At 40.8% G+C, this 213,223-nt stretch overlaps 3 protein-coding genes across 6 annotated transcripts; 2 read left to right on the forward strand and 1 right to left on the reverse strand.

The window, feature by feature from the left end:
* Window positions 1-208: 208 nt before the first annotated feature.
* KIAA1549 (KIAA1549 ortholog) lies at window positions 209-141,796 on the forward strand. 4 transcript variants are annotated; one of them, XM_033057075.2, is made up of 21 exons: window positions 209-320; window positions 68,731-71,409; window positions 72,875-72,963; window positions 78,500-78,677; window positions 80,073-80,200; window positions 81,574-81,757; window positions 88,542-88,601; window positions 91,117-91,262; window positions 97,633-97,810; window positions 99,920-100,104; window positions 114,068-114,270; window positions 117,592-117,716; window positions 118,874-118,888; window positions 122,225-122,430; window positions 124,157-124,380; window positions 125,520-125,664; window positions 127,270-127,503; window positions 129,044-129,096; window positions 132,484-132,629; window positions 134,478-134,632; window positions 139,428-141,796. In XM_033057075.2, exons 1-21 carry the CDS (start codon window positions 209-211, stop codon window positions 139,680-139,682), a joined length of 5,700 nt encoding a protein of 1,899 aa, XP_032912966.1. In that variant the 3' UTR covers window positions 139,683-141,796. The 4 variants fall into 4 exon arrangements, with proteins under 4 accessions (XP_032912966.1, XP_032912967.1, XP_032912969.1 ...); XM_033057076.2 differs by lacking the exon at window positions 118,874-118,888 and having other exon boundaries at window positions 247-320; XM_033057078.2 differs by lacking the exons at window positions 209-320; window positions 134,478-134,632 and adding an exon at window positions 138,389-138,430 and having other exon boundaries at window positions 69,008-71,409; window positions 139,428-139,514.
* An 8,158-nt stretch (window positions 141,797-149,954) lies between these two features.
* Window positions 149,955-157,928, reverse strand: TMEM213 (transmembrane protein 213). The gene is made up of 4 exons (XM_033059091.1): window positions 157,852-157,928; window positions 152,954-153,089; window positions 151,053-151,106; window positions 149,955-150,561 (listed from the first exon to the last, which is right to left on the reverse strand). Exons 2-4 carry the CDS (start codon window positions 153,033-153,035, stop codon window positions 150,392-150,394), a joined length of 306 nt encoding a protein of 101 aa, XP_032914982.1. The 5' UTR covers window positions 153,036-153,089; window positions 157,852-157,928; the 3' UTR covers window positions 149,955-150,391.
* Window positions 157,929-158,141: 213 nt separating this feature from the next.
* ATP6V0A4 (ATPase H+ transporting V0 subunit a4) lies at window positions 158,142-183,985 on the forward strand. The gene is made up of 21 exons (XM_033059090.1): window positions 158,142-158,373; window positions 160,223-160,431; window positions 160,908-160,986; window positions 161,803-161,897; window positions 162,937-163,062; window positions 163,438-163,532; window positions 164,292-164,418; window positions 165,004-165,086; window positions 169,746-169,839; window positions 170,182-170,394; window positions 170,673-170,823; window positions 171,582-171,721; window positions 172,029-172,186; window positions 172,635-172,728; window positions 175,156-175,274; window positions 176,204-176,420; window positions 177,984-178,091; window positions 179,986-180,120; window positions 181,094-181,211; window positions 182,214-182,385; window positions 183,440-183,985. Exons 2-21 carry the CDS (start codon window positions 160,315-160,317, stop codon window positions 183,531-183,533), a joined length of 2,535 nt encoding a protein of 844 aa, XP_032914981.1. The 5' UTR covers window positions 158,142-158,373; window positions 160,223-160,314; the 3' UTR covers window positions 183,534-183,985.
* The last annotated feature ends 29,238 nt before the right edge of the window (window positions 183,986-213,223 follow it).

Here is a 213,223-nt window from a genome sequence, read left to right on the forward strand (position 1 = left end):
CGGCGCTGCCCCCGTGAACGCTCCCCACGGGGTGGGCGTGGGGAAGGGTGGGTGCTGCGGCGGCCTCCCGTCCGCGGGCGTCCCAGCCCCGCTGGCGGTGGATGCGCCCGGGAGGAGCCGCCGAGCCCGCCCAGCCCTTCCAGCCATCCGCGGGGGGGACGCGGGGGCCACCGCGATGACTTGACGCCGGGCCGGGCCGGGCCGTGCCATGGAGGGGATGACACGCTTCGTGGTGGCCGCGGCGCGGTGGCGGCCGGCGCTGCCCGCCCTGCTCCCGCTGCTGCTCGCCGTGCCGGCGCTGCGGGGCTCTCCCGCCGCAGGTAAGGGAACAAAGAGGGCCCGGGGGGCAGGTGTGCGGGGCCGGGGCCGTGCCCGTGCCGGCGAGGGGCGGCAGCGCCGGTAACAATGCGGCGGTACCGGCGGGCGGGGGCCGGCGCGGCGCGGCCGGGGAGCTCCGCCAGAAGAGGCGCGCATTGTTCGCGGCCAGACCGCGAACGCTCCGGGCTCAGGGACTGGGAGCCGACCCGGGGAAGCGAAGGAGAGAAGCGGTCGGGGACAAAGGGGCACCCGGCGTTTCGGGCTTGTAGGGTGTCCTGTGCCCGGCAGTGGTAACCCCGCATTGTGGCCTCCGCGCCCGGGGCGTCTGGAGGTGCCCGGTGTCGGGCTGCGGTAGCACCTGCGGGGCACATGCAGGGCAGCCTGGCTCTCCTTCACCTTTCGGCTGAGGAGGCGTTCGGAGATCTCGAAACGCCCAATACGACTTTCTAAGCAGCGCCGTGGCATGACTTGTGTGTGGAGAGAACGGTTCGGGCTTCAGAGGGTGGTGTATTCAGTAGGTTTTTTGGAAAAAACATGAGTGAATGACCCCTTTTTTTTCCTCTCGCTTTTTCTCTTGTGGCTTCAGGTATCAAAATTAGTCTGTAGTTAAGCAGACAGTTTAATCACAAAGATGTCTCATTTGGTTCTGGTCCCATAGCACTTCTTGGTTCATCTTAAATACTTTAAAAAGATCATAATAATAATTATTTCATGGAGGGGTACAGTTTTGCTGTGATTAGGCTTTTTGTAGATAGCAGGTATAAAGTAATACGTTTTAATCAACATCAGAAAGTTGTTGATAAGTGGCAAGAAGTGATAAGAACCTGCAATAACTTGTTTCATGAAGCGGACCAACTAGTGTTGACTCTTTTGTTCAAACACAGGAATTGTGGTGATTATTGTTGTATACTTAAAAACCCTTGGTGTTATAAAACGTGCTTATCTCTTTATAATAATCCTTTATTCCACTTGAGAAAGTAGTTTGTGTTTTGGGGGTAACTAGTTAGCTTTTCAGCGAAGTTACGCTCTCCTCTAGCTCCCGTCCTAGCCTAGTAGAGATGTTCCGTTCCAGGCTATATGAAAATTGATAGTTCATACTAAACTTCAGTGATTTTTCTTAAATAGATCAAACTTTGCATACAAATAGAAGGCAAAGCACTAGGTTCGTGAGTTGGAAATTTATTTGTGGGTTTTTTTTGCCGTTGAGAATGGCTGGGTTTCTTCTGTATTTTCATAGTAAGTCAGTGAAAGCTCTTGTTTGTTTCTCTGATACATAGTAGCTTTTCGTTAAACATGGCTGTGAATTTCTGTAAACATTTGTGTGATTATTGTGCATTCTTGTATAACTTAAACAGCAGTAGAAACATTATGTAACTCAACTAGTGTTTGAGCTGTTGGAAGAGAGTACTTGGAGACGGCAGATCTTGCTCAAAGCAATCCTTTCCTGCTCAGTCTAGGGCAGGAACCTTTAAGCTGTTTTGATTTTGAGTTCTCTATGTTTTCAATTTCCACTGGGCATGTGAATCATGTGCAATGAACTTGAGGATACTAAGGGTAAACTTGCTCTTCAGAGGATGCTTTTTTATTGGCATCTCAGAAATGGTCCATTCATTGCAGAGATTTCAAGTCTGCAGGTTGAAGAGAACAAGAATATTTTGTTCCTTTTTGTTAAGGTGAAATGCTTTATTTAAAAGCATGACTGGAGTCTAATTTCTCCATCTGGGGCCCATACGGTTTAGAAAATACAGTTTTTATCCGAATTTTTGTCTTTAGTCTTGGAATGTTTGGATGGTGCAATGGGTGGTGTGAAACAAGAAGGGCTGTATACTGACCAAATGCCGTAGGTTTGGGCAGCATTCACTTAAGTAATTTACAACTCCTGTAAATTTCTTTAGGGTGAAGTTCATTTGCCTTTCAGTGCCATGTGGTCTTAACCAGTCTAGGGACAGCAAGAGCAAGCTCCTACAGCTCTCAGTTGCACAGAAGAAACATACAGTAAGAGTGGATGGCCACTTACTTGCAGTTGAAATAGCAAAGACAATACTTAAGAAAATTTAGTAGTTAAACAACTTGGGTTTTGGAATGCTTGATCCAGCTTCCACTAAAGTCACATGTCACTGAATCAGGGCTTCAGCTTCCCCAGTTAAACAGATGCTGGACTCTTAGTATGTGGTTGGGCTGCCAGTATGCTGAAGGTAGGTTTGCATTTGAGCACTTCAGTGAAGCAAGGCCTTGGCCAGGCTATTTGAATGTCTTGCTGCTCAGCACAGCCTGTGTTTTTGCTTATGTTCCATTGCACAATCTGTACAACTCCTGCACTGACAATCAGGAGGATTTATCTTGTCTCACTGTGCTGTTTTCATGGGAGGGAGGAGAACTCTGTCTTGTGGACTCTGAAAAGACTGCAGTGAGTCTCCTCAGAGACTCAGGGACCAAAGGCAAGTTGTGGAGGTCAAGCAAGGAATCAGATGTAGCTGTCTTATGGGACAGTTGCAGGATATTGTTTATTCAACTTAATTGCATTAGTCTGTTGCAAACACTTGAGTTGGCATCATGTCTCTTGTGGCCAGTTGAGCTTGTCAAGCTTGCTTCCAGTTCATTTTCACAGAAGACCCATATGGTTGGAGGATTCTCTTTATGACTGCTTTCTATGCTGTGCTAGCTTTATTTATGTCAGCCTCGTGTCTACAAGCTACACTTGTAGTCCTGCCAGAGGAAATGTGTTTTTTGTTTGCATGTTCTTTCAAGAAGTAAGAATGCTAAACAAGCTAGTGGACAGTGCAGCTTTTTGTTCAGTGGTGTCTGTTTGGTGAGTGCTTTTTGTGAAGCAAGGTCTTAGACTTCTCAGGCAGGGCTGGGACTTGAAATACAGCATGACTTCAGCAAAGCAGGCTTTAACAGCTTTGGCCTACCTTGAGTGGTAGGTGTCAGGAACTGGGCACATTAAAGAACAGTGACTCTTGCTGCAGCACAGATCTTTTTCAAGAAGTCTTGGGAAGCTGGTGATTGTGGTGCATGGCAGGTTCTGAAATCCCAGTTCTTGCTTGTCAGTTCAGAATGTGTGTGCATGTGTGGGAGTTTTTTGGGAGAGAAGTGAAGCAGAATAGACTTCTTAATAATATAGTCTCACTTCAGCTGTGGGAGACATGGCTTTCCTTCATTTGAAAGTAAATCTGTTTGTGGCTGATGTCCTAAACTACCAGAGAGTCTCCAGCTCTGCCCATTGTGGCAGACAGTATGAATAACACTGGTTGTGTAAGAGTTATTATGGATGATGTCCTTAAGTGCCAGTGTGTCTCCAGCCTGGTCTGTTGTGGCATAGAACATGATGAATGCTAATTGCATAAGAGTTATTAAATACAATGTGTCCTGGGAACATGGATATAAGGAAAAAGAGCTGCAAGGAATTGCTTATCCTTTAAAATTTAGTTTAGTGAAATGGTAGCATTAAATAATCTTAATTATGCAGACAATTTCTCTTTTGGCTCATGTATAGGAATCCCATTCTCATGGAGTCCTTGTAAGTTTTTCACTCTGGAGTTATGTAATATGATGTCTTTCTATCTCTTGAAAAGTCATATTTCTATGCTTTTCTGCAGTGATTGCCAAACACACATGAGCTCAAGATACAGGTACTCCCTATATGTACTGTGTTTTCAGCTGTTGATGGTACTGGAGAGATAACTGTTTTAAAAGACTAAGGGAAAACCTTTTATAAGAGGAATGCATTAATGGTGTCTTTTCTCCTAACACATGAGATTAGGGGAAGAAAAAGATAAAATTGGCCCACAGTACTCACATCACTTGTTCCTCAGTGTAATTAATGGCATGCAAAATGCCCAAAAATATTGGAAAAATAACCTGATTGTGCTAGATCTTACTTAAGCTGCAAGATGTGTCTGAGAAATATTTCTGCTTTGCTGTGGAATTGAGAAAAAACTTTAATATTTCAGCTGAAATTTTGTAAAGTGTGCACTTAGCTATGGGCTGAAGATTTTTCTTCTTTGCAAAATATCAGTTGAGAGAGTTCAGCAACTTCTTATGCTGAGGCAAGAGGAAAACAATGGCTTCTGCTTTGAGTTCTGCCAACTTCTTTTCTGAACAGCTTTAATACCCTTATGCTTTGGAGTATGCAGTTAAACTTTGCTGGATTGTGTCTGCTCTGAAGGGGATGTTTTGTCCACTCCTGCTTCAAAAGTGATTTTTATTTTTTGAAAGCTTGTAATGACTGAATTTAGGTAGACATGGCTATGATAGAGAATATGACCTTTTTCTTTGTCAGCTGAAGCTTGAATGTGGCCTATTCTCGTGGGACCTCTCCTACCTGTTAGTACTGACCGGGAGTACATGTGTCACCTGGGCAGATGTACTCAGCACTCTTCCCATAGCCCAAAATGTTACGTGAAAGATTGGACTTTGCTGTGAAAGTCTATCTAAACTGCTCCAGAAGGGGCACTGGTTTGAGCTTCAGGACTGTCCACTGGGTACCTGCCTGCCTTGTGTTTAAGGACATATCTCTGCTCTGTAATGCCTTACTTAATTTAAGAAGTCTTTGGCATCTGCCTTCTGGTGCACTGTTGTGTGGTGGTCTTTGGTTGCATCAGGCCCAAGAAGGCAGTCAGAAAGAAGGCTTTAGAAGGAGCCAATGTGGGATTTAGATTTAGTTTGGAGTAAGGGTCTGAGGATCTTTCCAATCACTCTTCTGCTTGTTGATGTGTCCGGAAACTTGGAAGTTGTAGGAGGGGAAGAGACACAAATTGCAAGAGGGTTTGTCTGATGAAAGAAACTGAAACTGGCAAGGCACAAAGATCAGGATGCAGGACAGTAGGTCAGGAGTGTAAAATAGGTCTGTAGATGAGGGAAACTGCAATGCAGAAATTAATCCTAGATGGAGAAAGTAATGCAGTCTGATAGTAGGATAAGCACACTGGGAAACACAGATGGACTCAATTTAAAAAAAGAAAATAAACATCAAAAAAATAGTGTTGAAAGGATGAATCAGAAGTGCGGAAGACAAGGTTCTGGGACAAGGCTGGAGATGTGACCAAAAGCATCAAACTTTTGGGAAAATGTGTGCCTGCTGTTCTAGGATACTTGCTTCAGAATCTGGCTCAGAATTCAGGGCTTCAGAGTGTTGGTCCTTTTCTCATCTTAACCAGAAGCATGATAATCTGCTGCTGCTCCTTGGAGCACTTCATGAATGTGCATGAATCAGCCTTGTGACAGAAGTGTTTTTCTAAGTTTGTTTTAAGAACTGGAAAAATTCCTCCACGAAAATTGTAGCAGCATATGAAGACTGCAGAGGCAAAAATCAGCAAGTTGGAAACACTGACATTAAAATAACCTATTAACCCATACAGTTTTAAACTTCTGTACTTGTAAGCTGTTTTGCAGCTGTGCTCATATGGTCACACAGTGTGTATCCACACAGATAGTATTTATAGCTATAGAGGCACCTGCACGTGCACACACCTACAGGGAGACAGGACCATCATTGTGTTCGGTGACTGATCCTGCTCTGGGGAAAAATGGCAACTGGAGAGCAAATAAAGTTATCTACAGGACTCTTACTCCTTTTGTAGCAGATGCTTGAGGTGTGACATAAAGGGAGAGATAGGGAAGTTTGAATAAATGTTTTGCTGTTAATGTAATTAAATGCTGTCCTAGACAGTTGAGTTATGTTGCTGTTGCAGAGTTTCAGTGATGCTCAAGTTGCTTAAACCAAGCTTCCCACAGGTGGTCACTAGCTGTGTGTGTGTTCCTCATTTACTGGATGTCAGACCTCTGGGATCTATGTTGCAGAAATGCTGAGTGCTTCCAGCTGCCAAAAAAGTCAGGGGAAGCTGTTCTTAAATAGATGTCTGAAATTCTAAATATCAATTAAGGTTTCAAATTAGGCTCTCAGAATTGGACCTTGTTTCTTAGTTTCTTAGTTTCTTAGTTTGTAAAATGTGATTTCTCAGATGCAGTTCCTCATTTGATTTTCAAGATCCTAAGGAATGTCCTGATGCAATAGCAGTGAGTAGAAAAGTTGATCAGAAAGCCGAACTTTTGTCTTGAGAACAGTAAAGCTCCAGTAGATTATAAACCTGTCTGCAGAACTTGACTCTACAGAAAACAAGTATAAGAAATAAACTAATTGTAAGCAAATAGAAAGTAACAGGTGGTGGTATAACACGTTTTTACAATATTAGGATTTTCTTAGTGAGTTAATTAGCTGTAGAGATGGGAACATGTACTGCTGTATCAAAGTATGGTAGGATTTTGATGTTGGGTTTTTTTAATAAATCAAATATTCTTTAAAAGAAATCATGGCTACTGATGTTTGCTCACTTTCAATTTTAGCAGTTTCAGCTTACATCCCCTGCCTGTTTGCTGTTCATGTGCAAACTGTTCTCTAATCCTTTTAGTCCTTTTCCATTCTCCCTTCTGATTTAGAGAGGCTTCTCTTCTATGAATTAATATCCTGTATAGAATTTTGATTTGGCTTTAGCCATCTGGTCAAGACAGCATGTCAGGTCTTGTGGTTTGAAATAGATAAGAGGCTAAAATTCACCCACAAGTCAGGGGAAGAGGAGGGAGGAATGGTGGAAACACAGTAAATCAAGGGCCTGAAATCCATGCTTTTCAGTAAGGAACATGCATAATAGTGTCATACTGAAGGACTTGAAAAACCTGCATAGCTCTAGGATGGGGACTAGACAATGTAGTAGTGTTGTATTAAGGGGCCTGGTGTTTATCAGGAATTGCGGACAGAATGGGATTCAACAGGATTACAGTGGTACTGGACCTCATGAACACATTGGTTTTGAACTTGGGCATATCCTGTGCAATAACTCATTTGTTTTCTTCAGTAGCTGAAGAGCTCCAGCTGCACTTCTGTGTCCAGTAAAGGGCCTTGTCTTTCAAGGAAGAGAGAGGCTACTAGAGACAGTTCTGTTTGCAGAACTATTGGGACTGACTGTCTAATCTAGAAAAAATGCCAGGTGGACAGGACTTTATTCAAATGTATAAAAGATTAGGCTTAAAGGGAAATGTAATAATTAGTTTTTATGTTGAGGAAGAAAAGAAGACTTGAATTTAAGTGGACAAGACATGTTTTCTAACTGCTGGTCTTTTTAACAGTGGGGATAATGAAACTGTGAATTTGGTTGGGGCAATAATGTAATGTGTCACTGGGCTGACAGATGAGCTTATATAATGGTCTAACAGAAGGGCATCGCAACAGTGATACAAAATATTGTGCTTTTCTGTTTTTGTGAGATAGTACAAATAATAAAAAACAATGTAATTTATGTGCAGACTGTAGCATTGGGGCTAATACTATTTATTATGGAGAACCTTGGTGCACTGATCAAGTGAAGAGAGGATTTGTGGGTTTTATGGTGGTTGATTTTTAGGATTAACGTCTTGTAAGGTTTCAGAGAACATTTTGTAACCCTTGCTATAATGATTTTATTCGTGGTATTAACAGGCAGGATAAACACAGTAACTTTGTAACTTGCTCTCCATGCAAGTTCAGTTCGTGAAGCATTTTAGAATGCTGCACAGGTTATCACTGAGACAACAGCTACGAGTAAGTGGTATGGGTATGAGTCTGCATGTTTTTATTCATCAACTGAATTATTACTAGCATTTTTACATCTCAGTGGTGAGAAAGAGAGAGGAAGTATTGTCCTCAAAATACTTTATTGGTATTTCTATAAAATGTGTAGTTGGGCAAGCTGGAAACTACTTCATCTTGGCAGACAATGTAGGATTTGCCCTTGTCCTTAGCAAAGGGAGTGATGGTGAAAGCAAGAGGTCCTAAGTGATACAAGGCAATTGGAGACTGAGCAAATAAATGGCACTAGATTAAATCTTCCAGTTGCTGTGTTCCTTGTGCTGCTGGCTGTGGGTCTGTCTCAAAAGGAGAAGGCAAATCTTTGATTCTTCAGTAGCTGAGAGACATCGGGTCTCCCACCTGGTGTCCTGAATGGAGCAGTAACTGCTAGGATAGCAACAGGGGTGCTGGCCCTGACCAGAGCTGTGAGCTTGCTGGGCTTGGCTCAGATGTGTGCAGTTCTCAGCTCTGCAATGAGTGTGTTCTGACAAAGCTTTTCTGGACAGTTAAGGCAGTGTGGAGCTGTCTTTGTGCCCTCTGTCTGAAGTTGGTTGGAGTGGCAGGGTGAGAGCAAGGGGGGATGCCAACTTTGATCAGGAGGATACTGAAATAACGAACAGCAAAGATGACACTAGGGCTGGAACTGTGATAAGAATGGGTGAAATTAGGAATATAGTTAGGGTATTGATGATGGAAAGCTGAGTTGGGAAGTCTTGTGAGAGGAGGGCTCCTTGATATTGCACATTTGGAGAGGTTTTTGTGGCTGCCCTGAATATTTGAATTGAGCATCCTTGCTTTAGAGCTGTGGAGAAGGGCATTATCTAAATGGGTAGCTGGTCTCAGTTTTAATAGAAAGCTCTCAGATGTCTGGTAAGATAAATTCGAGAACTCTAAATGCACCTGAACATAGATGGTCACATAGGTGGATAGCACAGGTAAAGATCTTTTTTCTTAAGTAGTAAGATTTTGTTTTCAACCTCTTTTTTTTTTAATTTACACCCTATTGGACTGAATTTCTTATTGAATCTTTTGATACTGAATAAGAAAATTAAACTGGTATGAACTCTTACAAGAAAAGAAGGATCTCCCTTTTTTGCTCCTCAGCCAGTAGTGTATTGAACTAGTTTGTGGAGAGTCTCTAAGTACTTTCCTAATTTAAAGGCAGTTGTTTGATGCTGCAGGGTGGTGGAGGAAGCGTTTATTCTTCTAGCTGGGTGTCAACTTGATAAGATGTTGAGCCTGTCTCACCTTTTCCTGTGGCTCATAATTCTCTTGTAAATAAATTCCTCCTCATCTATGCAGATTGCAGTAAGCACTGCTCAACCACAAAGCCACAACGATACAACTGAACATTATTTGGAGACAAAGCTCCGAGCGTTTATGTAGCAGACGCCTCTGGGCTCGTATCAGGTTACTTTTTGAATGGGAGACAGAGTTGTTTGTCAGCTACACTGGATTCCGGCTGGGTAACTTCTCCAGTGGTGCCTGTATTTAAAACTGAAGCTGCTGCTGGATTAGGCTTAACTTGTGTGATACATTGGAATAGAAATTGCATGTCGCAGAACAAAATCCTGATCTAGAGCAGAAGTCTGGTTTGAAGATGTTTTCAATTAAAATCTGTCAGTGACCTTACTTCCTGTGCTTATGGGGAAAGATGAAACAGATTTAGGCTTCCAGCCATTGACAATCAATTTTTAGAAGATGTAATTTGTTCCATTCTGAAAGAACAAAAAAAGATAATTTTCCTTTGTCTTTCCAGAGTGCGTGTGCTTTTTATAGTAACTTGCTTAAAAAAGTTACGTAAATGCTTATCAACATGGTAATCAAAGTTTTCTCAATAAATATTTTATCCAATATTAATACAAGCAAGGAAGTCTCAAGAAAATAAATGGTATTAGTCTGTTTACTTGGTTTGCCTCTGAGTAGTTACTTTGCTGCTTCTACCACAACCATGTCCTTAAAACTGTAAAATTTGTTGGAAGGATTAGGAAAGCTGAGGAATGTGAAATGAAAGTAAATCCAGTTTCTTTCTTTTTGAATTGACTGGATTCCAAGCAGACAGTGTCACTTGAAGGTATAATCTTCTTAACATCCTGGGAGTATTAGAAACTTAGAAACAAAACTGAATATAGTTTCTGTACTGATGTATTATGATTCTTTAGTATTTACTGCTGCTTTTACCATGTGTAAAGTGTAAAAGGAGAAGTCGGGTGAAGATAGGTATAGAAACCTAGAAGAGGTTCTTTCAGATTTTTTTCTAAAATAACATGCAAATTATGGTTTTGAAGTATTTTTTTCAATGAACCAAAGCCATAATTGAAACATGCTATTGCACTAACAACTTAGAGTGATTCTATTATTTTATATTTGGAAATAAAATTCAGCCCTTGAAGAATAGAATGCAACCTTATGTTGGATCATATATGAAGTAAAACCATCTATGTGATTTAGGTGAGATACTTCAGAAATATTCTCCAGTACTTTCCTGCATTCCTAAATAGTATCAACCTTGAAGGCCGCATCTAAAACTTATTCTCTGTAAATATGATGTTAAATAGATTTCTAGATATTTTCAAAAGCAGAAATAAATATTTCACATCTTCTAACTGCAGGTGCAAGAGTTAATATGCTTTGTGCAGCAAGTATGCTGAATTGAGGGAATACTTATAGCTCTTACTTCCATTTCTCATAGTCAGAAATTACATTTCTAATGAACTAGTAGACTTTGGGTTTATGAAAATGTATTTTGAGATTTGATGCTTTTATTTTTGAGCTGGAAAAATTGATGATGTCACCAGTAGAATTTGGATCCTTCAGAGTGTTTAAGATCAAGTCTTGTGGATAGGGTTATTTGTAGGAGTACAGGTGAAAAGCACAGGTGCATGTTAAGTATAGTTTGTCATAGACAGGGAAAGCAACCACCCTAGACAGCAGGTGTTTGTGAAACACACATATAGGCTGAGACATATAGTGCTGGGTTGTGCTCATAATTCATTAATGTGTGTGTTTTGGTTTGTTTGTTTTTGGGGGTTTTCCTTCTCCCTTGGGAGATAAGGGAAAATATTAAATCAGGTAGTTTGTTTTCATGACTGAACAGTGCATAGAGGTTGGAGGCTATCTGTGTTAGTCTGGCTGTATGAACTCTCCCAAAGTTAAATGTCTCAAATTCTGTTTCTGTTGTGCTCACCTTGGGAGCTACCTCATACAGAAACCTGATAGCAGTTTACTCTGGTAATTCTACAGTGCCTTCCTTAAGTTTCTTCTACTGCAGTGGGAAGGAGCATGAGCACAGCCCGTCAGCAGGAAAGAACAGGGAGCCATGTGAAGTTCATGAGATGGGGAACCCTGATGACTAAAGCTCCTTTTGGGCTGTCTCTAAAAACCTGCAGTGTATTTATTGTGCGAATTTTAGTATGGTTCATCTTGCTTGGGAACTTTGTAAGGTCATAAGCTTGTTGATGCTTCCTGATTTGTTTCTGCAGTGTAAGAGGAAATGGCATTATTATATACTTTTGGGACTGGATTCCTTACTGCTTCAAAACTGTTGAGGCAGGAATTAATTTTTTCTCTTCCAGTCTAAAGAACGTAGAGCCTTGAAATTGGAGCTCTATTGTCTCAAGCTAGGTGGAAAATATTGAAGTCGAAGTTTTGTTTGAAACCTAAATATTTTAAAAGCACATTTAGGTGTTTGTTTCTTTTTCTGATTTGCTTTCATGAAGGAATATCAAAGCCAATGGAATATGTTATTAACAATAAATGTTGTACATGTCTCAAACTCGTGTTCATAGTCTCTTGGGGGAACAGGTGGGGTTTTTCCTAAATGTGTAGGATTTTTTTTTATATTGAGCAGTTGAAAAGGACATGCTAACTGTACTTTATTTTTAATTAAACACTTAGGTTCATGCAGAAATTGTTCAGTGGCCATGTAATTGAGTTAAGACTAGCATGACTTGTGACAATGTAGTCTCTGATAGTTATATCAATAGTCTGTTTGCCATCCAAAAATCTTGCAGGCTGCCTCATACTCTTCTCTGTTGGTGTTTCTGGAAAATGGCACATTTCTAAATAAAAATCATGCTTTGGTAAGTGGGCTGGTCATGAAGCAATCAATTTCTATTTTAAACAAGTAAACCCTGTAGATTTTCCTGGTTTTACACATTACAGCAGGTGTTATGTATATTTAATCAGAAGGCCTAGCAATAATAGACAAAGCTAGTCTTTTGAGCTCAGCCTTGTTTCATATCAATGTTTTATGTTTGTCTGGAATGTTGAATTGTCATAAAATGTGCCTTTTCAAATCGAGACACAAGACCAATAGATTTTGCTACAGGAACATGGTAATATGGTTTCTTCTAACAAATACAGTAAACGTCAATTCTTTTTTTTTCTATTTTTGCTACATCTTGTGTCTTAGAGTGAAAGCTGCAGGGAGTTCCATCTTACCTCTTAGTGAAGACCAGGAAAAATTACCTGATTCTGTTTTGTGTTTGTTTTTGCATTCTGTGTGCTTCTTCCAAACACTTAACTGTAGAACTTGTTAGGCATGGGTGGGGTTTTTTCTTCTTGGGGAAGAGAATACTTGGAAAAAAGGGGAGGAGAAAGGAGGAGGAGTGTAGTCTCTTTCGAGACATGAATGATTCGATTTGTTTCTGTGACTTCTGTCTTCACTTATCAGGTTTTTTGTTTTGTTTTTGGTATGGTTGTCATATAGGCTGTATTTGTTTTAAAGTACTTTATTGTGATATTTTTACTGTTTTGGTTTTGTCTTTTCCCCTTTAAGTGGGATAGTTCTTAAAACTCTGGATAGAACACAGTCATGCAAGCAATTGTATTGGCACCTCAGAGTGCAGCAGTGAGTATCAGGGGACAGAAGGGAGCGGCAAGAACCTTTCAAAACACAGCTGCCACTGACAGAATGGCACCATGGCTCTCTTTTGCTCTGAAATGAATTTGTTAAGCAGCAACTGAATTTGAACTTGCTTGATCTTAAATAGCTTCTCCTATTGAGACACCTTCATTTTAACAGCAACTCCTTTCTCGTTTGAACTGCATAACTTACTAGTAATTTTTATGAATTGTTGGTCTTTGTGAAAATTTTATTGGCTGAAAGGAAAGGGGTTCATTGTTCAACTCAGAGTACATAGTAAATAAAAATTCTTTAAGGAAACATTCCTATCAATGGTTGAATTACAATGTCTTCTTGGTCCTCAGTCATATTATCATTTGAATAGAAAGTTTAAACTCCATAAATTGTCTAGATAAAGAATTTTCCCTTTTCTAACTAGCAGGTATAGAGAACTGGTGTTCTTGCTAATGCTTTTTAGTACATCCTTTTTTACAGTTCATGCCTTCTGTTTTAGGCCTGGCTTCAACACTTGCCCTAGCCTCAGAATTATTTACTGTTCAGTCCCCATGTGACAGTTCCTTTTTCACACTGTTTCTGCATGTGTTCTCCCTGTGTAGCCTCATGGGCCCAGAGCTTTGCCAAAATGCTCAGCTTCCCTCCATCTGCTTGCTGCCCTGAGCAACTGCACTGTTCCTGCCTTGTGGTCCTGGAGGACTAGCTGGGCTACTGGCTAAACCAGTGCTGCTCTTGCATTTTTGGCTCTCTTCTGTTTCTATACACTCAGTTATCAAACAGGAGACCACCTTGTAGTTACACCTGTATTACTGTGTGTGCAAATCAGGCCACTGCTAGAACTTCGTTCTGGTCTAACGAACCAAACTTGGGTAAGGCAGCAAATGCACGCCTGGGTGTTCTGAGGTGGATCAAGCACATCTTTAGGGATCCCAGTGCTCCTAGTTCAGCAAGCTAGACTGGCTGTCCAGGGCCGTGTGAAAAGCAAGAAAATTTTGGGAGTGCAGATTTGAGTGACCCAGCATGAAATGGTACAAGTCTAACACCTGACTGAAATCAGGTATTCTGTCATACATCATTGCTGTCTGCCTACTACTGCTTAAGATGTTTTCTACATCATCCAAGAGAGAGCAAGACTCCAATTAGTGAGCTTCAGCTTTAAGTAGGTAGTGGAAATGTTTGTTTTCCTGCCTGACTCAATGTTACCATGTGAGAGACAGGATTTGAAAACACTGTCAATAGTGGAGACAAAATATTTTGCAGTGAGCACGCTCATCAATTCCAGCAGACTTTTGCAGAGTTTTTTCAGCAGGATCTTGCTGGCAGTGGCTACTGGTGGCAACTTTCCTATGAGCAGAAGAGTTGAATTAATGGTGTGGGGCAGCATGGTCAGTTCTCAGCCCCTTTTGATGGGAACTAATGTATATTTTACAATAGAAAATGCGTGAGTCTTTCTGAAGGTTATGATAGTGTGGAGGGTTGGGAGCAGAAAAGAATACTGAAATATTGTGGAGAAAAGGATAAACCATCATGTTGCTTACTACAGTGTAAGTGGTTTTTATTTTTGTCTTTGTGGTCTTTTTAAAGCCAAGTGATACAAATCTCAGTATTTTGTTTCATTTGTGTGTTGGCTTAATGATGGTACAGTGTCTTGGGGAGAGGAAGTCTCATCAGAGAAAAACTAATAAAAGTGAGTTGAGGCAGTACATATTGTAGGTCGCTTTAGAGAGACTTTTGTGGAACTGGAAGTGTTGCCTTTGTGGTTTCTTTATAGTGATTTAAATATCACGTGGATGTAAAATGTTAAAAATTGTAAAGCAGCTCTGGCACCCAATTTAAAAAATCATGATTGCAGTTCTCAGTGGCACCTAAAATGGAGGAGGGCTTTTTTTCCAGAATAGGCTTTCTTTGAAAAACAGACTTCCTGATATGTCCCTCCATAATGGTGTAAAAGATTTAGACCTTTTGCTGTTTTCCATAGTTAGCTTCAATAATAAAATTTTGTGTTGCTACTAAGAACTAATGCAGGAAAATTTCCAGAGGTATATATTTCAACATAGAATCTCAGTCAAATTTCATTTCATTCGCACTGAGACTTTTCATGGGCTCTGTTCAGTAACTATTTGAAGATCAGTAATTGGTGTTTCTCTGTCCATACTGTCTGGTGGTGTGGTCTTTGAGACACTCAGGGAAATGTGGAGATCTCTCATGATGCTGACTCTAGCAGATTTGGGCTCTGATTAGGGCTGGTTTATGTAAACTAGTTTGGGAACTGACAAGTTCTCAGTTTGCCTCATCCCTTGCAGAAAAAGGAGGGAAAAAAACCAACCAAGAGGGCTCAAGAGCACCATACAAATCTGAATGTGCTGACATTTTAAAGAAAACTGCAAGTGTTGAAAATGCCAGGTTTTATTAATTTTTTGCGGGTTAGATGGACTTTACTGGAACCTTTTTTGCAGTAAAGAAACACGAAAAAGTCTTTGCTGAGAAGAGGTACTGTAGTGAATATTCAGATGTTCATAGCTTTTTTTTAAAATCCGTGGCATGTTCCCATATCTATTGTAGAAATAGTGGTGTGTGACACAAAATTGAGCAAGGAGTAATAATTTACATGCAAATTTACTAGACTCCTATAAGGAAACTTTGGCACAAACTTGATGTGGTAAAGTGCTTTTCATTTGTCACTTGAGCTCTGTAGAGCAGGCATGAAAGCAAGGATGCTATGAGATGTCCTAGATGTCTGGTGAAAAAATGGTATCAGTGGCTTGTCTTTTTAATATCCAGGTTTTTCTTCTTCCGAGACCAAGCTTGAGTCAAAAACACAGGTGCTGACTGTTCAGATAAACTTCATTCTTCTGTCAGCACCATCACTTTATGGCACCCACATTGCAGAAGCTGACAAAGATCTGGTGTGTTTGTTGAACTGGATCTTACCCCTCATTCATATATCTTGTGCATGTAGGGAAATGCTTCTTGATGAAGGGGAGAAGGCCATGTTTCTAAAATCCTCTAGCTTGTTAAATCTGTAAGTGTATTGGATAAGAGGGGAGGAAGGGCAGAGGAAATGAAACATTTTGTTGATTAGCTAAACTTACTAGAAAGTGCATGGACCATGCTTGGATCTTGGCATTCAGTAGGATGAAAAATGGTAAATATATTTAGTCATGTGGTTTGGACTGTTTTAGATCCCTAATGACCGAGGAAGGAAGGTGTGTTTTTTTTTCCCCTAACTTGTTTAAAACCCTATTGAAGTGATTTTATTTCCCCAATAGCCAAAGTTGATAAACTAAAATGATGGTGAGGAGAGGGAAGGAATCCTGTGCAGGTCTCTGTTAGCATTGTTGGCATTATCCAAATTCATATTTGCTGCGAGGAGCAATTGTTAACTATGTTTAATGAAAGATACCACATCTGGATTATTGATAGTGAAAAACATCGAGTATGTTTCCCCTTTTATTTTTCAACTGTGGGGAGAGGAACATTAAGTTTTTAGCTTACAGCAACATCTGTATTTGTATTAAAGTAGTTTTAACCTAGCTTAATGAATGCACAATTTAATATTTGGAGTATATCCTCTTGTCTTACAACTATGGAAAGACCTACTATTGTAGCTCCACCAGTTCCTCCGAGATTAATCCTTGGATAGCATTTTACAGGTGGTGTTCAGTGCATTGTCATTAACACAGCATTGCTGCAGTTCTGTCATAAACTATTACAAATTATCACACAAGGTACCAGCCTGGTGCATGATAAATGTAGGACACTGCTTGCAAACATGAGAGGCATGTTGCTGGTTTAGGGTTCATTAAGTGTGTCAGAGACGTTGGTTTGTCTGGCAGTGTGTAAGATACATGAGGTGACTTTCTGGATTTCAGAGATGTTATTGGAAGTTGGGAATAATGTGTCCTGTGGGAGCTGAGTCCTTAAAAGTGTACTCCACAAAGGTATATCTGTTGTAATAAGGTATTAGCTTTAGATTAAAAAGCTTATTAAAGCCATTTGTTTAAAGATGTATTGGAACAGACATCAGCATGGTATACCAAGCTTTGTTCACTAATATTTTGAATAAAATACATGTAGGAAATTTCATTTTGGTTGTTTTTGTGGGTAGGCTTTTGTATGAATAGCACAGAGAGACTGAACTGGTTTTTCTAGGGATAAACAGTGAAGTTCTGTATTGATAAGATAGCAAAAACTGCAAACCAGTCATGTGGGGCTGGAGGGGAGTGGGTCAGAGGGAGTAAGAGTTTGGTGGGTTGTTGAAGTGGAGCTCACTGTGCCGTGGTATGGTTGGGAAAACAGTTTAAATTTATGGTTGGAAGCTGGGAAGTTTTCCCACCTGTGTGTCAGCTGTGTGGTAGTTATGAATGTCAACTGCTCAGGAAGGATGTTGATTGACTAAGTGGGAATGGTTCAGAGAATATCCCTATGATGCTTTGGAAAGGATGTTACCAGGTGAAAATGTCAAAAATAGCAACCTAGTTACCACACCTGAGGAACAACAGAGATGCGACTTAATTTCTGCATTGTGGAAAATATTCATTCTGTAGTGGAAGGGCTCTTGGACCAGATAGGAGAGATTTTCAATGAAGGGAGAAATTGAAGCTTAAGAACATTAGAGTGGAAGCTACAAGATTTGTAACCATGAGGAATAATTATCTGTAGAGCAACTTGTTGGAAACTTTAAAAAGCAAGAGTTAATTTAGGCAAGATTTATGAACATATTAGGCCAGAGATGGGGATGGAAGATCATCACATTGTCACTTTCTGTCCTTATAAACCTCTGACTATGTGTTGTAAAAGTGACATTATGTAGTCTAACCATGTATCATGGATTGTAATTCTCCTTTCCCTTGACTCCAGTCACCTTCTATTGGAATAAATGACAAAACCTGCTCTAACAAAGAGCGTGTGATGTTGCTTGTATTTGCCTGCCTTGGCTGGGATTGACACAAAGTTTCAGCGGTTTGGAAACCTTCATTTGTGTACCAAAAAACATCAAGATGGTAATTGCGCTGAATTTACAGAATGGAATGTTGAAGCATAACATGCATTTTGGTCAACAAAACTTTGGCTTATGTAACAGTTTGCAGTGTCATTCAGGAGCGTACAATGTTCTGGAGAGTGACAAGGCACAGCATGGAGGATGCTGGTGGTGCTGTGGCTGTCTCAGCAGCGGGAAGCTGGAGGTGAGTTCGGTCCCTACCACCCAGGTTGCCTGTGCCTCTCCTGTCTTTCCGGGAGGTGCCAGAGAGGAGTAGAGGTGTTACACAGGCTGTTGTGTACCCATGCTAGGAAGGGCTCTGTGGGTGTAGAAGCAGATGGTTGTGTTTGGATGGTATTCTGAATTTACATGGAGAGGCAAGAAGAAAGAAAGAAGGAAAGGAAAAGAAGTCTTGGAGTCAACTTTTCCACCAAACAAGAAATTCCCCAGAGAGGTGTGTCACCACAAGTAAGAGGTAGCTCTAGAAATAAAACTGGAAGTAGACCAGATAACACCACTTTCTTCCCTTACTGAGTGACTAATAGCAAAGGATTTATTTGCTTGAGATATTTGTAGTATTTCTTAAAAAAAACAAGGTTTAGGTGTTACTAGCCAGTATTATTTGTGGAAGACCCCCCTCAAGCATGTTTTGCTCGCTGGCAACTGTTAGTGTGCACAGAGTGGTGAAGCTGGAGTGAGGTCAACTGACACTTCTGTAGCAATGGAAACTTATTAATAAATAATTCACTGCAGCACTATGGAAGCTGATATCTGTGGTGAACAATCTCAATCATTTTAATGATTCTCTCTTGCTTTATTGCTCTGTTAGCCATTTAACAGGAGTATTTGTCATTTTTCATTTGCGATTGGATGGGGACAGCAACATCTCAGTAGTTGTGTGGTTTTCAGCTGTGACCTTTAAGGTCTCTGAAGTTAAATGGTAGCATAGGGTCTTGCTATGCTATTCTGAGGAGAGGTCCTATTCATCTTGCAGTTACTGTGCTGAAGATGGCATCATCTGACCTGGATCCTTCAGGCCAAGCTCATTTACTGTTTGCTAGCTCAACTGGTTTGTGTTTCTTCTGCTCAGTTGTTTACTGCTGAATTTCTCACATGTTCAGAAATCCTTACTGAATTCACTGCTCTACAGATCATATGCAGCAGAGCTATGGCTTTTTAACTTGTGAATTTCCAGTAGCTGGGAAAAGTTGTTGGTGATAGGCTTTTCCTTTCTGAGTTTGCTTTTGTGAGTGTTTTATGGTCTTCCCCAGGAGACTGGGAAGTAATGGTTGAAAAATCTTGTTGTAATAGCTTCTAGGGGTTCACAAATCCAGTGTTACACCAGATTTCAAACTTAGTGCAGTGGTTGATTAAGAAAAGCAGTGAGTGGGGAAAAGACCAGCTGAATAAAAATGAGTGAACTTTTATGGCTTTTCCTTGGAGAAATGAATGTGTCTCAAGAAGTGTTTTTTATTGCTGGTGCCCTTTATTCACAGTTGACAGAAAATGTGAATGTTGGACAAGAATGTGAAAAGTGGGAGGGGAAAGGTGGCTGATGGTGTGATTGAACTGGGTGGTGTTCAGAGAGGTGAGGGCAGAGGAGGACAGACTTGAAAAAGGCATGGCAGATAAACGTGCAACTAAAACAAAAAGAGCAATAAAAGAAAGAACAGAGAATAAAAATAGGATCGTCAAAACCAGTTTGTCTAGGAATCTATGTTCCCTTGAAACTAAATTAAAAGCCTCCTTTTCTATAGGTAGTGGTACATTTCATTAAAATTATTCAAAAGCTCCACTCCCACACCCAAATACATTAATGTACAAGAATTGTCTGACAAAAAAGTATTGCCATTTATAGAAGCATTTGATAAGAAAAACTACCAGTGTGGAAGAAACCAAGACAAGTCTGTGTCTCTTATGTTTCTCTTGAAATGACAAAGAACTTAAATTGTCAGTTAAAACCTGACAAACCTTTAAAGGTATGTGTTACGTTCATGACTTTGTGAAATTCAAATTCCTGTTAAAGTGGGGGCTGTAACTTGCTTTGCAATATGTTATATACAGAACAGCATATTCTAAAGTAATGTAAAATCATGGAATATATATAATGTAAAAATTCATAGTGTTGAAATAAATGGAGGTCGTGGGGCAAGTTTTCAAGCAAGTATTTAGATAAAATTCTTGAACAGAAGTTCTCAAACCTTGCGTGGTCACATGAAGAGGAAGTTGACTTCCATCAATCAGCTGCACATTTCTTAAACCACTTTATGTGGTTTATATTCCTGCTACTGTAAAGGGGTTCAGATTAATTTCTGAAAAGAGTTCTAGGAGGAGATAGCGTTTTACCAGCAAAACTTTAATTCCCAGGGAGTGTTAGAAGTGTTTTAATGAACAGTTTTTAAAGCACCATGTGTTTTGACAACATGCCCATCTACTTTTGTGTCCGGGGCTATGTGTTTAGTGTGCTTTAACCACATGGCAGATCCTGAACTCTGTTCCCGCATTACTCCTGTCTCTGCTGTTTTGTAGCAAAGGTCAAATTAATTCTTGTTACTCATAACTAACAGAGTAGGCTTGTAGTATTCATTTCTCTGATGATTTATTCTAGTTTTCTGCAATTGAATGCAGTACGAATGCAGTATTTTCCAAGCATTTTTCTAGGTATTTTTTTAACTTGTATATTCTCTTTGGACTCTTAATATCTTATGGCATTGAGTTTCACAATTTCATTATGTTTGGGGGAATTTGATTTCTTGCTCTTAAACTTACTCTAGTTGATAACTTTATTGAATTTTTAAACGATTTATTCTGAAGCATCATAATTTTTATTTTAAATTCATCACATCTGTCCTGCTTGTGGCTGTAGAAACCTCATTCTTAGAATTTCACTTCTGTTGTCTCTTCTCCAGTCTGAAAAATCTTAGAATGGAGCCAACCTGTACCTACACTTCATCCTTAATTTTCTCTGTGACACCTCTGCTTCTCTGTTCTTTTCTGGGGTGATAATTATAACCATGCAGCACTAGAGATGAGATCACAATGTTTGCATATAGTGTGGCATAATAACATGTTTCTGTTCTCATTCTCTGTTCTCTTTCTAGGAGTCTTTAGTATTCTGCTTTGTATCTTTGATTTCTGATGAGCACTGAATAGACATTTTGAAATCATGGTGGATCATACTTTACAATATCATTTCCCAAGTTAGTAGTAGCTAATTTGAGCTTATTGTTGCATCTGTAGGTAGGGTTGTTTTTCTTCCTTTCTATATTTTACCTTTGCCAATCTAGTATTTTACTGAATCCGACATAGACCCATGGCATTGGAAGAGCCTTCCACTTTTCTTCATTGTCAGTTTCCAGCTGGGACTTTCCTGCAATACTGATGGCAAATGGGGTCCACCTTACCTCTTCGCTTCTGATAAATTTTGAGGACATTTAACATTGTAGCTGCACCTCTGTTGGAAATATATTTTGCATTCTAAAGCTTTTAATTGAACACCTTGAACTTACTCCATAATAGTTAAGTTTAAGTTTTGACTAAGAGCCTTGCTAAAGACTCTGAAAACCTAGTTAAAATTATTTCTGGTGGATTAAGATGGTGCACAGATTGCTCTTCGCGGTACTGTCACTGACAAGTTAGAGACAACTTACTTTACTAAAATTATTTGGGAACCTCTGAGGCTGCAACTATTAACTCTTTGACAGATCATTGTCCTTAGTCCATCTGTGCAACACAGTTAGGTAGCAGATACAAGATAGAAATGTTGGATTATAGGAAATTCCATTCTCTTTAAACTGTCATCTGAACAAGAATAATCTTTATGTGGGTTTATTAAAGAAGTAGGTCTTTTTGGAGATATTCTCCAGATGAGCTTGGGGCCTTCTGTCTGCTGGCAGTAAAACCTAGCTCCAGGAAGAGGCTGTGTGTCGTTGCTGTTGCACACCCAGCACTTGGGTCTATAAGCAATGCATCTTGTGAGATTTACCTTTGAAATGTTTGACTGTTATCAATGGAAAGAAAAGTAATTTTACTCATTCTTCTGGTTTTCTTGGGGACCAGCAACCATTAAAAATGTCTTATTTTTTGGTTTATGCTATACTTATTTGGATTCAGTTGGTAAGGAATTCAGAATTATATGTACCACTAGGAAGATCTGTGTGAATGAAAATGTTTTAGTTTCTTTTTCTATGTGTATGTACAGCTGTGAAATGAAAGAAGTGAAGAATTGGTATGTTTATTGTACCAGTTCTAAGGGGGGCTGAAAATTTAGCTGAAATTACTTAAAAACAAATAGCTGGACCTCAGGATACCATGTGGTGTCTGAACTAACCATATCCTGTTATTGATCTTCTCATGTTTTTCTGATATAAATGTTTATTAGTGTACTTAAGGATTGTGTAGTAGTAGGCGACATGATCTGTAAATTTAAGATCCCACAAAATAAAGCTGTATATGAAAACCCATACATTTTCAGCAAATTTTTGACTCATTGCTTGAAATCAAGAAATGTGTAAGTGTTGATATAGGAAACCCGTTTATTTCAGATATGCAGCATATGTACATACATAGCATCCAAACCTTGCCAACTGTTACTGTGGAGAAATTTTTAGGAGGAGGTGTCTGGAAGCAGTGAAGCCATGATTTGTTGTCTATCATCAGAATGATGCACCTAACATTTTTGCATCATTATTAGATTAATTCAATTTGACTGTACATGGTTTCCCATGGCCTTTGGAGTGGGGAGGTCTTGCTTATTTACAGCTACAGCTGCAGTTAGCAACTAAAACTTGTGGAACGTTTGCTTCAAGTGTGAAGGTAGATAGGTACTGGATTGTCATACCAAATCAGCTAGAGGTATGCCAAAGGTGAAGACAGCATGCAAAGCAGTTATTAAACTTGTGTAAGCCATTATAATAATCTCAGTCATGAAGGCATCAGAAAGGTTGCTGAAAAGACTGAATGTTTTCATTGTCAAGGCCACTTACGAACAAGGTCATGTATAATAAACTTAGCTGACACTTTCATCTGGTCTTGCTTATTAACAAAGATTGGGAGAGTAGTGTAAATGGTAGCCTCTTGAAATCCTCAGAGGAAGTTATGTTCAGGGTCATATAATTTCCTTATAAACCATACACAACCTCCCAACTGATGTTTGCAATCCATGCAGATGACAACAGGCTGATAAGCCATGCAGCTGGCTAAGGCAGGCTTTTATTTCGATTAGGGCTTTTAAATTAAGTCTGACCATAGAGTTTGTGGGATGGTACTGTACAGAGAGTTGAAACTAAGAATTTGCTGTTTTTCTTGGAAGTACTTGGTGTAGAAAATTCTCAATTTTTTATCTTACCATGTTTGCTAATTGAGAAGAATTTTACTTTTTTTGAGATGCCAGACAATGCAAGAAAATGTGTGATCATGTCAAAGTTTTTTCTATTTTGACTCATACCTGTGTGATGGAGAAGATTGGGAGTAAGAAAACACTTGACACATTAAGTTAATTAAAAAAACCCTTAATTTGCAATACACTGACAATTGTTTTCTGAAAATAATTTGCATATTGAATGTCATCTTAGTTGTGATTTTGGTTGGTTTTTAGTATCTTGGCATTCATGCACAGATTTGCAGAACCTGTCTGTATAAGACTCAAATTTTAGTTTCTGAAAACTTACATAGAGAGAATGCAAACTGATCCAGACAAAATGTCCTCAAATCCTTGCTCTTACAGAGCTGTGAACTGTGTCAAACAATATAATCCGTTTACTGGAAGAAAGATTGAGTAGTACAGTTTGTCATTATTTTTTGCAGTTTCCACATAGCAGCCAAATGGAGCCTTAAAATTCGGGTGCAAGGAGTCAGTCATGTGTGCCCCAACTGCCTGAAATAAGAGGGATGTTATAGTGCAGTCCCTGTTTGAACCACATACCTGGAATTTTAAATTGTCCAGCGGTTTCTTCAGTGGAATGAAAGATTCCATAGGTGGTTTGTGGGAGCAGTCGATACTGGAAGAGTGACATTTATCTTCAGCTCTTGCAGTCTGTAATTTTGGAAGTAAAAAAAGAAAATAGAATTGATGCAGTGTTCCAATGATAGGTGCATTCATTGTTAGTAGTAAAGTCAACATATGTAGTGTGCAGGACTGGTCTGAGTTATTTCTGCAAGTTATTTCTACAAGAGTTGTGTATTTTTTGGAAACAACATGATTGTATTGACCCTCCTCTGTTGAGGAAATCAAATCCTATAGTTCTCAAGGGTAGCAGACAGCAACTGGTTTTGTAGGAGAAATAAGACTTGAGTACACATCACACATCAGAAACTGTAATGTGACTGTACACTTGTTAGCTGTATTTACTTCCCTGAATTTTGGAAACCTTAGGAAGTTGGTGTTCTTTGTCCCTCCTATGTTTCCTCACTTACTGTGGAAGTATTACATAATGTTTGTAAAAGCTTGTGTCCATCCTAATGGGAAAGTCCTTTTTGAAAGTAATATTTTTAACTGTCTGCATCTGGGATACTAGAGAAATTTCCATTTAGGGTACTGAGAACATTCCGTTTGATTCCGGTTGGTTGATGTTCTTTAGAACAACAGTCCAACAGGGTGCCATGGACCATCTACATATTCCTGTACAGGTATCTCTGGGTGCTAGAATCCTATATGCTAGAATTTAAATATTAAGGGTAATTTTTCATTGGTATCGATGGACCTTTTCATTATCTCAGCTGGGAATGAGCTCACTGCTCTGTTTAAATGAGTCTTACTAGGGCTATGGTTGCTGCTGTTTATTTGGACAATAAAATGAAACTTCAGTGTTACCTAAAGTGTTGACTTAGAGTAGCTTTTTTCATTAAGCTTCTGCAAAGGTGCCATTCCACTTGCTTTCCAAATCACACTGTTCATGATATGGTTCTTAATTTTTACTATGTAATACACAGTGTATACTGTGTAATAATTACAGTGTGCTATTTTCTTTGTAACCCGTGAGCAAGGAGAAATTACAATTTCCTAGCTGTGTTTAATAGCACAGGTTCCCTATCTATATTGTTCTGTGTCCTTAATATGGGAGATATGTGAGACCTGTGTTTAAGTAGCATAACACTTGCTTCTGTCTCACAATGACTTCTATTAGAGCAGCCGATAAGATTATTTGCATAAATAGTGACTGCAGAATTTGGAACAAAAATGTGTTGATGGAAATCTCTTTAGTTAGGTTGCTTGATAGCTTATGGAATGTAGTTAAAGAACTCTGCATGCATTCTGGGTTATCCAGCTGTTTAAGGTACAAACCTTACAATGATGCTGAGAACATGAGGAGCAGCAGCAGTTTCAATGTTTGTGCTTCTGTGTATGTGCTTTCTAAATGAAATTTTTCTTTTGGTCACAAGTGACAGTTGTTCTGGCTTTACCAAGGTCCCAGGTAGGACGTGTCTCCTCTCACTACCCTTGGGTGTTGCAGGGAGCACATGGGGTGTGCTGCCAGGGCTTCTTACTCTGAAGGCCATGTGTAACTTCAGCTGTCTAGGGAAAACTGACCCTCCCAGAACTTGGATTATAGACCACCAAGTTTTGGAAGAATTGAATTGCCCCAGTGTAAGGCTACCTCAACTGCTGAAGGCTTAAAAATCTAAAAATCTGTTGGCTGGGCTGGTTGCCCAACTGTTGCTTACTGTGTGCAGAGTTTCATGAATCTGTTAGCTAAGTGTGTGGTGGCAGCTTCTAGAGAATGAAACATGCTGTGTTGTGTCCCTGTACAGTTGAAAACATGGATTTCTGCATCCTCTAGGGAGTTAAAACAAAAGATAGCAATTGGAAAGAGTCTTACTGAGAGTTTCCTTGTCGATTAGTAGAGCAAATAGACTTGAGTGTGTTGCAGATTTGTAATAAGTGGATTCTGAAAGATCCAAGTGTATGTTTTTTGTTTAGCAGAGGTGAGAGCTGGGGGTGATTTGGGGATTACAAACCGTTGCCTGCTGTGTTCCTGATGTCTGCCTTGCAGGTATCAAAGGCTCAGCTACAGTAGTTGGTACTTTGCATCAGGCAAAATGCTGGTTAGATTATAACCTCTTAAAGTGCAGCTGTTTTCTGACAGGGTATACAGTCAACAGATTGATCATGTATCTTTATACCGAATGTTTCCAGGACTTGTGGCTTCATGAGTTACCCTGAGTCAATAAACCTGAAGCAGTTGGGGGTATTGGCAAGGGCAAACTATTTTGACTTGAATTTAGCTGTTGTTTATATATTCTGTATAACTGGTGTGAACTGTCTGCACATTGTTATGCAAATCACACAATACTTAGTGAGATCTTGTAACTGAGTCATGAATGAAAACAGGTAATGTTTCAATCAAAATATTTTGATGTTAATATACATGTGTATTTGGAAGAACAGAAGACACCGGCTATGTTTTCTTGTATAAACCAGTGTATCTGAATGATGGGGTAGCATAAGCAATTGCAAAACCTTGCTTCTGTAAAAGCTGTAGTGTCTGGAAATGTACTTTCAAGTTCTTGGAATGAAAGAGGAAGGGGACTGTGTCTGGCTAAAAGCAACATTAAAAAAGGTGGCAATGGTTGTATGTACAGGGAGGGAATGGAGTGATCTTGCTTTCAGGTCTATCATAAACTTTTGAAATTAGGAAGCATACATAGGCTTATATTAAATATATGATTCTCTTTAAGTTGCCATTTGCTTGTAAACTGCTTAGTGAGCCGTGTTATTTACATCCAGTATTGAAGAATTGTCTTTACATTTAAGCTGGAACCTAAGAACTGCTATTGGCCTCCTCATATGTTCCCTATGGTCTCACTTAAGTCCCTTAATGAGTCACTATGTCTTAAATTTCCTAAGTTTAACAGACATATTAAAGAAACAGAATATTCTGAATATTGAAGCATATGTGTTCATGTTTCATATTTGTTCAATAATTATGCTACTATTAATGAAGCTTCAGAAGGGACACGTGCTGCAGAGCTAGTAGTATGTGTTGAGGTTCTGGGTACAACCTGCCTACACACCTGTTCAGGTCTTGGCTGGTGATGGTACTTGAGTTATGTAAATTTTAATTACTAAACAAGCTGTGTTCTCAGCAAAAACTGATTTGCATAATACATTGAAATGCTGGGCCAAAGAATCTGTGGTTATCAAATCTGATTGAAAAGGAAATCTTACCAGCATAAAAGACAGAGAGTAATAAAATCTTTCATTAGTATTTTGTGAAATACATAAAAATATGATGGAAGAGTTATGTCCAAAAATGCAGGACTCTAAAGTGTAAAAAGCTAAGACCAGAAAGTTACCCAGAGCTGTTTCATGTGCCTATCCTGACCTGTGAGTTTGAACTAAAGGGCAGTTAGAGTATGATAGGGCAATATAATCCAAGTGATTGTCTTGCTTGTTCTATAGGAAGAGAATATGGATTTTGAATCTGTAATGAAATTGAAGTATGGTTATATTAAATGCAAAAATTTATTATACATAAACAATTACATTTGTTTTTGAAGCTTTTTTGAAGTTTTGCTTCCATCTGCTATTTGAAAATGGCTTTCTGGGGTCCTCAGGATTCCTGAGCAGTAAAAATAAGCAGTAATAGATGTGGCATAACAGGGCTCTTGTAGATCCTAAATACTTCAACACCTGCCTACATACGTACATACACATATATATAAAATTGCTAATAGCAGTCTTTAAATTGCATTTTTCTTTACAAAGCAGACCTGATATCACTTTATCAGGAGTCATCTGCTTAAATCTGACTTCCTTTAGCCTGAAGAGTGCATGTTGATACAGTAGAGTTTTCATTTTAGCGTTCCATAGACTTTTTACAAAGGCGCAATTGAAAGCCGAGCACTGGCTGTCTGCTTTAATGGAATGCGTGAGTTAAGGCAATTTCCTGTTGCACAGGGAGAAACCTTAAGTAGATTTACTGAATGTGACAGGAGATGTATGCAAAAAGCAAATTATTTAGTACTTTGGAACAAGACATTATGTTGCTTTGGAAGATTTGACTGAATGACGTGTTACATAACAGGTAATTCTGTAGAGTATTAAATATGTCAGTTTGGGGCAAATTACCAACACAAAGGCAGTTTTCTTCTGCCTCTTTTACACACTGGATGATAAGGCATATTAGACAGGACTCTTGACACTATATTACCCTGCTCCTGTTCAATTTCTCCTTCTGATGGGAATGGAGAAGCACGACACTGTGGAAATGTGCATCCAGTTGTGTAGGTAGTACTTTAATAAATGTTTCTCCATTGTTCAGGGGTTGGCAGCTCTAATGTCCCTTTAATGGCAGGCTTGTTTACAGTGTCAGCTGTCACAGCACCAGGTTGCTTTTCAACCAACCTTTTATTACTTTTTTTTTTTTATTCGCTCCTGTGAAAGAATTTTCCGTTTGCTTAATTCCAGGATAATAATTTCAGGGATTTATTTTTAAAATACAATGACTAAATGCCATGTGTATGACTTGGCTAAACAGCAGCTAATAATTCACAAAAAATTGACAAGTTTTAAACACCAAAGTGGTGGAGATTTTCCCTCACGTAGCACTGCTTATAAGCAGGAGTGGTGCATTAAAATAGAGAGATGGGGTGGAACACAGAAAATGTCCTTAGCTTGTGGCTGGCCTTGAGGGAATTAGTTGCAGCACAACAGTCCATTTATAAAATTAAAATGAACAAACAAGCAGTAAAAGATGTGGGGATAAAAGCATCACAGTGACCTACAGTGAAACAGAGTACGTGTACGGGTGGAACACACAGGATATGAGACATCTTTTGCCACTTCTGTTTGTTTAAAACCTTAGCTAGAAAGTTAAAGCTCTCGTTTGTTCTTGCATGTCCAAGGATTTGCTAAACGCTAGCATTTTGAAATTAATGGAAAATTTGAGTCTGAGGATTTGTCAAAGGTGTTTTCTGTTCTCTATTTTTTCTTTTTTAAATAGAAAAAGATTACTTTAGGAGTAAACACTCTGCTATTTATTCCTGTTTTTTCAAAACGAAAACCAGGGTAACTGTTCAAAGGTAATTTTGTGGTCATCTGTTATAAATCACTTGCATTTGAGTATTACTTCACTGTATATGGTATAAATTCCTTTAACTGAAAAAATTACCAGCTTCATCTTCCTCTTTTTTTCTGTAACTTTGAGCATTAGCATTGTATTTTGTAGAAGCATGTGCAAGATGCATGCTATAGCAATGTCCTGGTAGAATTTTCCTCTTTTCAAGGAAACCTAGTACTTAAGGAAAATTAAAGCAACAGATATTTGTTCACTGTGAACTATTTTTCTATAGTTACATTTTTTTTAAGTGTGCAGGCAGAAAAGAGAGGATGATCCTTTGAGATCAAAGGCAAAGAAGGCTCTCAGTCTCCCTGGCTACATTCAACGTGTTGCCAGAGGTCCAAAGGAGTGATCCTTTCCTTCTACTCAGGGGAGCCTCCACCTGGAATACTGGGTCCAGTACAGGACAGATCCAGGCACACTGGGAAACTTCCAAAGGGATTGGAAGCATCTCCCCAGTCTGAAAGTGCTGGGGGCTGTTCAGCCTGGAGGCAAGAGGTCTTGGGGGAATCTCATCAGTGTATGTAGGTACCTGAAGCAAAGGCGCAAAGGAGACGGAGCCAGACGCTATTCAATGGTGCACAGGTGCAGGACCAAAGGCAGTGGGTACAAACTGAAGCACAGGAGGCTTCTCTGAACATCAGGAAGTGCTTTCTGTGTCTCAGTGGTGATGGAGTGCAGTCAAAGATTGCCTGGAGTCTTCATCCTCAGAGATACTCAATAGCCTGAACGTGGTCCTGGGTAACCGGCTTGAGGGGGAGGTAGGTTGGATGAGATGGCCTTCAGAGATCTCTTCCAACCTCAACCATTCTGTGATTATAAAGGTCAATTTTGCTGTCAGTTAAATTGAACCATTGAACAAGGAGATGCTTGTCATTCTGTTCGTGTTTGTTGCCTCAAAGCAAAGGAAAGCTTGAAGGAGTGATAACTTTCCTAGGAAGAGAACTCACCTCTTCTTTTTATCCATCTCTGGCTTTTAAAAGCTTGAAATGACCATATTTGGCCTAATCTAAGGTTATTCCATGTGAAATGATGTTTCTTTTTAAAAGAGGAGTCTTCTAATTAATGTGTAATTCCAGTATGGATAGGATTGTCAACTCTAGATCTGAGAGTACCAAAGCCTGGGAAGTAAAACCAGGTGTGGTAGTTTCAAGTATGTGATCGGCAACATGTATCCCACTGTTCCTTTGGAGCGCTGAGAGGGAGTGGTGGTAGTGGTTGTACTGACAGTTCCCCAGAGTTATCTCGTAAGGCAAAGGTGTATTTTGGTTAAGAACTTCCTGAAACCTTGAGATAGATGGCAATCCTTGATTTTTTTGTGTGTGATGTTGTTTTTTTCTCTGTGAGATGTACATTATAAACAAAAGTTGCTGGTTTGGTTAGAACTGGGCAAGGGAGCATATGAGTCCTTGTTTGTTCAGGCTGAGTGGCATTATTTTGACTTGAGCTCTCTGGGAAATAATGAGACGTGAGCTGCCTGCACTAATACTTACTCGGTTTTATGATGTAAAGAAAAGAGAGAACTGTCACGTTGGTAGGGTTTTTTCCTTCCTTTGCCTTGTCATAGAAGTTCAAGAAGGAGAAAAGGACTACAGCTCTTTGTGACCTGATATAATGTGTGAAAGCAGGGTGAGGGGAGGTTGTCACCTATGTACCTCCCTTCTTTGCCTGCTTTTCATCTGAATAAGTTTTTCTGGCACTCCAGAAATATTTTGAAACCTGAGCTGCAGTGAGTTCTAGTCACTTAGTGTGTAGTTTGAATAAATGTGAGCGATATTTAGCGTTACTAGAGCATTGCTTTAAACAGCATGTTATAGTAAGGATGTCTTAAGCTAACTGGTAAGTCATTCCTCTGTGCTGGAAGCAATGTATTTCATCATTCCTGGTGAGAGTTTTGAACAATTTTGACTCTGTGTATGCCTGTCGATGTATTCTGTATATCTGTTAAAATGTCTTCTGATTAACAACATGGGAAATAAAACATGGGAAAATAAAATGGTTGCAAACCTGAAATCAAACCTTGATATACAGAAACCCAGTTTCTGTAGAAGCTACTTTGAGACTGAGGATCCATTCTGTAAATGGTGACTATTAGAATGGCCCATTTAATATATGAAGCCTTATTAAACTCATCTATCAGAGGGAGCCTGATTCTCCTGGTACTGTGTTATAGTTACAGGGGGACTAATGCACATGCCCTAACATATAGGAAAAGGTAAGGTAAATTGTCTTTTTTGTTTCTGTAGCAGGCAGTGCTGTGGAACTGTAACTTCCTGCTTTTCTATTGCTGGAGTGGTTAATTGAGATATTGCTTGATACAACATAAATATTTCAGAAGTAGGCAATGGATTCTTAGTGCTCTCTGTTCAGCTACAATTCCCAGTAGTGCCTTTTGCATTCTTGTGGCTCTCTAAATTTGTCAGCTCAAACTCTGCCAGAAACTTCAACTAAACAAAAATCACAGTTGTGTTCCTTTTGACAAGTGTGTTTATATTAACTATACCATTGCTTCTGTAAATTGATCCAAGTTTGTTTTTCAAAAGCTAAAATATCTTAATAAAAAAAGATTCATTTTATTTTCATTACACTATCACTCTATCTAAATTCATGGTTTGTGGTAACTCAGATGGTGGGGAGGAAGAATCCTGCTGTTGCAAGACTAAGGCTTGAATGAGCAATTCATTTATAAATGTCCCACCCTACCTGAAGAGTACTTGTGGTCTTATCTCAGTTCCTAGAGCTCTGCTGACTGCTAGCTACAATCTTTTTCTGTCTTTGCAATTGGCATTTGCGGTTGAAAACCTAAATAGCAAATTTACAGAGAACAAGGAGGCCTGACACTACCACTCTCTCCCACCCATCACATGAGCTGAAGTTCCTAACAGCAATATGTTGCATGGGGACTGAGCAATTAATTTTGTAAACACTTAAAGACTATTTTTAAAAAATTCATAAACTACATCTTCTTCAACCCTCTTGCTCCTCACTAAAAATGAACATCCTACCTTCTTCCAAACAAGATTCTCCAATAATGAATTTATTTTAATAAATACCTGACATTTTTCATGGCTTTTGTTATTAAAGGCATTCTTACTATTCAGGTTTTCATGTGCACTTAGTTGGGTAACTGTGATAACTTCTAGTTTCTTCTTCAGAGGTTTTTTTCAATTGTCAAGTTTCCTGGATGTGCCATGATTTTGTCTGTAAGGACTATATTGAACATAACATTCTCACCATACAAATGCTGAGGGATTGAAGGCCTGCAGTTTTCTGTACCTCTTAATAATTCAATATCGCTTTTTCAATGTTGAGTTCATGTTTGTCACAGTTACATGAATAAATGCTTTGATAGGGTGTCTCCCTCTTCATCCTGAGAGCTCTACTCTGAAGTACTTTTTTGAGTAGGAAAATACATCAAAAGCTCTGTACCATAAAAGTTTTCTGAGTGAAGAGCTACACTTCACTATGCTCTTTCTTGGAAGTGCATTATTTAAATAATGTATTTGAAAATGACAGTGGCCATTCACAGGACTGTATCTGTCCCTGGTATTGCCAGTTCACCAGTAATTCTTTAGAGAATCAAACCCAGCTCTAGATGCTCAATAAGCAGCCTAGTTGTCTTCAGAATCAACATAAAGCTGCATTCAAAACTAAGCAGAACATTTTGGAACCTAATGAAGGTCCTAAGCTTAGAAGAGCCGAGTGCATGAACTGTGCAGCATATAAATGGCTTATTATCAGGTTGAAAGGTAAGTCTGAGGAAGGCCTTTATCCACTCTTGAAGACAGAAATTTTGTTTCTCTGAGCTGTGAATGCAGTGCTTGTATCAGGTGCCTGTCCTCCACAGAAGTGCTTGTGCAAGATGCTTGAGATGTGTTTTGGCAGAACCAGGCCAAGCAGGTTCCTGGCTCTAGAGCAGTGAAAAGTCACAACTAGATATAATTTCTGTGTTGTGGAAGTTGACCTTGTCCAGGTCGATCTCCTTTATATTAAGGGTCAGTTATGTGTTCTGTGACCAGAAATTTCTGTAATCTATACTTTTGTGTGATTGGTGACATAGTGATGAAGCTGGATGCAGCTTGTTTTTTCACTCTGTTCAGACTAGCAAGATAGGGAATAGTGAAAACATTTGTTTCAGGAGTAGCTCCTAGGTACTACTCTTGTACTGCCTAAATTGGAGAAACTTCTACAAAATGTATGTGTTTTTTGCACCTTCCCTGATAGAGATACAGAGACTGAAGCATGGTCAATGGTATTGGCTTTTCTGACTGAATGGCACTTGATCCTCTATGCTAGTTCTTGTTGTTTGTTGATGGTTTTTTTTTTCTTCTCTCCCTGATTCCTGTTGGGGTTTTATTCCAGCCAATTCTTATGTCTGCAGCTCTCAGTATGGTGGCTGGGGAGAGTTCATAGTGGGTTTTTGTTAAAACTTGGTAAGCTTATTTATTTCAGGAAATCTTTATTCTTGTTTATTTCAAAAGATGGAGGGAGCTCATATGGCTTCTGAAACTACTTCAGCTGAAGTATATTGAGGTAATTTATAACAAACAGGTAGTTTTGGTATGACTGTATAGGTAAACATAAGCCAAGTAAATACCGTTTCATTAAGTACACTTATGTTAAATCAAATGTCTTGTCAAACTTCATCTCTGAAACACAGTAATATTTGTAATGTCATCTGAACTCACAAGATGCTAAAATATTTCTTCTAAATACCTAATTTTAAAAAGCAAACCACTTACTGTTGAATTTTATATTTTGCCTGAGAAGCAATGAAGTAAGACTTGTAGACTTTTCCATGACAGCCTTATTTGAGAACTGGAGTACTGGAAGGAGCAGAAACCTGTTAGAGATACGAGCAGCTGGAGGTGAATGTCTCTCAAGCCTATTTAGGTTGTGTATCTTCATAACTTGCTAAAAGCCTTTATATGAATAAGAAATAATTTCATATACAGGAAGTCTGAAGGCCATCTGGTGCTAAAAGCATCGTCTTTGCCTGGCTGTCACTTTCATAATTTCACAAATAGCCTTGGCATAGTCGCTTTCTTATTTTAGAGCCCTGTGGCCTTTCAAGTAGGTATGGATTTGAACTTAACTGATTTGCCATTTCCTCTTCAGTATGCACTTATTTCAGAGGGAGAACTAAGGAAACCTGAAATGCACAAGTGCTTCCTTGAAATGGTGAGGGAAGAGAGAATGACTTCTACTTTGTAGTTTATTGAATGTATTTATGGGCTCTCAGTGCATTGCAAGGACATGTTCTATATCTAACTGAATTTTTTTTCAACTTTTTTCTCACACAGCTCAAAAATACATTGGTATTAAGTCACTTCAAAAGTGTTTTGGGAGTTTGTTCAAGTGTTTCTGCAGGTACAGCTTTAGTTTTTAAGTGTTCGAAGTTGAGGCCCATTTTCTCTTTTCACAGGACTGCTAGCTCTGTATACAGAGGCCTCACTTTTCAGAAAAGTCATAAAACAGTTATGTGGACTACTTAATAACAAAGATTTAACTAATAAGGAGTTATTTACAAATGCAGGAAACTCAGGGATAAGTTTGTTTTACGATATTTCCTTGACTTGTTCTATAACTGTCTGGCAAGACCATTTACTCTCTGTACTGCAAATATGGTCTCTGCCAACAATGTTTCAAAAAAGTGGCTGGCGTAGTGCCAGCACCATTATCCTGTCATTATTCTGACAATAAAGAAATGCAGATGTGCCCGAGTTCATACTGCCTGAAACACTGAAGAATTAAGAATGATCAAAGTACATCTGATAGGATTTTGGCGCAACCTTATCTCAGGGGAATCTGGAGGGGAGGGTGGGGTTGGTTTAGCTCCCTTTCTCATCAGCTTATTGTATTTTAAACAATGCCGACTCACTTCTGTTGGTTACGGAGCTAGCGGCAAAAATGGGCTTTCAGGTACTAAATGAATTAATTTTATGAAAATGGTGTTTTATAAAATGCGAATTTTTCCAATAATGTTGTCTTTGGAGAAGTCCTTATGCTTGTAACTGTATTGCTCCCGGAATACCCAAGCATTATAGGAAATGGAAAATGGTGAGGCATCCTTATGCGTGCTGGAGACTTAGATATCTTAGCACAACTAACATTTCTTAGGTCTTCGGAGTGTCTGGAAGACTTCAGTGCTTGGGCTCTTAGGTTTTTCAGGCATTGCTTTGTACCTTTCTAGTTGCTGGAGATTGCTCATACCACAACTTAATCTAGCTGAAGATCCTTGACTTAGACTTCGAATCTTGTGAGAGATTCAGTGTTGAAGTAGAAGTTGTTTCTTTGGGCAATGAAGTTTATTTTAATGTTATAAATATCTTGTGGTGAAGGCTGTGTGGCTCTGACTTTGTTCTTGAGGCAATGCTACTCTAAATAGTGGGTTACCTTTCACTTGATGTGACTAGTTTGCCCTGCTTGCACAGAAAATTCTTCTGTGCAGTGAAGTGTTGAAGATGCGTGGGCAGAGATTTTGAGCCTTAGTTGGCCAACAATGATATTTTGGAAGACCTGAGAGGGAACAAGAATTGATGTAGACCAATAGCAGTTTTAAAGTAACACATGTGAAGGAGCTCTGATGCTGCTCCATGAAACGCGAGCTAAATCACTCTTCTTAGTGAGGTGGAACTGAGGCCTTTGTGTAATATTTGACACTGATGAGGATCTTGACTTAGGTGAGGGACACATTCAGTATCCCTCAAGAAGAGCCTGTTCTCTGCTTGTCTTTTAGCTTGTTTTATATTTGGAATACATGAGAGAGACTCAAATGAAGTAAATCTTGGGAGAAGAAATTGTGGTTAAGTTTTCATAGCAACATGTCTCAAGTCAGTACTTCTAGGCCTTTTGACTCCCAAAAATGGCTTTACAGAGATGCCTTTTACAAACCTCTGCATGTAACCCCTGATTTATATCTATTGCTTTAATCAATAGTTACATTTTCCCAAAGTATCTGCTTGGCTGAATATATTGAATAAATAATAATGGCACTGAAAGAAGACACTTGATTTGTTAGCAGGGGAAGAAAAACTGCCCCCACAAACACTTTACCCATTTAATTAGGCAGAAAATGGGTTCTGTAGATTGGTTATTCAAAAAGGCTTTTTATTAATGTGATTGTTATTCCATTAGTAACTGGTTTGAGAGAAGTTCTCTTGAGTCTGCGAAGAAGGAAGAGAATACAGATTTTAATACTTGTGTTTTTGTGCACAAACAATTAGAGCTTTGATGATTTACATAATGCTTTCGTGGTTTTTAAATGCAGTGGAGAGAAGCCTCTCCATTATTTTTCTTGCTGCAGGGTGGGGTTCACAATTTTAATTATCTTACAAACCACTTTCTAAAGCTTTGCATTAGCAATGAAAGATCTCATTTAATTTCTTGTTCCCTATAATTTCCTAGTTTTCAGCTACAGGTGCTAATTATTAAGCTCTTCGTGGAGGTGGCTATGGGGCTTCATTTTAGGAAATTCTTTTAGAGATCATCTGTAAGTAATTTTGAGTTCCTTCTGGAGATTCACTTTTGCCAAGATTGACATTTTGTTGAGAAATTGGGTGACAGAGAGAGGTGCTAAAAAAATAGCATGTCTCTCCTGACTGTCCAAGGTGTGGAAAATCTTGGAGAGAGAGAGAGCATTTCTTGCTAGTCTTCCTATTATGGTTTTTACCTTTATCTTTTCCATTCTGTGAGAGGAATTTGGCAATAGCTGTGTTTAAAAATTGTTTGACATTTTGGTTGTCCAAGATGACTCCGTGCAAAGCAGTCTTGGATGTTTGAAAGCATCTGCTAGCTTTGCAATGCTACTCTACTGCTAGTTCCAAAACCAGCACTTCTCTTTTCATTGTCTTGCTGCTGAGCTCATGTGTCCTGCTGGGCTGTGGTATCCAGAAAAAGGTTTGTTCAGGCTGTATTCCCTCTTTCCTCCCAACTCCTAGCACAGGAGCTTAGGTAGTCTGGGCATGAGCGAAGTAGAGTTGACCTACTGACCGAAAAGCAGCTACTTACTGACAAGTGATGCAATCTGTCTGCCATGGTATTAACACTAAAGCAGTTTATTGATTCCTCATTGTATTTTTGTATGGGTGTTTTTCATATGGTGTTTTTATAAGTGCAGGTACAAAGAAAAGTAACTTTGCAAGTCCAGAGGTGAACTGGATCCCTCCAATATTGTTTGTTTCATTCTGTAGTGTTGTTATGGTATCACGGAGTGGGTCAGGTTGACTGACAGTGGATCATCTGCTCAAGCACAGGCATCCTAGAGCACATGGCACAGGAATGTGTCCAAATGGTTCTTGGATATCTCCAGTGGTGGAGAGTCCATGTTCTCTCTGGACAATCTCTTCCAGTTTCTGGTCACTCGCACAGTAAAGAAGTTCTTCCTCATGCTCAGGTGGAACTCCCTGTGCATCAGCTTCTTCACGTTGCCTCTTGTCCTATTGCTCAGCACCATGGAGTAGAGACTGGTCCGTCATCTTGACACTCTCCCCTCAGATACTGAGCGATGTTGATGATGTCCCCTCTGTCATCTCTTTTCAGGGCTGAATGGGCCCAACTCTGTCTTTCCTTGTAAGAGAAATGCCCCAGTACCATCATCATGTTTGTCACCCTCTGCTGGACCTGCTCCAGGAGCTCCATGTCTCTCTTGTCCTGAGGAGCCCAGAACGGGACACAGCACCCCATATTGTTTCTTGTCAGTGCTGAGTAGAGGGGCAGGATCCCCCTCTCTCGACCTGCTGGCAATGCCCTTCCTAATGGATACCATTGGCTTTCTTGGCCCCAAGGACACACTGCTGGCTCAGGGGCCACTTGCTGTCTGCCGTGACCTGCAGGCTCTTCTCTGCAGAGCTGTTTTCCAGCAGTGACAGGCCTCCAGCTAGAGTCTGTGTCACTGACCATGATCCTCTGGGATCTACCATCCAGCCAGCTCCCCATCTACCTCGCTGCTCCTGCAGTCCATACTTCCTGACCTTGCCTGTGAGAGACATTGTGAGACAGTACTGCAAACCTTGCTCGAGTTGAGGCAGACAATATCCACTCTCCCCTCATCTGTCCAGGTAGTTGATCGTGGAGAGGAAATCAGGTTGGTGAAGCATGATTTACCTTCAGCGAGTACGTGCTGACAACTCGTGATCACCACCTTGTCATCCATTTGGATAGAGACGGCCTCAGTGAAGAGGTGGTTCAATCAAGCATTGTTCCCACTGTGCTTTTAAATTCAGACGTCAGAGTAGTGAGGAAGGAAGAGATAATAAGCACTGAGTTCTAAAAAGTCTGTCATGTCTGTGGCGAGAGCTGGGGCAGCAGAGGAGGCAGGATGGCTTTTCTAGCAATTCAGCAGCATTGTGGATGTCTCTGTCAGTTCATTTGCATTAGGAGCGAAATGCTTGGGAATACATTTTACGTATGCAGAAAAAATACCAACGGAAAATAGCAATCTTAAAGTCTTGAAGGAAAAGAGGATTACTGCATATGTAGCTTCTCAATGCTTGTGGCCTATTTTTTTTATCATTTAAAGCGAGCAAATCTGGTTTTATACCACAGTGTGCAGCTTAGCTTAGAGGAGTTTGAGTTGTGGACAGATATCACATTTGTTAACCTCCAGTCACCCAGGGCCTCACTGGTTAGCCAGGGCTGCTGACCAAATCACACCTCAGAAGTGATGAGGGTCTCTTAGTGAGAAACTGAGTAGTATTTTGGTGAAAATACTGCTCCATCATCTTTTATTCATTGTGCTCATTAGTGTGGCTAACTTAATGTGATTTTTTTTATTGTTATTGAATCTTAAACTTTTTTCAGCTTTGCTGTTTTTTACTAACTAGGGAAATCTTGCTACCCTTCAGGGATTTAGGTGGTTTTTTGTTTTAAAGTCATGGTGAATATTTAAAATCGCTTTTCACTTGTGATGCAATCGGTTTTTTAAATTATGATTTAAAGAGTTTTTTAAAATCCACACTTTTATGAATAAATTACTGTAATTCACTACTATAAGGCGCACCCTTTTGACTAAAATTTTCCCTCGAACCCGGAAGTGCGCCTTATAGTCCGGTGCGCCTTATATGATGTACAAAGTTGCAAAATTTGCCAAACCGGAAGTGTGAACTGTGGGGGGAGCCGGCAGTGCCACAGCAGCCAGGTGGAGGCGGGCCCAGGGGCCCCGCGGCATCGCCTCTGCCAGGTGGAGGCGGGCCCGGGGGCCCATGGCTGCCAGCTTGAGGCGGGGCCTCAGCCAGCAACCGCGTGGGGTGAGCTGGGGGCGGAGCCTCGCTGCAAAAAAAAAGTGCGCCTTATAGTCCGGTGCGCCTTATATGATCTACAAAGTTGTGAATTTTGCCGACTCCCGGGGGGTGTGCCTTATGGTCGTGAAATTACTGTAATTTTAGCTCTCAGAGTTCTGATTTCAGGGCAGAAAGTCCAGTCTTGTCTGACTGACCTTTGAAAAGCTGTCCTATTTTTTCTGTTTCCAGTGGGTGGTAGGCCCATATACATTAGAAAATAAATCAGGTCACCTCTATCTCAGCAGCATGCTTCACATGTCCTGTTGTAGCTTCTAGTTCAACAACAAATATGAAATGCTACTAGCAAGTATCTAATGACTTGCCCCCAATCAAGTAATTTTTAAGATGAAATCCCCAAAGTATAAAGATCATTCTGACTAAAAAAGTTACTCAGAAAATTTTGTTTGTTTTACTTATACTGATGGCTCAGTTTTTGTTTGTCTAGATATTTCTGTCTCTATATGCCTTCAGAAAATGTAAACTGAAAATATTTCCAAGTTATTTTGTAAGTAAGTAGCCTTAAATATTTAAAAGATGAAGTTCTAGCAGTTATCACAAGCATCTTCCTTTTGTAGTTTCAATTCTTCCTTTCTGGTTAGTTGGAATTCACTTACCAGAGCTGCACTTGCTGTTTCTTCTGCACCTTTGTTACACTTTCATGTACACCATTGCAATCTCATAGTAGTTTTCTCTATAGAATGACAGTATAAAATATAGAAACACAAATTTAAAAAATTGCATAACAGCTTGCCATGTGTCATCAGTTCAGGTTTTTCACAACTAACTGGCTGATGAGTCTCACCTAATCTTGAAAATCTTGATCTGGACAAAAGTGCTGGGCTTTTGAACTTGGAAGAAGGCTTGGTTTGAAAAAGTGTGACCAAGTAAGCAATGGGATCATTGCTTCCCAGAAAATAAATAAATTTTATGAAGTGTTTGTAGCATCAAGACTTGTTACAACTTTGCAGCAAGCTTGGCTTAAATTTTAAACATAAACTTTCATCAGAATATTTAAAAATCACTAAAAAGAAAAATAAAAGAATAATTTGCCTTTAATAATGACTGGACTTGGAAGAGGTTAGAATTTTCTCATTTTTGGCACATGGGTTAAATTCATGAACCTTAACTGCTTTCAGTAGACTGCTTCTAGTTGTACATGTGCTAGCAGCTAAAACCTCTCTTGCTGTGCATAAAGAAATGCAGATATATTTAATTTTTTCAGTATTAATATCACTACTTACTCAGTGTTTGACTTGGATGAATAATGTCCTACCACCATTGACAAGGACTAAGTGCAAAGTATCGTCTGATAACTCATGGCATTCTTAAAGTGCAGAGTGTTCTTAGCAGTGTTGTGTAAATTAATGCTGTAACTGCATACTTCAGATGCATGATCAAGACACGTTTTTTGAATAGTGAACAAAATGATGAGCAGCAGATGCACCTTTGTCCAGGCCCAGATGCTGTTCTGACTCTGACATGGCCTGAGTTCTCCATGCAAAAGCAGATGATGGTGTTGGAAAGAGGGCAGTTATATCCTATTCTCTGTTGGAATAATTCACCCTGCTTTCAGTCAGAATGGGTTGCAACTGTCTAGCTCTAGATGAATTGCAGATTTGCATCAATAAAAAATTAATGGCTTGCAGCTCAGTCTAAATTAAATATTTAAACTTCTCCATTGTGCCCCAAGTTCATTGTTGCAAGAACTCCAGTGTTTAAAGTTTGTCATTTATATTGGGCATGATCTCTTATAAAACACTCAGTTTTTATGTAAAGTAGTTAAATTGCCTTATAGGTTTCAGAATTAAAAGTCTTACTAAGTTAACTATTTGCTAATTCTGTAATGTGCACCAAAGCTGAGACAACTACAGTTTTCCTAAAAATAAATAATCCTTCACAATTTCAACTGGACAGTACCTGGCAGTCCTACTTTTGGAATCTCGAGCCATGCTAAGAGCGAAGTATTTTTGTAGTAAACTATTTCTCCTCATATTATCTCCTGCCAATAGCAATAAAGGGAATTTGTACATATTTCTGGAGGCACAAATTAGATCATTTGTTAGCTTAGGATAAATGACAGGTTTGGTGTATTTAGGAAATAAACAAACTAGTTGTACATGCTTTTGCAGGTGTGCTTTACTTTTATTCCTCACTAAAAGATTGTGTTGACATGTGCAAATATTCTGTTTAATGTTTCATGTAACTTTAAAGGTAAAAAAGCTTATGTTTGTAGTGTTACTGAACTGTTAGCACTACTTTCCACTTTTTGTTCTGTAACCAAAAGAGAGGGATGGTTTAAAATAACAAAAAGTGATACTCACCAAAGTCTTTGCGGTATGGGCAATATATACATCAGGTTATTCAAAGGAAGATGTAGCTCAGTAAAATCCGGGAATAGTCTTGGAGCTCTTGGTTTTGAGCTGTACCCTCTATATCTTACTGTGTTCAATCAGTATTTAATGTACTTTTTTCTGACAGAGAGCACTTGGAAGCTTCTAGGAAGAAGTTCAGTCTTAAATTACATTTTTCGAAGTAAAATGTAAATGATCTTTAGGTTTTAAGAATAGAGAGGCATTTGAATGCAAAATGCATTTGACATATTTTGTAATCAGGTTCATTTGGGAAAGATGTGTCCTGAGTAACTTAAAATTGTGGTATCAGATTACTAAATTGCTGACTTTTTTTCTGACCTTTGCTTTGGTTTCCATAGTTATGCATATTTACTGTTGCAGTTCCATATGGGTCAGCTCTAAACTGCAGTGTATAAGAACATCTGGTTAAGCAAACCATTGTTGATGGAGGGAGAGGGATGCAAGTAAATTTCATATACTAAAAGACTTCTGCTTTGAAAAAAACCTTGCATGTGCAGTTCAAATATATAATGAATTTTGTTTCCTTTTTTTCCTCGCTTAAAACATTTTCTGAAATAACATGTGGTTCTCATTGTATAGTTCTCCAAATATAGTTCTGTTCTCTCTTCAACATATATAACTACCAAAAAATCAAGAAACGAAATGCTCATCATCTCCTCAATCCCGTTTTTAAGATTTCTTTTTTTCTGGAGAATAGAAGAATAGAAAGGGCTTGGAGAATGCCAGATTGCTGAACTTGTAACCATGTGATGCTGGGATCTGTAAATTAAACCTGCCTGATAAGAGCAAAGCCCTTTGGACTATACGAATATCAAAGTATTACTGTGAAGTCATGAAAAAATCATGTAGGTGGAGAAGAGCAAACAGGTTTTACTTTGATTAGCTCCAAGGGAAATGCTTTTGCACTCTAGGCAATGATTAGTGTGTCTTTTGGAAGCACAGTGGCACTTGCATTGCGTATAAACCACTAATAATTGGATCTTTTTGAGGAGGAACTATTGCAGGTTTCACAGAGTGGTAACAAGCTGTATGTACATTCTGTTCAGATGGCTGTGTCTTCCCAGCTGAATGACTATAAGGAACTTTTAATTTGGAGCAGGTTACCTAATATTTAAGTGAAAGCTGCATTTGATACATTCATTAGAATTATGTACATATTTGATAATTATCTAATACTCAGGATGTTCTTTACTGTGGGAACTAAGGATGGTGGGGTTTTTTTATTTTGGTTTGTTGTAAGATTCTTCTGGAATCTCTTTAATTATGCTACCCTTAAACTGATAGTCTTTAAAACTTAAAAAAAAATACATAAGTCATATTCTTTTATGCTATAAAGCTGACAAGCTGCTGCAAATCATGAAGTGCTGCATTGTGGATATCTGGATAAATTTAAATACATCTAAGTGATGGCTGTCTTGGATTTAAACAGATCTATTCTTGCTTGTGTAGAAGAGTAAAGAAAAGGACGATGGCAGAAAATCTCAAGATTTGAGACTTCAGAAAACAGTTTTCTCCCTCCCTTTTTTGTCTAAATTGTAGTGTTAGGTGGGAGGCTATTAAGGAAAAATACATAGTAGTTTTTGTTCAGTCTTGGGGATTACATCTTGTATCATCAACACAGCTGTTATTTGCGATACTGTGTCATGATTACATTTTACAGGAGGGGAAAAAGAATTAGATCTAGTGATCCTTTAAGCTCCCAAGGGTTTAACATTCTGTTTTAAAACATGTTGCAGCTTTAAATATAAATAAAAATAAATAAAACTTAAGTACATATAAATAAATGTAAATGAAGAAGAATAGCTGTTTAATATTTACATTGTGGTCTTAATGAGTTGGGGGAATATGAGAACCCAAATAAAATGTTCACAATTTACAGAGCACGAAATGTAGGATGTACAGGAGTTAATCTGGTGTTAGAGAAGCCTGTATGGCACTTCTGACTTGAGAAAGATTTCTAAGCTCTTCGGGGATTATTGCAACAAACTGGACAAAAAAGAAACTTATTTTTTTATCTGTGGGTTTTTCTTATTTTCATGATGCAGTTCTAGAGACTCTAGCAAGGCTAGAAAAGAAAATGGTGGTGAAGATGAGTAGGAGCTTTGCTTTAGAGAGGCCAAAATAACCTTTGCTATGTTATCAGTTGTTGGGAGAAGCTTTAATGAACCTGGCATCGCCCAAACCAGGATTTCATTTTTGAATTTAAGTGGGGAATAAAAGGAAGTATCCCAGTTAAGAGATGAGGTAAAGGAGAGTGCTCTGAAGAGAAGATGGAGGTACATGGAGAAAGAGGAGAAAGTGCAGGGGTGTAAAGTGTGTGCTTTTTTTCCTGCTGCCAGGTGTGTGGAGTTCAGGGAACCTAGGAGGACTGAGAGTGGCAAGTCAAAAAAATGCAGAGATTTTATTCATACACCTTTGTAGCAAGGTTTTGATTTTAAAGTACTGATAAATCTACTGGATTTAAGTGTTTTGGGTTCCTGAACATGTGTTCCTGAAAGCAGACGCATACGTGGTGCACTCTCAGCTGGATTGCTGGGCTGGCCAAGAGCAATGGCCCGAAGACCATAGCTCGAATTTTTACTTAGAAATGAGCAAATTGTAAATGATGTGGAGTTTTCATGCCTGACATGAGAACTGCAGGAATAGACTGTGGTAGAGCTGTGTTGATAACCAGGTCAGTGCTGAACCATGTAGCACTTAAAGGTTACATTGGTTGGCAGAATTTAGTTGTGGTACAGGGGAAGCGTGTGAAACATAGAGCTTAATGGGATGAAAAAGAGAAACAACTGCACAGTAAATCAATCTACCAAAAAATGGGAAATCATCAAAGTGGACTTTCGCATATTAAGAAACAAAACTGCATGTTCTTCTGTGCAATTTAAGTACTAGTGTTTTGGGTCTCACTCAGTTTCCTTCATAGTTTTCCTCATTGTGAAAGCCAGATAAAGTTTTATTGTGGCAGTGGTCCTAATAAATGTCAATCTGATGTCAATTATTTGTTTTTAAATAAAATATGAAGAGGGATCTCCTCTGAAATAAACCATACCCAGTGACTTGGATATTTAGATTTGTGTTGTTAGCATATAGAAGAAAGCAAAAGACAGGACAAATTTAATACTTAATTTACTTATAAATCATTCAGTGCCAACAGCTCAGTTTTGCTACTATTAAGATCAGACATTCTTACTTACATTTCTCTAGAGGTAGACCGTAAGCTAAACAGATTTTTGTCTGCTCAACTACATGATCTGAACCTGGTCTCATTTAATTTTCCCTTTTTAGGTTTTTTTCTCTCTTTTTGGTGTTTAGGTTTCTGTTCATGCCAGGGTACTGAGTTGACTGAATTTGTTTACTGTTGCTGAAACAGGACATCTCACTTGACTTTCTCCTTCCCAGTATTCTGACTGTTGGCCAGCTTCATTCTTTCAGTGGTTCTGGTGTACTTTGGGCTCTCCACTGAGCCAGTTCATCCCACTACTGCAGCAAAACCATTTTGCTTTTGCCAGGTCTATGCTGTTTGTAGGCTGCTCACTTGTATAAACTAGCTCTGTTGTTGGACATGCTTAATACCTCTCAAAGAATTTTGTTTAAATAATTGTATCTGATCTTTTCCTGCATGTTCTAACCACTTTCAGAGACAGGACATTAAATCTATTTTACAGAATTTCGGAATTTGCAGTAGTTATACTGACTGATGGGCACTGCAGATCACCCAGCACAAATGGAATTTGCTGTTGAATTGTACTAATTAGTGTACTGCTTTTAGATTTTAAAAAGTGTGCACCAGAAAAAAGGGAAAAAAATGTAGATTGGGAGTTAACAGCTACAGGTATGCTAAAATAAATCAAATTCCCACATTATTTCATTCCTCAATTTCTGAAATCAAATGCAGAAGAACCAGGCTTGGGATGGAGATACTTTTAGTCAGTAAAGGACAAATTGTGTTTGTTTCACATTCATAACTGAGCTTAGCCAGACTGAGCCTGGTGTCCTCCTGGTTACTGTCATCTGAAATGCTGTGCAGTTTCAGACATTTATTGTATTTGCAGTGCTTCAGTACTTCCGTTCTTGCACTTCAATAAGCATTCTGCGATGTTCCCTCTCCATCTCATCTTGTATGTCTTCTAGACTGCTGTGTGTAAGGAAATGAGGAAGAGATTATGTCCAATTTGTCTTTACTTGCTGTTTTTGTTTGTTGTTGGGCAAATATCAAGTCAGAAATTATCCTTATGTTTAGCTAGCTGTTCAGTTACAGAATTAAGTGATAGAGCATCTCTTCAGTCTTGTTTTCTCCTGGGATTTTGTCTTAGATTGCTACTCCATGATGTAAAAGGGGCATGTTTTTTCCTTGGCTTCTGTCTTGTACTGGGTCTTACTCCTTATTATCTCTTGGGAAAGAATTAGTATCTTCATTTTTGGTTACACATATGATTTTAAGGTGCTGCAGGTGGATGTGTGGAGTGTTAAGCACTGTGGTCTTTTTTTCTAGTCTTCTTTAAATGTAAGCATAGTACTAGTGTTAATTGAAAGTAATAATCTATGTTGTGGAAATTTCTATCTGCTTAAATATCAAGAGTTGATTCTTTTTTCATGTGTTTCAAAGAAAAACTTGAATCCTGAACTGTTACTAATGGAAAATAAATTTATTTCAGAAGTTCAAACCATAGGATGTTAGAGTATCTAGGATTTTATCTGGTTCTTGTCACTATAGTGTTCAACATATAATTGGATTTTCACCTCATTTCGTTTTCTCTTAGGCCAAGGTGCAGCAGTAAAAATTCTGAATTTCTTGTTCAGCCTCCTGCTCCTCTTCCTCCCACTGAAATGTCCTTGCAGAGATCAGAATCAGCATTAGAACTGTACACTGAGACTGTGGAAATTAGTGCTGTGCAGCTGGTTAATTCATTAGCCTTTCTGATTCCTTATGGGAATTAAATTACTGTTGGAAAGGAAGGGTACACCACAGTGGGATTCTTGAATGCCGTGCTAATCAAAGCTGGCACGCAACTTTGGTCTCCCAAATCCTGTACTTTTTGAGAGAAAAGATCATTGCCCTACTTAGTCATAGTACTGCACCAACATAATTTTCTGAGTAATTGGAAGTAAAATAACCTACTGTATCTTCTCTTGGTAGGGTCTTATTTGATATTAATTTTTTTTAACAGACACTCATCAGAGGCTTGGTATGCTTTCTTTGCACATTCTCTTCAAGGGCTAATTTAGTTTTGCTGCTTGGTATATTGTCAGCCTGACTTCTGACAAGACATGGATAAAATGATGGTGACAATTTTGTTTTTATATAGCTTACAGATAAATATTTTGTAGATATGTGACTTGCTTTGGGAAAATAGCCCATAGATTTTAGACTTCTGCCCCCAATAGCTGTCTCTTTCAGTTCCAGAGTCTAACCTGTGCATAATGAACTTCGAGTTGTTTAGCTTGAATGTAACATGAGCAGGGAAGCTGAATGCCATGTCTTTAGGCCAGATCTGGCCTCTTGATGTGTTCAGGGACCAGTCCAGTTTAATATCTCTATTGATGATCTGGATAAGAGGATTGAGTGCACCCTCAGTTTGTAGGCAGCACCATTTTTGTGGGAATGTTGATCTGCTGAATGGGCTGATGCCAACTGTGCGAAATTCAACAAGGCCCAGTGCCAGGTCCTGCCCTGGGGTCGCAACAACCCCTGCAGTGCTACAGGTTTGGGGCAGAGTGGCTGGAAAGCTGCCCAGTGAAAAAGGACCTGGGAATGCTGGTTTCGCAGCAGCTGAACATGAGGCAGCGTGTGCCCAGGTGGGCAAGAAGGCCAGTGGCATCCTGGCTTGTACCAGAAACAGTGTGGCCAGCAGGACCAGGGCAGTGACGGTCCCTCTGTTCTTGGTTCTGGTGAGGTCACACTTGGAGTGCTGTGTTCAGTTTGGGGCCCCTCACGACAAGGAAGACATTGAGGTGGTGTCCAGAGAAGGGCACTGGGGCTGGGGTAGGATCTAGAGGGTAAGTCTGATGAGGAGCAGCTGAGAGAGCTGGGAATGTTTAGCAAGGAGAAAAGGATGCTCAAGGGAGATCCTATCACTCTCTACCACCTCCTGAAAGGAGACTGTAGTGTGGTGGGGGTCAGGCTCTTCTCCCAGGTAACAAGTGGTAGGACAAGAAGAAATAGCTTCAAATTGTGGAGGAGAAGACTTAAACTGGATATTAGAAAAAAAAATCCTTACTGAAAGAGTGGTCCACCATTGGAACAGGCTGCCCAGGGAAGTGGTGGAGTTGCCCTTTCTGGAAGTCTTATAAAAACATATTTTTTAAAATATGGGCACTTAGGGCCATAGTTTAGTGATGAACTTGGCAGTGTTGGGTAATGGTGGGAGTCAATGATTTTGGAGGTCTTTTCCAAACTAAATGATTTTATGATTTATCAAGATTCAATAACAGATTGTGCAGAATTTAGCTTATGGTTTGCAAATAGAAGTAAAATTTCTAATTCTTAGATGCTGAGAGGCGTGACTAGATTCCAGATGTGCAAATAAATACAGTATTTAAGTATCCAGAAATAACAATTCTTCAATGAGGACTCCTAGGCCTAATTACAGATTTTCCAAGGCAAGTTATTAAATAACACAAATGCATTAATATACACATAATTTAATTTTGCACATAAATTAGGGCCAGAAGGCTTTGGAGAGTAATGAAGATGCATATTCTCTATCCTTCTATCCTGAGTGATGCTGAATTTAGTGCTCTGACTAGTGCACAGTGATGTATTAAATTCCCAGCTATTACTTAAATCTGACTCATGATCTCTGTAAATCTGAAGAGAGCATTTACCTTGTTGTAACTCCAGCCCTCAGTCCAAGTTACGCTTGTAGGTCAGTCTACTTTAGTTTTTAGTTTATAGACGTACTCCTGTCCAATTGATTTTCTTTTATACATGTCATGTAGGATGCTTATTTTGCATTTTTGTATTAATCAAATTGTTTATTTTGTGAAGTGAACAAAACATTCAGTAAGAATGAAAAAGGAAATCAATCTTCAGAGGACTTCAAGCTACAGACTGAAGTGCAGGCCATGCTGGAGCTGTGTATTACTGTTCCTCTATTAAACCAAGAAAGAAACCATGCTTACTGTCGAGTTTTTGCAGTATTTAGAGCTGGAAACAGATTTCTCAGAGATACAGGAACTCATTTTAGTGGAAGAGGGGACTATCAACAATTTTCAATGAAAACTTTGATTTTGAATAATGTAGAATCTGCTGTAGGACTGCCATTATTTCATGTGGGTTCTTTCTGTAATGGGTACAGGAGTCAGAATTGGAATATTGTAAGTTTCGTGATGTCAGCATCATCATTGTTGTCAAGCAAATGTTTTAACCTTTTCACTTGTCTAACAAGTGAAGAATTATTTGGGGAAAGCGAGATGGTCTGTTTTCTCTTTGGGTGAAAACCTTTTGTTCATTTTGGGCGTTTGGCTGTCTTTGGCAGGCCTGGAGTGATCCAAACACTACAGGTTGAACCTGTGCAGTTTTTCCTTCTTACACCTGTCTTGAATGGACTGACTTTGGGAATGCACCTCTGAACTAAAAAGATGTTGAACCTCTCCAAGGAAGGACAATGAAGCTGGAGTAGGGGCTAGGGCAGAAGTTTTATGAGCTGAGGGAGCTGGAGATATTTAACCTGGAAAAAAGGAGGCACCTCATCACCTTGTCTCTTCTCAGAAGTAACAAGTGACAGGACAAGAGAAAATGGTGGCTTCAAGTTGTTCCAGGGAAGATTCAGAAGACAATTAAAAGGGCTGTTAAGCTCTGGAACGGGCTGCCCAGGGAAGCTGTTGAGTCACCATTCCTGGAGGTATTTGAAATACATGTAGGTGTGACACCTAAGGACATGGTTTAGTGGTGGACTTGACACAGTTAGGTAAATGGTTTGACTTAATCTTAAAAGTCTTTTCCAACCTAACCAATTTTATGATTGTTTACCAGGTTGAGCTTTGAGTCTGGAGGAGTTTGGCTGCTCAAACCATGTGCAGAAGTAACTTGAAAGTAGGATTCATTTTCTGAAGTGATTAGGTTCAGTGTTTTGTGCAGCCAGTTGGGAAACTGTTGTGACTAGGTAGATTTGGGATTTCTGCACAGTACAGCGTTAGGTGGGTGGATGGAAGGGCACTGTGACCTCATATATATTCCATGATGGGCAGAATTTATGAAACCCAGGACCTTGACACTGGGCAGAATTTATGAAGCCCAGGACCTTGACGCTTAGTATTCTGTTTCCCTCTCCTCTCTTTTTCTCTGCTCAACCAGGGCAGTCACAGCAGATCAGTGTCCAAGAGATATTTGAACTAGGCAGCAAACAGTACATGTGGTGCTATGTGTGGAACTGTGGATATGCAAGTTTGCTATCCAGCTGTTCCCCAGGAGGTATCTTGAAAGCATGATTTCTGCCTGAGCCTCACTCACTGGAGAGAAGAGCAGATGAATGACTAATTTATACTTTCCTCATCTCAGTTGCTTATGTTCATTAAATATGAAAGTGGTTATTTCTGAGTTTTTTGACTTCTGTTGAGTATATTTTGACTTGGCTGTTGGGTTCAAAAGTTACTGGAGAAGGCAGAAGTTGAATAACTTGCTCCATACTTGCTTAGGAAAGCAAGCTTAGTATAGCGATTTTTAGATTATGGTTTGTGTATCGTTGGCAGCTGTTAGAAACAGATCTGCAAAGGAGGCTCCTGCAGTATCTCCCAGAGACTGGGCTGGGAATCATGTTCCTCAGATTGCCCATTTCCAGTGTTGTCTTCTGACAGGAGGACCAACATGCTTTGTTTACGTGCCTTTGGTTGTTACTGCTGGCTGGTTTTCTTGTAGCCTTCTGTAAGGTGATAATTTCACTTACTATGCCAAAGGCACTTAGAATTTTTAGAGGTGGGTCAGGATGTTATAAATCTTCACAACAATATTAAGATCTTCATCTTGACTCAAGTTGCTGAGTGAAAATTCGGAACTGGAGGATGAAGAGAGATGGAGGCGAAGATTTAAGTCTCCATGAAATCATAGCCGAGTTTGGATGCGAACTTTATGTGATTCTTTGTATGTACTTTGATCTCTTGTGTGAAGACAGAGGGAAGAATATATTACTGAAATAAGAGCTGAGTCTCCGACTTTGAAATTGGGAAAGATCACAGCTTTGAGCTCAGCTGTGTAGGAAGGAGGATCCTTAGAAATGACCTGGAACATACACAAATTGATGCATTATGTGTATGTATATACTAGAGGTAATATATATAATATATATATATGTTTAATGTTCTCTTCACCTGCTTCTTTCAAGGCCTTTAGCTCTTCATATTTGCATGACATGAGATGCCTTCTGTTTGCATTCATCCTCATGGTGGTTTATATAATGTGGCATTTCAGAGACCTGGCAAACAGGAAGCCACATCCCATGTCTCTTGGCATGGAAATTGCTAAAACTAGAACTGGTTACTGCAGGGTAGTGCATTGAGTGTCAGCATTTTTCTCCTGTCTCTTAAAAGGATAACGGGTTCTTTACTACAAACTGTGCTTACTGTTTTTTGAGCTAGTGCTGCAAGATATGGGGAAGTGATTTTTTTCAGGGTTTTTTTTGACAACTAGTGTTAGCAGGGACTTCTGAGCACATAAGAACACTGTGGAGGTAATTATGGGGATGCCTGAACCTTGAGGGTCTCAAGGAAGCTTTTTACAAGCTGAATGGGTGCTTTAGTGACATAGCTGCCTGTGAAGATGATGGTACTCTGGCTTTGTTTATACTTGTGACAATATGACTTTTTCTATATGTTTTTTGTTGCTTTATTACTGCTTGCATCTGCCAGCTGAGTTTGGTACTGAGTATTCCAGTCTTTTAATGTAATTCATTTTGAGGAAATAATAAGCAAAACCACTTGTGGGTTAAATGATTTAATGATCTGATGGGCCAGAATGGAAAATATTGCTGGAAATAATTTCAGATGTTATTGTTGAATCTGCAGAAAGCTTACATGGTCATATGCTTTTAGCTTTTTCTAAATCCTAATTAATAAAGAATGAATATTTGTGTGCGTGTGCATAGGATCATCTCAAGTTGAAATGGTGCCAGGTAGTTAACTTTGCAAGAGGGGAGAATAAGAAGCTAGATTAAAAAATGTTTTGGGTCTAGTTTCAGTAGTTCAAAATAAATTTCATTTATGATATTAAGAGTGAGACAGAATTCTTACCATCACTTAGTGTAACTTTCATGCAGCTGGTTTTCATGGAGCAGGTATTGCCAAGGCCTGGAGTCTGGATCTTTCTTGGGGCCCTGTTCATGGTACTAGAAATCAGCAAGTAACAGCAAAATAGTTTTCACCTGCTATACCTTGAAAAGTCACCAAGGATTCTCATTTTAACTATTCCTCCTGTTGGGGGCCATTGTACTGATGGAGGCAAACCCCACTTCTTTGGTCCTAGGATGGCAATGTCAGAACAGCACTGTCTCTAAGGGCAATAGAGGGTATAGATTTTCTTCCAGTTTTACTTCCACATAAAGAGCAGCCTCTCTTGCCTTCCTAGCTGAGGCTGAAATAACCACCACTGCTGCAGGTGCCAGAGCCTTGACCCTACAGCACAGAAGTGTGACTGTCCATTCCATTTTTCATCTGAGTTTTTCAGGTCTAAGCATCATATAGCATGAGTTTGGGGGAGGGGAGCGTGACTTTCAGCACAGTGTGCAGTATATGCTTGGAAATTTCTCTCACACCGTTTTTTGTAAGCAGTGATAGGAATTTGAAGCATTCCACAGCAGCAGGAACTGTCCTACTGTGCTCTTAATCTCAGTTAGCTGGGCAGCACTAGTTATTAAAATGTGTGTAGTTTTGGAGACCCAGGCAGGTCTTGGGAGTGCAGCGGAGGATAACCACAGCCTAGGCTGCTGAAGAAACTTCTTTGCTAACTGTAGGGGTCCAAAGCAGCTCAAAATACATTTTTCATTACTTTGGTTTCATCCTTGCTGTAGGTGTTGTGGGAAGCAGTAGGGGAGGGAAGGAGAGGGTGAAATAGCCTCATGAAGTACAGAGTGATGGGGATGACTTTTTTGACTTTACAATTGTATGGAGATTTATACTGAATGCTTTTAAAATGTTTGTGGTTATAGCTAAGAAACTTGTTATAATTTCTTTCTCCTTTCTCATGTTTGTAAGAAGATGTGGGAACAAATTTTGGAGAGCTGAACATCAGCTGTGATTTCCTTACAGGTGGAAATGCTTCTTGGTTTGAGTCTTTCATAACATTTGACTTTTTATTCCAGTTGCAATCAAGGACTGAACAGTGTGGCCTTTGAAAGGGAATGGGCAATGCTGGAAGGCAAGAAAGAGAATTTGGAGGCTTGCCTCACTTGAGAAGGATCCCTGACAGCACAGCTAGACAAGTTGTGCTTCTATAATGAGTTTCTGTGGTTGTTTAGAGACGCCGTAAATAACACATTCACCACAAAGGATGCACAACTGGTGACTAAGTCCTACACATACTGCTTTCAAACACTGGTCCCTTTCACTGCCAAATCCTCAGTGGTGTGAAGTTGTTTGTATATGCTTTTTTCCAGCTGAATACAGAACATATTGTTTTCTGTTGCTCTTATAGTTCTATGCATTTTGCTTACTACCCATGGGCAACTAATTGCCAGTTAGGATTAGGGAATTCCCTATAATCACTAATTAAAATCCCTACTCAGCGTATTTAAGTGTGTTAGCTTATCTTTTCCTTGTCAACCTCATGTTTATGGTGAATATATATATATATTTGTATCTATATATCTCACTATATGTAAGATAATACTTTTGTTTTCACATATCTTGGAGAGGTTCCTTTCTCATGTAGCTGCAAAGTTTGATGTTCAATAGCACAGCCTATTGATTTATTTTGTTTTAAACAGCTTTACTGTATATGAGAAACTGGACAGAATGTTTAGCCATGCAACTTTAAAATGTGACATTGATTTCTGTTTACAATGCATCTGAGCAGCCTGGATCAGAGGAAATCTGAAAGGTCTGAAAGAAGTCTCAAAGCAAGAATCAGCTGAAATTATAATTCCCGATGTGGTCATTTTAACTGTTCTTAAAGACCTGTAGTGATGGAGGTTCCTGGACCATCCTGAGCAATCCTTTCTCATACAGAGTGACCTTTGGAAAACATCCTCATGGCTATTAATAAATTACTGAACTGCCCAGTAAAGATGTGGAAAAGATTATTCGTCCTTTCTCTAATTTTACATAAGCTTGAAAAAAATTGGCATGTTTTATTCTTCTAATAATTTTTATTCTACAATGGTTAATCCAAACTTTATCCCCGTTGTTTCCTTATTGGAGCATCTCTGTCCTTCCACTCTTGCCCTTTTCTTTGGATTCTTTAGAATTAGATTACATTTTTCCTTAAGTGCAGCATCTAAAACTAGACACAAAAAGCTCATATAATTCCTTTTCTAGTATCACAGCATCAGGTTACCCATTTGGGTTTGTATCCCTTCCTGAAGAATCTCGTGCAGTCAACTGGATGAGAGACACTTTTTCCTAAAGTACTCAGGGGGCTTTGATTAAGACTGCTAAGATGAGTTTTAACACTGTGGTGGGTGCCATTTAGTGTTGGCCGTGCAGGAGAAAATCAGCACAGAGAAGAAAATTCTTACTCCAGATTTTGAATAAGGCTCAGATTATTGCAAATGGAAACGTTTATAAATATCATGCATTTGAAAGCAAAGCTCAAACTATCATACCTGCAAGGCTTTTTCTCTTTTCATTTTAATTAGCAGGTTCTATCTCTACCACATCCTTTCCTGGGTAAGTCCAGTATTAGTTAATGAACTGAATTCTCTGTGTAGTTGAAGTTCTGTGTGCAAAGTCCCCCAGGTTAGGATAACAGCACTTGACAAGTGCGTGAATACCTGTGTAAAGTTAAAAGCAAAGGGATAACCAAGCTCATGTATTCCAAAGCCTTTTCTTTAGATCATTTTGAGCCCCATCTGGTCCACTTAAAAGGAATATAGAAACTTCCTTGTATTTTCAGAAGAATTTATTTTAATTATTCTTTGGGGAAAAACAAACCCTTGTTAAAGTGTTTTTTTTTCTATCCAGGGAATGGAGAAATTGTTTCTTAAGTCTATGGTAACTATACTTGTGCCAGTCTCTATGTTAGGTCAGTTCATAATAAGATACTGTTATATATTCATGGGATAGAGGGAATATTGCAGTTAAAGATAATTAGGCTAAATGTCCACTCCCAAGTGGCTGTTTGTTGTGGGGGGATTTAAATGCACAGGGAATGAAATAGAATAAATTGTAGCTCCTAACTTGTGTAAGACTGACCTGCTTTCCTTTATGCTTGTTTGACTATACAGGCCAGAGTAGTACAGAATATGTGTGCTGTGATCCATGAACACTGGCCTTTTTTGAACATGGACACTTAGGCATTGTGACTTGTGAAAAGCCAAGCTTCGATAAGGGGAAAAAATAGCCATATGCATGGTGCAGCCTTTTAAATAATTGAAATCAGCTTCATAGAAAACATTTTTGGTTGTGGCTGCTCTTTTCCATAAGAAAGTATTTCCTCATGAGAGAATTTATTTAATTGTATTTGAAGTAGTTGCTTCAAAAATTTTCATTTGGGATGTCTCATCACTTTTGGTGGTTTCTAAGGTGTATGCATATAGTTATTATGTGTAATGTTATTTCTTGGGATTAGGTTATTAGAAAAAAATGCATCAGCAGTTAAAGGAGGATCTTCAATTTAGCCCTTCCACCTAACAAAGGGGAAGGATCCCAGTGTACAGGAGCTGGGCTTGGCTCTTAAGAGAATGGTTATACCTGATATACTGTCCTTTAGCAGCATCTGTCCTTAAAAGCAGGTGAGATTTTCCAGCTTTCTAAGGGATGTATAAAAGAGCATTTATATACATTGTAAATACTCTATCACAAACAACTGATAACTCACTAGAGAACATTAGTGTATTTTTCCCCTTTCTTTGGAACCTGTTTCAGGTTCAAATAGGACTCTTCTGAACCGTAAGTTTCTTAAGACTGATACATATGGAAATCATCAGATCGGATTTATTTCTTTATCCTGTGATACTGTGTATTTTAACATTATCTTGGATAAAAGTGGAAGTAGTTAATAGTATGTGCAGTCATTTCATTTCATTTGTTTGGAGACATTGTGTTGATAAGCCAATTTTTTTGAAAAATCAACAGAAGCAGCCTGCAATTAATTTGAATTGTATTAAGCATGCAATAAAGCAGACTAGCTGTTTGTGATTAGAAAGGGATCTGTTCTTTATCTTGGAAAATCATACCTATTTGCAAATTATAATATGTGCATCAGTCTTGTCTCTACTTTGTGGTCTTACTCTTGAAACTCAGGTAATTTTTCCCCATAAAACTCACCTTTTACTTTCTCACAGTTCTGTCTCATTACAGATGTAACTGAATTTACTTTGGGAAAATTTTGGGAAGGGAAATGCTTTGAATGTGTGGTATCTTGTGGCGAACACTGGCAGCCCCAGTTTCAATGCAGTGGTATTTTTTAAGTAGAAAGGCTTTTGTAGCTATTTGTGACATCAACCCCCAACTTCTAAATTCAGTTTAGAATCCAATGGGCAGCTGTTTCAGCTTCTAAACATAGTGTGCTGTCCTGAGGTGTGCCACATAGGAAAGGAACCTGATACTTCACCAGGGTCAATGTGGCAGTATTTTTTAAAATAGATAGATTGAATTAGGTTGACCACATTATAAACAGAAACAGCCCACACTTCTAAGTTTCTTCGGAATCTAAGATGTTTGTATTTCGGCTTTTAAAAACATTGTGTACTGTCCTGAGGGGTCACACATAATGAAGGAACTTAGCACACTTCACTAATTTAAACTTCTAGGTTGTCCTAAAATGTAGATCAGATTGTGTCAAAACAAATACCAAGGTCTGAATTGAAGAGAAGCCTGTATTCTTCTCACGACACCCATACTTACTGGTCTGGACATTATTCTTTTTACTTGTCTTTGTCTTGGATCTGTGCAGCCAGAATTCATCTCAGTCCTCTTTCCCAGTTGCTTTCTCCAGTGTGCATGGGAATCCAGGGTGGTTTTAAACAGATGAGAGATTCACCTGAGCAACTTCTAAAACTGGCCCAGTTTTTTTTCAGTAGAGACTTTTTTTAACAGTGCCATGTGTGGTACATGGAGTGGTGCCTGTGGATCTATGCTTGATCAATGTGTGCTGCAATTTACAGCCCTCACTGTCTGTAGCTTTACTGAGCAGTAATGGAGGAAGTTGGGAACCTTATGCAGTCTTGCACAGTAGAGAATTGGAGGGATGATATGACCCAGGGAGCTTAAGGGCCAGGAATGGTCCTGTTAAGGACTTAGAAGGATCATTTCTTCAGTGTCATCATTTGCTTTGGTAACAATTCCCAGCCAAGCTAACATAGTGCTGTAAAGGAGCCTGAGTAGCTGTTGTCAGCCAAGGTGACAAATGTGCAGTGATTATTACTGAATGTGTCAGTCTGGCTGTTTTTATCCACCTGTGCATGATGCCTTGCCCACGTTTTTTTCTCCTTGCTGCTTTAATGTAAATGTTTTCTTGCATGCCTCTAATGAATGTCAATTATAATACAAATATCTTCCCCAAGCTATGCTGTGGCTTGGTTCTTTAATGTTCAGTTGTTCTAAAATGTGTTTCATTTGCTCTTCTGATAGTCTTGCCTGAAAAAGGCACATGCATGGATCTGTTTACCAAGATTGTTTCTCACTTGGCTGGTGTGTGTTAAGTTTGGATAAGAGGACATTCCTTGCCTGCCCTTTTTATTGTTGTTTTTGTGGTGTATTTCCCAATATATGAATTAGAAAGTTTTACTTTGTGATGTTCTTGAAGAGATGTTGTTCCTGTAAAATATGCTATGAGCAGACTGCCCCATAAAGTAGGACTATTAAATGCTTTCCACTCTCATATACTTCTCTTGAGTTGTTTTGTTACCTTGCTGATTCTTCTGTACATATTCTACTAAGAAATACATAATCTCTGTTTAAATTCTCTTTTTGGATTGTCTATATATTCATTGTTTCCTCCAGCAGATCTTTTTATGGTTTATTTCTGCTACTCTTAGTAACATAATGTTTACAGTAAATTCACGAATACAAGCCGCACTGAGTATAAGCCGCATCTCTGGGTGTTGGCAAATATTTCGGTTTTTGTCCATAAATAAGCCGCACCTGAATATAAGCCGCTCTGTCGTTCGCAGCGAAGACCCGCATGCAACAAAGTTGCCAAATACTACCAGAACCGCGGCATGGTGGGGGGTTTACTGGCTCAACTAAGGCTGTGCAGGCTCGGCCCGCTAGGGGCTGCTGATGGGGCCAGGTGGCCCAGCCCAGCACTGCCACTCGGGGCTGGCCACCGCCTCTGGGTTCGCTCGCCCTGGCCCCGCTCACGCCGCGGCGCCGACCAGGCACGGAGAGAGCGCCCTGCTCACGCCGTGGCGCTGGCCGGGCACGGAGCACCCCCTGCTCCCGCCACGGCGGTGGAGGGCGGGGGTAGAGCACCCCCCCTCCTCCCCGGGCCGTGGCAATGGCGGCGCGTCCCCCACCCCGTCCTCCCCGACCCGCGGCAATGGCGGCGCAGGGCCCCCGTCGGCTCCCCGGGCCACGGCAATGACGGCGCGCCCCCCCCCCCCCTCCTCCCCGAGCCGCGGCAATGGCGGCGCGCCCCTCCCCCGTCCTCCCCTGGGCTGCGGCAGAGGAGGGAAGAAGAGAGCTCTCCCACCTCTCTCCCCGCCCCCCGTGCTGCCTGCAGGGAGCCAGGGCAACACGGTAACACTGTAACAATCGCGGAATGCCGGCTTTTACTGGCAGGTGCTTGGCTTGACGCCCTGGCTGGCACGTCTGGGGTTGTAAATGTCAGAAAATTATTCACATATTAGCCGGCCCCAACTATTAGCCGCACTTCCGGGTTTCCACCAAAATTTCTGTCAAATTGCTGCGGCTTGTATTCGTGAAATTACTGTACTTTTTTTTTCCTGTTGTTAACTGAGACTATGAAGTTTCTAGGGCCATGGAGAAACTGTAGTTCTTATTACAGGCTAGTCTTATTGCCGTGGCTTGGAGACTTTGGTATCCATGCCTTCTTTATGCTAAGTTTGGATTTCCACACGACTCTAACACAAATAAGAGTACGATGAAATAGAAGACTCATACTTTAGAATCCTGGGTATCTTAGTAGGTATGTCTCACAACTGGTGGTGTCACAGCTTCACCAATTTCTGTACTGGGAAAAGAAGGTCCAGCCTAACTGGAGCTGGCAGAGCTGAACTCATTTGTGTTGGTCATGAAGTTGGTCTAGGTCTGGAAGCTTAGGCAGCAGTAGCTCAGGATAACATGTTTCCAGCAGAGTGTTCTGAGAGCACTGATTAGGGCTGTTGGATTGCATTAAGGACGTGGAAGAAAAGGCTTTGGGTTAGTTTCATTTCTCTTCACACATGAGTTACTGCAGTTGCTTTACTTGTCATCTTTTGAGTATGTTGCTACAGAGAAAAGGACGAAAAGACGAGAATGAGTTGCTAAATCTTGAGGTACTTGTACAGGAAAACATACTGCTTGCTACCATAATTATTTTTAAAGACAGTCCAATTCCAGAATCTCTAATAAGGATATCTGTATTAAGTTTATCTGTATTGTAAATTCATGCCTAAACTTGACAGCCTATAGAGAAGGTAATTTTCCTTTGATTTGGTTAAGTTTTTCTATGGGTTGTATTGTTTGAAATAATTCTGTTGCCTTCTTCTTTTCTAGCAATTTTGCCAGGAAATTGTCTTCTGGAAATTCTATGGGTATGAATTATAACAGAAGTTTGATCTTTGGTGTTACACAGTTGCTGTATTACAGTTTTGGGTTTTTTTTTTTTAATTTGTCTTTTCCAAGTGAGGTCAAGGTCAATAACAATTGCACCTTGTAAAGAAAAAGCTTAGGTAACTCCTACTCAAATGTGCTTAAATGTACATGAGTACTTCTTGAATTTCTGTTCCATCTCTTTGAATGTGCCTTTTCTTTCCATGTTTTCAGCACTCTTTTGGTGAAACGCTTATTTTCAGCCTCAAAGGCTGGGGTAGCTGGGACTGTTCTGCTCTCTTTCCCAGCTTTTCTTTGAAAATCTCCTTCTCCTGTGAAAATGTGCTGACAGATTCTCTCTCATGTGCCTTGATTTGCCAAGTGATACATGCTGCGAGTACCACTAAATGCCTTCATATCCGACTGTGCAGGAGATTTTGGTATTATTTGCTTATTCATATACAACTGTTTGAAAAATTAAGCATGTACAGGCATATTGTTGTGATCTGGCCCCGGAGCAATGAAGTTGTTGTTCTGAGTTCAATACAGAGTGATGGTACCCTGCCAGCTGAAAATCTCATCTTCAGATTTTTCATCATGCTTTTGTGTCTGTAGCGGAAACCTCATGAATTAGCCTCTCATAAGAGCTGCTTTTAGGTGCTGCAGGTTGGGACTTCCATTTATTCCTTGAAGTAACAGGATTTTGAGCAGCAAGCCTGCAAACCTGAGCAACTTAAATGCTCAGTCAAGGGTATTTTTCCTCAGTTGGTAGCACAGCACAGTTAAGGATACGTGTCAATGAAGAGAATCCCTGTGGATAACTGGGTTTCTAGGATACAGCGTATGTTCTGTTTTAATTAGACAGTTACTCTTGTCTTCAGGCTCTCTGTCACTTCTTTGCTTGTAGAGATTTTATACTGATAATGCAGTATAAGAAGTAAAATTATTTTGTTTTAAGGATGTATTTTTTGATAGTGTGCAAAATGCTACTCACTGATCTGTCATCTACACTAAAAAAGAGGCTAATAGAAGTTTAATGGGTCTTTTCAAAAATTTCCAGGATCTGCATTTTGGTGGACACTGCAGTGTTGAGTATGAACATAAAGCTTTTTGCTAGTCATTTAGTTTGGTGAAAACTGACACTGGCTGCTTAGAGACTAAAAATCAAGTTGCCATGCAGAGAGCAATTAAAAAAGGAAAAAAAAAAAAAAGGAAGTGGGGGGGAAGGAGAGCTTTCCCATTTTAAAAATTTGACCTGGTTATCTCAATGAGCAAATCTGATGAGAGTTTTTCTTAGAATTAACATTTGTAAAGTCAATTCAAGTTTGTGTGTACTTTATCTCTAACATATGGCTTCCCACACAATGATGTCATGTACAACTACGTGCCAAAAAAAGCATGAATGCTCCCAGCAAAAGCTACACTTTGAACTAGAATTTGATTTGCGGTTTCTGTGCCTGTGTGTGCGTGGCCAGGCAGCTGGTCACGTTAAAGCACCGAGCTCTACACGAAGCCACTGCTTTCCTCAGCTCTGGGTGACAGTCTGCAGGAAGGCACAGTGGCCAGGGAAGGCTTCTGTGTCATGAACGTCTACTTCTCTCCCCTCTTATATGTTGGAAAGCTTGTGAATTGTCATGTCTAATTTACTTCCGAGGAGTTCTAGAGAGGGACTGTCAGCTCGAGGCATCTTGATGCTTTAAGAGCTTCGTGCAGTTCCACAAGGGAGGATTTCTCTATCCTTGGGTTTGCAGGTGTTGTGTAGGCATAACAAACTGTTCTGTGCATGGGCTTTGTTCCCAGCCCACTTCTTAGCTGAGTCATGGGTTTCCAAAGGTTGTAATAATGTTTGGGAGGTGGTTCTCACTTTTTGCTTGTTTTTATGGAGTGGCTCACTTAGACTCCCTCTGTATGTTCTCCTGCTCTTACTGCCCGATCTGGTGGTCTGTTTGCTACCTCTTGTTACAGAAAGCTTTCATTGGGTTGCATGGTTTTTGACCTCTTTCATGCAAAACAGAATGTGTTACAGTGGCATGAAATAAAGAGAAGCTATGGGTTCTTTTTCTTTCAATCTGCCCTTTACTGCAAACTACTGCAGGGTCCTGTTCTGTTCAGCAGTAGGTGTGTTAGGAGGATTCCTGGATCAGAGATCACAAGTTTTCTCCTGAGCTCTTCCATTGGCCATGCAATGGAAGTTGGAATCTCAGACTGCCTATGGGTCTTTAATGTGATGGTTACCAGCAAAAGTCCTAAAGGAAGTTTAGAGGGTAGCTTTAATGTTGGAGTAAGAAAATGTCAATGCCAGTGCATGGCATTACAGATTCATTGTTATTGCTTGCCAAACGCAAGAGTTCATGAGGATTTCATAGTGTATTTTGTGACTGGAGTATGAAATGCAGTTAGGCTGCCTTCTACTAAAACTCTCTCTTTACAAAGCCTTCCTAACCGTGCTGGCCAGCAGGCACGGGATTTGTCTTTGCCCCTTTGGCTGTTGGTGCATGCTTTCTCCTCACACAGAGATGGAAGCTTGTGCTTATTTGCTGTGCAGCAAGGGGAGGTTCTTGTCTACTTGCACCTGGGCAGCAGCTGAGCCACAGCTGTGCATGTGGGTGAAGAATGACTAAGATGATCCTCTTATTTTTTGGCTACATATTCAAACCTGAAATATGTAAAAGTGGGTATGTACCTAGGCACTTACTTTGCCTGCTGCTTCCTAGCAACACTTACTTTCCTCATAATACTAGTTTTTCTGTCACAAAATTTTTTCATCAGCTGTAGTGAGAAAGAGGGCTGAGACAGCATAATTTTCCAATTTCATTACTTTCTCTTTTTTTTAGCCTTTCAGGTGGTACAAGCAGCTTAGTTAAAATTCGTATCTGCATGTGGTAAATGATGAGAGATTATTTTACAGTAAGAAAAATCAGCATCTTTGAGAGAGAACTGTTGGGACTTTGTACGGTCTGTGTCTCTTGCTGCCCTGAGAGTGCCCTGGGCAGGGGTGCAGCATATGTTTCAGGGAACAGAACCTTCCAAAATCTGCAGGGAGCCCCACAGAGGAGCTGCGAGCTGGAGCTTGGGAAGGGAGGGGCAGTTCAGGCTCCCATCCCCTCTTCTCCCTGGCTTTTATGTGCCAGGGGTAATTATTGTCACTGTTCAATCCATGCTTAATGCCTCCCAGAGAAGAAAGCAGACAGCTTTTTGTCTGCACATGCTTCTGTGACTGGTATTTTCCTGCAAGCCAGACACCTAAGAAATTTAGTTAGAGGCTTACACAAGGGAGCTATATAAATTTTTTGGAATGACCTAATACATACAAGCTCTTTTGGTGGAAGCTGAACTAAATGCTGTTAAATAAATTAGGAAATTATTAAGTGTTAAACTGTAGGAGGAAGAGTTAGGATTTTTTTCAGATACATTTGCATGTATCATTCTTTCTACCCTTGGGTGGTCTTGAGTCCTACACTGCATTCAATTTCCTACTTCCCATTTCTTGAAAAAAAAGTTAAAATATATGTTATCAAAATCTTCCCTTAAATGGGGTATGCTGCTCCATCCCATAATCAGGGAGATGTTTCAAGTGGTGAATATTCCTAGTGAGCTCATAGCTTTAATTTTAATGATTTGGGAGCTGTTGTTATGTAGTTAATCAGGAATTTTACCGTAATATTTGTAATATATGTAGTATTGATTGCCTTTCTACCTAAAATGCATCTGTTTGAAACAATGGGCAACAATAAAAGAGCAACTTTTCTTGTTACCTAAAAAAACCTAGCTTCTAAAATTTAATTTTGTTGGTCATTGTGTTAGTACACAGAAGATTTTTTTTTTAAGTGATACGTGTTTTGAACTGTTTTGTTGCTAGTCTGCTGGCATTTTCTGTTGTTTGCAAAGTTTATTAGTCATAACTTAGTTTATCAAAAATAGTAGAACAAAAATTACTGGTTCTGTTGTTAAGATTTAATTTTTATTGCAAGATTTCCTGTGTTTGTTGTCATGCCTGTACCTGTCTATGATTTAACATCTTTATAATACAGAAAATTACTATTTAGTAAATACTGGGAATTGTGGTAGTGTACAATAGCCATATCTTAATAATTGAGTGCAGAAAAGTGATGCAACTTTTTTGAAGTCACGTGACACATCAGTGGCAGAGGTCATTACATCTGGATCCCACATTTAAAAACTACATGGAAGTATATTTGTTTTAAATTAAGAAAATAGAAAAGTATATCAGTATACAATATAAATATATATTTAAAACATCTTTTCTTTATTACAGGTTATAAAATGGACATTACTTTTTAGCACTGCAGCTACAGGAAGGATGCAATCTGCATCCCTCTAATTGCTTTCTGGAAAAATGACTAGTCTAGTTCCGGGTTTATGTACTTGTGTAGTTTTCTGGCACGGAGACGTGGAGGTTTTTTTGCCACCAAAGAAGTCTGCAGACTGCAGCAGTCCTTTGCTGTAGTTGTGAGAAAGTTCTGTCCTTCCCAAATTCACGTGTGTCTGCAGCAACCTTGGCTGTAAATATGGATTTGGCAGTTTCAGGGGTCACTCTGTCCAGTGACAGGTTCCATAACTTGTGAATTGCTTGTGACTCCTACTAGTTTTGGGGAGGGTGGGGAGCAGGAGCAGCGGATTTCCTATGTTGATTGCTCCTCCCATGTCCCAATGTCATTGTCTGAGCTGTGGCATTGTACTGGTGCCATCTGTGACTCCTATAGCCCCTGCCACCAGTGCTCGCCTTTGCTGTAGCTTGGGATCACAGCTTTGTTCCCTAAGCTATCTATTCTTTTTCATAACGTTATCAGCCTGGCCGAGTTTGGCTTGTCTGATGTGAGCCCAGCACCACTGCTCCTGAAGAGAACGGGACCCATCAGCCGACAGTAACAGCTGTGCAAACAAACAAGTCGGCGTTGATACTCATCAATAGCTTTGTGCAGCCGTGGCATTGAGATGCAGCAGAACATGTGCAGTCTGTCTGCTTCCTTTGTCCCACGGTACAGCCAGATCGCGCTCCGCACTGATGAGGCCGATTGTCATGCCGTGGTGCGCCTTCTCCTCCTTCCTTTTTTTCCTTTGCTTTTCCTGCCTCTTTGTAGGCTGTCTGGCTGCTCCAAACACATCTGCCACGCGTCCCATCTGCTCTCTCTGAGAGGCACGCTCAGTCCTGACAAGCACTATTCAAGTGGTGCACTGTTCTGTGGAGTTGACAGAAAACACTAATTTGTGTTATTAATGGCATATCACTAATGCTCCCTGCTTCTAAAACACTAAGCAAAGTAAATAGGGTGGAACATCAACTTGTGAACTTGCCGGTGGGTTTTTTCAAAATCCTGCTTGTGTAGGTGAATCTTTCCTATTCCATTTACCATAGGTAACACTGTTCTTACTTTGTCTTAAAGCTTGTAACTTTTTCAAGACACAGTGTGTTTTCTTTCAAAAAATGAAACGTTTCTTTCAGAAGTCGTGTTCTTTCCTTCCTGGCATCAGTGGCAAGATTCTGTATGTTAAGAGGCAAGACACAAGTGTGTGATGAAATTATTGTTTACTATTTCTTTGTCTTTCAAGGAAAAAATATTATTGGATCAACCAAAAAGTTTTGAAAACCATATTCTGAAGTCAGAAAGAATTTAAAGCCTTAGCTGTTCTGCATGTCTGTTGGGCAGCTTAGGGTTATGCCCTTAACTCTTCAGAACGTATTTTCTGTGACATTTACTTGCTTCCAGCAGGATCTTGCCATGTGCCAGGTCCCCTGTCAAGCTGAACAAAAATGAAGTGTGTCTCTGTGGGTGAAGGAACAAGATGGTACACAGCATAGGCATAGATAGGCAGTAGAATTGTTTTTGTGGAATCACCTGTAGCTTTGAGTCAAAGATTTGTGGAGATACCTGACCAAATGTGCAGTTACTAAGTAGTATTAGTATTCAGTTCTGCCTGGTCATATTAACTGTCGGCTATATCAGCCCCACGTTTACCACGCTCATTATGTTGAAGCTGTCACTGCCGCCTTGTGTAGTGCTGCAGAGATTTGCAACACGAAGCTGTGGTGCATGAGGAGTAACCTTCTGTGTTACCATGTTTGTCTGCAATGTGGAATTTACTGTAAGCAAGAGTTAGGTGTCCAAAGTACCAAGTTGGGTGGGATTTTACAGGGCTGCCTAAAAGGAAATGCACATGCATATAGGGAGAGAAGTGATTCATTTTGACAGCGTTTGTTTCATAGCCTTGTTAGTCTTCCTTTAGTAACTCCCTGGTTACTCAAAATGTCACAAAGAGGAAAGTAAAGGTTGGGAGTCAAAGAATGAGGACAGGGAGGCTTCTAGCAATGAAAAAAATGTTGAGCAACTTTTGGTCAGCTAGCAGAGCTGTGTCAGGGTACATTTTGGTTCTGTGCTTCTTGGACGCTGCTTTGTCTGGTGCTCATGTTAACTCCTTGTGAAAGCTATTATTCCGTGGTGCCTACACTGTTCTACACTGTGTCATGTTCAAGCGTCTGACCTCTGTTGAAGAGGTTGAGAATGAACTTGTTTACTTGTCTTACATAGCTTTTACAAGAGTGTTTTTTCTTGTCTTTTTTTTCTTCACCTGAAAGCATTGTAAGGCAATATGTTTTATCATCATACCCCAACTAAGCATCATAAAGCTGGTAACACCTACAGTGAGTTTGAGGAGGAAAAAATGGATTGGGACTGCTTGAGAGAATAGTGTCTGTTATGCTGCAAAACATTGTGCATGGAATTTGTAATATAAAGGATATAATTGCAGCACTCACTTGGTTAGGTGTGATCAGTGTTACAGTGGTAAGCATTGACTGTCCTAGTTGTGCTTTTCAGATCAGCACCTTCAAAATTTATGAAGTCGGTGTTTCAGCACTTGAAAAGTTGTGTCAAGGAGTTTAGCAAACAGACCAGGGAGAAGGGGATAAACAGCAGTTTATCACCTCTGGAAAGTGGTGTTGGACACTGGAAAACAGAGAGGTGAGCTATTCCTGCAGGACTTTCCGTGGGTTACTGAGTTCAAGGCATCTTCTAAAGGATCACAGATGTAGTTGCAGTTGAGCTGTGTATTGTATCATTTGTCAAGTGCTTTGTACGGTGTATGCTTGTTTTTATTTTAAATGGTCCCTGGTGGTTTAATGGGATGTGATTCCTGCCCCCCCAACCTTGTTAATGTGTGTTACCAGTAGACTTCAGCAGCACTGCCTTGACACTCCCATATGAAAATAGGGTGATCAGGCATGATAGATAACTTAAATGTTTTGTCTTGGTTTAGTTTAGGTTTACCAATTCTAATATACTCAATTTCCATTGTGTGGTAGGATTAGGAGCAAAAACAAGGCAGGCCTAAAACTTTAAAGGGTAAAAAGAAGACCTTTATTAACAATACAGAGAAAAAGAAATTCAGAATGAGGCTTTTAGACTATGTCCTCTTCTCCCCACATTTCTTAACAATCAGATCCAAAGATACTTTAGTCAGTCTTTTATTTGAATAATCACTTCAGTTTACTTCAAGGAGAGGAGTTTTTTTCTTGTTTGGCTATAGCGATTTTTTCTAAGAGAAAAATAAAGTTCTCTTGTGTCTTCACTTTCATGATTAGCATCTACCTGGGAAAAATTTGCAAATCGTGAAACTCCTTCCATCTTCACAGCCTTCCCAGAGTTGTGTTTGTGGGCCATGTCAAACTCATGGGGTATTACTTTTTAAGGGCAAGCTGTTCAAAAGCAAAAGTTCTCTTCATCTCTTTTTTCCATCAAATGTCTCTGTTCATATTTTCATTCTCTAGAACAGAGATTCCCCCTTTCTTTCGGGGCAAAAACAAAAACAAAACAAAACAAATCCTTTGCAGCATGGCCTGGCCCAGCCCATGCACCTTCTGTGTGAAATTTTAACCCTCCCAATGCTTGGATAAGACTCACAGACCTCTTATCCTCCTCCTTTGAGGAAGAAGTAAAATAGAGCAGACAGGAAATACACTGAAGTCAGTGAAGTAAGAGCAAAGTTTCCAGATAGGAAGAGATTGAGGAGACACTGTGGAAGTTAGCTGAAAAACTCTTTTTGTAAGCTATAGAGTAGACTGTATTGCATTGAAAATTCCTATAAATCGTGGAGAAAACATGGGGGAAAAGAGAAAAAAAGACTTCTTACTTTTACCAGTATGATTCATGGAGGCAAAGTAACTTCTCTAATTAGTTTCCCAGACTGTCAGTTATTAAATCAGCCTTCAATTGACCCATCAACTCACAGAAAGAATTCCCATAGAGGAAAACCCCAAAGTATATCCTCCTCCTATGTAACTTCAATGCAAAACCAGCACAGGCGTGATAAATAACTTAAATGCTTTGTGTGTACCCTTGAAAACTGTTCTGTTGCAATTTTCTGTGATTTCCTTTAATAATTCAACACTGAATGCTATTAATCCAGTGTCAATATTTCAGGAAAGTAATCAGCGTTTTCTCTGCCAAACTCATCTGTGCTTGGAAAAGCTTATATACAGATCTTCTCTGTAACCCAAGGATGCTTTTGTGAGAGAGGAGAGTATTTTGTTTGTTGAAATATGTAGTGAATTCTCAATTTTTTCTTCCTTGTGTTTGAACCTGGCCATTACTACTCAAACTCATCAAACTAGAGGAGTGAAAGCTTTATTGCAGATGGTCTATAAAGGGAGCAGTGCTATGGAGGGCTGTGAATAAATATAGCAATTGTGTAATGAAACAATTTGTCAGTGACTGCTAAGAGGCCAGACTTCAGATGAATAGTGGACGATGTAAACATAACATTTTACAGACATGTCACAACATGTTTGCAAATTCTTGTTGATACCAGGTCCACATTTGCGTCATGAAAAAGGGAACCCCTCTTCATCTCTAGTGTCACTCATTTCTGATATGAGAGGGAGGATCTGGTCCATGAAACAGTAGAACTGCTAGTGACTTAATATTAAGTATCTTAAGAAACAATAAAATCAGAGGAATTTAAGGGATACTAAAGGAAAACAGAACAACTTAAATTCTGTAGATTTTCCCCTGCATTGTTCCTTGTTATCCGTTTTGGTGTGTTTGCTTGGTGATACCATTAGTTGCCATGCAGTGTAGCCTTGCACAGGTAAGAGGGAGCCACTTTCTGCTCTTCCATGGGGCTTACTGGAGTGCTGCTGTAAAGAGATGTGTCAGTACCTTCAGAGGAGCTTGTGTTGTCCTGCTCATTTCCAAGGAATGGAGTTTCACAAGAAATCTGACTATTTATGCTGACTTGATTGTGGAGGGGTTTTACTTACTGGGAGGCTTTGTCTTCACCCTTGAATTCTGGGCAGTTGTCTCCAGAAATACTGTGTGAGGTTTGCTCATAGCGATCTTTCTACTTGTGCTGATCTGTTGTATTTTGGCTTTTCTTTCTCTCTCCCTGTTGATCTAGATGAGACATCCTTGGAACATCAGAATTTTTCCTTTTTCTCAGCGGCGCGTGAAAGCGTATCAGACAGCAGGACACAAACGGCCTTAGCAAAAAATACTTCGGAGTCCCAAGAAAGTAATTTGCTTGGAACAGTTTTATCATCAGTTACCACTTCCTTTGATGGGACTTCACTTAGCCAAGAAGAAACAGCCAGGATTTTAGAAGGGAGAAGTACACCATTGGTAGATGTCTCTGTAAGGAGCAATGAGGCATTCCTAAGTGATGATGAATTTATTAGCTCCTTTTCAAAGGCAGTGTGGACTCCTCCCGTGAAGTCTTTTGCAGTTTTAACAGATCAGCACTCAGTTAATACAGTAGAGCCATCAAGAGAAATGTTAGAAACTGTGTTGCTAACACCTTCATTATCTGTCCTTTCTTCTCTGTATGATATCTCAGAAACAGCACAGCAGAAGACTCCGTTGAGTGCTGCCCCTGAACGCAGCCACACTCTTATGGAACTAAAGCCTTTTGTACCAGATCGTGAAATGCTAACAGCAAGCAGAGACTTGCTGTTGTACCCTCCAAATACAGCTGTTCCTTTCACTTCCATTCCTTCTGACATGGGAGTTGTGGCACAGGAAAATATTAATGCAAGTTTAACAGCTCTGCCTTTTGGGGCTGCTTCAGAAGGATCACCTCTTCATGGCAAGCTGCTGGGTGAAACCAGCCCTGGGGCCCCAGATGCCACAGCACAAGGTTCAGACCTGTATGGTGATGTTTACACCCATGTGAGCAGCGGGGAAGCAGAATCTCTCAGTCGAAGGACTTATCCCACTCCAAGCATTCCCTGGGCCACGCCAGCTTCAGCAACCGGTGCTGAGCCTACTTTATTTCCTATTAGTCTTCCACTTGTGTCTTTCCCTCTTGATTCAACTGCCATTTCCATGAACTCTAATACAATTCTTAATGCCAGCCTGTTTACACATAAATTCTCCACTACAGCACCAAATTTGCCTGCTGGTTCAGAAATACCGAGTCAATCAGAGCTTGTTAGTGAGCTCAAGAGTCCAGTGCCTTTCACGAGATCATACAGTTACTGTCTGTATTGCGACTCAGTTTCACTTCTGCCGGAAGCAGGCTTTGCCACAGAACATGATGTGGGCTCAGGTGATTATGTTGAAACTTTGTCCATCAAAGCCTCTGAAGTACAAGGCATAACTGCATTTACAACCATAATTACAGATGGGTATGAATTAGAAGAACCTACACCTGAGATTTTTGATACTTCTTTTCCATCAAGGCCAGTTGTTTCACTTTCTTCAAGATTTGCAGAAATCCCTGACTCAAGCATGTTTTTATTAAGCACTACAGACACTAGAACACCTATAACAATATCTCCCTCCTACCATCAGCTTCCTGGTGAAACGTCACTGAACATCTCTCTTTCCCAGACCCTCCCTGTTCTGGAAACAATTTCATTGACTCCGAGCACTCATGTGGAACTTCCTGGTGCCACCACTGTTCTGTTGAACTCTGCCATCATCCCCAGTGAGCCAGTAGCATCATTTGCAATCAGTCAGACAACCTTGCTGGAATTGCCAGAATTAATGCCATCAGAATCTATGGTTTTGCTTGGCAAGACATCTACAAGGGACGAACTGTCTTCAAATATTTCAGATTTTCCATCCAGTCTTTTATCAACAGCATTTCTTATTGAATCTAGCTATTTGTCTTTATCACTGACCATCCTAAGTTCTTACTCTGTCATGCAAAGTGATATATCAACACTCTTACCTCAGACCTCGTTGACTGGGACTTCAGTGCTTTCTGAGGATGCTGCCAGCTGGGACTTAGCTACCGCTGTCAGCTCCACCACTGATGTTGAGGTTTCTCAGTTACATCTTGGCCAAACATCCTACTTTTATTCAAATGCATCGTCCCTTCCAGATGCACAGAGTCCTGAAATAATGCCATCATCAGATTTTCACTCAGAGTCATCTATGTTTCTGGAAGCATCCTCGGTACTGCCAGTGGGCTCTGAAGTTGTGTTTACCTCAGCTGCCACAGGAGCTACCTCTCAGCTGGAGCCTTCACTCTCCACCTCTCACTCTGTGACTCCTACCCTGGTGCTAGCCACTTCCGACACCCAGTCTGTTACCAGCAGCACCTTGCTCACTGAAACAAATCTGATCTCTTCGTTTACTACCTTTCCAGCAACTCCTGTCTTAAACGTATCTTCATCTCTACTTTCAACTGCTCTGGGATCTGATGAGGATATTGGTGCTACAGTTAACCCCACGCTGCTTTTAACATCTGGCAGCAGGGGCAGTGCCCCCACAGCCCTTCCTCCCACAGACCCTGACAACCTCACATCAGATGTTGACACCATCAGCGTAATTCCCTTTCCTACAGCATCTCTGTCTGTGACCTCGTCGTTTGCTCCCTCCCAATTTCCTCTGACTCCTAGCCCTTCCCCTGGATATGAAGTTTCATCTGGAAGCAGTGTAACTGCTGGTGCTGATGCATCAACTCCTTCTACCACTGTCACCAGTGCTATGGACAGCCCAGGGACAATCTCCTCCACCCCTCTGAGGACCACTACTCCATCTGAAGTGGTGGTTGTAACCTCTGCTGTGACTACTACCAGGCAGCCGTATGTCTGCGACATCACCGTTCCCGACGCCTACCTAGTTACTGCGGGTAAGATATTCCCAGCATTTTCATTTTGGTTTTCAGAAGCCGCTGTAATATGACCCCCTAGCTAAACTGCAGATTTTGGATTAGCTAAATGAACCTTTCAAAGAAACATGGCAGAAATTTAGACAAAGAGCTGTAAAAGCATTGATTTATCATTTACTGTTAAAAATAATAGAGTTCACTTGAAAAAAGTCCATTTTGAGAGTTACGAATACATTACACTGCCACAGAGAATTAAATTGTCCTCAAAAATTGCTGATGCATATGTACAAGTGTGCTGAGTTAGAGGCTGCTTTATCATTTCATTGGTTGTAAATGAATGTTACTGTCATGGTACTGTTCTGCCAAATTGTTTAATGTTCTGACTGAGTAAGTTTCTCCTTTCAGTTGTTGCTGCTGTTTATTTAAAAAAACACCTGCATATGAGGTAATGTTGTAATGTGTAAGAGGAGAATTGGTTTAAAAAACGTGTGGGTTTTGTAACCATGTTTATAATTTTACCTTACTAGCTTATGTTTTTATTTTACCTCCTCCCGTACTTACTTGTATTTGGTGTGTTTGTAACCAGAAAAAGCGACACTGGTGTGTTTCAAAATTGTCTTAGCATCTGTGTTTGCTTTTCTGGTGTTTTCCTGCCTCTTCCTAGCTTGTTAACAAAACAGTGCTAGCAAACTAATCCACGGCAGCTGCAGAAGTGCTGCATTTTCGTGGTGAGCAATATTTTTTCTCTTAAGACTTATCTGCAAGAAATAAAGCAGGATGAGCATAATCTCATCCTCCAGATACGCAGGTGATCTAGGTATGCTAGTGATGAGGAAGACTTTTTTAAAATGTAATTTGAGTACTTTTATAGGCAAGTTACTGATGGAAAGTAAATTAAGGATGACAACACAACACTTTTCAGTTGTTTGCTTAACCCATAGTCACAGTGTTAGCTGTGACTGTAACAGACATGACATCCATTGGTATGTGGGGATTTTAAAGCTCTTCCTTACACTATATATATCCCTTTCATTAATTAATGTCATGTTTGTTTACTTTTTATTTAAGAGAAAAGTAGATGCATATTTTCTGTGGCGTTTTTCTGACCTTAGCTGCATTCCATGCATTGCCTACAAAACTTTTAACTGTGTTGTGACAGCAGACTCACAAGTCAGACTGAATATGCTGCTACTTTCCCATTTGAATGCCTCAATGGCTCTTTAAAAGTTTCTTTTATCAGAATGCTAAAGATGTTAGCTGTGGTCAAAACAAGAGAAAATAAACTTACAGTTCCTTAAACTTTACTCGGTCACTTTTTAGTATAGAGTCACACCTTCACCCATGTCCTTATTGTTCATCTTACCTGTTGGATGCAGCTGATCTCGCTACCTGCTTCTTCATGCACTGCACAATTGAAAATGCAGCTTTGAATAAAAACTTAAGAGATGAAGCTAAAATGTATTTTCTGACTGACATTAATTTCTAGTGCTGGCCCGAAGAGCTGTTCTACGAAATGTCAGTGAGTCCATCAAAGAAGTGCTCAGAGTTCAGTTCAGGAGATCAGTAGAGCTAGAGGTAAGTGGTATGAAGTGTGTACAAGAACTCTTCGATCAATGTAACATAATAGGAGTTTAGTTCACAAGTTAAAACAGTAGTTCAAACAGTCCGTAGATACTGTATCAGAGAGCTTTATTTTAACTTAAATGTTTGGTCAGGATTCTTTTTTGATGTGAACATGATGTCAACTTTTTTACTTTTAGAATGCCATCGTTTTCTAGGGCATTTCTAAGATTTTCTTGGTTTTGTTAGAGGTGAGCAAACTCTGTCCAGAATCTACTGCTCACTTCCTTTTTCTAGTGAATTGAAACTGAAGAATCTTTACTCTTCAAAATGCCTGTTAAGCAGGTTTGTTTGCTCTGCTAGCTGATTATGTACTTATCACTTTAAACAAGATGAAACCTAATGCACAACCTTTTGCTATTTTATAAGTGAGACCACCGACAGGGGAGGTGGTGGAATCCCAAATGCCTGATTTGGCAGATGAAAAGGTAAGGGGAAAAGAATCAGGTGTGCAATAGTAAGATGTTGTTTCTAAGCCTTCAGGTAGAAGGTAAGGACTCCTGTCCTTACTCCCCTCACAGGAATAGCTATGCTCTTGGGTTTTTCTGGAATCTTTCTCTGCTTTGATGTTCAAGGAATCATCTTGGAACAAGATTTCAATATTGTTTTCTAACTTCCAAGTGATCGTCTAGTTGAGATAAGGGTTAAAGGTTCTATTCCCCACCTCGTTCTCAAACCCTCTGAGTAGTAAAGACATAGGGGTGGTTCAGGGGTAGCTTTGTTCTATAACCAGATACTTCAGTGGTGAGGAAATACTTCAGTGGAGTTACTGGTGTAGTTGATGTTCAGCTGCACTTGCAGTTTTGCCAGATGATCTTTTCTGAATCAGTGATCTCGTTTTCTTTATGTAGTTACATCAAGTAGCAGTTCATTGAACATAACTTGCATTTCTCCATGCAAACAATTACTTGGTGCCTTTAATTTTGGGATCTCCCACAGTCATTGCACTCGGCAATTAAACAGCTCCTGTCTGATGTTTGAGGATCTAAATCTCTACTACTCAGTCAAGATAGAGCGTTATAAATTCCTGCCAAACTTCAGCTACAGTGAGCTGCCTCTGTAAATTATGTGTAGTTTATGTCCTTTTAGCAGCACCTGCTCATGAGCTACTTAGATTTTATGAATATAAGAGATTTTTCTTCTTGTTTGTAAATTGCACTTTTGGTTTGTGTAAACTGGAATAGTCAAGAAGGAGTCAGATGTTCATAATTATAGAAACACACTTAATTTTCAGTAACCTTACACAGCTCAATATATGGAAGCACTTACTTTCTTACTATTAGCAACAGTAGGACAAAATCTGTTGCTTAGTATGTGAAGGTTGGTTGGAACAAACATCTGATGTCTCAGTTTGTATTTTTTCCCTTTAAATTCCTGCCTTTCATGCCTAAGAAGTCCTAAGGCTTCTCAGAAGTAACTCTTGTTATAAATTACGCAACTAGCTTCATCCTTTGGAAAATCTTTTTTATCAAAAGAAAGGCATCTTTGCTGAATCAGTTTTGCTTATTCTGGAATGCTGCTATCATATTGGATTTTGCACTAAAAATAATCACTAGCAAACATGTTTTCACCTCTAACTGTGGAATACTAACAAAACTATTGTTTTGAAAAACAGCTGTCTGTAATAGCAGTATGTTGAGTGGTGATGTAATGCAATATTTTAAACAGAATTTCTCTATCTTGCTAAACTTAATTAAAGAGACCTGACTTTTGTTAGTTGAAAGTACCCAGAAACCATATGTGTGTTTGCAAGTTATGGTAAAGCAGTGCACTTCTCTAAGCTGCTTTTTTACCGTCTCTCTTATTACAGCTCACAGATGTTCCCTTGCTGTGATGTAATGTACAGTAAATCAGGAGACAGTCCAGTTAAATTTAACTTTGTAGTAATTAATGTTTTAAAAATAAAATCCATGGCAGTGATGGCTATAACTGCTGCTCACTTTAAATAAGAAGGAAGTTTAGCAGTGAAAGGAGGATTAAAACATTTTTTGCCCTCTACTTTTTCAGTTGAAACTTTGGTCTCTGCTACTTCATTTCAGACATTGTGAGTTGCTGAAGTAGAAAAAAGAGGAGGCAGAATCCTGCCAAATGGAAAAGTCTCCTGTCACTTTCTTCTAGAAAAATTCTTACATCACAGTGAGAATAACTAAAAATTTCAGAGTTTTTACTACTTGGTCTCAACACATTGCATCTACAAAAGAATAAGATACCATTTTCTGAGTAAGAGTAATTTTAGTCAACACTCTGTAATGTAAAGCTTATGACACTTGGGTAGGATCTGTTAAACAATGTTCTCTTGACTTGACTTGCCCTGAAGTATGAAATAAAGTAGTGTTGGCAGTCACTCACTGCCAGGACCCCTGGTGATGTTAAATTCATGCCAAAATGAAAAAGGGTTTTTGCCATCCTCATTTGTGCTTGGAAATTTTATCGTGCATTTTAGCATTTTTACCTTACTCACTTTGTTGTTGTATTTAATATGGTTGTGGGGGTGTGTCCTTAACCTACTGGTTCCTATAATCCCAAATCACTGAACTCTGCCTCCAAGATGTAGAGTTCAGGTCATTGCCAGGTGAATGCTTCTTTCAAAGATGCCACCTTGTGGACTTGCACTGGCTTCACCACTGCTGAAGTTCTGGCTGGTACCGTAGAGGTATGCAAAACCAGTGAGAACTGCTGCCTCAGGATCCTAAAGTGTGTAGGAGCAGAAACTTTATTTTATTTTTAAGACCTGTGAGCCTTTGTAGTCCCTCTTCAGGAAGTTAAACACCCTCTGCAGGCTCTTTGTAGGATTCTTAATAAGGTGGTGGTGAGAATCAGTTGTTGATGCTTTCTACCAGATGTTTACACAGCATAATATAGTGGAGGGTAGGCATGTAGGCTGTGGCAAAGGTGCATCAGATCAAGTATTTTACCAGACAATAACCAATAGCAAATGCTTAGGAAGCAGCATAAGAGACAGAGAAAGGATACAGGCATTTTTTTCCTCAATACTTTTCTAGTCTCTAATAAATTGAGGCTTAAAAACTTTCTGTACTGGATGTGCTCTCTCTTGTGAGAGTAGCTTGGAATGAGAGGATATGTCCTGGAAACAGCAGCGTTGGGTTAGTCATTGCACTTTGGAGCAGGGATAGCTTAACTTGAGGTGTTGTAATAGTTCTCTGTTTCCACTAAAGGTTTCTGCTTTTGTAGTGGGGATTGCTCCAAACTGCATATGGAGTTCTGTGTGCTTCTTTGGCTTTCTGGCCCAAGGTGTTAAAGTTAAAATATTTGTACATTTTAATATAGGAAATCCATGCTTGTGTACTTTAATAGTGACATTCTAAGATGTGACAACTCATTTGTTAGCATCCAGCTGTCCTGGCAGTAGAGGTGAAACTTCCAGGAGAGAGTTGGATGAATGGCTGGGTTTGTGAACCATTAGAGCTGTGCTGGGAGCAGCTATTTTCATTCATGAATCATGATTCCAGAGTCATGAGCTGTGCTCATCTATCCTAGATAACTTTGTAGACTTCTCTGTGAATTAGCTTGTAGACAGTATCATCCTGTCATGGGTTTGTTATTTCTGTCATATGGATTAGGCTGAAGACAATTAATTGTAGACAACCCTGCAATATTTCAAGCAGAAATAGCTATTCTTTTGACTTGTCGTGGTTCTAATCTGCCTACCTCAAAATTAGTGCTAAAAATGGATTTTTATTTTGGATGTCCATTCTAGAGTTGCTGTTGCTTTTCTGATGCAGTGAAGCACAGAAGAGAACCAGTGTAAGCTGTTGAGCCAAAAAAGTTAATTCCAGGGTGGGCTGCTTTCCTGGTTGTCTGTGGTGCAGCATAACCAGTCAGAGATGGAGGCAGCTGGGTTGGTTACAGAGGTTTGCTTTCGTGCAACTCAAGTGCATAAGTATATGCTGGCTGCAGTGAGCCTCTCTTTCTCAGCATGTATTGCTTCAGAAATCAACAGCAAATTGTTACTGAGATTTGTAATTCTAATTCCTATTTTTCTTACCTTTTAAATAGTCTCATTTGCAAGTAATGGGAAACTTTCTTTTGGCATGTGTTACCCAATTTCACTGCTGTACCATTTGACAAAGTGAAGCTGCAGAGATTATTTCATCATGAGATAAAAGAGTAAAATTTCAGATAAGAGGAACTGAAAAGAGCTGTGCACATTATTCATATCAAACAAATTTGAGTTTTATGGATCTAAATCCATTTAAAATAGAAGTTGGAGGTTGCATATATTTGTGGGCTAAGAAAGAAGAAAGGCATAATGAGTGGCATAGATTATTTTTCCCGTTTCCTTCTGCTTCTGGTGGAGATGAGCTCTCTGAAATGCAGACTTTTTAGAGGACAGTAAGGAGCTGCTTGCTGCCTCATCTCAACAGCAGTTGCCATCACTTTACACTACAGCAGAAATAAGGAATATGTGGGTCGCAATTTAAGTGACACTGTGGTTTTCTATGAGGCTGTTCATGAAGTTATCTAACATATCCCTTCACCAGCATGGCATCTGCAAGGTGCTAGCATCTCTTCAGAGAAGAGGTCCACATTTATCAGAAATTGTGGGTCTCTGGTTTACATTATTTGTCTGTGAGGCCATCATGGTGGATATCCCAAAATACTTTTGAAGTGTGATTGCCACAGGCAAATAAAGCAAACTGGGGGAGTAAACCAAAAAGGAAGAAAAAAATGGTGGGGAAACAGGTGTTCTTAATATTGAGAGAGTTTCTCTGAAGGAAGACACTGCAATATGTTTAAATAAATAAAACCATTCAATTTGTTCTTACTTAGGGGGCTGAGAAATGGTGGATAAGAGTGTCTGCATGGCTCAGGGTTTATATTTAACTTGCAATCTCATTTATTTTAAATTATGTCTAAGGCTCCTCAGGGTTTTGAAGAAGACTCAGTCAGGATATGAATTGGAAGAGGAGATTGAAATGTGGTAACTGTGTTGAAAGAAGCAGATAGAAGTGTTCCCTGGAAAAAAGTTTTCTTGAGTGTGAAAATTATATCTGAAGAGCTTTGGTTGTGTATATTTTACTCCTTCTGTGCCACAGAATGGTATAGGATGTATTCACTATGTGATGTATGACTGAAATGCAGAAGCTATGCAAGCAGTTCAGTACAAAAACAGGAATTTTTTTATGTGAAATGCTATGTACACCAGGGTAATGTAGGCAAGGGGGAGTGCTAATATGTGGGAATGTGATAAATCAAGAAGTGCTGAGATTGGTGTGTTGTACTGAAGAGATTCCAGTAGGTGCACCTGGCACAGGAGATTTGCCTCTGATGCGCTGGAACTGAGGCTGCAAGGCACAGCACTTGTGTTTGTGCTTCTGGTGCTCTTTGGAAAATAAAGACTGCATTTTTGTACCTCTTGATGAGGTGGCTTTGAACTGCATGAGACTGTGTAGGTCTAAAATCTGCCAAATTTAACTTTGACATATTTGGGTTTTTTTAATTTCTGGTTTTTTTTCTTTTTTTTTTGTAGGTTTATAAAATTTCCCCCAAATTTGCTTTCTTGGTGACATCCGGTCCCTTTGTTTACACAGCAATAGCTGTCATAAATGTGCTTGTGAACAGCAGTCTTCTTCGTGGGGAGGCCCCCATGATCCTCTCACTGCACCCTTCTTTCACTGTGCCAGACAACAGATTCCAAGTTCAGACAGGTGAGTTCTTCCTGACACAGAGGGGAAAAAGGAGCTTCCTACTGATTCACACTTCTTCACTTGTGATGCAAGGTTGAGTCAAAACCCCGTGTTCTACTCTAAATCTTAATTCTTTTTGTTAATGACATAGTTTACAGGTTCATGGCAGAGAGGTGATAAGTTGTAAGTAGTTAACCCCACCACTTCATGGTTTTTTCAGGAATTTTTTTGGTATGTTGCAAAATGGGTGTGCTATTTCTCTTGTTTCTAAAGGTTAGAAGAGGAAAAAAAAATCCATTAAACATTTATTCATAAAATCACAGTGCAGCTACTTTGCAATGCTTGTGTCAATTTCACATAAAATTTATGTTAAAAACTGCCTTTTTGTTTTGTTGTGATGTACGAGAATTGGTGAGCAGGAGGATTGCTTATGGAGTGTTCAGCTTTCCATGGCTGCTGTATTGCAGTGGTTTATGAAAAGTTTGACTGCTAATAATCTGAAGCAAAATAGCCATGTAACAGATTTTGACAGTCAGTGCTGTCATTTTAAATCTTCTTTGGGCCCTGTTTGCATGATAAAACTGCTTGCCTGGTTGGTTGACTCTCTAATGAGGTAGTGACAGGGACTGAGCATACAAGCAGAGTTAGTAAGTGTCAACATGGAACTATGCAGGTGTGATGTCTTTTTCCACTGCTTAATGTGGTTATATAGATAGACAGTAGATGTATTTTTTGATTTTGAACCTTGTATAACATTGCTATTAGGGTCTGTAAGTAAACTGTAGCATAAGACTGTATCTGGAAATCCACAGATGTGCAAGTGGTTAAAGTCTATGTGCCTTATCATGTTCCTCTACACTCACTCTTTCTATCTTGTGCTCTTTTTTTCACTCTTCTGAACTTAAAGATCTGTATCTAAATTTAACAAATAACTTACTAAGTGTTTTGGAAGTATTAGACCAATACTAATGTGCATTAATGGATTCAATATATAGTCTTTTAGACAAACCTAATACTGTATTTCAGGCTACAAGAAAGACGTATTTGTTCCTTTTTTTTCTGAAGATTTTAATGAATTGGTTGGTACTCAGGATTTCAGTGTGGCCAATCCAGTGGTCAGATCAGGTGAAGTTAGCCACATGTATGTAGTGAAGGTCTTATAGCACACTAGAGGAAACAGTATTTTACCAGTAGTATCTTTCAGAGGTCTAATTATTGCTCCAACCAATATTAGTGAGTAGACAATTTACCGCAACAATGCACAATGTATTCTTAATGTATTTTTATCTGGTGTTTCACTGAACGTGTCCTGAGCTTCATAAAAGAAGAAGATGACAGACCTGTGAATTCTGTTGCTTGTTTTGTTCTCTGTCTTGAGAGTACTTTCCTGTAGGGATAATTTCCCCTTGCTTTCAGTGCTTCAGTTTGTACCTCGAAATGTGGACATTGGGTTCTGCACCTTTAGCCAGCGCATTGAGAGAGGGCTGACTATGGCGTTCCTGGAGGTGAACAAACACCAGGAGTTCTACAACTTCACTGTGCAGGTGAGAGGATGAGTATGTTTTGTCTGTCCCTTTTCCCCCTCACCTTTGCTTGTCCTGTGTTTTATCCAGACCATAAAATAAGTGAGGTGTTCACTGGTTGTGACTTGCAGTCTCGGTCATGTAGAACTATGAGACTTTGTCATGAAGTCAGTTGGATGTTTTCCTCTACAAAATAATATGGCAGTACATATTACAAGCTTTCACAAGCTTTTTGAAAAAATGATCCAAAGTGATGATTTCTATCCAAAAGCATTACTGAATATGATAGGGTTTATAATTTCTCAAATATAAACTGTTCCAACCCTTATCGGAGTCACTCCCATCATAATTCACTATAGAAGAGTAAGGTGTGGTTAAAAAGTTTTTGTTGGAAGAAAACTTTCAGGTCTCATTGCCATGCTCTAGACCCTGTTGGGGAATATACGAATTACATGACCCTGCCATCCTGTGAGCAAACATGCTAGTTGCTTCCGAGGTCTAGAAATACTTACGGGATATGATGTCTGTGACAGCTGCTACTGGAACTTCACACATGAAAGGTATTGCACATGTGCAGAGCACTGAATCACATAGCAGAGCTTAGAACTCCCTGCAAAGTCAGTAATTCAATTTAATGAGACCAACTCCCTCTTTGAATTCTTAATCTAACTTTGTTGTAATATCAAACTCAATAAAAGTTTTACTACGTTGTTTAACTGACACCATAAATACCCATCTGTGGTACCTTAAAATAAAATCAGGAAGAAAAATTGCATTAATTTTAGAGTACCTATAGAAAAGTGCTCAGAACTTTTAATACAATATCACTGCATAGACTGAAGACAGAACATGCAAAACAATTTTTTGGACTGTCAGCTTAGCCAACTTATTTTAAATACCTCTTAATTTTTGGAAAATGTTTATCTACATGAATACAGTTGCTGTGTATACTGGTGCCAAAAAAAGGCTTCTAACCAGTGGTGGATTTTGGGTCTGTGTGGTGCAGGAGATTATAACCAAGAGAATACCCATTTTCTCAGTCCCTTTCTTCTGTTGCATGCAGTTTGGCATTCATCTAAGGCTTATTTATGACAAGATTTATTTTGCTGACTGTCTTGCTAGGTGTTTTTTCCTCATCATTTTCTGGGCTGTAACTTTCAGATCATTCTGGATTATGATTGACCTTAAAGGATAACTCTTTGAAAGAGGAATTCACATGTAACTGTGCCTCTTCTGAGACTCAGCTGGCTGAACCAATCTGGAACAGATGTTCCTCTGTCTTGATGTGAATTCCCCCCTCTTCATATTAGAGGAAAAAGAAAAGTCTCTCAAGGAAGTGACAGAAATGGCAATGATTTGATTTTGCTGACCATACTTCAATACTGTCTTTTCAGATACTGAATATAACTCTAAGCAGGCCTGGGGTGGCATTTCGACAGGGCCCTGTGAGCATTGTTTTTGCCATCCGAGATAGGTACGGTTTTCTAAATGGGTCCGAAGTCAGTGAGCAGCTCAGAAACTTGTCCGTGGTGGAATTCAGCTTCTATCTGGGCTTTCCTGTGCAGCAGATTGCTGAACGTGAGTATTTGCTGTTATCCAATACTGTGAGATACTTTTGTCTAGTATCTTCCTTCTCTACAATTTTGTGCATAAGTGATAATGCAGCTTCAAGTACCTAACTGGTATCATGAGTTCTGCAGAGCAAACTTTCTGCTCACATTTTGGTGTTACAGCATCTCGCTGCTTTTGTCGTCATACTTTCCTTTTGTGCTAGGTCAGTTGTACTTAACCTGGCTTCATCAGTCCATTGGTCTTAACCCAGATCTAGAAATATGAAACTTGCTTAGATCAGTATTGCTGTGAAGTGCAGTCCAAGGTGTGTCTCTGTGCTTATGTCTGCAGAGGCCTTTGCTAATTCTCAGGAGGGTTCACTGCTTTTCAGCATTGTGCTGCTCTTAACTGTGTCTCTGACTTCTAGAAAACCTCGGGCCACTGGCTACATAAACTTTGGTTATTTTATTTGCCCATATAGGCTGAATTAACTTGTCTATGCAGTCTCTTATATTTTAAGGTATTACCTTTCTCACTTTTCATGTGCATTTGCACATCAAGTCATTTTTTTCAGACCATCATCCGAAATGTAGATGAATGAGAACTGCCTGCATAACAGAGCCTGCTTGACACTTGGCCTTGACAACTTATGTTTGGTTAGATTTTTCAGATGAGTCATGGGAGAATAGTACTTGCCTTTCCCTGCTGGTGGGTGTTATTGAATCAGTCCATTAATTCCCCATTTCTCCTATGTCTCTGTGCTGTTTAGTTTTTGGAGTTATTTCTGTGAGCTGTAGAGATGCATAACATCTGACACAGTGAGTTTTGCAATATAGTTAAACATCTAGTGGAATATCAGGTTTAGTAGTAGCTGGTGTTCGTTATGCAGCTGTGTATGTCAGTGAAAATACTGTAAAGAGAGTCACTATCTACAGAAAAGTTGCTCTCCTTAGCAGCTTTAGTTCTAGGCAAGATGATTGCACAGGATACTTCCCTGTTTACTGGAAGCAGTTTAAACATATTAATTTTTTGAAGCTTTTTATTTAAATTTTTTCAGCATTTTTGATCCCTCTACTCCCATAATCAATGAAAAAATGTATGAGGTTGTTCACTCATTTCTGTTAAGCATTTCTGTTCTCATTTGGTTTCACACAGTGTGAACTCTATGCTGTGGTAGGACAACTTAGTGGAGCCAGGACCAAAAGTCTTGAGAATCCCTGTCCATAGATGACTAGCATTTCCCTTTGTCTTGGAAGCCACAGAACATCTCATGTTGTGGCTAAATGCATCTCATCTCTTTATTGCTCACTGAATTCAAATAAAATGTTGCTCTTGCCTGATTGCTTCAAAGACACTTCTTTTTACTCTGTGTCATCTCTCTTATGCATTTGCACTTGAGTTTAGATAGCTTTTAGTCTCTGGTAATATTTTTGGTGTTGGATTTTTTTCTGTGATGTACTGCATTGGCTCTTACGGCTTTTAGTTTTGTCCACCTATTCTAAATTATATTTATAGTGCGTTGTTAGGTTTCCCCTTGCTGAGATTACGTCCTTCTGGACTGTGCAATGGAGCTATGGTGCAATTACAGTAATTTCACGACAATAAGGTGCACCGGACTATAAGGCGCACCCCCGGCAGTCGGCAAAATTCGCAACTTTGTAGATCATATAAGGCACACTGGACTATAGGGAGCACTTTTTTTTTGCAGCGAGGCTCCGCCCCCAGCTCCCCCCACGCAGTTGCTGGCTGAGGCCCCGCCTCAACCTGGCAGCCACGGGCCCCCAGGACCGCCTGGACCCGACAGGGGCGGTGCCACGGGCCCCCTGGCCTGCCTTCACTCGGCTGCCGCGGCCCTGCCAGCTCCGCTCACGACTCACACTTCCAGGGTGGCAAATGTCGCAACTTTGTCCATCATATAAGGCACACCGGACTATAAGGCTCACTTCTGGGTTCGAGGGAAAATTTTAGTCAAAAGGGTGCGCCTTATAGTCGTGAAATTACTGTAAGTGATAACAGAATTTCTACCAAGGCTGGTGTGTCCTGAAAAGAGAGGCTGGTCCTAGGGGGAGACGTTCCTGTTAAACATGCATGCACATGGTTCTCCTTGGTTGGAAATAGATGTCCTCTAGGATACCTTCCAAACCAAACAATTCTAAGCTTCTGTTTTCCTTTCCTGATGGTACTTACTAAATTTGAAATTAATGCTCATATCAGGAGCAGTCCTTGTGTTACCTGCATGTGCACAGGGCCTAGGCAGTGGGGATGATTCCAGGCCGGTGCCAGTGGAGCCCTGTGGTCGCTCACATGTCAGTTATGTAACCAAGTAAAGTAGAATGTGTGGAGAGGTCAGGATTTTTAGGAACTGTGAGATCTTCTCAAACACCGCAATGTAGATAACATGAAGATTGTGGATAAGGTGTCCTAAGTTAAGGAACATCTTGTTGGCATTTGACTTGCTTGCTATTAGAGGTACTCGTATTTACTATAGATTGAGCCCATTGCAGGACAGCACATTTAGGTTTCAGCTGGTCTGATCTCAGTAGTGCTTTGATAGGCATTGTTCTGGAATACCAGCTATGGTGCTATTTGGTAAGTTGGCAAAGTGGGAACGTAGCTTCTCAGATTACTTGAGCTGTGAGTCCTTCTGTCAACAAGCGCAGAAATGATGAATGTAGTTCAGACTTGCTTATCAGTGAGACAAGCACAGCCAGTTATTTTTAGCTGTTCCTACAATTTTTTACACTGCTGCTGCTGTGACTGGATTTTGAGCCTAAGGGTTTGAGATCTTCAGATACAGAGCCAAAAATCCTGTCCAAAGGCTCAGCAGCATTGGGCAGATCCTTCCTGAAGCATGTTCAACAGACTACTGTTGAGGGTGACCAACAGCCAGATACTCAAAGCTACTTTGGCAGTGAGATGCCTGAATGTTTTTGTTTTCTAGACCCTGAACTCTGCATTCATGCTTTGCCTTGCACTACAGAGCAGCTGTAGCAGGGAAGGTGTTACAACACCTTAGATTGATATAGCTTCTTTGGTCTGTGCAAATTAATGTGCAAACCTCTACTTTCAGTGTGACTTTTTCTAGGAATACTGGATATTTACATGTAAACAATCTATGTATGTTAGTGTTTATGTGTAAATATGAAATGTTCTGTGGGATACCGTTCTGTGCTATTTGTGCCTTAATTTATCAGGTGTGCTTGCAATTAATACTCTTAGTGGTGACTGTTCTTTTTCCCTTAAGGACTCTGTGCATGATCTTTTAAGTTTTGTAGTTGCATCTGAGGAAATTATTTGTGGGTGAGCTAGGTGCCAGGGCTTAATCCCCAACTTTGGGGGTTGAAGTTGATCATACCCAAGAAAAGCAACTTATGCATCTCAGCATTGTTAAGTGACACCTTGACATGAATCCTAAATATGAGTCTTGTTCCAAAGAATATTTGCGCCTGCCACTTGTTTGCTTTGCATTGCCTTTCACACACTGTGCTCTCACGGTTTTTATTCACATAAATAACATATCCTGTTTGTGGTTTTAGCAGTGTGGTTTGTCCCTGTGCGGTACATCGTTAACACCAAGAATTCTTTGTCAGTTTTTTCCCTACTCATGTAGAGTCAGGAGCAGGAGTGAAAGTTGTTTGACAGATTTGGACTGTCCTTTACAGGAATAGGGCTGTGAAAATGGCCTAACCTGGAGACTTCCAGACTTTCCTTTTTTCTGACATGACTTCTAAGTGACTTCAGCAACATGTTTCTATTCAAATGTCGAGTTTACACTTTTCCCATGCTTATTTTTCATCATCCACCTTACAGCTCATGTTTCAGACATGACCTACATGTCAGCAGAAAGAAAACCAAGTCTAATTACAGGGTTTGGGTGCTAGTTCATTAAACATAACAGGAAACTAAATATTTAGTATCTCTCTATGGCTAGCAGATTTCTTGGAGGACAGGTAAAGGCTAGCTGTGGAGTAGATGGCAATATTTGCCTTCATGAGCTTACCCCAAATAAAGTTTTTATTGATACTTTAAATAGAGAGAGTTGCCTTGGCACTTAAAATATTTTCAGTTCTAAGCAGCACTTTGATGCATGTCATCTGTTTTGGCTATCTTGGAGATGTTGCAAGGCCAATAGGATAAATATAAAATTGTATTATAAGGTCCATGGACTGCAGAAATATTTGGAATTTTTTTTCTCTATGGATTTTGGATCAGATTTTAAACAGACACTATGTTGCTATTGCCCACACCCCAGTATTTGCATGGACTCTTGTTTTTCATTTAATGCCTACTCATTTAAAATACTGCATTCCTGCCATGCTTTCTCTACAGTTCTTCATTAATCAGAAATAAGAACGATCATCATGATACCAGTTCTACCCTGCATGGTCCCACACGTCTGTAGGAGAGAGTCAGGCATCCTTAGAACACCTGGCAATGGCCACGCTGCCTGAGTGATGTGCCTTAGAGTGCTGTCAGTAGGTCTTTGGGTGACCAGGTGACCCTTTCCCTTTTCATTTAGCGTCAAATCGATGCTGCTATACGGTATGGTGCTCCAGGGCTGCATGTTAGAATCTCCTAATGATGCCAGCATCTACTTCATTAATGCATCCAGAGTCATTAGCAGACCAGCTGCAGTCTAGCTAATAATTGCATTTTGTCTATCCAACTTCCCTCTCAGAATAACAATCAGTCAGTGCTGTTTATAATTGTTAGTTAGGACATTAGAAATCTTGCAAATGATCTTGCTGCAGTGCTGAACCTCAGATGAGTTCAAGATCGGTGTGTCAGTGAGACACTTGAGTGACCTGTGGTATAAGAATTGGAACCCGGATTTGCTGACTTCTGACAATTTTCAGCAATCTTTGTCAGGTTTTAGAACCTAGCCTTAGTTGGCAATGATCACAACACATCTTCCTTTTCAATGTCAAGATGTTCTGCTCAAGTTGGTTTATTTTTAAGTTGCATAAATTCCATGGAAAGTTTAAATGAATAGTCACCCAGCAATTTGCATGAATTAAATCATTTTCAAGTACTAATTAGAAAAAGTGTGAAGAGCACATTAAGTATTGAAGCAAAACATGATTTTGGGTTAAAGAAGAAAAAACTCAAAATTGCTAGGAGTTCAAAGCATTATGGCCACTGGGAGGTTTTTTATTTCCTTATCGTGCTCTTTCCATGTGTTGGAAAACAACAGAATCAGTTTTCAGTTTAGTTTATGCTTTTTTGGTTCAGCTTCCATTTCTAAATTGAAGTAAACAATTGCATGACTAGAGTAAATAGAATTTCAATCTAAAAGCTACAATCAGAAGAGCTGAGTAGCAGGATGCCAAAAAATGGGTGTGTTTAAATGGACTCTAGAGTGCTTTTTGCTTTGGAGATTTAGTTCATCCTGATTGCTTGCGTAGAGGGCCAGTGTTTCCTGTTCAGAAAAAAAGGACCATGTTACAATACCCTTCTGAATAGTAAGTCACAGAGTACCAGCCAGGTGGTCATCTTGAAGCTAGTGCTGCTATTACTAAAATATAAGTGGAATAACCAAATTTTCTTCTTGGGGTTTTTTTTTGTTTGTTTGGTTTTGTTTTTTTTTCCCCCAAGAGGAGTTAGTTATAGACCTGTGAAAATAAAAGGTAAAATGTAACTAATGATTCTTTTGCTTTTACTTTAACCAAAAACTTCTCAAGCTTTTTAAGGGGCAAAGTAATCTGATTTTTGGTACACTGACAGAGAACAGGTTGTCTACAAATTCTTGCATCATTAAATTTGAAAAACTTGAATTTTCTACTTTTCTGAAATGCGGCGTAGTGGCAAACTATTCCACAACGGTAGACATCTTCATTCTAAATTGATCCAGCATGGGCCAGGTCATTTAATTGTGATTTTCTGCATTCTTTCTGTCCATGAAATGGTTTAAAAATTAACCTTTGTATAATGTTTAGCAAACTGCATCTGGATTAAATATTTTGAGAAAGTTAAGACCATTCCTTTTCTATATTGCCATAGTGAAGCTTAAGACTTCCCTTGAGGAAACTGTTGGCCCAGCCCCCATCTACACTTCTTTCCCAACATGTCTTTACTGCTCTCCAGTGGAAACCTTGGGAAAAATCTTATCTATACTGAAGTCAGTAGAAATAGCCTGTTTTTCTTATTGGGGATTTCCCTCTGAAACAGAGCTTTTTTTAAAAAAAATGAATTCAAAATTAAGAAAGCTTGGAGCCACCAACCCAAACAGAAAAGCCATGACATTTGTCTACAGCAGTGTTTCTAGATGCAGTTATTTGTGGGTTTTGTAAAAAAAAAAAAAAATTATCAAGGTGGTGTTTTTTTAAAATGCTTCCCCCTGCACAAGTCTGGAACACACATCAAATGTGTTTAGTTCTCTGGTTTACATTTATTGTTTCCTTGTAGTTTCTGCCTCAGAGAAGGTCTTATTTTCATCCTGGGACACTCACGAGTTGCCTCACTGCCCTTTGAGCAAGAGTCTGATCCTGCAGCTAGCTCAGTAGGAGTCACAATGCAGACAGTGAGCTTTTAAATTCCTGGGAGCAATGACCTCTGTGTAGCAGCTTGAAGTCTTTCACGTAATAAATCTGACTGTTTCAGTTAGCTTCTTTTTGTTGGAGGCAAACTCAGCAGTGTGCGTTCGGAGCACTTCCCTTACCATTGTGTCTGCATTGCCTCAGGAGCAGTAATGCATCTGTGTAAATAAGATGCTTGCTGACAGTATAAATTATGTAGTGGCTTCTGGTTTTGTGTATGTTGTTCAGAATACTGTTCTTATGGATGTTTTTCCTCCATTCTGTTTTTCCTTCAGCCTTTCATTATCCTAAGCTTAATGTGTCCCAGTTGATGAAATCTTCCTGGGTGAGAACAGGTACGTACAGTCTCTGTAAGTAAAAGTGCAATTAGTTTTTTTAGTGGGATAACCAGCCTGCATAAATATCAATAGCTTAGGGGTGCTGCATTTTTATGAGGTAATAATGTGTCTGAGCTGAATAAACTCTAAAACCAAAGGCTCAGTGACCTGGAATATCTGGGAAATATAAATCCCTGGTCTAGAATTAAATACTGAAATTCCTTGAAAATGCACACAAAGCACTTTTTGTCTGTAAGGTATTCTTAGTGAAACAACTCAGACTGTCAGGCATAAAGTGTCTACTCTGCATGTTGTCAATATGCCACATTGGTTTTTAGGTATCTATTTTAAGTGAAAATTGAAGTTTTATTTGTGTGACACTTTCTACCAAAACATGCTTGGAATAAAACAGAGTGAAAATAGATTAATTCTGAGTACACTGAAGAGTTTCCTCACATTTCATTGATCTCTTCTGGTTCATTCACAGAAGATCTCCTCCACCAAAGTCTTCTCAATGTTTTATTCTGTAATTTACTGATGTGGTTGAACTGTCATATTTAGGTACTCAAAGGCTGTTAAGGTTGCCTGCCCGCTATAGATCTTACCCACCGCTTTTAAGTCTGAGTGGTGAGGAGGCTTTGCCTGCCAAACTGTTTTTAGTATGCAGGTGCCCCACTGGATACACTCTTGTCTTCCTGCAGCTTTTATCACCTGAAGTTTACCTGTTGTATAGATTTGTTCTTTTTTCCAGCTTTCCCTGTTTCCCACCAGTCACCACTTTACTCTTTATGTGCAATTTGGTTTCCTGCTTAAATTTCTGAAGCCCATATGGTTTGCTTCAGCGAAGAAAGATTTAGAATTTCAGGTAATGCTCACTGATGTGGGAGAAGCTCCTATGTATGTCATAAACCAGTGGCATCCTTAGAGATTTACGTTGGCTTTTTTGGCTATACCTCCTCCCTCTTTTGTTCAACCTTAGGTTTGTCCATTGCTGCTGAAAATTCCCTTAAATTCCCTTAGCTCCTGCCATGAAAAAAGTGTTCTTCCAGCTCTGAAATTATGTTCCCTTGGGTTTTGATAAACTTCCTGCCTGTAAGATTTTGAAGACCAATTGCAGCAATTTTTTTTCTTAGCTGTAGTGGAATTTTTTTGTAGTCTCAGTTCTTGCAGGATTCTGGGAAGAGCTAGTAGACTTTGACTCGGTCAGTGCTTTCAGTCAATGTTTTGTATTGTAAGGGTAATGAATCATGACATGGGAAAGTGATAGAATCTAGTATCAAATTACCCAGATATATGTGCATGTATCCCAGTAGTCATAAAAAGCTGGGATATGCTGTGTTCTTCCTCTGTTGTAGAATACAATTCATGCTATTAAACATAATATATTGATACTGAAATCCAATACACAGACAAGAACAGTTTTCTCGTTAGTGTATGTAATAGCTTTAGATCACTGTCTATTTTGCTATTTAATTCTGAGATACTTTGTGATTGAATTTAAAAGACAGATACTGTTGATCTCAGTGAGAAATCATGAAAATATTTCCTTTTTCTGACATCTACAGTGAAAAGCTTCAAACTGAAAAAGTGATTTAAATATATTTGGTTTAAAATTTTAAAAAGTTAAAATTAATTTATTTTTTATCTAATTGGTGGCTTTTTATTAAGCACCACACTTAAAAAAAAAATAAATGTGGAAACACAGAAAAAGCAGCTTCTAAAAAAGACAGACATTTTTAGTGGAGGAGAATTAAAACTATTTGATGCAGTCAGCAGTGAGTTGGTTTGCTGTCCTAGAGGATTGTTCAGTTGAATGGCAGTTGCTCCATTCACTCTGCATTTCTCTAACTGGATGCCTTCTTGCTAGTAAAAGTCCACCCTTTTTTTCATTTTCGTTCAGGGATTCTTCTCAGCATTAGCTGCCCTGGTGACCCAGGGTACCTGGTTGCCAAGTGAGCAGGGCTGCAAACCATTTTTTTGTGCTGTGATTGGCATACTTGTTAATATTACCAGAGGAAGTTCACTTGAATACACAGCTTCATTCAGGTGCTGCTGTTCTCCTTTTTCTCCATGTCTCTGAACCCTTGCCCTCCCCATCTCCAACTCTGTATCACTTCTGAACACAACACTTTTGACTGCGATTAAGTGAAGCAGACGATTTAGACTAAGTTTTCTCTTTTGTAGTTTTTAAAAATTAATTGAATGCCCATGATTTTATGCATTTTTAGAACTGAAATAGTTTCGTTTTTATCCTGGGTCTGCCTAGCCTGGTTAAGGTTCCAAAGCAATCTTTTGCCTGGTTTTTTTTTCCTCTGAATTACTTATTTTTTCTTTTTCCCACCAAATGTCCCCCTTTTCCAACATATAACCTCCAACTGAACAAGTCAGAATTGCCATTTAAATACAGGTGCTCTTGAATTGTCCCTGAGCTGTCACAGAGTGACTCTAAAGCTTGTAATTGAAGTTGTGGAGAAGAAACTGAAAAGTTTTACTGATGAATTTGTTTTCTTGGGTTGCTTTCTGTGTAATGCAGTTCTCCTGGGTGTCGTCGACCAGCGAATTCAGGAGGAAGTGTTTCGGGCTGAGATGGAGCGGAAACTCGCTCACCTGTTAAACGAGGCTTTGGTCCAAGGACGGATCTGGAGAAGGGCCAGTTTTGCAGGCAGCAACATTGTGCAGGTATTAAGAGCTTAAAATCTGAGGATGAAAAATAAAGGATAATAAATTACTTAATAAGTTAACATTAATGTTAACAAAGTGTTCAGGTTTTGAGTTGAGAAATATAACTCAAAAGCGTGTGTCACCTTTAGCTAGTTGGTGATGCTTGTGTTTTGCACCTAAAATACAGTTCTTTTAAACACTGCATGTGTCTTTTAAGCTAAACATAAGAAATGCAAATAACTGATTAAGTACCTACTAAAAATTTCTGATGGCTTCTTAGAAATAGCATTGAAATTATTTTACCAACATCTTATTTTTAAAATATTCTACCTGTTTGACTTACATGAGGTGCCTAGCAAAAGGAGACAGGATGATCATCTGAAAACTTTAATCTCCTGGAGCAGCTACTTCACAGCTCTCTGTGATGTTTTGGCAGTGGTGTAGAAATACAAAGTAGAATCATGTGTGGCTTGGTGCAGCAATAGAGTAGTACATTCTACCCCTTCTTAGTTGTCACAGTACTCCTGGTCACAGGGTTGGATTTCAGGTAAAAATGATTAATCATGCCTAATTTTGCCCACATAGCAACTTCTGTTTTCTGGATTCCAGTGCTGTTTAGTGTTTTAGAGTCACAGGTGGATTTATTCACATAAAGTCCAAGAAGACTTGGATATTTAATTTAAAGTTTTAAATTCTGATGTGTTCTTTCTAATCAATGCAATAATCTGAAAGTCAAAGTACTTTTTTAATGGCTCATCATCTTAAAAATTACCTTTTCCAGCTAATTCATTGACAGTTGGTTTACCCCCCAGATGCCCTTATGCATTTCAGAACTATTGCCTTTATTTAATTTAATCCTACAGTTTTTACTACCACCTAAATTTCCAGATGTTGGGGTAGTCTTCTGCGTTCCTGTCTCACAAACATCTGTTTCAGTAATAGAGATTTTATTTTATTTTTCTTTTGAACAGCTTTGAATTGCTGCAAATAGGTGAATGCTTCAGATCTCTTATTCCCAACACCTCTTATTGCATTTTGTTCATTATGCCTTTGTCCTTCCTTTGCATATAAATTAAACAAATATTCCTTATGTTGCTAGCGAAGATACCACAACCTATAAAATGTGTATGTTTAGATTACAGTTTTATGACTTTGCACAATAAAGCTCAGGTATTTTTTTTTTCATGCACAAAATTACGGGCACATCCTTTTTAGATAAGGAGTAGCATTTTGAAAAATGAAAATATAACATTTTTCTTTTGACTTTGTATTATGTACTGGGACATAAGATGCAGCTGATGTTCAAGACATAAGATGCATAAGATGTTCAAGACAGCAGTGCTGCTCATGCCATTAAGTGCATGCCACTTAATTAGTGCAAAGAGCCTGCCAACTGCTGTCTTTGGGCAGAGAAGGATTCTATTCATTACAGTCAGCACATCTTACCACCACAGGGCTTCTCTAGGTGCTCCCAGCCCACACTTTCAAATAGGGTTAGAACTGTAATAAAGGAGATATGGAAGAAGGGAGGTTGAAGAGATACCTTGCAGCAAGGTGTGTGTGCTGGGTGTCCTGCTTTCCTGGATGAGAACAGCAGGTACCTGCAGGTGCTACAGAACCTTGGTAGCTTCCTTGCACAATGTTCAGTTTCTTTCAAGGGTTCCCCTCTTAGCTGAGGATCTTGTTCCATAGGCATCTGTTATAAACCTTTTATTGCTGTCAATTCTGTTCCTCATAGCCAGGTTTATAAGCACTGAAATGTTCATGTGTCTTCTGAAAGAGCTAATAATGTTTCTTGTGCTTTATATTCAGATTTTCCCATTTGTATTTCTTGCACACGAATCAGTGACTACTATGATAGTAGAGTACAATGAAGTGAAAATAAGAACAAAAGCTGCCAGCACCAGAAGCGTTGCATAATTTTATTAACAGAGCATGTATATATATACATTAAAGACTAGACTCACATTTCAGTTGTGTTGTGACCCTATAGACCAGAGTTTTTCCTGAGGTGAAATATATTCATGGTGTATTGAAATGTGACATTTCTAAGCTCTGTGGAAAATCAGGACTGCAGGTCAAGAGGTGAAGCAATTATTTGTGAATGTTACTTCAGGCATATTAGTTTCCTTTCACATGCTCAGGAGATAGAAGTGATACCTTGTGAGGTTTAGATTTCATTTCTCAAGGCATGTGTTAGTGCCTATGAATATTAAAAATTATACTTTAAACCTAGACACTCAGAAGAAGAGCTTTGGAGGGTACCCAAATAGCAGGCCTTCCCCTCCTGTTTGGCTGGCTGTGCTGTTCACAGGTGGGACTCCAGGATAAAAAGAGAAAAAAGCCTGTAACCATTATGTACAAAAACCCCTCTGAAGCCTCACACCTGATTGTTATACTTCTGATAGTTCCACTGATTTTTGTGTGACATTATATTAATGTTTCACAGAGTCATACATATTTTCAATATGCATTTTCTGTTGCTGCAAATTGGAAGGTGCATGCTTACTGTGGTTTGCATTTCATCTGCAGAGACCTGTGCTATGTTTTGTCAGTAGTTTACTGTAATAATTCTTGTTACAGTTTTTTAGGAATTAAATGGCTTAATTGTAGTTTAAAAATACACTGGCAACTAATAAAAGAAAATTAATTTTCTTTCATTTCAACATGCTTGGTCCTTTGAACCTAATAGAAAGTGAAAAGATGATCCTAGTAAATTAAAGAAAGATGAATGTTCTGATTTAAAGAACATGTTAGGCAGCATTTTAGTCACAAGTGTGTGTGTGAGGAGTAGCAGTTTATGAGTGTAATGACTGAATTGAACTTTTCATTAAGGCAAAAATTCCTTCTCCTGTTTTTCTGCTGACAGCTTTGTGTCTCTCCTGTCTGAGAAAAGCCTGTCTTGCTGTGAGTTTTTAGGTTTTTGAATAAAGCCTTTGGGCACTGCTGCTGCTTCACCTTTTCCTCTGAGGCTTTTGGCCCCTCCAGCAGCAGTCTTGGGCAGCACCTGGCCCTCTTGTCATGTTGTTTACAGTCTGTTTGTACCTCTGTGTGCTGACCATGGTCCAGCTCAAATTAATTGCCCAGACACTAAAATCCTACTTTTAAAGGATGTTTTATGGATTTTTTTTTTTCCCAATGGGATGAGGGAAGGAAAGAAAGGAAAATAATCCTCATGCCTTAGCACTGGAGATTGTGGGTGCATATCTGCTTGTTTCTAAGTAGTGCTCATGCCTTTGAGACCCTAAAACAGTTCACTCAGGGGTTCCTTGCTCTTGTGGGGATTGCTGACCAGGACATCCCACTGGCTGGCTGCGACTGAGAATGCCTTGGAAGCTTCCTCACCACTTGTATTTCTGTGCTAGAATTGTGAACTAGATTTTGTTACCAAGGCAACTCTGTTCACTGACCTATGATATTCACTTGAAAACACTTTTTAAATTAAATTTACTGACACCTGAACACAGTTAAGCCTTTCCTTTGTGGAGGTTAAATGCACATCTAGTATCAACAAAGATGGTATCATTTATGTACACAGAAGTTGAATAAGTCTTTGCTTTTATTTTCTTTTTCTTCCCCCACTTTCTGCCTCCTGCATTTAAAATTCTTTTATCTCCTCCCTCCCTATGTCATCCCTCACTGCCAAAGCTTAAATGTTAAATGCTTAAATGCTTCCTTGCATGTGGGCTGCTTTGCTGGATGCTGGGCAAATAGTATTTGTCTCTGCTTGCATTCTTAGCATTCTCAAGGACAGAGACTAAACTAGTCTGAAGCTGCACAGAGTATAATTTGGAGCCATGTGTCACATAATGTAGAATACAGAAACCCTATAAAAAAACAGGCACAGTGACTATGTACCTCAGTTCCATGATCAGATTTAAAATGGATCAGATCCAGTATGCCATTTCCTGTGTTTCAGCAAAATGAGAGGCTAGTTACAAAAATCAACAAGTAAAATGTAGTGAATCACTGTGACAGAGAGGAAAACTGAGGTAGTGATATGGTCACAGGTACTGTGTTTATGTATAAGTCTAATTGTCTTACATATTTGCTTCCAAACTGTCCTGCTAGTCATCAGCTTTCCCAGAATAGAAATCCATAACCATCTCCCCATGGTTTGAAATTTTGTTTGCAACTTCTCTCTGTGAAGCTTCTCTCCCTGTATGGTGTGAGCAGTCATTAAATATTGTTTATTCAGAATTAATTATTTCAGACAAAACTTAGCTTAAAAGAGCAAACTTAGTTCATCAACACTAGCCTGCACCTCCACTGAACATTTTGTGCTTGTTCCCATGTTCTCTAGACTGTGCTGAAATACCTCCAAGCTACTTCTTCCTATTTCCACTCTGACTGTTCTCACTCATCCCTATTCCTCAGCATAGGGAGCCATATGCTTTTTTTAATTCTGTGTTAAAATTCATACAGTTTCAGTTGTGACAACTTGCACTGGTATCTTGTCTTTCTTACCTTCTGCCTTTTCTAAAGGCAGCAGTGGAGAAGTTCCTTTGTTAACCCATTCACTCAGCTTGGGACCGTTACCTGATGTGTGTAACGCACATAATTATAGTCCTTCTTCGATTCTTCACAGGCCCTAAAATATAAGATAGTTCAGTTTAATTTTTAAATTCAATTTAATTTTCTAATTTTCTCTGATTCTGTGGCTTTGTTATGCACAGAGGGGCTTCATAAAATTAAAACAGCCCAATGATGTTCAGTCCCACATGACCTTTCAACTCTCTCACCCTCCATGTGAGTTAAATGCTGTTTGGGAAGGTTTCATCTGTGCTGTAAGCAGATACCAGTCTATACACTCTGCTGCTCTGTGCACTGAGACCAGGCTGTGGCAACCCACCTGAAGCAGACATACTATAAAGCTGTGGCTATTTGTTAACTGATTGTGTATTTGAGGTACATGAAGCCAGATTTTGCTTTACAGCTGCCAAATATATGTGTTGAAACCTGATTTATTGATGCTGTTTTGTTACCTTCAGTCAGGGATTGTTTTCCCTTAGCTGCTAGAAGGGGGAATGGTGTTCAGGTGAGCAGCAGCATCATTTAATGGATCCTGTTAGCAGCTCTTGCTGTGTTTCAGAGATCTGCACCTTTTTTTTTCTCTATCTGTAGAGACTACGTTTCTTGCATCAAATATGGCTGACACTGAACATTATTTGCTTTCAGTTGACTTGTTTTTACAAGACTTTTACGACAATTGTGCTTTGTCTTGTTTCATTTTTCCCCCCCTTTTTTTTAAAATATATGTATGCATCTTACTGTTACCATTCCTGGGGATTGTTTTATTTAGGGCATGTTTAGTTGCTGTCCCCCAAGATCAGACATCATTCCTGATGAGGTGGAAATTGTACTTCTTTCCTTCAACATGATTTGTTTAGGTGGGAACTAGGAAAGAAAAACAATACAAAGATTTGCTTTTGTATGCCTCAGACACGCAAGCATTTGTGTGTTTGCTTTACTTAAGGCCTGTGGACAGTTTCTGAGATTATAATTTATTAAATATATACTTTGTAGTAGTAATAATATAATTCTGAAGGAAGCAAGTTTGCTCTATTTATGTCAATCCCTTCCAGAACCCTTCAAACTCTTTTAAAAACAAAAAGTAATGACAGAATACCCCCTACTATTTTTTGTCCTAATTCTTGTTTGAGCTCACCATTACATGGTAAATGGTTAAACAGGGAGAATTGTTATATAAAAAGATGTAATTTTAAAGGAATTCAAAGTTATGTGGTTCTAATGTAAATGAAGACGTTTGGTGGCTAGAGTATCTACCAGACTTCCTCATAGCATGCATTCTTTTGATTATTAATGTCTTTAGATGTAGGTAGGAAGAATTGCTTCCCACAGCGTCAAACACATTCCTTCCTGAAGAGAGGTGGATGCCAAGGGGAGCTGTTTGGAGGAGGAAGGTGACTGTGCAAGTGCTTAAGTTGAAACAGAGCAAACAGTTTTATTTGATCCTAACAGAATATTCGCCTGTATAGCTGCTTGACATTTAGAAAAACTGGAGCAAAGAGGTGTGTGAGTTTCAAATAATAAATCAAAGTTAGAGTAGATATTTAGAGAAGGGAAAAGTGCAGTTACACTTCTAAGCAACAATTGCTAAAGGCAGTAGAGGCTTCCAGGGTAGCACAGTGTTGGCATCTTTGGAGTGAAAGCAGTTCTCTTACTTACCAGATGTGCACACTGTTACAATACAAGAGTGGGGGAGAGGAAAGGTTTGCCATAAAAATGTATTTTATAAGGGATCACTTACCTTGAAATTTTCCTTTCGGTTACAACAGGCGAGAGAGAGTATGAACTGTAGGACCAAATGTTGGGAGCTCCAAATAAATGCAACTTAAAATGTAAAAGCTTTGAAATTTCTTTTCAGATTGTGAATGTGTCACGCTTAGTTGGTGTTGATAACCCCGTGGAGCTGATCTATTTCGTGGAGGACCAAGATGGGGAGAGACTGAGCGCTCTGAAGTGCTCAGACCTGATGAACAGAGTTGATATCCAGCGGGCTGCCATCATCCTCGGATACCGCATTGAAGGCAGCGTTGCACAGCGTAAGCCCTGTCAAATCCACACCAATGCAAGCAAAGACAGATGGGAAGGGTGTCTTTAGCTTTGCAGGTTATGGCACTGCATGGTGCCCACTGTTTTGGTGCCCACAGCTTTGACACTCCTGTGGAAATCAATTTTAGCAGCCTTGCCATGAGCTATGCAGTGGTGTTTTGCCTCTTGAAGACCCTGCTGAGCTTAGGGTTGCAGCAGAGTCCTTAAGTCCAGCCTCACTGCATTCGCTCCATGCTTGTGCTGACTGAAGACCTTCCTGCCATTTTCATCTGATCCTGCTAGTCCAGTATTTCTTTACAGTTTATCTTGTCCAAGAGCTTGTACAAACCTCACAGTTTTGAGATGGGAGGGCGTCGGAATGAAATGGATGTTTCCTTTAGCTGAGTAATGGCAGTGTAGTTTAAAACAAGTCACTGCTTTTTTGTCTGTATTACTTTTTCCATGAAAGATGTACAGCAAAACTAGTTGGGGCATTTATTTCTTCCATTGAATATGACTGAGCTTGTTTTTATTTGTTTGTCCATCAATAATATATAAGTAATATAGTCCATCATATAAGTAATATGCTATTTTAATAATATAAAAGTAATGTGATTTTTTTGCTAGATACACATAAAAATAAATAGGATAGGTCATGTAAAGTCATATAATTACTTTATTCAGGAGGCTTGGTATATAAATAATTTTCAGTTAGTAGTGAGATAGAATACCTACTCAAAATTCCGTGTTACAATTAGGAGAAAAACTTAAAGGTATCTTAGGAACTGACAACTATGATCTGCAAAATACCTCATTGGTATGAATGCTTAATTACCTTTTCTCACTGCTGTGCAATATGGAGGCATGTTACATGGTACCACAGGGTGTTTTGCCAACTGAACAAGCATGTGTCTGAAATTTAAAATTCTCTGCAGAAAGAAAAGAAAGAAAATAGTAATAATTGTACCATCTGTAGGTGTTTCCAAATTTTGTCCCTCATTAAACCAGTTGTGTGCAGATGGGTCAGTAGCTCATACACATCTGCTTAATATCCATTAATGGACTGTAATGCTGGTTAGACAGAAGTGGAAAAAGTTGGAAGAATAAATTCTCTTTACAAAAATGATAAATGTTGAATAAATTTCATGAAGTGTTCATAGCTTATTGTGCATGTTGAAACTTGTTATGTTTGTTCTGTCGTTAGAAAGGTCTTCTAGAGTCACAGAGTCATAAAAATCTAAATGCTTTTCTATTGGAAGAAACTAGACCAAAAAAGGGTTATTTTTATATCAGAAAACATAATGCCAGAAATGAGCAGTTAGATATATAAAATATAACAATTTTATGTTCCCTTAAGTTCTAAGCTCATCATTGGAATAGCTACTAATAAAATTATATATAGAAAATATAGGAATATTTTTTTAACTTGAAAACATAATTTTTAGAAAGTACCTGAGTTTCACTAGAAATGTATTATTGCTATGGGTTTTAGTCCCATGATTAACCATTATACAAAATTAGCAAATAAAAGTTTTATCATTTATTATAGTTTACCTTATAAAAGAATGACTTGGTTTATTACACTTTCCAAGAGTTTGTTTTGTGCTTGGGGCTAAAGGATGTCACACACTGACAATGAAACAGAAGAAACAAGAGTAATCACCAATGCAAAACTATATACCTTGTGGAGGAGATTCAAATTGTTTTTGATAATAAAATGTTAAAGAGAAGAGAAAGGCTTGTAACATTTCCTAAAGCAGGAAACAGGTAGCAGTGTTGGAAAGTCTATCTTAGCTTTGCTAGTGGTAATTTTTTTAGACTCATTTCACTATGTCAGCTTACTTTTGGGTTACAGGATGATGGCAGAAGTGCCATTTTCATTAGTATTTTAAGAACAGATCTTCAGAAGGTGAACCAGGACAATTGATCTCCTGCCCCATGCTTCCTGAGCATGATATACCTTAACTTACAGGGTATGACATTTCCTGTGATGTGCAGCTGATTACTGATAAATTCCTTAACTGGCATTTACAAGAGCATAACAGTACATAACCTTGAAGTGTCCTCAGTTTAAAACATAACCAGATAATAATACTGCTGTCTTCCTTTTAACTTTGCAGCTGTGGAGAAGATGAAGGAGTCCACCTCAGAGACACAGAATAGCAACCTCTGGATTATTGTCGGGGTGGCAGTCCCAGTTGCTGTGGTGCTCCTGATTGTTATTATTTTATACTGGAAACTCTGCCGAACAGACAAGCTGGAGTTTCAGCCAGACACAGTGAGCAACATTCAGCAGCGACAGAAGGTAAAAGGGGAAGCTGTGCTGAGAGGAGCTTGAGTATTCTGAGAACAAACGAATGTGAGGCTCTGGGGAACACCTGGCATCCTTAACTAGCGTGTGTAAACACAGTTTCAGAGCCTTCCAGTTTAGAGGGGAAAAAAAGTGGAGGAAAGCTGTCTAATGATAGTTGAAGTCAAGAATCCCGTAGTGTTTTATTTATTCTCCTGTGTATTTGATACTGCATTAGATAGATCCGTCCTTCTGAAATGTGGGCACTGAGGCTGAAAGGAACCTTTCTTTATCACTTCATTTCAAGGCTGTGGCTGGGACTGAATAAGAAGAAATGCACTGAGTCTTGAATCACTGACCTTGTTTTTCCCAGAAGGCTGATTTTTTCTTTGGAGAGCTTCTGCTAACCAAATCTGACAGCTAAAGTGCACCATCCTACCTCATACTGGAACTAGAATTTGCTAGAACCTGTCCTGACTGCTCCATGTTCTGCCAGGGCTCTTTTTGTTGCAATTGGTGAAAACCTGTTGCAGTACTAGAACATTAATTACTGGATCCGTGTGTGTCTGCATAAGTGAACTTGTTGGCCAGTGTTGGTTAGGATAGTAAGAAATTCAGTACTCTTGTCTTTTTATTGCCCAAGAGTGTAAATCAAAAAATTTGTGATCCAGATTTTTCACAAAGGATGTATTCAGTAAAAAAGAATGATAAAGTGCCTGAAAGGTTACTTTCTTTTTACAACCAAAGAGAACCTATGTGTGTCAGAAATGCTTGTTACTGACTATACCTTCAGAGGCATTAATAAAGGCAAAATAATCTACTGCTAATCCTGTGGTAGTGCAGTTATGTTCTGCACTGTGACCTCATGTTCAGTCACACAGTTTTCTCCATAACAAGCCTTGTCTGTACACCATGCTCTCTTTCAAGATAATTAATGATGTGAAAGATGAGAGAAACAGAAAGCACTTGCACTTCCAAAGCAGTCAGAACAAATCAATAGTAACTTCCACTTGTCTTGTGACTGCGAGTTGTGTGTCAGAATCTGGGTTGGCAACAAGTGGTACCATTTGATGAATACCACCCCCTGGTACCTTGTTTCACCTCTGCTGTGGTAATATGTAACACATATTTTTGACTGAGGAAGTTCCCCACAGTAGTTTTGACTAATTTGAGAAGGGTCATACAAAAGAGGCAAGAGAGGACCATTTCCCTTGGTACACTGTTTGATCACATTTTCAGTACCTCTCTGCTATCACAAGCAGTTTTTTTGTGAGGAAGCAGTTGAGTCGTATTGGCTGTAAGGCCAGAAACATCTTCCATATAATTACTTCATTTTAAAAAAATGGCTCAGTTGCTTTTCCCCACTGCTTTCACAATGTTCTTCATCTTAATCATTCATGAGTCAGAAGCCTCGAACTTGTTTATATGCAAGTCTCATTTTGGATTGCCTAGGGAACCTGTCACTTTGCCTTCTTTGGGGAAGTTGCTGTAAGCAAACTGGAAAGAACCAGTAAGGACATCTCACATCAAGCTACTGGAAGAATCGACTGTGCAAACCATATCCTCCTTTCCCCAGAATAAAAGCAGTACTCTGGCTTCCTTACTATCAGGCTGTCATTGGGATTTCATGTCTTCAAACAGTGGGTTGAAATTCTGGGTCAGAAGAGGGTGTATTTAACCACCACCAAAGACCCCCAGACAGTCAAATCAGTATACAAATTATTAGGGACATTTGGTCTGATTCTGCCATCTAAAATTGTATCTATGTTTTATACTTTTTGCTAGAGTAAATGCAAAGAAGTGAACAAAGGAGTGTCAACATGTAGTCAGGGATTTATGTCTGTATATAAACCCCATAAAATGGACTAGGCTTCCTCTTCCTCACCACAGCCACAATTATTTCCATTCTCTATTTTCAGAGCTTGACCTTGGTACTGAAGGAAGGTGAAAGCCTGCACTGTACCTGTAAATAGAAAGATATTTAGGTTAAAGATCTGAGTTTTTCTCTTGGAATCTATATTTCATTCATAAAAAATGTAAAGATGCATTTGTAGTGTGCTAGCTCTTCTCACTTCCATTAATATTTAACAGAAAATTCATGTAAATATAGAATTTTTCATTATCATATGTATGGCATATCCATACTGGAAATAGAAGACAATACTTTCCAACCTTGTAATAAGTCTGTAATATGTTTTATGCTTAAAAATGTGTGATGAGTGGAAGATATGAAACTGAGACACCTGTTTTTTGTTCAGCTGATACCGGATATCATACTGCACTGGTGGATCTCCAGGGGTGTCACCAGTCTTTCCTCAGTGTCTTCAATTAAATTAGCCACTTTAACAGAGCAGTTCAGTGGGCAGCATAATAACCCGTTAGAATTTACAGTAGCAGCTGAGAGCAAATTATGTTATCTGTGACTTAAAAGCCTGGAATGGGCTTGGGAGTGAGGGGAAAAAGCCTGTTTGTTTTGTGCTGCAGAGGCAAGACTGAAAGGCTGGTGACTTGGAACATCAAGAGAGAGAACTCTGTAAATGTACTGTAAATGCAGATTGCATAAGTAAGTCACAGGTTGTGCAAAAGGTTTTTATACTTAATTAGAATCTCTTACGCAGTTGCATTATCCTCTTCAGAGATTCTTAGACCTACAAATTTTACTGGATTCTATAGCCCCATATGTCAGTCATATGCTTCCTTTTTTCTTTTCTTTCATTTAATTGTTTCATTCTGCTTTGAAATGCCTGGATTTTCCTGAAATGTTTTGGTATTCACTCAGTATAAGTTTTACTTTTAATCTTTTATATGTAAAGGATTACTTTTACAGAGTAGATGTGATTTCTGTGTTTCTATGACCACCATTAAAAGTAAATCATAAGCTTCCTAACCTCAGTCCTATCTTCTGATGAAGGAACACAGTACTATTATCTGCTGGCAATTAGGTTCTACATGATTTTTGGGTGTATGGGGTATGGCTGCTTGGGTACACCTTGGTGAGGTAAGGGTCGTGAGGTAGTTGTTCTACACAGCAATTGTCATACTGCCAGCATTCATGTCAGCACAACTAACTGGCTTTGGTCCCTTAAATACTCTGTGGACGCCCCTTTAGAATAGGTGGGTCACAATCCCTCACTTGTGATGGTCAGTGATGGCAGATTTCCTACTTGAGTGGACATGGCTGTGTGGATCACCACCAGATTCTGTGGTGACAAGTCGACAGAGGTACCCAAGATTGCATCAATATTTATGTGCTACAGCAGCCTTGAAGCTGGGCTGGAGTCCAGATGTGCTGCTTGGCCCCTCCCTTCAGGCCAGGTCATTCTCAAAGGTAGTATAGATAATAGCAAGGATAATGTGTCTTCTGACATGGGCAAGGTGGACTGTATACAGCAAAGACCTGTCCTGCACATTGCATGTGCCACCAGCTTGTGTCCTTTCATGTGACCTTCCAGTTTCATTACAGGATCAGTGTCTTGCAGACAGGATGGCACAAGGATCCTGCTTAAAAAGGCTCATAAAATTACTTCCTGCAAAGAGTATAGAGAGGGAGCCTGTTATTAAGGGATTTTTTACTTAACTTTCGCCTCAGTGAATATAAACATAAATACATAGGAAAGAAGACTTTTGTGGGAAACTAATGCTAGCAAAACCAGGTTCCATCATAAAGTAAGAAGAAATAAAGGATCTTAAAGAGATTGTGATTTGCTGATCCATCCTTTTGCGTCAAAACAGAATTGATAATACCTGTAAAATGTTAGGTTTCCTTTTCCATTGTGGAGATTAAATGGGAAAACAAGCTTAGATAAGTTATTTTTATGCTTTTTAAACTGAGACTTAAGGAAACAGAGGAGGCCAGTGAATCTATGCAAGATTCATTGGTCTGTGCAAGGATAATTCTTTTGAAAAGATGATACGAAGATATTTAAAGGGCACATCAAATATTCATTACTTGTTCTGTAAGCCATAGCATCCTACTGGAAATTCACCTTGATGTGACCTGGGTTGTTCACTGGATTAAGATGTCTTTGCCTTATGAAGTAAAAAGATGCACAAGTGGTATTTTTAAATAACAAGATTTTTTCTCTTGCCATTGCCTATATCTGCCATAACATTGTCCCAATCTTTTGCTTGTCCCAAGCTTTTGTATCCTGTAAAGAAGTTGTGCCTTTTGTGGGCAACTGAATTTTTGCCATTGGTTATTTTTCTTCATGAAAAACTCAATTAATTTCTTTAATGTCCAAACCATCATTTTGCTCTGTACCTGTACTGGGACCTCTGATGTTTTTGTGCAGAACCACTCCTTTCCTCCTCCCCAGAGAGCAAAAAACCATTTTGCATGTTATCCACAATAGAAGCAGAGTCAGTAGTATTATTTCTTTCTCTGGGGACATCAAAAAAATAAAATGGAACCTGGTTCTCTAGAGGTTTCACTTTCCCTGCTGAGTATAAGCATTTGAAGAAAAATGTCAGATCCCTTCCTAGGACTTCTCAGAGATAATTTCAGCTTTAGACAATTGTTCAGGGAAAGGCTCCCTGCCCTAATGGCAAGAACTGGACAAGCTAATTGGCGGTTTATTTATGAGGTGTTGGATGGTCTGTAAATGCTGGATGTGCTGAAGTCATTGCTTTTGCTGTGATAGCTTTGAATGGTTTGCTCCATTTGTTGTTTATCCAAGGGCGCATCCTAAAACCCATGGGGAAGAATGCCTGCTTCTCCAGTCAGATGTCACTCCTCTCTGGAGGCTACTGCATGCCACTGTGCTTCTTAGAGACTCAGTACATCCTTCTGATTCACTCTCCGTCCTGTGTGTTGTTTACACGTGGCAGAGGTGGAGTGGGTTGGTCCCCACAAAGCCTTGGACAAAGTAATGCACCTTTTCCTGGAGCTGCAGCACAGGTAATGCCAGAGCTGGAGGGCTGCCAGTTTGCCTTGTGTACCAGCAGAGCTCAGCTGAACTGTCATCATCTCCTGGGGACTGTCACCAGCCCTAGTATGTCTACTCTAATCCGCTCACAGTCACAGGTAATGAGTCATGCCTCCTGCAAGATGTCTGGGAGGCATTTGTGTGGATTTTTATTTCCCCCTGTAAGCAAGAATATCTGATATCCAAATGTCATGTGTCAGGTGTAACTTTACACCTCTGAATTGAGAATTTTGCTTATTATTGTGTAGTCAGTAGAGTATCTCTTGGATGTTTCCAAGATCACAGGCCAGCTCCGCTGGAGGCTAAATATTACGCTTCTGCTCCTGATGCAGAGAATTCTTGTGATGTTTTGACATCCTGTAATCCTTTTGTTCATCTGTATAATGTTGAGGTAACAGCTCTGCATTGCAGAAAAATTCAGTCAGAAGAGACTTGTGTTAAGAAAGGCAGCTGACACCAATCTTACAAAAACTACTTGAAAACTGACATGAGTTTATGCAAGAGATTCATGTTTGCATAACAAATACCATTCATTTCTAATAGCTACCTTGACTAACTATCCAAACTGTTGTCTTTTTGGGAATGACATACAGGATCTCCTTCAGAGTCAATAGCTGGATTCTAAAAAGGATGCAATATTCAGCATCTTAATTACTTCTCAACAATACATTTCTCTGGTGGCAGTTCCTCTGAAAGTGCTCTTTTGTAGTAACTCTTCTTCTGTAATAAGGATTAACTATTCACAAATGGTAGAAATAAAATACCACACTTCAGATATACTGCTTATATAAATAGGTATAAAAAGTAAAATATCTCCATCTGCTTTTTTAGAAACATTTGAGTATCTGTCTTGAGATCATTCCAAAAGGCCAACTAGCCCAGATGCCACAAGGAAAAGCCTAGAGAAGAGGAGAGGGCCAGTATATGGATTGCTTTGCCTTGAGTAACTCTTCAGCCTCCAGTTACTTGTGTCTGAAGGACTGTGTCTAGAAGTGATGATATTTAGCAACCCTGAACATTCTTCTTTTCATGAACTCATTTGGTCCTTCTGGACTCATCTCAGCTGCTGACAGGGATTTCTACAGCATGTTACACAAAGAACCACATCATCTTGTTTCACCCTGCATTTTTCCTGCTACTTCCAAGTTCTCTGTGGTGCCCCTTAGTCCTTGTATTGGAGGAGACAGGGAACAGTGATGCCTAGGCTCTTCATCTTTGCCAATCCCAACTTTAAAACCTCTGTCACATTGCTATTACCATCATTTCTTTTTCCTATCCCTTCTTTTCTATCTGTTTTGAGATGGGGAGAGTAGAATTGAATATGCCATTCAAAATGTAGGTGATCAGTGGATTTATAGAGTCATGTTTATATAGTGGTTGCTTTTCAAATGGAGTTAAAAAGAGATATGGGTAAATGTTGTGCCATCCTAAACATAATAAACTACTGAGATTAGATGAGATTAATACTGGAGAAGTAAATTTTTCTCTCCTAACAAAAGACGATAGAAAGTCTGCTGTGGAATTTAGCTGTTTTGGGAGCATGGAAATTCACCAACATTAAATCATTGTTGTCTAAGGTTTTAATGCGCTACCCACTTGTGACTGAAACTTGCAGTTTCATTTCAGCAAGCAGAATATTTCTGCAGTATATGGGAATGTACTTCCTGTGCACTTCAAACTCCTCTTAGGTATATAAATGTGTGAATCACTGAACCCAACAAAATACCAGCACGAAAAAATAAATGAAAATTGCTGACTTATGCTCTATCTTGGAAGTCTTTAGTTAAATGTGGTAGCACTTGTCTCATTATTTGTAGAGAGGATGTGTTTTTGGACTGTGTTGTCTATGTGATCTGTGCGGATGCTGAGAGCCATTTTACAATGTATTTGCTTGCTTCACAAGTTTAGCAAAGAGTTCCCTTAATTTGTAATTTTTTTATGCATTGCGTTATCTCTCTTAGAGATTGGATTTGGTGTTGGAGTTATGTACGTGACCTTAGAGGAGGAATTGTTTAACATTACTTAGGGACAAAAATCTGATGGAGTTGAGGCTGCAATGACCTGTCTATTGTATAAAGTTGCCAATCTTCGTCTAACTTACTCCTGATACTTCCATCCAACCAGTGTGCAAAGGAACCTCACAAACTATGATTAGGATAGTATCAACCCATTTCTGTCTGAGAAGGAAAGCTAAAACTGTGTGCGATTCAGGAACAAAATTCTGCCTGTTACAGCAGTTATCTCAGCAGCCTGTGGGCATATATGTACTCAGAGTTATGGGCTTTCAGCAACATGATCCCTCTTGTATTTTTTGAAATTTACTGAGCTGTCACAGTAATATTAGTGTGGCAGGAGGAAATGCACGAAGGAGAAGAGGGATGATGAAAATCCGCAAGAAGAATCTGTCTTAAGAAAATATTTCAGGACAGGTGTCTTGAGAATCTCAGGCTTTATAAAGTTTTGTAAGTTTGGGGGTTTCTTTATTTGTTTTTAATCCTACTCCTGAAGCAAAATTCCTGAGGTGGTATTTTCTGTGGGATTCCTGCTTTTCTTGCTATTTGTTTGGTGGTAAGCAGTAACACAGTTCTGACTTTGCAGCAGAGGGAAGGATGACCAGAGGCTGTACACCAGCTTGTTCTGGTTTTCTCTGCCAGTGCTGGCTATACCGTGTGCTGCTTTTTCCCAACTTGGTGAGAGAAACCCAAGCACTTCTAAGCATATTTCTTTTCCCCAAGAACACATTTGCTCAACTGCTTTGCCTATGCCCAGAAATGGTAATAGAAGTGCTATTGTGATGACAAATGGGAAACATAATTTGTGTAGAGATCCTTGGTCCAAGATAAGAAAATGGGTGGCATTGTGTACATGCAACCTCTTTTTTGACCCTCGGGTCTCAAAATCTTGCTTCTGGTTTGAGGCTTGCCATAGAGGGCACAGGCTGTCACAGTGCTGTAGTGGGAGGGTGGTGGCATCCCAAGTAAGATGCAATAAATACAGGGGGCTGTCATTGCACATGCTCTTCTTTTTGTATACAAACACTATTAGCAAGTGAATGTATTTAAATTAGAGACTTCTTTTTGTTTTGGTCCCCTAAACATATTTTCTAAACCAGCAAGAGTGAAGGAACCCCTCTGCACACTTCTCAGTGATGCTTAGTGTTGGGATTTTTTTAAAGCAGATTTGGAAGAAGTTTGGCTTATGGTACAAATAAATTGCATTATATCCCATGTCAGAAAAGAGACACAATGACACAAAAAGACCTCAAGAGATACAAGTGGGACTTTTTTCAGTATTTTGAAGGTGACTGTGGAGTCAGAACTCTCCTTCTATGAGATCTTCTGGTATGCTTTTTTCATGAATGAAGGGGTTTTGTGTCTTAAATCAGATATGCATTACTGCTGTTAAATCATATGCACAAATTGTATGCATTCTTTACAGGCAGTCAGTCCCTGACCATCATCCTGAAGGAGGTTATGTCAAAGGAGAGCAATGCAAACAAAAATACAGGGGTTGTACTTATGTGGAAAGATAGGTAGGAATGATAATAGAAAAATGAGCTGAATAAGAAAATGAGACTCTGAAAGGTGAATATGCCTCAGTATTTCTAAATTCTTACTTATTGGTAGACTGGTAGGTGTTTTGAATATCTTGTGGAACAGTGAGTGCAAACCATATGGTTGAATGATCCTTGTGGGAAGATGATGTAGATGACTTCTTGGACGAGATAGTAGACACATAGTGAAAAAAGAGTCAAAATTAAGAAGATGCTACCAAGCACACAAGTGACTACAAATTGTTATCTTTTTTTGATGCATCATGAGAGTACTACGTGAATTCACACTAACACCTTATGGTGCCCTGGGGATATGGACAAGAGTTTGGTACTGTGAATGTCACGTTGTGAAGTCACTTGGCAATGTGTAGTAGCTTTAAGATGTCCTAAATCACACTGACTTATGTCTTCAACCCTCATTAATTTTAAGAACAGCATGTCTCATTGTCTTGCTATGTTTAAGCTTGTAGACTTGCTTTTTTTTTTCCTGAAAGCTTTGTTTATCCTGTAACATTCCATATGCTAATATTATAGTAAGGTTGTAAGTCAGCAGGACTTCTTTGTAGGGATTCTTGTCCTGTTCACAGGTTATGCAATGACACTAAAGCACATGCTTAGCTCCTTTGTTTCCTGAGAAATGTATGTAGAAAATTGTCTTATTATACTATTCTTCATATTATGGCCAAATTTAAATGCTGCTTATAGGAACTACAGGGAGAATGCTAAGTGTATTTCTTCTGTTTTCTGCTGAAATTATTCACTGATCTGTGAGAAGCATTTCTTTCTTGAGAACACAGGTTGTTGACATTCCTTGTGCATCTCTGTATCCAACAAAACAATATATTGGCAAATATTTTGTATTTCAGTGGCTTGAACAACACTGAAACTATTACCTGCTTTTATGCAATAACAATTGACTGAGGTGCACAGATTTTTTAGGCTTCTGCAGAAATTATTTGATTTTTCTGTGAATTGAGCTTCAAATACTGGTTTCTTTGGGGTTTTTTATTTTTTCATTCAATATGTAACAATAGAATTAAAAACTTTCTTGACTTAGCAATATGAAATCATCTTTCTCTAAGATTTTGGCAGGTTCTATATTTGTGTAATAATATGTTTCCTTATGAGTGCAGTAATTTAGACATGTTCATTTTGGTGGTGAGCTTCCAAGTAGTTTATCTCTTTCCCTTTCACAAATACTAAAGATAAATGAAAACCCCTAACAACTTACATTTAAAACAAGAAATCCTTGCCAAGACTGGTTTTGTGGTGTCCTGGGTAAAGGCACCTGAGGCTGGTGAAAAGATGCTCATTTTCAGTACCTGAGCAAATAACAATACCAGCACAATTTTAAAAGTGCTCTCAGAAAGATACTGCATTTTTTTCTTGGTGGTGATTAATGTAGGAGCAGTAGATGACTGATCCACACATGGTGTCCTGACTACCAGTCCCAAGATGGGCAGAGGTGACACAACCTTTTACATAACTTGTTACAAAGAAAACAGAATTCAGCAGATGGCACACAGAAATTTCTAAGAAAATGTTGGAAACTTCTTCAGTCAAGAGTAACACCATTTATTTCACTGAGTCAGTGATCTGTCTGTCTGGTCTTGAAGAAAGTAGAGTTGTGATTCTGTGTCCTTCAGACACTTCTCACTGAAAATGTGGGTTTTGGCTCCTGTCATTTTTCAGTTGAAAGTCATAATGTTGCTGTGATCTGCAAGGAGAATTATGAGAAGCATAGATTGTGTTTTTGAGAAAACAAAGCAGGCTTATGTCAGTGTTATTTCTACTAATAATCCTATTAGTACTTCTGTTTTTCAAATAATATTATTTTTAGTAAGTGATTTTATCATTTTTGAGGACCAACTTTTCGTATTCAGTCATGTATCATGTTGTATATGTATGTATTGTCACATTTTTCTCTGTTTTTCATTCATATGCACAAATATATATACACGTGCATACAGTCTCTATTGGCTGGAGCTGGTAGTGCCAACTTAAGTTTTAAGCAGGAGATATCTAGAAGTGTTTGGCTGCACAGAACTCTGAAAAACTTGAAGCATTCAGGTAATTGCCATTCAAGTATCAATTTTATACTGAAACTATTTTTTAAGATGTGGAGAAGAGTTTTTTTTCCTTAGAGTAAGTTTTGAAAATTGTCATGGAGAAGCTCTAGTGTGCATTCTGAGCCTTAGGGGGGTGCAGGGTGTGGAAGGAAAGAAAGCAAAGAAGGTTGTTTGGTATGAGGGAAATGCTTTTGCTGATTCTGTGGGGAGCTGCCAGTTTCTGGCTTAAGTTTAAAACTTCAGGAGAATGTTTGCATGGGGTCAAAAAAGACTTGTTAGAGATTTAAAGTTAAATTTTCAGAGGATTTTACACCAGTTCTGCGTTTATAAGGTCTGTAGAGCTGTACCGTAAAGCTGAGAGGGTTTTTTCTCTCTTCTGTTACACAGAGCTTGTTACAACACCAGGTGTTAAAAGTGTAAAGACTGATGAGCCTCTGGTTCTTGCATGCTATAAACTGGCACTGGCAACTGGCAGGAGGAGGAGAGGCAAGAGTGGGGCAGAGAGAGAATGGTTCTGCCTGTCAAGAAAGAGAAAGACCAGCTGAGGAGTTTACATGGCTCCCACTTAAGGAAAATATAGTTATAGGTTCTGTGGTGCCTGGGGTGGTGATAGCTGAGATTGACTGTCCTCTGTTGCCAGCAAGTGTCCATGAAACCCTAAAGTCTTAGCCACTCTAGCTGCAAACATGCATAAAAGACTCATCTTGCATCCCCTTCTCCTTTCAGTGTGTGTTTGCCAGCTTCTGTGTGAAATGAGATGGGGATCCTGCTTTTGCAAATAACATTCTTACATTCTGCCCCACTTAGACTAATAGCAGAAGGCCCAGTCTGTGCCAAGGATCCAGCAGGGTGGGAGAGAGCAAGAGGGTTCCTGTGACAGAACTGAATTTATGATGTTCTAACTCATGAATTTATTGCAATGCTGTGTTTGAGAGGATCCAGTTGTGGTTGTTTCGGATAATCTTAGCTGCCATTTCTTACAGTGTGGGTGCTGGTCTTTGCAGTACTGACAGCCTTTTAATTCAGCTGCTGTGTGGTCTGTCTGCAGATAAACATTCATGGATACATATGCTGTGGCACATGTGCACGTACACATAAATATATCTGCTGCCATGATTGTGCTTAGATAAAAGGTTATGTTGGACTGCAACTACAGCTAAGACTATTCAAAGTTAAAAGATGAAAATTTTATATTTTTGTATGATTTTTTTATTCCCAAACAGGTTTACAAACTCAGTCTGCTAGAGTGATTCTAAGATAAGTTGAAGTTCATGCTTCAGACATGCAGCTGTCTTAGTAAAACCATACTGGTTACTTCAGTATTCCTGAAATGTTTGTCTCTTCAGTTGCCCTTCCTCACCCCACCCATCAAACTAATTCAAAAAGCAGTAGTAACTTTGCAGGTTTATAAGAAAAGGGTAGAGCACCACCAGATTTTTTTGTGGAATAATTGTGCCTAGCACAGGGTGAAGAGTGTCATCATCTTTGGAGCTAAGGAGGTTGGAGTCTGTGGAGGGGTATGTCATGAAATAGAGGATGTGATCATCAGGAAGCAGCAGCAGGGCTGTGCAGGCAGGAGGGGGCAATATGAAAGGGTTAGAAGAAGGGAAGCCACTGAAGGTTCAAAGGAAGTGTCATACAGAGGAATATCTTCTAGGAGAATAGATATAACTTCTAACAGGCTGTAAGTGAGGTGGGGTGACTAAGTTTCAATAATCAAAGTGGTGCAAACTGGCCTGATAATTCTGACAGCAAAAGTGAAAAGATTGTCTTCACAAGTATTTTGGAGGGGTTTGGGCAGGGATTTTATTTAGTAAGCAAGATCCTGAAGACAAATGTTTAACATCTGAAGGGGGGAAATTTCAGAAAGGCTCCACTGGATGACTCCAAAAAATGGAGAGACAATTACACTTCCACCTAGTGTAGCTCCCCAGTGCCCTTTTGAATCAGTGGTTGCAGTTATCTGCATAAATTCAAAAACTGAATAACCCATAATGCTGAATTGAAGGGACTGTTTTAAAGCCCGGGACAAATGGACATATCAGAAGACATCCAGATTTGTTAAAATAATAAGCTTACTCATTTTGTGAGAAATTAACTCCAAAACCTCAACAGATAAACTGTTGGATTTTACAGAAGAGCTTTTATTGCCATCTACTGGCTTAAATGGGCATCTTGCTCAACTGCATTGCCCTTTCTAAGAACCATTTGGAAAATGTTTGCTTGCTGAGAAAATATTTTGAAGAGATTGTTTCAGAATATTCCTTAGGCAAGCTTATCTTTGGCATGGTATCAGACGAGTCTGTTTGCAGTTTGCTATGTTGGCATGCCAAGCTTTATGAAAGGGGGTTCATTTAAACATCTGGAACCTGACACACCCAAAAATGCACTCCAGCACATGCTTCACTTTGCAGGAAATCAGCTCTAGGAACACACTGAGGATTTTGTATATGTGGTGTGCAGCAGGTTGTGTGTGCATGTGCTTCAAAAACTGGAGTTGTCAACATTTCTTTCTGCTTTCAACTTCCAAACTACATAGAATTGAGTGGGGTTTGAAGAAAAACTTTCTCTTAATTAGTTCTTCAGATTTTCCAATTACTCCAAAGCCCCCAAAAACTCAGCAGAGAGCTTGAAACTTTGAGCCTTGATTAAGTCTGAATCAAGTCACAGATAAGGTGAGATTAGCTTTTTTTATAAATACAATTATGAAAGTAAAAGGCTAAATTCTGTGTCTTTCTTAAGCAAGATGCCCATTGAATAAAATCTTCAGGATAATTTCTCTAAATTCCAAAGCCTTTTGTATATTTTTCTGTCTGTTCAGTATGAAATTCCTAAGAGATTTTCAGGGTTTTTTTCTGGAGGCATCAATACTAGCTGACAAGTCCTTACCAGGCTGCTGTATAACTCAGATCTGCAGAGCGTTTATGTTTCATCAGATGAACTAGGCATTTGTATAAACACTCTCAGATTTGGGGATTTCAAAATGAGAAAGAACAACAGTGACATTATTCAAATTATTTAAAATCATCCATCCATTTTGGCTGGAAGAAATGAAAACAAGACCTGCTGGTAGTAGTCATTTCAATCTGTACACAGGTGTCTACAGCCTTGCACCCACAAGTACACAAAAAGCTCCTCACACAATGATTAAATCTAAATAAATAGCTGTAAAAATAGTAGCAGCGTCAGAAGTCTATTTTTAAACTAGTTTTATTGATTTGGAATTTTAAACTGTGTATCATATACTGTAGTAAAGTGACAGAATTGTGGAGAGTTTCTTTTTCTTTTCCCTGGTGCTCTCATGTTCATTCCTGAGACTACCATAGCCTGACCATCCTCTCCAGTGGCCATTGTTTGCAGATCTGAACCAAAGCCTTTGTACTCATTCTCATTTACTGTTCCTGTTTCTTGTCTTTGTTCTTTTCTCACAGCTACAAGCCCCCAGCGTGAAAGGCTTTGATTTTGCTAAACAGCATCTGGGCCAGCACAATAAAGATGATGTCCTGATTATCCATGAGCCAGCTCCTTTACCAGGACCTATTAAGGATACTACCCCATCTGAAAATGGAGATGTGCCCAGCCCCAAATCCAAGATTTCCACAAAGCCTTCAAAGACTGTTCGACACAGAGGGAGGTCAGTTCACAGAGATAAAAACAAATTGTAGTAGACAACACTTTATTAAGGGCTAGCGATTGCTGTATTTTTAGGGCAATTTCAGTGGAAAGAGCTGTTCCGGAGCTCTGGAACTCACATTTTCTAGTGACCCACCACTGTTACACCTGACTACTCATTAGTACGAGGTTGTGAGAATTTAGTGTTCATTTTTCTTTTAAAGGGAACATACCCAGTTAAGAGGGGTATTTAAGACACTGCTGAGCTGACTGGAGTCAAGTCATTCAAGCCTGTTCACTGGAATCACCAGGTCTGTGTTTTCCAATGCAGTCTCTTTGTGGTCTCCAGCTACGAAGCCAAAGGGTAGTTAAAAACAAATGAAAGCCACTGACAAAAAGTAATCTGTTTCAATCACATTGATAGTGATCAATACATGTATGAAGAGTTGGGATTTCCAAAACTAAGCCGTATCTCCAAACTTCAGGGAAGATGCAGAAATGTTGTTACTTATGATTATCTGGGGGAAGTCTTGTAGCAAATGGGCCTTACTCAGAAAAAGGAATGGTAATTCACAGCTGTGCAAATGGAAAAGGGTCTATCAACCATCAGCATTTTCCTAACCTTTTCCAATAATCACATGATGTGACTGTCCCTTGCTGGAAAAAGTCCTGTTTGTAGGATACATGATGTAACAAAGCTGTGTAACAGAGATGGATCTGTGCACAAAAAAATGTAGAAGGTAACACGTGGGAAAAAAATGGAACGCTGAGAAGATCCCCTGTGAACTACACTTTCCAGTAATTCTTTCTCTCCCTCGCTCTCACACTTCCTTGTCTCCAGCTCTGCATTCCCTGTGCTTATACCTATGTGATACTGCACAGTGGGAGAAAAAAAAAAACAATCAAGGGCAGTGTTGGATGAACTGAGAAAGAAACTAATGGTGATTCTGACTGAGCTGCAGGTCTCTGCAACACAGCTTACTCCTCTGTTCAGCCTTCTGTGCTTCTTCTAAAACCCCAGTTGTCTTAAGATCCGTGCTTCATCTTCCCCATGTGGGCTTCGTAAAGCTCAGTTTCCACCCTCCAGATGCTAAGCCTGTCTTCCTAACTCCCTACAGGCCTTGTAAGTAGGAGACTGCCAGTGGTACAGTGGAAGGTGGGCAAAACTAGAAAATAATGGAAGAAAAATGAACTATGCTAGTTTTGGTGTAGCTTACATAAATTAAAACAAAGTAATATAAATCTGAAAGACAAGTGTTTCTGTGTTTCTTTTAATAAGTTCAGAAGTGGCCTAGGACAGAGGTGATACATGGGGGAAGGCATCTATATTTATATAACTTATGAAAGAAGTTTATAAATTTGATGTTACTACTGTGTTTGGTCTGGAATAATTTAGAAAATTAGGCAGGAGAAATTTCAGAAGTAAACATTCTAATGATGTGCCATGATCCCATTGTAGAAGGCCATCAGGTAATTCAGATGTGATTTGCCCTTAGTGAAGCCATGTTGGCTGTCACCAAGTCCCTTATTTTTCACGTGCCTTAGTGTAGTTTCCAAGACTATCTGTTCTGTGATCTCCTAGGCACAGAGGTGAGAATGACTGACCTGTTGTTCAGACACTTGAAATGTTTTCAGAAAACAGTCTCCCTTTTCTCCTTATTCCCTTCAAAACAAATCTTCCTTTAGGCTTAACTGTGGAGATGTTGCCATCGTCTCCCTGCCATGCTGATGTGCCCATGTCAGCTTGTGATTTGAAGCATTTATTCCCCAAGGCAGAAGTTGAAATGGTATCATACTGTGTTGTGTTGGGTTTATCTGCTTGATGTTTTGTGAGGAAATACAGAACTCAGTTCATCACAGTTCAACTCAGGATTGTATGTTACATGCCAGGAAATCTAGTGGTGATATGAGTACTCGTTCTATATCTGTAAGAAACAGCAAACAAGAACAGCTGAGTTCAGAAAGCTCAGCATCCCTAGGTTCCAGCTGAGAGTTGGACCTGTGCTTTTGACTTGAGAGTATACCACTGCATATTCCTCAGCACTTACAAGAAATGGCTGACATTGGCTCAACACTATTTATGTTTCTATAACCTGGTGATAATTTGGATACGCTGAGAAAAGAGTATGAAGGGAAGTGCAGAGCGGAATGAGATCAAACAGAAAGTCAGTAGGAGATCTGGATACAGAACTCCAGCCTTGTACTCTGCTGAACCAGGACAGATGATGGAGATGATAGCTCTGCACACCCTCCCTCCCATAGAGAAAGATGCAGTGATGAATATCTCCAAGCTCATTGAGGACCATTTATTCTCTTTTCCCTGCTATTATTTTTTTTTAATTGGGATGTGACATTAGTATTATAGTCCTGCAGATCAGGGCATTGTTTAGGGAGGAGAAAAAGGGGAGTTGAATTCAGAGCTGCGAGGAGTAGATTTAACTTCAATGGACTTGTCAGGCTGCATATAGTTATCTTAGTGTGTGAGCTCAGGCAGGCTGATGTTTAGCCAAGAGCCTCAGTAACTAGTTCAGATACCCATCTAGCCCAAGCAAATCCTCCACTAAGGATGTTAATGCACAGACATGTGCATATTCTCTATTATTAACTCCCTGACAGAATAGAATACAAGTGTTCACAAGACAAAATGGTCACTAGAGACACTATCACAAAGGCTGATCCCATGTGAAGACAGGCTTTGGTGTCAGGCAGTGGTGTGGGCCCTGTAGTTTTTTCTATTTTTATACTATCAGAATAATTTTACAGCTGAAGTATTTTGTTGGAGAAGATAATGATTTTTTTATTTTTTCTATATTGCCTACAAAAGCTGCAAGCACTGAGATTGTAATTTTTTGGTTAACAAATGTTCTTAAGAATTGTGTGACTGCATGGAATAAATACATAAATGAAGTATTTTTGAATTGCCTTACATTTGACTAATCAGGAAAATATTCACATAGATTTGTATTGTTAACAAGAGAACACCAAGGCTGGATGTTAGACTAGTTGCCTATGTGGGTTTTGTATTCCTAATTATAATTATTTTCTTTCTGAGGGTAAATTGCTTTACAAATGCAATTTTCTTGTAGCGTATTTTAAAGGAAAGATTACTAAATAATATTGTCACATGTGAATTGTGTTGCAGTCATTTTTCACACAATGATGGTTACATCATGGCAATGAATATCTAGCTATAATAATGTATTATAAATTTACTTATAAACAGAGGAAAAGTTTAGCAGACTTCACAAGATATTTTAGCACAGAATTCTTTGTGTGTGAGAATTATGCCCCATTGCAAACTTGTGTTACATGTTGGTTGGTTTGTTTTGTATGTTTGTGGCAGAATTTCCCCATCAGATGCTGAATCCACAGCAAGTGAACAATCCAGCGGGAGAGAGACAGGAGAAGAAACTGCAAGACCATCAACTGTTGCAAACGAGGGCAAGCCACGAAGAGCAGTGAAGAAGGGTTTGTTTGTTTTTGTTTTTTTCTTCTTGTGTGCTCTAGTACTTTACTCAGGCTGAGGAGTTACTCTGGTGCTGTAACTTTTCTAAACTAATCTTGACTGTTGATTTTTCTGCTTCTTGCTCCAGAAAATCCCTTCATATTTGGTTTAGTTTCTTCTGTTGAAACTGAAGAGCTATACATTCCTTCCATTCCAGCAAGCTTTTGAAACAAATGGCTTAGCAGGAATGAATCTTGCCTCCTTCTGTCCCACACACACCCCCAGCAGAACTTTCCAGCTGGGCTCCTCCTAATTGTGTCTCTCATGGTAGCAGAATTGCAGACAGTTACATGGGCAGTAGGGGTCACAGCAGGACTTCAGACCAAGGGGGTCCATCTGTAACAGGAACTTTGGAAAAGTGATATGAAAAAAAAAATACCAGAGGTGAAAGTGTTACAAATGAGTTGTAATTCAATCATCCAAATGCCTGCATGATTGTACATTAGAATGATCAAAATTCAGTGCTACTCTGTTAATAACACTGGTATTTTTTTTAAAAGAACCATCTTACTTCCAGTTTAAGTGCCATTATTTTTTTTGGAGGTACTCTAAAATATGTATGTTTATATATTTGGAAATATGGGAAAGCATCTCAGGAGGGTTTGAGTTCCTCCAACCTATCTGACTTGAATTCTGTTGCTCTGTTGCCCTTTCTTCTTACCTGGGAACTCCAAATTAGTCTCTTCATTTTCTATCTGACTTAAAACTTCATGTAACATTTAACATGTCTTTTTGGTGTAGAAATGTTACCTTTGCTGCATCTGAATTACCTAGTAAAGGCAGTGAGGAGACTGTGTAAAGTGTGTCCTTTTGACCTATCATGACCTTACTGGGTAAAATGGACTATTTTTTCAGCATTTGGTGCATCTAGTTTGCAAATAATAGGGGCTATTCTTAGCATTCAGAATTGGAGGCACTGTCTGCAGAGAGCTGTCTACTAAATGGGAGATTCAGTTCCCTTTTTGTGCAGCTGAGATTTGGCAGTTTGATCCAAGTTCATGCATTTCATTTAAAAGTAAATGCAATCATCTTACTGCTGTGTTTTTTTCCAGTTGCCATTCTAGCTAAATTATTTGTCGTAATTACTGTGTTGTCTCTTCTTTTTCCTTTATGTTGTCAGGAGCAAACAGAGTGGGTAAGTAACCAGAGCTGATAGTTGAGTACAAATATGAATAGGGGTGTTGGGGCAGCTGCAATTATGTCTTAAAAATAAGGATGGAGGAGTTTGTCTTCTGAGTATAAGAAAATAAAATTGCTTTTGAGCTATTGAAGTATAAAAAAATCTCAGTAACACAAATTATAGTAATCCAGCACATTTTTCTAATTTTTTTCCTCCCAATTCTTTCAAATTTTTGAGGAAAACATCACTGTGAAAGAAGCAAAACTAAGGCAGCTATTGGTCCTGAAACCAGCTTTGTATAGACAAGTTGTAGATGATATTAGAATTACTGTTGTTACTGAAAGCCCAGAAAAACCCACAAGCTGCCTGCAAAGAAACACAAATATTTTGTTGTGAACTAGTGTTTTATCTGCCAGGATTGAGACAGGGCAAACACAGGGCAGGAGAAAACTGACCAAAGCTTTCTTTGATAATGTAGAGCACATCTAGTGATAAAATAAGGACTGTGTCCTCTGGCAACACTGACCATCTTATAGCAGCCAACCTTCTGTCCATCCTTCTGTACTATGCTGCTTTCCATTGGTGGGTGTAATGAGTCATCAACTGCATCCTAGGAATGTAACCTCCTGGGATACAAAGAAATTGTGTTAAATTTATCTCTAATTGCATTCTCTGGCATGGTTAAGATACCAATGCATGAGCTGAAGAATCCCATTGACTCTATCTGATTTCCAGTGAGACCTTATGCACCTTGGTTGCTGTGTCTCTCGAGGGTGCAGGAAGCAATAGCCTTTCTCTGTCTCCATATTTCCATATGAAATCATAGCTTCCTGACATTTCAGTTCAATTAATGGTTTCCACTCAGGGAGCAGTGATGAACATTGATCCTGGCATGTGACCTCTATGGAATGGTTGTTAAAACATGATCTGAACAGTATTGGGATATTAAGTACCTCTCCATTATTTTTTAGCCTCACTGAATTATTCTGAAGTATAAATTTCATGCATGTAGTGCCATCTGATAGCTTTATAAGGAAGAGTTTCTAAATGTGAATAGTAGTGTAATATAAGAACTTTGAAATGAGCAGTTATGCTTATTCTCTCTGTCAAAACTTCTACAGGACCTCATTCATGTGTTGTGTTAGAAATTGTTTCTCTTTTTGTTGTATGTATACAGTGCTATGCTGTTCCTGACTTAATCTACTTTTCTGTACTTCCATCTTGGTTGATATTTATAGACACATGGTATTTATAGACACATGTAGGCACACAGAGAGGATTTAAAGGTCAGATGCAGCTTATGAGGGTTTTTTGTGTGTATCTTTTCTGCAAAAAGGAGTAACATATGGTGTTACTGTAGGGCCTTACCAAAATTTGCCAGTGGGACTTCTGTTTTACAAAACGAGTTTAAGAACCCTTTCAGCTAAGAGGTCCCTGCCAAACACTTGTTTATGTATGTACAAAGGAAAGTTATGGATGAAATGAAAGAGATTCAGAGTGAATGCTCAGTGTAATTGAAAGTATTAGACCTTGCTAACCAAGTAATACAAAAATATCCTTAAAATTTTATGTTGGCAGTCAGTGGGCTTGGGAATAGATGATAGAGTGAAAAGGTAAAAAAGAATATGGATGCAGAAGTTCAGATCTCTGTTGACTACACTGTTGCTCTGAGGGATCACACTAATTCCTTAATATATCTTATGCCTCTCTCTGTGAGAGGCAATGCTTGCACACTGCTGAGAGGTGCATGAAGATGAGGCTGTGAAGATGACAAATGGTTAAGATGATACAAATAGCTGCAGAAGAGAGATGAGTATGTTTCACTTTGGCTTCATGTCTTGCAAAACCTGTGGGGCACAGACATGTTGAATGGAGCTGTTTGCCTTCTTTTTAAGAACACCTATACAGAGAAATCACATTTATAAATGATGCATGCCTTTTATAAACATGTATGTTTGACAATGCTTAGATCAAGTTTGAGAAATATGAATAGGGGTTTCACTTAACTTGTGGCCAGACTGCTTTCCAGCTCAAAAGTAGTATGCTGTGAATATAATAAGTCTTACTATTCCTTTCTTGTCCTGCTCCCTTGTTGTGCTGGAGGAGGGAAGCAAAGGAGCAAGTCACCTACTGTGACCTTCTGCAGAAGATAGGATCCACTCCTCTTCTGAACCCTATCCTGTTATCAACACATGTTGCAACAGCAGTGACTGTTTTATTTCCCTTCTTGTCCCTTGTTGTAGTTGGATCATGTTGATAAACAATTTATTCTGTATTAGAAGCAAATTAGATTTTTGTCCTAGTTTGAATACTGAGAACCACATCCCCTTATTAGAAGTCTGTGGAAAAATACAGGGCTATGTCCCTCAACACTGTTGTGTTCCTTCATAGGGAAAGTCACAAGCCTTGATCTCTCATTGCTTGTATTTCATGGTGAAAAGCAGTTTGAGAATGTGTGACTTTACCATATGGATAAGACAAAAGGTTATTTTGAAAGTTTTCAATAGCTTTTGCAAGCCTCATCTGCATAAGAGCTTCTGAGTTAGATTTAAAATATTACTAAGAAAAAAAATTACTTAATCTGTACTTGACTGCAAATCACTGGGGTGATCCTGTAGATTTCAAGACTTTTGAGGGAGATGTCCCATTTCTATTGAAGTAATTAACTGTTGGCAGGACCTGGGATGCATTTCCGTGCATACTGGTTTTCATAGTGTCTTTTGCTGATTGTATTTGAGTTGGTTCAACCTCTTCAACAAATTACAACATGATAGTATTTAGGCAGCTTGCTTATTATTGTGTGAACTATTTATTATGTCACAGAGAAAACACCTGCTTTTAAAGTGTTAATCAGTAAAACGTCTGTAAAATTCTTTGTGTTTTGTGCGGATTTCTAAAGGATTTTTTATTTGTCTTGTATCACTCCTATCACTTAAGAAGTGCATTTTGCATTGAGACATCTTTCAATGCTCTTTGAACCCCCATTTGAGCAATTTGCATCTCCTAAAGTACTGATAAGAGGAATCATTAGCAGAATGTACTTAAACAGCTTTTTATGGAGTAAAGTAGATTGCGATTTTGGGGGTTTGCAAGTGCCAAGAGCTTGATTTACAGAAATAAAGAATGACAGCTCACCTTCTGGAAATATAATGGGAAAATGTTTATAATTTGCAAACCACAGGGTAAATTTGTTGTACACTAAATGTGAGTCAGCTGGAAGGCCTGTAGGGCAAATTAGACACAGATGGAAAACAGGGTATAGTTTTGTAGAGCAGTATCTGTAGAGCTTAACATTTGACTGTGATAACCCTGGCAGCACTGCTTCACTCTGTATTGATTCCTATGATTTAGGACCTCCTCAGACCAGCAGTGGAAATGAACAGCACTCCTCAGCCTCTATCTTTGAACATGTGGACAGGATGTCCCGTTCCTCAGACGCCAGCAGACGGGTCCCAAGCAAGATCCAGCTGATTGCCATGCAGCCCATGGCAGCACCTCCGGTTCAGAACTCTGTGCTCTCTGATCGAGTAGCAGAAACCAACAAAATTAATAAAGAGGTATTTTGGAAAGTGCTTTGAATGTTCTTGGAGGATTGTATGCCTAGCCAAAGGGAAAGTGAAAAGTATCCAGTTTCTTGTTATTGGTTGTTCCTTGTAAATTCCTGAGGAGTTAAATCTTGACGAGTTACCGGAATAATCCTATTTCCATCCAGAGAAATTATCCGACATGTTTTTAAGAGATGCCTAATCCAAAATTTAAACATAGAGAGGATTTGATGGTCATGATACCTTTGTGGTTAACATTCATTTGCTAGTCAGCAGGACATGACTTAAAGAGAGTTGTGCTAATTAACATATAAGAAGTAGAACATATGGCCCATCTTGGTTTTCATTCTACATCACTCTTTTACTTTTCAGAACTCAGGATGTTGGTTATAAAAAGTTATCTCAAAACATTCTGGGGTGTGAATTTGCAGCCCAGTTCATTGTTTTCAACTTCTAATGTGTTTACCTGACAGTAAACATACAAAATTTCTTACTTTCTCTGAGGCTCATGCTACTGTAAGCAGAATATGAGCATGCCTGGGGCATGAGGAGAGGTGATGCACTGTAAAACCATATCACACACTGCCTGACAGTAGCACATACTTGGATCCTGGTTTGGTACTGGGTGTAAGATGGCATTTTTTCATAATTCAGAGTGGAAAATTACTCAAACCTGTAACTGATCCTAGTTAAGAATCTGTGTTTCTCAGTACCTTACTGAAGAGAGGCAAATATATATATATATAAAATCTGTATCTCTAGGACACAGAGGCAAGAGGAGCCAGAAAACAGAAATCTTTCTATATGGGCAGAAGATGTATGATTCTAATTATAAGCATAAAGAGCAAGTCTGACTTGTGTCCCGTATATGCTTTTATTTTTTTGATTTTCATGAGAGAATACACAAAAATCAGTTTTTATTTGGTTCTTAATTTGCTGATGCAGATGTGTTCCAGAACTAGTCCAACATAGGCAGAGCAGCTGTTGCTACCTAATATGGTGCTCAAGTGTTTACCAGTGATCAGAATTATTTCAGTGGGTTTTGGGCCAGGATTTACAAAGTGTGATGCTACAACAGCTTTACCCAGGTGCTCCATGAAATTTGAAAAAAGGTAGGACAGAGATATGAGAACTCACCCTCCAAGATGATGTAGAGCTGATAGTGCCATGTTCATCTGGGCCCTTGTGTTGCTGCTGTGTTTCTGCAGAGCGTATGGCAGCCTCTCATGCACAGCAGAGGCACTGAGTTATGAGCTCAGTTGGCTCTTGAAGTTCTGCTTCTTGTGTGATGAAGGTCATTAAAGGGAAAAGGTAGCAGATTTTAACACTGTTGATCAAATACCTATCTGTTTGCCTAGCATAGCTGACTACAGACTGGTTAGTCTTATTTTTTCAGTGCAGTGTTATGTCTGACAGACAGCAGGAGTTTTTTGTGTTCCTCCTGCCTTTTGTTAACAAACTGCCACTTCCCTCTAATTGTACCTGCTGTGCTGGCAATCGTGTTGTGTATAATAGTACGTCTACCTGGGGAGACAATGGGGAGACTGTGAAATATCCAGGAAGGAAAGTGCATTCATAAATTGTGTGACTTCTTTTAGTCCTTCAGAGATCAGGGGAGGGAGGCAGGGGCAGGCAGAGAGGTGGGGAGGAGAGGTTTACAGAAAAGTAGCAAAATCCGGTTTGCAAAAAATGCAACTGAAAAAATATTCCTCTTTCTTTTTTCTTCTCCTTCCTTAAGATACAAACAGCCCTGAGGCATAAATCTGAGATCGAGCATCACCGCAATAAGATTCGCCTCCGTGCCAAGCGTAAAGGGCACTATGAATTTCCAGTGGTGGATGACGTAGTGGTGGTTGACTCCAAAGAACAGCACAGAATATATCGCAAGGCACAGATGCAGATTGACAAGATCTTGGACCCTGGAGGCAGTGTGCCTACTGTCTTCATAGAGCCCAGGAAGAGGTAGGGATTTCAAAGATGCAACAAGCAGTTATCTTTTACAGTCAGTGCCCAAACTATATCAAAATTGTACTTTTTAACTGTCAGAGCTTAAAATCATTTGGATTGCTTGGTTGAATTTGAGTTCTATAGGTGAAAAGATTGGGTTGTTCTAAACACTTCTATTTATTTCAGTATATGCCACTCTGTTTTGATTTCAAGTTATTTTTTTGCAAGGTCTCAGCAGTGAATTCTTGTATGTATGAAATGTATGAAAATAGTCTTAAAACAATTTAGTATTTCCTCTGCCATTTGTTTGGCTAATTCTTGTGTGGTGTTGAGGGATCAAAATTGCAATATCAGCACTAAAAAAGAAACCTTCAAGTAATATAGATGCAAGTAATATAACCACCAAGTAATAATATTTTTATAAAACAGGAGAGGGGACGAGAATATGTAAAATAAGGAAAACCTTGAACAACCTGAAAAGAATGAAGATTCTGAATGATAAAGGCAAATTCACAAATCAATAAGATAACCCAGAGGGAATACATAAAAGGTTATAAGGCGCATCTGTCAGCCTCACAGATCTGCCTTCTTGGCCTTGTATTTGCAGAGAAAGTTTTCCCTGGGTTCTGTTTCGGGCTTATGAATGAAGGCACTTTGTTCCTGGAGCACTAGTGCCCAGTGGGTGCTTCTGCACTGATAGAAAATAGCTTTTCTCCAGTGGTGTGGGTTCCTCCGCTGGTTTGCCTGAAGGGGTTAAACCCTCCATAGCAAACATAAAGCCTTGTTGGCAGTGTGGTCTGTTGTGTGGCTGCAGATGTGTCATACACTGGACTGGAGAGCTGGAACACAGCTATTTGGAGAGATGAATGTAGGAGGGAGGTGACTCTGGGGCGAATTTAAGGGAAGAATGGGATGCTTTGGAGAGTTGCCAATGAGAGTGTTACTAAGAGAAGCTTGAGGAAAGAGATTTGAGCTACCTAGTGGCACTGGTATGGAAAACTGGGAAATGCAAGAGAAATGGGGCTGAGGCAAGGATGACTTGGAGGAAATGGGCAGAGGAGTTCAACCTTGAGTGGGATGAGAAGAAAAATTTAAAAAATGAATGTGACTACCTTTGCCTCTCCCTCTCTGCTTTTTGTTTTTTTCCTATTAAGTTCTCGTGCAAAACGTTCTCCCAAGCAGCGCCGTCGTCATCAGATAAATGGGAGTCCAATTGATGCCGAAAAGGACAGGTTAATCACAACTGACAGTGATGGCACATACAAAAGGCCTCCAGGAGTCAATAATTCTGCATATATTGTATGTATGTCTCTTGAATGGCAGGAATGTTCTGATAATGATGACAGTTGTGACATTGGCAGGTTTTTGGCCTTCTGTTTATGGTCCATATGATATGGTTAGTTTCAGTCATGTAGTTAGTATCCAAATCAAAGTGAAATAAGGATTTCATTGACAGTCTGTCATTATTAAGCAGTAAAATTCTGCCACATATTCCTTGATGTTACAGAGGCCAAGAATCAAAGCCTTGTTTTCATTTACGCCACTGTGTTATGCACATGGAAGTGTGCTTGACATGCTCCGCAATATCTTGAACATAGTTCCACTCTAGTCCAATTTTCTGGATGTTATATATTGATCTATTACAGAAAATTTCATCCTTTAATCTTACAGAGTGGAAGACTCAGGTCTTTTTGTGAGAAATTTTTTCATTTTTCAAATGCGGGAATTAATTATTAATGATAAAGAAATGCGTCTTTATACTGCAGTAACTTGAAGCAATTCTAGTGCAATGTCTTGAAAATAAATTTTGTTGCACGTCTGAAAAAAGAAAGATGCTGGAGAATACTTCTGTTCAATCATATCTGTGTCACAAACAGTATTTAGGCATCTTTAACCACTTCTAAGCAGATTTCGTGAAGCCAAATGCTCATATTGGAAGCCCCTGGATGGTTCTTCTCTTTAAAGGTGGTTTAATAATTGTAAGAATTTCACTGTTAGCTGCATATGCAGTCAGGCAACTCTGATGTCGATTCCTGCAGTTTCCCTTTGCCTTCAAACATGAGTGTGATGATTTTATGTCATGCTGCAGTAGAACGAATTATCATCTGAAGCTGTTTAATTAAGACATGGCACGCAGCAGGCTCAGCCCCTTTGGCATCTGCAGTGAGACTGCTCAGAATGCTAAGTTCCTAATAAAGTAGAGGCTTGTGCCTCTTGACAACTGATTTTGGAGTCTTCATGCAGTGGTAAGAATGAGCTCTGATAATAAGTCTGCTGCTGTAAAGCTTGTTTAATTTCCCCTCACTGATGAACAATAAGCCCATGTGGTAAGATCCCGGGTAGTAATTATGATGCATGCCTAAGGTATTGCTGCAATGAAGCACTTACATGAATCCCATTCAGGTGATGCACCCAAGTTCAAGTTCCATGCAGGTAACCACTTAGTTCCTTAACAGCTTGCTTTCTGTGTTTTTCTAGGAGGCAATAATTGTTTAATGTTACTGCTGATGTGGTCAGTTACAAGCTAAAGACTGAATTAATTTCTTAGAACTGCAAAAGCTGCAAAGTCATCAAAGATGTAGACAGATTAGTGGATATTTTCTGGGTGGAGAAATGCTCTCAGCATGACTTCATTACATGCTTGCAAACCACAAGACTTCTGTTATAGCTGAGTAACTCCTGCACAAAGCTCTACTACCTTACCTGAGATCAGAGTCCTTCAGATCACACTGAATGAAGTATTTGAGCTGCCAGTGTTATGTATGTGCATGCAGAAACGGGGAGGATAAGGGCAGATGCTGGTTCTGGCAAAGACAGTGTTGCTCAGACTGAAGGCCCACAGGGGCTTGGAAGCTGTTAGATATTTTCTATGACTGCCCTTCACCTTCTTTGTGTTTCCTCCAGTCTGATCCAGACTTGCCTCCCGAACCACAGACATCATCCTCAGTGGATCTGGGGAAGTTCCCCGGCTTGCCCTCACACCCGGTGTCGCAGTACGTGCCCCCGCAGCCGTCCATTGAGGAGGCTCGGCAGACCATGCACTCGCTGCTGGACGATGCCTTCGCCCTGGTGGCTCCCAGCAGCCAGGCAGCCAATTCCACGGCCGTGCCGCCACCCGGCGTTTCCGCAGGACAGCCGGTAAACAGCTGCGGCAGGGGTGGGAGCACGGGCATGCACTGGGGATGGCCTCATGGGCCACCTCGGGCAGTGAATGGCAAGTTTGTGATGCAGTTGAAAAGGAATCTCTGGGCAGGGAGTTGTTGCCTGTTGAGCCACAGCCACTGTTGTGCCCATGCTGTCAGGGCTTACCACAAATGCAGAACATTCCTGGAACAAGGAGAATTCAGAAAAGACCGATCACAAGGTGGTGAACATGCTTTCTGAGCTGTTTGGTTTCTTTTCTCTTTTCCCATATCAACCACAAGAGAAGGTAGGAGTTTTCCTTTAGGATTTTCTTGGTTTGAAAGACAGGAGCCTCTCTTGAAATGGAAAATGTAAGCCCCCTCCCTCCAAATTATTATAATTTTGAAATTAAGGGGCTCTCAGGCAAAGATATGGGAATAAGAATAACAGTTCTTTACTAGGAAAATTAATATAAAATTACAGTAATACAGAAAAACAGAACACTGATAGTGTCAGAATACAACCTGACACCCTGTCAGTCAGGGTGTTGGTAGCAATCTGATTAAAAGGACTTTAATCTATTAAACCATTATTAAATAGTGACTGCAGTCCCCCTCTGAAGGTCCAGTGATGATGTAGGAGGATCTGGTTACCCTCTGAAATCCAGTGGAAAAAGGCTGCTCTGATGTTCCAAATCTCAGATTTTTATCTGGGTAGGAATGTTTGGCTCTGGGTGGAGCATCTCACAATGGGATGATGTAATTTTCAGTCAAGCAGTAGACTCAATGGCCCATTAATGGAAGATATCTCCCTAGGGGAAGGATGGGTAATGGAAAAGATAAAGAACACTGCCCCACCTGGTTTTGATAGAATACATAGTTTTGGTTGCATCCTGCATTGCAACCCAAGACAAGGATAATTTCAGTTCTTCTCAGTTAGGATCTTTCACAGGTCAGTCTGGCTGTGTCTTAGAGTAAAACTTTTTTCTTTTTTTTTTTTAAATATGTGTGGTAGTTCCTATTCTGACAATAAAAGAAAGAATGTATTTGGCATAGGTCATATTTTTCAGTAGAATATACAAAAGCTTTCATGAAGGAAAAAGGTATAGAGAAGCAGTGTTTCTGTGTATGATTTTTCGCTTTTGGTGGAGCACTGAAACACCTGGATAATCTCCCAGGTTCTGATGAGTCTGAGCCCTGTAGTCTCTCTGCTGCACTCTGATGCTGTTTGAGGTCAAAAGAGATTTCCAAATGCAAAGCTTGGGTTTTTTCTAAGTTGATATTGGAGCAGTTCTTGATCTTTTGCAAGTGAGAAAGTATTCCTAAAAGTTTTTAAATTAAGACTCTGACCACACAGAAGAGACTGTACCTGCTGTAGCGGTGATTCCCAGATCTTCTTGTGCTCTTTTGTAAAATCAAAGATCTTATGGCTGCCATCAAGTCTTACTTACAAGGCTTAGTGATCTCTTCCATTCATCACTTAAAAAGCTGTCTGTAGACTTCCCAAGGTATGCATTTTGATTTTAATTTGGTGGGTTTTTTTATTCTTCTAACAGAGATACATGGAATTTGGAATGAATCCACCAACAGCACCCGGTCTTCTACCAAGGTAGCTTTTTACTGATAAAATTATAATTTATTATTTTCCTTGCAATTGCTCCAGATTTATTACTGGCACTGGTTATATTATTATGCAAAGTACTGTATAAATGAAAAGTAACAGGAGTCCAGTAACAGTCTGTGTTATTTATTTATGAAGCATAAATGACGTATGCATGCTGGATGGAATCCAAGCCTCTGTTTAAAAGAAATGTTTCTAGCCCCTCAGCCATAGAGATATCCTTCCAATATTTGCTAAACCACTGAGTCTGAGCTTTTGGAGAGCCTGAAACAGTTACTCAGATGCATGTAATTCTCCCAATACTCTTGCTTTCATCTTGTTTCTGTATCCTCAGGGCAGCACTCACAACAGCTTTCCTATGATTAGCAGATTCAGTCTATTTTTAGCTGAGTTGAGAATAAATGACAGAGCGCAGTGACCCTCACAGAGAAAGTCTGCCTTGCAGCCCTATTATTATAAAATCTGGGGAAGAACAAATTTTCCATCTTCTTCTGCCCTTGCTGTGGGAGAATTGTGTAAAGGGGAGAAAATAGTTGTCCAGGTGATTGTTAATTTCACATTTGGTTCCTGTGTTTTAACCACGTGTGAAGTTGGACACTTGAGTCATGGTACTCATTGGGGTGAGATTTGTCTCACCCTCTCCAATCTGTTTACAGCCAGGCTGGTAAAATGGTGGCCTTGTGCTACTCCCTCATTATCGTCTTAGAATTCACCATATGAGATGAAATCCCACAGCTTTTCATGTAATTCATCAGACTTCGCCTGAAGTCTTCACTGCCTTGAAAATTTGATGGTAAAATGGCTGTGAAGAACTTTCCTTTATTTATTGTTCTGCAATCTGCTTTTGAGAAGACCGAGTAGAAAAGGAGGCGTTTCGAAGCACCTTGCTTAGTTCTTTGCTGGGGGTGACAGCTTGTGTGAGTGGAGCATACATTAAATGGCCCACAGAATGGCATGTGGTGCACTTTGAGTAATTTAGGTTACCTTGAAGATGGTGAGCTTTGAGACTGCCAGTGTAAAGCATAACCAAGTGTTTGTTATTGAGGAGATTTTGTCTGTATTGGCCTGTTACATATTCAGGGAAAATGTGATAATTTAATCATGAAAGTGCTGTAGTCTGTGTTAATACACCTAAGCAAGATAGTGTCTTCACAACGTATTTTTTGTTCAAGAGTTTATCATTCTTTGGCACAGGCAGTCTGAATTGATGTAAATCACAAAAGTTGAAATGCTGGCTTTGCAAGTGTCAACAGATTAAGTTAACAATCTGCAAAGCCATTTATCTGAATACAAGGAATTCCTCTAAATTTTAATTAATATAGAAACCTTCCTAAAGCTTGGTCAATAGAAAACAAGGAAAGAGTTATCATGGTTGTGCAGTGGGAGTTATTCTCAAAATTTGAAGATAATGATAAACAAATTGATAGAAGCAGTGCACTAGTTAGAGGAAGGAAAAATAACCTGAGGTCAGTGTGATTAGGTGGCATGTATCAATGTCATAGTCCATTGGGTTAAATATCCAATGCATGGAATAATAGTTGGGTGAGCATACTGTTCTCTTCTCTGTAATTACACCATCAGCATCTTTAATGGGGTGAAACCAACCTGGGGAAAAAAATTAAATGTAAAAGACCTAGGTCACATAACTTCTAGGCAGTCATAAAGGCACAGTGGACAGCTTTTGCCAGAAAATGGATATTGAAACATGCAACAGAGATAGATATACTGAGCTATAGTGGATTAGTGGTGTAAAATTGATTTTTGGGACAGTATCTCCTGACTTAAATGACTGGAGATAATTTTGGGGTTTTCTTGGATATACAAATTTGAAAGCTGAGTTTCAGGAAATAGGAAGGATCACTAGAAAGTCTAGTATCACTAGAAAGACCTGTATTCTAGTTTTATAGTCTTACACTGATCTTTGACTTTAAAGAGAAGCTATAGCTATTTATTGTAAAGAAGATTGAGAAGGTGAAGCCTTATTAAATGTGTACCTTTCAAGTGCAAACACATCAGCAATAAAGAATTTACTTCCCATACTCTGAAAAATTAGCACAAAAAGAGTACTTTTGCAGTAATGTTGAGAAAATATTTTCTTTAGACAACATCAAAAAATTTTAGTAATTCATCAGCTTCAAAATTCCAGCTCAACACTGTAGGCATAAAGGGCCAGATGATCACATCCTTTACTGATTACAGTGATTAACATAACAGAAGTGGTGTTGTTAAACATTACCTACCCATTGAAGCATTTATTTTAACTAGCTTGTGTGGTTGGAAATGGATTCCCCTGGATCTGCTGAGTGGACAGGTGGGGATTGTATGTGAGGGAACTGGGGAAATTCTAGCACTTCCACAATGGGATTGTTACAGCTTGAAGCCCTTAAACCTCCTCCATTTAGTACCACTGGATGCCAAATAGCTAGTACTTCTATTTACAATTACTTGTTTGTGCTTTATTAGGCAGTTTATTATATCAGCTTTCTTTGCTATCTGGTTGTCATATGAAGGTGGGTAGTTTTCCAAATAAAGCACAAATCAAGAATAGTCTGAATTAGATGCAGTCACAGGATTTTGTGGTAAAACAAAGGGGTGTAAAATTGAGATCTTGAGGAATAGGATACAGTGTAGCCTAGGAGGGGTAAGATGCCATTGTGGTAAAAGGCATGGAAAACTCATCTGTAGCCCGCACTTTGTGTAGCTCCATGTGCCTGAGTTGGCTTCTTGTTTCAGTTTGCTTCATTTACACTCACACAATTAGTGAAGTTAGATGGATTACAGTTTCTGTTGTTAAATCTTTTTAGCGAATATAGAACGGTGACTACCAGCACCAGCCTGACTGATAGGAAATGTTAATTTCAGTATGCATTGTGTTTCTGCATATGTGCTAATGACAGCTTTGAGTCGTTTCGTGAATCTTAGAGAGCACAGTTTTGAAAACTTACTAAAATATTATCAGAATATTTAATGAAGTAATAATTGTTCACAAAATACATGTCATGCAGTTTGTTTTGGTTTAGACCAAAAGTGCATGCCTAGAGACTCTTAGAGTAGTCAGCTTTATTGCTGAGGTAAACAGCTACATCACTGCTGAAGTCGTACTTTTCTACTTTTTTTTCACTGAAGTTACTTTAGTCCCCCAGGGGAAAACAAGATCTGTGAACTTTTTTTCTCTGCATTGAGGAAACTGCAACATGTGAAAAACGTTTGTGTAAAATTTTGTTAAAACATATTCTTTAGAAGTAAATATTTTCCTCAACATTGAACGTTACAATTACATTAAAAGGCATAAAGAACTGTTGTACGAAGCACACCTACATTGTTGTTTCTAATTAGGGATTTCACTTATTTTAATCTTGAGTTGTTTTTCCACAGGCAGAACTTCGGGCCAGGTTTTCTTCAGCCTGCAGAGTTAATGCATGGAGAGCAGCCGCCACCAGAGGTTCAGTATTCCTCCAGAGGGATGTACTCGGAGGAAATGCCACCAGTGGCACGGCCACGACCAGTTGGAAGCACTGCAGGTACACTTCACTAAAGCTGGATATCCAGTTAAATAACTGAACCTTTTTGGTATCTGTTCTTACACCAAGGTCACCATTTAGATGTCATTCTACTTCAGCTGCTACATGTGATATGTGATCCTTGCCCTCAATGCCCCCCAAAAAAACCATAATATCACAAAGTGGTGTTAACTTTACTTTTCATAGGATCTTGCAGAAAAAGAAAGGACTTTGCCCCTTTTTTGGTATCTTACAAGTACTGGTTTTCACAAAGCATATTTTCACAAAACACTATTCTCTAAGAATAGAAAATGACTTGTTTTAGAGATTACTATGTGTGTTAACTTTCCATTTCTAACTCCTGTGCTAAATGAACTAATTGATGCATCCCATATCAGCATGCTAAACAGCAAAATTTTTTAATATTTGTCTATGTCTGTGTTTCTTTTTTCTCTTTGTAGAATTGTATGCATTAAAGCAGTATCTCTTAGTTTTAGATTGAATTATCTATTTCTGCTGTCCCACATGAAATCACCTTCACTGATTTGGCTGAGGCAATTTTGATAGCAGTCACCAATGCTATCATGAATAAAATGGTAACATCACACGGCAGCTAAGCAGCAAACACTTCTAATAATAAAATATTGTATTGCTATGCAAATGTTACACTTAATTTTCTCCCAGATAAATATTTTCTTTTTTGAAAAAGACTGGAAATATGATCATATACTTATGTCAGAAGCCCAGTTTTGATGGTTACTCTCATCTTCCTGTAAATGTTAAATGAATGAGAATAGTAGGAATGGAGAAATTATTAGCTTAATGATGGTTATTTTATTCTCTGATTCACACTGTCTAAATGTTCTTATGTATTCTGCTTTAAAGCTGGGAGGTACTTCATATCTTTAGTTTCTGTCCCTCAACATAATTATGTGTAAATATAGAACTTCTCAAATATCGGGGGGCTTTCAGAGAAAATAGGAAAGTGATCTTAACTGTCCATCACGTAAATCACACTGTTGTTTTGTCTTTTCCTCCCCTTTTGTACATACACACAGTTTTATGTATTTCTAGGTTAAATATGTTTCATTTCTAATGAATAATAAAGTATTGTTAGTAATTTTAAGAATAAAAATATAAATTACATTTCCCTGTGGGAGAAAATCAATGAAGAAGGAAAGCTGACATGTTGTTACATATCTCTTGCAGTTAATGGTGGCAGCTATCCTTGAATATGTTTGAAAGCAGTGGGAGGAAGGGAAGGGAAGGAAAAGGAGAAAGGAGGAGGTTGGCTTTGGGGCTGGAAGGAGATACAGTGTGTTCTGACCTTCTGGTTAGTTAATGACAGCATTGTTTAATATTTAACACAAAGCAAAGCTGAGAGAAGTACACTTACATAGCCATGCATTTTATTCTTCAGAGCCGTGGAACAGGAGGCAGTCTGCAGTTAGGGTCTTGCCATTGTAATGCAAATAAGGTGTGCCACAGGAGCAAATGTCTTCTCTTTGCTGCTGAGTAATTGACATGAGAGCATTGCCAGAGCTTTCAGTAAGCACTGTGTAGAAAGGGCTGGCATGTTTTTGGAGTGAAGAGTAGCCCATGTCAGAAATGCATGTATCTCAACCTCTTCTTTCAGTGCAGTGCTATGAATTGCATCACACTCACACGAACTGCGCAAGATGCACGTAACTTTTCTGTCTTTATTCCGCACTGACAGCCTTCTTTCTACTGATTTTATTAATTGCACAGAAACAGAGCTCCATTTTCTTCTTGTCTCTGCTTCCAGCTAAGTTTTATTGTATCATGTGTCTGCCCTGCAAACTTGAGTGTGTATAAAGATGAAAAAAAAAACCAATATTTGCTTTTAAGGTTCTCAGATACAGCACCTCACTCAGGTGGGAATTGCTAGCAGGATCGGAGGTCAACCAGTGGAGATCCCCTCAGGCAGAGCAGGGCATGGCCAGCCGGGGGGGCCAGGGTGGCCCCAGTATCGTGGAGAGGATGAATGTGCTAGGCGAGATGCAGTGAGTACTGTTACACATTTGCATAGTTTCCAAAGTAGTGATATGTTTCGGTATTTTTTTCTTGCATTACTGTTTGGAACTTCCCCCCCCCCGGAATACTTTTAGTTGCTTCTCTGACATTCTTTGCTTTGCTCTTCAAACCCTTGTTAGCTCTTCTGACTCCTGCTTGCTGTTCTCTCACCTTTGCTTCTCTAAATATTTTCTCTCATTTTACCCTAACCTTTTTTTTTCCTCACTTGAGGCCTTCACTCATTAATTGCAGTTCATCCAGTTCTGCTTCTGAGCTCCAGCAGACATGGATACTGCTTTTCATTCCTTCTTTGAAATATGCTTCTGGATTTTGAGATCATTGTCATTAGAAAGCATTGAATTACGTTGTCCCAGGCTACCATCCTATTTTGTATGCATAAAGTTTTTTTATCTTCTGTATCAGTGCTAACAGCAGGAGTTAGGGCAGCATTAAAAGGTACATACTTGCACATAACATTAGAGGTGTTTGTAAACAAGTTGCTTTCCTGGCCTAAGTCAGCAGGATGTAGTAAATGAATACCTACTCATTTACCTGTGTTGCCCAGGCAGCCATGGTGATTTCATGTTCTTGGCAGCAGTGCTTCTAAAGGTTGACATTTCTGATTCAACCAGATGTGTGAGGTTGAAGATAGTATATGGTCTTGCCAAGAGAGAGACACTTGCCTGTTACCAGTCCCTCTTTGGTGTACTTGCATCTTGGAGCAGACTGACCTGTGACAGGTTTATTGCAGTACTCTTGGGAGTGACAACTGTATGCTTCTTCTTTTGCTTCCTAGTGTAAACTATTATTTCTGGTTTTGTCCTTGAGGGAAGAAGGCAGGATCTCCTCCTTTTGCATACTTAGGAAAGTATGTTCGCACTACTTGACATGGCTTTGCAGTATTCCATGATCATGGCATAACTTTGGAAAGGAAACACAACAGGATGGCCTTATTTTTAGATTTTGGTGAAATTGAACGGCCTCCACTCCAAATGAACTCAAGAGGAGCAGCATAAAGTTTTTGAGAACTGAGTGCACTATTTGATACTATTCAAAAACTTCAACTGTCAAAGCCAAAAGATCCATTTCCCCTACTTTAATGTGCTTTTTGGGCTTGAAACCGTGGCATTTGAATGCAAGATCATAATTTCAGTTTACGTCAAAAAGAGCACTGGCATGAGTGATCTTAGTGTCTCGAGTTTCATTTTCAGAGATATCGTTGAGTTACCATTTATTGATCTTTCTTTACATTTATTTGTAGTTTCTGAAAATGGCTTTTTTAGATCTGTGGGCATGTTCCTGTTCAGGTCATTTAAATTCAGGCTGTTTTTCTTTCAGTTCATCTCAGTTTAAATATTTCCTTAGCTTTGACAGAAGTTTTTGCTCACTGGTTGCTGCAGTTCATATGTTACTGCAATGTGATTTTTTTTCAGTTTGTTTTTAAAAAACAGGCAAAAGGAGGAGATCACAAACTAAAACTTATTTGAATTTGGTGTCATCCGAGGAGAGCTCACGTATTGCCTGATCTTTCTTTTTCCAGTGAGTAATTTGGGTTTTTGGGGTTTTTTTGGAAAAGGATTATTTCCATTAAAAAAAAAAATGGAAAAAAAAGCCTTGGTCTTGGAGCTTTCTGTAGTTAAATAATTGTCTTCACAGTTTGGATTTTTTTCACTAGGACAGAGCTCTAAATTTGTCTTTTCCTCATTTTGGCAATGAGGCTTTACTTAATGATGGTCATGTTCCTTATGGTGCACTGTTCAACTGATCCTATGCAAACCTTGTCTTACTGTCCTCGTTCTGAGCAGGTTTCTAAAACTAAACTCTGCATTCAGGAAGATTGAAATGTAGAGCATTCTTCTTGCACACAAACTGGAGAGGGATCTGCATTTGTCTTCCTGTGATAGCACTTTTCCTCACAGGATCCTCACCCCGCTATTCCTGAACTCAGTACCTGGGATATGACCTCTCACTTGCACCTCCTGGCCCAAAGCCAGTGTGCAGGGTAGCATCAGTTCACCTTAATTCTCCATCCAGAAGGCCCAGGGCAACCACGAGAATGACAGAATTTCCTTAGCTGAAACAAAATACAATCCTGAGCAATCGTCGGAGCAGCAGAACAAAGGAAGCTTGGCTTCTTACAGATAGGTTCAGTGTCTTGTATATCTCCACCTCCCTCTAGTACCTGGCATCACCTCGGACCCATCTACAGTCCTCTGCAGCTTTCCACTGATCTCCTGAGCCTTCCTCCAGGTTTCCAGTGTTTCCCCAAAGATAGTCCTATCCTTTCACTCTATTTTTCTACTCAGCTGCCCACTCTATTGTCTCTAAAAAGAAAAAATCATCCAACTTAGTTGTTTCTCAAGTCCCCAAGTTAGGCCCTGTGAGATACATGCTGGCTAAGAGATCCAGCAGAGCACAGCCTAACTTGACTTTTCTGCCCCTCAGAAGCAGATTCAAGGATAACAAATAAGGTAATAACAAATCAGGTATGTCTTATTAGTTAGCTGGTTTTGTGAATTTTACGTATCTGTTCATATACACACATATGCATATATGTCTGTGTATATATTTATGTATCTAGTTCAGTTGAAATTGGCCAGAGTTTAATAGGTATTAAATGGAGATTAACAAATTTACACTTTCATCTCATAAATCTTCATTCCTTAAGAAGGAAGATTCAATAAAGATATGTTTGTCAATTGTTTCATACTGCTGTTAATTATCCAGAAGTTTCTAGATAAAAATATAAAATGTATATATATTATATAGAACTGTATATTTTTGCATTTGTAATGTTACATAATATATCTTTGTATATTTCTGTTAGTACAGAATTTTTTTAAAGCGGCAAAAATTATTTTAGCCTTTTTGCTTCTGTTATTTTGCTGTTGTAGGTTAGTAGAGGTTAGGTTTCTAAACCAATGTGGTATTGAAATTTTACAGACCTGTTTAATTCTGGTGCTATATATGAAATCACAGAAACACACCCTTTTCTTTTTCTGAGATAATTAAGAAAACCTTTATAAACTTAGTGTAAAAACCAGACACTGTGGTCATCAGATTGCCTTGCTTCCCTTAAGAAATCATTCTTATGGTGGTATTTTAGTGCAGTGTGAGATAGGAGTTGAATCACGTAGTGCATTTTAATGTGAAAGTAACCTGAACATAATTTAGGTTGCTGTTAAGACTCATTTATAAAGGAGTGTTTCCTTTTAATATTTTTTTGTTATCTCTTCTCTATAAACCCACAGAGTACTTGTCAGGTTTGCCAACTCTAGACTGCACATATGAATTACTTTCAGGTTTCACTGCAAAATGAATAATTCTGAACAATCAAGAGACCCATTCTTTCCTTTTTGATACCGAAATCACCTCTCTTTTATAAGAAATAAGATAGGATGTTACTTGGAAAACCTTTACCTATCATTCTTGTATTAAAACTTCTTTACCCCTTCATCTGTCTCCCAGAATTAACTGTGTAAAGGAGGAGTGCTGTATGTGAGCTGCACAAGAGGCTCAGAATCTATTATTAATTCTACTTTATACAAAATGGCTTGAATTTTATTCCTTTGTATTATGAGAGATTTTAAGGAACTTGCTCCCATGCATTTTTGTGTTTGCTGCCACTGTTGTTTTAGGTCTCCCTTATCCTTCCCAGGCCCTCCTTTGTAATGCCTTCATTCCCCTCCCCCTCGCTCCCAAATCCTCTTCTAGCTGACCTTGCTGTCTTTTGTTCCCCCATCCAGCTGCTCTCTCTGCTACTCCTTAAGGCTTGTCCCCAGAGAAAGGTAGTGCTCCCTGACTTGTGATGGCTGTGGTCTGGATCTGCTGCTCCCCCTGAAAGGGGACCATGTTGCTTTGCTCCCACTTGTGCGTTCGAGTCCTCTGTGTCCAGTGTTTGCTTCAGGCTGTCTCTCAGCCTTCAGCAATATGAGGCAAGAGGAAACACTTGCTTCAGGATTGTCAGCTGGAATCTAGATTTTCAAGATTTACCTTGTTTGTGTCCATACTTGGAGTTGATGCAGTCACCTGGTGTACTGTAAATCCATGCTTTGTTTTAGTGTAAGCAGATTGTCTGCAGAAAGACAAGCCATAAACTCAGGCTTCTGTTCTGTCTCCCTTGTTTTGTTAGAAAATGTATGTTACTGAACAAAGGCAGAATTAACCCTTTCTGCCCTGAAACAATGATTGTACCTAACTTGGGAGAGCATTTCTCAATATTGAGTATGGAAAAATCTGATATTTCAAATCCAAGTAGTTTTCTTCTGCCGCTTCTTCTGTTGACAGTGTTTTCCTAGGGACTGGTCAGTCACAGGGTCCTCAAAAGTGTACAGTCTGAACAGGCAAAGCAGGCAGAAAACGGGAAGGTGGAAATTGTAGTATCTCTGCTTATAAATAGTATGGAGAAATGACAGCCAGGAAAAAAGTTATTTGCCTGCTGTCTTTTAGGAAGCTGATGGAAGTGGATGGTAAGAGAAGCCAATTCTATTGATTTCCTGTCCTGTGGGGAAAAACCTCCTCCCACCTCCTTCCATTTCAGTTCCTAAACATGCTGTAGATTGGAAAGGGAGTCTCTGAACTTGAGACAATCCAACAATTTAGTGTACACTTGTTGTTTTGTGCTCCATAAGAGACATCACTCATTCATGTAACAGAAGAATTGTTGCAGCAGATAGAAGCATCTCCATGTTGCTTTCCCCCCTGTTTGCCTTTTTGCTTTCTTGTCTTTTCTGGGATAATCATGCTTGTTCAGAAAGTACAGTAATGGTTTCTCCCTTTCTCCAGACGCATATGCATGGACACCAAGAATATTCCTCCTCACCAGTATTCCAGATGCCGAGGACTTCAGCCAGGCAGCCCTCAGCACCTCCTGCTCAGCTTCCACACAACAGCCTTCAGGCCCAGGGCCTTTGCTACACCACCAGTTCCACTGAGGACCTCCAGCCAGGTCACTCGTCAGCCTCTCTTATCAAAGCAATTAGAGAAGAACTTCTGCGACTTTCTCAGAAACAGACGACAGTGCAGAACTTCCATAGTTGATTTAGCATTCCATTGCAAATCTGCCAGGTATCTGCTTCCTATGGAAGCAAAGACTTAGAGGAAATCAGCAATGTTGTTCTCACAAAGGAAGGAACTTCCACAACTCTGTGACAGCACTCTGGAAAATTCAAAAAAGGCAGAAAAATGAGAATAGTAAGGAGAGATGAGAGACAAGTAGGGAAAATCATCAATGTCATCACAAGTAATATTAATTAATCTGCTAATATTACAGTGCTCCTCTTCTCTCCTTACCCTCATTTGGGCTAACACATAAATAAAACTTTAGGTCAAGAACTCAGTACTTCAGCAGCAACAACAAAAAAAGACAGGAACAATCTCCAAGAAAGATAGACTCCTTTTTCTAAGGAAGTAGGGGAAGTTTTGAATGAACTTAGATGACATTTTGCAAGACAATTCAAATATTCTTTTCTCTCCAGCACTTAGGGGGAACTGGTTTGTGTTGCTGTTCTGCAGGATTACAAACTGCATCAACTCAAGGGTCTTGAAGGTCCGATCCCACATAAGAATCACTTTGATTGTCAGGAACAATGGGACTACTTAGAATAAAAGTCTTTGAGTTACTTGTATCAAACTGGAACAATAATTGTTACGGCTCTGTGGTTCCAAATGGAGCTACCCTCTGCACTCTTCCTTGTTTTCCTTCTGGTGCTGAAGCTTCAAGTGTTCCTTCATCTTCAATGTTTGCAAAGTGAAACATTGGCCTTGTATAATTAAGAAAATACTTGTAGACTCATTCAGGCTGGAAAAACAAAGCAAAGCATCTAAACAGAAAGGGCTTGCTATCTAATTTGTTTAAAAGTTATTGAAAACTGAAAGGGGAATACTCAGCCACAGTTGAATTTGGGGAAATGTATGTGTATATCTTTAAAAAAACATATTTGCATACTAAATGCTCTTGCAAGACCAGCGATAAACTATTGGCACTCTGTAGTTTGCTTTGTGGACAGAAACCAATCCAGCCTGACTGGTACAGGGTCACCAGCATTATGTTATAAATTGATGTCCTGAATCATTGCTTATGTTTGGATCTGAATAATTTTAGTGGAAATCAGTGACAGTTTAGAGCATTAACATAGGCTTAGATTTGCAATTTTGAGACAGTTTCTATATTTATACTTGTTTCCACTGTCCCTTTGGACAAAGGGTAAGCATTATCCCCATGGTAAGAATGGTACGTGCCATGGAACTGTTTGTTGCTGTTTTTTTCAGAGTTTTAATTTAAAATTAGCTATGAATTTACTAATATTGGCCATTGCATAACTGTAACTGACATAATACATATGGACATTTTGCTTAAGTCAAGATTGGTGGAAGTGTTTTCATTTTCAGGTCAGAGTGAACTAAAGCTACTAAACTGGCACAGAGATAGAGGGAGGCTCAGTGTTGTTGAGGAGGCTTGGGAGCCCTGCCCTTGGGCAATGGATAGCAGAAGAATTAGGTGCTACAGTGCAGGTGTTTCAAACACGAGCAGGTGCTAGTGGTCAAGGGTCTAAGGAGCAAAGATTTGCCAGAGAGAGCATTGGGCAGCTGGGCAGGGCTGTGTTTGCCTCACCGGGATAGAAATTACAGTGCTGAGGTACAGGTGTGTAACACTGGTATGGTGTGGTGGTCTTTGGCTACCACACCTGCTCCTGGCTCCAGTGCATAGTTCAGTAACAGCAACAGGACTAACTCAGACTGAAATGAAAACACTTGGGAGAACGTGATGGAAGAAGTCGCCTCCGTACCTTATTCACAAAGTGTGTTCATCGTACTCATGGCCGAAGCCAAAACCTCAGTCACTCTCTGATGTGGAAAAAAGGTGGTATGTTTCCCTCTTTACTAGGAAGCTCATTTACTTTCCTGTTTACCTATTGTCATCAAAATGCTGTATGAAACTGTTTTGAGGGACTTAGTGTAATGAAGCAGTGTAAATTAATTTCCAGTTCCCTGGCCTATGTGTAAAGCCCTCATGGGCACCAGTTGAGGTTTGAAAGGAATCAGAACACCAGCATGGTTGTAACAGCAGTACCAACAGTTCATTATGATTTGAATTTTTTTAAGTTTTTTGTGTGATAATTCTAGGATAAAAATAAACATTTGTTTTCTGCCAACTTCGTAAACATGAATGTTGCCAATACTTCTGCAAAATGCCGGGTTTTGAAGAATGAGGAGTGTATCAGGCAGTGTTCATTTGGTCATTTTGACAGCACTGAAGACTGACTGTTGCTAAGTGTTCCCATTAAAACCATCTCTTTCAGACCCCACATCCTTTTCCAGTTTAATTCTGTAGTGAACTCAGAGACCAATGCTTATAATACTAGCACGTTACTGTGACTTAATTTCAAGAAAATGTGTTCTTCTAGGAAGTAAATTAATTTTGTCTGATTCCAGCTATTTAAGAACAATGTGTCCTTTGTGAAATAAGAGCTTTGGAATTTGCAGGTGCTTAAGCCACTTCTCATTCATTTTTTTGCTAGTGACGTTGATACTATTGTGAAATACCATCTTTTTGTATTTGGATGTGTATCATTTCTCTTTTCAGTCCCTAATCTTATGGAGAACACAAGACAAATATGTACTTGTAAATAAAAGAGGTTTCTGATGAAGAAAACCCTCTTTAAAACTTTCAATGGGATAGTTAAATATAAGAAGTCAGAAAGCTGTGTTTAGAAGTTATGTTCTCAGATTGGCTGGAGACCTGATCCAGTATCCAAAAAATAGTTATGGCCTAGTCTGTATCTTCATAAAAAGTAACACCAATTACCAGCTACCAGTTCCAAGAAGATCCTTAACAAGGGAGACCTGCACTTTTTGCATCTACAGGAAAAGCTGGGTTTTTTGTGTGCTACAAAAGGATTCTGTGAATGAATGTGCCAGAATGTGTGTTTCTGCTTGGAAATTCTGGGAGGAGAAAATCTGTAAGTTTCTGCATCCCCATGTGCTTGAATTCTTTTGCCAATTTTTTTTAATTGACCTATTAAAAGGTGGGCGGGGGAAAACCAAACAAAACTTTTTTTTCCCTGAAACTTAAAGTATCCTGTATTTAAGTATCTATTAATGAATCTACTGGTTTCTGAAAACACCGATCAGATGAAAAGTTGGTACAGGCACAGAAAGCTGTTGCCAACTGTTGCATCCATTTCCATGACTAAACCATCTGGTTCATGGAATCCCCGGGCTCTTCCCTTTCTTCACAATTTTCCTTGACATTTGTGTTTAGTCTGTGTTTAGTTTGGCATATAAAAGAACTTGGCAAGATGAGAGCTATGTAATTTAGTATGGTTGGTTTCCTTTTCGTGGCCAAAATGTTGACCTCTGGCCTGTTTCTTGATTATTTTTGGAGCTAAATGAAATGTTACAGTTATTTTTCATACACTCAGTGTGGAAGATGGGGCGTGCTTCAGTACTATGAAATGTTCTCCACCAGGATGTAACACGTGGTCATGCCAGTGGCTATGGGCTTTTGACTCAGGGAAGGAAACCTTGCTTTTAGGAGGAATGAATTGCATAGGTCCTGTTCTGTAATGTTAAATATGGGCACTTTGGAGCAGTAAGTGGAATCTGGGTGACTGTTCTTACCTATTGGTTGGGGAGAAGCAGTGTCAGACAAGGTCTGCATGTATCACCCTGCACCAAAAGGTTGGGCTGGTGTTGGCTACCCCAGTATGGTGTGCATTTATGGACAGGTAACGACAGAGTGATCACCCAAAAGTGCGTGTTCCTGCCAAGCCAATGTCTCTAAATTAGACCCCAAACAGCAGGGCTATGGCATTATCTTAGAAAGAGACTGTGTACAGCGATTGTCACTTCCCAGGAACCACAACAGCTCACGTTGTTGTTAACTCATGCTTGAAACCACATTTGGTGCATTACATAAGGAAACTTTGTGCATATTCAAGACCAAGTGAAGTCACCATTTGTGTTATGTGGATGACAGTAGGCAGCTGAACTCACTTTTTTAAACTTTTGCCCTCACTACATTCCTCACTTTTCCAGCTATCATAGTTTTTAGCTTAAGGAAGAAATACGCATTTTCTGTTGTGTGCCTTAACTAGCAGTTCCTTGTAAACAGGTGCCAATCCTTGAAAATTCCCTATTTTGGCTAAGAGCTTTGAAGTGACAGGATGAAGAACATTTGTGCCTTTGAGGTGGGGATGTGTTGTGGGCCATATGTTTGCAGATGCAAAGAAATAAATGGATTTTTTTTTAAAATAGCACCAGTTTGGTGTGTTCCGAATATGGACAGAAAGCTGGAAATTGATTAAAAAGAAAATGGATGGCATCTGATTGCCAGAAGGCAGAGGGCAGCAACCAGGTCTCCAGGACCACCTGTGACAATGCTCTGTAAAGAGAGAAGAAATCTTAGGGATTTCCCCTGCCCCCACACAAGCAGAGTCCATGACAGCCCCTCTTTGCAGTACTGGTTTGTATGAGTGAAGAAAATCTTTCATCTGAGACTCCCAAAAGCAATTCACCATGGCTGTAGAGTTTCTCCTGGACTGTTTATATATACCTAGAGACAAGCAGGAGATTTGAATCACTTAAAAGTGGAAATAAAAATCCATTTCCCTTATGTGGAGGGTATGTTTTTCTCTTCCTGTTAAATTTTATTTAGAAAGGGAGGAGACAGGATGGGGATGTATTCTGCTGTCACCAGTAGACATGTTTCAGTGAGGGCAGAGAACGCTCAACTTGTGGCATAGGATTGGCAGTTCAGATCCAAACATTGCTCTGCATGTTGCCCCCGGCTAAATCTGCATGACTTCCACTGAAAACTCTGTAGTCACTTGTATGATTTGGAAGAATTCATCTTACAGATTCTTTAGTGCAGCTTGGGATGCACTTAGCAAGATGTTCTAGTTTTGACATACAAATCCCAGGGTGAGTTTACTCACACAGTGTAAGAAACTTGGGAAGCAAAAATCCCATGGAGTTGCACTTTTTAAAGAGACTTTTCTGGAGTAGAGCTGTAATCCCATGAATCCCACTGAAGACTGATAGCTTAAAAAAGAAATTACATTAATGTTAGGAAAAAACCACATTTCTTTGCACTTCTTTGTAGAGATGGAATGTTTTGTCTTGATTTTGTGTTACTTTTTCTTAGTACCTTTTACATATCTTTTTTTTTTTTCCTTTCCCTTTGGCCACTCCTGTTTAGTTTTGAGTAGTTCTTATTCCATAACTGGAAGTTTGTGTTTAGGCTATTACATCTAAACTGAAATAAAGTATTGGCGCATTTTAACAAATGCTCTGAAGAATCTTTTGAAACAAATTCCAAACCTGACATGGTGGTTTTCAGGTTCACTTGCAGAAATCCTCTTATTGCCACTTGTAGAGCAGGTGAAATGAAATGAGAACTAAAGAGTTGTAAGATGAAAATTATTGGTTTGCATTTCCAGATACATTCAAATGTACACACTTCTTAAGAGCTCTGTAGTGTACCCAAGAAGATTTTTCAGATATTTCCATCCCAAGGCTTCTTGGAAGTTGGTTTTCTCATCTAGGCTGTTGGAATGTTTTGTGCTGTGCATGATTTAAAAGCAGTAGCTGCATATTGTTTGTGTTTCAGGAACGACTTTTTTGTATTCAAGGACAATTAATGCTGTGTTATATTTGGCAGTGCACACTGCTTTTTTGGTTCTGAAACACAGATCTGAAAGAAACTTGACTAAAGAAATAAAAATTTTAAAAATATGTGATGATGAAGAAGCAGAAAGCTTTTATCCTTGGACTTGAGGAAATAGGAGAAAGAGTTATGGATTAGCCGTTGTCAGTAGTAATTCAGCATAGTCACCGAGTATGAAATAGTTCAAATTCAGGTGATCTGAGCATCCACAAATTTTTGAGCTGATTGCTGGATTTGTGTCCATGCAGTCCTGGATAAAATGATTTCAGGTAAGTTGCATTGTATTTTGCATGGAACTCCCAGTCAAGCATTTCCATCGATAATTTTGATCCTGACAATTAATTCTGTCTTCAGGCTTGATGGTGGCAGCAATCTCCGTTCAGAAAATTTGTAGATGCACTAAATCCTGCTGCACTTCACTGCTATGTGGAAGAAAATTTGCTGGGATGCTGTAAACAATGGTCTTGCTTTTGCAGAGTAGAACTGCAGTGAATTTTTGGAAGTTTTTTGTCACTGCCAGCAGACGGCATCACTGACACAACATTACCTACAGTAATCTTGCTCTGCCAGGGAGCAGAGTTCCCTTTCCTGAAAGAGTACTCAACATTACTGCAATTAGCATTATTTAGCCTTCTCAAGGGAGAGCTAACATCTCTTACCTAATATTGTCACATCTCTGTAAGATATTAGTAATGCTCAGCTAAAGCACAGTGGTTTCTTCATGTGTTTGAGCCCAGAGGTTTGCTACATTAGAACTTTGATCTTTTTGAACTGATCCGACTTACATACGCAATATGTTGAAATGCCATGAAGGGGCAACAGTCTAGTAGAGGTGGGTCTTTGCAGGTGTCTCCCTTCTCCCATTTAGACAAAGCAGACAAAGCTGTGGAAAACCTGAAGAACTACTTTAATTTTGCTCCAGAAGTCCCATTGTCAAGTCATACTGTCAAATAGGACAGGAAAAGTCACCAGTCTCTTACAGCTGTTTTTTTTCCAAGCAGTGAGAGACAATACTTCACTGTTTATGTAGTGGTTTATTTCTGGATGGTTATTGCAAACTAGGAGTTGGAACTTAGCTTACTGAACATGCTTGATTTTGGGACAGAAACCTGCAGTGAGCTTTGAATTCCACAACAGATACTGGTACCACAGATGCCACAAAATAAGCAGAATCTGGAGTGTAAGGATAAGAGAGGGTGGTTACTTCCCAAGAATGCCTATATTCCATTCCTTGGCAGTAATTAATGACAATAAGTTTTTGCAATCCTAGTTTTTGAAGGATGATTACTTTATCGAAATTCCTACAGAGTCCCGGTACAGAGCACCTTTTCTTACAAATTATAGTTCATTCACTAAAACCCCAAGGATCAAGGCAGTGAGTAATGTGAGTCATTACCAGAGCAGTGGTATCTGAAAAGATGAAGAGTCATGCATCAAGTACCAATCCATTTAGTCTTGAATTAAGAATTTTTTTAAAGTCACTACTTGGATGTGATTGATATTATCTCCAAGCAAATTAAAGCAGTTACCCTGCAATGCTGTGCTGCTGCTGCTGTTTTTCTCCTTTGTTATTAAAAGTGCTGCTCAGTTACATGTCCCCAATGCTCTCTTTGTCTGTCTGAAACACTTACAGACCAGCAGCTTTCCCAGGTGCCATCTCCATCTCCCTGCCCTCTCCAGGAACTATGTGTCTTCATGCCTGAGATTCAGAAACTTAGTGCAGAAAATAGGAAGAACTCGCTGATGTGGTCTGCTGAAGTTCAAACTTGTGGGTTTTATTCACACTTCTTTTTTTCCAGCCATCCAGGTTTCAACAACTTTCTTGGTTTTCTTTGAACTAAATCATAAGAGATGGAATAGATTTTTTTTCCTCATCTCATTCCAGTGAGGAACATTTTGGTCCTGGACAGACAATAACTACAAATGACTGAAGCATTAACATTTCCATCATCATTTGGAGCTATCACCTTATTTTTTTACATGTTTGGAGATGTGCAAGTGCCCACACCAGCTCAGTGCCTTGAGGTTGTATGCAGTAGTGTGATGGGGCACCCAGGTTTAACACAAAAATGATTTGTGTATGCTGATAAATCAATGGTTATGCTTTGCTTCCAGGGTTTCCTGTGAGAACAAAAATGACAGGCTTTCTGAATTGCAGTGAAAAAAACCAAAGAACAAAACAAGGCATGTGCTGGATATTTGTGTAGCTCCCTTGAAGTCAGCAGGGATTGGACAGCATTTCACTAGCTAGGATCTATGAGTAGAGGTATTAAATTGTGAGTGATATTTTTAAGTACATGAAATAACACACAATAAATGAGAACATCAGTCTGCAACTCTGCTAGCAGACCCCTTTTATAAGGCATTGTAATATGTAGTCATGTATATTTAATTTATGCATTTGTATGCATCAATTTGTGCATCAAAACCAGACCACAGCCTTCAGCTGTGACTCAGCTGCTCTTAAATGAGAGGTTATAACCCACAACCTCTGCCCCTGTGTGCTTGTGTGTTCCCTGGCTAAAACTATTGCAGGAAATGTAACAGCAGACTACAGATAATCTTAACATTTTAGAAATTGGGTATGTATAATCCATTTCTGCCTACTAATTTCTGTCTTTATATCAATTTCTCAAGGTTTTCAGATACAAATTTTTAGTTCAGTGCTTTCTGTAACTGGACAAGCCCCTGGAACACTGGCAACACCATAAGGTCTTTTCTCCTCCTCTTGCAGAGTGGGTTGTTTTGCATTTTGCTTGTGATTGCCCGTGAGATCAGTAAGCACACAGTGTATACCTCAGAGAGTCCCCTTAAAACAGTGTTTTGCAGGTTTGCCCTGTATTATGTAGAAACAGATAAGATGTTTACATTGATAGTGTTGGAGCCTGTGGAACACTGCTGCCTTGTTTAGGGATCACAGACACAACTGGGAACAGCAGTGCCTTCATGAGAATCACTACCGGACTGAGGTTTTCTGAGTGACTCCATGAAATGACTTGAAAAGAAGCAGCTGTAGATCAATGTGACAATGTTAGATGCTGGAGTAGGTGATGTGGTAAGAAACAACCCTGTCATATTAGATCAGAGGTTTACAGGTCAATGATCTAGAAAAAGTATACATTTTACAGCAGAAATTATCTGTAAGGTACTCCATTTTTATACCTGATTTTGTGGAGACTTGGGTATCACCTTTGAACACAGACACACAAAATCCTTGAGGGCACTAATTAAATGACAAAATATGGGGGTTTTTTTTCATTTTCTCCCCTGTTTGGTTGAGCTAGGAATCCTCAAAGGAAACTGCAAGAAGCAAAATGAGAGGTTTAAGTCTACTACAATCCTTGAAGGTAGCTGCACTGTTTTGGAGAGTGTGAAGAATGAATGAGCTGTGCTTCTGAAGGCAGGCTTTAGGAAGCCCCACAGTTGCCCAGTTGTTATGAAGCTCTTTGAGGCTGATGCTCTCAAAGGACATCTAGAACTTGCATCATGTACTGAAAATTCAAAGACATGCAAAAGCTATGAAACATATCCCCTGAAAGATGAAGAGCAGTGCCATATCCAGCAGGCACTTCTGTTCCCAACCGAGACAAAAATGCCCTTAAGTCTGGAGAACTGTAGGAAGAGATCTGCAGAAGACAGACATGAAGACCATAAGTGGAGATTTTTTTCACAGTATCTTTCACATTGCTTTCAGACCTATGAATATTTCCTTTTATTAAAACCAATAACAGGAAAAAAGTTACGGATGTAGGTAGAAGATTTGTAGTGATTGCAGTGGTTTAACTGTCAACTCACTGCTCTTTATATTTTGGTGTTGACTGAGAGCCCTTTGTTTTTTAATCGAGAGGGACTTTGTTGTTTTGCGTGGTTGGTTGGGTTTTTGTGGAAAGAAGTTGAGTGTCTCCAACACTGAGATTTGTTGTGAAAATTGCTTTTGTTGTAATTTCTGTCTATTGAAACATTGAGAATTAAGCCCTTCCCTTTCAAAACTTAACTTTCCTGACATGAGCATCTCTGTTCAGCATTTCACCTGAGTGACTTTTAAGTGATAGTAGTGGTAGGGAAAGATGCATTTTCTTTCCTCAGTGTCTAACTTGCCACTGTTCCTCTTGATGGGGGATAGTTGATAAGGGACAACTGCCCATCACTTTGAAGTGGCCAAATTGTCCTGATCAAAGTTTTAATTGTGCCAGAATCAGTTGGAAGAGTATTAAACTGATTTCTGTCTTTTCTCACTCATGAAGTTACATACTGATGAGCTGATGGGAGAGTACAATTATTTCTAGCAGATAAAGATCTCCAATGGTGCTTTTTAAATTAAGAAATAACTTTTTCTATTTAATTTCAGTTGCTCTCTTGCAGATTTGCTAACATTGTGTAGGTCTAGGTAGGTTTAATTTTGATTTATTGTTTTAATAATAGAAATAAAACCAGTGCAACTGCACCAAATCAGAGTTTGACTGCTGTGAGGTAAACCCTCCTGCATGAATACGTCTTCCAAGAATCCTGTTTCTAACAATTTGAGTTGAGTAATTACTTGCTAATATAAGTTTCATCCATATAAACCAGTCAGAGAGAGTCTTTCAATCAATAAGAGTGTTTATTATAATCTCGTAAATATAGGAACAGTTTAGGGCATGAATTGGATATTCTGTTTTAAAACCTGCTTGCCACAGTTCAGCTTGGCTTAGTTGCTCAGGCAAATGGAAGCTGAATAAATACAACCAATTTGCCCACTTTCTGTGTCTGACCCAAAGGTCATGCACCAGGTTGTCTTGAGGCAATATGCTGGTAGCTGGTCCCTCAGCCTCTCCTCCTGCTGCTGTGCTCACAGCAAGCACGAGAGGGCTCAGGGAAAAGTGGGGCTTTTGCACTGCGGCACATGTGTGGTGATGTGCAGGGACTTGCCTGCTCCACTCTTTGGCTGGCAGCTCCAGCCTGCCAAAGAGGGTAAAGCCTCAGCAGCTGCCCTGCTTAGGCCTTTTTTGGTGGAAGGTGGTTCGCAAGTGTTGGAAATGCTTTGTCAGTCTGCCTGCACCTCACTGCTCCCCAGTGCTGCTGCTTGCCAGCTTGCTCTGCTTCAGGCCACCAAGTATTTGGGTTCGTCAGGGCGGAGTTTCATGATCTTGTCCATGCAGAGCAGGATGAGGGTCAGAAACCAGAGGCTCCAGCCCACGGCCGCTGCGATCCAGCCGTAGTCATCCATGCCTGAAGGGCAGCACATGGCTGCTTGGCTGCAGAAGTTCACTCCTGGTGGAGGAGAAATGGAGTGAGTTCACAGGAGGCCAAGTATGTGACAGGTTTCCTTTACTAGAGAAGGCAGATGACTTCTGCCCTATCACTCTGCCTTGGCATCTTTCCCCTAAACCTGGCTCTTAACCTGGTGGATGACTCTGGAGTAGTGGTGGGATCTTGGGTCATTTGGGGCTGGCTGTTTAGGAAAGACCTTGTAGGGCAGGAAAAAGAGACACTCTTGGCAACCTGTATAATGCCCACAGCCAGTCAGTCTGGCAGGGAGCTTTGGGATGCAAATTACCTATCGATAAGTCTGTTGAAAGCTGTAAGTCTGTCTCAATGTACCTAAGATATACCATGATAGTGGAGAAGTCTTAGAAATGCAGCCTAGAGGTTGACCCACAATGGAAGACTTGAGAAGAGATCCCTTTCCAGGACAGCCTCTCAGTCACTGTGTAGACTCATCACATAACTTTAGTAGGTAGCAATGATTTATGAAGACTTACTAAGACATGGTGGTTCATACTCAGTTGTTGAAACATTGGAGAGGTCTTCAGCTGCTGCTAGAAGGAAAGCACAGGAGAAAAGGTAAGTTAGATTAGTAAAGCAATCTTTGGCATCAAGCAGAAAAATCTGAAACCATTGGCATTGTAGAGGTCTGCAGGATGGAAACAACTTGAAGAAAGTAAGTTCCTGCCCCTAAACATTACTGCATTAGGATATGCCTCCTTATCCCACCACTTTTAACACCAGCTCCAGGGACTTGCTCTAGCAGCATCCCTCAGGAGCAGGTGAATCACTGCACCTCGGCTGTGGTTGGTGTGACCCTGCTGAGCCGCTCTCTCAGAGCTCAAATTAACCACTGTCCTTGCCCAGACTACAGGGGCAGAATGAGCAAGCACACGAATGGGAGACACCATTCAGTGGCAGAGGATCCATCTCTACACCATTCAGTGTAGAGATCCATGGTCAAACACTCCTTAGTCCTCCTAATACTGTCTTGAACTGTGGGATCAAACCAGGACAGCTGCAGGATGCCTGCAGGGGTAAAAGCACAAGCTGCACTGCTCCCTGTGCATCAGCACCTGTCTGTCCCCTGCTGCAGAAGGAAGGGAGTCAGAGAAACACCTCTTCCTGTACTGCCATGAGCAGCACAGCTCAAGTTCAGCTGAGTAGAGCACCCCTGCATAGATAGATGAAAAATGGCCTGGGCAGGCTCCAGTACTGAGGGCTCCTGCTGCATGGAGAAGCTCTAATGTGCTGCTGGTCCACAGACCAGGCAGAAGCGATGAGAGAAGAATTTCCAGTCAAGACATCACTCTGAGCTGGTAATTTGGAATGTCAGAGAGAAAACCAGTTCCAGCCTGATTTCACTAAAGACTGCAAAATAATAGCTCAGGTTTAGTTTCAGCTGAGGAAAACAAGCCAGAATGAGACATTTGACCAAAGATTTACTTTGTGTTTGGTATTTTCCAAGTAACAGCAAGCAAACTGAGGTTGTTCTGTGGGACATATTCCCCTTGGGGTCACCTGCTGTTGCCTAGCTCTGTGTTTTGAGCTGACCCCCCACCAGCAATACCAGAGCTTTCTCTATGGCCTCTGCCATGCTGGGAAACCTGCTTCAGAGAAGGGTCTGAGCATTCCCCATTCTCCTGTCTCACTCTCATAGGATTTGCAGAATGACCTTGGCCAAGCCCATAATTTGTTTTCTCAGTTAATAAGTACCTCACAAAAGCATTGGGAAGAATCATTAAAACCTGCATATGACCTGTCAAAGGAAGTACTGCAGAATGCCGAGTGCTGGTTTCTGTTTATAGATCTTGCAGCCCAAAGAACGGGCTGTCAAAGCCAGCCCATCTTTAAACATCTTTAAACAGGTCTCATCTGGTGCTGATACACAAATGCAGGCAGCAGCCTGGTGGGAAAGGAGCAGCTCACAGGTCCCATTTACATTTTGGTTTCAGGCAACTTCTACAAATAAGGTGGCACCAGAACCACATTTTCTGCAAAAAGCTTGTAATGAAAGCTAAATTGGACTACAGTGATCGCAATGGGTAGCACTGCAGGTGGTCCTTTGCCTCAGCAAGCAGGAGAAGGCCAAGTAACTGCGGTGCCTGTCTCTTTGCCTTTCAGTGGAGCAACCTGCAACTCAGTCACATTTACAGTGGTTCTGTAAATAGCTGGCAAAAGAACACCCCTTTACAATGATGCTGTGATCAGTCTTGTCTAGTAATTCTCATTAGCATTAATTAATTCCAGCTCTTTATGCTTTTTAGGTGAAGCGAGGGAGTGCCCCTTCATTTTTAAAGAACAAATTACTGTTGGTGGGCAATATACATAAGCATTGAGAGGAGTGGGGGAGGAAAGGGCAGGGTATCAAAACTGGAGCATAAGAGAAGAGAAATACCTGCTGAGCAGGAATCCCAGAGGACAGCGGTGAGGAGGAGCACAGCGAGGGCTGGCCAGGGCTCACAGGAGTAGTGCTTCATGGCCAGGGTCCCACTCCAGTGTCCACACAGAGCAGGTTGCTGTCGCTGGCTGATCTGGTGCAGAAAATCCTCAATGAGCTCAGAGAGCCACTGTGCTGGGCAGAGGGTGGAGCAAGGGAGCTTCCTGCTGCCAGGACACCTTGAACTTTCCTGCCACAATCAGGTGAGGAAAGAGAAGGGCTCTGACCAAAACAGCTTCAGTGGGAGGTGGATACCAGGAAGTGGCCCCTGAAGGTGAAGCCTGAAGGTTTCTCCCCAGGATATGCTACAGCTGGAAGCAGGAAAGGCCTCGAGAGCCAGCCCTTCCCAATGGGGTCCCAGACAGCTTCTGTCTTTGTGTTTCTTTTTTGGTCTGGTGAAGATGGTTTAATAGAGTTGGAAAGGAACAGAGGATTGGAGCAGACACTTTGTCTCCCAGTCTAGCTATTTTTTTATTATTATTTTTTTTAAATACATATTCACTGGCTTGACTTCTGTAGTGATGCTTTTTTGGAATAGCTGTGTGGAATCCCAAAAACCAGCAGCCTCAGGTCTGCACAGCTCTCTCCCTGCCTCCATCACCCTATGCAAAGTGATTCTGGAAAAGCTGTTCTTTCTTCTCTGGTGGTTGTTGCACCTCCTCCTTGAGATGTGCAAAGCCAGAAGCTGAGCCTTCCTGCAAGCATAGCTCTGTCTGCAGATCAGGAGGGTTGATAGAAAAACAAGCAGGAATTTTTCTGCTATCCTGGCTGGAAAAGCCATACTGTTGAGGTGTGTGTGGTGTTGTCCTGGTCTGATGAGCAGCACACATTGCTGTTCTTCCTCAGGAAGTTGGCTGTGCTTGCTCCCATCTTTGACATGGTGATGTCCTTGTTAGAGAAAATATCAGGCATTAAATCAGGCAGGAAGGTGCTGGGAGAGGTGAGCTCTGCAGGGAGCAGGTTGCTGGTGCCCTTCTGCAGCAGTCACTTGTGGCTTTGGGTGCTCATGTTAGAAGAGACTTGTCTGGAACCTGCTGTGGATTTGCAGATGTCTTCGAGGAGGCACAGGGCAGGGCATTTGAGGCAACAGTCCTTCTAGGATGGAGAGCATTTAACAATTTTCTCTCTTTTCCTTTCTACATGGCTGAAACCCACAGAGAAGGGCATAACAGGCTTCCCACATGAATGGCACACACCAGGGTACAGCTCTGCAAAGCTATGAGATTGATTTGGTCTCCCTTCATTTAAGAAAAACCTTGACAGCAAAACCCATGTAGGCTTAGCCCTACCCAGTGGTTCTGTGGGTGAACCCACTTGTCCTCGCCACCGACAGTGCTCTGCTCTCACCCAGCTGTGAATATTTCCACAGTGCACCAGCCAGAGGTTCCCCCGGACAGAGGGCACGCGGAGCCGCAGGTGAAGGCAGGTCAGCTGGGGCGGGCGTGGTTACCCACCTTGTCTCCCTGTTTTCATGTCAACACGGCACCGGTGCTGGCGGAGCTGGGGCTGTGCTGGCTGGTCCATGACAGCCATCTCCTGCTCCTGCCAGGATGCACAGCCCCGTCCTTCTGTCCTTCAGCTGACACCTGAGGTGTGGCACAAGTCGTGCTCAGCTGGCAGCCAGGCTGGGTGGGTGTGACCCCAGCTGTCACTGCTCTTGGCCTTGGTAGGCAAGAGTCACTGCAGGAGAGATGCTGTGAAATGCTCAGAGCTGCTTGAAGTTCGCCTCTGGGATAATCTTCATCTCTGGCTCATTTCAGTGTCTCAGTCCTTTTGTAGAGGTTGCCTTTAATTTGTGTATTTTTCTGAGCTACCTGTTGCATCAGAACTGAACCTCAACTCTTTAAGTGGGAGAGGCCCTCCCTCTGCTGTCTGCCAAATTCACCTTTCCCTTCTGAGTATCTCACCTTTTATTCCCACTGAAAATTGACCTGGCAAATTAATTTTGCAAAAGTAAATGAATTCAAAAGTGTTCTGTGCAGCACAAAATGCTTGAGGAGAAACAAAAAGACAAAACTGCTCTGCTATTGCATGAATGATTCAATTTTTAATGAAATCTCTTTTGAATTTTAACTGTTAATTAAATACTTGGTTTGTAGGCAAATGTCCCCATTTCTAAGGGATGCTGAAAATGCATTTGCACAATTAACATAATCTGTTTCTTTTCCTTTCCAAAATGCATTCCCTCTGTGGTTCAGAAAGGGCTGCTCCAAAGTCTCCCAAAGCAGCGAACAGGCTGCGCTTGGCTTCAGTGATTTTTGGATCAGGTTGGAAATGAAGGCTTTGCTTGATAAGTTCAGACACAATGGGAGCGCTGAAAAATCATTTCCTGACACAGATTTGGATTAGTTTCATTTCTTCTTTGTAGCACGTCTATATTTCAGTGCTGTGACTGCCCAAAGAGCAATAAGACACTCCAGAGCCTTCCCTAATTTCTATTCCTAGTCTCCCTCCATGAGGGTGCCCTGGCACATGAGGCACAACTGCAGGCCCTGCAGAGACAGTGCTTCCTTTCCTTGGGCTCCCATTTTCATGCAGCTCGCAATACAAGACTGTTTAGTCTAAAATTAGGTACTTCACCAGCTCTCCCCTTGGAGTTTGTCCCACAGTTTAGGGCTGCTAGGCAGCTTTCCCTGATGGTTATCAGGGAAAAACAGTTGGTTTTTCCCTGGCTGAAAAATCAGGGAAAATCAGGAAGCAATTTCTACTGTTCAGTAGATTTTGTGCCACAGTGAGCGTCATGGCTAAGATTCTCTGGTGACTGAAGTATTGCCCTGGACACATCACCAGGTGTGGCTCTCAGAAAGTTATTACCTTTATCACACACATACAAACTCTGTGTGTGTGTGTGTATGTATATATATGCTCTGTTTACATAGGCAGCTGGTTTATATTTTTTTTTCCAAAGGAAATCAGATTGCTGCTGCACAAACTCAAAATCTTAAACCTGCTGCCAATAATATGTCCATCAGGGAGGGGGCCAATTTATTTGCTGTCTACATTGATGTGAAAAAAAGCCATCTAAGATAAAGCTACCTGTGAACAGGGGAATTGTTTTTTAAAACTCAGAGGAAAAAAATGTCAAAACCACAAACGTTTTAATTTTTACATGAAAGAATGGGAGAGAGGATGTGCTTTCTGTCACACAGAGGAAAGCAAGTCTAGCATTTTGGAAATCTGCACAACCCTGCTGTTTGTGTTTTCCCGTCAAGGCTGGGGTTGGTATTAGACAAATGTTGAGCCTGTGACCCTACTGTGACCCCATGCTGTTCATCTGGAGACCCCAGTGAGAGGGATTGGAGAAAGGATGCCTTCAGCTTGCCCGGACAGAGCTGCCTGCACCAACAAAGAGCCCTCTGATGGGGCTTCTCCAAATGGTTCCTCATGGCCAGCCATCATCATCTCATCTGCATTAATAGGATTATTATAAAATAATGTTCTTACTTCCACATGCCAGAGGCATGAAATAGGATATGCTTTCTTCTTCTCTTCTCTCTGCTTCTCACCCGGGAAGGGTGGGGGGAGGGCAGCAGAGACGGCTTTATCCCTGCTCACTCCTTGGCTAGCAGGATGAGCAGCCAGCTTAGTGCAGCTTGCTTTGGTGATGAAGTGTGCTTTGGGGGCCCTTTTTGCTCCCCCAGCCCCAACAGCTTTTTGAGGAGTAGTTGTGTGTAACTCAGCTGCTGGGGGCTGAGCAAGAGCAGCCAAGGAGCAAAGAGGAAGCAAAGCCTGGTGTCATCAAATGAATGCAGGAGAAAGAATGTGCTGTGGTTCAGAGGTGAGGGGAGTAGCCTGAGAAGCTGTTTAATTTTGTTGTGTCAATACACACCAGTTTGGAACTGAATGATGACTCCTTTTGTTTAGTATCGCTGCATAGGCTGGAAGGCAAAGTTCTTCCTTTGCCACGCCAGCTTCTCCACAGCCGTGCATGACATTCACATGGTCAATGGCAGTGACTTCACTTCTGCCTTATCAAGGAAATTTCCAATTTCCCAGCAGAAGGTGCTGACTTTCATCAGCCTTTAATCCCTTTCTTTGGTAGCACTGATAGAGAAAAGCAGAGCTGACCATGGGCTGGTCCAGGAGAAGCAGCACAGTGCAGCCAAAGTGGGTGGGAGCCCAGGGAGCCCCACAGCCCGTTCATCAGAGTGGTTTGCTCAGCAAAATGCACATTTTAGGCCCACCTATCAAAATTACTTTGTAATTTTTTAATATCTCCTTTTTGGGTCACGTAGCTTAAGACAGCTGGACTTGAGCAAGCAGCAGGACCCTCATCAGCAAGCTGACCCTGAGAAGTGGGGCAACTCTTTGCTGCTTTTGCATAGAAAACCCCTGTGTGGGAAGCTCTCAGCTGTTGTTTGTTTTTTGGCAGTGTTCCCATGGACTAACTAAACGTTTTGGCTTGCTGGGTCAGGGTTACTGGGTACCGCCCCAAGAACAGGTCTGAGAAAGCACTCCTTTAGGGGTACTTTACAATTTGCATATAGCCATGAATTTTTGTTAGTTCTTCTTTTGAGAGTAAATTATTCTTCTGGGTGCTAGATTTAGTAGTGTCCCAGCCAGCCTTTTTCATTAGGGTGAAACCCTGCCTCATCAGTGGGAGGTAAGACATTGGTGTTATGAGGGGCCAGATTTCTCTCTCTGGAGCCCTTGCTTTAGCAGCTGAAGTGGCAGAAAGCCTATAAAGCCCTTTTCCCCCACCTCAGCATTTGTTATGTCAAGGGTTGGGAATGGAGTTCCCTGCCAGCACTGTACCTGCTTAACAGAGCCCGTGCCCTCCCAACCCTCTCCCTGCTCTATCGCTCTGCCCGTCCCCCCGCGCCAGGAAAATCATTAATCTCCCTCTGCTTCCCTACCCTTTCCCAGACTGCCTTCAGCGAGGAAAAACCAGCGCGAAACAGCGCAGGAGTTTTTTCCGCTCCCCGGCGGCGGATCCTGCATGCAGAGCTCGCCAGTGGAGCACTAACACAGCAGCTCCAAAGGCTCTCGCTCCCCGCGGGTGGCCGGGGCGGTGACAGCCAGGCTGTCCCGTCTGTTGTCAGTCCCAACAAGCCTCCTGCTGCACAACACGCCCGGCACAGCCCTGGCACAGCCCCGGCACGGAGCGCTGACCGAGCTGGAAAGCGTTCGGTCCCGTCCGCCTGGGGGCTGTTTGGGGACACGAAAGTGTTTCCCTTCTCTGGCCCAGACCAGTTCTGACCTTAAAAGCAAAGGTTCGCCGTGCCCGCTGTGGGACGGGACGCGGGCAGGGCTGCCCTCCCCTCGCGGCGCCGCTGCGGAGCGCTGCTGTCATTGTCACCTGCGGACGGACAGCGGGCACAGCTCGGCCCTGCCTGCCCGGGGACAGGGGCTGGCGAAAGGAGCGCGGTGGCTGCCAGGTAAACCCCAGAGACACCTCCTGCACCTTCTGCCCCAGAGACATCTCCTGCACCTTCTGCCCAGCAACTCACAGCTCTGGGATCTGCCCTGCCCGCGCCCGGCGCGTTTTAATGGAAACAGCAGCGGGGGGAAACGCGAGGGATTTCTCAATTAACTTTTCTCGTGCCAAAGCAAAATCTGGGGGCGAGGGACAGTAAGGAAGGGGGGACGTGATTTTGACAGAAGCATTGCTGGCCAGTAGGTGCTTTTGGGCAAGCCTCCTGCATCTGGAGGAATAACTAAGGGGTGAAAGCTCTGCCTTCTTTGGAGAAGATATTTTTCTCATTCCAAATCAAGACAGAAGTGAGCTTTTGGAGTTTTCCCTGACAGATTACCAAGGAAGAGTAGAACCCTGGCTTTGGATGGCTTAAAACAGCTTAATTAAGATATTTCTAAATATTTTATTTGAGTTTTGTTCTAGTACTTCTAAGAATTTAGTACTTTTAAAATGGAAGCTAACTGCAGGTTTGGAAATACAAGCTACTTTAGATTATAGCTTCTTCACACTTTTCAATCTAAAGAAATTGGACATTTGGATGATCTCTTAAATTTTTTTATTTACTTACTACAGGTTTACTTTGTATGAATAGTGAGTCTTGTGCAGCTTTTGTCTTTTTCTCCTGTGAAAAGTGCAGTTTGATGAAAAATGTCCAACCAAATTTAAAATGTATATACTCAACCCATTTAAACTGGCACATTATATTTTCTTTTAACAAACTATTAGTTATCATATATTGTATTTTCAGTAACTTAAATTTTTGAGTGAATGGGTACAGAGGGTAGGAGAAGGAAAATTCCCAGCAAATACAGACCTGTGATTATCATGCTCCTGTTAAACAAGCCTTTAATATCTTGTGAAATATATTTATATATTTAAGATTAATCCTTTGTATGTTATAAAGAGAATTCATAGAATCCACAATTCATTTAAAAAAGGCTGAAAGATGAGGTTCATAGAGACAGAAGGGGTTAAAGACATTCGACTTGCTACACTTGTAACAAGTAGAAGTGAGGTCATAAAGGGATTTTGTTTTGCTACTTATAAAACATAGGCTTGCTACAGAATTAAATGCATGCAAGAAGTGTATCTACTTGCATATTTTTCTCTGGAAAAAGATAATTACTGTGTCTGTGCATGCTGATCAGTTAATTTTTGTGAGAACAGCTAAAGACAATTTCTATGTTCAGGTTATTCAAAGTAAATAATAATAAGCATAAAGATGAGAGGAAATTTTCTGCAATGCATGTTATTTTATGTACCTTGTTTTGAAAGCAGTCCTTTATGAGGAGAAAATTCTTTTGAAATCTTAAAGGTTGCTTTAATTTAAAGATAATAGTCTGCTCTTCTCCCCACACCCATATAACATGCTCCAGATGGTTTCACAATGTTCACACTATCAATGAAAGTGATAAAAAATCAGCCAGGCCTTTTTCACTTGTCTAATTGCAAGGTGAAATTATTGGGGTTTGGTTTTTTTTGTCTGTGTGTTTAAGGCAAAGAAAAATCAAGTTCTTTCCAATCACAGCATCCAAAACCAAAATACAGAGCCTGAGTGCAGTGTTTGAAGTGTTTAGGTCCAGCAGAGCACAGGGCAGGGTATTTGCTCATCATTTGTCACAGGAGACTGGTGACTCTCCCCTTTTCCTGTGGCACACACACTTTAGCATCTATCACTGCTCTGGTGGGATGAAGCCTCATGTGGGTTCAAGGAGGCTCTTAGGAGGTGAAGGAACCCTTTTGGAGGACACAGTGGGCAGCACTGGGTCATCTTCCAGCACTTTGACTCAATGACCCCAATGTTCCTGCAGACCTTGGCACCTTTCTGCACCTGCTTGGGCAAGGATAGTGCTGCTGCCACCAGGACTCCCAGGGCCTTCCAGGTCAGGGAAGAACGGGTGAGATGGCCTCTGTCTTCCGGAGTGAGGAGATGTGCCTGAGGCAGCTGTTCCTGCAAGTGGAGGCTGCCTACTGCTGCGTGGCTGAGCTCGGGGAGCTGGGGCTGGTCCAGTTCAGAGACGTGAGTAGTGCCTGGCTGGCATGCTGAGCTGTTGGAGATGTGCCCCAGGGTGTGCTCATCCTTCCTTCAAAGCACTTGGGAAAGATGCACCTGTAGGGAGGCCAGAAAGTCCATGCTGAGAGCATGATTCCCCCAAGGCTGCTCTGAAACCCAAACATCATGCCAAGACCCCACCCATCCCTGAGTCCCCATACAGTGCTCTAAATGCCCTCTGCACAGCCTTAGAACAATCCTCTGCATCACCAGGACACAGGAAGTGTCTCCTTGAAGGCCCCTCTGTGACAGCAAGGCTGTGTGGAAGGCCACCAGATCCTAGGCCATGAGGGACCCCATGGCATTGCCACGCCAGCAGGACCCTCTCAGACTCAGTGGTGTTTGCCATCCACACCAAAGGCGCTCGTTGTCTGCTAATGTTAAAAATGAGAGCAGCACTGTGCAGCCTTCAGCCCCAGTCTTGTTTTCCCTCCTGTTTTCAGCTGAATGTGAATGTCAACAGCTTCCAGAGAAAGTTTGTGAATGAAGTGAGAAGATGCGAATCCTTGGAGAGAATCCTGCGTAAGTAAACGCTTGTCAAATGCAATCGGCTTCCTGCCAACTGGTGGTGTGGGATTTATTTCTTTAAGTGCTCTCACACTGGGGAGCAGAATTAGTGGCAAAATGGTGATGTTTTCATCTGAGCCCCTGGAAATGTTTTCCATGCGTCAGCTAATTACCACTTTACCCCATATGGGCAATAAATTGTTGCCCCTGTTTTAAAAATAGTTAACTGAACTGAAAGGAGTTTAATTAGCTTTTGTAAAATCACAAGATAAATCTGGGGCTGGGCATGAGGCTGGTTTGGATAACCTGACTCTTACAGCAGTGCACCAGCTGTTGGAACACACTTCTTGTGGCCAAGGGCTTCAGCCTTGGGGTAAGTCCTTAAAACCCAAGCAGCAGAGCTCATGATTCCCACTGTCCTGTGGATTTGTGTCCTGGGAGCTCTGCACTCTCCCCACCACAATACCAGTGCCCACTGTGGTGGCAGCACTCAGCATTGTTGGGCAAAGCAGTGGAACTTGAGCTTTTTCTGTGCCCTACTCACTGCCCCAAATAAAGGGGGCGATGGTGGCCATTTGTGCCAGGGCTGAGGGCTGCCCACATGGGAAGGGGTACCGTGACTTCAGAAGAAACAGCATCTCCTCTGAGGAAGGAGGCTGGAGGTGTTAATTCCTTGGTGGTTGTGTATATGCACTGGGATGATGGCCCTTATATATCACCTAATCTTGTCGAATGTCCTTAGGATGCCTTGGTCCTGGCTGAGTAACAAGCTGACCACATAATGCACCAGGGATGATTCTCTCTTGAGGCTTCTGTGCTCTTTCCTTGCAGGTTTTCTGGAAAATGAGATGGAAGATAATGTTGAGATAGTCAAAGGAGAAAAGTACCCAGAAACCCCCCTGCCTCGGGAAATGATTGATATGGAGGTACAGAATTTGGAGTGGACCCAGGAGAGAGAAGGGCTGTGCACCAGGCTGTGTGTGTAATGTGCTCAATAGAGCCCTCCCTGCAATGCAGAATCTGGTGCCTGAGGCTGGCACAACTCTCCTTGCCCGAGGAGGTGCTCCCCAAGTTGCTGCCTCAGCACTTAGGTTGAGGCTGATCCTGCTGCATGTTCCTAAAGGAGCCCAGTCCTTTTACCCTACCCTGTGAAACATCCCTCTGGTCCCACACAATAATGAAAAAGTATTACTTTCACAGAATGCCCCCTATCATCCCATAAGAGAGAATAAGAAGGGTTTGGTGTTTTACCTAGAGACCCGGTGTTAGAGCCCACTTCACTGCATAAAAAACCCAGGACTGCCTGTCCTGCTGGGATTGTGATACTGGGGCCTGACACAAATACTTGGGTCTCACTTTTGGATGTGCAAGTGATGTTTTATTCTAGCCCAGCTGGATGCAAAGTTTACTGACAGGGTAATTTTAAAATGCTGCATACAGAGATGACTAGAAAGGAAAATCAAGCTTTCCAAGCTTTCCAAGCTTGATTTCAGCTTTCCAAGCAATTTGGTTTCCTGGTGTGTTCCTGGCCCCACATCATCACCTAATTTTTGGCCTATTACTAATGAACCTAAATTAATGTAGGTTGCTTTTGTAGTCAGTAAACTGACAGCCAGTCAGCCTGGGGTGTGAGATGTCTGCGAGAAACCACAGAGATATCCACACAGGCTGAGACACCTACATGCCCCCCACACACCTACTTGCCTGTGCTTGGGTCAGGGGCATCAGAATTTCAGTGCCAGAACAGGACAACGCACCCATCAGGGAATGTTTGCAATGGAAAAATGATGCATTGGCATTGATGAATATTGTTCTACAAAAAGTGTTTATTTAATTGTTTGTTGAATATTTCTGTATTCTCCCTTGAAAAAACAAACAAAACTGGTGTTTGAGATTTGGCATCAGCTTGGGAAAGAGCCTTGATCTACCTCAGAGTTTTTCTGGATGTGCTTGGACCCTAAACAGACAGTGCTGGAGAAACTTGAAGCTGAGCTGCTGGAAGCCAACCAGAACCAGCAAACACTGAAGCAGAACTTCCTTGAGCTGACAGAGCTCAAACATCTGCTGAAGAAAACCCAGGACTTCTTCGAGGTGAGAGGCTTCTTTGCTCTTCCAAAAGAGACATGGAAGGGTCTTAAAAATATTTGCACTTTCATTTTGGTGTATGTTGCTTTTAGAGGTCTTTACCACGAGCCATTATGAGGTTTGCAAAAACACCTCAGTCATTTTGGAGCCTGCATTGCTCTATGAGTCAGTGGGGCTCAATAACTTACTTCACAGATCTCTTTGATAATAGCATTTATGCTTTTCTATTGCTAAGATATAGCTTACTTTTATTGTTCTTCCTTTGGTCTTATAAATCTCCATGGAAAGTGACTTTTGGGGAAAAATTGTTAAGAGAAAACGTGAAAATAGTTTTCAAACTGACAATGCTGAAGAGTGTTTTTAAAAATTGACGTTTTCCAGGCAGAAACCAATCTGCCGGATGATTTCTTCAGTGAAGACACATCTGGACTGCTGGAGCTGAGAAGCACTCCTGCTGCTGCAGCTGCCAAGCTGGGGTGTGTATTGGTGATGGCCTCCAGCTTGGCCAGGCTTCCCACCTGTGTTGCATTGCTGTGACACTGGTACAGCTTCCTTCAGCTTCTTAGCAGGGGGTGCTCATCAGCCTCCTCTGCAGATCTAATTCATGAAGATAAGAGAGTGTCTGTCCTCAAAAATTATCATCAAAACTGTGGTCAGGTTACAGGTCGGTGGGACAAAAGGGATTCTACTTCCAAGCACCAATTCCAGTGATCCCTTAATAGGTATTGACTGAAAACTTCTATCGTAAGGCATCTCACCCATTCCACTTCTGAATTCAGGCATCTGGTTACCAGCCTGGTCCTCCTGGATGGATGTCTAACCACAGAAAAAGCCATGTTATTGCACTGGGGTGCAGTCTGATGCTTTCTCAGAAAAGGAAAACAGGAGAGTAAAGATAAACCACCACTTCAGAATTTCTACCTCCTGCCTCTGCCATTTAGCCACTCTCATTTGTGTGACTTCCGTTTCTAGCCAGAATTACATCGTCACCTTCACCTGTTGATCTAGGAAAGATTTTTGGTTTAGTTTTTTTTTTTTTAAATAAAGAACAATAGGATAAAGTCAATAGATTGAGATAAAAGCTAGGCTTGAGCAGGGAAGGTTTGCCTAGAATTGCCTGCAGCAGCAGCAAAACCCTTGCTAGCACAGCCTAGAAAACAAGAATTTGTGAAATCATGTGTACTACATGTCCTAAAGGCATAGAATGGGCTTGTAATTCATTTAACTCTGCTCAGATTCACAGCAGGAGTAATAAAGAGGGAAAGGATGATCCCCTTTGAGCGTTTACTGTGGCGAGCCTGCAGGGGAAACATCTACCTGAGGTACACAGAAATGGACACCCCCATGGAGGACCCTGTGACAGTAGGTACCAACCTGGTTTTGCTTTCCTCTGCCGTGTGTGGATGCTGATGGCCTGCAGACACAGAACTGGTGACCTGGACCGTGCTGGAGCACTGGCTGCGTGTCCAGAGCTCAGTGTCTGAAGGCAGCCTGTAGGGGAAATGTGGGACAATTTGAGGAAGGGAGAAGTTTCTTGGATGTTACTTTGCACTTTTGCTACTGCTGAGGTGGTTTCCTTCTCCTACCTGTCAAGGTGCACATGAGGCCTCACAGGGTAGCTGTATTACCAGGACCACCATGGAAATGGACTGTGGCTGTCCCCAATTGGAATTAGCCATGGAGGGTCAATTCTTCTTGGTGTCTCTGGGGAAAGCCCCATGCCCCTGTGGAACTCTGTCCCCTCTGCTCCAAATTGCTCCTTCCCCCATAACCCAGAGCTGCTGCCCATGCCTGTTTCTTGGAAGAGCATCTGGGGAAAACACTGCTGTTGGGAAACTGGTGATGGGGGATAAAAGCAACCAGTGGAGAGACTGCCAAAAAAAAAGATACCAACTTTTCTGCACTGGACTCTGAGTGTGTTAAATTCTGCTGAATTTTGTGTTGCAGAGAGAAGAGGTGAAGAAGAACGTGTTCATTATCTTCTATCAAGGAGAACAGCTCAAACAAAAAATCAAGAAGATTTGTGATGGGTAAGGCAGGCCTGGGGGCAAGCCACAGTGACTCCCATAGAAGTGGTTACTGGCAATTCAGGCTGGCTGAATTTGGAGCCAGGTATCAGATCTCCATCTTTCCAGCTGTCAGCCCTGCAACCAACCTCCCTTCCGCTCCTCAGCTCTGCTGCTCCTAATCATGAAAGACATCCATCACCTTGGCACTTGGAAATCGAGATCCTACATTTTCCAAAAGTGGCATACAGCTCTTGAGAGCTTCAGTTGCTAGATTTTTAACTTGGGACATCTAAAAGGGGACTGTTGTTTTAAAAATATTCCACACTCTTCCCCTGAAAATCATGGGCCCTAACTTGAGGACTGGAAACGTGGAAATCCTCAACTTGCTCTCAAGCCTTCCTGCATTTTTTCATGAAAAGGTGGTGATGTAGTTTATGCAACCCTTTCCCAAGGCCTTTTAGCAATATCTGTGTAATCAGAGACAGAGCCCAGGAGAGAAATGAAAGCTTCATACGACCTGACTTGTTTCTATCCTGTTAAGCATCTTGAAAAGATAATTCACGTTGAATATTTTGTTACTCTTTCATAACGCTGGTGACCAATGAGCTTTGTTGCAGTGTAAATCAGATTTGATGAGAGGATCTGTCTGCTGTCACCAAACCCGTTTCAGGTGTAGCCCCTCAGCCAGGCAGGGCCAGCCAAGAGCCTGCAGGGAGAGGCTGAGCATTGCTCTTCCCTGACATCTGCACTCAGGGCAGGTCTTTCCTTACATCCTGCCTTTAATCAGAACAAAATCAGGTAGATCTTTCATCCAGCTGGCATGACTGACTTCAGTCCCAAGAAGTGACAGAACCCTGGGGTGTGTCAGCAATTCCTGCATTGGAAATGGGGCCTTCCAAGATACCTCCTATGAGCAGTGAAGGGCAATGCTCATCCAGAGAGAAATTCAGCCCTCCTGAGGTGGGCATCTATATATAAAGGAGTCAGGGACATGAGGGAACACTCCCAGCTCTCAGTCACTGATTTTTGATCCTGAAGCTCAGACATACAGGGAGTTCTGCCATAGCCATTGTGCAGGATCAGTCTGCTGCTGTCAGTGGTCTTTGAGTTTTCAGCAAGTCTCATTCTCCTTCTGGATTACAGTTTCCTGCATATAATAGAATCATAGAACAGTTTGGGTTGGAAGAAACTTTAAAGATCATTTCATTCCAACTCCCCTGCCATAGGCAGGGACACCTTCCAGTACACCAGGCTGCTGAAAGCCCCATCCATCCAACCTGGCCTTGAACACTGCCAAGGGCAGGACATCCTCTTCTCTGTGGTACCCTGTGCCAGTGCCTCACCACCCGCACAGTAAAGAATTTCTTCCTAATATTCAACCTAAACCTACTCTCTTTCAGTTTAAAGCCATTCTCAGTGTGTCCTGTCACTATATGCTCTTGTAAAAAGTCCCTCTCCAGGTTTCTTGTAGGCCTCTTTAGGTACTGGAAGGCTGTGGTAAGGTCTGACTGGAACCTTTCCTTCTCCAGGCTGAACAACCCCAAGTTTCTCAACCTTTCCTCATAGCAGTGGTGCTCCATCCCTCTGATCATCTTTATGCTCTCCTTTGGACTTACTTCATCAGGCCCACATGTCCCTCTTATGTCTCATTTCTTTACTTGCTTTTTAAATGCTGCTCAGAACCCTTCTCCCCTTCTGCATGGGCAGTCGCTGGTGTGGTGAATGCCTCCCATTGAATTTTTCCCTGTGCCAATGGCCTTGCAAATCACCTGGTCATACATTTCGTACTGCCTGGGGTTGCCCACAGAGTGCTGGAAGTTCTTCATTTTGGATGTAATTTTTTCCCCTTCAGCATTTAAAATTCTCTGCAGTCAAAAGCCAAAGAACAAGCAATGCAATGCCTGTCAACATATTCATTGTTGATTGCCACCAAAATCACCCAAACCATAGGCACAACCTTTTGCAGGTAGGGGTCGGGCAGTGCTGGAAATGTGAGCAGATCCCCGCAGGGAGGTTGTGATGTGCAAAGTTTCTAGGAGCTAATGTTGCAGATCTATATGGTTGTAGGTTTGTAGAAAGGAACTTAGACTGGTTTCTCTCAGGCCCTTGTAACTGAAGGAAAATACACATACCAAAGACAAATTCACAGGAGACCCTTTGCAGTGTTAATGAAGTCATCTTTTATGTTCCTTATTCCTTTCAAATTTTTTGATTGCTAACATGCCCATATATATATATAGGTGGATGTTTCTCTGTGTGGCAGATTTCTAAATGTATTAATCCTCTGACACTTCTTTTATGCTCTGTGGGCCATCAGCTGTCCCTGGTACCCAGGCCAAGACATCTTAGTCTGGTCCACCTTTAAGGCAGGGTTGACTATACCTAAAGCAGATGGCAGTGTCATTCCAGCCCCAGCAGGATATTTCTGCTTAGCACTAAGTCATCATTCATGACAAGTAAATATCCTGCAAAAATCATGGGAATGGTCTAAGCCAGCCTCCTGCAAGGCAGGCTAAGATTTGTTTGCAGAGCTGTGTGCCTCAGGTTACACTTGTAGTCCCTGCTTGACTCTAATTGGTAACATTAGTCTGCCAATTTCATGAGCATTAAGTCCATGCACAAATTTATTAGTGAAAGGTGTAGAGGGAGCAGGAAGGAGAAAAACGCAAGAATTTTTCTTTTCCTCCTTTTCTTGCGGCTGCTTCAGTACTAATGTGAATACTAAACTGGGTTTATCAATGTAAGGATTCCCTGCTGAATTCTCCTGGAGCTTTCAGAGATGTCTGTGCCATTAGGGCAAAACTGATACTCAGTATGCAAAATGGCTGTTAAAAGATCAAAGCACCACTGCTGCAATAACGTTATTGGGAATGGGGGAACTATACAGAATGGAGGAATAAGCTTTCAAGTTTGATTAAAAATCCTTATTAAAGATGAACTAAGGGCTGTGAAGAATAAGAAGTAGGAAATAATTAGGTAGGGTGAATAACCTTTGGAAATGAATACCAGGTGTTGAGTGAGGAGAAATTCAATTCTGGAAAGGGAAGTTTAGCTGAAGAGCATGTGCTGTCATTACACACAGCTCTGGGCTGATCTCTAGGAAACTGCAGCATGTTTTGTTTAATTTGCAACTGTCCTCACTTGTATGTGTGCTGGAACTGATTTTGTAGAGCAGGTGGTGAAATATGCTGCACTCAGACAAAGCCAGAATATGATACCTATCTGCACACAGAGCCTGCACATTTTTGGTCTTAAGCAGGGATAGACCCCTATGACCCTGTTACACCTTTTAATTCATCTCACATGCAGAAAGACAGCCCTTTTAGCAATCCTAACTCAGTCTATCTGTGACAGGATGGTGGAAATGTGTTGCCTTAGGTCAGGGACAGGAGATCTCTGCTCTGCAAAGAAGAGGGATCTCTTCCTGCAGATCTGATGGATAGTATCAAAGTGGCAGGGGTGGCACATGCACTAGATATCACTGAACAAGCCTAGCAGGAAAAAAAGGAGAGATATTTCAGTTAGTGCAGCACCTGAGCTCAGTTCAGCTTGCAGGCAGAGAGCAGCAGCAGTGCACCCTGTGGTCTGTAAGGTCCCAGGGGGAACTCCTTGTACCTGCTGTTGTGCATTAAGAGTACTCTGGGACTTGCTTTGTAGGCAGGACAGGTAGCTGCACACTTCTCAGACAGACATGCAGCTAATTTCTAATTGTCTGTGCTGGGATCATATAGTGGCTGCGCAACACTGCACTGCAGTGTGGTGGTGGAAGCACCTTTACACCACAGTGACCTGCCGCGGTACTAGAGGAGTGCAGCTTTAATGCTATTGCTGAAGCAGTACCTACATGGAGCAAAGACTTTCACTCACATTAGAATCCTACGCTAGTCCTTCTTGTACCACACTAAACAAACCCACTGAATCTTCCAAACAGAGCCTTGGGGGTAAGCTTATAAAAGATTTTATGCTGGTTTATCTAAGCTGATGTAACAGACACCTCTCTCAGCCGTTCAAAACCCTTCAACCACCCTTCCCTTTTTCCAATGTATCTAGCCAAACACGTGGACCAGAAGCATATGACCATTCTCCTATTTTATGCTGGAAATACAGTCCTTTTGTTTGTTTGTTTGATTGCTTGTTTGTTTTTACTGGGTTATTTACTTATGCAGTCTGTCCTCACAAAGGGCGTTTGCTCACAGTGCAGCAGTAGCTCAGCTGATGACTTCTCCCAGTGCCTGCAGGAGGGTATTGCAGACACAGGGACATGGTATTTTTCCAACCTCGGTGCAAGAGGGACATCTGTTGGCTACTGTTAGCAAGGCTGCCTCTGCCAGGGTGGGTTTTTCTTCAGTCTCTTTGCAATTCAAGCAGCTTGTGGACAGAGCGGAGGTGCCTACAATGTTAGTGCTGACCTCTGTATGACATCAGGTGCTGGGTATCACCTAAGACAAGGAGGGTTTTTCAGCTAGAACAGGTGAAGGAATCCTTATTCTCATCAAGGGATAAAGGTGCCTATCCGCACCTTTCTGCAAGACCAAGTGCAATTCTGTGGTATGTGAGAGGAGTATACTGCTGGGTCAGGAGTAAAGTCTAGTTTCCCTGCCTTTGAGCTGAGAAGAGTACAGAGGAAGAAAAATCAGTCAAAATGACGGGTGTTTCTCAACTCTCTCTTACTGAGGCTAGGTTTCGTGCCACAGTCTATCCTTGTCCCGAGTCTGCCACCGAGCGCCGAGAAATGCTTGATGGAGTCAACACCAGGATTGAGGATTTAAACACAGTAAGTGGCAGTGGCTTTACTGAGGACTGAACCCTACAAGTGGGACCTGCCCAGATATTTGTCCTGTCTGAAACCACGTTGCAGTTGTTGCTGTCTTCCCGACACCTTATCTCATTAGCTCCATCTTCAGTTGCGCAGCAGCACTGTGGTGGCCACACGATGCATGGAGGTCCCAAGACCCACGCACCTGGGTTGAGTGATCCTGTCTCTACATCTGCACACGCATTCGTACAAACAGTTCCTTTTCATCAACCCTCTTCCACCTGCCGTCTCCAATTAACTGAGTAGATCATGCCCCCTGTGCTTCCCCGTTTTGAGTGTTGCCCCATGTTGTGCTTACAGGTGATAACACAAACCGAGTCCCACCGCCAACGACTGCTGCATGAAGCAGCAGCCAACTTGTGGTCCTGGGGGATCAAGGTGAAGAAAATCAAGGCCATCTACCACATCCTGAATTGCTGTAACATCGATGTCACCCAGCAGTGTGTCATTGCAGAGATATGGTTCCCAGTGGCTGATGCTGACCGGATAAAAAGAGCTCTCCATCAAGGAATGGTAAGAGAGCAACATTTTGGGTCCTTGAAGCTCTCACCTGCACTGTATTGTTTATATGTTGAGCATATGTTCAGTCAGGTCTGTTACTGTAACATGGGGCTCCCTTTTCTCTTTTAAGCTGAGGTTGTCCCATTGTCGTTTGACCCTTCATCTTTTGACAGAAATTAAGGTCAGCATTAAATGTTAGCCGGTTTGTGACAGACCCTTGAGCCAGAGGTGGTGTTGTGGGGCCAGTTCTTCTATCCACTCTGTGTCTGTCTTTGTCACTGGGTTTGCAGGAACGTAGTGGCTCCACAATTGCCCCCATCCTCACTGCCATACACACCAGGATGGCACCACCCACCTTCAACAGGACTAACAAGTTCACAGCTGGATTTCAGAACATCGTGGATGCATATGGTGTGGGCAACTACAGGGAGATGAACCCAGGTGAGAAACACTCAAATACGTGCATCTGGTTTGCATGAGACAAGGTAAAGCCTTTGAGCTCTCTCACAATCCTATGAAACGTTCTCACTGCCAATTGAGAAATCTGAACCATAATGGAGCTGTTTGATGCATACACATGGATTTTCTCAGGCAAAGAATTGGGCTGTTGGTCTCCAGTAAATGATTGTGATGGAAATAGGGAACTATACAAATACAGGATGGAGAACAAATGGTGAGGTAGCTGTTTTGAGGAAAGGAACTAAGCTCATAAAGGAAATGTAGTTGAGCTCACTGAGTTGAGGCAAAGAAGACCAAAAGGACCTGTCAGAAGTTTGAAACAATGGCAGAGAATCTCAGACAGACTGAGAATTAACAGGAACCTAGAAATAGGGGGCTATGTGAAAGGTTGAGGTTAACTCAATTGTTGAGGCTGAGCAGATTGAGAAACATGATGGTAGCCATCAAATACATTTTTGTGTTGCAAAACAGAATGCTGTCATCTATACTTGGTGTTTATTATGGTGAGGCAAGAAACAAAGGATAAAACTGCAAAGAAGGTACAGGTTGTACCAATGAACATTCTTTGTGATTGTAAAGCCAGTTTTACACTAGATCTGACTGCCTGGTATGTAGGGGAGGGATTGAGGAGGCCTTTAAGGGCAGTACCTGTAAGGAATGGCCTGATGGGGTAGACTGCTTCTTTGATGAGGCCTTTTTGTTTAGAGAGAGCTGAGCTTCTTGACCTTTCCCTCCTGCAGCTCCCTACACTATCATTACTTTCCCCTTCTTATTTGCGGTGATGTTTGGGGACTGTGGCCATGGCGCTGTCATGCTGGGCTTTGCACTCTGGATGGTCATTAATGAGAAGAGCCTTCTGGCCCAGAAAAGCACTAATGAGGTGAGTACCAGGGACCTGGTACACCCTATCAACATAGGGAAAGGCTCATCAGCCCCATTTGATAAAGGGTACATCCAGCATCCCGAAGGCTGTGTGGAGATGTTTCAAAGATTACTGTGAGGCAGAGGTTTGGCAATTCTACCTACTTATACACAGAGGGCCTAAGTGACCCAAAATTTTCCATGAATAACTGCATATACACAGATTAGTACAATCATGTCTACTGTTGGTTGAGGCCCACCAACTGCAGGTGTTTTGCAGGACCTGCAGGTACTTTGATCACTGGCACTGCCTTCTCCCCCTGCAGATCTGGAACACCTTTTTCAGTGGGCGCTACCTGATCCTGCTCATGGGCATATTCTCCATGTACACTGGCTTCATCTACAATGACTGCTTCTCCAAATCATTCAACTTCTTTGGTTCTTCCTGGCACATCATCCCCATGTTTAAAAATAACACTTGGAAGTAAGTGCTAAATGTAGGAAATAAGTAAAAGCACTCCAAATGGAGCATGTAGGCTTGGAAATAAAGACTGCTGTGTAGGGAAGGGAAGGACTCCCTGCTGTAGATGCAGTCATGAATGAATCAGAGGTTTTGTCTGACACACAGAGATGAACTCACCATTGAAATGGAAATGTAGAGTCCGCGGGAAAAACGCCTGTTTGTTCAGGCACTGATATGCATAAAAATCTCCGGGTGTCCAGGACTGATGCATAGAGAACTACCAGTGTGAGGGAGACTACCATTGTGTGGGGTCCATTTACATGCACACAAGTGCAGGATAACAGGTCGCAGAAAGGCTGGAGTCAGATACAGATATCCTGTGGCAGTCCTCAGCACACCTCACATAAATATACCGTGGGCTTCGACAGAGAGATTAAGCTGCAAAGGTCATTTCCCTTTTCTCTTGTAGTAAGGATGTGCTTCTAGAAAATACAGTGCTGCAGTTGAATCCAGCAATCCCAGGAGTCTACTCTGGAAATCCATATCCATTTGGAATAGATCCGGTAATTAAATTAAATTGCTCTAAGATAATTTGTATTTCAATCCTGTCTCTACATATCAGGTACATCAGTAGCTCCCTGCACTTTCTCCTGAATCTGTGCATTTCGCTTCTCGCTCTTTGTTCCTTACATAGTTGTTGTGGTTTAACCTCAGCCAGCAGTCAAGCCCTGCACAGCCCCTTGCCCACTTCTCCACCAGTAGGATCAGGGAGAGAATTGGAAGGGTGAAAGCTGGAAAAGTGGGTGGAGATATAGACAGTTTAACAGGGAAAGCAAAAGCTGTGCACACAAGCAAAGTAAAGAATTAAGTCCTCTCTTATGGACAGGCATGAGTTGAACTATCTCCAGGCGAGCAGGGGCTATCACATACAAGGATTACTTGGAAAGACAAATGAAATCACTCCAAACATTCCCCCCTCCCCTCCATCTTCCCTCCACTTTACACACTGAGCATGATCTCACATGGTCTGGAATATTCCTTCAGTCAGTTTGGGTCACCTGCACTGGCTCTGTCTCCTCCCAGCCTCCCCTGCACCCCCAAGTTCCTCACCAGCCTCATGAAAAGCAGCAAGGGCCTTAGCTCTGTGTAAACCCCGCTCAGCAATAACAAAAACATCCCTATACTATCAACCCTGTGTTCAGTACAAATCCAAAATACAGCCCCATACCAGCCACTACGAAGAAAAATATCTTGAACCCAGGCAAAATCAGCACACTCCACCCCTTATTCCATACTATTTACATCGTGCTCAGGTGCCACACTATTCCATGCAACTTTATTAACCACCACTCACCCTCCTGTTCATCAGTTCTTCTGATGCTTTCCTTTAGCAATTAGCAATTAATATAGTGCTAACAGTTCTGCACAGGCAACAGCAAAATGCTAAGCAGGAGGGAAGTTCAATTTTCCTGGAGAGCAGTCTTGTGCTACAGCCTCTTTTCTACCACACATCTGCTGGACTATGTTTCGTTACTTCAGTACTTAACCCATTCCAGAGATACCTCACCAGTTTGAAGGCACACTTCCAAATTTCATGCAGTCTGTTTGTTGCATGGAATGTGAAATAAATGCCAGTATTGTTTAATTTAGCCACATTTTCTTCTCTGTGTCCTATTTCTCTTTTTCTTGTTGTTCTGTCTTTATCATGTATTGAAATGTACTTTCTAACACCAAACTTTCCTGTTTCAATCTTCATATTAGTCAAATAATCTCCAACCCTGCTGGTTCCACTCTCATTTTAATTGGTCACCCAAAGAAACTCTGTCCTCCCCTGGTTTTCAGAGACATTGACCTTGCAGTCTATTTTTGATAAACTCAGCTCTAAAGCTCTGCCCAGGATGTGGGCAGTCTGGTTCAGAAAATCACATCAGAATCAGCTGAGTTTTCTGCTTGTTGCCCTGATACATCTCTGATTTAAGTTATCTAGACTACCTCTTCCAACCTGGCTTCTCCCTGTTCAAAAGCATAAAAGTCCTTGCTGGGAGGGAAGAATGGCTGAACAAGTGCTGGCAGGGAAGGAGTGGAGTGGAAGCACCAGCCCTCTGTGACCCTCTCTGAGGAGATTATCTGTGTCATCTGCCCTGAAGGATGGATGGCTCTTTGCATTTTGTAAATACTGCTGGGGTAACTGAGGTGTATCTTGGGAAAAACATCACCCTGAGATGAAGAAGCTAGGCAATATCTTTGGTATCCAGAGAAGAGGCAAGGCACATCAAACAAACATGCTAAAGCATGTCTCACTGTCCAAATAATCCTGTCTTCCTCCTTTCTCTTCAGGTACTAACTGTTTGAAAAGTGGTGTCTACTTTGGGGTCTAGGAAGTTTGAGAAGAAAGGAGAAGCAACTCTAAAGCTCTGTAGCATAAAAAATGCAGGACTGAGAAGGAATGTATGTCCTAACATCACTAAAAAGTTCATGCAGAGAGGCAGGCAATCAATCAGCTGATCTACATGGCCAAAGAGTTGAGAAGAGTTTTTTCTGTTCAAACAAAAAGTTTGAAAATTCTCTGTCCTCAGTATTTCTCTGGTGAGGGTGGAACTAATTTTGGTTGCAAGAGATTTTCTTGTCCTTTCCACTTTTGCTAAAGATGACTCGGCCTAAGGACAGGAAATGACACCAAAAAGATCTAGGTTCTGCTACCAGCCTTTACAGTGGTTTCTGGAGGACCGAAGCAAAGTCATAGGATCATTTTAAATCCTTGTTATTTCCTTTGTTAAACAAGTCTAATACTTTATACATTTTAGATTAATACCTTGACAGAGTGAAAAGTAATGAAAGGAACATCTAGATTTCTGTGCCTTGCTACCCTCTTATTCAAACTAGTAGGAGTAAATTGATGGTGTCAAAGCAACAACTTCCACAAATCTTTTATTGATCAAACACCTGAAAATCTTGTCTTTCTTTCTCTCTCCCTTTTCCTTTACCCAAAGATCTGGAATGTTGCCTCTAACAAGCTGACTTTCCTGAACTCCTACAAAATGAAGATGTCGGTTGTCATAGGGATTGTGCACATGGTTTTCGGTGTGATACTCAGTCTCTTCAACCACATGTAAGTTCATTTCACCACGCCTGCTGCTGCAGCAGCACACAAGTCCTTATCACTAAACTGGTGTCCTTCATTCAGAGAAAGCCTTATATTTTGAACTGTTGATTTGAACTTTAACCTTTTCCTGGTGTGAGTAGAAATGCCCCATACACTGACTGACTCACACTATGACTGATACACAGTGCTAAGTCCAAAGGACTGCCATGATATTGCAGGTATTTTCTTCAATAGACTTTGTTTTAAACTTACTTTCTTATATTCTCAATTCTGCAGAAATACTGAAGCACACTAAATTAAGAAGATGTAGCATCTCCCACTGCTGACAACTTTTCCCTTGAACGACAAGCTCTTTTGGCCTAAGCCAAAACACACTAAACTCTTGCAGTGTGTGCATGTGCATTTCACCTAGCTTAGCAGCCCTTGGTCATGATTTGTGGTGTGCTTCTATGTTTTGCAGCAACAAATGAAAAATGGTGATGGAGTGCAAGGGCTGACACTATCATTTTGAGAGACTCTCCAAAGCTGCAATATGTGTAGTGACCTTCAAGGACAGAAGGTGTTTGAGAGGACAGAGAGAACCCTACAGGATTGATACTCCTGGTTCTGATCTTTTTTGGCATTTAATGCTCAACTTTGTGAACAAGACAATTTTTGAAAATTGTCTGTTATTTCAGTGTAATAATCAATTGAGGTGCTGAGATTCTGGTAGGTCAAGTACAAAAATCTGAAGATAATCAGTATGACAGAGCTTTTATATTTAACCAATGGCTTTCATTGATAAAGCCTGTAATTACGGATTTCTTTCTTGGCTAGTGATAGTTGTAAATTTGTTAGGTTATTTTCCAAAAAACTAAGTACTGTCAGACTTAGGTACAAATTTGCGTTAATATCTAATGTATTAACTGTAATTTTATTTCCTGATTTGTTTCCAGCTACTTCAGGAAATACATAAACATTATCCTTCAGTTCATTCCAGAGATGATTTTTATTATCTCTCTTTTTGGCTACCTGGTCTTCATGATTATTTTCAAATGGTGTCATTTTGATGTCCATTCATCCCAGAGTGCACCAAGCATCCTCATCCACTTTATCAACATGTTTCTGTTCAATTATGGTGACACTTCAAATGCTCCATTGTATCTGCATCAGGTATGGGTCAAGCAGCCTGAATCCACTGTAGTTTTGTATTTGCAAAGGGTGTTGTGGAGAGTGGGCATAAAGATATAGGCTCAGAAGCTCAATCACAAGTGTCAGTCAGAGAAGTAAAGTTTATTCTTCTGGTATTTGTGTTGGCCTTATCAACAGGGAGGAGAGAGCAGCAATCAATCAGTGATGCAGAGGAAATCTCTTTCCTAGTGTCATTCTTACACGAATAATGATGCAGTTGAAGATACTGTTGGGGGAAAAATCAAAGTGTGACTAGAGATACAAAGCAGCTGCATATTTCAGGCATGCTGTCCTGCAGTCTGGCCACAATGCTAGAGATATCTCTCTTTCTTGATAAGTTCCTATTACAGCTTTGGAAAGCTTTAATACTTTACATTTTCACCTAAAAAAGTAGAACTAGCTAGAGGATTTTCTGCCAGCTTTTTGTCAGAAATAACTCTTCTTGGGAGTTCACTTTAAAAAAAATAAAAAGCAAGCAAAAAAATTCTCCCCTAAGAGAAAACTTGTTTAAAATTCCTCTCTATTTATATTCTCAGAACGTGGATTTTTTTTCTTTGATTGATTTTACATCAGCAGGATCAGTGAAGAATCTGCAAGCAAGTGCTGCATCCAGACACATGTGTGCACCCACATCTATACAGTTGCACACTGGGCACTCCAAAATAAGCCCAGTTTTAGAGACAGCTGATGAGTAGAGAGCCCTGATCAGCTCCAAGTAACTGTGTTAAGGATGCAGGGAAGTTTGGAAGAATACAGTCTTCCCAAGCTTCAAAAAGTCTTTAGATAACATTGTGCTTTGTAACAACCCAAAGCTTTCCCAAGGTGGAAATTTTTTTTCTCATATTCCTACCCCCCTGCCCCACCAGGAACAGAATGTGCCATCTGCCTGGGTAGTCTGAATGAAAATATTGTATAAGCCAAATCATAAGGTGATCAGACATCTGAGCCAGTTTGAAAAAAAATATGCAGAAGTTGTGGTCTAAGGTTTCTTTGTTTGTTTTGTTGTTGTTGTTTTCTGAATGTACAGACAGTTATGTCAGAACAGCAATAGGGGTGCCATACTGCAATTTGTGGGGACAATCTATTACCAAGCCTAAGCTATAGGGGGGCAGTTCCTTCTGGAATTGCAGATATGGAGTAAATCCAGGACTCCAAGTAAAGGACTTGGCTCATAATGCAGCCTTTCTACACTGATCAAAGCAAGGCAGAATGACTGACTCACACAGTTAGGACATTCACTTGGGACACTGAGCAGCCAGGTCCAAGTGAGTAGCATGGGATTTTGGTAAATTAACCCTTTTCAGTATGAAAGCCTTTCATCTCCAGGTCTCAACCCTCTCTAGCTGAACATGCTTTCTGGAGCCTTAAGCACACACATTTATTTTCATGTTCTCACAAGCAGAGGATACACAACCAAATACAACAGGGAGTTGTATTTGTTGTAATAAAAAAATTACCATTATATAGACTCAGGTTTCTAATCATAAACATAGTTGGCCAAAGGAAGTAAAACAACTATTCTGCTCTTGTTGTTTTGTCTCTTAGAAAGAAGTGCAGAGTTTCTTGGTCATATTTGCTCTGATTGCTGTTCCCTGGATGCTCCTAATTAAACCTTTCATCCTCAGAGCCAACCACCAGAAAGCGCAGCACCTGGTAAGGGATGTGAATCAGTTGGGGGGGATTCAGTACACCAGAGACAAAGCTGGGGAGACAGACCCCAAAAACTCTTTGCAGCGATGTAATTCTGTGCTTCTCTGACCCCAGGCTTCCTCTGACAATTTCAAAGTGTGCTTTATGCCACACATGCCCAGGACATGTGTATGGACATATCTAAATGACAATCAGAGAATGGCTAAATTTGGAAGGGATCACTGGAGGTCCAAACTCCCTGCTCAGACAGGGGACCCCTAGAGCTCATTACTCAGGCTTGTGTCCAGATAGCTTTTGAATATCTCCAGTGAAGGAAACATTTTCCTAGAAGCAGGAGCTTTTCTGGCAAGGCCATACCCTATTTGTTAAGCTGACACCAAGCTCTTTCACCTGTTGTATCCAAAACCAAAGAAGATTCAGAATGATTGAAGTGCTGGTAAAGCCAAGACAGGGAAAAGACCTCAGTTGTCAGTACACAATCTCCACTAACTATTAGTTAGCTGCTCTGCAGAAACGGGGTATCTGTGAAAGTCCTGGCCTTGGAGAGAGCAACAATGCTTGAAGAAGAGGCTTGATTTAAAAGCTGTGGCCTGCTTTCGAGTAGTTCTTTCTTCCTTAAGTGATTGCCTTCACATTAACAGAGCCCTCCTTCCCGTGGGCTCTGTGGTTTGCCCACAGCTTCTTAACTCACAACTGCAGCAGCTGCAGTTTCCCAGTTGATCATTAATTCTCTCCTTTATTACACTAACAGAACTTAACTTGTCAATCAAGATTTACTTCTTTTTATAGTCAGAGTTAGTGCCTGGAGTACTTTTTATAGGGCACAGATGTTTTCATTTGAAGAAAGATGTGGGTTTTTTCTGCTTGACCTTTTCCAACCCAGTCACTTCTGACCTATAATTGAAAACCAGGTCCCTGGGAGACCTTTTCAGCCTTGCCTCTGCACTGTAATTTCTTATTTTGTCATTCTTCTGGGATTTGGATGAAAGTTTGACATGGCTGACTCCATCTCCTGCTTTTATGCCAGGAACATCTGACAGGTTTTACCCACCTCCTATTGTGTTCCCATATTTCTGTTCCTAATTTTCATATGTTAGCTGTCTGATCACATCCTACATTCCCCTAAATTTATATGTTTGCAGCAAAGTCTGTTTTCTATGCTGACATTCAAGTAAAGCAAAGATAAAGCGGGTGTGACAGAAACTACTGTTGCAATAGGAAACAGTGTGCTGTCAGGAGACCTTTCCCATGAAACCTGGTGGAGGCTATAAAGGGTGACAAGGCAGAACCTGACAGAAGCTATGAGGTCTCTATTTGGTTATGCTGTAAAGTAGGACTATTAAATCAGGTTGTTCAGGCCTCCAGAAAAGTCCTGTAAATAATAACTGCAGAGAGGTTGCCATGAGGTTTTGGTCAATTTAAAATTAATCAAGAGCTTTGAATTTTATTTCTGCCTGTATCCAAGAACTGTGTGACCTTCATCAAGTCTTATGATCCTCTCAGGTTTCATTGCTTTTTCACTTGACACTAATTCCTTTGATTTTCACCAATTTAATTGGGATCATCAGCTTTAAAAGTACCTCAGTTTTCTCATTTGCTAAAAGTGATGGGTCTTCTCATGGTGGGAGAAAAGAGTGCATTGTGACACTAGAAACTAGCTACAAAATAGTTGGAATAACTGGAAAATACTCTAGGATGGAAAATATTTAGGTATTATTAGCCATTTGGTGGGATTTATTCAATTTCTGTGGTCCGTGATGACCACTGTTGAAACTGTCTTCATGTTCATGACATAATCCTTCACGTGTTACCCATAATGAAGTTATTGAGGGAGTTCTGTGTCATGGACTTCTTCATTTTGGTATCAACCAAACATACTGCATTTTGTTTCCGAAAGATCCGTTCTCAAGCCATCTCAGGAAACTCAGGAGGTGAAAATGAGGTAGATGTCCCAGAGACCAATCACTCCAAGAAAGCTTCCCAGGGAGATCACAGCAGTGGCCATGAAGGACATGAGGGTGATAACGAAGAGGTAAGAAAATTTGGACAGAAAATTGTTCAGACAAACACAATAGTAGAAGGAAGTCAAGAAGAAGTCAAGCAAAAGACTTTTCCAGAGTTGTCAGCCTTTCTTTCTAACTAGGTATCATCACAGCTGTCATATCAGTTTGTGTTTTCAAACAGAATAGGGTTTGAACTTTCATTGAATTAATTCCTCAAAATTTTTCCTTTGGTTTTGCCTGGTGGTGGCAGGCACTGTTGCAAACCTCAAGCTTTTACAAACCTTGAGCTTTTGTTTCCTCAAGGATGGTTGTTACACTTCCATATTGCGCTTAGAGAAGATCAACTCTTTTCCAAGAGTCAGTAAGCTTTCCTTCCTCTAAATTGCAAAAAGCGTTTAAAATTGGCAGCCAGAATTGTTGACTAGGGAGATAATCCTTCCTTTGGCAGATATTGTCAAAAGCTTCTACAGTAAGAGGTAACACAGGGAAAGTGACAAAAATATCTGTAGCAGTTGGGAGTGTCAACAGTATTGAGTGTGGATATGGCTGGCTGTTCCCAGTCATAGGGAATCTTCACAGATTTGCTTATTCATTATTATAAGATACAGTAATTCAGAGATATCTCCCAAAATGTGTATGCCCATAGGCAGATAGTCTGAAAGCCCCTATTTTACATAAGAACTTCTGTCTCTGTCAGAAACCACAGAGATTGGCAGCAACTGGATTGACATTTAATGATTTGAAATCATAAGAGTGAAACATGAGCTGCTCCACAAACATTTTGTATTCACTGGAATTGTATTTCTCCAGAGAGAACATATGGGATGATCATACAGAGCTGACACTTTTCAAAGCAGTCTCTTTTCCTGGGAAATACCTTTGTGTTGCTCAGGACATAGCAAGGAAAGGAGTATGAAGAGCCTTTGGTGGAGTGTTGCTCTGTTAACCAGAAAGCCCTGAAGTGAGAACTAATACAACTGTTTTGGTTTTATGTTGTTTCAGTTCAATTTTGGAGACATATTTGTCCACCAAGCTATCCACACCATTGAATACTGCCTTGGCTGCATCTCCAACACAGCCTCCTACCTGCGACTCTGGGCACTGAGCTTGGCCCATGCACGTGAGTGATTGTCCCCCTTTTGGCTTTTGCTGGTGTTTGACAATTCCTACAAATTGCTTCATGAAATCCAAGTTTCTACTTGTGGACACTTATGTATCAGGATGTTTTGCTTCTGGCTAGATCACTCCAAGTGTTTCATGGTGAGAATCTCAGTTTTCAGAGGTGATCCCTGGCAGCTCTGATTGCATGCACTGGCTGGGGCCCCTTTCTGCGCTGCTCTGTAGCCACCCCTCTGGAATAGTCCTCATGGTGTGTGGCACGGTGGGAGGTGCAGTCCACTTGTGTAGCCCAGTCCATGGAGGTGAAGGCAGAACATGAAGGAACCATAGCTGCCTTTCCCAGGAAGCACTTCTATAGCCTTAGGGTATGCAGATGAATGCCAAAATTACTTGAAACAGTTATTTTGATTTTGTTCAGCAAACAAGAAAGAAAAGGTCTGGCTCAAGAGCTTCTGGAATTTGTCATTTTCACTGGGATTTTTCCCAGAAACGTTCAGTGGAACATCACAATCCATGAGAAATGTACAGCATTTCAATGTCTTTTGTCTTGATTTGTGGTAAAAACAGATGCTCAAATACTAGAAATTGCCTCAGGCTGGAACTTAGATTTTCAATGTTTCTAATTTTTCTGAAGTGTTTTTCATTAATATTGCTGTAATGCCTCTGGCTAGGAGTTGCACCTGCCCTAAAGAACTGTGCACACAAAAAAAGGAAAACAGAAAGGGGCGGGCAAGGAGGGGGGCTATGGTGTGGTGTGCCATGGATTGACAGGGTGAGATGTACTTCTTGGCACAGAAATGAGCTTAGTAGGAGTGGAGTGGGAGCTGGCACACATTAGCTTTACATGGAGGACAGATACCTAAATAAAATAAAGCAACAAAAAAGCTTAGCTAAGGGCATACATATTCTACAAGCTGGGAAAAATGGATGAGCTGGCAGACTGCATGCTGCATCTGTCCATAGCTGATGCCCAACACTGTTTTCCCTTTATTTCCTTCTGCAGAGCTGTCAGAGGTCCTTTGGACCATGGTGATGCACAACGGGCTAAGCAGCAGCGGCTGGGCAGGTCTCATTGCCATCTTCATCATCTTTGCAGCGTTTGCAGTGCTGACAGTGGCCATCCTGCTGGTCATGGAGGGGCTCTCGGCCTTCCTACATGCCTTGCGTCTGCACTGGTACGTGCAATGGTCCTCTGGAGCTTTTCCCAGATCAGTCTTTGGGAGGGAACAGGCTGTGGGAACAGGTGGGCACGGTGTTAGACATGCTGTGCCAGTGCTTTGGACCATTAGTTGCCTTTGGCAAATGAAGTGAGGGAGACTCTTCCAAAGGAAGCTGAGAGATCCCTGCCCTGAGCTGCTCCCTGGAGCAACCTGTTTGTCCTCCTGCACCTGCGGTGGTTGTCAGCATGGGAGGCAAATGGCAGCCTGCAGTTCTGTCCTGTAAATATGCAGAGCCACTGAGGCCTCTCTGACCTGCGTGACAAGGCCCAAGGCAGCACAGGCACACCGCAGGCTGTGTGTTCCACCCAAGGATCTAACAACACAGCTATCAAGGGCAGTGAGAGCTCAGCTGGGAGTGCAAAACCTGACGAAAACCTGGCTCCATGCTTGTGTCATCAGCCTAAATAGAGCTTCAGGCTGCTTAGGCTTTGTGGCAAACCAGTTCCAAGTTAGCCCATGTTGGCCTTACCTGATCATCAGTCCAGGCAAGGCCAGCAGTGTGGATACACCATCAGCATGTGAGCAAGACCAAGGTGGCAAAACGACTTTCACCACCACTGTAACTCAGCATCCTACCTGAGCCCCAAGATGTGGTCTTTTTCACCAAGCCGTGTGTCCCAGCACAAGTCATAAACACTGCCAAGGCAAACCGTGGTGCAGGTGCTTGTCATTGTGCAGGGAGGAAGAGAAGTCTGTCTCCCACCAGTGTGCAGGTGGTTATCCCAGCTCTCGGAGCTGCTAGAAGCAGGTTACCAGGCAAGGTTCTGCTGATTGGCCTCATGATAAACATTTCCAGCCTGGCTTGATAGAAAGTCAGAGCTGATGTGTGCCACGTTGCTGCCTGGGCTGCCTGTGTCTTACAGCTGGTCCCATAAAGGGCCTACATTCCCAGCTTGGAGTCCAACATCTTGTAGCCTCCCTTTTCCCGTGGGTGCCATGTTTCAGCCTTTTGGCTGCCTGTAGGTCCTGCCTACAGGCAGCACTGATGCCTCCCTCTGCTCTTCCCTAGGGTCGAATTTCAGAACAAGTTCTACGTGGGAGCTGGGTACAAATTTTCTCCATTCTCCTTCCATCACATCATCAATGGCACTGCAGAAGAGTAAAACCAGTGTATCACTGCTTCCATCCTCAGACCAGGCTCTGTTTCCTTGTGGTGGTTCACCCACAGAGTAGGGTACATGGGATGAAAGAGAATGGGACGTGGCCCTTGAAAGAAGAGCTGTAGATTAATATGTCCTAGCTACATTCCAATATACTGCTGTATCAGCTAAGAGCTGACCTATATCAGCTGGGCTGGCTGGACCCTTGGCTGAGACTCCATTGATGTCTGCCAAGTACCTGGTCCTCAGCATTTGATGGGGTCAGCTGCCTACTGCTTAGTTGAAAACAGGAGATGCAGCTTTGGAATTAAATTGGTTATTAACAATCGACTCACATGTGTTCTGCTCCACTTGCTGCCTTGTCATTCTGGTATATTTCTTTCCAAATAAAATATGTTTTGTCTGTGGTTGATCATATGATGTGATTAAGTCCCTTATAAGATTTCAGCCCTTCATTTAACACACACTGCAAACTATCTCAAAGGCAGATCATATTGCAGGCTTGCAATTTTCTACATGCTTTACTAGAATAACCCCCCTTTTATCTGATTTGCTCCACAGCTTGATAGCACTGGATTATAGAAATGCACACACATTGTCACTTAACAAAACTGTGAGTTTTGAGCTGTGTAAACAAAAGTTTCCACATTGACAGCCATTTTATTTATCTATATTGACTTGTTTGTCACTGAAGACTCAAGATGCCTCCCCTTGTTCCGTATTTTTCAAGATGGGTTGTTAAAGCAGATTGTGTAAAAATGCTAATACCTAATGAACAGAATGAAAAGTGGAATCAAAACAGTTGTTATGAATTTGAAGTAGTGATGTACTGTGATCTTCTGAAATATTCATGAATTACTAATCCTTCAAACTGAATAGTGTAAATCATAACAGGCTATGGTTTTTTTTAACCCTGAGCTATGTAAAGAAAACAGAGTACTCCAAGGGATTTGGAGTGGACAGTGTTCCCTTCCAAGGGGCGTGACACTTTTTTCAAAACTCACTGCCTTGATATCCAGCTCCACCAAAAGCCCCACATGGGAGGGTTCCCAGCAGGACACACATTGTTACAGCCCTCATAGGTTATGTTTCTGCAGTAGTCAGGCTTGAGACTTGCCTCCAGCTACAGTGACAGGAGTGAAAATATAGCCCCAAGCCAAGCAATTGTCGCAAGTTTTCCCTTGTGGCCTCAAGAAGGCACACAGATGTTGGGCAGCAGTTACAAGGAGGCTTTTTCAACAGCTTGGGTTAGGAGCAGCAGCTGGAGCTGAGAAGAGGTGGGCACAGGTGTATCCATGACCCATGCATGGTCCCAGATCACCAGTTCTTTGGGCGTAAGAAACCTATGGTACAGGAAAAGTGCCACACAGACATGGCTGCAGATGGCATCACAGTTGCTCAGCATATGCAGATAACCTTTGTTTCTTCTTTCCAGCCTGTTTTGTCTATTCCTATGCAGGAGAAAAGCCATCTTGCAGAAAGAAAGGCCAAAGCTATTTGATGCATTATCAAACACAGAGAAAACAATTTGTTTTATGAAAGTGGATGAATTTTCTGCATTAACACATATTTTATCTTAATTGCAACCTTCCGTGTGATTGCAATGTAACTGAGAAGATAATTACCAGAAACAGATTATCTGTTCCTTTCAGAGCTTCTTGGCGGTTTTGCTCTTTGTCTAAGGTTTACATTTTAAGCAAGAAAAACAAGTTAGCAAGTGAATACCTCAGGTGACAGAATGGTCTGTTGTTTACTGTACCAAACAGCAACTCAAACGTTGGGCTTGATTTTGTATTCAGTTCTCTCTCTCTCTGTGCAACCAAATAACACAGCACAGCCTGTGTCTCACTTGAGCAATTGTGATTCCCCACTCCACAAGAGGACCAAGCCCACTAATATTCAGGAAGCATTCAGATTACTGGGAGGCAGGGTTGCACTGATACACTTTGAAGAGAGCTCTGGGTTTCATCTGGGTATTTTTAAAAAAAATTTTAAAAACCCAGATTCCAGAGAGTGCTCTGCTTTTAAAAGGTTTTCCTGCAGAAGACGAGGAAGATTTTGGAGTAGAGCAGTGACTGCCGGTTCCCTGCATAGCTGCTAAGCTGAGCGGAACATGTTGTTGAGTCATTTCTGTGAATGTGGCCACCAGGTGTGGTCAGGTCCAGCAGAGACCACTGTTATAGACTAATAGACCTTCTTGGTACAACAGCCCAGTGTCTTTAACTGAACTTTACCCAGTGCTGGGAGAGGTGTGACTTGTGATTACCTGACCCAAGGCAGGACCCCAGCATGCCCCTCTGCAGCAGACTCAGGATCTGTGCCTAGGGAGAAATGGGTGCTTCTGGATCCAAAGCTCATCCCATTGCTAGGGAATAGTTTGTTTCTGAGAACTGGTTGCATGAATTCAGTCATGTTGTAGGGAAAACACATTAAACAAAACTCAGTGAATGACCATGTAGAAAGAAAAGGCAAACAAAGAAAGGAAGTCAAACTGTTTTTAGCCACTCACAGCCATTCTTTCCTGAGTTTTTTATTCCTTCTTGTAAGAGCCGTTGCTGTGTGTGTCTGTGCCCTCCCACCAGGACAACTTTGTGATGTGGAAGATGAAGAAAGCTAGGTATCAAGTTTTTACCCAGTTTCTTAGGTATTGTGGACTGGTGATAATGAACTAGCTTTTGGACTGAGGTTTCAGAAACTCCAAGAGTCAACAGTTTCTTGGGGTTCAGCCTCTGACTCCTCCAGCAAACAGCACTTTCCTCAGTCTTTACCTATATGACAGCTCTCCATCATGTCCTTGGCCAGCATGGAGACCTTTCTTTTCTCTCTCCCACTCTTCTGTTTTCCCTGGACTTTTCATGCATGTAGGCATTTCCATTTGTTCTTCACTCTGATCAGCCTTTTCATGGCAAATAAGTAAAATACCATGAGGTAGTTGAAAAAATGTAATAGACATAGTATCCCTTTGTGTAATCCCAAACACCTGGGCCTGAAAGCTCATCTTTGTGGTTTAGAACCTCACTGGAATTTTGATCATTTTATTACCTTCTTTGCTGGGGACAAGGAATGCTGAAGTCTCTGTGCCCTCCTGTCATTGCACACATGCTGAGTTTTTGCAATGAAAACACAAATGGTATGGATCTGGCAGCTTGGATCATGCAGCTTGTTCAGCAGATGCCAATAACGACTGAATATTAGATATTATTAAGAAGAAGATATAAAATAAAGCTGTGAGATAGCATATGTTGGCTGGTAGCAAATATCTTCCAGATGCTTGGAAGCATGGAGTTCAGTGTAGGAGTTACTTTGATAAAACTATTGCGCCATTGTTGCCAGCTCAGTTTTACATAATCAAAATAGAACGATTTCAGAAACTGTTATGAGACTAATACCAACACTGAGTAGTAAAGGTCAGCACATATAGGTCAGCTTCTAGTCAAGAGCCCACAACTATCATGGCTCTGAGATTTGGTGCACAGCAAGGTTGGGATCCCTGTGGCAGTTTAAAGCCACAAATGCTCCCTCTGTTTTGCTACGTCATTAAGAAATTTAGAAGGATGAAGCAGACCTTATTTTTCTCATGGTGCTGGTGCCTGAGTTGGCTTCATCTGGCATAAGACAAGCTGGTGACTGCAGTACCCAGGCAAGGGATGGCTAAGGTGCCTTAGATGGGCACTGGCAGCTGCAGGACCTACCTCTGAAACCTGAGCTAAAATCTTGCTGGTGTTTCAATAATGATGTGTCCCAGCACCCTCCTTCCATCTGCTTGGAGTCCTCCTCAGAAGAAGGGATGGGTAAATACCAACACCTGTGGTGGGAAGTGCCTGTGAAGGACCTGCAGATGCAATGAGACAAGCACAGATCAGCACTTGAGCACCCTGCCTGCAGCACCTACTTCTGGGTGGTGGAGGCGGGCAGAGAGGGACCTGCCTGTGCCTAGCAAGGAGGAAACCTGACTCCTGGGAGCTGGATCCCAAACAAACAGCACCACCAACACTGCAAAAAGTACACAGCAGAGGAGAAACAGTCAGAAAAGAGAAAACGACTTCTCCTCTGAGCCTGAGGCACCACAAAGGTAAGAAAGCTTCACTAAATAAAAAAATATTCAGTAAAATCTTGCTTAATATTGGGGGCATCTGATCATTTGTATGATCAGATACCCCCACTCTCACATGCGAGGAAAATTCTCAGCCAGAGAAGGTCTCTGACCTTACTGACAAAGTTCCCAGGTGGTGTCACAGGCAGCACTGTATGTTGTATGGCCTTTGTGCCTCACAGCCCTCTGGTGAGGGTCACGGCATCATTCCAATGGGTCCCAGCAGCACTTTCACTGTACTCTTGATTGTTTCCTTTAGTTGGAGGATTTTTATTTTCCCTGCCAGCAGCAGCTTTGTCACTGCTGTTCTTTTGGCTCGTGTAATTGGTATTCAGTTTGATTTACAAATAGAGGGAAATTTGTGACTCCCTGAAGAAAGACACTAGCTGCTCCATCGAGGCAAACAGGGCTGCAAAAGTTTGGGATGAGCAAAACACGGGTTTGGTAGGAACTGCTGGGAGGTTTACTGTGCCTGCACAGATTTCTGGTGTTATTTGAGCTGCTGGAGAGTGTATCCAAGCTGCTGGAGAGTGTATCCCACCTGCTTACCAGCTGTTGTTTGAGTGTGGTTCTTACATTAGGTACTGTCCGGCTTCCTCTGAGGGTGTCTGGCGACTGTGGGGTGCTGGAGGTGGCACTGCAGCTTCAGCTTGAGCACCTGACCCTTGCTGTGAGTTCTGCACAGCAACACCAGGGATCGGGGCTCCCTCCCCTTTTGTGGAACAGTTGTGGCACTTCCCAGAAGGAAGGTATGTAGCCCAGAGTGGGTACCAGTGAAATGCTCCAACACCCCTCAGCAAAGAGTAGCAGGGTATCCCAGCATCAGGATGTGTGGGAAAAGGCCCAGGGCTTGATGCTTGTCCTGCCAGCACCGTGGGCTGTACGGCAGAATGTGTTTGCAGATCCCGAGTCACAAAGGAACAGAAAAGGAGAAAAAGAGGTGTACAGATTTTGTTATTGCAAAGCCTTTGGCTTTTCACAGTAAATCCTTTCCTGTGGGCACTTCCAAGCACCTTGTTTGGTTACTGTTGAGCCAGTTCCACTTGGAAATAGTCCCTAGCTGTTGGCCATCATAATCTGCTGGTGGCACTGCGTGCTGCTGGCAGCTGTTGCTGCCTCTAAGGACATTGCTGAGAGACAGATGTAACCAATATCCTTTGTATCTTCTTAGGTGTTGGACTGCAATGGTCTGTGACAGCAAGGTCAGTGTATGTGACCTGACTGACTAATCTGCCATTAGTCCTTAATGACCTCTTTCTAACTGTACCTCAGTACAGGATCAAGGTATCCATCCCGGAGTCCTGTAATTCCATGCTTTCTCTTTTTGCGCTGCCCTCTATCTCAAACTGTGTTTTGAATCTTTCATTAGGTGCTCTCAGCCATTAATTCCCTCCAGCTCTCGCCCTTCTTCAGCCTCCCTGGTCTCTGCTGGTTGGCTGTGAACGCAGCCTGGGCCAAGCCCAGCACTTCTGAGAGGAGGTAATCAAAGGAGAGGGTGTCAGCAAAGTGCAGAGGTGTTGAGCCCTCCTCTGCAGTGCCTGAGCATGCACTCCGCAGGAAAGTTTGTGGCTTTAAGCAATCAGTGTGCATTAAAATGAGTTTTTCTGATGAGGAAAAGCAACAGTGGTGAGGCAAAAAGATCTAGTGCTGAAAGCCAGAAACACTGGCAGAGGAATCCAGCTTCCAATTGCAATCCAGAATGGATGGCTATGTTTATGGATGCCCTGAGAGGATGGGGCAAGAGATGAGGCAGAGGGGCTGGTTTGCAGCAGGAAGCTGTTTACTGCTTGGGTGAGGAGCTCAATGCTACCCCTGCCACCCCCAAGATCCTGGAGTTGGGGAGCTGGCTGGGTCTCCTAGTTCTGCCTCACTGGGGGCTCCCACCAGGCTGAGCAATTGCAAAATGCACCACCAAAAAGTGGGTTTGTATTGACAGAACTAGAAATCTGGGTCCTGGTTTAGCTGGTGTAGAGGAAGGGTCCTCAGTTGTGCCACTCCAGCTACCTAAAACCTCTTTACATGTTGTGGCTACAACATCAGCATCCCATGTTCCCCTCCTACCACACCTACCAGGCTGGTGACTGCTGCCTATGGCAATGGGAAGAGCTTTTGTTAAACCTGTGTCTTTGGCTTTCAACTTTCATAAGCACTCAGTGGCAGACCCCTGGGAGCTGGACCAAAAAATGGGTTTTTTGGTCAGGGTGAGCCCCCCAGCATGGGGGACTGGGGCACACAGGGTACCCCAGGGCATGGCTGGGCAGAAGGAGAGACAAAAGGCTGCTCCAGCTCATGGAGTGCCCTGTGCCAACCTGAGCAGGCTCCTGGGCGTATAGCTGGGAGAGGACAAGAGAGGTGCAGAAAGGCTTCCTGCTCTGCTTTCAGTTCATTCCAGAGTCGGCACGATACAACGTGTCCACAGGAAACACGGGGGCTGCGCTGGCCACGCTGCAGAGGATAGCCAGGATCAACGGGGCAGCCATGCCAGAGGGGCAGCTGAGGGAGCCTGCCAGTGTAAGTTGAGGCTGTCCAGCCCATCATCCCAGGCAGGGCTGCTGGCATCTGGGCTTCAGCGGGGAGTGGGACTGCCAACCACATCTTGCTCTACCTCTCTTGTCCTCCTTGCCTGGCTCTTTTCCAAACAACAGCTGAAAGCGATGATAAAGATGTCAGGGTTTTTTTTGAGAAACAGTAATCTTGGCCTTCAAAATGGAATGGAGTTTTCTGCTTTTGTTTTTTTTAAAACTGGGCTAATAAAATATTTGCTCCTTTTACCACAAAAAGAGCTCCTGGCAAAGCATGCTGTTCCTTATTACCCACCCATCCTGCAGGGGTTTTCCCTCTGCCATGAGACCTAGGAACTTCCCTTGGGTATCTCTCAGGGCTGTGACTGGGCAGACTGCAAGGATCCCTACCATGAGATCAACCCGGTGCTCCCCTGGTCTGGCTTGTCCACTGTGTCCCAGGACTCCAGATCCCTGAGTGGAGCCTGACTAGCAGAAGAAGGTCAAAGCAGGAGAGACCATTTCACAGATACCACCACCTGTACCTGTAAGCAGCTGAACAGCTCAGCTGGACTGAAACGCCCAAAACCATGAGTGGGTGCTGCAGGAGGGGCAGTCTCCCCCAGACTTCTCCCCCTGTGTCACCCAATCTGGGCCCTCCTGACTGATGGGTGGGAGGACTTAGGTGGCTCCTTTGACTCCCAAGACAGGAAGATTAGACAAATCCATTGTTCAGGGCCTCAAAATTACCCAGGTTTTTTTAATCCCTTTCCTGGACCTTTTTCCTGCATATTCAATCCCACAGACACCAAGTATTGTCCTTAGCAATTCATGCAAGATGGTGTTATTGTATTGGAATTAGTTAGGATTAAAGCTTCCCTGTAATTTAATTGAATTTATGTAATGGACCACATTGGATGTGGGAAGGGTTTTTGTTGGTTTTGCCCTCTCTCAGCCTTAACCAATGATGAGGAAAATAAAAATAAGTCAATCCACACCATCCCTGTGAACTTGTCTCCCCTCGGCGGTGGGATCCTGGGGAGCAGCAGGCCAGGCAGGGCCCCCAGTGCCCACCAGTCTCTGCTCACTGGCACTTCAAACCCCCCAGGAAGATGTATGTGTCCAAAAGCTTACTTCACAGGCAGAGCAGCATGTGGGGCAGTGGGAGCTGACAGAAACCCCAGCAATGCTGATCCCCCAGCAGCAACCAGGGCCCCCTCTGGAATCGTCATGGTCACAATGGGACCAGACTGCTTGGATCTGGGGGTTCTTTGGGGCCAGGAGAGCTCAGGATGCCCTCTCCTCAATCCTTTGCAGAGCAGCTTCCTGTGGGTATCTTTTGGGAAGCAGGGCTTTGCTCTCTGGAGGTTTGGTGGGGACTGTGTTGCATCATCTGTGATTGTCTGTGCCACAAGCAGCCTGGGGACACACAAGGGCCCAGCGTGCCAACTGCTCTCCCAGAACACTTGCTTCTGTATAAAAGCTGCCTTTATAGAAATTTCTATTTCTATTGTATGATTTTCAGGAAAGAAGGGGAAGATTCAAGGACCTCATCCACCCCAAATACCTCAGAACCACGTTGCAGATATGGATCATATGGTAAATATTTTTTTTTTCTCTTGCTTACCAGCTCATTCTCTTGGTTGACAGTGTCCAGGGAGCAGAAGTCTCTGCCTTTAACAGACTCTGCCTTTAACAGGACACCACTCTGCCTGTGATGGTGGCTGCAGCAGGAGGGACATGGATCACCATGGGTTTGTCCTGTTTCAGACCACACCTCAGACACCCTGGCTGGTTGCTGTTAACAGGCAGAAAAGGGCTGGACTTCCAGGATGGTGCTATTGAGTCCTTCCTCAGGACAGGGAGGCTTCTAGGAGCCAGGGGAAAGCCACAGGGCAGTACCCACACCTGATTGCAGAGGGACCAGCCATGTGCCTGTGGCTCTCCTTCCCTGCTTGGAGTAAACTTTCTCTCCCGAAGGATGGCTTAAGCACCAGTGAGACAGGGCTCCAACAGAAAGATTTTCACCATTACCAGCACTACTTTCTGGGTGAAATTAAGATTGAGGGACAGGTTTCATATTCAGTGTTTCCAGTAGCTGTATCCAAGGGTAATACATGTTTCATTGACTTTGCTGTCTGGAATGGAAATGTATAAATAATAAGTCTGTGGGAATCCATTGACCCAAAATGTTGTGAATTCAGGCCTTGAATTTTTTAATGTTTTTTCTTTCCCCCTTAATTGCTGTGAATGTTATGAAATATCTTTTTGGTTTTTTTATCTTTCTTTGTCTCCTAGTCATCCCAGGAGTTCCTGGCATGTTCTCGGGTCTGCATTCCCATCCCCCCCCTAGCATTCCCTGCCTTCCCAGGTGGCCCAAATTCTGCTGCTCATTTCTGAAACTGCCGGGGGGGAGAAAAAAGTGAAAATTACTTTTCAGCCTGCTTGTGATCAGGTGTATTCTGAATTACTTGATAATGACAAAGCAAGGCTGCCATCACCAATGCTGTGTTTTTGACAGCCAGCCAGGGTGCAGTGTGAGCCTCTCCAGCCAGTTAGTGAAAATTCCTCTTGAAAATCCCTGGGTAGAAAGGAAAAGGACATTCACACTCCTCCCCTGATCCAGTGTGGGGTCCCTCCCATGGGAAACAGTCCTCCATTAATTGCTCCAACGTGGGTCTTTCCCACGGACTGCAGTACTTTATGAGCTGCTCCAGTGTGGGTTCTCCCAGGGGATCGCAAGTCCTGCCAACAAACTTGCTCCAGCATAGGTTCCTCTCTCCACAGACCCACAGGTCCTGTCAGGAATCTGCACCAGCATGGACTTCCCATGGGATCACTGCCTCCTTCAGGCATCCACCTGTTTTGGCATGAGAACCTCCAAAGGCTGCAGGTGGATCTCTGCTCCACTGTGGACCTCCATGGGCTGCAGGGGCACAGCTGCCTCACCATGGCATGGGATACAGGGGAATCTCTGTTTTGGAACCTGGCGCACCTCCTGCCTTTCATTCTTTACTGACTTGGGTGTTTGCAGAGATGTTTGTCACACATGTCCTCTGGCTGCTGTTGCTCTTGCACAGTTTTTTCCAGTTCTAACAAATATTATCCCCTAGGCACTGCCAGTATTGCTGATGGCCTAAGCCTTGGTCAGCAGCAGGAGTTGGCTGGCATTGGCTCTGTCAGGCATGGAGGAAGCTTCCAGAAGCTTCCCATAGAGGCCACACTGGTAGTCCCCACCCACTACCAAAACCTGGCCATGCAAACCCAATACAAAGCTGAACTGTGAGCTGGGGTGAAGTTTACTGAGAAAGAGCAGTACCTGGACATAGATAGGAAGGGAGTGCCATGGGACAGGTGACCAGTGGCCTGGTGGACGCCCAGGCCACCTCTCTGCTCAGGCTAAGGGGTTCCATCGTGCAGAGCTGGTACAACCAGCAGCAGAGATTCCAGGGCACCAAGGTTTGGCCACATTATAGGATGTTTGGTAGGCACTGGGAATACAGACGGATATCTTTGAGTCACTTTGAGTATCTTTGAGCTGTAGTAATAAGCTGCTGGAGAGTGTGTTGCTTTAATATTGGAAAAATGAGTTTAGAACAAAGACAAGCTGCAGTTAATTACGAACACACTCAATGTACATCTGAGAGCTCCTCAGTAGTAATGAGAGCAGATATGCTATATTTGGTACAAGATATAGTAAAGGAATTTGACAAACTGTCTGTCTGATGGTAAAATTAAGGACTCATTGTCTCTCTGGAGTGCTCAGAGTTGTAAAGAATTGCCTTTAGATAGATTACTTGAACTCATGTGTTTTGTACCAGCATCTGTGCAAAATCAAACCTGAGGAATTCAGCGCTGGTTTTATCTATAAAGACGACCATCCTCCAGCAGCCTTTCCTGCTTTTCTGGTAGGGAGGCTGTGTCAAGCTATCTCAAAACTTCACCAAGCTTTAGACATGGAAATGAAAGTGATGACCTGAGAAAATAAAAATGAGATTTGGATCTCTTTTAAATATTACATGAGATATACTATAAACTAATGAATATAATCAAGCCTTTGCTTTGCAGTAACAGCATAGGAGATATTTGAGATAATAGGTCAGACAAGGAGACTTAAAAGGAGGCAAAGGAGGCAACCTTTTAATACAGAGCTTACATTAATTTTTATTTATTCATCAGATCCCTTTTTGAAATTATGAAATTTGGAGGCACAATGTGTACTCATTCTGTCATGCTGGCATAAAACCTTCTTATTGTTTGGGCTCAGTTGTAAGTGTGTGTATTAAATAAAAAGGTAGTAGAAGATTAGAAATGGGGTCAAAACCAGGGTGATTACATTTTTCGTCACATCTGGCATTTGGTGATTATTTCAGTGTCTTACAATGCAAGAGACCATTTCCATAAGACATTGATTATCCATGCAAATATCATGAGGCAAACACAGACTCCCTCCTCATTAAAAAATTTTCCTTTATCTCCCAAGAATGCACTGTAGATTCTTCAAGATTCCACATACCTGTTGGTGTATTTTTGAATCAGGTGCAGTGATGAAATTGCAGTGCCACTGTGAGGACACAGGTTTTCATCACCAGCAGACATCACCACCCTCTCCTGACCTTTATTTTCCTTGACCCTTTTGGACATGTTGGTCAGTATGTGATTGGGATAGTCAGTGGGTTAATGAGGATTTGGCTGGCAGTCAAACAGCCTGTGTTCCTGGGGCTCATACAGCGCCAGTACAGGGCTTGGAGAAATATGCTTGATTCAAGGCTGGGAAAAAAATGGTCACAGTTAAGATCAAAATTCAAATTTTAATTGAGTTTTTAATTTAATTAACATGCTCATGAAGGCAGCAATTAGACAAACTGCATGGTTTTGCAGGACTGTATTTATGAGAAATGCTCCCAATAAACACCAGAGATTAGCAATACAACTGATAACCATTCAAACAATTTTTTTTTAAAATGTCTGTCCCACATTGAAACCAGAGATTTCTTTTCTCTCATGTGTTTGCCCTTTTTCCCAGGATTCATTTTCCAGTTCCACAAGACTCTTATCCAAGTACTTTTCACCAACTTAATGTCCCAACTTCTTGTCATCTTCTTTACAGCCTAAACCCCACACAGCTATTTATGTGCATCATTAAGGATTTCTGTGCTTTTAAAATCTGGGCCTTAAACACTTAAGTGTCTATTCTTTTGATCAAAATGAATGTAGTGCCAGTGGGAGGTCAGGGGGTTAATACTCACTGTGTGTTCAGGGTTGTATGACATGGGGAGAAACTGCATCTTAGATTTCAGGTTGCATACAAGGACAACCTGAGGATGCTGGGGAGTATCTTGGAGACAGTCCAGATTCCAGGTTCTCTTCAGGTTCCAGATAGCTCAGCTAAGCATAGAAGGGTTGATGAGATCACAGTGTATTCAAACTTTTGTGAAAGGGAGCAGATATTCTCAGCAACAGGCCTTTTTTCTCATCATCTGCACCATTGTACAGTACTGCAATATCTTAAAGCTCAAAAAAGAGAATAATTTTAGGCTCTACTTTTTGTTGTTTCTACACAAAGAGACAACAACAAAGCACTCTGTGAAAATGTAGTTGTTCTAAATATTCTCCTTGGTTGCTTCTGAGGTTGTTTATGAAGTTAATAGCTTTCAAGTATTCATGAACAACTCTGCAGGTCAGTAAGGGGAATGCGAAACTGGTCAGAAATGATGTCTCTAAATAGAGCTGAATCCCATGTAATTTGGGAACTGATGAGTGTTTCTTCATTTTTAATTATGAGGGAAGCCTTCTGTTAGAATAATATTTTGTCCAGCATTACACATTCCCTTTATCTACAGAGCTGGCAGGGGAAGAGGATAGAAGCTCTTTAGGCAGTCGAAGCTGAATTTAAGGGGATTCACAGAAGAGATTTAAGGAGCTAATCATCCTTTTAGCTGCTCAAGTTCAATTTTTATCCCCCAAAGCTACTAATTTTTAAGTATGTATTTTTGGCAGTGCTTTGCAGTAAATATTTCCCCTTGGGGCGCTTTGAAATGTGCAGGCTATATTACATAAATGAGCTTCTTTGCCATCTCAGTAACCTATAAATGCCAGTGACATAAAACTAGGTATTCCCTCATCTCAGCAGGCTGACCTAGTCCTAGCCTTACGCTTAAAAAAGTCTGAGGGGGACACAGTGGCAAGCAGAGCTACAGTCCTTAGATGCCAGGATCCAGAGTCAGAACTGACCGTACTGGATGCCCACAAAGTACCATCCAAACATGAGGAAGGCTCTAGGTCAGGATTCAATAAAAATGGTGCTTTAACCCTGTGTTAGCCAAAGTAAATGCCACAGATGGCTGTATGTTTGATATTTCAAACATATATCAGTATACCCATGCATTCCATTTAGAGGAAAGAAGGTTAGAAAATGCAAACCAAGTAAATTATTTCTTTGCATACATTTATCCCTCCCTCGATTACCTCTATTGTGAGTTCAGTGTGATTTAAATTTATGGAGTAAAAGAAATATTGGCCACAGTTTGGAAGGAGATATTTCAGAACTATTCCCACACCCCTTATGCCTCATAGACACCTTGTTCTCATTAACACAATGCTTGTTAAGGACAAACGTGATTTTAACATGGAGTAAATAGGTAGAAAAGGGAAATAACAGTGAGTTTTGAGGTTTTTATCAACTCACTTTAGATAGGAGAGATACACAGCCTTGCTTTCCTTGTGTTCCCAAAATTCCTGGGTTCTTTGAACTTGTCTTGAACAAGTCTATTATCTCCACAACGTGTCCTCCTTAAAACATAAGGGCATTATTTTAGCATACTAAATGCAAGGACAGCTGAACGACTCACCTCACAGCAGTTTCCTTCAAAAGCAATGTGTGTCCTGTGTCTATATGGTAGAAGAGGGTCATTCATTGGTGTCTAGGCTCACAGCCCTGCTCTGGAAGACAGCCAAGGTTTGTCTGAAGCTGGCAGCCTGCCGCCAGGTGAGGCAGGCTCTGGAGAGTTTCTTATCATCTCATAATTACAGCAGCACACTGAAAGAGGAGTAGGGCTGAAACTGGCCAGTTTTGGAAGGGTTGAGATACCACCACCGTTGTCAGCAAATCTTACAAAGCTGAAGGTAGCCCACATACAGATGTTAAGAGTCTTTCCGTCAGGTCTGTCCCTCCAGGACTCCCAGAGGCAGAACTCCCAAACGGTTCCTGGGCACAAGAGGGAACAACACACTCTGAAAACACTCAAGAGAAAAGTAAGTCCCTCTGCTGACCTCAAGTTCCACTTTAGACAACTGCACAAAAAAAAAAACCCACAGGTTTGACTACTTCGGTTTTCAGAATTAGCACACAACCTATGCAATGATCCTCCCAAGAGGTGTCACATTCAAGCCCTCCTATGAGTCCTTACAGTTTTTCAGCTACCAAGGGCTTGCCAACACTGTCAAACATTTTCTGTATTTGTTTGGATAGAAGCAGTTTGAATTTTGTAGGTCAAGTACTGGGACAAGGCTGTGAAGGTTAGTAAGGGCTGTGAAGACACAGTGAAAACCACTTGGACGGTATTGGGATGTTATACAAAACTTTTAGTGATTGTGGAAAGGCCAATAATAAAAAGACATCTCAAGAAAGAAGTCAGTGAAGATGAGGAGCCAAGGCTATATGGGTCTTCTGATTGGTATCTTGCATGTAGCAACTGTGGCCATGTTGAGTAAGGCAGAAACAGCCATAAATCTCACCAGATGAATAAAGATGGGGAATAAAATGCCTGAGAGAGTACCTGGATATTTTCAATGTATTTTAAATGTGTTTATGATGTAGTCACAACCCTGAAAAGTTCACAGCTGTACTTCATTTATTGTATCTTTTCTACCTAGGCAGAGAGGCCATGCAACCTCAAGAAAGGCAGGTTAGTATCAGTGTATATTGCTCATACTACCTGAAAATAAAGCATATCCTGGTTCAGGAGCATCCCTCTTTCTGAAATCCTTATCCTTACACTTGAAGGAAAATATATGTAAATTGAGATTGCCAAGATTGTCTGGCGATTTGGATGATAAATTTGTTTTTATTCCTGTAGAATTTAGGAAATGGGATGTTTCATTGCAATTTTGAATTACATTATTTTAAAGGCTTTTGATTTTTTTTTGTGCTGCCATGTTGGTAACCTGAAAGATACGCAATATCACGTACAATAACCATGGAAAAAATTATTACACTGGTGGCCTACTAAAGGCTTATTTTATCACATTTGTATAACATTGGCATGCTCATTGGAATACATGATCAAGTATATCAGATGAATACCAAAACACAGTAATCACACAGTCACTGGGAGCTATTCCTGCACTCCCACAAAAGCTGCAGTCATTTACTTTCAAACCTGTGGCTATGAGGCAGTGTACATGGGCAGCCTAAAACTATCAAACAAGGAGCTGCTTCTTCAGTTGTGAGAATCTCTCTGGCTGTAGACCTTCTGGTGCTGCTGAATCAAAAGCCTGACACAATTCCCGATACTGTGTGGGAACTTGCTTAGACTTGCTTCATTTCTCACTTAACCAGAGCTGAGCTTTCAAACTTGCACAATTTCTGTGATATTTGTAAAATGCTGATGATACAGAACTATACTCATCAAACATTGTTTTGCATTCTGGGGAGAAAAATAATTAGCATAAGCATATTTCTATAATTACAGTAAAAAGCTTTGCTTTTCATGGTGCTAAAACTTATTTTTAATTGGATTTACAAACTGAATTAATTTTATATAATTGCCTTGGATTCTGTAGTTCAGCTGTTAAAAATCATTCTCCCAGCTGGCCCCTAGCAGTCTTTCCCCATGTCTGACCAACCAGCCCTGAGACAGGTGTGAAGTGCTGCCTCTTGCTCCAGGGGGTGATGAAATTGCAGGAAGCTATCACTAGCCAGCTCAGGCTAATGAAATCACATCCCTGCAGGGCCTGATCAAGCTGATGATTGGTTGTTAATTATATGGGGCAAGTTCAATGGCATTTCCCTGCATTAGGTTGTGTCTGCTTGACCATGATATCTACTCAATTTATACACCCATTTAATTACATTGCTGTTTTCATACTGGCAAAATGCAGAAACTCATATTAAGTGAATAATTCAGAAATAAATGGGGTTTTGCCAGTCTTATTACATGAAGAATTTTCATTGTGTATGTATGCAATGGAACTATTGAGGCCTACTTGCTATTTAGGTATCTAATGTCTTCTTTACAAAAGAGAGTTCTCACCCTGTTCCTGTGTAGCTCCCCTTTTCATCCTTACCTCTGCATTTCTATCAAGTGAGCTGTCTGTGACTGCCTCTAAAGGCCCCTCTGCCCACATTTTTCCTTGCTTTGTGAAACTTCTCTGCACAGAGCTTTTGCAACATTTATGGAAGAAGAAATATTGTGTCATCCAACTCAGTTTCTCTTTGCTTTCAGCACATCAACCATTATATATTTTCTTGGTATCCCATCCTATGTAAGTTTTTATGTCTCCGTTTAGATTTGGGTCTCATCTTGTCTCTCCCTTGTCTGAATCAGAGTAACAGCTCCAGACAGTAGCTGCATTCTTCTGTCTCCTTCATATTTTTTTTCTCTCTACAAATATTAGTAGTTCTGTCAAATCCCTGTCCATCTCATTGTCTCTTGGAGAAGGAAAATTATCTATTACAGTAGAAATGGAGCCCTTTTGAGGCCCAAAGAGTTTCTGCACTTGGTAATGTACAACTCATGGAATTGCAAAGGGAATATTTTGGATGAGTGAGAGGGTATAGGGGGTCCTTTGACACTGCAGAGTCAGATTTGTGTATTTCCCAATGCAGAATGCAGAAAAAGAGTGCCAGTCGTGGAGTAAAGATGTCTACTCTGATATGTACACTTAAGGTAGAGCCACAGGAAGCATCTTTGCTCCTGAGACGTGGTCTGAAACCAGCAAGTCTATAAATAATGATAAATGGTTCAGCTTCAGGTCTGTCTTCGCAGAAATCATTTTATGTGTAGCTGTGGAAACATTCCAGTTAAGCAGACGTTATCATAGCACCAGGCTCTGACCCCTGGGGTTACATAGGATCTGCTCAGAACTGGAGTCTCAATAATGTTTTTTTCCTACTCTTTACAAACTTTCATACAACTTCCAAATCTGAATCACAGTAGCTGTATTCAGTGTCTGGAAAAACAGTTGCTATTCATTATGATCCCTCCAGTACTCCTTGGGCTGCCAAATTGCCAGCAATGCTTTTACTCTTAGTTTGTATGTATCTTCCTGTCCCACTGGCTCAGCTTCTTCTTGTGTCCTGTGTTCTTTTAGGAATGATAATTTTAAAAGATACCATGCATTTGTTTGAAATAATACCTTTTCTCAATGGCATGTCCAGCCATTCATTGCAGTACAAGACTGAAATAACATCATTGATAGCTGTGGACCCGCCGCAGGAGAGGGCTGTGGAACCTCACCTCTTTGCCATGTCAGTTCAAAACAGAACCAGGCTTCAAGGGTGCCAAAGAGTCAGGGTTCAGCTTGTCTTTCTGCAGCTGTGTGGGCAAAACTAGAAGTTTCATGAAGTTTTCTTTTTTTGTCCATTTTTGGATTTTGGGTGATATCTAGACCTTCACACTTGATAATTAAATACTGGGTGATGGATTATTGCCATCAATATAATCTTGACATTTTTTGTATGATACCCATGTGTGTTTGTAGCCATTTTATCTTCTTGGGCATAATGTCAGACTATTGTTCAGGTACATATAATGATTTATGTCCTTTCTCTTAGAGTGAAACTTATTTCATCAGAGTAATCACACTTTCCAGTCTACCTTTTATCAATGACATCAACTCATTCACCAGCCTAATGCTGCATTATCCCAGGAAAATCATGTTGTTGTGGTATTACCTTTCCCCAGAGGAGGCTGAATTGCTTTTATTAGTTCCTGCTTGAACAACTGCTAATCTCATTTCTGGAGTTCTTCCAGCAGGAGGAGTATACTTCTGACACGATGGATTCAAATCACCCTTGCCAGGATTTAACAGATTGAAATATCTTTCTTCAAGGGCAGAGATTTGATTTCCTACAGAACCTGTGATTAAAGGACCAGAGCATTTTTTGTGCAGTTGCCCATTTATCCTCATGTTTTAATGAATTTGCCTGTATTTTGAGATTTCTGATTCCAAATTTATAATTAATTGCACCTACAGCCATACTATAAAGATGTACAACCTGTAAGTCCCATAATTTCTGTCCCTATTCAAAACTACCCAGAATTTGTTGTTCAGTTCCTGTTTTCCTGCATTAATTTTCCAGACTGTAACATTTTAGTTTGCTAACCTGAACTGCTAAATCGTCTGCTTACTTTTAAATCTAATATTCAGAATCCCAACCTTTATTGATGCACAAAGAAGTAAGGTCTTAGGCCAAGAGCTTATGTGCAGTCACAGTACAAATCCATATTGTCCCCAGCATTCGCCAAGGTAATACCATGGCTGTATCCTCAAAATACACTGAAGGGACACTCCCATTTCTAAACTAACAAAATAAATTTCCCTGAGACTAGGCAGTAAAACTACAGCCCTCACACAGATTCCTGCAGTGACAACTACATTGTATGTCAGCTTGCTCAGGAGTCTCTAAACAGTATTGCTGTAGTAATTTGTGTTCCTTAACTTCTGTTTTTAGCTGAAGGTGAGTATATTTTATGTAAGAATCTGTCCCTTAAAGCAGCACTCTTTCAGTTCTTGGGAAGAAAAAAAAATAAGCTGGTTCCTTCTGCTAGGAGGGACTGATCCAAATAAACATCTTGGAGAAGGAAGTGGATAGGGGCAAGTCCCATGTGTTCTGCTGCATCTCCATTTCCTCTCCCAGTCCCCAATGTTCATTTTTACTCTTAGCAGAAGGATTTAAGACATGGGCCCGAGACTTAGAGTTGGCTGCTATTTAAGAGAATTTTCAAAAGAGGGGCATATCTTATTTGTGTATCTTGTGAGAAGATAAAGATAAATTTAAAGTCAAAAGCTAAGTTGTATTTTTTAAGCAACCTAAATTGGATGCAATGGGCCCAATCACATTTTTAGTATCACTTAACAGATTGGGATTGCTAAAAGCCTCACTGTACTTTTGTAATATAAATAAAAACAACCATAATGGAATCCTTCTGGTGATGGATGGTGTCAGGGAGAAAAATCACAGTCGTAAGAGTAGTAAAATGAGACTTATTTAATTATGTTGAGAACTCTTTTCCAAGTTTCCTGAATTCTGACAGTCCCAGTTTCTCATTTTTATATGGGTTTGGATCTGTCTTTTTTCACCCTATTCAGTCCTACTCAGTAGGAGCAGTTTGACATGGACTGAGGAGCAGCTTTGTTCCCTTTCACTACCAGAAGTGCACATGGTGGTCAGGGCAGCACAACAGCAAGCTGAACCCACTGGAAAAATATATGGTATGAACAGTGAAAATCTGATCTTCTTTTCATTAACTTCACTGACATATAAATTTTAACCCTTAAGGTTATTACCTACAGTAAGTTACTAATTCTGAAGCTGATAACATACATATCTGTAGTCTACCACTTGTGGTTTGACTATCCAAGACATAAAGCAGAGTTTTCTCAGTTCTGAGGTTTTAGCGCAGTGTGAGCATCCAAAGGGGGCAGGATTTTGAGAAAAAACTGTGCACCCAGATATTAGGTCCATTAACAATGAACTGCATTTCTAAATGGAGAGTGTGACTTATTTGATTATCCATTTAGTGAGAACATGACTGCTGAATACCCTTTAGAATAAAGTATTTAAATTTACTCAATTCTCCATGGATGTCTTATTAACTACTATTTGGTAGAAGATGGCAATTACTTGGGTCTAAAATTGTTCTTTTCCTTCTAACAAAAACATTTTAAGGCATCATGCAATGGGCAGACAGTTTCCTTTTAGACTTGGGCAGTCAGCCATTCATCTCTTGCTTTTTTGTTTCACAGTTAATGCTTCCTTCATGTCTTAGTGGCAATAAAGTTTTTCTAGGTGGATTTATTCTTGCCTATGCTTTCCTACAAAACCAATGTGAAGATCTTAGAGATTAATTTCTTCCAAAGCTGCAGAAGTAAATACATCTGTGGCAGAAAAGTCTTGTTGTGGTCACTTACACTTTTCATATCTCACCCTTTTTTCTCTGACCTGTTGCTTACCTATTATCTCACCATCCTCACTACTCCTATGCTCTCTTCTTTGGCACTTACCCCTGAATTCTATTGGGGTGTTAATTCTTGAATCTGTGTGTAAGTGAAATGTACCTTAAATTTGGTACACTTACATCATATATACTGACCACTCTATGTATATGATATGTGCATGTTCTCTGACTTGTGCACTTTGTCCTGTTAATTTTTGCTGTTAGTTTGTGTCCTTAAAAACTAAAATATTTTGAAAAACACACTTTAAATGGGCATCTATAATAGTGATGATTTATTGTGTCTCAAGCAAACTGGATTTTAATTTTATATTATCTTAAGAAATAGATCATGCCATATGAGAGAGAAAAGAGAGCAGCCTTGGAAAACGAACCTGTCATAAAAGTCATCTGTGATCTCAGAGCAAAAGCTGAGCATGGCAATAAAATATGCCAGCCACAAAAATCAAGTATTCCATACTGTCATTAGCTGGGAAGAGTCTTCAACCTCACAGAAGAGTGGAATATTCTCCCTACTAGTCACTTTCGATTTTATTTCACAGTGGGATCTTACTTTATGGCAGGCATTGTTGCTGCTCTGCTTGCAAAAGTAGACATGCAGATATGGGTTTTCTAAACCAACCATTTATTTTCTCAGAAAACATGATTGGGTAATTTTGAGGTGTTTTATTTAAAGTAATTCTTGTTAAAGGAATCCTTCCTTCTCTCCCCCTATTCTCCCTTTTCAGGGTGGCACATTTGTCAGAGGACCATAAAAGTGCAGCTATGTGTATGTCCTCAAATTAAAGAAGGTGTAGGATGAGGTGGTAGCAACAAGACCAAGGAGCACAGACCTAGTCTTGATAACCCTGTATGGACCCCACTTTGCAGGGGATGAGCTACCCCCACTGAGTCTCAGCCTGACCCTCCTTCCCCCTCCCCAAGTCTAAAGCTGTGGTAGTGGTACAGGATCACATTTTTCCTGCAACATGACTGTAGTACATCCTAATTTCTAGCAAATGGAACGTGCTGAGACAGTGCCCAAGGGAGCCACAGCTCACACAGTCCTGTTCCCATTGCCAACTGAGCACTTGCAGAGCTCTTCAAGACAGCCTGATAATGAGTTGACAGCAGTGCTGTGGGGCTGGTTGGGGCCCCAGAACTGAGCCTGGACCAGGGATGCTTCTAATTAACAGTGGAGACAAATCCACTGAGGCCAGTGCAGAGTCACCAACGTGTTTGCACTAGGGCTTAGCTTCAGTTGTTTGCTCTACTGCAGAATGATACATGTTCCAAAGATACACTGAACTTTAGAAACAAGGGGAGGCTTCAGCACTGGTTTGAATGTTCTAAGAAGATATGACTGAAAATAGCTGGGTATATGTATATTTCTGTGGAAATATGTATCCATGTTGAATGTGTTTTGAGCATACCTGTGGAAAAGTTAGGGGTGCAATTGGTAATTATAATATCACATTACTAACACTTGGCCACATACACCTCAGCTATGTGCAATTTATTATATAATTCTTTGTCTGTGGGCAAATATGATTTGGGATATCACTTCAAGGTGAGGCATGTTTTAAGCTTATTACTTAAGTATCTTAGAAGGTGAAAAAAAAAAGGAGTGGATAGATAACTTAAATTGACAACCTTTCTTTCGAGGGTGATGCATGGACCCATGCCAAAACTGAAGCAGAATACCTGGGGCTGTGCAATCTGGACAGTAACCTTTCAACGAATATATTTATCCAGGCAAACCATTTGGAGAGAGCAGCTGTATGGTACTCAGTTGCCAGCTTGGGTTAAACCTGAAGACATTCAGTTTTAGAAGAGTTGCACCAATGCATTTTTAGTTTGTTACCTGTTGCTGTTTAGAAGCAATGAAACACTGAGAGATCTGCTCCTCAGCAGCACTGTGACTCACAGCCACCAACCTGCAGCATCTCAGGAATATACCCATTCTGCATGACATAAGCTCTCTCAGGATTTAGCTGAATGTTTTATGCAGTGAGGAAAAATGGTTTTTTTTTGTTTCATACAACAAAATTTTGTGTATGTGTACTCATTTCTGAAGGGTGTTTTTGGAGGTGAAGATCTACTGTAATGTGCTTAGGAAATTCCTGCTGATAAGTTCTTACCCCTTTCCATGGGTCTCAAGTGTCTCTATCAGAACTAAAAAGCCAGAAGTCAACAGAATAGTTCTAAGTATTCTGTTGCCCGGCATGCAAGGTAAGAGCACAACAGTGTAACATGCAGTAACAATATCCTGTTTATCAGGAGGTCAGTAAGGAGCACTAATGGGTGTTCTATTCACAGTATATTCAGGGGTTCATTTTCAGTACTTATTTTCACTTCCTATCCACAGCTATTGCATTCACACTTACTACACATAACAAGGTGGATTAACAGAAGAGCACTTGATTAACATCTAACCACTTGATTTTCCATAAATCACAGCTTTTCTTGGGAGTCAACCACTATGGCAAGACAAAAGAGAATGACACATGGCTCTCCCCACCAAAGCATGCCCTTCCTCAGCACCCATGGTACCCTGTTTTGGCATTATCACAGTTCACTTGTGATCATTAATTCCAGGTAGAGTAATTCAGGAAGGGTTCAGGCACATAGCTCCAAGTCCTGCTCTGTCTTGGTTTTTGCCCTGAAGCAGGGTTAGTGGATGCTTGCTGTGGTGACAGCTTGACTGCCAGCGCCAACATCACAGTGGCTCAGAAAGACCTGGATGATGCTGGTTTTTCCTTTTTCTGACTAGGCAGGCTCTTCCCATGCTAGCAAAGGAAACACATTAACTTACTCTTTGGAAATAATGTTTTTTGCACACTTCCTTTGGGTGTGCAAAAGTGGGCCATTCCCATGATGAGGAGCCTCATGACACTGGGCAGGCTGGTATCTCCTAACCTTGGAAAATGTTCGTCTCTGTGCCAGTGCAAGTCTCTGCCCTGTGTCAGGAAAAGGGCTGATCTTGCCAACTGAGGTGGACATCTTCATGTGTCTTTGGTCTTCTACATGGTAACATACTGGTCTATTTGGGTTCGCTGATCAAAATAAAAGGTGCACAAAGCCTTGGTTTATTCTCTACACCTTTCCCTTTTTTTTTTTTTTTGGTATAAATAACTCCAGTGTCAGCTCTTCATGAATTAAATTCAGAATACATAATGTAATATTTGCTAAGACAAAGTTAAACCAAGTGACCACCCCATTTGCAGGACCAGTGCATGCCTGGTTACTGTGCAAGGTGTTCATCTGGCACTTTGAAGGACTGGAAAATCAAATGTGCTTCAAGCATCAGCCTTCCTTTAGTGACCTTTCTCCCACATAACTCTTCCTCTCTGGAATGGTGGTAGGATTTGGCCTGGGAGAGAGCCCTGCCTCAGAGCAGAGCTCTCCTTAAAGCTGCATGTGGGGTGGAGGACATGTAGCTCTTGGTATGAGACCAGGACATAAACCAATGGCAAGACTTCTAGCATGGCTCTAGTTTCTGCTCCTATATGCTTCCCTTTATGTTGTAACCCAATACCCTACTGCTTTAAGAATGGTCTGTCCCTTTAACCCTGTAACCCCTGCAAGACCAATGGACTGACCCCTGCGATGGGATTGGCAAGAAACCAAGACTGACCCCTCCCCTTTCCTGACCCTTAAAAACCTGAGCCCTCCGTTGGAACTTCCTCTTTATCCTCCTCTCCCGCTCTGCCCACCTGGAAGCCTAAGAATAAAATAGAAGAACCATCCCTGGGATTCAGAGCCTCTAATATCTCATCTGTTCTACATGATACACACCCCAGGCCAGCTCTGCAGGATATTTGAAGTACAGGGCCAGGTACAGGGTGCTGTTTCACGTTTATGTTATCTTCAATAGGAATCAACCCCCTAACCTCCCCATAATTTACTGTGTTTTCATTTGTTTTGAACTAGAGCAAACCATGTGTTTCATACAGTAGCTTTTATTTTGTCACTTGAAGTAACTGAACATTTCAAATTCAGTATCTGCGTATTTTTATACCAATTCAAGTCTGACATAGAGAGCTTCTTTCTCATTAAAATCTGAGTTACAGGGAAATGCAGCACTAGGTTGCACTGATTGTCACATCAGATTTTTGATAGACAAAGTCTTATGGTATACAATAATCTTTCTCTCAACATCTTACTGAAAACCTCATCATCCAGTGAGAAATAGATGTAAATCACTCTTGAAATCTATCCTACCAGATACATTAAAAAAAAAAAAAAAGCCTGATACACAACCAAAATCAGAACTAAACCTGCAAAAAAGCTTATGAGTGATAGTGAAATTTATCCTGTTTCTTCTCTTATTTTTTACATGGAGCATCAAATTCCAGACATTAAAATAGAAACTTTTATCTACAAGTAAAAAGGATATTGCAGTGATTCTCTCCAAGCTTTTACGTGTAGAATTAAAATGTACCCCCTGAGAGTAAGCCTCATAAAAACATGGACTATGCTTCTGCAGTGGGCTTGTTACATTATTTTTGTTATTACAAATTCTTGGTGAACAAGTGATGAGTGATAATCTCACAAAAATTAGGTACATAATTAAAGTGGTCTGCTTTTTAAATATTTTTAGTAGAATGTTTTTCATTTGCAGGCTGAAATACATGATTTAGGAAAAAAAGATCACAGTTCTGATATATGACTCTCTCCAGCATGTAAACTGGCTGTGGCTGTGATGTCCCTACTGCAGGCTGAGGCTCCTGTCATTATTGGAGAGACCCTGACATTCTATTAGACAGTTACTCGCTAAAAAATATTCATTATATTCAGAGCTCTGCCTGAAAACCTGCCTAAAATGCCACAAACGTTAGTCTCAGCTGGCGTAAATGAAAGCAACTTCAGTGGTTGTGGCAGGGTAGAGACTACCTGCACCATCTCCTGGGTTCCAATTTTCAGCATCTCTGCTCTCACCACCAGCAAAAAGAAAAAACTTGCTAAATTTTCTTCATTGTTAATCATTAACCTGTGGCTGCATTCCCATTTCTACAGCAGCATGCACCTATTTGTTATGGTACGATGCTGATATACAATGATTTTTCTATAGTTGTGTCTTGAAAGCTTCTGTTATTTTCTTAACACCTCCGGCTTTTTTATTTTATGCTACTGCCTCGATCCATGCAACAAGTCTCCAGCTACAATGCCGTGTGCACCCTGCAGATGCCTCCCCCTTCCACCCCTCACTGCCACCACAAGGATGATGTGATGCCAATCCCAAAGGGCAGAGCTTCTGTCCGCCTCACATGAATGGGCCCTGACGTGCTGAGCTGGTTCCCACAGGCAGAGTCCCTCTGAAGATGATGCTGTGTGACAACGTGAATCAATTCAGCATTTCCTCATCTAATTTCAGAGCAGCAGGACTCCTGGGGCTGTGACACTGAAAATGTGCTGTGTGTTACCCATCCTGATCCAAACACTTAACGGTGGTCACCGTGCTGGCCACGCTCTAACAGGAGTGCCCTAGAGACTGTCAGAGCCGGGGGCACAGAGCAGCACTGAGCCCTGCTCCTGCCAGAGAGCAATCTGCTGCCTGACGAAATCTCCCATCTTCATGCATCAAGGCCTTAAGCTTTTCTGCTTTGACACAGAGATTAAGGGCAATCCTGACAAATTAAAAAAAAAATCAAGTATGGTACTCCAGTGAGATGAGCCGCTGCCCTACATGTTGCCCAGCCTCCTGGACTGGCTGCACTCCTGGACTTCTCATGGGAACCTGGCCCCTCCAGTTGCACAGGTTCAGCAGCAGCAGGCAGCACCTTTTCTGAACCCATTGGCTTCACATGAATTGCAAAAGCTGAGCTAGTTGGCTACACACCAACCAGGTCAACACCATTTTAAAAAATCTTTATTATTGTACGGCTACCAGGCACACAAACCTACATACAAGATCTGGGAACTGACAGCCTACCAAGACATTTGTCTGGCTTCTGATTCTGCATCAAAAACACCTTTAGGACAGAGCTATCTGCAGAATTTCAGACCAAGCATTCCTGTCCCATAGTTCTTGCCAGCTTACTTTTCAAATAGCAATTCTGCCCTAAATGTCCCTGCAATTTCCAATCATGATATTAAATGGTTGAATTAAAATAAGGTCATTGTTGCATAGACAAACAGAATTAATGTGTTACCCCAAACAAGTGAATTATTATGAACCTGTGTCTTATTATTTTTAACCACTATTTATTATTTTTAACCACTATTTTATAGTGCCTTTATATATATAGATATACACACACACACATTTATACACACATGCATATACACACACACACTTATTTATATTCATTAACATGGGATGTGAACTTAAGATATTTCAGGCTTCTGCTAACCAACAACGGTAACTTCCCTCTAGTGGCCAGTTGTTACTTAAATGCTAGCAATTGAAGACTTGTCTGCCTCTCATTATAAAAGAGATAAATCAGCTTGTTTTAGAAAAATGTATATGAGTTTCCCTTTTGATAAAGTTTATGGTCATTGCCTAATTGTAGTAGAACAGCACAGGCTGTTTCCTTATTAAAGCAAAACTTTGGAACCAAGCACTTGTACTGAAAAGCACAGGAAGGAAAAACAATCTCAGATAAGTAGAAGTTCTTGCTGGCTAATTGTTCAAGTGATATAATTATACAAAAAGATTGTGGTTATGTACTGCTAGAAAATCAAAGCTATAGTATTCACTTATAGGCAGGGTAACCAGTTTTCTTGTGCTTCTTCATGTGGTATTTGTGCCTACAGGCCATCACATAGCCTAGCAAAGGCCATTTTCCTTCTCCTTACTGGAAGTCAAACTATTCCCGTCCATGTCAGCATTCTTTTACATTCGTCTGTCCTCTGACTTGTCCAGAAACTACTGCAATTGGTTGTGTTTTTATTTTCTTACTCTCTTCAGTATTATTCTTGAAGAATCTCTTTAAAAACGTTAATTCTGGTATTCCATGTTTGGAGTCCTCATCATTAGGTTCTTCATCTACCAAACAGTTTGTAGGGTTCCCTTGTATTTTTCCTTATCAACAGCTAGGAAAATGTCCACTTTCCTCATATTACTGAAACACCACTAGTCGAATTCCTAAGAAAAGGGAAAAGGATCTCTTTAGATTGCCTTGTGCTATACCTGCAGAAACCAGGCGTTTTCCAGGAGATAGTTTTAGCTTACTTCAAAAAGTAAGGAAATTAAAGCAATTGCTTTGTGTTTGATCGTCCAGCTGGTTAGTACTTCCCCTACACCAAACCTACAAACTTTCTGTCAATTTTTAATTGACAGACATTTTTAAGATTGAAAAGTCTTTCTAAGTCTCTTAGAACAATAACTAATTAAATAATACTTTTTTTAAAATCTGGAAGAAGAGTGATTGATCTATTTTATGCTGTTTGTCACCAACAGATAGTCTGGTCTGCACCCAGCAGGCTGTGCTGCTCCACACTAGCAAGGACTCCTGCTGCCTCTGCCATTTGTTTGTTTTTCTCTTTTCACCCTTCAGGCCAGCTATCCTACTGGCTGTTTCTCAACTCTTTCCAAGAAACCTCAGATATTGCACCTTTTTTCTTGCATTTTCTCTGTCCAACAGTTTCATTTTCACTACCCCTTCTTGCCACAGCAGACAGGCAAACTTTTCATGCCAGCATGACCATAACTTACTTTCACTATAGCACATGTATTGCAGAACATCTATTTGAAATATATCCTGAACACTGTCATTTGGAAAACCTAACTTGTTCCCTTAGTCCTGTGAATTCTTGAAGCCCTTTAGATCTTTGCACACATGAGGCAGAGGAGTGGGCTGCTATCCTCTCTCAGGTAACATGTTGGGTTTCAAAGCCAAAGCATCCCTCTTCTGAGATCTTAGGACATGGGAAATCCAGCAGCAATCTCTGGAAGTTACATATCAAGTACAGTTTACTGTCAAAGGTAAGTGTAGTTAATTCCTCAATGTAGCATAAGACCTGGTAGTTTTTAAAAATTATCACAATTGGACTGTCTAAATTTTCCCTGTTTGAAAGTTCAGGTCTGAAACCCATATTTGTACAGCATGGACCAGGTATGTTTTCTCCTCATCAGTTATATCCAAAATGTGATATAAAGTCAGGCAGAATTAAATCCAAGCAGTGACTTAGATTTCTGACATGATGCCACGGGGCTTTTTTCCGCTGGCAGGGAAACCACACTACCTTCTAAACTTCTTTATTTTAGTTGAGCACCTTGGGGCAAGACAAAACAGGTCAAAAGGCTGGCTGGGTCCAGGTGACATGAGCTGTCTCCTGCCCTGCCTCTCTCCAGTTTAAACATGTGCAACTCTATTACTTGCCAGCTGGCTTCAAATTTATCCTTTGCAGCTTTCCTGGAGGGACAAAGCCAGTGCTGCCAAATTCACAATAGGGCAAACTTCTCCAGCCCCAAAAGCAGAATCCATCATTCTGGTATTGAACATGATCACAATTTTTTTACCAGCTCATTTACATGTGAGCACAGTAAGAAACTTTGTGTGTATTTTTGCTGCCAAAATTCATGAGAACACTGGGATCACCATTTTTCTCCCCGCTTACGGTCACAATGGATCACATCTACTATCTGTCATAGTCCTGCTGACATGTATTTATCTTGACAGTTAGGTCTGAAGTTTCCACTTCTCATACACAAAGAGCAGCAAGAGATCCCTTCAGAGATTAAAACATGTTGGTCAGTTGGATTTGTTTTCACTCTAGGGGCATTATTTGGGGTAGATTCCTACAAGTAGCACATTCAGTTATTTCCACATTCCCACAAAACCAGTTGCTGCTTCTGCCGAGTCTCTGAAATGTCCTTTCCTAAGATGAAGGGAAAAACATAAGAGGGAGTGGGACAGAAACATAGCAGAGGAAAATTGTTTTTCAGAAATTACTGGAATCTCATCCTCTTTCTGATTTTTCTACCCAGAAATTTTCTTTCAGAAAAGAAGAAAATTCCATATGGCAGATAGTATTTCTTCATATATAATTCCTAGTGTTTCTTTTTTAAAATAGACTAGATATCATGAAAAGATAATTTGGTTTCCAAATTCTTTTGCCACCTTGTTACATGGAATCACGAGGAAATTGTATTTTCCTAGGAACAATATGAGACTAGATTACAAAAATATTACCATTGGGGTATCTTCTTTAATTCCCTCAGGATTTATACAATCACTTCAGTGAGAATAAAATCAAAAGCAAAAGTATATCAGTAAAAGGAAAATGCAGCAACTATACGTATTAGTACATTTGGGGGAACATGCACAAATAACACTTGTGTGTCTCCAAAAATTGTCACTGTATTAAATCCTTCTTCCCAACTAAGGTTAGGGAACTCAGACCCCTCTTTTCAGGAAATATTCTTTAATTGAAACAGAAACAGCTGTATTTCATGTCTCCCAGACAATTTACATTGCTGCAAAAATCAAGATACCTGTACAAAAACCAAAGCAGACGATATCTGAAGATAGTGTGAAGATATTTGAAGATAGAAGTGCCAGAGCCGAGTCTGCGCAGATAACAGGAGCTGAAACATCCAGGAGTTTCCAATTACATATGGAAAGGCTGACAGAATGGCTTCTGATTCAGTGTTAAGATGCTTCTTTTAAGCATTATGCCCACACATCAACTTTTGGATAAATCTCCTGAAGCATCTGCATCTCTTGGAATCCATGGCTCTCCTGCAGTCTTCTATGCAGAACAACTGCCCTCCTGCCCAGGCTATTTCCATTCACAGATAGAATAGACAAGATATGAAAAGAGCATTGCAATGGATTTTCTGTACTGTAAAAGATGATAACTAAAAATTCCTCACTTCATATACTATTTAAAAACAGATAACCATAAATTTGTCTATCAGACAATTCCTTTAGGACACAAAATCCTTATTTGGGATCCTATCTGGGGGCTCTTAATTTCAAATCAACATTC

Source organism: Catharus ustulatus, chromosome 4, assembly GCF_009819885.2.
Source record: "Catharus ustulatus isolate bCatUst1 chromosome 4, bCatUst1.pri.v2, whole genome shotgun sequence".
Classification (NCBI taxonomy): domain Eukaryota; kingdom Metazoa; phylum Chordata; class Aves; order Passeriformes; family Turdidae; genus Catharus; species Catharus ustulatus.

Excerpts from the sequence above, each read along its gene's own strand:
- KIAA1549 (XM_033057075.2), top strand. The coding sequence starts at position 209 with ATGGAGGGGATGACACGCTTCGTGGTGGCCGCGGCGCGGTGGCGGCCG. Across the intron at positions 72,964-78,499 it reads GGAGATCAGTAGAGCTAGAG|GTTTATAAAATTTCCCCCAA; the intron begins GTAAGTGGTATG and ends TTTTTTTTGTAG. Across the intron at positions 81,758-88,541 it reads TGTGCAGCAGATTGCTGAAC|CCTTTCATTATCCTAAGCTT; the intron begins GTGAGTATTTGC and ends TTTTTCCTTCAG.
- ATP6V0A4 (XM_033059090.1), top strand. The coding sequence starts at position 160,315 with ATGGCCTCTGTCTTCCGGAGTGAGGAGATGTGCCTGAGGCAGCTGTTC. Across the intron at positions 172,187-172,634 it reads TTTAAAAATAACACTTGGAA|TAAGGATGTGCTTCTAGAAA; the intron begins GTAAGTGCTAAA and ends TTTCTCTTGTAG. Across the intron at positions 182,386-183,439 it reads CATGCCTTGCGTCTGCACTG|GGTCGAATTTCAGAACAAGT; the intron begins GTACGTGCAATG and ends GCTCTTCCCTAG.
- TMEM213 (XM_033059091.1), bottom strand. The coding sequence starts at position 153,035 with ATGAAGCACTACTCCTGTGAGCCCTGGCCAGCCCTCGCTGTGCTCCTC. Across the intron at positions 151,107-152,953 it reads CTGGGATTCCTGCTCAGCAG|CAGCTGAAGACCTCTCCAAT; the intron begins GTATTTCTCTTC and ends TCCTTCTAGCAG. Across the intron at positions 150,562-151,052 it reads GTATGAACCACCATGTCTTA|GAGTGAACTTCTGCAGCCAA; the intron begins GTAAGTCTTCAT and ends CTCCTCCACCAG.